Source organism: Somniosus microcephalus, chromosome 5 (genome assembly GCF_052327205.1).
Source record: "Somniosus microcephalus isolate GS21.2 chromosome 5, FLI_Smic_1.0, whole genome shotgun sequence".
Taxonomy (NCBI): domain Eukaryota; kingdom Metazoa; phylum Chordata; class Chondrichthyes; order Squaliformes; family Somniosidae; genus Somniosus; species Somniosus microcephalus.
The window spans coordinates 83688770-83977127 of NC_140991.1; the positions used below are offsets into that span (position 1 = coordinate 83688770).

The 288358-nt window shown below is 43.7% G+C and overlaps 2 protein-coding genes and 2 long non-coding RNA genes across 5 annotated transcripts in view; 3 read left to right on the top strand and 1 right to left on the bottom strand.

Moving 5' to 3' along the window:
• Positions 1-1456: 1456 nt before the first annotated feature.
• LOC147117168 (uncharacterized) lies at positions 1457-3612 on the top strand. Its single transcript, XR_015078279.1, has 2 exons — positions 1457-1750; positions 2923-3612. It is a non-coding gene; the product is annotated as an uncharacterized LOC147117168 (long non-coding RNA).
• Positions 3613-34552: 30940 nt separating this feature from the next.
• Positions 34553-170525, bottom strand: mindy3 (MINDY lysine 48 deubiquitinase 3). The gene is made up of 15 exons (XM_085987921.1): positions 170287-170525; positions 169010-169089; positions 166325-166385; positions 161122-161301; positions 157839-157890; positions 154844-154958; positions 154391-154464; positions 149555-149634; positions 144200-144270; positions 138092-138172; positions 100321-100393; positions 63143-63215; positions 54643-54730; positions 38053-38124; positions 34553-36640 (listed from the first exon to the last, which is right to left on the bottom strand). Exons 1-15 carry the CDS (start codon positions 170372-170374, stop codon positions 36491-36493), a joined length of 1338 nt encoding a protein of 445 aa, XP_085844047.1. The 5' UTR covers positions 170375-170525; the 3' UTR covers positions 34553-36490.
• LOC147117170 (uncharacterized) lies at positions 119571-142371 on the top strand. Of its 2 annotated transcripts, XR_015078389.1 has the most exons (4): positions 119571-119847; positions 126181-126297; positions 137433-137673; positions 142223-142371. It is a non-coding gene; the product is annotated as an uncharacterized LOC147117170 (long non-coding RNA). The 2 variants fall into 2 exon arrangements; XR_015078390.1 differs by lacking the exon at positions 126181-126297.
• Positions 170526-223049: 52524 nt separating the features above from the next.
• LOC147117171 (uncharacterized) overlaps positions 223050-288358 on the top strand; it is a 667391-nt gene continuing 602082 nt past the window's right edge. Inside the window, exons 1-8 of the mRNA XM_085987124.1 lie at positions 223050-223185; positions 225150-225259; positions 229374-229518; positions 230141-230292; positions 231468-231571; positions 243631-243754; positions 253305-253412; positions 281009-281077. Of these exons, the coding sequence (XP_085843250.1) occupies positions 223119-223185; positions 225150-225259; positions 229374-229518; positions 230141-230292; positions 231468-231571; positions 243631-243754; positions 253305-253412; positions 281009-281077 (879 nt within the window). The 5' untranslated portion in view covers positions 223050-223118. The remainder of the gene's footprint in view (positions 223186-225149; positions 225260-229373; positions 229519-230140; positions 230293-231467; positions 231572-243630; positions 243755-253304; positions 253413-281008; positions 281078-288358) is intronic.

Consider the following 288358-nt stretch of genomic DNA (forward strand, 5'->3'; position numbering starts at 1 on the left):
TCACATAGAATCATAGAAACTTCAGCACACAAGAAGGCCATTTGGCCCATTGTGCCTTTGCCAGTACTAGCTCTACACTGGAGCAATGCACTCTAATTCAATTTCCCTGGCCTTTCCCTGTACCCTTTAACAGTTTATCTAAATCCCTTTCAAACATGCTTCCTCTTAATTGGTACAGTAATGTTTCTTTTGGATGTTTCTGTTGTACCTCAGAAATCCTGTTAATTGATTTTTTTATTGAAATATATATGCCCAGAAATTCGGGTCTCCACGGGTGAGTACGCACGGGGTACTCACCCGTAGGCCCAATGGAAGTGCCGGTTTCGTGCATGCACTGTGCATGTGTGGGAAACCGGCACGTCCGTTCCCCTGAAAGAAGGGGTTCAGAAGTCGAATGCGTGCGCAGAAGCGGCAGCGTGTGCGCATTGAACTTACGTTTTTTTTGCAGGTTTTCCCTGGAAGGTAAGTCTCCAGAAGTTAGACATGTAAAAAGCAGTCGCAAGGCCTGCTTTTTACAAGGTAAGTAGTGAATTAATTAAAATTAAAACATTTTTTCCACAGGTTTATTTTTAAATACTTTAAAGAAAGGTAAGTTTATTTTTAGCCCTGTTAGAAAATGTAATTAATTTTTTCAAAAATTTTAATTATTGTTTAAAAAATTATTTCATGTAATTTATAGTTTATTTTAAAAATGTGATTTTTTTTATTTATTTGAAGATTTAGTGATGTTTTGGGGCTTATAGTATTTATAGGTTCCTGTCAAACTTATGAATGAAGCATTCCCTGCTACCATTGGCTCTCCATGGCCCACGTGATCCCAGGGGACGCATCAAACTAATTGCGCCCCTGGGATATGCAAGCACTGCGCGCCGGCAGTTGGAGGAGGCCCAGGATCGCAATTCCACAGGGGCTCACAGCTCAACAGCCGGCGCGGTAGGTAAGTGCAGGTCGGGGGCTTGCACCCGTGGGAAGCCCCCGACCCGAATTTCTGGGCCAATGTCTTTTGACGGCAAAGATCACTGTGGACATTAGATTGACTGACTCTTTCAAAACTTTTGAACAGACTAACAGAAAGGAATTTTATCACCTAAATAAAAATATCATAATTCAAATAAAAAGGTGAGAAAATACAATTAGGCTCATTCATGCTAACCCTATCCAATGAACAGCATAATCTTGTGCACCACCCCAGCCCCCAAACTGTAGTAATGTTGCTGGGAAAGCAAAAAAAAAGGAAAAAGCCCTTGGAAATGTCTCCCTGACTACTAAGACAATCAAGATCCAGGAGACCATGTTTATCCAAGGCACATGAATAGACATACTTAGGTGTCCCAATTTCCGAGGAACATTGGACTACTAAGAACCGGAACCACCCATTGGGGTGATCACAAAGACTAAGGTCTAGAAATTCAGGTGGTACTCGGCACCCGTTAGCGCCATGTAATGCTGAACAAACGGTGAGTGGCGCTCTGCCGCCAGCTGGTGGCAGGTGCCGTGGTGGCTGCCATTTTTGGTAGGTCATCAGCGCTGCTGTTAATTGCTATCGGCGAGAGTACTTTAAAGAGGTGGAGTGTGACGTCAATCAGCGTGCAAAGCTGAGTTGATGCCAGCTCATCTATTTTGGAGTTCTCTGCTCACATTGCCGTCCGCGCTAAATCACGCCAGTCTTTCAGCAATGTTAACGGCCATGAGGAGTCTGGCAGAACTTATGAGGATGGACGTCGGAATTTCAACCGCCTCCTTAGCCAAGGTTCTTCTTTTAAACTTTCATTTGTTGCTCATTGGGAGGGAGGGAGGGGTGGGGGGGTGGGGAGTGGGGGGGGAGGGGTGGCGGTGTTAGTGGGGGGTTGCATTTTCTGGCAGCTTTCCGGGAGGCCTACAGTGTTTGTGGGTCAGTAAATCAATGGGTGAACTCCATTGCAACGATTGAAGATGATCTCTGATAAAATCTCTTTTATCTGCATTCATGTCATAAACAAACAAAAAATCGATAAATGTCGGGCGGCAGCTGTTCAGGTCGCTCCTTGATTCCCCGCTCCCCTACACTGCGAGCGGGAGACAGACGTGACCTTTGGCCTCCTTCTGAGATTGGTGCTGCACAGAGTGCGTTGCACCAGCAAATCACCGCCACGCTGATGTTAACGAGCAGGCAGTACCAAAATGGTGGTACTGTCTGCGCTCTCTCAGCCGGCAGCTGTTATCCTTGGCCGCCAATGTTACCGGCAGGTTTCCAGCATTCCCCAATTTCTAGGCCTACAAATTTTATATCCTACTTTATCCCTTAAAAGCCCAGTCTGCCAAAAAAGCCATCATGCACTTAAAATTTGCATCACTGCCTCCCTGGTTAGGCTGGTGAAGCATATCACCCACCATTTTTATAATGGACCCAATTTTCATTCCATTGATTACAACAGAATTCTGATAACAGTTTTTTAGAAACTGAATTCAAATTCTCCACCTGCCATGGTGAGATTTGAACTTACTATCTCCAGATTACTAGCCAGTAATATAACCACTATGCTACTGTACTCATTTATGTTGCATTTGCCTATATACCAACAGCAACTAAACCTCAAAGTGATAAATTAACTGTGAAATGCTTTGGGACATCCTGAGGAGCTGAAAGGTACTATATAAATGTAAGCTCTTTATTTCAATGTAATCATCCCTAATGCCCTTATCCTTTCCTCATAGCTCTATCAACCATTTATCAACCTAGTTGTCCTTGTTTGTGCTTCATCCAAGGCCTGAATTTCCCTGCAGTATGCTGCTGAGAACTGTACACAGTACTTCCTTGGACTTGTGCTGCATGCTTTGAATTATCCAATGATATAATTTGCCTTTTCATCACTGTTGTATATAATATTGACTGTTTAAGGTGATTCCATTTAATTTGTACTACTGTTTGTTTCCCTTCCCCAGGTACATGACTTTGCATTCTCTAAATTAAATATGGTCATGCCGATGTTCTCTTCTGATGTAGTGATGACAGTCGCAGATACAAGATGAATACAGGAGCTTATTATGTTTATTATGAGCTTGGAAAGTGCTTCCAGTAAATCAGATAATACAGCACCTTTTTAATTTCCTTTGATCTCATATATTACACAGCCATTGCAGTATGCAGAATTGCAGTGTGGTATAACACTTTCTTGTTATTTACTAAAGTTACATTATGATTTTTTTCCCCTTAAGTGTTGGAATGTTGTGTCCAAAGGTCTAATTGTAAAACTTCTCTTTATATGAAACTATTTTTATGTTCTATACTCATTGGCGATTCTCTGCTCCAAATTCAACTATTATAAAAAAAAGAACAGCTCCTAAATTTTATATAAACATTCAGACTTTATTTCAAAATCACTGAAGTAATATAAACAAAAAAGGCACATTGATTGCTGCTAAAATGTAATGTAGAGATTTAACTAAAAGCCAAGGCGAATCATCGCAATGTTATTAAAGAATAAAATCTGGATGTACTGAAGAACTTGTTTTTCTCATAAAATGAAATGTTTCTTGACAGTAAATTGGCCGAAGTCCCATTTAGACTTGTGTTCTTAATACAGCCCATGTTCTGCATACCCCATGTGCTATTTTTGACTGTCATTTTCTTGTTGATTTTACTATGTTTATGATTTTATTTACTACTAGTCGATGTCCCATGGCGTTGCATAAGGAGAAGCAATACAAGGTGTAGTGTGTAGATCAAGCAGGTTTACAGGGGACAATTGGAGGGGAGAGAAGAAGGAGGGAGGAGGGAAGGTGAAGAGGAAAAGGAATGGGAGGAGAGGAGAGGGAGGAAGAGGGAGCAGAGGATGGGAGAGGGTTTCCGCAGATATTCTGCCAAAGTTATGTAGGACGATCGGGATAACCACCACGGAATTTTACCCCTTGTATTTCATAACTTGCATTTTGCATCTATATTGCAGTCCCTCCCCACTTCTCACTTCCTAGTTCGTGGTTCTTGTGTGTGCTCCTTCTCCTGTACCTCTCTCCCTTTCTTCTGCTTCTCTTGTATTGCCTCACTCCCATAATAACCCCTACCTTCTCCTGTTGCCACTAATACCTTTTCTTCCTGGCGTGGTATCATTCCCATTGCATCCCCTTTTGTAGTAGTCTTCCAGTCCTATGTCCTGTGCTGCACATCATCCACCTCGCCCTCACCCCAAATCATTCAATTAGAATCCTTGCCTGAACCCCTACCCCCATCTGTATGATGCCCCTCACTGCTTTATGTCCCCTATTCCCCTTCTCCTACTTACCCCCTATCTGCCGCTCACTGGTTGCTCACCTATTTCACTCTCTGGCTTACCTCCATGCCCTCACTCCTCTCCCCCACCTGTGTCTGTTCCTTCATCCCTCCATGTAGCTGCCTCCTTCCCCCCTCTGTGGCTGCCTCTAACTTCCCCATCGCCTTGCTGTGGCTGCCTCCTCTATCTCCCTCCAAATCCCCTTTCTCTGCCAGGACTTAATTCCTATTTTTTATCTCAGGTATGGCCAAGCATTCCCCTCTCCTCCATCCTCCCGTTTACATTATGACAGTTCCAGTTCGGGAGTGGGGCATCATGGCAATAGTTACAAGAGTGAGGGGAAAACAGGAGGCCATTTGTCTTCACTGCAAAAGCAGCAATCTCAATCCTGTTTTGGCCAATGTTGAAAGTGAGGTCAATGGTTTTGTCCAGAATGCGGTAATCTCTCCAGCAGCTGCTGAGACTCAGATAGGGCTCCTTCAGGCATGGTTTGGAAGAGGGAGGCCTGGAAGTTGTTAGTAATTGGGAAATGTTGGTATTCAGAGGGACCTCGGTGTCCTTGTACACGAATCACTGAAAGTTAACATGCAGGTACAGCAAGCAATTAGGAAAGCAAATGGTATGTTAGCCTTTATTACAAAAGGATTGGCATATAAGAGTAAAGAAGTCTTACTGCAATTATATAAGGCCTTGGTGTGACCACACCTGGAATATTGTGTACAGTTTTGGTCTCCTTACTTAAGGTAGGATATATTTGCCTTAGAGGGAGTGCAACAAAGGTTCACCAGACTGATTCCAGGGATGGGGGGATTGCCCTATAAGGAGAGATTGAGTAGACTAGGCCGATAGTCTCTAGAATTTAGAAGAATGAGAGGTGATCTCATTGAAACATATAAAATTCTTACAGGGCTTGATAGGGTAGATGCTGAGAGGATGTTTCCCCTGGCTGGGGAGTCTAGAACTAGGAGTCACAGGGGTCGATTTTCATTGACCCGTGGAGTCGGGATTGGAGGTGTGCAGGGGGTTAAAGTCCCGAATTCAGGGGTCCCGACATCATCCCGCCCCCAACCCGCCTCCATGTAAGTTTCAAAGGAGGCGGGTACCCACCCCGCACTGGGACCCGCCTACCCGAGGCGGGAAGGGATTAGTGCCAATTAACTGCCTGTTAACAGATAATTAACAGGCAGCTTTTAGCCTAATCCCTATTTTAAAGCTTGAAGTGTGGGATTCCCGACGGCTCCAAACCACGCCAAGTTGGAGGAGTCGGGCCGTTGGGTTGAAGGACTTGGAGGGGTCGAGATGTCAGTGTTCAGGTGAGTGATGTGTGCATGGGTGCAAAGGTAAGTGTGTTTGGTGTGTCTAAAGTGTGTAAAGAAGTTTAAATTACCTGTACTTACCTTTACAGCCTTCCTTCCTTTAGGTTTCGGGAGTCCATCATCTCACCGGCACAGAAAGCAGAATGGCTGCGATCTGTCAAAGGCGACAGCCTGCAGCTTTCTGTGCCAGTGAGATTTCTAACTGAGTCTGTGTAGAAGGACTCAGGTTAGAAGTAAGACTGTCAGTGATTGACAGCTTCAAACAGCTGTGAAACACTGATATTTCATTTGTCAAAACGTCTTGACAGATGAAATTTCAGTCTGTGACGTCACCTGTTGCCGGGTGGCCCTTAATTGGCCTGCTGAGCCCGCTGGGCGGGCTCAACAAGGTCAATCAAGTTAAAATCACGTGGATTGGCCGCATCTCGATGGAGGCGGGACTACAGCCCCGAAAGTTGTAGTCCTGCCTCCTTCCCGGCTTCTGAATGAAAATCACCCCCACAGTCTCAGAATAAGGGGTCGGCCATTTAGAACTGAGATGAGGAGGAAATTTTTCACTCAAAGGGTTGTGAATCTTTGGAATTCTCTACCCCAGAGGGCTGTGGATGCTCAGTCGTTGAGTATATTCAAGACAGAAATCGATAGATATTTGGATATTAAGAGAATCAAGGGATATGGGGATTTGGCGGGAAGGTGGAGTTGAGGTGGAAGATCAACTGGTAAGGTCATTGACCTGAAATGTTAACTCTCTCTCCACAGATGCTGCCTGACCTGCTGGGTATTTCTAGCATTTTCTGTTTTTATTTCTGATTTCCAGCATCCATGGTATTTTGCTTTTGTAAGTATAGGATAGCTTTTGATTGGTTTACATTTTTTCCTTTAATTTTGATCTTCACACCCCTCCCCTCCTAAAGACAGAACTGGTGTTGGGGTATAGTTCAACAGGTAGCAGCAAGTATGTGTGACTCAAATGGTGTGTGCCCAAACAATGAGTTTATAAAACATTCAATCTTGGGATGTGGACATTGCTGGCAAGGCCGGCACTTATTGCCCATCTCTAGTTGCCCTTGAGAAGGTGATGGTGGGCCTTCCCCTATCGCTGCAGTCCTTGTGGTGAAGGTACTCCCACAATGATATTAGGTAGGAAGTTCCAGGATTTTGACCCAGTGATAATGAAGGAATGGCAATGTATGTCCATGTCAGGAAGGTGTGTGACTTGAAGGGGAATTTCGAGGTGATGGTTTTCCCATGCACTTGCTACACTTCTTCTACATGGTGGAGGCTGTCGGCTTGGAAGCTGTTGCCTTGGCGAGTTACTGCAGTGCATACTGTAGAAAGTGCACACTGTAGCCATGGTACGCCAGTGGTGGAGGGGGTGGATGTTTAGACTACTGGCTGAAGTGCTGATTAAGTGGACTGTTTTATCTTGGATGGTGTCAAGCTTCCTGAATGTTGTTGCAGCTGTACCCATCCATGCAAGTGGAGAGTATTCCATCACGCTCCTGAATTGTGCCTTGTAGGTGGTGCAACGGTTTTGGGAAGTCAGGAGGTGAGTCACTCACCACAGAATACCCAGTCTCTGACCTGCTCCAATAGCCACTGCATTTATGTAGCTGGTCCAGTTAAGTTTCTTGTCAATGTTGAGCCCCAGGATGTTGATGGTGAGGAACTCAGTGATGGTAATGCCACTGAATGCCAAGATGAGGTAGTTAGGCTCTCTCTTATTGGAAATGGTCATTGCCTGGCACTTGGGTGGTACGAATGTTACTTGCCAATTATCAGCCCAAGCCTGGTCTTGCTGCATGTGGGCATGGACTGCTTTATTATCTGAGGAATTGCGAATGGAACAGTTCCACTTCTGACCTTATGATGGAGGGAAGGTCATTAATGAAGCAGCTGAAGATAGTTTGCCCTAGGACACTGCCCTGAGGAACTCCTGTAGTGATGTCCTGGAGCTGAGATGATTGGCCTCCAACAACCACAACCAGGTATGACTTCAGCCACAGCAGAGTTTTCCCCCTGCTCTCCATTGACTACAGTTTTACTAGGACTCCTTGGTACTGCACTCGGTCAAATGCTGCTTTGCATGTCAAGGGTAATTAGCCTCACCTTCATCAGTCCAGTGTCTCAGCTCTATTTCTTATCTGGATGATAAGGGCTACCCACTACCTCCACAGCGCCTCCTTGTAGGATTACCAGTGCTGCAAGTTATGTCCAATTAACCACTTGTATTGATGTGGTAATCATTAACTGATTTTATTTCCAGACCCTCTAGAAGATTCTCGTCAAAGAATAACAAAAGCAATACAAGAGAAGTATAATTGCTACAATGTGCTTACTCCATCAGGGGTCCTCTCCATTTAGTGTTAATTTACAATATGCAAGTACCATACATCAAAATTACAAGGTGAAAATATTAATTTCCGAGAATGAACCCGGTAAACAGCTAAAAAACTTTAAGTAAAGAAATTCAGCAACTACATCTTACAATAACGTGATAAAAAAAATATAATCATAGCACTCTCGTAGGAAAGATGGGTTATGCCAACACTAGAACCATAGCAAAAACTTTCAAACCGCATCTCTTATTGCATCACTGAGAAACCCACCAAAGTCACATATTTTGGACAATTCCTCAGTTATGCCACAAACTGACAAACATTTTCATCTTCACTTTGCCTCCTTAAATGTGAACCATTCCACAATAATGGGTGGCTTCAGGCTCAGGTGCTCTTTGACCACTTGAACTAATTCGATATGTTTTGCCAGCCTGGGCAGGAGCAATCAGATTCTTAATCAATGTATATGCAGCAGATACTAAGCAAAAATGCTCTCTTTTTGACATCTGTTCCACGTTCATTTGCCTCAAAATAAAAATGAACTCATGCTACATATTCACCCCAGCTCAACCCCATTCGATACTCTGATTTTTCCAACGAATATACATGATTAAAAATCCAGTGACAAGTTAGACCACTCTCTAAGTAACAACGATGTCCAATATTCAATCTTTTTAACAATGCTGTAATTTATCTTTATCACCACTGTAATGTCCAAAGAAATATCCTAATTGCTGTGGTAATAACTAACGGATTTTATTTCCAGACCCTCTAGAACATTCCTGTCAACAAATAACGAAAGCAATCAAAGAGAAGTGTAATTGCTACAATGTGCTATATACAGGAAACTTTGGTTTATCCGGAGGTTGTATGTCCGGAAACCTCGATCTACCGGCAGAAATCAAGAGCTGTTTTGTTAGTTTTTTTTTCTTCTCGTGGCTTTGTTTTCAAGTCGGGCTCTGGAAAGTCTCTCTGAAGCTGTTGCTAAGCTACAGAGACGCTTCCAAGGTACGGGCCGACTGTTTACAAGCTGTTGCTAAGCAACAGTGTTTGTTGTCAGATACGGAGATGAAAACCTCCGTATGCTTCGACATTAACTTTGTATGTCCGGCAGTTTTGATAGATCGGCAACAGCTCGGTCCCGTCGGTGCCGGATATCACAAAGTTTACTGTAAATACAAGTTGTTGTTGTTGTTGTTGTGCTTATTCCCACCAGGGGCCATCTAGTGTTCAGTTAACTACGTGCAAGTACCATACGCAGGAAACTCTTGTTTAAACAGCACCTAAATATCTGGAATTCTCTATTAACCGGCAAAATTCATACTCCGAAAACAACACCTCAATAACCGGAAATGTTGCAGAGTCCAAGCCTCCCATAGTAGCCGAGTTAGTCAGTGGGGGTAGTTCTCCAAACTGCCACTACTCGGCTTCTTGGCGCTGTCAGAATTCCGAACACCTCAATAGCAGGAGTCTGACTCTCCCGCGCTGCCTGTGGTCTCTTCCGATCCGCCATTTTTCTGTGTGTCTCCCACGCTGCCGGTAGTCTCTTCCGATCCGCCATTTTTCTGTGTGTCTTTCCATCTTTATCGTGAATTATCTCCCCCATCTTGCATTATAGAATTCCCAAAAGTTGGTCCAAGCAAAAGGAAGAGAGTGGTGTTAACTTTAAAATAGAAAATCGAGATATGCCAATGACTAGAAAGGGGAGAGAAGCGTAGATAACGCTCTCCGTCATCCAGAATTTTTAATCAACCGGCACCATCCCGGTCCCGTCAGTGCCATCCCGGTCCCGTCGGTGCCAGATACCAAAGCATTTCCTGTATATCACTGCAGAGCAGCGCTGCAATGAAGGTCTTCAACAATCTTCTCTGCTGCATCCTGACTTACTGTTTCCGGAGGGAAAAACAGAACTGTTAACTGGGCCTGCTTCAGCAACATTCTATCTTCATCAGCTACTTAGTGGATCTCTTATGAGGAAAGTAGCAACTGGTAAAGCGATTGAAGAATGCATAAATAAGAAAAGGTATATATTTTCACATATCCACCAAAGCCACAAACACTCCCATATCTCCATCACCAATTGCCAGGCCAGAGTTGAAGCCAATTATTGCCATTGCTTCCTCTCCATGAGCTGTTCAATGGTGAATGTTGGCACATGCTCCAGTAGCTTGGCTTTCTCTGGCATTTCGTGCTACTTTCTCCTGCACACGGAATGCATAGTGGTAATTGGTTGCTGCAATCTTCAGATCTTGTAGTCACAATCATTCAGGATTGATGTAATGGATGGTCGCAACATAAGATATAAGAGAGCAAGGACCTATGATGTGAGACTTTAGCATTCATTACAAGATGTGAGATTATTCAGTGCTGCCAAATGATGTTGATTCTGGGACAAGGAACATGGTGCCACGTGATACCCCAAATGACTTTGCTTTGACTATAGTGGTAGGGAAAACTTATGCGCTTCTCTGTGATTCAGTTATCTACTCTGTTATTTATCTGAAAACACTCTTACCTTTCCTGACTTAGTGAGGTCATTAAACTTTTTCCAACACTGCAACAACAACAACTTGTATTTATGTAGCACCTTTAACATAGTATAATGTCCCAAGGTGCTTCACAAGAGTACTATAAGACAAAAAATTTGACACTAAGCCACGTAAGGAGAAATTAGAACAGGTGACCAAAAGCTTGGTCAAAGAGGTAGGTTTTAAGGAGCATCTTAAAGGAGGAAAAAGAGGTAAAGAGGTGGAGAGGTTTAGGTAGGGAATTCCAGAGCTTAGGGCCTATGCAACAGAAGGCACAGCCACTAATGGTTGAGCGATTATAATCAGGGATGCTCAAGAGGGCAGAATTAGAGGAGTGCAGATATCTCGGGGAGTTGTGGGGCTGAAGGAGATTACAGAAATAGGGAGGGGTGAGGCCATGGAGGGATTTGAAAACAAGGAGGAGATTTTTGAAATTGAGACTTTGCTTAACTGGGAGCCAATTTAGGCCAGCAAATATAGGGGTGATGGGTGAATGGGACTTGGTGCGAGTTAGGACACAGGCAGCCGAGTTTTGGATCACCTCAGGTTTACATAGGGTAGAATGTGGGAGGTCAGCCAGAAGTGCGTTGGAGTAGTCAAGTCTAGAACAAAAATTTTCTCCAATTAAATATTGGGAAGACAAAAGCCATTGTTTTTGGTCCCCACCACGAACTCCTTTCCCTAGCCACTGACTCCATCCCTCTCCCTAACATCTGTCTGAGGCTGAACCACACTGTTCACATGCTTGGTGTCATATTTGACCCTGAAATGAGCTTCCGACCCCATATCCGCGGCATGTCAATAAATTGGTCAGGTGGGCAGAACAGTAGCAAATGGAATTCAATCCGGAGAAGTGTGAGGTAATGCATTTGGGGAGGGCTAACAAGGAAAGGGAATACACATTAAATGGTAGGACACTGAGCAGTGTAGAGGAACAAAGGGACCTTGGAGTGCATGTCCACAGATCCCTGAAGGTAGCAGGCCAGGTAGATAAGGTGGTTAAGAAGGCATACGGAATGCTTGCCTTTATTAGCCATGGCATAGAGTACAAGAGCAGGGGGGTTATGCTTCAACTGTATAAAACATTAGTTAGGCCTCAACTAGAGTACTGCGTGCAGTTCTGGTCACCACATTACAGGAAAGATGTGATTGCACTAGAGAGGGTACAGAGGAGATTTACAAGGATGTTGCCGGGAGTAGAGAATCTTAGCTATGAGGAAAGACTGGATAGGCTGGGTCTGTTTTCCTTGGAACAGAGGAGGCTGAGGGGAGACCTTATTGAGGTGTATAAAATTATGCAGGACATAGATAAAGTGGATAGAAAGGACCTATTTCCCTTAGCAGAGGGGTCAAAAACCAGGGGGCATAGATTTAAAGTAATTGGTGGAAGGTTTAGAGGGGATTTGAGGGGAAAGTTCTTCACCCAGAGGGTTGTGGGAACTCACTGCCTGAAAGGGTGGTAGAGGCAGGAACCCTAACCACATTTAAAAAGTACTTGGATGTGCACTTGGGATGCTCTAACCTGCAGGGCTACGGACCAAGAGCTGGGAAGTGGGATTAGGCTGGATAGCTCTTTGTTGGCTGGTGTGGACACCATGGGCCAAAATGACCTCCTTCCATGCTGTAACTTTCTATGATAACTAAGACTGCCTATTTCCACCTCTGTAACATCGCCCATCTCCACCCTTGCTTCAGCTCATCCGCTGTTGAAACCCTCATCCCTGCTTTTGTTACCTCTAGACCTGACTATTCCAATGCACTCCTGGCTGGCCTCCCACATTCTACCCTACGTAAACTTGAGGTCATCCAAAACTCGGCTGCCCGTGTCCTAACTCGCACCAAGTCCCGCTCACCCATCACCCCTGTGCTTGCTGACCTATATTGGCTCCCAGTTAAGCAACACCTCGATTTCCAAATTCTCATCCTTGTTTTCAAATCCCTCTATGTCCTCGCCCCTCCCTATCTCTGTAATCTCCTCCAGCCCCACAACTCCCCGAGATATCTGCGTTCCTCTAATTCTGCCCTCTTGAGCATCCCTGATTATAATCGCTCAACCATTGGTGGCCGTGCCTTCTGTTGCCTGGGCCCTAAGCTCTGGAATTCCCTACTTAAACCTCTCCTCCTCTCTACCTCTCTTTCCTCCTTTAAGATGCTCCTTAAAACCTACTTCTTTGATCAAGCTTGTGGTCACCTGCCTTAATTTCTCCTTATATGGCTCAGTGTCAAATGTTTTGTTTTAAAATACTCCTGTGCAGCGCCTTGGGACGTTTTACTATGTTAAAGGTGCTATATAAATGCACGTTGTTGTTGTTTACTATTTCCCTTTATGGTACCTGCAGACTTTCGTCATATCCTTTCTTTAACCTTCCTAATCGCTTTTGCTTCTCTATATTTTCTATACACTGCTTGTTTTGCTCCCATATTATTAGCCCTAAACTTGCATATTCCTTCTTTGAACTTTTTATTTTAATTTAAATAGTTCTATTCATGCAAAGAAGTCCAGCTTTTGCTGCACTGCCTTTATCTCTTGTCAGAATATTTCCTTTTTATTTCATTTAATTTACTTATTCTCAGTCAAATATCTTTATCTTTGACTGTTCTCCTTGCCATTAGAATTTTTATATTGAACATTATATTGACTGGGATAGATCTTGACTTACGGAAATAAAAATCAGGAAGGATTTAAAATGGACTGCCGACTCACTATCACCCATTTTACACTATCATACAAAGTCAAGATCTACCACACTGCTTCCTAAATGTTCCCCATCCCTTACATTACGTACTTGTTCCAATTAATTTCCTATGACTAGTTCCCACTTCCAATACTTTTTCTTTCCTTGTTGAACTAAAAACACACATCTAGAAAGCAGTCTTGAACTCATTGTAGAAATCCCTTCCCTTCTTTACTACTTATGTTACTGTTACCCCAGTCCATCTTTGGATAATTAGAGTCACCCAATATTATAGCCCTGGTGCTCCTGTTATTTTCTTTAATTTCTCTACATATCTCTGCCTCTATCTCCTTTCCACTGTTTGGCAGTCTATAATATATTCACAACAGAGTAACAGTTCCTTTCTTATTCCTTAACTCTAAGCAAATAGATTCAGCCTTTGCTCCCTTCTCTCATCCTTATGTTCCAGTGCTGCAAAGGAATGTTTGATTAATGCAACCTCATCACTTCTTTCCTATTCTGTGCCTCCTGAATGTTTTGTAATGTTTAGCTCCCTGTCCTAGCCTAAGCCACATTTCTGTAAATACTATTATATCATACCACCACCCCACTCCGACCCCCACCCCCCACATCCCACAGGCAATGTGGGCCTCTAGCTCACCAATTTTATGCAGAATATTTTGTGCATTTACATATGTACAAGTTAAACCTGCCTCTGTCAGATGAGTACACTTACTCTTTTTAATCCCTCCTCCTTCTAATCTGTTCTTTATTACTTTCCAGATTTTTTGTTTTATCTTTGCTGCACCCCTTGCCCCTTTTGATTTCCTTCCTGCATCTTCGTCTTGCTTTTCTCTCTCTCTTACCAATGTGTCTGTGTGGAGTTTGCACATTCTCCCCGTGTTTGCGTGGGTTTTCTCCGGGTGCTCCGGTTTCCTCCCACAGTCCAAAGATGTGCGGGTTAGGTTGATTGGCTATGATAAATTGACCCTTAGTGTTAGGGGGATTAAATACGTGGGGTTACAGGGATAGGGTGGGATATGTGTTGGTGTGGGGGTTACGGGGATCGGGTGGGATATTTGTCGGTGCAGGCTCGATGGGCCGAAATGGCCTCTATCTGCACTGTGGGGTTTCTGTGATTCTGTGATTCTGTGATAGAGCATTTTCAGATGTCTCAATGTGATACTTTACATAAAAGCACGTACTATTATATTATTTATCTTGGTATTCTACTGATTTTGCTAATTTATCTATTATGAGGGGCCCAATTACCACAAATTTATCTGCAGTGAGGCAAAATAGTAAAACTATAAAACTTATTTCTTTTAAACTTTTTTGGTAGTAATAACACCCCTGTCCTACTCACCTTGATTCCTCCCTCTCCTCTCAGATTTTCAGTTTTGAACTTTAGATTGTTTGATTTATGTCATTGCGCGTGGTGTCATCATAACATGGCTCAATGGGTAAAAGCAATGCTTGGTATATTACTGAACCACACATCAGAACGTTGATTTATAAAATGTGCTGACTTGGATGATCTCAGCCAAGATGGTGGTGAAGGGAAAATTAGACAATGTTCCTGCTTGCTATTCAGTGACTCCTGATGGAGAATTCATGTAGGTGAAGACAATCTGAAGATGAGTTGTAATGCCCCCAAGGTAGCATCCCCATCCAACACTCATTGTCCAGACTGATAAATGAAGTGCGATACGGAGGGTTATCATGTACCAGTACCTTGAGCAGCACCTCACCCACAAATAGGAACAGTTTCTCCATATGCACCTTACCAAACCCTTTCACAATTTTAAAGACCGCTTTCAGATCTCCTCTTAGTCTTCTCATTTCCAGAGAAAAGTGCCCTGGTCTACTCAATCTTTCCTGATAGTAACATTCTCTCAAATCTTGTAACGTTCTTGTAAATCATTTCTGCACTTTCTCCAGTGCTTCAAGGAAAAGCATAGACTTTAGGGAGATATGATTGAGGTCTTTAAAATAATGAAGTAATTATATTCAGTTCACGTGGATGTACTATTTGAGCTAGATACATAAGTGAGGATCAGCGGATGTAATTAAAAGTTTTGAAGACAAAGAGCTAGGTTAGATACGAGGAGGTACTTCTTTTTATAAAGAGTCATCAAGCTCTGGAATAGACTGCTGGCATGCGCAGTGAGTGTTGATTTGTTTCAAGTTTTCAAAAGGGAGCTGGATGAGTTCCTGAGAGGTCCAAACATATCTACATACAGAAGGTAGGTGGGTCAAAGGTCATCAGTCACCTGGAGCTTATGGGTCGGACAGGAGTTTCTCGGGCTTTTTTCCGAAATCGACATTATTTTAAAAACATTTTTTAACCTCTCCCAGTGTGATTGCGGGGAGGGGCGGGAATGGAAATGGGGGTAACGGCGTGTGGAAGTCTCACAACAGGAGAGGTCAGTCTCGATCTGATCTTTACCTGTCCTTTTTCAAATATTTGTACCCAAAGTCTCAACAAACTGCAGGTTTCAACTATTCATAGTATGTCGGACCATCTTGCTGTTTTGGCAGAGACACAGACATCCAGCCTGAACACCTGGATTCAATCCCTTCTGAAAATCATACAGGCAAAAAAAATGTTTTCAGTATGTCTGGAACATACCAGCCAGCTTGGCTCTTCTACCACAAAGGGTAAATGAGAGGTGAGCAAAGATCCCCTCAATGGCACAGCTAGTTAAGGCAGTGATTAGCTAAGCCACTAAGACCAGGAAACATCTCGTGTTCGATCGCTGGACTGTGCAGAGTTAATTGATCTTGGTTGTGGTGGTCGGAGCATTGTAATTGGATTCAGGAACATTGCGTTGAGGTGGAAAATATTGTCTAGTCCTTTAGTTCTTGATTGCTATGCAATGAGCTTTGTTGGACATATGGGTGCGTGGATGTCAGCTGAGGACAGTATAAAGGCTAGCTGTGATCACCACTGTGATCAAATGATCTGCCAACACTCATTGGGGTAGATTTACAACTTGACGCCCGGGCGTAAAACTGGCATCGTGCATCAGCCAACCTTTAAAGATAGAAAACATAGAAGATAGGAGCAGGAGTAGGCCATTCGGCCCCACGAGCCCACTGTCTTTGGACCTGTGTTACCACACTCTGCAATGTGTGGGTAGAATTTGGAAATGAAAATTAGATGGTTTAGTATTACAGCTGGCTGAACTGCAATTCCAGTTGTATGCTTGGGCAAGAAGTTGAAAATTTAACCCCTTGTGTGGGCTCACATGAAGAATGGCCGCTTGGGGAAGTGCAGGAGGGCATCCAGCACAACTTCAGGAGATAAGGTCGGTAAAGGACTAAATTGGAAGCAAAAGGAAGAAAAAAAATCCAGGAGTAATACCAGGCAAATCCTACCCACACATTGTAGAGTGCGGTAACATAGGCTCATCCCTAAAGGTCCCCCAAAACTGAAAGATCTCCAAATTATCACCTTTCAATTTCCAGATGAGCTATATATGTTCCATAAACAATTGTAGATACACTGGAAAATCTGCAAGTACCATGTATAATTACTGTAAAAAATTACTTTTTAAATAATTGTCTGCTAAAGGTGTTAAAATATACCTTTCCACAAGCAGCAATGATTAAGGGTAAAATATTCAATTTAAGTTTCAAACCTTCATTTCTAATCTTTTATTGGAAGTGCTCACTTTTGTTATGATCTTGTTATGAACTTTGTAGTGGACAGTAAGGGAATGGCAGAGATATCAATGAACAAGTTAAAATCTTCCATGTAGTTGCACATGAGGTGTCAACAGTTGTACAGCCCACAAATATATTGATGTTCCTAAAGAATGTGAAGACTATTAAAAATAAATGGAATAAAATGGAGAAGTTAAATGACAATAAAGTGTGTTGCGGGTTTTGTTTGAGACTATATAAATCACAGAAGGAAAAAAGAACATACACAATATACAAACTAAATATATCTTAAATGAAAGACAACGATAAAAGGCTGTTGATGAATACTGCAGGTAAGTAGTGAATTAATAGATCAATAAAGCACCAGATACCACTGAATCAATAAATTCATAGAAGAGCAGGCAGCAGCAAATTAATAAGTGAATGCAGGGACAGGCAGAGAGCCCACCAGTGAATCAATAAATGAATACAGAAGCAGGAACATTCCTTTTATGAAACTATCTGTGCTGTTGTTATTTTGCTGGTTTGTGCTGATATTGGCTTGGAGGCAGAGCTGGAAAAGAACAGGGAGGAGGGAAAGTGAGGAGGGTGATAGCAGGCATGAAGAGGCATAGCTGGTATGAGCGGAGTCTGGGATAGAGACATAAGATAGAGAGGTAGATGAGAAAGAGGAAGGACAGATCAGGACTGGACAGTAGGCAGCCTAAAATCCTGGCTTGATGGTATAGTCCGTGGGGAACGTCTCTATCTCCCTGCAAAGTCTTTTGTTCTGTCTTTGGCACAGCTATTTGCCTCCACATACCTCACCAACAATGTCTACCCCCCTCTTTCCCTCTCTCTCTAATATTCTATTTCCGCAATTCTATTTCCCACAGTCTGTTCCCCTGATCTGTGTTCTTTTCTCCCTCACCAACCTTTTCTTGCTTGCTCATGTCTTTGTCTCACTCTGTAAATGCAGGCGATGGGACAACTATTCCTTTTATTGCCTTTCTGTATCCTAATTTTTTTTTACTATCTTGTCTTGTTATCCCTATCGCTGTAGTTTCCTCCATCCTTACAAACCTCTGAGAACTCTGCGTTCCTCCAATTCTGGTCTCTTGTGCATCCCAAATTCCTTTGGCCTTCCATTGGTGGCCATGCCTTCAGCTATCTAGGCCCTAAGCTCTGGAATTCCCTCCCTATGTTGTTGTTTTTAAATCTCTTTCAACTAAAAAGAAAACATTTAGGACTTAAAAGTTAGTATAAAAGAAAACCAGGACAAATAAAAAGACATAGGAAAACTACAAAAAGGGAGATTAGAAAGGCTAAGAGAATGAGAAAAATATAGAAAAAAACACAAAGAGCGATGAAAAAGGCACTTTAGTAGTAAGAGGATAGTCAAGATAGGGGTAGGGCTGCTAAAAGATGAAGTAGGCAAGTAGACGAGAGTATAAGCAGCTTCTCACGCCTCAGAATGAAAGAGTATATTCCTCACTATTTAAGAACATAAGAACATAAGACATAGGAGCAGGAGTAGGTCATTTGGCCCCTCGAGCCTGCTCCGCCATTCAATAAGATCATGGCTGATCTGATCTTGGCCTCAATTCCACTTCCCTGCCCGCTCCCCATAACCCTTGACTCCCTTATCATTCAAAAATCTGTCTATCTCCACCTTAAATATATTCAATGACTCAGCCTCCACAGCTCTCTGGGGAAGAGAATTCCAAAGATTCATGACCCTCTGAGAGAAGAAATTCCTCCTCATTTCCGATTTAAAAGGGTGCCCCCTTATTCTGAAATTATGCCCCCTAGTTCTAGATTCCCCCATGAGGGGCAACATCCTCTCTGCATCTACCCTGTCAAGCCCCTTCAGAATCTTATATGTTTCAATAAGATCCCCTCTCATTCTTCTAAACTTCAATGACTATAGGCCCAACCTGCTCAACCTTTCTTCATAAGACAACCCCTTCATCTCCGGAATCAACCTCGTGAACCTTCTCTGAACTGCCTCCAATGCAAGTGTATCCTTCCTTAAATAAGGAGACCAGAACTGTACGCAATTAATTTATTGAAAAAACCCTGGATCCTTCCTCAAGCAGGTAATCTAGTTTTTAATAAATTATATCTTCCAGGCAAATGGCACGTGAACTCTTCCTCCCCATCTGCTTGATTACCAGAATAATTTCATTAGCTTATTTTTGCAGCACAAAGGATAGAGGCCTCATCTGAAAGCTTGTCTGATAGGAGGCGACAACAAAACATCTGTAACATAGTTCCCGGAGTTAGAAGGCTGCTGGTGCCCCAGATCATACACCATTTTTCATCAGCATTCCCCTGCCCTGCTCCAAAGTTAGGGGGATAGACAATGTTCTCTGCAGCCGAGAGCGTGAGTCCCGAAGGTTGTGTTGCCAGGGTTAAGGACATCTCCTCTGGGCTGGAGAGAAACTTGGAGTGGGAGGGGGAGGATCCAGTAGTCATGATCCACGTAGGCACCAATGACATAGGTAGGATAAAGAAAGGTTCTGCTGAGAGAGTATGAGCAGCTAGGGACTAAATTAAAAAGCAGAACCACAAAGGTAATAATCTCTGGATTACTACCTGAGCCACAAGCGAATTTGCATAGGGTAAATAAGATCAGAGAAATGAACGAGTGGCTCAAAGACTGGTGTGGGAGAAATGGGTTTCAATTTGTGGGGCACTGGCACCAGTACTGAATAACTAGGGCTGTAGAGAGGGTTTTAAACTAAATAATGGGGGTGGGAGGGAGGATGCAGGTAAGCGGGAATTTAAAAAGTCAATGAGAAATGAGAAACCAATAGAGGATAGAGATGGGGGAAATAATAACCAGAGTGCGACAGGAAGGGACAGAATGTTTAAAAATAGGAGCGCAACAGAAAATGGGGCCAAAACAAGGAGAAATAGGAATAGGAGGATAGAGCAGATGAATGCGTGGCTAAAGAGTTGGTGCAGGAGGGAGGGCTTTAGTTTCCTGGATCGCTGGGTCTGCTTCTGGGGAAGGTGGGACCTGTATAAGTTGGACGGGTTGCACCTGAACCGGAACAGGACCAACATCCTTGCAGGAAGGTTTTCTAGTACTGTTGGGGGGGTTTTAAACTAACTTGGCAGGGGGATGGGATACGGAGTGGAGCTATAGTAGGGGGTGATGCACAGCCAAATATAGAGGAAAAATCAAGTCAGCCTGGAAGACAGAGCAAATATGTAAGGGAGTATGGTAAGGCTGGATGACATTTATTTTAATGCAAGGAGTCTTGCGAGTAAGGCAGATAAATTGAAGGTGTTGATGAACACATGGGAGTATGATATTGTTGCTATCACAGAGACATGGTTGAGGGAGGGGCAGGACTGGCAGCTCAATATTCCGGGGTATAGCATCTTCTGACAAGACAGAGGGGGTGTAAAAGAGGAGAGGGTGTCGCAATATTAATCAAGGAGTCAATTACTGCTGTAAGGAGGGATGATATCTTAGCAGGATCCTCTAATGAGGCCATATGGGTAGAACTTAAAAACAAAAAGGGGGCAAGCACTTTGCTGGGAGTGTAGTGTAGGCCCCCAAACAGTCAGGGGGAGATAGAGGAACAGATATGTAGGCAAATCTCAGAGAAGTGTAGAAATAATAGGGGATTTCAACTTCCCCAATATTAACTGGGATAGTCAGAGTGTGAAAGGCTTAGAGGGTTCGGAATTCTTAAAGTGCATCCAGGAGAGCTTTTTGAGCCAGCATGTAGAAAGTCCTACAAGACTGGACCTAATTCTAGGGAATGTAGCCGGGCAAGTGGTAGAAGTGTCAGTAAGAGAGCATTTTGGTGACAGTGACCATAATTCGGTGAGATTTAAGGTAGTCATGGAAAAGGACAAAGATGGACCGGAAATAAAGGTTCTAAATTGGGGGAAGGCCGATTTTAATATAAGGCAGGATCTGGCCAAAGTGGACTGGGATCAGCTACTTGTAGGAAAATCCACATCAGAGCAATGGGAGTCTTTCAGAAAGGAAATAGAGAGAGTACAACACCAACATGTTCCTGTAAAGGTCAAGGGTGAGACCAACAAGCCCGGGGAACCCTGGATGTCAAGGGATATACAAGAATGGATTAGGAAAAAATGGGAGGCTTTTGGCAGATACAAAGGACTAAAAACAGTGGAAGCCTAAGAACAGAGGAGTATAGAAAGTGCAGGGGGGTACTTAAAAAAGAAATTAGGAGAGCGAAGAAGGGGCATGAAAAAGCACTGGCGGGCAAAATAAAGGAAAACCCCAAGATGTTTTATAAGTATATTAAGGGCAAGAGGATAACCAGGGCAAGAGTAGGGCCCATTCAGGACCAAAGTGGCAATCTGTGTGTAGAGCCGGAAAATGTAGGTGCGGTTTTAAATGAATATTTTGCATTTGTGTTCACTATGGAGAAGGATGATGTAGGCATAGAAATCAGGCAGGGGGATTGTGATATATTTGAACAAATTAGAATTGAGAGGGAGGAGGTACTAGCGATTTTAGCGGGCTTAAAAGTGGATAAATCCCCAGGCCCAGACGAGATGTATCCCAGGCTGCTGTGTGAGGCAAGGGAGGAGATTGCAGGGGCTCTGACACAAATTTTCAGAACCTCTCTGGCCACAGGGGAGGTGCCAGAGGACTGGAGGACAGCTAACGTAGTACCATTATTCAAGAAGGGTAGTAGGGATAAACCAGGGAATTACAGGCCAGTGAGCCTAACACCAGTGGTAGGGGAATTATTGGAAAACATTCTGAAGGACAGAATTAGTCTCCAAGTGGAGAGTCAAGGATTAATCAAGGATAGTCAGCATGGCTTTGTCAGGGGGAGATCATATCTAACCAATTTGATTGAATTTTTTGAGGGGGTGACTAGGTGTGTGGATGAGGGTAGTGCAGTTGATGTGGTCTACATGGACTTCAGTAAGGCTTTTGACAAAGTCCCGCATGGGAGACTGGTCAAGAAGGTGAGAGCCCATGGGATCCAGGGCAATTTGGCACATTGGATCCAAAATTGGCTTAGTGGCAGGAGGCAGAGAGCGATGGTCGAAGGTTGTTTTTCTGACTGGAAGCCTGTGTCCAGTGGTGTACCGCAGGGATCGGTGCTGGGTCCTTTGATGTTTGTAGTGTACATTAATGATTTAGATATGAATGTAGGAGGTATGATCAGTAAGTTCGCAGATGACACAAAAATTGTTGGAGTGGTAAATAGCGAGGAGGGATGCCTCAGGCTACAGGATGATATAGACGGGTTGGTCAGATGGGCAGAACACTGGCAAATGGAATTTAACCCTGAAAAGTGTGAGGTGATGCATTTTGGGAGGACTAACAAGGCAAGGGAATACACAATGAATGATAAGACCCTAGTAAGGACAGAGGATCAGAGGGACCTTGGTGTGCATGTACATAGATCCCTGAAGGCAGCAGGACAGGTAGATAAGGTGGTTAAAAAGGCATATGGGATACTTGCCTTCATTAGCCGAGGCATATAATTTACGAACTGGGAGGTTATGATGGAGCTGTACAAAACGCTAGTTAGGCCACAACTGGAATACTGTGTGCAGTTCTGGTCACCACACTATAGGAAGGATGTGATTACATTGGAGAGGGTGCAGAGGAGATTCACCAGGATGTTACCTGGGCTGGAGCGCTTCAGCTATGAAGAGAGACTGGACAGGCTGGGGTTGTTTTCCTTAGAGCAGAGAAGGCCGAGGGGGGACCTGATTGAGGTGTACAAAATTATGAGGGGCATAGATAGGGTAGATAGAAAGGAACTTTTCCCTTTAGTAGAGGGGTCAATAACCAGGGGGCATAGTTTCAAGGTAAGGGGCAGGAGGTTTAGAGGGGATTTGAGGAAAAACTTTTTCACCCAGAGGGTGGTTGGAATCTGGAACTCACTGCCTGAAAGGGTGGTAGAGGCAGGAACCCTCACAACATTCAAGAAGCATTTAGATGAGCACTTGAAACGCCATAGCATACAAGGCTACGGACCAAATGCTTGAAAATGGGATTAGAATAGACAGGGCTTGATGGCCGGAGCTGACACGATGGGCCGAAGGGTCTCTTTCTGTGCTGTATAACTCTATGACTCTAAATGGTGAAAAGACAAAGTTAAAAGCTCTATATCTGAATGCACGCAGCATTCGTAACAAAATAGATGAGTTGACAGTGTAGCGGTACCACCGAGTGTCCCTTACTTACTGTACTTAATTCTCTTTAACGATGTTTATATAGAGTTTGCATGTACGGGGCGCTGCTCCTTTAAGAGCGCGGGCAAATGCAATGACGTCACGTCACACATCACGTGACCACCCAAACGCGGGTAAACGCGATGACGTCACGTCGCACATCACGTGACCGCCCAAACGCAGGCAAACGCGATGACGTCACGTCGCACATCACGTGACCGCCCCAAGAGCTGGAAAACGCGATGTCGTCATGACGCAAATCACGTGACTACCCATGCGGGAAAACGCGAGCAAACGCGATGACGTCATGACGTAAACACGATGATGTCACGAGGCAAACGACCGGACTGCCTAGTCAGTCCTCGTGGCATCCCCGTTGGGGAAAGACCTGCTCCACGGCTCTCCTGCATCGATCTTTGTTGTTTTCGGGAATTCATCTAAACTTACATTAAAGACCTGTTTGATTGATCTCCTGAGTTTGACCTCCGTTATTAGTTAGGAATACGACAATTCCTACAACAACACAAATAGATACAAATGGGTATGATCTGATCGCCATTACAGAGACGTGGTTGCAAGGTGATCAGGGCTGGGAACTGAATATTCCAGGGTATTTGACAATTCGGAAGGATAGCCAGAAAGGAAAGGGAGGTGGGGTGGCATTGTTGGTAAAGGATGGGATCAGTGTAGTGGTGAGAAGTGATATTGGCTCAGAAGATCAATATGTAGAATCGGTTTGGGTGGAGCTAAAAAATAATAAAGGGAAAAAGTCTCTGGTGGGCGTAGTACATAAGAACATAAGAAATAGGAGCAGGAGTAGGCCAATCGGCCCCTCAAGCCTGCTCCGCCATTCAATAAGATCATGGCTGATCTGATCCTAACCGCCAATCTACTATCACAGAACCATCTCCTGAATCTAACAGAATTAGACACATGAAATAGGAGCAGGATTAGGCTACACGGCCCCTGGGCCCGCTCCGCTACCCACAAGGCCATGTCCGATCCGAACCTAGACTCATGTCCAAATTCCTGCCCGCTCCCCGTAACCCTTAATTCCCTTTACTTCTAGGAAACTGTCTATTTCTGTTTTAAATTTCTGTAATGATGTAGCTTCTGCAGCTTTATGGGGCAGCATATTCCATGGACCTACCACCCTCTGAGTGAAGTAGTTCCTCCTCATCTCAGTTTTGAAAGAGCAGCCCCTTATTCTAAGACTATGCTCCCTAGTTCTAGTTTCACCCATCATCGGGAACATCCTCCCCCCATCCACCCGATCCAACCCCTTCACAATCTTATGTTTCAATAAGATCGCCTCTCATTCTTCTGAACTCCAATGAGTAGAGTCCCAATCTACTCAACCTCTCCTCATATGTCCATCCCCTCATCCCCGGGATTAACCGAGTGAACCTTCTTTGTACTGACTCGAGAGCAAGTATGTCTTTTCTTAAGTATGGACACCAAAACTGTATGCAGTATTCCAGGTGCGGTCTCACCAATACCTTGTACAACTGAAGCAATACCTCCCCATTTTTATATTCTATCCCCCTAGCAATGAAAGCCAACATTCCATTGGCCTTCTTAATCACTTGCTGCACCTGCATACTAACCTTTTGAGTTTCGTGCACCAGGACCCCCAGATCCCTTTGTACTTCAGTACTTTCCAGTTTCTTGCCATTAAGATAATAACTTGCTCTACGATTTTTCCTGCCAAAGTGCATAACCTCACACTTTCCAGTATTGTATTCCATCTGCCAAATCTCTGCCCACTTACTTAGCCTGCCTATGTCCCCTTGCAGGTTTTTTACGTCCTCCTCACTCGCTACTTTCCCTCCCATCTTAGTATCATCTGCAAACTTTGATATGTTACACTCGGTCCCCTCCTCCAAATCGTTAATATAGATTGTAAAGAGTTGGGGACCCAGCACTGACCCCTGCAGAACACCACTAGTTACTGATTGCCAGTCTGAGAATGAACCATTTATCCCAACTCTCTGCCTTCTGTTAGATAGCCAATCCTCTATCCATGCCAGAATATTACCCCCAATCCCGTGATTTTTTATCTTAAGCAATAATCTTTTGTGTGGCACCTTGTCAAATGCCTTTTGGAAGTCTAAATACACTATGTCCACTGGTTCCCCTTTATCCACCCTATATGTTACTTCCTCAAAGAACTCCAGCAAATTTGTCAAACATGACTTCCCCTTCATAAAACCATGCTGACTTTGTCCTATTAAATTATGATTATCCAAATGTCCTGTTACTGTCTCCTTAATAATGGACTCCAAAATTTTACCTACCACAGATGTTAGGCTAACCGGTCTATAGTTTCCAGCCTTCTCTCTACTGCCCTTTTTAAATAAGGGTGTTACATTAGCAGTTTTCCAGTCTGCCGGGACCTTTGCTGAGTCCAGGGAGTTTTGGAAAATTATTACCAATGCATCCACAATCCCTACCGTCACTTCCCTCAAGACCCTAGGATGTAAGCCATCAGGTCCAGGTGATTTATCCGCCTTGAGTCCCATTATTTTACCGAGTACCACTTCCTTAGTGATTTTGATCGTGTTTAGCTCCTCCCCCCCTATAGCCCCCTGTTTGTCCAGTGTTGGGATATTCTTAGTGTCCTCTACTGTAAAGACTGATACAAAATATTCATTCAGTGTTTTTGCCATCTCCATATTTCCCACCATTAATTTCCCAGTCTCATCCTCTAAGGGACCAACATTTACTTTAGCCACCCTTTTTCTTTTTATATAACTATAAAAACTCTTACTATCTGTTTTTATATTTTTTGCTAATTTACTTTGATAATCTATCTTCCCTTTCTTAATCAATCTTTTTGTTATTTTTTGCTGTCTTTTAAAGTTTTCCCAATCCTCTATCCTCCCACTAGATTTGGCTACCTTATATGCCCTTGTTTTTAGTCGAATACTATCCTTAATTTCTTTACTTAGCCACGGATGGCTGTCTTTTCTTTTACACCCTTTTCTTCTCAGTGGAATATATATTTTTTGGAAGTTGTAAAATAACTCCTTAAAGGTACACCACTGATCATGTATCGTCTTACCCTTTAATCTATTTTCCCAATCCACTCGACTCAATTCCGCTCTCATACCTTCATAGTCTCCTTTATTCAAGCTTAGCACACTTGTTTGAGATTCAACCTTCTCACCCTCTAATTGAATATGGAATTCAACCATGTTATGGTCACTCATTCCAAGGGGATCCTTTACTAGGACATCTTTAATTAATCCTGTCTCGTTACACAGGAACAGATCTAAGGTTGCTTGCCCCCTGGTCGGTTCAGTTACATACTGCTCAAGAAACCCATCCCTAATACACTCAATGAACTCATCCTCAAGGCAGCCCTGCCCAATTTGATTTGTCCAATTAATATGATAGTTAAAATCCCCCATAATTATAGATGTTCCCTTATTACAAGCCTCAACTATTTCCTGATTGATACTCCGTCCAACAGAGTTGCAACTGTTCGGAGGCCTATAGACTATGCCTACTAGTGTTTTTTTCCCCTTATTATTCCTTACCTCCACCCAAACTGTTTCATTATCCTGATCTTTTGACCCAATATCATTTCTCTGTATTACAGTGATTCCTTCCTTTATTAACATAGCCACCCCACCTCCCCTTCTTTCCTGCCTGTCCTTCCTGATCGTTAAATAACCTGGTATGTTTAACTCCCAGGCATTGTCACCCTGCAGCCATGTTTCTGTAATGGCCACAAGATCATACCCATATGTAGTTATTTGTGCCATTAACTTGTCTATTTTGTTATGAATGCTACGTGCATTCAGATAGAGAACTTTCAAATATGTTTTGTGACACTTAGTTCCTGCTTTTGCCCTTTTTATTACTTTACCTTTTACTCCATACCTTCTGCCCCTTCCTGACACGCTCTGGTTTTTAATTTCCCCACTGCTACCTAAGTCTATGACCTTCTCTGTTGTCATTTTTATTATTTGCTCTCGAGGAACCTCCCCCCCACTAGTTAGTTTAAAGCCCTCTCTACAGCCCTAGTTATATGATCCGCCAGGACTCTAGTCCCAGCACTGGCCAAGTGAAGCCCGTCCCAACGGAACAGCTCCCTCCTGCCCCAGTACTGGTGCCAGTGTCCCAGGAAGCAAAACCCATTTCTCCCACACCAGTCTTTGAGCCACGCATTTAAATCTCTAATTTTATTTGTCCTAGCCTGCAGTCTACAGGCCCCCAAACAGTAGCAATACTGTTGGACAGAGTATAAATCAACAAATAATGGAGGCCTGTAAAAAAGATACGGTAATAATCATGGGTGATTTTAATCTCCATATTGATTGGACAAATCAAATTGGCCATGGTAGCCTTGAGGAGAAGTTAATAGAGTGCATCCGGGATGGTTTCCTAGAACAGTGTGTAATGGAACCAACCAGGGAGCAGGCTATCTTGGATCTGGTACTATGTAATGAGACAGAATTAATAAATGGTCTCATAGTAAAGGATCCTCTAGGAAAGAGTGATCATAGCATGGTTGAATTTCAAATTCAGTTGGAGGGTGAGAAAGTTGTATCTCAAACCAGTGTCCTGATCTTAAACAAAGGCAATTACAGTGGCATGAGGGCAGAACGGGCTAAAGTGGACTGGAAAAATAAATTAAAGGGTAAGACAGTTGAAATGCAGTGGTGGACATTTAAGGAGATATTTCATAACTATCAACAAAAATATATTCCAGTGAGAAAGAAAGATTTTCAGAGAAGGGAGCACCATCCGTGGCAAATAAGGAAGTAAAGGATGGTATCAAATTGAAAATGAAGGCATACAATGTTGCCAAGATTGCTGGGCGACCAGAGGATTGGGAAATTTTTAAAAACCAGTAAAGGATGATTAAAAAAATAATAAAGAGAGAGGTGAATTATGAGAGTAAACTGGCAAGAAACATTAAAACAGATAGTAAGAGCTTCTACAGGTATATAAAAAGGAAGAGGGCAGCTAAAGCAAACATTGGTCCCTTGGAGGATGAGACTGGGGAAGTAATAATGGGGAATGGGAAATGGCAGAGACTCTGAACAAATATTTTGTATCTGTCTTCACTGTAGAAGACACTAACAACATCCCAATAATGGATAATCAAGGGGCCACAGGGAGGGGAGAACTAAAGGCAATCACTATCACTAAGGAAATAGCACTTGGTAAAATAATGGGACAAAAAGATGACAAGTCCCCTGGACCAGATGGCCTGCATCCCAGAATCTTAAAAGAAGTGGCTGCAGAGATAGTGGATGCATTGGTTGCAATATACCAAAATTCGTTGGACTCTGGAGTGGTCCCAGCGGATTGGAAAACCGCAAATGTAACACGATAGCAAAATACTGCGGATGCTGGAAATCTGAAATAACAACAGAAAATGCTAGAAAAACTCAGCAGGCCAGGCAACATCCGTAGAGAGAAGCAGAGTCAATGTTTCAGGTCGAAACCCTTCTTCAGAACTGAGAAAAAAAGGCAGGAAATGAAACAGATTAAAAGGCAGTTTGGGGGCTGGGAAATGGGGGAGGGGATGAAAGAAGAGCCATTAAGAGATATTCAAGGTGAGACGAGATAGTAATAGGACAGGTAAAGAAACAAACCATGGCTCTAGATGAAGTGTGAAATGTGCTGGCAGAGTGAAAGACAGCTGCCATGTGGGAGAGAGAAAAAAAGGAAAAGGCACAAACCAAAAGTGTGCAGGTTATGATCTGAAATTGTTGAACTCAATATTGAGTCCGGAAGGTTGTAAAGTGTCTAATCGGAAGATGAGGTGCTGTTCCTCGAGCTTACACTGAGCAATGCAAGAGGCTGCAGATGGTGAGATCTGAGTGGGAATGGAACGGTGAATTGAAATGACAGGCGACCGGAAGCTCGGGGTCATCCTTACGGACTGAAGAGAGGTGTTCCGCAAAGCGGTCACCCAATCTGCGTTCGGTCTCCCTAATGTTGAGACCACCACATCGTGAGCAGCGAATAGATTGCAAGAAGTACAAGTAAATCGCTGTTTCACCTGGAAGGGGTGTTTGGGGCCCTGGATAGTGGGAAGGGGGGAGGTATATGGGCAGGTGTTGCATCTCCTGCGCTTGCACAGGAAGGTGCTGGGCGAAGCGGAAGGGGTGCTGAGGCTGATAGAGGAGTGGACTAGGGTGTCTCGGAGGTAGCGGTCCCTACGGAATGCTGAAAGGGGAGGGGAGGGGAGGGGAAAATGTGTTTGGTGGTGGGATCACGTTGGAGGTGGCGGAAATGGCGGAGGATGATCCGTTGAATGTAGAAGCTGGTGGAGTGAAAGGTGAGGACAAGGGGGACCCTATCATGGTTCCGGGAGGGAGGGGCAGGGGTGAGGGCAGACGTGCAGGAGATAGAACGGACCCGGTCGAGGGCCGTGTCAACCACGGTAGAGGGGCATCCTCGGTTGAGGAAAAAGGAAGACATGTCGGAAGCACTGGTGTAGCACAAATGTAACACCCCTATTTAAGAAAGGAGGGAGACAGAAAGCAGGAAACTATAGACCAGTTAGCCTAACATCTGTTGTTGGGAAAATGCTGGAGTCCTTCATTAAGGAAGCAGTAGCAAGGCATTTGGAAAATCATAATGCAGTCAGGCAGAGTCAGCATGGTTTTATGAAAGGGAAATCATGTTTAACAAACTTGCTGGATTTCTATGAGGAGGTAACGAGCAGGGTGGACAAAGGTGAACCAGTGGATGTGGTGTATTTGGATTTCCAGAAGGCATTGGATAAGGTGCCACATAAAAGGTTACTGCATAAGATAAGAGCTCACGGAATTGGGGGTAATATATTGGCATGGATAGAGAATTGGCTAACAGAAAGCAGAGAGTCGGGCTAAATGGGGGGCACGACAAGTTACTGAGGGGGCACGACAAGGTAGATGCAGAGAGGATGTTTCCCCTCATGGGGAAATCTAGAACACGGGGGCACAGTTTTAGAATAAATGGTCGCCCTTTTAGAACTGAGATGAGGAGGAATTTCTTCTCTCAGAGAGTCATCAATCTGTGGGATGCTCGGCCCCAGAGAGCTGTGGAGGCTGGGTCATTAAATACATTTAAGGTGGAGATAGACAAATTTTTGCAAAATAAGGGAGTGAAGGGTTATGGGGAGTGGGCGGGGAAGTGGCTTTGAGCCCAAGATCAGCCATGATCTTATTGAATGGCAGAGCAGGCTCGAGGGGCCAAGTGACTATTCCTGCACCTATTTCTTATGTTCTTAAAATTGTGCCCGAGAAACGTGTGTATGTAAATGAAGGTCAGATGGCTCAGGAGCCAGATTTAATAGCACTGGGTACAGTTCAGGGGCACTGCTCCCTGTAAAACCTGCTGCCATTGATTCCTAAGACGCTGTTTAGTCGCCATTAGTCTTAAGGGAGTATCTGATAGTCAAGATAGGTCTTTATTTTTCAATAAAAAATCATTTTACTGCTTCATTGTAGGGGTGCCTGACTGTTACTTGGAATGTTGCTGCCATCCCAGCCATAGCACAGCAGCACAAACAGATTTATAAGGGTGTAAACCTCTAAATGAACATGAATACCACTGACATCCAAATCGCAGCTTCTAGCACACATACATTAAATTAAAAACGTGTTAGTCTTCATCAGAAGGTGCATAGATCAAAATCTCACCGCATTAGCAGAAAAACACAAATTTCTTCTGCCTCTCCCAAGGGGTTTTATTATACCAAATAGGGCACAAAGTTGCATTGCCAGGATAACTCAATATAAAACAAAACACACCATTTTGTCTTTGTGTAAGATTTTCTTTAGACCTCACTTAGAATACAGTGTCCAGTTTTGGTTCTCTCACATGGAAAATGTTCAGAGGGCCAAAAAATTATATCCATCTGAATACACCTTAGTTACCCAGAAAGGCTTAAAAATCTGGATCCATTTACATTAGAGATGTGTAGATTCTGGGGGATCCGATAGAAGTGGTTAAAATGATGAAGGGACTAGACTGTATTCATATTGACAGATTATTTCAATTAGATAGGTTGCGGAGGACCAGAGGTCATGCATGTAAGACATGCAAGGGCAAAACTGGGTTAAATATCAAGAGATTCTTCTTTTCTCGGAGGACAATGGACCTGTGGAATGGAGTCACCAGCTCGTACTGGGAGTGCAAATGTGCTGAATGCCTTCAAAAGAGAACTAGACTATGTACAGGAAACTTTCGTTTAACGGAGGTTAAATGTGTGGAACGCTCTATCCACCGGCAAAATTCAGGAGTCGGTTCAGATAAGTTTTTTTACTTTTTGTTGTTTTTTTTCCTCCAGTCGTGGCTCTGCAAGCGTCTAGCTGAAGCTGTTGTTTAGCTACAGAGACGCTTGCAAGCTGCGCCGACTGTTTTGAAGCTGTTGCTAAGTAACAGGGTTTGTTGCTTCAGACGGAGCTCAGAAGCTCCGTATGTTTTAACATTAGCGCTCGTTTCTCCGGCAGTGTTGATCGACCGGCACCAGCTCGGTCCCGTCAGTGCCGGATACCAGAAAGTTTCCTGTACTGGCTGGGGCAGAGATCATGGCATATAAAAGGTTGGTAGAATACTAAATAATATAAATCATGGTCTATATGGTCTCCTGGACTAATTTTGATTGCCTAAGAGTCAGAGGGGAATTTTCCAGACTTTTTCTGCATAATTGGTCCTGGATTTTTAATCTGGCTTTTTGCCTCTTGCAGGCTGCTGGTGGGTGGGGGTTGTTGTGAATTATGATGCTTCAGTGTGGGGCAAGTTCGATGGACCAGCTGATATTTTCCTTTCCATTTTTATGTTTGTACACCTACCCCTTTAGTGTTGATTGAGGCCCAGATAGTGTTCGAACCTCCTCTTCTGCCTGACCCTGTACCCAAGAATACTTCTAGTGTGAACCTGCTGCATTATGGTGAGGCCCCAGAGGACGTTCAGGAGCTGAAGATGTCGGCACAGCGGAATGCACATCTGGTGCGCCCTGCACTATTTGCTCCCCAACAGGATTGAGGGGGGAATATTAGCCCCATGTGTGTATTTGCGCTCACTCACAAATCCAGAGGAACCCATTCCAGAAAGCACGCAACAGAAACCAGTTTGAATCTGCCAATCGTGGTCTAGCTAAAATCTGAAATAAGCAGATACCACTTATAAACTGTTATAATTTGAAACAGCCTTATTTCTGCCACAGCGTTAATTTGTTTATTTTAAATGTTAACCTGTTATGAAATTGCTTCCTCCACTATTTTAACAGAAGTGTTGAGCATACATACAGTGGTATCCCAAGGCATTATTTCAAAGCCAAATTGTTTAATTCTCCAAACTACACAGGCATGTTTCAGCTGCCAATAGTATTCATTGGTTAAAACATTAGAGATATAAGCTGATCACACTAATGAACTGTCAACATCTAAAGGCCACTCATGATTCAATGCTGGCATTAATTCATCTAGTACATTGAGTGTAGTGGTCATTATGCAATTTGCACAAGCCTCTGTTGCAGCTTTCACCAAGATTTCAGCCAGCTCCACCTTTTCCTGCTCCCACATAATACTTAATGATTCCTACCTGTTTGCAAAAAAGCTGATAAATTACTAAGCTAATGGTGGATGTCTGTTCATATGATGTTGATTTTACTTCAAAGTCCAGTAATGTCTTTTGTGCAACCTGTGCTAAACACCAATGCTCCAGGCCCGGAATGCTATGCTTCGCTGTGCTCCAATGACGTGAAAGGTGTACTTCTGAGTCTGATTATGTGCACACGTGTGTGCTTTAGTTTCATGATCCATCCGCATATTCAGCAGGATGGGAGTCCCCATGCACCATGGTATGTTTCGCAGGTGCTGAACGCCAGTGTTGCTTGCTTTTAGTAGGAGCAGGTAACTTCCCCACCATCTGGCAGTTTCAAATGCTCCAGGCTTCAAAATAAATTAGGTAGAGATGTACAATACCAATAAAAACATAGCTGTTATTTTCATGAAGAAAATAAGGTAGCTTTCTGTGTAAGTAAAAACACCATACAACATGTGGCCACTTTTAGAGAAGTGGAAGATGGCGAGGTGGAAGGAGCTAGGGGGGTGGGGGGGGGAAGAAAAATGCCACATTTGAAGGGGGCAAGCATATGTCATATTTAGTGAAAGCAAGAGAGCAAAGAACAATTGTGCATTTATTTAGCAACTTATGTATCTCACTTGATGAATCCGCTTCCAAATGCAACAACTGGTCTGTAGTCAAATGCAGCAGTTATTTTGTGCACAGCAAGGTCCAACAGCCACGAGATGAATGAGCAGTATGTTTTTGGTTGAGGTGGTGTTGGGGTGTGGTTGTATTTGCCAAGGATGGGTGTGGCTGCGCTTGGGAAGGGTTTTTGCATGTGGTGGTGGTATATGGCTGTAAGTATGGTTTGCTTTGTGGCTGCGGACCTTTAGTAAGTCACTCCGCCAAAAGTTGAGGGTCCTTAGAATATGCCTTGCATTCACCAATAAACAAACTTAACATTGCATTAAACATTCAGAAACGTGCAGTTACTACTGTAGCATATTCAAAGCTTTATTTTACATCTGCCACCAATGTGTCTGGAGGAACTCCATTTCCTGGACAGCTCACTAGAACCTTATCCTATTCAAGCTGCAAACACTGTAGGAGTTCTTCCTCATTTCATGGTGGATTTACCCTTTTCCTCCTATTCCTTTCTAGTTAATTCCAGAGATTTGCCACGGTTTTCTGGTTAGGTCTCTGCAATCCAACGCTGAGAGTTTTTTTTGTGAGTTGCTCCTGTTTTGTTTTCTGGTAGGTCGCATGGTCATATTCGACCACCCGAGGGAAAAAATAGGATAGGATCTTGCTATTATTTTCAAACAAGCTGCAACAGTCTCTGCCATGAAAGCAGATGTGAGGCCAAGAAACATGCAAGGAAAAGTGACCCAACCACAACTGACACATCATTGTTATTAGATGTTGAAATTGAGCAGTACAGATTGATTCATACATCTACCACCACACCTTCTGTCTACTATTACTTTGAAAGATATTTAGATTGATCAATCTAAATTAAGTATCTCCCAGTCATTTTGATCATCAGCAAGCTCACTGGTGTCTTAACCATCTCAATGTTTAGTTGACTCAGGAGAAAATTGTTTTTTCTGACCCACACTTTTAAAAATATCTACAAAGAAGAATTCTTGTATGAGTGTCAACCATTACTCTGTAGAATAAACAAGATAATCACTACAAATATGACACTAACACTTTATGGGTTATGCTACCTGTAGTTGTCTAAATTCTCACTTTTACTGTACTGGACATTACATAAATGTGATGTATTTCGTTGTTGGTCCATTAGTTTCTGTTGCTTCAGAAAATTGTTCCAAAATGGTTCTTTAACAAAAACACAAAATGAGAATTTCTAGAATCAACTGAATTATTTTAATATTCTCCAATAAAACAAAACATGGACCATTTATTGCTAAAGATATTCTTTACAGATAAAATTACTGTTTTGGAAAATTAGTAATCAATGAAAAGTAATTTTACAATAGTCTTTGTTCAGCCTAGAAACAAGTTTAAATAACAAAAACAGTCATAAAGTTAGCTCAAGTGCATTAAGAAAATAATTCAAGAACATTTTTCAACTGTATTTTTATTTTAGGCCAACTGCCAAATCATAATAAATAAGAACACCAGTGTTTTATGGACAATAAATTGTTCATTTCTCATGCAATCTAACAACAAGCAGAATTTAAATACACATGAACACTGGCAATCGGTGTAATTTTGACACAAAAGAAAACGAATCTTGGCAATATTAAGTAACAGTACAGCTGGATAACTTCAGAGATAAGCTGCGTTAATCACTGTAAAGATTCAGAATGTATCATTGTATTTAGCCACAATTTGCATTTATATTTTACCTTTGTATGGCTTCCACTGTGGTAATTTTCAAAAATATAAACGACAGAATTCCAATATGTTACAGAGAGCCACATACCCAGTACTTTAGCTGGTAGTTAAAAGCATATTGCAATGCACCACAAAGCAAAATAAAGTTAAGCAAATGGCTCTCCCAAACATATCCATGAATTTTTTTCCCCAAGAGATCACTGTAAAAGATAAAGCTTTTAGTCACCATCACTGGTTAAGTTCATGGGATGTTGAAGATAAATAAACTCGCTGACTGCACCCAATTAGACAGGATGCTGTCAATCCTGTTCACATTAAAGTAAAAAATTCATCTACTTTAACTCAGAGGGCATCTGTGGGGGGGGGGGGGGGGGGGGGGAGAAAGAGAAAAAGAGGGGGAATACTTTCAATATAATTTCCCCCCCTCCTTCCCTGTTACACCTATGACCCACAGCATGCAGTTTTGAATTGACCCCCTACTGATTAAGAATAGCATTTCTGTAGCGGGCTCCCTGAGGAGCACAGCAGAATGATATTTTGTCCAAGCAGATGTGCTCCACTGACATCACAAAAGGGATCTCATGCAACATATCTGTCAGCTGGAACATTTTCTGCATAGAAAAGTCCAACTGGGAATTGAGTTTTCTCTAGTCATGCACACTATATTGGAATTAATTATTCTTGGGGGACACCTTCTAAGGTGAGTCCTTTGGTGACATAAGGGGGCACATCCATTTGAATGAATTATGTTGCTGTGCTCTGCAGAACGGTTCTTTAGGTGAAAAGTTTTTTTTAAACATTCTCTTGTTAAGAATATTCTGGAGGACACTCGAGGAGGTAAATATTTTGCACTTAGTTAGTTTAAATCACTTGATTCAAATTCTCCAATTTGGGGCTGAATCTGGAAACTCTGCATTGCCACTCTAAAAATTGACCCCAATTCTACAGGGGTGGGTGGGATAGGAGTGGGCAAATATTTCACCCGCTGTCCCTACATCAAAGTACAGTACATTGTTGGAGTCATATCTGGGTGCATTCCTGGGCTACACCGGAAATTCCGGCCAGCATGCCCTCCTTAGGCCCAATGGGACCTACATGAGCTGAGAGCTGATGTTGATCTCGTATTGGGCCTTACAAAGGCCCCAACAGGTTTACTGGCATAAGGAATTGATTATCTCAAACTAACAGGTAATCTTTACCTTCGGGGAAATATATTTTTTTGTTTTTGAATTTCTCTTCGGGCCTCTGGCATTCCATCAGTGTCTAAATCTTTGGCTGTTATCGGCCAGGAGTCCCGCTCCACTCCAGTTCTGGTGGCATTGACAGGACCCAGAATTGCAGGCCCCAAATCTGTATGTTACTCCTAATAAGCCATTATTTCAGAGAATTTTGGTTTTACATCTCCAGGATGATATAATGAAACAATTTCTCCCTCTAAGTCAAATTGACAGCTTTGGATCTATGGATAATCTTTTGATTAGCAGTGAACGACAGTGACTCAGAACTTTATCAATAGTAATTAGTAGAATAATTAAGGTCTACAGTTTCTTAAGGACTTCAGGGACACTACATTCCAGTTAGCAGCAATTGTGTACAGATTTCAAAAAGCAGAACAGCTTACAGTATTTGGAATTTTGTTTGGTTTTGGATTTCCTGGAACTAATTTAAGGAGGGTGACCGGTCTGTATTCCACATGAGCTCTATGTATGGCCATTTAGTTTGCAAACAGCGCTTGATTGGAGTGTCATCAGTTCGCACCATTGGATCCTCAAAGCCCATGACAACAGCAGTTCCCTCGACATACATAACCTTTTGAAGAACAGAAGGAACATAAGTTATTTTAATAGTCCGACAAGCTGAAAAGTGTTTGGTCAATCAGAAATGTATGTGGTTTTTATTTTGTAATGCCTTTTTAAAAGATTGCAATTACATGTATATTTTTAGGAAGGGCTAGTGTACTCCCAAATAGTTAGGTAATAAAGTGCTGCATCTTTTGCATGTGAAACAAATAAACCACTCGATGAGCAGGAGAGCCTTCACACACACAGTACACCGCCTTTTCTACATTAACATTTTTAATGCTAAGGACAGCTGTGTAAGGTATACTTAATCTTTTGACCTACAAGTACACAGCAAATGAAAGGAAAGAAAAAGAGATCATGAAGATCCCAAAATAAGTGGAGAGAGTTCTTTCAACTCTCAAGCCAAGAGGCTGGATGAATGGTAAAAGGTCACTGTGGCCTGTTTTCTTTCTCTGTAGTGTCCAATTGTTCCCAGTGGTTGGTAAAGGTTTGTTTAAGGTAATAAAGAAGAAGTGTTTAAATCAACCTGTTTTCCCTTTAGTGGAGAATGTACCGTAACCTTTTTTAGGGGAGGGTGGTAGGAGGCTCAAGAATGAGCTTTGTAAAAATATATTGTTCTCTTCCCTCCCTCTTTCTTGGCTCTTTCCAGGACGTGCTGAACCACCATGCTAATAGTGCTCAAAAACCACTTGCTGGGCAATACAAAAGTGGTTGCGGGGTAATTTTACCAGTCTGCACTGCTGGCAACACATCACAAATTTGGGTGTGTACTGTCCAGGGTTTTCGGGCCAGAACAGTGAGAAAACAATCGGCAGCATGCACTTGACTTTCTGATATGCGTGGTTGGCGGGTGAGGCACCCCCTAACAGCAATCTATGCCTGAAAGATTGAGAACTTTGTGCCCTACTATCCCCCATGGCACAGTTACTTGGTATTCTAATGCCTCATGACCTTATTTTTAAGTCAAGATGTCTACAAGTTAATTGTTACAATTGGCAAGTCTTTGATAAGTGCATGGCATCAAATGCAAATAATTTACAACATCAAATAAAATAAATTCGCACTGCAATTTAATACACATTTTAATAACTAATGTCCCGATTCTAACCTAATGCACCCGGTGAGAACAGGGCACGTTCGAGTCGAACACCTGATTTACACCCCGCCCTATTTTACACTTCATTGACTTCAACTGAGATAAAAATGGAGCGGGGTATAAATTGGGCTACTGACTCAAACACGCCCCGTTCTCACCAGGCGTGTTAGGTTAAAATTCTTATTCTTATACAAAAAAAGTGAGTTTAATACAGATAACCGAATCATATTGTCAATATATACATATTCAAACCAGGGGTTTCTAAAGTGACAGGAAATGCAGATGATTAACAAATAAATACTTAAGCTCTATTCTTGCCTCACCTTCTCACTGTGGTTAGACTGCTTCAACCCATTGTAGTGGTAAACAGTAAATGAATCTGGAATGGTAGATTCCTGAAATACAGCAGAATGGGAGACTTTCACATGGATTTTGCACTTTTGTTCTCCAAATTGCACTAGACAGCTTTGGGATTTAATTCTGCTCGTCACATTATGTCAGTCACATTACACAAAGATTAAAACAGCAGCTGTCGACAGGTCTAATTGAGTAGTGATTTTCTACAAATAAACGTTCATGTAGTACAGAAATACCAATTAAACCAGGAAAATTAGATGATGCATGTAGCACACAACTACTGAAGAAAATGCATAAATTATGGCCTGGAGTTTCTGCTCGGATGCGCTTTCTTTTTGGCGCAATTTGGCCAAAATCAGTGTAACCGGTGCAAAAGATTGCGGAATTTTAAGCGCAAATTACATTCATCACAACTCAAGTTTCCGTGATCTTTCGCGCTAGTTTAAAAAACATCGCGCTAGAAGCCTGCCCCGCCCACAAAACTGGGCACACCCCAGGATGAATTAATCAACATAAATTTTAAGGCCTCCTCAAAGGTCTGTGGAAACTAAGATAGTTCTTTTGGGCGCAAGAACACCAATAGAAACATTTTAAAAGCTTTTGAATGTATTTTTAAAAATGTATTAAGAAACTGACTACTGTACCCCAATATAACCAGGAAATGGTTCTGTATATTTTTTAGTCATTTTCAATCACCTCTTTTTCCGGTACATTGATGACTGTATTGGTGCAGTTTCCTGCTCTCGCCCTGAACTAGGCAATTTCATTCACTTTTCCACCCTTCCCTCACCTTCACATGGTCTATCTCCGACTCTTCCCTTCCTCGACTTCTCCGTCTCCATCTCTGGTGACAGGTTATTGACCAACATTCACTACAAGCCCACAGACTCCCACAGCTACCTGGACTACACTTCCTCCCACCCCGCCTCCTGTAAGGACTCTATTCCATTCTCCCAGTTTCTCCGTCTCCGCCGCATCTGCTCCGACGATGCCACCTTCCACACCAGTGCTTCCGACAAGTCTTCCTTTTTCCTCAACCGAGGATTCCCCTCTACCGTGGTTGACATGGCCCTCGAACGTGTCCGTTCTATCTCCCGCACTTCTGCCCTCACCCCTGCCCCTCCCTCCCAGAACCACGATAGGGCTCCCCTTGTCCTCACCTTTCACCCCACCAGCCTCCACATTCAACGGATCATCCTCCGCCATTTCCGCCACCTCCAACGTGATCCCACCACCAAACGCATCTTCCCCTCCCCTCAGCATTCCATAGGGACCGCTCCCTCCAAGACACCCTAGTCCACTCCTCTACCACACCCAGCACCCCTTCCCCTTCGCCTAGCACCTTCCCGTGCAAGCGCAGGAGATGCAACACCTGCCCTTATACCTCCCCCCGTCCAGGGCCCCAAACACCCCTTCCAGGTGAAACAGCGATTTACTTGTACTTCTTGCAATCTAGTATACTGTATTCGCTGCTCACGATGTGGTCTCCTCTACATTGGGGAGACCAAACGCAGATTGGGTGACCGCTTTGCGGAACACCTCCGTTCAGTCCGTAAGGATGACCGAGCTTCCAGTCGCCTGTCATTTTAATTCACCGCCCCATTCCCACTCAGACCTCACCGTACTCGGGCTCTTGCACTGTTTCACAGAAGCCCAGTGTAAGCTCGAGGGACAGCACCTCCTCTTCTGATTAGGCACTTTACAGCCTTCCAGACTCAATATCGAGTTCAACAATTTCAGATCATAACCTCGGCCCCCATTACATTTTTACTTATATTTTTTTATCCACGCCTTTGTTTTGGCCCCCCCCTTCCTTTTTTTTCTCTCCCACATGGCAGCTGTCTCCCATTCTGCCAGCGCATTTCACACCTAATCTAGAGCCGTCTTTTGTCTCCACCGGTCCTATCACCATCTCGTTTCGTTTTGAATACCTCTTAATGTCTCTTCACTTCTCTTTTGTTCTCTCCCAGCCCCCAAACTGGTCTTTAATCTGATCATTTCCTGTGCTTCTTCAGTCTTGACAAAGGGGTTTGACCTGAAACATTGACTCATTTCTCTCCACGTATGTTGCCTGGCCTGCTGAGTTTTTCCCATTTTCTGTTGTTATTTCAGTCATTTAAAATTGGGTTACTCATAGGTGGTGGGTTGAGACTGCGATTAACAATACTTTTTTGTGTGATGAACCCATTTTCAGCTGCATTAATCAAATTGCACCTAGTTTTCACTCAAATATATCGAGGAATTTTTTTTTAAAGTAACATTAAAAAAAAATAACGTTTTACAACACTGTCAGATTGCATGGTTCATGGCAGATTTCGCGTTCGGCGACATGCAAATGAGTTTGAGCAGAAACTCGAGAAAAAAAACACTTCACAAAACAGGTGCAATTTGCGCCTGGATCGCCGATTGCTCCATGGTGGAAACACTACCCTTACATGCTTTATTAAGTATTTCTTTGTTATATATGGTAATTATTTATGGTACAGAAATAAAAAAGCATAAAACGAACAAATTTAAAAAAAGTTAGAGAACACTCAAGCAGCATCTCTGGAAAGAGAAACAGAGTTAACGTTTCAGATCAATGAGCTTTCATCAGAACTGGAAGATGTCAAGAGATTAACAGTTTTTAAACAAATACCAAGCTAGGGAAAAGGGGGGGGGGGGTGGGGGGAGAACAAAGGGTCTGTGATAGGGTGGAGGGCAGGAGGGATTAAATGACAAAAGGAATGATGGCAGGTAATGGGACCAGTAAAGAAACAAAAGATGGGCCCAGGGGAGGTGTTAATGGTTACAGCCGAATAACAAAGGGGCAGGGAAGCGTGGAAAATCTGGCAAAGAGGAGAAGGCTTCCGTGACCCAGGAGTGTGGCGGAGAAAGGTGGGGGATGACTGGACCGGAGACACTGGGAGTGGAGCAGGTATGAGCTGGTGCTTAGGGTAGGGATCCCCTATCGGTACACAGCCGGCAGGGTGGTCTGCACCCTTGGGGCCTACCTACCTTTCTCCACCACACCGCCGAGTCACAGGAGCCTTCTCCTCTTCCGATTTCCAGCATCCGCAGTATTTTGCTTTTAACTTTTTCTAACATTCATATAAAAGCTTCAAGCCACATGTCTTTTCGCGGTAGTGAATCAAGTTTGATATTACATGCGGTCTAAATTGCAATGCACCCTTGATTTTCTGATAAGCCATCCACTGCATGCAAGGCCTTGGCAGTGGTACGTGGTCCTGGGTCATTTTGCCCTCTAAGGCAGTATTCCAGGTCTTTTAAAGAAGCTAATACATTTGAAAACTGAGTACTGCTCACCAAAACCCACCTCACCCACTCGTCAGGGCAAAAGAGACCATTTCAGAAAGCTCTGGAAATTATTCCTTAATAAGTTCCAAAATGAGTTTAGAAAATCACAATGATATTCAAACTGAAAATACATCAGTGCAACATTTACTCAAACCTTTTTGCAACCAAAATCTTTGAAAATACCCAATAAAATGCAGTAAACAACTATGCATGGTACTCCTATTGGAATCCAAAAACTACAAATAAGAAATTCATAAAATAAGACTCAATTGTTTAAGGATGTCATTGTCTGCTTAATGGCTTTTTATCTATGTAACCCCTTCACGGTTCTCTAGATATATGTGAGATGTGGTCTCTGTTGTAGACAGTATTCTATAGTCCAGTGAGATCACTACTACAATGGCTTAATTCTAATGATCTTACTTTATAGTTTTAACGTCAGACAGTATAAGAAGATTACGGGTCAATGACCTAAATTAGACATTTGCATACATTAGAATGAATCTAGACATAATAAACATACATTCTCCATTTATATGGATTCAAAGGAGAATCTGTCCCTGTGTCCAAATTCGAGTGCACTCTTTCGTTGGCGCGCTTAAGTTGGAGCTCATGGTATGTATAATGTCTGCAAGACTTACGACTCCGAACCCCTTCGTTGAATTCTCTTCACGATCACTGAATCCCACTTTGAGTTCTGGATGCAGAGCTACTAATACGAAGGGCGGCGGCCGAGTTTGGAAGCCCGGGACGGGATGCGGCAGCCATTTGCCTCCTGAGCCCTCTTTTCAGAGCTCCTGCCCTCTTCTCTTCCAGTCGCTCTCTTTTCCCGCTCGAAAAACCCGACTCCACCCCTTCCTCCTGGGGTTTCTGCCTGGAGACTGCGCAGCCTCACTGTCTGCAACAGTTGATACTGGTGCAGAATTATGGAAAGTATGCTCTTAGTCACATTGTGTCCATAAAAGTTCTTGCCGTACCTTCACATGGGCAACTTTAACCCAGGGATTTATAACAATGATAATAGTGTCTAAGTTAAAGATTGATAACCATACTTAGCGTACATAACATTTCCAGTGGGTATTACACTCCCCCCCGCCCCCCCCCTACCAAATATAGGCCTGTCCCCATGACTAATAAACTTTACACATAGGTGGTTGCATGCTTCCCAACCACGTATAAAGGGAGGTAACATATCGAACCGTAGGGGCTATCATTACACTTGGCACTCCTAGTGTACTGTATGTCAATCTTTCAGGAACCTTCTTAACTCGCTGTGAGCTCCTTATTTCGGATACCCAGTCTTTAGTTCCTTCAACTACGTTGGAGGCGTTGGTTCCTTTGTTATCATGCCTTTCAGTCTCTTTTATCTCCTTCTCGGACGCATCTGGTTCTTCCCAGACCATGTCCAAGTCTGAACTAAATGGTTCAGACAATTCATCCAGATTCTGTCTTATGCGTCTTTCTGGGAGGTCGTACCATAGATCCCATTCTTCATCTTCCGACTCATCAGGTTCCTCATGATCCACACACTGTGTCATGGGTTTTCTGTCTTCTGGAACAAAGTTTTCCTGGTTTCTCGTTTTTTTCCTCCTTCTTCTCTGCAGGGTTCTCCTACTAGGTGTCGGCTCATTATCCGCTGGCGGATCCAGACGCACTTGCTGTCCCAATGGCAGGATATGATTTCGGTGCAGTATTTTTATGGGTCCATTCCCACCTGCAGGTTTTAGCCGAAACACAGGTAGTTGTGACATTTGACTTTCAACAATGTAAGGTGTAGAAGCCCAGCGGTCTGCTAACTTATGTTTCCCTTGAAGTCCTAGGTTCCGTATGAGAACTCGGTCACCAGGCATGAGTTGGGAAAACCGGATCTTCTGGTCATACCTCTGCTTATTTCCTTTATTCTGTTTGGCAGAAACCGACTCAGCAAGTTCATAAGCAGCTTGCAATTCCTTTCTCATGTCAGATACATACTTGAGGTAAGTTCTCTGTGATGTGCCATCACTGGATACTCCGAAACACAAATCCACCGGCATCCTCGCTTCACGTCCAAACATGAGGTAGTACGGTGAAAAACCAGTAGCGTCATTTCGGGTACAATTATAAGAATGAACAAGATGTCCAATGTGTCGACTCCACTTGTTCTTTCGCTTTGAATCCAGCGTTCCAAACATGTCTAACAAAGTACGGTTAAACCGCTCAGGTTGAGGATCTCCCCGAGGATGGTATGGAGTTGTTCTTGACTTCTCAATCCCGAGCATGGACAACAACTCATGTATAAGTCTACTTTCAAAGTCTCTACCTTGATCACTGTGTATTCGCTTTGGCAGTCCATAGTGGATGAAGTATTTCTCCCACAACACTTTGGCAACGGTGGATGCTTTCTGATCCTTTGTGGGAAAAGCTTGGGCGTAGCGAGTATAATGATCTGTAATGACCAAGACATTTGCGGTATTGCTGGAATCGGGTTCGATGGACAGAAAATCCATACAGACAAGGTCTAGAGGTCCATCACTTTGCATGTCCATACAGACAAGGTCTAGAGGTCCATCACTTTGCATGTGAAACAGAGGAGCAACTCTTTTAGGTAAAGTCTTTCTCTGGACACAACGTGCACAGGACTTGCAGAACTCCTCAACCGCAGACTTCATACGCGGCCAATAGAATCTGTCCTTGACCAACCCATAGGTCTTATCTACTCCCAGATGACCTGCGTCATCATGCAAAGACTTCATCACTATTTCCCTGTACTTTTCAGGCAGGACCAACTGTGAATGACATGGTTTAGTGGGTGGGTGAGTGATTCTACACAACACTCCCTCTTTAATTTCCAAGTGGTCCCATTCTCTTAGGAGCAGACGATAGTCAGGATGTTTTGATTTGTCGATCTGTGTAATATCACCCAGACGGAGAGCTGAAAACACCTCATGAATACAGGGATCCTCCTGTTGTGCTTTGGATATTTCAGATGAACACAACATGGGTAAGTTTTGTACATCCAAACTGGAAAGGTTGCAAAATGCCTGGGGAACAGCATGCATTGACGCTCCCAAGTGGTCAATCTCTCGGGCATGAAATGAATTCTTTGGTCCAGATACCACGGACATCTGACACATTACTTTCACATCTGCTGAAGCAACATCTTTCCACTCTGGTTTCTGGTAGTGTTGGCGACGAGACAGAGCATCTGCGTCAATGTTCTGGTTCCCAGGTCTGTACCCGAGACTAAAGTCGTAAGCAGATAGTGCCGCAAGCCAGCGGTGGCCGGTGGCATCAAGTTTTGCCGAAGTCAACACATAGGTTAATGGATTATTGTCTGTCCTCACTTCAAACTTCGCTCCATACAGATAATCCTGCAGCTTATCCACCACCCCCCACTTCAACGCCAAGAATTCTAGCTTATGAGCTGGGTAGTTACGCTCTGATGGCGTAAGACTGCGACTGATGAACGCTACGGGTCTCAGCCCTGCTCCTTGGTCCTGATACAACACACCACCCAACCCTTCTTGACTGGCATCCACGTGTAGCACTTATGGCAGCTGTGGGTTTGCAAAAGCCAACACGGGGGCTTGAGTAAGACTTTGCTTTAAGGTGTGGAAGGCCTCTTCGCATTTCTCATCCCATCTAACACCAAAAGGCTCAGAGGGTTTGAAGTAGTCCTTGTTCTCTTTACTTTTAGCCTTTTTCTTCCTCTCGGCTGGTGGGAGGTAACCAGCCAGCAGCTGATTCAGAGGATGGGCCACTTTGGAGTAATCCTGCACAAAGCGCCTGTAATATCCGCAGAACCCAAGAAATGACCGCAAGGCAGTCACTGTGTTCGGTTTGGGCCATGTGGTAACAGCTTCGATCTTGGATGGATCTGTGGCTACTCCATCCTGTGATACAATATGCCCCACATAGGACACGGATGCTTGGCAAAACTGACACTTGTCCAATGATAGCTCGAGACCTTCATCCTCCAGGCGACCAAGCACTTTCAGCAACCGAGCTTCGTGTTCTTCAAGGGTTGCCCCAAACACAATGATATCATCCAAGTACACCAATACTTCGAGCAAGTTCATGTCCCCAACTGTTTGTTCCATTATCCTTTGAAAAGTTGCTGGAGCGCCTGAAACTCCCTGTGGCATCCTTTCAAATTGGTAGAACCCAACTGGACATATAAAGGCTGTCTTTTCTTTGTCCGATTCACTCATCGGTATTTGGTAGTACAGGTAGACTACCCTTTATCCGAACTTCCGAAAACCGAAACCCTCTAAAAACCGAAGGTTTTTTCGGTCAGCGTAAGTCGTGCGCACGACATGACCAGAGTGGCGCACGACTTACAGGCCTAGCCGGATAAGGGATAGTGTAGCATTTTTCCGCACTTCTGAAAACCGAAATCGCTCAGCGTAAGTCGTGCGCACGACCCCGACCCGCCCCATTTCGGATAAGATGTAGTGTACCAGCCTTTATACGCACATCCGAAACCAGAAAACCTCTGAAAGCCGAAAGTGGCGCAAAGCATGACTTCTGAAAACCGAAATCGCTCAGCGTAAGTCGTGCGCACGACCCCGACCCCCACCCTTTCGGATAAGGGATAGTGTATCCTTTATCCGCACTCCCGCAAACCGAATTACTCTGAAAACCGAAGTGTTGTCGCTCACCTTCCGAAATCTGAAATTTTCCGAAAACCGAAACACAGCTGGTCCCGAGGTTTTCGGATAAAGGATAGTCTACCTGTATCCACTTCTGAGATCCAACACACTGAACCACTTGCTTCCATTAAGACAAGCCAGTGCATCCTCAATTCTCGAAACGGTGTATTGGTCGGGAATAGTACGTCTGTTAAGCGTCCTAAAGTCCACACACATCCGAATCTTTCCGTTCTTTTTCCTCACCACCACTATAGGAGATGCATAAGGACTCCTGGACTCGGTAATGATCTCAGCTTCTTTTAACTGCGACAGGTGCTGTCTCACTGCTTCGATGTCAGCTGGTGCCAGCCGTCGAGACCTCTCCCGAAAGGGTTTATCCTCGGTAATTCTGATAGAATGGCGAGTACTCTTACTACAACCAACATCAAACTCATGAGTAGAGAAAACTCCTCTCCATCATCTTCCTCACTAATCGGTCCTTCCATTCTTTAGGAACGAATGAATCTCCAAAGTTGAAGGAGGAGGGCGTCAGATCTCCGGTTGAGTTAACTTTGGACTCTTCCTTCACATGTGATGACAGCACATTTACAGGAAACAGATGCGCAATCGGCATTCCTTTCCTCAATGTGATTCCTTTGCCTGACATATTCCTCACGGTCACTGTAACTCTCCTTGACATCACAGCTGTCGGGGTCTGCAACTCTGGTCTCACCAGAAGCTCATTTGGAAACCGTGACTCTTCTGCGGGATCATCAGGTGACTATCAGAATGGCTTCAGTACCTGGCGTTCCAGGGAATTTTGGTATCCCAGGGATTCTAGCCACTCCTCCAGGACGCAGGGTGATAGGTTTGGCTCGAACGTACCACACAGTTCCTCTGTTGCTATCATCTACGTCGGAAGAAAGTTCAGGCAGTTTCTCAAAAGCCTTTTTGAAAACAGGGTGAATGTGTCTGGTGCTCAAGAAGTTTTCACCTCCCTGCTCTTTGCAGCTTGTCAGGAGTCGTCTCACTATGGGTGTATTACTGCCAACCAGTATGGAAACCTCACCTTTCACCATGGGGTCAGGGCAAACCAACACAAGTGCATCAATGGTCTCAGTGGTCCCTACATCAGCTTCCAAGAACTCCAACCTCAGCGACAAATAGCCATCATATGGGTAATCAGCAGGACTAAGGCCCCAGATCTGCAGAAGACTGATTGGGGTTAACGGCAAATGCGTCAAGTATCGGTCATAGAAGGATCTGTACAGTATGGTAACCTGAGAACCCGTGTCGAGGATAGCTTTAGTATAAATGCCTTCAATCTGTATTGATACAGCAGAACTCGGCCCTACTAAACCTTCAGGTATGATGTCTTTCATATCCCCTCGTCTATTATTGCACTTAGCGGAACGTGTCTTAACTACAGGGACAGCAGGCCGTTCCGTTACTGTGCCCCTTTGTAGTTTCCTGACTTCTTGGTAAGTTTTATGAGACGGTCATTTACTTTTTTTTAGATTTTCCTCACCTCTACATTCTCGCTTGAAATGTCCATCCTTTCCACAATTATAACAAAAGACTCCAGGTCTATCTCCTTCATGGGGATATCCTTAGGGGAATCATTCATTTTGCTGTTAGACTTCGCAGGGTGTTTAACCTTTTGCACCCGTGCATCATCCCTTTCTGTGTTGGGCTTAGACCGAAAATATGCCATCTCGGCTCTCATGACATTTATTTCCTTCTTCAGCTGTTCCATCTCAGGGTTGACATCACCCTTAGGAGTAGGAACTGTAACAGGAGTCACAAGCTTGGACATCACAGCACTCTTTGCTACATTCCGGGCCTGAAGCATATCCTCCTCCTCCTCTCTGACTTCCCTTAGCAGCTCAGTGAAGGTAGGTGGATCTCGCAACTTATGGGTCATGCGTATGCGAAGAGCAGTCACGTCTTCGAGCAATGCACCTCGCACAACCTGTTCAATGCGGAACCGATTCATTTCAGGCAACTCAATCCCTCTTTTCCGTAACATACAATGCAGCAGTTTGTCTATTCTCAGCAGATAACTGGACAGCTTCTCTCCCTCACACTGGAATGTGCTTCTGAATCTGACCATCAAATCTGAAATGGTTTCAGTAGTTCCAAAGGTAGTTTCTAGAGCCTGCATGTAGTCAAAGGAAGTAGCAGAGGTGTTCTGCGCCTTTAAGAATCTTACAATGTCAGCAGCAGGACCCTTAAGGCTTTCTACTATTCTCTGCCTCTTCACATTGTCACTGCACTGCCATTCCTCTAGCAGAGGCAGGGTCTGCTCAGCCCAGGCGTCGTACTCCTCTTCCCCACTGGGAGTTGGTCTCACTCCTGAGAACATACGGAGCTTACGGTATCCCTGAGCCTCGAAGGGCAGATTGGTGCATTTATCCACCAGAGAACTAATGGCACTGACCAACTGAGTGTTCATATCCAGGGCCGAAGGACCTATCAGACCTTTGACATCAGCAACAGTCTTTCCTTCTTGTCTCAAGAATGACAACAACTTGGTCTGAAACCCTTCTTCTTCCTTAGTAATAATAGGGACAAACTGAACTGGCCAGGGACCAGCCTCTTCAGAAAGCCCAACTGCCTCAGGTAAACCATGACCTCTCAGGTTCTCTGATGTCTGGATCAACACAAACTGCTTCTTGGTAGCTGTATCCAAGCAGCGCTCAACTATCCTAACCTTTCCAAAGGCTTTGACACAATTCAGAGCCCTTAGCAAGACATCATCAGGGTCATCGTTAGCAACACCATTCAGCACAATGGCATGGGTAGTAGCTATCTGCTTCCGTTTGCACCAAGCTTCAACCTCAATAACATCCATCTTTTATGCTCAAACAGCCCAGTAGAAACCACAAACCACTCTCTTAGCAATGAGCATTCAATACCGTTAGTTTACTGACATAAATAGACCACAATCCCAGACGAGCCCCCAAAATGTAACCCCTTCACAGTTCTCTAGATATATGAGATGTGGTCTCTGTTGTAGACAGTATTCTATAGTCCAGTGAGATCACTACTACAATGGCTTAATTCTAATGATCTTACTTTATAGTTTTAACGTCAGACAGTATAAGAAGATTACGGGTCAATGACCTAAATTAGACATTTGCATACATTAGAATGAATCTAGACATAATAAACATACATTCTCCATTTATATGGATTCAAAGGAGAATCTGTCCCTGTGTCCAAATTCGAGTGCACTCTTTCGTTGGCGCGCTTAAGTTGGAGCTCATGGTATGTATAATGTCTGCAAGACTTACGACTCCGAACCCCTTCGTTGAATTCTCTTCACGATCACTGAATCCCACTTTGAGTTCTGGATGCAGAGCTACTAATACGAAGGGCGGCGGCCGAGTTTGGAAGCCCGGGACGGGATGCGGCAGCCATTTGCCTCCTGAGCCCTCTTTTCAGAGCTCCTGCCCTCTTCTCTTCCAGTCGCTCTCTTTTCCCGCTCGAAAAACCCGACTCCACCCCTTCCTCCTGGGGTTTCTGCCTGGAGACTGCGCAGCCTCACTGTCTGCAACAGTTGATACTGGTGCAGAATTATGGAAAGTATGCTCTTAGTCACATTGTGTCCATAAAAGTTCTTGCCGTACCTTCACATGGGCAACTTTAACCCAGGGATTTATAACAATGATAATAGTGTCTAAGTTAAAGATTGATAACCATACTTAGCGTACATAACATTTCCAGTGGGTATTACATCTATTTTATAGTCACTGGGAAAAAAACACCTTGTCCCCCAGTGTAACCTGAACAACTGTGCGCTAGATGTATTTTGCAACCATACAATATAAATCCCCTTTTATTGTTACCTTAGGTAACTGCTAACATGTTTAATAATAAAAAGGAACTGTTTATTTTCCCTCCTCCCTTTCAATGCCACCCTGTGCCATAAATTGAGAGGGCAGGCAACCTACTCCCAGCTCTCTGCCAATTCTGGTTTGCTGCCCACTAGGAATCGTACAGTGGTAACCTCACTGGCTCACAAGTTTCCGCAAAACAGAGAGGTTCCTTTCCACTGAGTGCTCATCCTGCCATCACAGCGGAGATCAATAAATCACCACGTGGGGAAACCCACAACTTACCATTCCATGGCTCCACAAAGCACATACAAAAAATCCAACTAAATTTTATGTATAACAGAAATTAGGCTAGTAAAGAATGGCAATGGATGTCCCAAACCATAACAAAAAATACTTTACAAGGACATTGGTGAATAATCAAATTTGCATCCAATAACATGATATTCTCTGCAAAGTCACCAAGTGACCATTCCTGCAAGTCAATGTGAGAATCGCAATTATAATCCTGAGAGAAGTTTAATGCCCTTAAACTAGAGCTAACATTAAACACTTCCTAGGCATGTGATTTTTAGTTGTAAGCTGTACACCCGAGGGGCTGCCTTGTGCTGAAACCATAAATGTGGTTAAAAATGACAAGCTGCATCAGTCACATGGGCTACAGGGGCACCAAGTGACATGGATATATTCTCTTCTCTCTCATCCTCTTCCTACAATTCTTTTTTCTCTTTCTTCACAGCCGGCCTGACTGAGATTTGATTACTTTATCACGGCATTCTCACTTAATTTCATACATTACAACAGTGCCTATACTTCAAAAGTATTTCATTGGCTGTAAAGTGCTTTGGGACATCCGGTGGTCATGAAAGGCGCTATATAAATGCAAGTCTTTCTTTCTTCTTTCTGTCACTCTCCAGTGAAAGAAGGTAAGAAAAGTGCTGGGATTTGCAGAACAGCCTATAGAAATATGTGGTCAACATTCTGAGGAGGGAGGGGGAGAAGGAGACGGTGATCTTGTGTGATTCTTTTGATGAGTGCAGGAGACTGGTTAGGTTAGTTTAAGCCCCATCTTGAGCAAATTAGAGAGTGCGCTCAATGCACAAAAGGATAAAGCTATTTTTAGCCATGGCAGCAGATGGAAAAATATCTGGAGTGTAGCTATCTATGAACCTGAGTTTGAAATTAAATCAAATGGGAAATTAATTAAAAAATATTGAGACGATCACCAAGTGACGCTTGTGAATACGGCTATGTTTATGTCAACAAACAAATAACTTCATTTCCCCATGAGACTTTAAATTGGACCTTCTTTATTTATTGTTTTAAGTTATGAATTTACAAAGGTTGCAGATTTCTTTTGCTGGCCACCCAAATTCAGTTTCCGAATGTGAACTTCTACTGAGGTTAAATCATACCACATACAGTGTTGGTTCAAAAGGTATCCGTTTTCCCGCACAGTACAAAACACAGATTTTAAAAAAGCTTGGAATTAACCAAAATAAAAATTGTCCCTCAGTAGATATTTTCCAAAAGGGGAAAAATCTTGATTCTTGCTTAATGTTTACCATCAGCGCGACATTTATTGCTCACTTTTGTGTCAGGTGTCTCAATTAGCAGTTGCTACAATACAGAAAGTGCAAATGCTGAAGCTTGCAAATTCAAAGAGACAAAAACATCTAAATGTAGAACCCAAGGAAGTTTCCTTCAGTCAAAGTCAGCAAACTGGCTTTACGAAGCCAATCTCGGGCACAATATTGCAGAATGAACAAGAGTGTTTCTTTTTTGGGTTTGGGGGGGGGGGGGGGGGTCAGGGTGGTGAAAAAGAGAATTAACTCACCAACAATTGTTCATTATGGGGCAAGCCTAGGAAAGGATCAGTGCCAAGGCATACAGGGTATTCCTGTATCAGAAGAGGAATCGTCAAGCCAGAACAATGCGATTCCATAGATTTAAGCAGAATTAACCACTTGTTCTTGTTTGAGATGAATAACTATGTGGTTATCTATTTTTCTCAAAATATTGGCAGTACTTCCCTTTAAAGGGGGCATTTGTGAAATAGGTTGCTTAGTAATCCACTGCTATTTAAATCAAACAGACTTTTTCCACCAAGAGCATCTAAGCTTTCTGTCCTTGTGGGCTGTTTAGCTGTGTATCATGGAACCTCATGGGCATGTATTAAATTGAATTCAGTGCTCCCGTTAATTTGCGTGAATCTCAAGTTGCTAACAGGGGCGGTGCTTGTCTTGCGAGGGCCCCATTAAAAGGTTTAGTTTGGAACCCCTACATTTTAGTAGTAGGAACCCACCTATCTCTTCACACACTGATGTTCACTCGCATAGCTCTCGTCTTGGGTGAACTATTTACACCGATCAGGAATTATGTTATAATTACAACTTTCCATCCTACCGTAGCATTTGTTTCCGTACCTTTAAGATACTCGTGTCCCCAACACAAGCCTATGATGCCTAGTTAAACTAACCTGATAGCGGGCACGCACTGATTGACTTGCGTGTTGGCTCCGAAATTCCACCTTTGCAGGAATGGCCCCACCATCCAATGGCAACAATGCTAAGCAATTCAGCCATCAGGTTAGTGCGGTGGGTAATGCCAGGGTGGAGAATATCAGAGCCCGCTGCCATGGCACATGCTGTGATTGAGAACTGGCGCGGCACATGCAGACATGACTGTCCGTGCGCGGCAATCTGTGTGTGTGGCTGTTTCTCTGAATTGAGCACGCTGTACAGGATCTGCTCGGGACCAATTACTGGCTTTGGGAGCTCGTGCAATTGCACGGCCCTAACGCCATGCCTGGCTGCCAATATGAACATATCTCGGTGTAACGATTTAGGGTTTATCCACCAATGAGGTAGCAGCACTATGAATGTATCTTTCAAAATCTCCAAACCCATAAAATTCAACGTGGCCCTCAACTGTAATTTAGACACTCCTGTTTAGACCAATTGTTGTTTCAAATTGTTGAAGTCTTGATTTTTTTACATAACTGATACTATAGAGTTGGGTTGACTGCCCGCAGCAGAATCGATTGATTCTGAATCTGTGTCTGGGAGACTTGCTTGCCAATGAGTTTTATAAATATTTTCCTGTTCTTAGAATCAAATGCTTTGGGTTTATTTGTTCTAAGATAAAGGATACTTTAGTAGCAACAGGCAAGAATAAGGAAAATAGCATCAAAAGTTCTCCTCCCAGAATGTGTTCGAGTTTCCCACAGGATGATTCCTCTTACCTTTTTAGGAACATGAGTAGGCCATTCAGCCCATCGAGCCTGCTCCGCCATTCAATTAGATCACGACTGATCTGTATCTTAACTCCATCTACCTGCCTTGGTTCCGTAACCCTTAATACCCTTGGCCGACAAAAATCTATCAATCTCAGTTTTGAAATTTTTAATTGAGCTAGCCTCAACTGCTTTTTGGGGGATAGAATTTCCACTACACTGTGTGTGAAGAAATGTTTTCTGAAATCACCCCCTTGAACTGGACTCTCCCACCAGGGGAAACAGTTTCTCTCTAACTACACTATCAAATCTTTTAATCATCTTAAACACCTCAATTAGATCACCCCTTAATCTTCTACACTCAAAGAAATACAAGCCTAGTCTATGCAATCTGCCTCATATTTTAACCCTTTTAGCCCCAATATCATGCTGTTGAGTCTGCGCTGCACCCCCTCCAAGACCAATATATCCTTCCTGAGGTGCGGCGTCCTCCTTCAGTCCAATCTCGCTCCCTGTTCTACTGCCACTGTGGGTCAGGCACTTCTCTGCTGCTGCTAGGGGCATGAGTGCCCACCCCGATTACTTAAATAATTCCATCCAGGGATTTGGGTTGGGATCATCAGAAGGTCAAAGTGGGTGGAAGTTCCACTCCACTGCACCTCTGCTAGTACGGTGGAGCCATGGAATTTGTTCCCCCTTGTCTTATGCACTCATTCTGTCAGCAAAACTCAGTTGTAACCAAAGGAAATGACCAGATATGTTAAACTCAGCAGTGGAAGATACAAAACCACACAGCAAAATTGTGAACCTGAAAGGCACTAAACAAATAGAAATGGAAAAGATGATGTCCACATTATATGTAAACTGCTTAGTTGAGAAGTTCCTCTTGTGCACTTTCCATCGGCCAACTTCAGAGCAATACTGACAAGTCAGGAAATAGGTCACTTCATGCTGTTTTGGCCAAGGAATGCTGCATGGGATGAAGGGACCGACAAGAGGAAGGGGGGAAAAAGACTGCCCGAGAAGAGGAGGAGAAAACTTTTTCCAATCATACTAAATACTTAATGAAGGTATTCCTTTAAAATAAGTTCCAATCCTCAAACTTTAGCATGTGAAGCAATGTACAGTATTACAAGACATAACATAGTCTCTGTGCTCAGATTACTTCTGCTCAAATTTAGTTTCTAGAGGATTACAACGTTATTAGAACCCCCTGATCGTGTTATTTCCTTACAACAATCTCAGTAACTTCTTTAATATACCAATAAGTCTCTCCGCCTGCAGCGCATATTGGAAATTTGGGAAGGCGCTGCTCACACTTCTCTCCCCGTAATGGATGAGCGAGAGAAAATTACCCCATAGTGTCTTTAACTGAATGCTAAAGTATGATAACTGCTTTCCCGTGTGTTTTCTTTCTCTTCCATATTGAAGCTTCCAGCCTCCTTTCAGTATCGCTCTTGGTGGCACAGCTAAGAGTTAGAGCTCTGCAATACAACATCCTGAAGCACCCTCATATGTGTTTCTTAAATCCTGCACAAGCATTATTTTGTTAGCCTATGAAATTAGATGCTTTACCTGCTCAGGAAAAAATTCTTGTAGAAACGTTCCCAGTAAGATGATTCCTAGTCCTTCAGGGTCTAATTTGCTTTTCATAATGTTTACACTGAAACAGAGAAAACATTATAGTGAAATAGCCACATCAAACAATGTATTCAGATGATAAACAGTTTTCAGTTCTAGATTACACAAAATATACTATGGCATTTTGTGGTTTACAGAAAATAAACCAAGTGATGCTGTACATGTCACACATCTTTATGCAATACATCAATTATGTGCTTTTGCAGATCTTTTTTATGATGCCAATAATAACTTGCATTTATACAGCATCTTTAAAGCAGTATATATCTCAAGGCATTCCACAGAGGAGAAATGGAGAACTAGGGGAAAAATTCGGGGAGTGTCTGATGGCGTGGTTGAAGATGTAGGAGACTTTTGAAGGTGGGGAGAGATGTAGCAATGTGAAGAGGTTTACGAGAGTGTTTCAGAGTGCAAGGCCAAGATGGTTGAAGGCTCCCCTACTCATAGTGGAATGGAGGAAGTAGAAATTCAGAGGAGTGGAGCACATAACCCAGGATATGGTGCTGAAGGAAACTGCAGAGGTAGGGTTCGCAAAATCCTGGAGGAATCTGTAAATGAAGACAAGATCTTTGAATTCAATGGGCTGGATTTTGATTGGGCCGTGGAGTCGGGATTGGAGGAGTGTGGAGGTTTAAAATCCCGAAATCGGGGGTCCCGACCCCATCCCGCCTCCATGCCAGTTTCAAAAGAGGCGGGTACCTGCCCCGCACTGGGACCCGCCTCCGAGGTGGGAAGGGGATTCGTGCCAATTAACTGCCTGTTAACAGGTAGTTAACAGGCAGTTTTTAGCCTAATCCCTATTTTCATTGTTGAAATGTGGGATTCCTGACGGCTTCAAACCACACCAAGTTAGCAAGGCGGGCCATCGGGATGAAGAGCTTGGAGGGGTCAAAATGTCTGGTGTTCAGGTGAGTTATGGGTGCATGAGTGCAGAGGTAAGTGTGTTTGGTGTGTGTAAAGTGTTTAAATAAGTTTTACTTACCTTTGCAGCCTTCCTTCCTTCAGGTCTCAGGAGTCCCTCATCTCACCGGCACAGAAAGCAGAATGGCCGCCAGCTGTCAAAATCTGCAGCCTCTGCTTTTTGTTCCAGGGAGATCTCTAAATCATCCCGAGAGGAAGGAATTAACCTGGAGTACAGATTGTCAGTGTTTGACAGCTTCAAAGAGCTGTCAAACGCTGATATTTCATCTGTCAAAAGGTCTTGACAGATGAAATTTCAATCTGTGGCGTCACCTGTTGCCGGGTGGCCCTTAATTGGCCTGCTGAGCCCGCTGGGCGGGCTCAACAAGGTCAATCAAGTCTAAATCACGTGGGTTGGCTAGAACTCGATGGAGACGGGACTACAACCCCGAAAGTTGTAGTCCCGTCTCCTACCCAACTCCTCAATGAAAATCCAGCCAAATGTGTTTGGGGAAGGGGCAAGCACAGGGATGATGGGTGAGTGCAGGATAGGATGCCGCCAGCAGAGTTTTGGACAAGTTGGGAGCTTATGATGGGTGGAGCTCAGGAGGTTAGCAAGGAAACATTGGAGAAGTCAGGTATGGAGGTGATGAAGGCTCGGATAAGGGTTTTTTTTTAAAGCAGTGATCGGAATGAAATAAGGGCAACATGAAGTGAAGTTGCAGAGGTTAGAACAGGTAGTCTTGATGGATACAAGAGAGTTTAAAGCCTAGTTCAGGATCAAACAGGAAACCAAGATTGGCTACTATTGGGCAGAGCCTGAACAAGCAGCTTTGAGGGGCAAGAGTGCGGAGTTTTTGATAGGAGATGAACAGGATGAATTCGGTCATGCCAATATTAAATTGGAAAAGTTAAGGCTCATCCCCAACTTCTCAGATAAGCAGTCAGACAGCACAGATGTTTGTGGAATTGAAGGTGATAATAAAGACGTAGAGCTAGGTGTTGCTAGCACACAAGTGTAAATGGAAAGATACTGTGGCTAAGAGTAGCACAAAGAAATCGGAGGGGTGAAGGATGGAACCTTGGAGCACTTCCAAGGTGACTGTGTGGGGAAGAATTACAAAGACATTGCAGGCGATGTGCTGGCTATGTTGGGGCAGTAGGAGTGGAGCCAAATGAAGGGGGTTGACCACAAAGAGGCTGTGGAGGAAGATGGAATAGTCAACCATATCGAACACAACAGAACGGTCAAGGAAGACAAGGAGAGATATTACATCCTGGTCGTAGGTTTTAGTGCAAAGGATGTCGCTGATGACTTTGACCAGAATGGTCTTAGTGCTGCAGGCAGGTCAGAAATTGGACTGAACAGAGAGTGATGTCAATGCACACAAGATGCAGCTGCAGAAAGTTAATGATGGAAATAGAGGTGAGAAGGAGGTTAAGTGGGAAACTAGGGATGCATACTGTGGAATAAAAATGTGCTGTAAAAATTTGCCTCTGCCAAAGTCGAAAGTTTCGCCCATCCTGTGAAAGGAAGTGATGGTAGATAAGAACATAAGAATTAGGAGCAGGAATGGGCCATACGGCCCCTCGAGCCTGCTCCGCAATTCAATAAGATCATGGCTGGTCATCGACCTCAACTTCACTTTCCCACCTGATCCCCATATCCTTTGATTCCCCTGGAGTCCAAAAATCTATCTGTCTCAGCCTTGAATATACTCAAAGACTCAGCATCCACAACCCTTTGGGGTAGAGAATTCCAATGATTCACAACCCTCAGTGAAGAAATTCCTCCTCATCTCAGTCTTAAATGGCCGACCCCTTATCCTGAGACTATGCCCCCTAGTTCTAGACTCTCTTCCAATCTACTGGGACCGTTCTAGAATCTAGATCAGAGAGCAAGGGACACAGAATGGAATAAAAAAGGGAGCACAGAAGAAAATATGATTGACAGGAGACCTTTCCAATTGATCTTAATTTTATTGTGGGAGGAAAAATTTCAATCAGCAATCAAAATTAAACTACTGTGGCATATCAACCTTTGGTAGTGGTGCAGGGTTTGGAAATAATCCACTGAAAATAAATCACCAGTTCTGACTGATATAAATAAAGTGGTAATAAACTAGGTAAGGAAAATCTGAATATCGATTGATACCTCAGGATCTACAAGAATAGTCATTTTCAAATAAATAAACACATAGCTTCATTTGTATAACAGAGTTGAAGTATCATAAAGGTCACTTGGCCCCAACTATAACATATTATACTGTTCAAATCGTCACCCTTGCTCCTCATCCCTCTCTCCATAGCAGTGGTGCCAGAATTAAACTGCAGTTGGCTTTTTTGCCAGCACAATCTGGTACTATTCAAAACTATTTGCTTTGCATTGCCTTTTTTGGGAGAAAAACTCACATCAGGTCATTTGTGTTTAACTTCTTATGAAAGTAAAGACAAAGCAGAATCCAGAGATTCCATTTGTCAGCACTTAAAAATTGTACTGCATTGTGTAGGAGAGAAAACATCCTCTGATTAAAGAGATGTGTTGAATGTGCTTTCCTTCTAACAGGATCTGAATTTTGATACAGAAAGGCTAGGTACATTACAGGCAAGTTTTTGAATTAGAAAATACCTTGTTAAGCTGTTCATAGTGATTAAGATGGTTAAATGAGCTAACAATATTAGGATCACAGTAACAAGCAATTACAGGTTCACAGGCACAATGTATATTTCCTTAAAATTCCACAGTAAGAAAAGACGACGAAGAAGACAGAAGTTGATTTTGACCATGAAAATTTCAATATAAAATCCATGTGTAGGTTTAAAAAACATTTTTTTGAATCTCAACACACATTAACAGAACAGGTTCACATAACATTCCAGACACTGAAAGCTTACAGATATGCATTGAGTACATTGGCCAGGCTTTATGAGCTTGGGTGGCATTATGAGAGAGAAGGTTGGCAACCACAATTTGGTCAAATAAAGCTGGAAATTTAATTTTACTCATTTTAGAATACATTGAAAATAAATTCACAGTTGTGCATGTTTTATAGTAGCATTCTGTCAATATAGTTTACCTGGGTGTTGCCCAACACTTACTTGGTAAATGGTTATTGCTTTAAGACATCACTGGTCATTTTCCAAGCCAGTCAGTTATACTACATGCTCATGGGAAAATCTTCAACTTTAACCCATTGGGGTCATGGTTAGCAGCACGTGATTGGCAACGTTACTTTGAAATCAATGCTAAGGGGGTACACCGCTGGGTTATTTGTTGATGTTTACATCCCACTGGTATATTGTGGCAGTGCTTATCCTTGATAATTTTTTATCTCTGCTTCAGGGAAAATTTTGAATAAGTTGTGTGAAAATTGTGGAATTCTTCAAAGTGTAAGCACACAGAAGTTTTCCAAACAATATAAGGAACAATGCATCCTCTTTGAAAAGAACACACAAATATGTGAACAAAAGGGCAATAAAAAACAATCAATGCTCATCCTAGAAGTTAGTTGGTAAAACCTTGTGCACTCTCCCTAATTACCAGTAATTCTAACTTATGGAAGAGGCAAAAAAAGCAGAGAAAAAGACCAGAGGCCAATTTCAGGAAAAACCTCTGGGAAGTTCCACCCCAACTCCCTAAGGCAATCAAGGAAGCTTCAGGAAACCATGGTTACCCAGAATATATTAGGCATACTTAATTAACCCGCCACCCAAATATGCCCCAATGTCCTTAGCAACATAGGTCTGTAAAGGACTAGAAAAGGTTATTTCCATCCGTCAGTCCCAAAGGCCACAGATTTGATACCCCACTTTATCTTTTATACCCTTCAATAGCCTCGTCTGCTGAATATTTATCCATCAACCTCTTGAAATTTATTATAACCTCCACGTAAACTATTCCTAATGTTCATTACCCTCTGTGCAAAGAAGTTGTAGCTTAACTATGCATTCACTTTCTCTCATCTAAGCTTGAATTCATGTCCCCTTGTCCTAGAGCTTGCATTAATGTTGAATATTTTTTTCTGGGATCCAGTATAACTAGTCCTCTTAGAATCTTAAGCATCTCAGTAAAATGACCTCTAATCCACCTTTTTTCCAATATAAACATTCCTAGTACTTAATGGCCCTGAAAATGCAGTCTGATTTTATTTGGTAATGCATTAACTGGCATTGACAGGATGCAAGTTCCAGATTTCACGCATGCGCAAGCGGAAATTCCAAACTTGCGGTGGATTTCAAAGGGAATACGACGGCGTACTCGGAGGACGCCGTCATACACACAGCAATTTCAGGACCATCGTTGTTCCTCATGCTCAGGCATCCAAACCCATTCATCAAATTAGTTGCCCTTATTTGAATTCCCTCCAAGGTTAGATATCTCAGACGTAAAATAGTATCCAGAATTACATATTTCAACTTATAAAATTGGCAAAAACTGACCAACAGCTTCAAAAAAACTGATACAGAACCCAAAAAAGCCAACAACTCTGAAATATTGGCCTGTAATATGTGAGGACAAGAAGTTAGATTGAGAGTGCAGTTGGATATGAATTTCCAGCATTCCATCACTTTTATTGCAATACACAAAAGCATAGTTAGTAACAGCTGTGATTTATAAACTACTGAAGTGGATGTGAGTTCTGAAGACATGAGATTTACTTGCTACGAGACTGCCCTTTTTTAGATATCTTGATTTTTGACACTGGATTTGGAGCATTTCTAAATAAGTTTTGAAGCCTACCTTAACTCAGTGCAAGTCTCAGCGTCATCTTAAATTAAGTAAAATGCATTATCACTCGAAGCCCATTCCCTATCTTAATTCCAAGCTCCAGTGATTCCATAAGTACAGTGATATGCAGTACCAAATAAAATCAGTTAATGCATGCACAGCAGGGAACATCCACCTTATCTTAAAAACACAGCTTTAATCAGTATTGAAGAAAATAAACCTTCACATGAACTAACAGCTGGGCATACTCCAGAAAATTAATTTCAGGAATAGTAAAAGTTTTTATATGCTGCATTTTGGCAGCTTGTCCGTTACATAGTCTCTTCCTGTTAATTCTAAATAATCTCTTTGCTCGGAAATTATTCACTAGCTGGAATTAAGCAATTTTAATAAAACGGCACAAGGTTTTTATTTTAATTCTAATTAATTGGTAATCTGAATTAAGCAACTTCAAATTAAGAGTAGACTATATATAAATTCTTTGAGACAAACATTTACTAAACATACTTTGTGACTGTTTCAGAGAAACCATTACTGCGTCTTAAATATTTCTGCCTCAAGTTTGTGCACCACAAACATGCAAAAGTAAGAGCTGTTTGATTCCAGCCCCGTCCTCCAATCTAACTGGCTCTGACAGACTATAGTCCCTCCTTTCAAATTTCCAATTCCAGTGATAACAGCTGATTTTTCTTGTGGAATGCTGAAAAGCTTACGGTTGGGCATGTATGTTGCTGTTTTATATCTAACGTAACAGCTTTATTTTTATCCCTTAGTCCCTGTTTTACTTCTATTCTCACTCACTGATTTCCTGTCTCCTTCCATGTACTTTTCATCTGACGAAAAACAAAAAAACATTTCAGCTGATGAGTTAACACACAAACAAAATCGAAGTGTATGCGATGCTCAGAAAGGTGAAGCAGAAAAGAATGTGAATCAATGTTCCCTCTAAATTTGTTTTGGGCCCCGCGGCCATTTATAGGCGGTGATACGGCTGCTCAAGACAGCTGTACAGCTGCGCAGCTTAAAAGGGAACATTGATCTGAATGACATTCAGAACGAAACCAAGCTATCAAAGGAAATACACCGAAGTAAAAAACACTTTGCACATTTCAGTGTTTGTTGACACAAAAATGCAAGTGCTATTTAACCACTCTTAAGACAGGAAACTGTGTGTTATCCAGAGGCTAAATGTCCGGCAAGCTCGAGCCACCGGCAAAAATCAGGAGCCGTTTCGTTAGGTTTTTTTTCCTTTTTTCTTTTCGTTGCTTTTTTCTCAACAGTCAAGCTCTGCAAGGTCTCACTGAAGCTGTTGCTAAGCTACAGAGACGCTTGCAAGGTACGGCCGACTGTTTAGAAGCTGTTGCTAAGCAACAGGGTTTGTTGCCAGATACGGAGCTCAAAATCTCCGTATGTTTCAACATTAGCGCTGGTTTGTCCGGCAGTTTTGATGGGACGGCAACAGCTCGGTCCCGTCGGTGCCGGATAGCACAAAGTTTCCTGTACTGTTAACAAAATGTACCAGCACCAAACCAATGGTTGATACAAATTTAGGACAATGTTTAGAGTGCAGCCAAGAACATAAATGGAATTAGCACTATTCACTCGGAACATAGGATAGATTTTCCTCTCTCGGAACTAAGTAGACAGCTAAAAGGCACAGTGGTGTGTTGCGCTTGAGAGGAGATAAGTGCCCATGTTTTTCCTCTCCTGGGTTATTTGCATGAATTCATGTGCACACGCCTGTACCCTGGAAGCGGGAGCAAATCTGAGCCAGGAATGAATAGGTCCGTTAGCTTGACCTCAGTTGTGGGTAAACTTCTAGAATACATGATTTAGTAAATACTTAGAATCGAATGAGTGAATCAGGAACAGTGCATGGATTTGTAAGGGACATGTCATGTTTTACGAATGTAATTGCATTTTTGAGTAGATCATAGACTTTACAGATAAAAGGAATGCAGTGGATGTTGCATATTTGGATTTTTTAGGTGTTAAATAAGGCACCATTTAAGAGACTTATTGTAAAGACTGAGGTATAGGATATTAAAGATAACATAACCACATGGATAGAGGGAAGCCTGCTGGAGTGAAAGCTAAAAGCAAACAATTCTTAACAGAGTGGAGGAACAGAGTATTGCTGATGCAGAGGTCTTTAAGGGTGGGAGTACTGGTAGAAGAAGCCATCAAAGGCAAATCGGACTCTGGTTTTATATATTGCATCAATATACTGTATATAAAAGCCAGGAAATAATGTTGAATTTATAAGATATTGGTTAGGCTATAGTTGAAGTTACTGCACATTTAAGTCAGAAAAGCAGTACAGGAAACTTTTGATTAACCGGCCACTAAATAACCGGAAATGTCGGTTAACCGGCAAAATTCAGGAGTCGGTTCAGATAACTTTTTTTTACTTTGAGTTACTTTTAAAAAAAAAACTCATTTCTGGCTGTGCAAGCGTCTAACTGAAGCTGTTGCTAAGCTACAGAGACGCTTGCAAGCTGTGCTGATTGTTTTGAAGCTGTTGCTAACAGGTTTGTTGCTTTAGACGGAGCGCTGAGCTCCGTATCTTTTAACTATAGCGCTTGATTCTCCGGCATTGTTGATAGACCGGCACCAGCTCGGTCCCCTCCGTGCCGGATACCAGAAAGTTTCCTGTACATTGTACTCATCCATTTCTGCAGTATTAAGTCAATTGATTGTTAGCAATGAAATACACAAATAAGGCAAATTACCGTTTTATTCCCGTTAAGAACTATAAATGAAACATTACTTTTAGTTTTAAGGTATTCTGTAGGGAACACTTACTATTCAGGTTCTGACACCAAGTCCAATGCTCTCATCACATCCTCCAGCAACGTGTCTGGTATAAATCCATTATCTGCAATGAAACAAAAAAAAAAATCTTTGATGGAAAAAAAGGCTCAGTAACTCAGTAATAACAGACAGAAAAATACTGCCTACAATTCATCATCTTCTGATAGAACTGAAGGGCAGAATCCTGAAACTTTAGCAGTTTTGCTGACTACACATAGCAATGAAATATGAGTCAAGCCATTAAAAAAAATTAATTGTAATTATAATTTTTAATCTGTTAATCTTGGTTTTAATTGCATATTTAATTGATACAATTACTGCATCCATTTCAAGTTTGTTTTATTACTAATGCTTTATCATCCACGAAACAACCCAGCATAAAAACCCTGGAGCATAAACAGCTTTGAATCTGAACCATGGCAACACTAATCTGCAGGCCACGAATGGGAAGTCATTGAGCAGTAGGCCTGCGGGAGCCCACTGCTAACGGAGAGATGGTCTGCTGCTGGCCTCCGGCTCCATGTTGAACACCACAGACACTGCTACACTCGCACTCTACTGGCAATGGCGCGCTCGTGTAAATGGACATAACGGCCACACGTACAGAACATGATGTCTGCACATACACTGATACAGGATAATGTTTGCACATCAGGAGGGCATAATGGCCGCAAATGTGCAAAAGACAATAGGTTTTGCACATGCACAGAGCTTATGGTGAGGAACTGTGTGGTATACTGAAGACTCCAGGTATTCTACACGTAATTTCTACAATGAGCGCCAAAATATTAATGCATTAATCATAGAAGTTAACAGCGATTAATTGACAGTCCGAAAATGATTGCTTTCAAAAGGCTTTTATTGAAGTATTACTCGTGTCAAGAATAAATACAAGTTGCTGTTGTAATTAATAAAAAGATGCAAGAGAATAAGCTTGTTCAGCACAGACAACCCTGTCCCACTCCTGATACTTGGGCACAAAATCTAGGCTGACACCCCAGTACTGCTATCGGATGAGACATTAAACTCAAGCGGGCATAATAGATCCCATAGCATTATTTCGAAGAAGGGGAGTTTTCCCCAGTGTCCTGGCCAATATATATATCCCTCAATCAACATCACTAAATCAGATTATCTGGCAATTATCATATTGCGGTTTGTGGGACCTTATCGTGCACAAATTGGCTGCTGCATTTCCTACATTACAACAGTGACTACGCTTCAAAAGTACTTCATTGGCTGTAAAACGCTTCAGGATGTCCTCAGGCTGTGAAAGGTGCTATATAAATGCAATTATTTTTTTTCTTTTTGGTAAAGTTTAAGCATTTTGACAATAAGAAAGTTATTTGGATTCACCAAGCCAATTTCACTGCGAGCAAGACCTTTGCTTCCCAGAATGCATTAGACCAATTCTTCCTAATCATGAAGATCTCAATCTTGTCTCTTCCAGGGGAAGATGTCCTTTGGTCATCCTGTGTTAGTGAAATCATAAACATAGCAGCAAAATTTCCTACGCTTGCTTTTTTGAACAAACTCATAAAAGCACTCTAAAAGGTCAACTTTTTGTTAAAATTAGTGAATATTTTAAAAAAGACACAATTTCTTCATGTCTCTCACAAATGTAACCAACAGCTGCCACCATTAGCCTCTCATGGCTCCTCCTTTACTCCTTCTTCAATCAATATTCTGTGCCTCATTATGTCCTCTGGTATGAAGCAGATCTCCCACATCTTTTTCTTTGCTAAAGCTGTATCTAAGAAACTCAAAGGCCAATTCCATTGGGTTGCGGTGCTTGCAAGAAACAGTGGGAACTCGTCCACGACTACTCATTGATGGACTCCCTGCAAATACTGCTTCCTGCTGGGAGCACCAGCTAGTGAGATCAGCCTATGGTGTCCAGATTGAAAGTGTCTGTTAAGCTAATAACTGCCAATTTGGACTTTTTCCTGACGGAAGTTAATAGAACGATCTCCTACTGATGATGGAAAAGAAAACACATAAGCTTTGAGGGGAACAAATGCAGTGGAGTCCCAGAACAGCAACACAGCGCTGAGTGATCAATTTTACAAATGATTTTTCAAGTTGAAGGCTCAAACTAATAAACCATATGTGGATAACAAAAATAACTACAGAACAAATGAGAGAGACACCGAGAGATGTGTGCGCACTTGAGAGCGGGAGAGAGAGAATATGACTAAACTATGAATTCAGTAACCACCTATGTTCCTCCCCAACACAATTACTCCCATCTAAGTTATTTTTTGTTTCGATATGCTGGTATATGAAATATACTTGCATTAGAGGATGTTTTACCATGTGATCAGCAACATATGCTTGTTTAATAACAAGAAAAGTCACCTGTGAAACAACCTCTGCAGTTTCAGAGTTCTCTGAATATTTGGATCTGTTTGGTGACATTAACCACTGCTCCCTGTGCTGACTTTTCTGAACCCTCTCCATTCAGCAATATTTAAACTTTGTTGATTAATCCTTTTGGACCCTTAAGTGACCACTGATATCAGAACATACATTTTCCCCAATTCTGATGTTGTAGAATTGTAAACTAGTCACTCTGCTTTCTGTCTCGATCATTTTTTGAAGATTGAGATTATATTCTCTTGTCCCCAGAATTGCATGTGTACACATTTTTTAATCCCAGCAAACTTTATTAAAAAGGATTTACAGTAGAGTGGTACAAAGTACATCAGCAACGACACAACCGCTTGCAATGATTTACTGGACATTTTTGGCACAATCAAACAAATTAGACAAACTCCATGCTTTTCAAGCGATTATCTGCAATTCTCTCAAAGATTCATTGAAGTGGGAGTAAGACTTGAAAAGCTCTGTAATGCTGCTAACAGGGCTCAAGGTCAAAAATGGGTGCAAAAATACTTACATAAACTCCAAGAATAAAGAACCCAGAAAGCAACATTGCCAGCTCATAGTCAATGACGAATTGTAATAGCAGAAATTATTAATTTAAATAGGAAACAAAGCGCTTGGAGCTCTCGTTACTGAACAAATAAACAGCAACACCATCTCAGTCATGAAAGACTAAGTGCCATTATACTACAAGAAAACTGAGTTTTGGTGAGTAGCTTTTAAATCTATCTCTGAACTATCAAAGTTCCTGAGCTGTTTATATACAGGAAACTTTCGATTTACCGGCACCTAAATAACCGGAAATCTCGGTTAACCGGCAAAATTCAGGAGTAGGTTCAGGTAAGTTTTATTACTTGCCTTCCTCGATCTGTTGCTGTGCAAGGGTGTGGCTGCAGCTGTTGCTAAGCTACAGAGACGCTTGGAACTTGTGGCCATTGTTCTGAACCAGCAACAGGGTTTGTTGCTTTATACGGAGCTCTCAGCTCCGTATCTTTTACTGTAGCGTTCGGTTATCCGGAATTTTTGATAAACCGGCACCACGTCGGTCCCGTATAAAAAAAAGTTTCCTGTAATGTCCCAAATGTACTTCAGCAAGAGCCAGCTAAAATAGGAGGTCTGCCAAAGTCCCACATCCCACTTTCCCCCCCCCCCTATTTATTTTATGTGTTATTTATTTATTTTTTCTCTCTCTCCCACATGGCAGCTGTCTTTCATTTTGTCAGTGCCATTTACATTTCATCTAGTTTCTTAACTTGTCCCATTACCATCTCCTTTTGCCTTGCACCATCTCAATGTCTCAATCTCTCCTGCCTGCCATCCTATCAGACCTTCCCTTTTGTTCTTTCCTCTCCTCTCCTCCCCTCCCCCCCCCCCCCCTTTCCCTGCCCCTGCACTTGCTTAAAAACCGGTTCGATCTCCAGATTTTTCCAGTTCTGACGAGAGGTCATCGACCTGAAATGTTAACTCTGTTTCTCTCTCCACAGATGCTGCCTGACCTGCTGAGTATTTCCAGCATTTTCTTTTTTTATCCCACATCATTAACTCTGTAAAAACTGGAAACCATTACAAACACAGTAAAGTTGATAGACCTAGTGCTCCCTTAACAAAAGGGGGCCCAAATTACTAACCCAATATCTAAACTATCTTTTTTCAAAATAAACAGAAAATGCTGGAAATACTCAGGAGGTTAGGCAGCATCTGTGGAGAGAGAGAAACAACGTTAACATTTCAGGTTGATGATCTTTCGTCAGAACTGGAAAAAGTTAGAGATGCAACAGATTTTAACAAGGTAAAAGAGACAAATGGAAATCGAAAAATGGCACAGTCTTTCATGACTAAGACGGTGTCATTTTTTTTTTTATTTGTTCAGCAAGGAGAGCTCCATCCCAAGCACTTTGTTCATTTTTTCCCCCAATATCAGGTTCTCTCCCAGTAATGGGATGCGCCTCACTCCCTCGACTATCTTTCGCAACTGGTTTCCTCCTTGACCACAAACCACCTGTGTCCAAATGGCATCACAAATCACTACTTTGCTACTGATCATGAGGTATAGGAGTGTTGCTTGATGGGACCCCATATGATTTTCTCTCTTCTCTACACGGAAGCACTTGTTCCCCGCCCAGAGTGTGAAAGACCAATCCTACTTCTCACCCATGATCATAACCATCATTGAGGAACCAAGTTAACTAGTTCGGTAAATTTTGTTCAATCCTCAGCTGCAACACAAGTCACACTTTGCAGTCATGACTATGAAAAGAGGGTAGTCACTTCATATAGACTGGAGTAGCAGACAAAGGGGGAGAAATTGAGTATAGCCCCGTTTGGGGCGCCAGCCTCGCCAGGGCACTAAAAGTAGCGCCCTGGAAGCATTCGCGGCCACCCGCCGGAAATTGAGTGGTAGCGCCCCAAAGGGAAGCGCGGCGCTACTGGAGGCGCCTCGCATCCCTCTTGGGGCGCTGCGACTGAATATCGTGGCGCAACGTGCCGCAGCGCCACACGCTGTGGCACGTCGCGCTGCGGTATTGCAGGCCTTCCTCCCCTTCTTAAAGGGGAGGGACCTTGTGCAGCGCGATCTGCGGCCTAGCTGGGCCCCCGAGGATCGGGAGCGCAGGCAAAAGAGCCCGGCACCGAAGAAAAGTGCCGGGCTCTTGGAACGCAGCTGGCACTCCGCGGGGGGGGGGGGGGGGGGGGGGGGGGGGGGGGGGGTTGTTCAGGAGGCCGGGGACGGGAGCGCAGGCAGGTGGCCAACAACAAAAATGGCCGCCCCGCACCTCTCCTTTAATTTGCGCTTCCCCAGCCGCAGGTAGGCCCCCCTGAACCGGTCGGACATAGCGTCTGCCGGTAAATCAGGGGGCGCTGCCAAATATCGCGGCCGGGGCGTCAGCGGGGCGCTGCGCACACCGATGACGTCATCAGTAATGGCGCAGCACTGGCGGTTAGCGCCACCACTAACGTCCCGCGGAATTTAGCGGGAGGCGTGGACAGTGCCGCGCCCGGGCGCTAGTTGGCTTGCGACCCACTTAGCGCCCTCTTAAGGCGCTAACGGGTGGCGCAACCTACTGAATTTCTCCCCCAAAATGTCTTCCATCCAAAATGTGCGGCTCTGCACCGTGGGAAATATCTTATTTCTGCACGTGTGCTGCTTTGTTTTATTATAGGCATACACAATAACCCATCACAAACTGTTTTTATATTTGTTTGATGCCGTATTAGTGGTACCAGCTTCCGATGTGCTGATCTTGCATGGCCAGTGACAACCACCTGCTGATGATCGGCCTTAGTGTGAAGACATTAAAAGCAGCACTCCAATGTCATAAAAAGCTAATGGAATACTGAGTTTTATGGTAAGAGGTATAGAATATAATATTAAGATGTAATGGTGAACCTATATAAAACTTTAGTAAGACCATTGTTGGAGTACTGCATGCGGTTTTGGGATCCGCATTAGAGGAAGGACATCGAGACAATATAGGGCATAGCTTAGATTCAGAGAGATTTTGTCTGGTATGAAAAAATATAACTACAAAAAAAGCCTTGAAAAACTGTGGCTCATTTTGTTATAGCATAGATTTATGAAAGGTAGGTTATGTCTGACAAACCTGATTGAATTTTTTTTAAGGAGGTAACTAAAGTAGTGGACAGGGGAATGTCTACGGATGTTATTTATATGGACTTCCAGAAGGCATTTGATAACGATCTCTTATGTGGGACTTGAACGTAGAAGCCCACGGAATTGAGGGCAAATTATTGATCTGGTTAGGAAATTGGCTGAGCAGCAGAAGACAGAGTAGGGGTAATGGTTAGGTACTCAAATTGGCAGGATGTGACTAGTGGTGCCCTGCAGGGATCTGTGTTGGGGTCTCAACTATTCACCGTATTTATTAACAACTTAGATAATGACATAGAAAGTCATATATCCAAATTTGCCAATGACACAGATAGGCAGCATTGTAGGCAGTATAGATGAAAGCATAAAATTACAAAGGAATATTGATGGATTAAGTGAATGGGCAAAGCTGTGGCAAATAGATTTTAATATAGGCAAATGTGAGGTCACCCACTTTGGACCTAAAAAGGATAGAACATGGTACTTTCTAAATGGTGAAGTGCTAAAAACAGTGGAGGTCCAAAGAAATTTGGGGTCCAGGTATACAGATCATTAAAATGTCATGAACAGGTACAGAAAATAATCAAAGACTCATGGAATGCTGGTCTTTATATCTGGAGGACTAGAATACAAGGGGGTAGAAGTTATGCTGCCGCTATACAAAACCCTGGACTACGGTGAGCAGTTCTGGGCACCACACCGTAGGAAGAATATATTGGCCTTGGAGGGAGTCCAGCATAGGTTTACCAGAATGATACCCAGATTTCAAGGGTTAAATTACAAGGAGAGATTACACAAATTAGGGTTGTATTCCCTAGAATTTAGGTGGTTAAGGCGTGATCTGATTGAAGTTTTCAAGATATTGAGGGGAACAGATAGGGTTGATAGAGAGAAACCATTTCCACTGGTTGGGGGTTCTAAGGCTATGGGGCAGAGTCTAAAAATTAGAGCCAGGCCTTTTGGAATGAAATTAGGAAACACATCTGCACACAAAGGGTGGTAGAAGTTTGGAACTCTTCTGCAAACGGCAATTGATGCTAGATCAATTGTTAATTTTAAATCAGAGATTGATAGCTTTTTGCTAACCAAAGGTATTAAGAGATATGGGCCAAAGGCATGTATATGGAGTTAAGTCGCAGATCAGCCATGATCTCATTGAATGACGGAACAGGCTCGAAGGGCTGAATGACCTACTCCTGTTCCTAGCAGGAGATTAAATGGGGATTTGATAGAAGTGTTTATGTAAGAATGGGACAGAGTAGATAGAAATAGACTTGTTTCCAGTGGTTGTGGGGAATTTGAACAAGGGCCAAGATTAAATATAAGAAATTGAGGAGAGGAGAAACTTTTTTTTTTTTTTTATAAACTGTGGTCAGGCTGTGGAATTTACTACCAGAGTTTCCATTTGTAATTTCTATATAGCAGCCAAGTGATGTCATAGATAAAAGACACTTGCCAAATCTCTGGGTGAAACCAGGCAAAACTACATCATTGGGGTAATTGAACCCCAACTGGGAGGAAAGGGAAGCACCAACTTTGGAAAACGAATATTATTTTAAAGGACTTATTTTTTTTTATAGGAATATATATTTAATCTGATGTCTTTTTGGAAAATTAAATGACCAAGAACTTCCAGTTGCCAGAGAAAAGTATGTGAAGGTGCCATGACATTCTATCCAAATGGGAAAGTGGTAAAGGTTGTGCATTCAACCTTTCTTTTGTCCACTTACTAGCCTAAGAAGGATTACCTGTGTCGCCAATCTTGAAGCGAACTCAAATTTGGGAGTGTGCTAAACGAGGACATAGCTGCTGTTACCTCATTCCCATGGCCAACTCATATCCTTACATATTAGTTTCCTCTCCTCCCGCAACTTATTTGGAGATCAACTGATGTCTGGAATTATAGATGTAAACAATAACTGCTCTGTTCACACATGTACAGTACTCCTTTATGGGCAGTGATGATTTTTAAAAAAATTAAGATTCCTTCAACAAGTCCCTGGGCAGCAGCCGAAGCATGTCGAAGGAAAACCTTTGTGCAGGGATATAAAGCATCCAAGGTGGTGATACTAGTGGAGTTGGTGGGGGGGGAAAAAGAGAGAATTAAATCCAGATAAAACATTTTCTAGCAGTGGACAAACTGAAAAAGCAAACTGGCACAGCAAATCCCATGCCTTGTGTTCACAAATATAAACACAGATAAAGGCGGCTGATGGCAGCAGACAGCAAGTTCATTATTCTAGAATATTCTCAGCTTTAAAAGACTCCAGACATGCCTATCTCAATGCTCTACCGGTTGGCCTCCCACCTTTTAACCTGAAAATGCTTACACTCATCCAAAACTCTGCCCCCATATCCTAACCCGCATTAAGCCCCACTCACTCATCACGCCTGGGTTCGCTGACCAACACTGACTCCTGATCTCCTTTGGCTCTGAACCAATTTTTGTTGGATTACATTTATATATAGCACTTCACAGGAGGGTAAATGGTTTACTCTCTTCACAGATGTTGCCTAAACTACTGGGTTTCCAGCATTTACTGTTTTTGTTTCAGGTTTCTGCAATAAGGGAAGGAAAGAACAAAAGGGAAGGTCTGTGATAGGGCAGAAAGCAGGAGATTAAATGACAAAAGGGATGAATGATGGTGCAAGGCAAAAGACCTTTCCTGCTGTTCTTTCCTCCCCCACTATACTTGCTTTAAACCAGTTACATCTCTAATTTTTTCCAGTTCTGACGAAGGGTCATTGACCTGAAATGTTAACTCTGTTTTCTCGCTCCACAGATGCTGCCTGACTTGCTGAGTATTCCCAGCATTTTTGGTTTTTATTTCAGATTTCCAGTTTTTCCTTTTTATTTTACTGTTTAGTGTTAAATAATGTATGTCCAATGCCTGGTGTACTGCATTGGAATGGTATCAATTTGCACTAATCTTCTAATGCCACTGATTTGCAGCTGTATAGTTCAGATGCATTTCACATTCAGCAGGTTTACTCTTTATGGGACTCCGAGCTGCAAAAACTCTGATTAAGAACCCCTGATTAATGAGGTTATGTAATACCCATGCATTTCACACTTTAATTTTGGATGAACTGTGTAAGGTGTGAAACACACAGATTAATAAACTGCAGATCAACAGGGATTACAAAATTGGTGTCACCAGACACCATTCATAATCAGAACTGCAGCTATTAGTTTTTTTCCCTCTCCCTTGTGCCTGGTTCTAACAGGACAGAAATTTTACAGTGGTCGTAAAATCCCACACAATCCACAGCTCTAATTTCAAAGCACCAGGCATGCTGGTTGTAACTAGAAATATCAACTGGTTATTACATATTTTTGAAAGATTGGTTTATTATAGAATTTTTGCACTACTTTAGATATTAAGTGTACTTCAATTTTGTTCAAAGGTTCTGAATGGGTGGCTTAAAAGAACAAAAACAGTAAAAGTTGAAATGCAAGCTCAAGTGTCTCAATGTTTTCATGTTATATTAATCATAAAAAGCACAATTTTGATTCGGTAGGGTGTTCCAATGTGCATTGCATCTACATTTGTTGCTTAAATTAACAAGCAACCTCCTGAAAAAAATATTTAGAAAGAATTTCAACTTGCTGACTAATTATCCAAAGCTGATTGGCTTGGATGCCATACAAATGGAAGTAATGTCAACTATAAAACCATCTCTTCAAACTACACTTTTTCATAGCATCATTCTCTTTCATGAAAATGGAACTATCTATAGACTCTAGATACAGGAAAAGTTCTGATATCCGGCACCGACGTGTTGCCGATCTATCAAAAGTGCCGGACATGCAAAGTCAACGTTGAAGCATACAGAGATGAAAATCTCCGTATTTGACAACAAACACTGTTGCTCAGCAACAGCTCGTAAACAATTGGCCCGTACCTTGAAGCATCTCTGAAGCTGTTGCGAAGCTCCAAAGACGCTTTCCAGAGCCTGCCTGTTAACACAATGCTAGGAGAAGAAAAAAAAACTAACTAAAACGGCTGCTGATTTCTGTCGTTAGAGCAAAGTTTCCGGCCATACAACCTCCGGATAAACCAAAGTTTCCTGTACTACTTTCATTATTTGTTCATTTGTATTGAGTAACTGAAATGGACAAAGCCAAACCCACAGCAAAAAAACACTGCAGTACTAACTCACATGCTCTCTGCTGAGTTGGGCCCATTTTTATTTTTTCCATTTGTATGATGCAGCAAAATCATACACTCTACAGACTTAAGTTTATTGGTGGTCACTCTTAGCACACAGTAGGGCAATGTCTCAAAAAAGACTACTTGGGTAAGGCAGGAAATCCCTGAAGCAGCATGTCTAAAATTTAACATTTGTCTCATAATTCACCAGTGAATGCAAAAATCATACTCAAGACAAACTAAGTTGTAGGAAAGATCTCAGTTGGAATGAATAAAGCAGATACACAAGAGGGAACAATGAAACTCCAGGTTTATTCCACCAATGCAACTGGATTCAAAAACTAGTTATTAACAAGTCACAAAGTTTTCATTGTAAATTAAACGTAGCATTTAATTGCTTTTTCCATCCACAAATTGTGTATGCTGGTTATAAGCATATTGAACTACTCAAAAACAATGTTTTCCTGTTGAAATAACTATTCACTGAAGTATTGTGGGCACTTTACTACTGTCAATTATATCATGCAAAATATTTGGCAGTCACTCGGTTTTGGCTGAACAACAGTTGCTGCTAAATGTATTAAAAGCAGCAGCAAAATACATCAAGAATCTGAAATGGAGTATGCAGCATAGTTGGGTCTACTTTTGTATAGGGCAAAGAATAAGATCAGACTTTCTCTCTGCAATTGTCATGTGGAATTCTCTAAGAAACCATACTTGATGGACCTGGAATACGTTTGAACTGCCATAGGATACATCGGAGTTGTAAAATGCAACAATAAATCACCATCTAGAGAAATACTAGTATACACAACTGGTTTTACAGCCGTTTTATTATGGGCTAATAACATTTTGTGGCAAAGGGAAAACAAAGATTAGAACATCTAACCACACGCACCCAACTTAGACATTATTTGAATACAATGAGTAAACAACTGACTGTACAATATCCAAGCATCGACTTGGCACATGGTAGATTAATTCGCCACAAAAATATTTAAAGAAGGAAAAGTCTAAAAGGGACTTAGTGCTTCCCTATATTTGTGTTTGTAAAAAAAACTTGAGGAATATATTCCTTTGAAAGAAAACTTGAATTATATTTTCCTCAATGGAGACCAGCTATGTCAGGTCTCATTCCCTCCAAGCAGCTGTGGTGACATCACTGAGGAGTAGAGGCCGGTGATCAATTTTGATCAGTTTTAAAAAAAAACTTAAATTGGCCTTTTATTTTAAAAAACATAGGCACTACCTTGAGGATATGAGCTGTATGAAGCAAATTGTAGGAAATAAAAACCTTTAATTTAATAGAAATAACAGTAACAATTGCATGGCAGTAAATGACTGTTCTGTACTAATAAATGACTGATACTTATTCAAGGTGTCAGCCTTGGCTCAGCGGTAGGACTTTTGCATGAATCAAAAGGTTGCGGGTTCAAGCATCACTCCAGAGACTTGAGCAAATAACCTAGGCTGGTGCTTTATTGCAGTATACTGAGGGAATGCTGCACTGCTCAAAGTGACATCTTTTAGATGAGATGTTAAAGCGAGCCCCCGTCTGCCCCCTCAGATGGACATAAAAGCTCCCACGGCATTATTCAAAGAGGAGCAGGTGAGTTCTCCCAGTGACCCAGCCAACATATATCCCTCAATGAACATAATTAAAACAGATTATCTGGTCATTTATGGCAGTGGTGTTTGAAACCCTGGAATGCACCAATGGGCTACTGCATTTCCCTACACTGCTACAGTGACCACATTTCAAAAAAAGTAGTTAATTGGCTGTGAAGCACTTTGGGACAGCTCAAGGACATAAAAGGCACAATCTAAATGACATTATTTTTCTTTCTTTGGTTTTCAAGTGCTGTTTAGCAGCTTACAAACTCAGGGATTCTTTGGTAGTAAACAGTCAAAGACAATTTGTCAAGGAAGATTGCCAGAGATTCAGAGAAAATCACGACAGCAACTGTATAATAGTTATGTTGTACCACTCCATTTCATTTTTCGGCTATTAATAGGAAAGAAATAACTTGCATTTACATCGTGGCATTCACTTCTTCAGGACATCCTGAAGCATCTTAAAACCATGACCGTTGCGTCGATAAATTTTCTCCACTATCCGATTAAAAATTTAAACTGTTGCCATTGAAACATAAACTTGCACTGATTCCTGGAAGTCAGATATTCCAAGGACACTTAGCGTGAAAGTAATGAGCAACATACATCTATTTTAAATCACACGGAAAGTTGGGACAGATTCAGGGACATGGGAATCTCCTTTACACTTTAACACGTCACTGAGTGAGAGCACTAAATAGCTGCACTGATGTCACACCATCAATGGGTGTATAAAATGTCATCAGTTTTAATGCACATAATCTAAACATGGTTGCTCATCTTCCATTTATTTTGTCATCTCCTATAAAAAAAGACATGGTGATACAGGTATGAAGACAACATCTAGAAAATAATTAGATATTTTATAGGTTGAGGGAATTTCTTCAAAGATCGATTTCTCATGGTTATTTGCATATTTTAGTAGATTAGACCAAGAGTTCCAATTTCAGTGAACAATTGTATCCTCTGGCTTAATCAGAGAGAGAAACTGGCACTAGGTGAGTTAGCAGCAATCAATTTTTAATTTGACTTCCCCCCCACCCCCGCAACAAGAGAACAGATTTACCTCTTCTATGCATCCATCATTATTCAGATCTAGTGCTATTAGCTTCATCAATAAACTTGAAAGCATCATACAATTGTTCAAAAATTTACCAAAACAAAATCATTTGAGGACTTCAACCAATGTAAAGTGTTATTTCTTTTAAAAGTAATGGAGCATATTACTGTCTTTTGCAGCCCCCACACAGAGCTTTGTGCACGTGCTCCCTAGTAGCGCTGGATGAACATTTACCCCAATGTGATGTTAAAAATACGGGGCCGAAAATTTGCAGGGCTGATGTCCTGGCACAAGTGCCAGGATGCAGCCTCTGGTGACCTCCAACCCACGTGACACTGCTGGAGTATGCTAGGTCAGAGGAGGTCACCGTATTTAAATAATGATGGCAGGTGCTCGTGTTACTAGGGGCACATCTCGATTAAGCTATTTGATTAAAAAAATGCTGGTAATTTGTGTGGGGGGTTTTTTTTGGGGGGGGGGGGGGGGGGGCGCACGCGCGGGGGTGGTGAAAGCCCCCTTCCAAAAAAAGACTACTTTTGTGATGCCCCACTGACTCCCTTTACAAAAGCCAAGAGTTACTAAACCCTCTGGGGGTCCCGGCCACGTCTCAAATCTGGCCTCCCAGAATGTTTGCATTTCTACCAGTTGGCAGACCAGTATGCCTTTTCTCCATGAGGGTCCTGACATTCCAGGTCCCGAACCTCATTGAAAGGGTGGAAGATGCCTGTGCGTGAATCCTTTTAACGTGGGGTGGCCGTTGCACACCAGCTACCACACGGGCTTGACAGAGCAATGTCTTGGTCCAATGGCACACACACAGACACACACAGTCATCCTAACCAGCTCTTTACCTGCTCCAGTCTCGAGTAACCACCTCTTTACCTGTTCCAGTCTCGATGCCTTTTTTCACTAAGTGTACCAGTCACATGGTATATCCAAGGTTGGAGATGAGGAAACTCCTAGCCTGGTAGTCCCTACTCCCCTGGTCACACCCTTTCTGACACTGATGTCCTGGTGTGGGGTTGACAAAGGTTCTGCCCACTTGTGGAAAATAATGAAGGAGGCTGGGCCCCAATGTATCTAATTCCTAGGCCTTCTGCAGTACTCCTGCCAGACTTAGTGGAAGTACACTGAAAGGCAGGCAAAAATTCAGGGCCAGTATTTTTGTCCCTTTGTTCCTTTAATGATTTTCACCACCTCACTGAGATGATCTTTGTGCATCAGTTACTAGCTCTTCTAATCTTTTAAAACAGCTGTTTTCTTACCATTTAACTTCTCTAACACAAGTCAACATTCTTAACCTCTACTTGCTCTTACACACCCCCTTTGTTTTGTTTAGTCCTATAAAAAAAGGACTTTATTTTCCAGTTTCCAGCTGAGTTTAGGTCTGAAATAGCAACCTGTTTTTCTCTTTCCAGATACTGAGACCTGCTGTGTATTACGTGCACTTTGTTTTTAATTCAGATTTTCAATATTTGCAGTTTTTTCCCCTTATAGTAATAATGTGACTTTGTTTTATAACATTGAGCTTTTGAAATTTAGTTATGCCAATGCTATTCATAGCCTCACTACATCAGCCCAACAGGAGCCTCTGCCCCACTAAAAATAAATACAGAACAGAAATCCCAACTTTCCAAACAAGCTCAATTGTTCATTTAAGGGACTGTTTAATATGAATATAATGAGGTTACAAATAAAGGACTACAAACCCATTCAGAAAATGTGAGGGTGGGATGGGTAGCGATGAAAAACAAGGCGCCGATCGCTATCACCCATTTTATTCTATCACACAAAGTCAAAATCTACCCCGAAAGAAGTGGTGACCCGCAACCAATTTTGGAGTGCTTTGGCAAAATATTGGTCTTTGACAAGTTAGCCGATAGTAGTGGGAACACAAATTCTGTCCCTGACCTGGGTGGGAAAATCATCCAGGGGTTCTGCCCATGGGACCAATATATTCAAGGAGGTTAATTAGAGCCATGTGGGTGGGTTTGTTAATACAGTGAAGGGGAGGGGAAAAGCAAGAGAGTAAAATAAGTGGCTTAGAAGGAAAAGTAAGCTAGTTAAAGTAGGCAGAATGAGGCTAAACAGGGCAAGATAGTGAAAAATAAAATAGGATGTGGGAAAATAAAAGAAAAAATGGTAAACCGTAGAACTCCAAACTAAAAAAATATATATTAATATGCAGAATACAAGAATCATAATTGGGGAAGAAAATCATTGCTTAAAATAGAAAATCATGATATAATAGCAATAACTGGCTGCATCTAGGCCAGGATTGGCAATTGAATGTACTTTCAGGAGGCATGGGGAAGAAACAGAAAGGGGTGAGAATATTAATATCAGCTCGAGAACAGAACTTGCATTTATAGAGCCTGTGTAGCACCTTGGGTCGTTTTACTAAGTTAAAGGCACTATATAAATGCAAGCTGTTAAGCTAGTAAAACGTCCCAAGGCGCTTCACAGGAGCGTTAAACAGAATTCGACACCGAACCACACAAGGAGATATTAGGACAGGTGACCAAAAGCTTGGTTAGAGAGGCGGAGGGGATTTAAATAAGGTAGTAGTCCAAAGAGAGGCCCTGTGGATTTAGTTTAGAAATAGCAAGGGATTGGCCAGACTGCTTAGAGTATATCAAAGACCATCAATCAGTGGAAAGGAAATTGAAGATACGATTTGTTGACAACTTGGAGAAGTGCATGTTAACAATTGAGTTGTAATTATCCAAAAATAGGCCGAGATAGGGAAAATGTCTGTGGCAAGGGAGTTCTTTGTGGTGTTTAGGTTTCTCAGCGAGTAAGTTACTGCTCCAACAATGGATAGAGCATACAACAGAAAATGCTGGAAAAACTCAGCAAGTCAGGCAACATCCGTGGAGAGAAATTTGAGTTGACGTTTCGGGTTTGACCCTTCTTCAAAACTGGAGAGAAAAGGAACTAGATCGAAGGCAGGGCTGCGATCGGACAAAAGATTACTTGACTTGGTCTGGGTAAAGTGCAGCAAGTAGATGACCCAAAATTAGGGAAGCAGTAACCACAATAAAACAGTTCAGTGCAAGAACAGAAAGGAAACTGGAAGACAGGTTTAGTTGATTGGAAAAAAGCAAAGCTATAGGAGGATATGCAGGGATCTTGCTCAGATTAAAAGTGGAAGAAAAATTGGCACACAGAACTAGATCAGTAATGGGAACTATTTAACCCAGAGACGGAAAGGGTACAAATTATGTACTACATTACAGTCAGGTAAAAAGGGAATGTATCAAAGGAATTCTATAGATGAATAGGGAGATTAGCTTAAATGTGAAACTAAAATAAACTGAGCTTTCACAGCAGATTCAAAAAAAGGCAAACAAGAGCAGCTTTAAATCTCATGATGCTGCACACGGGACGTGAAGACAGTAATCTTAAGTTAAGTGGGGTTGGGAGCAGGGGACAATTTGACCAAGGCACAGACGTAATTCAGTCCCCAATTTAACGTCATACATTCGGTCTTTTATTTACATAATTTATAGTGAAGCAGCAAAGTATACAAGACTTTGAAAAGCAAAGAAGTTTCCCTGCACCACAGGAAAACAGACAAAACTGCAGCCAATGGCAGGAGGGTAGAATTACAGCACAAGTTTACATAGGCAGTTTCTATTATAAATGTGTACACAGGAATTTCTAATGGGAAATATTAACAGCAGAAAGTAAAGTTCTGTAGGTAGGAAGTGCATGGAGACAAGATATGTTTAATATATTACTTCAATATAGGAAAGCTACAAAGCTAACAAAAGGTTAAGAGGGAGTATGAGAGAAAATATGCAAAAAAAGGACAATAAAAATGCTTTTTATAGATGCATTAAGAGGACAGTCAAGGTAGGAGTAAGGCTGCTGAGAGAGGAGAGGCAAGTTTACAATGGAGAGCGAGGGAATGGCTGGGATAGTAAATACTGTGCCTCAGTTTTCACAGAGGAGGTAGATATTGGGTTTGAAAAACCACCAGCGTGCAGAACATTTAAAGAAGCTACTTAAGCACAAGGGGGTAGGAATTGATTATGGCAGTTTTCTGGTCCATAACCAGCAGTGCGCAAAGAGTGGGAGGCCCGAGGCCAGCCTGAAATTGGTCCTCATTATCATTATTTGGGTGAGCTGTCGTGCCTCTACAGGCAGCTCACCCCTTAACTAAAGAATGTCTGGCCACTTGCCTCGTCGGCATTGGCCCGAAGACAAGTCCCTGGAAGGGAAGGGGGGGTGGGGGGGGGGGGTGGGGGGAGAAGGTTAGAGCAGCAACCTGCATGGTGGTGATCATGAGTGCTGTGGAGTCAAGGGAGCACTCTTGAACCTCCTGGCTCCCTGGCAACAATTTCTGAATTAAAAAAAATGAAATAACCTTCCCTTTTGTTGGCAGCTACAGTGTCGACTGGAGAAGCCCAAGCAAAGCAGGCCCAGCTCCTGCTCCGGTCATCACCAGCCAACTTTGGTAAGGGGACCGAAAACAAGCATTAGGCCCGTCATTTACCTATGTAAGAGGCCCAACGCCTGAAAATAGGCCTGACTAATGCATCAGTGGCCCGAACACACGCGCAGATTGGTTGCGGGCCGTCGCACTGCTAAATTAGTCATTCGTTGCACCGGTTTTACACCCAATGCATACCAATTTCAACCCGAGGATCCTGGGGGAAGCTGGGGAGAAAATCTGACTATAATTTTCCAAAGTTTGATGCAAAAGGTAATATGGCTGGAGGGCAGCAAATGTAAATCTCTTCAAAAATGGAGAAAGGCATAAAACAGGAAACTAAAAGGCTAGTTAGTCCTATTTCAGCTGTTAGCAAACTACAACTAGAGCTTATAATACAGGATGAAATTATTAAGCTTTCAGAGAAATAAGAGTTGGTTAAGGCCGATCCGTACAGATTTGGCAGTTATAGGAGGAGAGGTTAAAGCATTCTATTGGATGTGGTTTATATAGATTTAAAAAACACTTGAAGTACGACCCAAGCAGCACATGGGAATAACAATGTGGCCACATGGCTTGAAAGATGGCTGGCGAGCAAAGGGTAGGAGTAAAAGGAAGTTTCTTCAACTAGAAAGATGTGGTGAGTGGTATTCCACAGGAGTCTTTGTTAGGTGCCTCTTATTTACTATGTATATAAATGACTGGATTAAAATGGAAGGAATACAAAAATTTAACAATGGTACCAAAATTAGTTTTATGGTTTACTGCTAGGAGAATTGTGAAAAGCTGCATCAGGGCACCGATTGGCTCGCAAGATAGGCAGATAGATGGCAGATGCAGTTCAGTGTTGAAAAATATGAAGTACAGCACATTTTCAAATGGCTTGGATTTTGCGGTCAGCTGCGAAGGAAAGGCGCTTGCCGTTCACCTTGCTGACAGCTGCAGTTTTCGCGGGCTTTAGAGAGCAGACTTGCTCTCTACAGGGGATCTGTGGCGTTTGAGCAGAACAAGAACAGCGAGGCTCTTTAACCAAACAGACTGAAGAATTCTCAGACACTCAGTCTAAACCAGGAAGTATGAAGCAGAGAATACAAGTTAGATTTAATTAACCTACAAAAAGCAAAATAAAGATTGGGAAATACAAATGGAATTAAGGGAGAGAGAGAGGTGAGAGGCAGAAAAATTAATCTGCAACACTAATGTTCTTCTGAGGGAATGAGACTCCACACTTGTAAAATTTAATTTTCAGGGCCAGAGAGACTGTTCAGCAGTAAAAATATCACTTATCACACCATTAAAATTCACTTACTCCTGAATGCACGAGCCCTAACTTGTTCAGCCGTTTTTAGAGCGGAACTAGTGGCAAGTACCCCAAGTTCACGCCGTTGTATTCATTTCAGTGCCGAGTCCATCAGCGAGGACTGCAACAGCGCACACCGAGGAGGAGCAGGTTATCTCTGACAGCAACTTCCGGATTTGCACGTTTAACTGCGCATGTGCGGATGCCAGAAATTGCTGTCCGATTTAGAAAGACAGAATTTAAAAAAAATCAGTTTATGGGATGTGGGCATCGCTGGCAAGGCCAGCATTGATTACCCATCCCTAATCACCCTCGAGTAAGTGGTGGTGAGCCGCCTTCTTGAACCGCAACAGTCGGTGTGGTGAAGGTACACCCACAGTGCTGTTAGGGAGGGAGTTCCAGGATTTTGACCCATTGACGATGAAGGATCGGCGATATACTGCCAAGTCAGGATGGTGTGAGACTTGGAGGGGAACTTGGTGGTGGTGGTGTTCCCATGCGCCTGCTGCCCTTTTCCTTCTAGGCGGAAGACGTCGCGGGTTTGGGAGGTGCTGCCGAAGCCTTGGCAAGTTGCTGCAGTGCATCTTGTAGATGGTACATACTGCAGCCACAGTACACCGGTGGTGGAGGGAGTGAATGTTTAAGGTAGTGGATGGGGTGCCAATCAAGCGGGCTGCTTCGCCCTGGATGGTGTCGAGCTTCTTGAGTGTTGTTGGAGCTGCACTCATCCAGGCAAGTGGAGAGTATTCCATCACACTCCTCACTTGTGCCTTGTAGATGGTGGAAAGGCTTTGGGGAGTCAGGAGGCAAGACACTCGCTACAGAATATCTAGCCTCCGACCTGCTCTTGTTGCCACAGTATTTATGCGGCTTGTCCAGCTAAGTTTCTGGTCAATGGTGACCCCCCATAGGACACTGCCCTGAGGAACTCCTGCAGTGATGTTCTGGGGCTGTGATGATTGACCTCCAACAACCACACCCATCTTCCTTTGTGCTAGGTGTGACTCCAGCCAGTGGAGAGTTTCCCCCCCATTCCAATTGACTTTAGTTGCATTTATATAGCGCCTTTCACGACCACCGGACATCCCAAAGCACTTTACAGCCAATGAAGTATTTTTGAAGTGTAGTCACTGTTGCAATGTAAGAAACACAGCAGCCAATTTGCACACAGCAAGCTCCCACAAACAGCAATGTGATAATAACCAGATTATCTGTTTGTTATGTTAAGGGATAAATATTGGCCAGGACACCAGGGATAACTCCCCTGCTCTTCTAAATAGTGCCATGGGCTCTTGTACGTCCACCTGAGTGGGCAGACAGGACCTCGGTTAAACGTCTCATCCGAAAGACGGCACCTCCGACAGTGCAGCACTCCCTCAGTACTGCACTGGAGTGTCAACCTAGATTTTTCTGTGCTCAAATCTCTGGAGTGGGACTTGAACCCACAACCTTCTGACTCAGATGAGAGTGCTACCAACTGAGCCACAGCTGACAGTTATAACTGCGAGTGCTGTTAGCCTCACCAGATATATACACAGGTCATTAAAAAGGTGGCAGTGTAAGTTGACAAGGCCATAAAAATGGTAAATAGAAGACTTGATTCTGTAAGTAGTGGCACAGAATATAAAACAAGGAGGTAATGTTGACCTCTGAGGCTGCAGTTGGAGTATTGCGTACAGTTTTGGGCACGCCATCATAGGAGACAAGCAAATACAATAGGTAGGCTGCAACACAGATTTACTAGGCTCTTACCTGTGCTAAGATTTCAAAGTTTGGGGATTTTTTTTTTCTAGAGCTGGGAAGGTCAACAGGTGACCCGATAAGTCTTCAAGATTGTAAAGGGGTATGATGAGGTAAATAGTGATGTCTTGTTTCCACTGGTTGCAGAGACACAAATTTAAAGCTAATCATAAGGAATTGAAGCAGAGTCGATGAATTCTTTGAAAAAATAGAAGAGGAATATTAAAAGGTATGGGAAGCCAGCAAGAGAGCAAGACTAGACTTGGAAAAAACACCAGTGGAGATTTGATGGCTGGAACCATCTCCGTTTCTATTGCTGTAACATTCTCTACTTCCATTCGGTGTGGATGTCAGGCAAGCACAGGATTAGGAAATGCTGTGATCTCTCCCTTCCCCAGTTGAATAGCCAACATTTATTGTCCAAGTCATACATGAGGAATGGTCACTTGGATATGGCACCATAGAGCTGCCAACACCCATAGGACCATATTCCAGCACGAGTTAGCAGCTTCAGGAAGAGGAACAGAGATTAAATCTTGATTTAATCATGTACAAGCAGTTTAGAGGGCAGAACAGTTTGTTATGTCTTCAGTACAATATTTCTTGATAGCAATCAATGTTCTAGTCTTAAAACTATGTAAAAGAAACTTCTAATTTCCTTTATTGTAAAAAAAAGTGACCAACATTTCCCTATCCCACCTTTGTTGCTGTGAAAATCATTTTAATTACTCTTGCTCAAACAAGCCTCAAGACACATAGCACAAATGGTCTCTGAACTGCAGTTTTAAAGTCTCCTGTCCATCAGAAATAAAAATTACACTGGCTGCAAGAAACTTCTGGCATATAGCTCAGGAAAAGTTCAGCTGAACTTCTGCACTGCAGAACATTAATCCATATTACTATTGCATTGCTGGAGGACAGCCAACAGAGTTTGTTGGTTTTGGCAAAGCAAATTGTACAATTAGCATTCTCTGTGCCATTCAGTACACAAAAATTATACTCAGCCAGGTATCACTGCATACTCTGAAGCTTTGTTTCCCAAAATAAGCCAGTTAGGCTGTACTGACGTATGCTTGCCGGCACAGTCCTATGCGGTCAGCTGCTAAACAAGTTGGAGGTTGATTTTGATGTGTAATCATTCCTACTAGCAAAAAATTTAAAACATATTTAAGTTTACTACAAAAGTAACGTGAAAGAAACAACTCAGCTCATATCTTTAAACCAGTTGCATATAGAAATTTGCAGAAAATGAACTCTGCAGAGGTTAAATGAATGATGAGCAGAGTGTATTCTCAAACTAGATAGGGATCGCTATATAGTGTAAAAGGATAAACAATCATGAAGTTACAGGTGACTTGCTGAAAAACTGGATACTTGTGTTTAGGGAAACACAATCATAGCCGATGTAATTGTGAACACGAACTCATGTTAGGCTTGACTCCCTCTCAGATAAGCCTACAGCTTCCATCTGTGCCTCTCTTGGCATCCTCCGAATGGCCCCCCGAGCACTTGTCACTGCCTCTTTACAAGCAGCAACCCCAACTGTCCCATCCTACTCTCTAATCAACCTTCCCACCTAGTGTGCCTGCTGGGGACTAATCTGGCCAATATCCTCCCCGTCCAACTCACCCCTCCCACCGCTGGCCCGGTGGACCCTGGCAGTGGGTCAGCCATCACCGACCCTCTCCGCATCTCCTTCCAGAATGTCTGTACACTTGTGAACAAGGCCCTTGCCATCCGTGAACTTATCGTGGATGATTGCATCGGCATCATGGCCCTGACAGAAACCTGGCTGAGGGGTGATGACACCTTACCCTTAAATGAAGCCTCCCCTCCTGGATATACCTTCCACCAGTTGCCCTGCCCAGACCGCCGCGGTGGCTGTGTGGCTCTCATCACCAAATCACATCTTGTACTGTCCCCCCCCTACTCCTCCAGCACTTTCTCCTCCTTTGAGCATCTCACCTTATTCCACTCCCCTCACATTTAAACTTCTCGTTCTTGACCACCCACGTACCATAAAAATCACATATCTTCACTGCGTTCCTCTCGGCCTCTGCACCAAGCGACTTCTCATCCTCAGTGATTTCAACCTCCATTTCAATTCATCATGTTCTCTCTCCTCAGAGTTCACTACCCTCCCTTAATCTCTCCCTCCATGTAAATTACCCGAACCCATATTCACAGCCACCCCTCGACCAGGCCATCTCTCGTGGCCTCGCTACTCCCATCGTGTCAATCGTAGATAAGGCCATCTCTGGCCACTTCCTTGTATCGCTCTCCACCCACATCCACCTTTCCTCTCCACCACCCCGCCCCACCAACCCTACTTCCTTCTGTGTCTGTTCCTGGAAAAAAAAACTCTCCCAACTCTCTTACAAAATCCGTTCCCTAGCCACTGACTCCATTCCTCTCCCCAGCATCTGTCGGAGGCTGAACCACATTGCTTGCAACCTTGGTGTCATATCTGACCCTGAAATGAGCTTCCAACCACACATCCGCAGCATTACTAAGACCACCTATTTCCATCTCTAACATCGCCCGTCTCCGCCCCAGCTCCAGCTCATCTGCTGCTGAAACCCTCATCCATGCCTTTGTTGCCTCTAGACTTCACTATTCCAACGCACTCCTGGCTGGCCTCCCACATTCTACCCTATGTAAACTTGAGGTCATCCAAAACTCGGCTGCCTGTGTCTTTAACTTGCACCAAGTCCCGTTTGCCCATCACCTGTGCTCGCTGAGCTACATTGGCTCCCGGTTAAGTAACGCCTCGATTTCAAAGTTCTCATTCTTGTTTTCAAATCCCTCCATGGCCCTGCATTGTGTAGGCCCCTAAGCTCTGGAATTCTCTGCCAAAGCCTCTCTGCCTTTCCTCCTTTAAGACGCTCCTGAAAAACTACCTCTTTGACCAAGCTTTTGGCTACCTGTCCTAATTTTTCCTTGTGGCTCGGGACGTTTTACGACATTAAAGGCACTATATAAATACAGGTTGTTGTTGATTAGACCAATCAATGTAATGGGTAAAGCAGGAGTGTACACAAAAGTTTCAGTAACATATACAGCTTGCAACAGGAGATCAAATTCATTTTGGATCTCTCTTTCAACTTGATTTTCCATGTGCCAAAAACATGCGAGATGACACAAGCCAGAGGCACCATATAATACAGAAACACCAGAAATGGCTTTGAAACAAGTAGGGCGATTTCAGCATTTATGACGCGAGATGCCAGATAATTGGGATGAATCTGATTTAAAGATGGTTTCGGCTAGCTGCATCTGTAGGAAGATCCCATTGATCGGTAGCAGTGGAGGCTGATAGAGGTAATTGGTTGCATGCAGCAAGACCTGTTCTTATTTTGTGCTCAAATTGAAGGGTTAGTGCTCCGAAATGAAACTCCTCCCATTTCAGGCATCCAGTATCAGCATTAAACATCCCCACATCAGGACCAGCATAGCCATATGCAGAGTAAAGTTTCCTTTACTTTGCCCAAACAGAAGAGCATTTCTTAATCTGTCATTGTACCATTTGTTCCATTTCCCACCAGCCATACTGTCGCCTCTCAAGTGAGATTGCTCATTAGGGACAGTTTTGCTGTAGGCTGTGTGCAGAAGAACTGTATGGAGACTACCCAAACTCATTTCACATCAAACCCTTACAATCAGAAGACAGAGGAGACTTTTGAGCCTGTGCATTCATGGAAAATCTCTGTCCTTAAATAGGTTTGTCTGTTCAATCAAACCAAAACCAATTAAGTCAAAAACTGAAAAGCTGTATGCGTTCAGATGGATCATTCTAACCTCTCCAAATAGAGTCATTAAGGTAAATGTATGGAGGAAGCCGCAACTTCCAAATATTAACACCTCTGCTCATCTCTCAATGTGAAAACTGTTAAACACTTTGTTTACATCAATGAAATGATTGTATGATGTCCTATGGCATAACTTACATCTCTCAGCTCTACCTCGGGCAAAAGATCCGAGCTCCATAGCTGAATTGGAATCAGCATCGCACCTTGAAGGTCTATTAAAATACAAGCCTAACTATTTCATTCAAAAGTTTTGCTGCTTGTCAAACTTAAAAACAAGTTCTAAAAAGGGTATAACATTAACCCTTCGTGGACCGATTCTATTTTTGTGGTTTAAAAAAAGGTGCTGTTTTAGTACTGTTCCGTGACTAACTGCTTCTACACATTATTGAATTTGTAAATATACAGCTGACAAAGTAGTTTAACCTGTACGCACAAGTCTGACAGCATGTTATTTTCTGTCTATTGGAGGAGATCAGAGAATGTGGTGGAAAACCTGTATTCTCCCGTGATTCAAATGAATTGTTAAATTTAGGTATGCTAACTCATACTTGCATGTATAATGAGCCTGTATCAGTTCATAAGGGAGTTGATCCATTTATAGAAACTGCCTTTTAAGGTGTTAGGAAAGAATCTGAACTGTAACAGGTTTCAACACCTGCTTCTGCATTGTGACCTCAGGTGTGCCCAAGATTTCGTCCCAGGGACCCTATTATTCCTCATCTATGTGCTGCTCTTTGGCAGCAGAACGCATGCGTCATCTTCGAGGTGTAGGCTAACTAGACCCAGTACTCTCTCTCTGCCACCAACCTCAACAACTGCTATGGTGCTGTCTGATTGCATGCCCAACATCAAGTTTTGGATAAGCCAGAACTTTCGGCGGCGGCGGTATTTAACTTGACCCCGAGGCAGCAGAACAGTAGGTAAGCTTACTACGTAATCTCCAATCTCAGCTACGAGAGTGGGAGAGAGAAGTAAAAAGTAATCGAACTGTGATGTCACCAGAAAGCAGGCAAGTGATTGGTTGGTGAGTATTTCTCTCTCTCTCCTTTTTTACAAGCTTAAAGTTTGTGGTTTATACTTTCTAGGGTCTCTGTGGTGCAGCGGGGACAGTTGTTAAACAAGGGCCATTGAGTATATCATTTAATTGGTGGTATTGATTTGAATTAATTTAAATCGAATTAATTTAAGGGTAAGTCATGGCAGGACAGCCCGGTGCCGTGGTATGCTCCTCCTGCGCTATGTGGGAACTCGGACAGTTCTTGTGTCCCTGACAACTGTGTGTGCGGGAAATGTATCCAGCTGCAGCTACTGGCAGACCGCATTGCGGTGCTGGAGCTGCGGATGGATGCATACTGGACCATTCGCAAGGCTGAGGACGTCGTGGATAGCACATTTAAACAGCTGGTCACACCGCAGGTAAAGGTTGCAAAGGCAGAAAGGGAATGGGTGACCGCCAGGCAGTAATAGGCGCAGGCAGGTAGTGCAGGAGTCCCCTGGGGTCATCCCCCTCTCAAACAGATATACCACTTTGGATAATGTTGGGGAGGGGGGGGGGGGGGGGGGGGAAATGGCTTATCAGAGGAAGGCAGCAGCAGCCAACTTCCTGGAGGAAAGAGGGGTCGAGCTATAGTGATAGGGGATTCTATTGTAAGGGGGATAGGCGTTTCTGCAGCCGCAAACGAGACTCCAGGATGGTGTGCTGCCTCCCTAGCGCAAGGGTCAAGGACGTCTCAGAGCGGCTGCAGAACATTTTGGAAGGGGAGGGTGTTGTGGTGCATATAGGTAAAAAACAGGATGAGGTCCTAAAAGCTGAATATAGGGAGTTAGGAGGTAAATTAAAAAATAGGACCTCAAAAGGTAGTAATCTCAGGATTGCTACCAGTGCCACGTGCTAGTCAGAGTAGAAATAGAAGGATATTTCAGATGAATACATGGCTAGAGGAATGGTGCGAGGGGGAGGGATTCAAATTCCTGGGACATTGGAACCGGTTCTGGGGGAGGTGGGACCAGTTCAAACCGGACGGTTTGCACCTGGCCAGGGCCGGGACCGATGTCCTAAGGGGAGTGTTTGCTAGTGCTCTGGGGGAGGGTTTAAACTGAAATGGCAGGGGGTTGGGAACCTGAGCAGGGGGACAGAGGAAAGGGAAACAAAGATAAAAGCAAAAGATAGGAAGGAGAAAAACAAAAGTGGCAGTCAGAGAAATCAACGGTTTAAATCAAACATGGCCACAGTAAATAATAATTCTAATAGGTCTAAGAGCGTTAAAAAAAACAAGCCTGAAGGCCTTGTGTCTTAATGAGAGGAGCATTTGTAATAAGGTGGATGAATTAGCTGCGCAAATAGAGGTAAACGAATATGATTTGATTGAGATTACGGAAACATGGCTCCAGGGTGGCCAAGGCTGGGAACTCAACATCCAGGGGTATTCAATATTCAGGAAAGATGGGCAAAAAGGAAAGGGAGGTGGGGGTAGCATTGCTGGTTAAAGAAGGGATTAACACAATTGTAAGGAAGGATATTAGCTCTGATGTGGAATCTGTATGGGTAGAACTGAAAAATACCAAGGGGCAGAAAACGTTAGTGGGAGTGGTATATAGACCTCCAAACAGTAATGCGGAGGTTAGGGATGGCATTAAAAGGGAAATTAGAGAAGCGTGCAATAAGGGCACAGCAGTCATCATGGGCGGCTTTAATCTACATATAGATTGGGCTAACCAAATTAGTAACAATACTGTGGAGGAGGAATTCCTGGAGTGTTTACGGGATGGTTTCCTGGACCAATATGTCGAGGAACCAACCAGAGATCAGGCCATCTTAGACTGGGTATCATGCAACGAGAAAGGATTCATTAGCAATCTTGTTGTAAGAGGCCCCTTGGGTCGGAGCGATCATAATATGATCGAATTCTTCATTAAGATGGAGAATGAAGTAGTTGACTCAGAGACTAGGGTCCTGAATTTAAATAAAAGGAAACTATGATGGTCTGAGGCGCGAGTTGGGTAGGATTGATGGGGGAATGTCACTCAAAGGGTTGACGGTGGATAGGCAATGGCAAACATTCAAAGACTGCACGGATGAACTACAGAATTTGTTCATCCCAGTTTGGCATAAAAATAAAACAAAAAAGGTGACTCAACCGTGGCTAACAAGGGAAATTAGGGATAACATAAGATCCAAGGAGAGGACATATAAATTGGCCAGAAAAAGCAGTAAACTTGAGGATTGGGAGCAGCTTAGGATTCAACAAAGGAGGAAAATTGAATGAGAGTAAGCTTGCAGGGAACATAAAAACTGACTGTAAAAGCTTTTATAGATACGTGAAGAGAAAAAGACTGGTGAAGTCAAGCGTAGGTCCCTTGCAGTCAGAATCAGGGGAATTTATAATGGGGAGCAAAGAAATGGCATACCAATTAAATACATATTTTGGTTCTGTCTTCACAAAGGAGGACACAAATAACCTCCCAGAGATGTTGGGGAACATAGGGTCTGATGAAAGGGAGGAACTGAAAGAAATCAGTATTTGTAGGGAAATGGTGTTAGGGAAATTGATGGGATTGAAGGCCGATAAATTCCCAGGGCCTGATAATCTACATCCTTGGGTACTTAAGGAAGTGGCCCTAGAAATAGTAGATGCATTGCTGATCATCTTCCAACATTTGATGGAATCTGGAACAAGTACCCATGGATTGGAGGGTAGCTAATGTTACCCCACTATTCAAAAAAGGTGGTAGAGAGAAAACGGGGAATTACAGACTGGTAAGCCTGACATCGGTGGTGGGGAAAATGCTAGAGTCCATTATAAAAGATGTAATAGCAGAGCACTTGGAAAACAGTGACGGGATCGGACAAAGTCAACATGGATTTACAAAAGGTAAATCGTGCTTGACTAATCTACTGGAATTTTTTGAGGATGTAACTGGTAAAATAGATAAGGGAGAACCAGTGGATGTGGTGTATTTGGACTTTCAAAAGGCTTTCGATAAGGTCCCGCATAAGAGATTAGCGTGTAAAGTTAAGGCACATGGGATTGGGAGCAAGGTATTGACTTGGATAGAGAACTGGTTGGCAGACAGAAAGCAAAGAGTTGGAATAAACGGGTCTTTTTCCAAGTGGCAGGCAGTGACTAGTGGGGTACCGCATATATATAATATAAATAAATGATCTAGACAAGGGAACTAGATGTAATATCTCCAAATTTGCAGACGACACAAAGCTGGGTGGGCGTGTGTGCTGTGAGGAGGATGCCAAGAAACTCCAGGCTGATTTGGACAGGTTGGGTGATTGGGCAAAAGCATGGCAGATGCAATATAACGTGGATAAATGTGAGGTTATCCACTTTGGTGGCAAAAACAGGAAGGCAGATTATCTGAATGGCAATAGATTGGGAAAAGGGGAAGTGCAACGAGACCTGGGTGTCCTTGTGCAGCAGTTGCTGAAGGTAAGCATGCAGGTGCAGCAGGCGGTTAAGAAGGCAAATGGTATGTTGGCCTTCGTAGCGAGAGGGTTTGACTACAGGAACAAAGATGTCTTGCTGCAGTTGTACAGGGCTTTGGTGAGACTGCACCTTGAGTATTGTGTGCAGTTTTGGTCGCCTTATCTGAGGAAGGATGTTCTTGCCATGGAAGGAGTTCAGCGAAGATTCACCAGGCCGATACCTGGGATGGCAGGAATGACATATGAGGAGAGATTGGGTCGATTGGGCTTATATTCACTAGAGTTTAGAAGAATGAGGGGATCTCATTGAAACTTATAAAATTCTGACAGGACTGGACAGGCTAGATGCAGGAATGATGTTCCTGATGGTCGGGGAGTCCAGAACCAGGGGTCACAGTCTAAGGATAAGGGGTAGGCCATTTAGGACAGAAATGAGGAGGAATTTCTTCACCCAGAGTGGTGAACCTGTGGAATTCTCTACCACAGAAGGCAGTAGAAGCCAATTCAGTAAATATATTCAAGAAGGAGTTGGATATATTTAAGGCTAAAGGGATCCAGGGGTATGAGGAGAAAGCAGGGACCGGGTACTGAAATTGGATGATCAGCCATGATTGCATTGAATGGCGGAGCAGGCTCAAGGGGCCGAATGGCCTACTCCTGCTCCCATGTTTCTTCAGTGGCAAGACTGAAGCCATCCTGTGTTGCTCCAAACAGGAATACTGCCCCTTAGCTCCACTCAAACTTCAGTGCACTGACATCACAGCCTTGCACTACCTTTTGTCGAACCTATTCCAGCCCATATCCCTTGCTCTACTTTCCTCAGGAGAGATCACCAGATATACAACAATTTAAACTGCCTGAATCAACCACCTTTTGCATATTTCCCCTCCCTCTGCTCCAACATTGGTAGCAGAATTTTCAGTTGTCACAACCCTGCACTCAAGAACTCTGTTCATAATCCCCTCCACTTTGCTACACCCTCTCCCCACCTACAAAACCCTCCTCAAAACCCACCCTTTCTTGGAAAAAAAAAACCTGGGGGAGGTGATCCAACTCCTGCTTAATGTCCTTTTTGCTCCACCTCCCAATTTCAAGCAGCACCATTGGACATTTTGCTCTAATGGTGCAAGTTACGTAAATTTCTACACTGATCAACATTCAAAAAATTTAACTATAATTAAAAGTTGTATTCTAAAGTTGAAAATTGTGATCAAATTGAAATTTCAAAGCTGCAGAGTATGCAGGGCTGAAGTAACTTAATACAACTTAAAAAAAACTTCTGTCATGATCTACAAGCAAAGCCACTGGAATAAAGTGATTACCTAAAATATTAGTATTGGAGCACAATCGGCATTTACAGTTGCAACAATCTAGGGGTTGTAAAAAAAACTGTCTACTGGGAGCCCAATCCAAAAATCATGTTCTATTTACTTTGGGGCTGAATGATGATCTTGTGATTAAAACCCTTTCCATTATTTGTTTATGTAGTGATCCATCCAGATTAGATATTTGTCATACATTCCTCAGTAGATATTACCAGATATGCACCAGTTTAAGTATCCTAATGCCTGCCCAGCATGTGAAATTCATTTCCTGCCAGTCCTTGCACGAGTCAACAGTAATTTATTTCTCCTGCTCATTTCATTCTGTAGTTGATCAACACATATACTGTATACATTTCACTGTGGTCTGAGATTTTAGAAACTAATAAATTATTTTATACTTGGATTTGGTATCTTTTGAAGCATATATTAAACATTTATATGGATCTGGAATTAACAAAGCCTAGAATTTCTATTATTGACGCAGTTTAGATCTGAATGGTTATTGGTAGATTTTAGATGGATTAATGGAAGTGGGCGGTTTCTGCTCAATTTTCTGAGGTTACCTCATTTGCATAGCTTCAGCTGCAAATTTGGGCACGTGTAGCGTACACACAAGTGATGGGAACAGGAAAGTGTGCAAGTGAAATTTGAAGGGGGAGGGGAAGTCAGAATAGGGTGGTGAACATTCTGAATGCCCTTGGAAAGGCTCTGATGGCATCACAGCCCATTAGCAGCCTGTGTCAAGGCTAAAGGGGGAGGGGGAATAAGAAGCGTCAGCCAAAAAAGGAAAGGCAACTCAAGGTACCGTCATGAATCCGTAGCCAAACAACCTGGATCTGAACCGTTTGATGGCTGCTGACGTGCAGATAGTGCTGCGTGAGGTGCTTGCAAGGCAAGCTGCCCTCTACCAATTCATGTTCCCATCGCCATGATCACCACTGCAGCATGCAATGAGATGAAACAAAGATTAACGTCGCAGTTGACCAGCCCTATTCTGAATTGTACCTACAGATGTCATTGCAGCAGGTGATAGTTTTGCAACTGATTAATGACCTGGCCCATGAAGACAGTTCCTCACAATCATTGCCAAGTAAGTGCGCCAGTGCTTGCAGAATGGTTTGAATCTAGCGGTTGGCTGTTCATTGTTCTGGAATGTCATGCCTTCTTTCATGAAGTGCTACTGAAAGCATTAACATTACGATTCGGGTGCTTGTGAGGAAGCGTCAAAGCGGACTGTAAAAGCTTCTACAAGTATGTAAAAAGAAAAAAATTAGTGAAGACAAATGTAGGTCCCTTACAGTCAGAAATGGGAGAATTTATAATGGGGAACAAGGAAATGGCAGAGCAATTAAACAAATACTTTGGTTCTGTCTTCACGGAAGAGGACACAAATAACTTCCCAGAAATGCTAAGGAACCAAAGGTCTAGTGAGGAGGAATTAAAGGAAACTGGTATTAGTAAAACAAAAGTGCTGGAGAAATTAATGGGACTGAAAGCCGATAAATCCCCAGGGCCTGATAATCTGCATCTCAGTGCTAAAAGAGGTAGCCGTGGAAATAGTGGATGCATTGGTTGTCATCTTCCAAAATTCTATAGATTGAACAGTTCCTGCAGATTGGAGGGTGGCAAATGTAACACCACTACTTAAAAAAGGGAGAGAAAAAACATGGAACTACAGACAGGTGAGCCTAACATCAGTAGTAGGGAAAATGCTAGAGTCTATTGTAAAGGGTGTGATAACAGGACACTTAGAAAATATCAACGGGATTAGACAAAGTCAACATGGATTTATGAAAGGGAAATTGTGTTCGACAAACCTACTTGAGTTTTTTGAGGATGTAACTGGTAGAATAGATAAGGGAGAACCAGTGGATGTGGTGTATTTGGATTTTCAGAAAGCCTTTGATAAAGTCCCACATAAGAGGTTAATGTGCAAAATGAAAGCACGTGAGATTGGGGGCAATATACTGGCATGGATTGAAAATTGGTTAACAGACAGGAAACAGAGTAGGAATAAATGGGTCTTTTTCAGGGTGGCAGGCGGTGACTAGTGAGGTACCACAGGGATCAGTGCTTGGGCCCCAGCTATTCACAACATACATCAATGACTTGGATAAGGGAACCAAATGTAATATTTCCAAGTTTGCTGACAACACAAAACTAGGTGGGATTGAGAGTTGTGAGGAGGATGCAAAGAGGCTTCAAGGCGATTTAGACAAGTTGAGTGAGTGGGCAAATACATGGCAGATGCAGTATAATGTGGATAAATGTGAAGTTACCTACTTCGGTAGGAAAAACAGAAAGACAGAGTATTATTTAAAAAGGTGATAGATTAGAAAATGTTGATGTACAAAGGGACCTGGGTATCCTTGTACACCAGTCACTGAAAGCAAACATGTAGGTGCAGCAAGCAGTTAGGAAGGCAAATGGTATGTTGGCCTTCATTGCAAGAGGATTTGAGTACAGGAGCAAGGATGTCTTACTACAGTTATACAGGGCCTTGGCGAGACCACACCTGGAGTAGTGTGCGTAGTTTTGGTCTCCTTACCTAAGAAAGGACATACTTGCCATAGAGGGAGTGCAGCGAAGGTTCACCAGACTGATTCCTAGGATGGCAGGACTGTTGTATGAGGAGAGATTGGGTCGACTAGGCCTGTATTCACTAGAGTTTAGAAGAGAGGGGATCTCATTGAAACGTATAAAATTCTGACAGGGCTACACAGACTGGATGCAGGGAGGATGTCTCCCCTGGCTGAGGGCTCCAGAACGAGGGGGTCACAGTCTCAGGATACAGGGTAGGACATTTAGGACTGAGAGGAAGAGAAATTTCTTCACTCAGAGGGTGGTGAACCTGTGGAATTCTCTACCACAAAAGGCTGTGGAGGCCAAGTCACTGAATATATTTGAGGAGATAGATATCTAGACGCAAAAGGCTTCAAGGGGTATGGGGAGAGAGCAGGAATATGGTATTGAGATAGAGGATCAGCTATGATCATATTGAATGGCGGAGCAGGCTCGAAGGGCTGAATGGCCCACTCCTGCTCCTATTTTTCTATTATGGTTGGTCAGGCATTTACCAATCTTGATGGTGCCATCAGGTCTTCTGTTCCAGAGGAGCCTCCACTGTACTAATTGTCTGCTAAAGCAATGCATGTTTACTTCTGTCTGCAAAAATGTATATATTTGCAGGTGGTCAGAAAGCACCTGTTGTGCAAATGATCTGAATGGAATTCGCTTGCTGGTCTTTTTCTTCTTCTAAACATATCAGATGACAGTGTTGGAACATGGGACATACTGAAACATGGCGAAGAAGCAGAGAGCTTGATGAGATATTAAGGCCAGCTTAGCATATAGTATAGGGAGCAAACACTACAAGATAGTGCACATTTGTTTATTAACATGCATTATCTTTATATATTCACCTAGGTAATGACAATAAACTTGAGCCAAATGAACTTAGCATAGAGATTTTATGGGAACTTAGAAGCTAGCTTAGCATAGTGAACAGGAGACATTATTGCAGGATAGTGCATGCATGCACACACGCATCATTAATTGAAATAAAGCATTGTGCTTGGACCCTGGACGCCTGCCAGATGAAGGCTTTTTGGTTGTAAAAGTTTGAACGACAAAGGAGTTATTAAATGCAGCTGCTTTTCACACAGAAAAGCAGACAGATAACCTGCGAGGACAGACGAGATAAGGGAAACTACATGACATGGGGCTTGAGCTTTGATTCAGAATGGACACCATGGGAAGGTTAATAAAGGGGGGGGGGGGGTCACGAAGCCAGGTGACAGGAGGAATCTAATCAAGGGAGAGAGGTAGATTAGAGTTCACTACAGGCACAGAATTATATAACAGACATTTCGTGTTTAGAAAAGTTAGTGCAGCAAGGGAATAGTGAAGTGCATGTTTACGCATCTGTATTCGTATCGGTTTAATCTACTCTGCTTGTAAAGTGCTTTGCATATTGACTAAAGAAATAAAAGTATTGAGCCTGAAGCAACGACTAGTCTTGTTACAATGTGGGTCTCTCCATTACATCACAGAATCCCACTGGGGAACCAATGGTGCCAGTAATTTTGCTGGAGGGAGGGGGCAAAGCCAAAAATTTAAAGACACACAAGAACGTAATGACAGCAGGAAAAATAGAAGGCAAGAACATTGGTTATGATAGGGCTGAAATTCACACATCTTAAAACTACTTCACCCTTTCCATATACTCACTGCCACATTGGTATAATTTATATCTGATGTCCTGTACACCAGAATGACAGGAAATGATGTGCAGGGCAACCCACCCCAACATTAGGGAGTACAGCTGCAACCTTTACCTAAAAGTGTTCCTCCACTCATCCATTAAAGCTTCACAGAACGCAATTGTGTTTCATTCATTTGTGAGCACCAAAAATTATGTATACAGGCACCTGCGTTTTACTCCATTTCATAATTCCTGAAGTTTATTTGCCCCTATTGTCTTCTTTTTTCTAAGGCAAGACAGGCCAGAACAGCTGGGAAAGATTGATTACCAAACCCTCTGCGCTGCATTGAGGCAATAAAAGGGAGCCGGAGTTGGTGAAATAGGAGGGAGGTTGCAGCTACACTTTCATCGTGGCATTCTACTGCTCTTCCTTCACCACAATCTCCTCTGGAAGCAGACCAGGAAGAATAATCAGGCTCCTCCTTTGGCCCCATCAGCACTTCATTGTACATGCCATCAATTACCCAATCTCTCCCAACCAGACCCAGCTTCCCTTCTCCTTCCCCTAGGGCCATTTCACGCTTCTCTTTCTTTCTCCCCCTCCCAAGTGCTGCTCCGTGCTTCTCTTCGTCTTCATCACTGCCGCCCCCCCACCCCTCGCCAAACAAATGCCGTGCTGGCTTTTCCTCTTCCTCAGCTTCCAAATACCGCTCCTGCATGTCCCCAAAGCGGTTCCTAGCTTTTACTCTCTTCCACCCTGGCAGCTCCCCTCTTTCTAGCCACCCCACCCCTGCAAAACACCACTGTTGTCTGTCCCTCCCCCTCTCTAACTTCAAGACCATTGCTCCTCGCCCACAAACACCCATATTGTGCTCCTATCTGCTGGGGCTTCTACTAGGAACGGAGTCTAGCTATGTTGATTTTGGCAAGTTAATGTGCCCATGCAGACAGGACCCTCAGAAAGCTGACTATGTTAAATGCGCACATATACAAAAGGTCATAGATGCAAAGTCAGTAGTCGTTTAAAAAGATGGTAGGTAATTACTTGGTAGGTGAAAATATTAAAAGGGATAGGGAGAGAAGGCAAGGAACTTGGATTAAAAAGCGAGCTGTCCATGGCTTGATGGACTGAATGGCCTATGGTCCTAGTTGTGCTGAGATGGGAAAGACATGGTGAAACCACTCCTGGAAGGAGATTAACAGGCTAGCAATATTACAACTCAAGAACCTGCAGCAGAACTCAAATAGCCTGTTACAATTCAGGCTTATCCAGATACTTTTTTCATGCCCAACAGGAAAAACCAGCTGCCATTGCCTATAAACTAAAGTGAGATGAATCAGATCTCTCTCCAACTGGAAATTGGGAGAGACACAAGTAGAAGTGTTTGGAGGATCTCCGACTGTAGAGCCAAACTAGCTGAAGGCTCCACCAATGGAATTGGAACAGAGGGAGAAGGTATGCTCAGGAAGCCAAAGTGTGAAGAGCAGATGGCACACACTGATGAAGAGCTGGAGGTTGCAAAGGTAGGCAATGGTGAAGCCATGGTAGGTTTTGAACTCAATGCATTACAGGACATGGAGCCAATGGAGATCAGTATTATAAATACAAGAACAGTCTGGTCTGGTCTAACAGAAAGACTGGAAAGAACCACCAAACAAGAATAGCAGCAGCAACTTGTATTCCACATTCAAACCACAACATGCTGTGTAATTTGTCCAGTTAGGTGTACGAATCGAGCCGACTGTAACTTATATCCAACAAGTGCTGGCAACCACTTGAGGGATATTTAAATAGGTGTACTGTTCAATTCATTGAGTAAAGTCAGTATTGAACCTTCAGAGAAAAATATGTTGGACAAGTTTAGTGCCTACATTTAGATAGAGAACCAGAAAATACTTTAGCTTATACATTGTGACCACTATTTTTCTTTCATGGAACTGGTATATAGGGCATGCATATCCTGTCAATAAACCATGGTTCCTGTTGTCATGAGTTTTGTTCACATTATTCAGTCAATATTATTGTAAATTGCAGTTAACATTTCCCATTAAATTTTGCTGTCAATTGTCATGATGTAGTTGCAGGCTTTGACCACTCTGGCTACATGAAGCAGGCTTCTGAAGCCTCTGTCCCAACTCTCTCAATTTTGAAGACACGAGAAAGGTCCTATGGAAGTACAGGACATCCAGTAGCAAAAGCAATTTAAAGGAAAGGCTATCTGTTCATCATCCTGCACACTCGGAAACTTGAGGTATTAAGGATCACTCAAAATTGTAAGGAGCCAAGACCTATGGCATTATCTAAAATACAAAAGGTGAAGTACGTATCAAGATCTAGAGAGAAGACTCAAAAACATACCAATTTGTGTAACTCAAAGTTGTTGAGAAGAAAAAAAACTAATTGGATTACAGTTAAATAGATCTTTATCTACTCATGAAAACCTGGGCGATGTCCTTGTTTGAGTCGAGGTTACACAGTTGATATGGGGGACAGAAGGAAAAGGGCCAGCTGTCGCCAAGACACGCCACAGAAAAGTTCCAGTACTTCATCAGTTGTCAAAATGTTTTACTACTAATGCATGGCCGACCAGAGTACTCCTATAACCAGCACTTCAGTAAACACACTGCTACTTCAAATTTTCAATACATTGCCTGATCAGATCCAAGCCACAGCCATATACCCTTAATTTATATTAAACTGACAATGGACTGGGCATACTTGACAGGAACAGGACTTAAAACAACTGAATACCCATCCAATTTCTTCACAAACTTCATCAGAATCAATGTCAACCTGCATTTATTATATAATTATAATAAATAGCTCAAGGAGCTTCGGATAGGGATTAACACACTGGATAACATTTGTTCTGAATGAGAAACTGATCCAATCATTCACAGATTGTGATTTTTTTTTTTTTTTTTAAGTTTTAAGTTGGCACCTTGGTTTTCTCAGATCATGTCTGAGATTATTATTACTATGACTATTATCCTGACAAACAGCAAATATAATCTTTTGATGGGAACAGTTTACATCATAAAGGTTGTAAATGTCTGGAAAACTATGGTTGTAAGAAATTAAAAACAAACCGTTTTACCTTCAGGATCATACATTTGGAATACTCTTCTAGCTTGTTCCCAAGGAGATTCTGGGGCCACTAAGGACATTTCCTGAAAAAAAAAGGTACTTTGTCTCTAAAGGCCTGCCTTTTTTGGTTCATTTAAAAATATAGGCATGAACAAACACAAGACTTGCATACAAAACTGTTGTGCCTGGTTTTGATAAAGCATTTAGAAATATTTCATTAAGGTGACAAGAAAAAGTCTATTAAATACAACATGGCAAATGAAAAAAAACCCTTGTTCGCAATTAATGGCCTTGACATCCTTTTTAAAAGTAGGATGTTCAAAACTGGATATGATATTTGAACTACAGCTTAACCAATGACTTATGTAGGTTTAATATTACTTCTCTTTTGTACTCAATGTTCCCATTTATAAAACCTAGGATCCCATATGCCCCCACCCCACCCCCCACCCCTCCCACCCCCAAGTAAAACAACTTTATCAAACAAGGTCAGCAGTGTAAGAGGGGCTGTGGCTGAGGGCTGGGAATCCCAGTCCAGAAGTTCCCATGTCCCAAACTAGTGGCACAAATAGAGATAAATGGGTTTGATCCAATAGCCATTAGAGAGACGTGGTTGCAAGGTGACCAAGGTTGGCAACTAAATGTTCCAGGGTACTTGACGTTTCAAAAAGACATGCAGAATGGAAAGGGTGGGGGGGGGGGCGGGAAGCAGCCCGGATAATAAACGGATGACATAAGGACAGTAGAGAGAAAGGATCTTGGCTCTGAAGATCAGGAAGTAGAATCAGTATGGGTGGAGATAAGGAATAACAAGGGGCAGAAAACACTGGTGGTGGTAGTAGTATATAGGCCCCCTAACAGTATCTAGAACGTTGGCCAGAATATTAATCAAGAAATAGTAGGAGCTTGTAACAAATGTAATGCAATAATCATGGGGGACTTTAATCTTCATCAAGACTAGACAAATCAAATTGGCAAAGGTAGTCTGGATGACAAGTTCATGGAATGCATTCAGGACAGTTTCCTGGAATAATACGTCATGGAACCAACCAGGGAACAGGCTATTTTAGATCTTGTATTGTGTAATGAGACAGCGTTAATTAGCATTCTCATAGTAAAGGATCCTCTGGGGCAGAGTGATCATAATATGATAGGCAAGTCACTCTCAAAATTAAGGTGAAATTCTAAGTCCGAAACTAGAGTCTTAAACTTTCAAAAAGCCAATTACATAGGTATGAGGGGCGAGTTGGCGAAAGTAGATTGGAAAAATAGATTAAAAAGGTATGACCGTAGATAAGCAGCGGGTAGGATTTAAAGAAATATTTCATAATTCTCAACAAAAATACATTCCATTGAGAACCAAAAACTGCATGGGAAAAGTGATCCATCCGTGGCTAATTAAAGTTGTTAAGGGTAGCATTATATTGAAAGAAGCTTATAATGTTACAAATAATAGTAGTAAGCCTGAGGATTGGGAGAGTTTCAGAAACCAGCAAAGGATGACCAAAAAATTGATAAGGGGAAAAAAATAGAATGAGAAAACTAGCAAGAAATATAAAAACAGATTGTAAGAGCTTCTACAAGTATGTAAAAAGGAAGAGAGTAGCAAAAGTAAACGTTGGTCCCTCAGAGGCTGAGCAGGAGAAATTATTATGGGTGATAAGGAAATGGCAGAAACATTAAACAAATATTTTGTATCCGTCTCCACAGTAGAAGACACAAAAAGCATACCAAAAATGGTGGGGAACCAAGGGTCCAATGAGGGTGAGGAACTTAATGTAATTACTATAAGTAGAGAAAAAGTACTTGAGAAACTAATGGGACTAAAAGCAGACAAATCCCCTGGACTCGACAGCCTACATCCTAGGGTTCTAAAAGAGGTGGCTGCAGAAATAGCAGATGCATTGGTTTTGATCTTCCAAAATTCCCTAGATTCTAGAACGGTCCCAGCGGATTGGAAGGTAGCAAATGTAACACCGCTATTCAAGAAAGGCAGGAGAGAGAAAACAGAGAACTACAGGCCAGTTAGCCTGACATCAGTAATAGGGAAAATAATGGAATCCATTTTTAAGGAAGTGGTAGCAGGGCATGTAGAAAATCATAACATGATTAGGCAGCATCAACATGGTTTTATGAAAGGGAAATCATGTTTGACAAATTTATTAGAGTTTTTTGAGGATGTAACAAACAGGGTAGATAAAGGGGAACTAGTGGATGTAGTATATTTGGATTTCCAAAAGGCATTCGATAAGGGGCCACATAAAAGATTACACAAGATTAGGGCTCATGGGGTTGGGGGTAATATAGTAGCATGGAGAGAGGATTGCTTAACTGACAGAAAATAAAGTAGGGATAAACGGGTCTTTTTCAGGTTGGCAGGCTATAACTAGTGGGATGCCACAAGGATCAGTGCTGAGGCCTCAGCTATTTACAATCTATATTAATGACCTAGATGAAAGGACCAAGTGTAATGTATGTGATGAAATATTCCATTCATCACTGCCTGTGACTGTGGTTGGTTTCAGGTTCCCCCTTACCATTGTATTGCCTGTGACTGTGGTTGGTTTCAGGTTTCTCCTCACCATTGTATTGTGTATTGGAATGTATGGAATGTGTTGTGTGTAGGGCTCCGCCCATACCTGGCCTCTATGTAAGCCAGCTCAGTCTGGCCTCACAGCCAGTACTGCAGACCTCCAGGGAAGATACCTCTCTCCACTGCGTGTTATCTTCTAAGTTAATAAAAGCCTTGTTTTGTTTCGCTAACAGAGTCTCAGGATTATTGAGGCACATCAATGTATCCAAGTTTGTTGATGATACAAAGCTAGGTGGGACAGTAAGCTGTGAGGAGTCTGCAAAGGGATATAGATAGACTAAGTGAGTGGGCAGTAAAGGTGGCAGATGGAGTATAATGTCGGGAAATGAGGTTGTTCACTTTGGTAGGGAGAATAGAAAAAGAGATTTTTTTTTTTTTTTTTTATAAATGGTGAAGTTTTAAATGTTGGGTGTTGAGAGATTTGGGTGTCCTCGTGCAAGAAGCACAAAAGTTAGCATGCAGGTACAGCAAGCAAGGCAAATGGTATGTTGGCCTTTATTGCAAGGGGGTTGGAGTATAAGAGTGAGGAAGTCTTGGTACAATTGTACAGGGCCTTGGTGAGACCACACCTGGAGTACTGTGCACAGTTTTGGTCTCCTTATCTAAAGGAAGGATATACTTGCCTTGGAGGCGGTGCAATGAAGGTTCACTAGATTGATTCCTGGGATGAGAGGGCTGTCCTATGATGAGAGATTGTGTAGAATGGGCCTATACTCTCTGGAGTTAAGAAGAATGAGAGGTGATCTCATTGAAACATACAAGATTCTGAAGGGGATTGACAGGGTAGATGCTGAGAGGTTGTTTCCCCTGGCTGGAGTGTCTAGAACTAGGGGGCATCATCTCAGGATAAGGGGTAGGCCATTTAATACTCAGATGAGGAGGAATTTCTTCACTCAGGGTTGTGAATCTTTGGAATTCTCTGCCCCAGAAGGCTGTGAATGCTGAATCTGAGTATATTCAAGATTCAAATTTTTGGACTCGAGGGGAATCAAGGGATATGGAGATCGGGCGGGAAAGTGGAGTTGAGATGGATGATCAGCCATGAGCTTATTGTACAGCAGAGCAAGCTTGAGGGGCCGTATGGCCTACTCCTGCTCCTATTTCTTGTTATGTCCCGAGTCACTGAATGAAAGCAGGAATTCTAGCCTGCTAAATGGCAGATGTGGGGCTCACCAAGGGGTCCAGACTTGGAGTCCTGAAGATTAAGAGAATGTAGTCAAAATTTCTTAGTCTGCTTACAAAGGGGGCTGATGGAGGCACAGAAATAATGTTTTGGGAGGGGGTTGGGCCTGGTCCCCCTGGAATTGGCACATAAGTTTCACTTCTGAAAATTAAATACCCCAAACATGATGTCAAAGGTAAATAAAAAAAGTTTGTTCGCACTTAAAACATTAAAAAACCTAGTCACATCAGAACAGCATAGCCAGCAGCTTACTTTCTGGTAAATACCTACAAACCATGATTTATTATTTTAAGAGGCAAAATATATAAATAAAATGAGAATTACAGTAAAGTAATGAAAAGCATGAAATGTTTTGTTTGGTTTCGAGAGCCGACGATAGCTATAAATCATTGGAACGCTACTTCTGCAATCTGGTTTAAGTCTTCTGGGTATCATTTCCGGTGTTCATTGCCTTGAGACAATCTGGATTTGGCATTAGATACATACATTTAGAAGTGGTACTGCTCCAAGCTTCTGTCTGTTTAAACAAGAGGTACGTACAGTTTCATTCTCCGCCAAATAGAAATATATTTGACATTTACTGGAACCATTTATAATTAAAATGTATGCTATGGCAAACCGCAACAGAGCTTGGAACAAAGCCCATACTCTTCCACTACCATACATTAACTACAACATACAGCAATGAAATCTAAATTTCAGTCTAACACTTTAAAAAAAAATTCATGTCATTTAACACCAATAGAATCTTGGCGTCATCTTGTAACTTCGGTAATACTCTTCTGATCCTCAGTGTCTACAATATGTAATATTAGCATCAATGAGACCGGGAAAACAGTAAGAATGTGATTTTTATTTTTTTGGATTGATTTTCTCTCATTAAGGTGTTGACTCCTTTCAGGTTTTAGTTCCACAATTACCTGCTGCCCTCTTGTACTTTGCCAAAGTGGCAATTCTTCATGTGTTTGTCCAGACAGTTGAGTACTGATAGGCTAATGGGGGAGGGGAGGGGCAGGAGAAAGCATCACAACTGAGAGCAATCATATCCTCAACATCCACACACAGGAATCAAACCTGAAACCTTCAGCACTGTGGCTCAGTCACATGATGTTTTTATCAAATGGGAAAGCAGAGGAGTCACACGTGATAAACCAGGGAAGTGAAGTTGTATGAAGTAATTTGACCTCTTGATTGTGCTACAATTGTGTGGAAAGATACACGAATGCCACTTAATATTTTGCGCGTTCCAACTAGATTAGTAAAGCCAACCAATGGAGCCCACTTTAATTCTTTGCATATTTATGGGGAGTCAGATTTTGTCTTAAATTATAATTTGTATGTGTGTGCATTATATATAGCTGAACTAAGCCTGTTGAATAACAACAGACGTCAACCCCTCATGGTTCAAAACTAGTAGACAAGTAATCCCTTAGTACCAATAAATTCCACTATTCTCACCATCAACTCCATCACAAACCACTACTTATTTTGTACATGCATATAGTATCTGAATACATATAAAAAGTTACAATTATAAAATGTAGCGGAGGAACAGGAGTTATATTGCAGCTTTCTGATAATATTCCGAGCCAGTTATTGCTTATATTCTACTAGGTACTTTTTATATGTTGGTACCCTTATGTTATAGAAAAATGTACTTCAGCGCTTTGCTATGCCAATATATTTGTGCAATATTCTTGGGAAGACCTGTAATCACCAGTGTTTTAGCCTCTAGTTATATAGCTCAAACTGTTCTCTCCAGTCAAACCCAAGTTTGGAAAGGCAATTCTGTAATGATGCTAAAAAGAAAACCTCAAATAATTTAGTTATTACAACTTGTATTTATATAGTGCCTTTAACGTAGTAAAATGTCCCATGGTGCTGCACAGGAGTTAAAAACAAAAAATTTGACACCGATCCACATAAGGAGAAATTAGGACAGGTGACCAAAAGCTTGGTCAAAGAGGTAGGTTTTAAGGAGTGTCTTAAAGGAGGAGAGAGAGTTAGCGAGGAGAGGTTTAGGCAGGGAATTCCAGAGCTTAGGGGCTAGGCAACAGAAGGCACGGCCACCAAAGGTTGAGCGATTATAATCAGGGATGCTCAAGAGCGCAGATATCTTGGGGGGTTTGTGGGACTGAAGGAGATTACAGAGATAGGAAGGGGCGAGGCCATGGATAGATTTGAAAACAAGGATAAGAATTTTGAAATCAAAGCGCTGCTTAACCGGGAGCCAATGTAGGTCAGCGAGCACACTTGCACTTAAATCTTAATAATTGCAGTAATATAAAATATAGCAGGGGAGCTCCCAAGCAATATAAACAGAGCACCTCCAGCAACGGAACTGCTGAGCCCTTAAGAGCATCAAACCCCATTTAAAATGCAATGTTTTAAAAGTCAAAAATAAAAGTGCCCAATAACTGTAAACAAGTTTTCTCTTTCCATAACAAATACAGGCGGGATAGCACGGTGAACTGGGCGGGATAGCACTGTGAACTGGGCGGGATAGCACTGTGAACTGGGCGGGATAGCACTGTGAACTGGGCGGGATAGCACTGTGAACTGGGCGGGATAGCACTGTGAACTGGGCGGGATAGCACTGTGAACTGGGCGGGATAGCACTGTGAACTGGGCGGGATAGCACTGTGAACTGGGCGGGATAGCACGGTGAACTGGGCGGGATAGCACTGTGAACTGGGCGGGATAGCACTGTGAACTGGGCGGGATAGCACTGTGAACTGGGCGGGATAGCACTGTGAACTGGGCGGGATAGCACTGTGAACTGGGCGGGATAGCACTGTGAACTGGGCGGGATAGCACTGTGAACTGGGCAGGATAGCACTGTGAACTGGGCAGGATAGCACTGTGAACTGGGCAGGATAGCACTGTGAACTGGGCAGGATAGCACTGTGAACTGGGCAGGATAGCACTGTGAACTGGGCAGGATAGCACTGTGAACTGGGCAGGATAGCACTGTGAACTGGGCAGGATAGCACTGTGAACTGGGCAGGATAGCACTGTGAACTGGGCAGGATAGCACTGTGAACTGGGCAGGATAGCACTGTGAACTGGGCAGGATAGCACTGTGAACTGGGCAGGATAGCACTGTGAACTGGGCAGGATAGCACTGTGAACTGGGCAGGATAGCACTGTGAACTGGGCAGGATAGCACTGTGAACTGGGCAGGATAGCACTGTGAACTGGGCAGGATAGCACTGTGAACTGGGCAGGATAGCACTGTGAACTGGGCAGGATAGCACTGTGAACTGGGCAGGATAGCACTGTGAACTGGGCAGGATAGCACTGTGAACTGGGCAGGATAGCACTGTGAACTGGGCAGGATAGCACTGTGAACTGGGCAGGATAGCACTGTGAACTGGGCAGGATAGCACTGTGAACTGGGCAGGATAGCACTGTGAACTGGGCAGGATAGCACTGTGAACTGGGCAGGATAGCACTGTGAACTGGGCAGGATAGCACTGTGAACTGGGCAGGATAGCACTGTGAACTGGGTAGGATAGCACTGTGAACTGGGTCTTCCTAATGGCAGACCAAGCATCTGTGGTGATGTAATAAAGTTGCTGCAATATTCTCTAACTTGACACCATAGGTCTGATGATTGTTAATCTTAAATAGTACATGCGAATAGAGGTGGAAGGTTGAGAGAAAGCGGCAAGAGTGTCAAGACGATTTAGCAGCGTTTCGTACTGCTCGGACCATTCCTAGCTTTCCATTAAAGAGTGAAAATGGCTAACGAAAGGCAAAAAGGCCAGTTTAACTTCCAAAAGGTTAATGAACAGTAAAGTGCATTATACTATGGCCAGACCAAAATATCATACAAACTTTAATCACATTATTGTTGAAACTTGATCTGTAGGACCAGAGATCTGCCAAGATTAAATCTTACTTGCCAAGGAAACTATATGCAGCAAGATTTCAAATTTTGTCCTTTGTCATGTTCCATCTTGAACTGAACAAAGTTTGATGAGACAAAAGTAAAAACCTAATGTCATAGAATGATACAGCACAGGAGGCGGCCATTCAGCCCATTGTGCCTGTGCCGGTTATTTGGAAGAGCTCTCCAATTAGTCCCATTCTCCCACTCATTCCCCTTGTCCTGTAGATTTTTTCCCCTTCAAGTATTTATCCAATTCTCTTTAGTACTATGGAGTCTGTTTCCAATACCCTTTCAGGCAGTGTATTCCAGATCAGCACAAAAAATGCAAAAACTAATGTTCCCTCACGTCGCCTCTGGTTCTTTTATCAATCACCTTCAATCTGTGTCCTTTCTCCCTATTTATTCTATCAAAACCCTTCAACATTTTCAACACCTCTATCAAATCTCCTCTTAACCTTCTCAGCTCTAAGGAGAACAACCCCAGCTTCTCAAGTCTCTCTCGTTAACTTTTGTATGCTATTCCTCTGTTAATAAAGCTAAGGATCCCATATGCTTTTTAAAAAAAAGCCTTTTCAACTGTCCTGCCACCTTCAAAGATTTGTGTACATACACCCCCTTTAAAATTGTATCATTTAGTTTATATTGCCTCTCCTCATTCTTCCTACCAAAATGCATCACTTTACACTTCTCTACATTAAATTTCAGCTGCCATGTGTCAGCCTATTTCACCCGTTTATGTCCTCCTGTGGTCTGTTACTATCCTCCTCATTGTTTACTATATTTCCAAGTTTTGTGTCAACTGCGAACTTTGAAACTATGCGCTGTATACCCAAGTCCAGGTCATTAATATATATCAAAAAGAGCAGTGGTCCCAACACCGACCCCTGGGGATACCACTGCACAGTCTGAAAAACAACCAACCATTCACCACTACTCTCTGCTTTCTGTCACTTAGCCAATTTTGTATCCAATTTTGTCATGTTTCATCATAATCTAGACAGGATTCCAGTATAAGGTTACAGGACTGTTAGCTGTTTTTCGTACTGTGGAAATGCACTGTCAAAACATTGAAAATTATTTACTGTTAAATAATTGCAATGAACTCTTAAACCCAACTATACAGTTTAACAACCTTAAAAGTATCAAATGTCAAGCTTCTGAAAAAAAAAATTAGAATGGTTTGGGGTTCATATGGTTTGAAACAGTTGTAAAGACAGACTGCATAGAAAGTTGGGGGGTGGGGATGCAAGATGTGAAAGACTGAAATCTGAACTAAAGCCAGTTTCTTAAAATAGCACCACAGTTTACTACAACTGACCACCTCAGTTCTTGGCCCTGAATGATGATTACAAAAGTTTGTACAACAAATAGAACTCTGGAAATAAAATTTAAAAAAAGGAAAAATCCAGCTATTCCCTGGTTCATTGATTAACAGATTTTACGTGTTTTGATTACGTTTCCATCAACAGGCCAATTTTTTTATTGAACCAATTAAATATGCATCATAAAATGAGGACAGATAAAAGTGTTGCTTTTCTTAAAAGGATATTACGCAGAAACCATATAATCCAGAATCCTACTGGTGTTCCAATCCACCCTCATTTGAACCCATGTTTGACCAAAGCACTTCTAAACAGTCCAAACTTGTTGGCCGAGCTCAAGCTGGGAACAGACACGGTGCTGGGACGGGTAACGTTAAATGTTAATCAGACGTGACTAGAACAGGTATCAGGAATTCAAGCATGAACATTAGCTCACCCAATTCAATCCACACTATTTTCTGCCCATTAAAATTAATGGAGACAGAATTGTGTGGGCCACAAATTGGTCACACTGATCTCCATGTCTGAATCCTCAACATGTGCACCTGTCACGCAAGGCTCTGCACCCGAGGCACTAATTTGTAACATCTACCCCTTTATGTACAGCTCTAAGACAACTTTAAGCCTGTATATTCAATTCAGATGATGACTGGATGATGGCTGTCACACTGGTTTTGTCAAAGCAGTCTCGGGTCATAATCAGCTTTGATTTTCCTGTTGTACATGCCTTATGAGCTTGCACCAGAAAACCACCATGAAAACTGCAGACTTGTAAAAACCCAACTGTTTCATTAATGTTCTTCAAGGAAGGAAACCTGTAGGACTACCCAGGCCAAAATGTGACTCAATCCCAAACTATGGCCGCAATCTTGCTGGCGCTCAGAGGGTGGGTGCGCAATCAAAATCTAAAAGATCGACAGCGGGTCGGGAGCCCGCTGTAAACCTGCCTCTGTCAGTTTCCCAAGTTCCGGGTCTGCCTGCGCTTTATAGACCAGACGCCAAGCGGTGGGTGAGCCAATTGAAATAGGTTGTTAAAAGGAACTTAAATAGCATTTTGCCATCTACCTATCATTTCCAGCTTTTTGACGAGTTACACAGCACTCGGGGATCACGTCAGCTAAGTAGGTTGGGTTTTCAATGACTCTCCATTGCTCTGAATAGCTGACAGCTGCAAAAGTGGTATAAAAGCTACCATTTCACAGCTATTCACTTTCCAATGTTAGAAGCTGGAGCCTTCAGGATCTGAAACACACTTTTGAGCTTTATGCAGTTTGGAAGTGTTTGGAGTAAACTCTCTATCCACAGTCACCTCCTTGGAACAACCTATCTCACCAATGACGGATCGCTTCCGTCATCTCAACTTCAGTGGCCATCTATTCCATCAGCATCGGTGCACTTGAAAAAATCTCACCGTGGTCCTCTGAATCACACCAGCCAGCACCAAGCACACCAGCCACCAACAACTACACCGCCAACCTTCTCCGCAATCACCTGATGTTGCAAAGGACATCAGCACCCGACCACATTGCTGCCCAGGAGGCCAGGGATGGCCTCACCATGGCCAGGTTTACTTCACATCATGCTCCAGGTTGGCACCACCCCACAGCAACACCATAAAGCATCCCGACAATGCCCAAGCCTTCCTTTCACATTCATCACCATAGCAGGGGGTGCCCTTATGTCTCACCATTCACTGCGACTCACTAAGCCACTTCCAAAGGTGCACACAAATCTGTCCAAGAAGGCAAAGTGTTCAAAATAAAGATTTCAATGTTTGACAACACATTAACAGAAACTCGACATGAACATTGGCTAAAAGACCCAGGTATCTACCCTTGTGTGTTGTTAGTTGGTATGATTGGACAAGCATGAAGGAGTGAGAGAGGGGTGGCTAGTGAGATGGGAAATGATAATGTAGATAGAGAGGGGAGGGATGGGTGGAGGTGCAAGTTAAGTTGGAGAGAGTAAGGATGTGCAGGAGTAGGGTAGGGAAGGCAAAGTGCTGGGGACGTGATGAGTGGCACAGCAGGATGAGGTTGATTGTGGCTTTGCAGTCACGTTTCGTGATCTACTGAGGTCATTGAAAGGTTTGTGCCGCTGCAGCCAGGTCCTCCTGTGCAATGTGCAACCAGGTTGGGTTGGTGTCCTGGGGAGGTCTCTTCCGCCCATTGGAAGGGAAGAGAACCTCCCTGCATGCTGTGACTTCCTCCATAAGCATATGGAGGGAGTCATGGGAGAGGCTTGGTGCAGGCGTGCACCTTTGAGCAGTGCTCGTCAGTGTTTGCAGCACCTCAATGCTGCAGAACACTGACAGCACAACTGTCAAAATTAATTTGGACACGGCCCCTTTAAGGAAACTGGCTGATGACGCGTCAAGTGATGTCATCAGACCCGCTTCCTTCAATTGGCCAGGAACCTCTTAGGGCAGGCTTAACAAGCCCAATCAGGGCAAAATCACTTCAACAGAGTGCGATGGAAACGGGAGTCGCAGTCCGCCACCTAGCCCACCTCGGTAGGCAAAATCGCGGCCTGTGTGATTGATTCAACGCCCCGAGTAACTAGTGATGGGCAATAAATATTGCCTTGCTAGTGTCGCCCACATCCCAAAACAAATATAAAAAGACTTGGAAGACAGACAGACTTGCATTTATATGGCGCCTTTCATGACCAGCAGACGTCTCAAAGCACTTTACAGCTAATTAACTACTTTGGGAGTGTAGTCACTGTTGTGGAAGCCAATTTACACACAGCAAGCTGGGATAATGACCAGATAATCTATGTTGATTGAGGGATAAATATTGCCCAGACCACCAGGGATAGCTCCCCTGCTTTTCTTCCAAATAGTGCCATGGGATCTTTTAAGTCCACCTGAGAGCGCAGACAGGGCCTCGGTTTAACATCTCATCCAAAAGACAGCACCTCCGACAATGCAGCACTCCCTCAGCACTGCACTGGAGTGTCAGCCTAGATTTATGTGCACAAGTCCCTGGAGTGGGACTTGATCCCACAACCTTCTGAGGAGAGTGTGCTACCCACTGAGCCACAGTTACATAGCAATTATATGTCTTAGCTTGCACTTAGAAGATCCTGAGGGCCAATGAATTACTTCTGAAGTGTCATCACTTGTTAAGTAGCAAATGCAGCAGCAAATTTCTGCACAGCAATGTCACACAAACATGATGAATTACCAGTCAATCTATGTCTTTGGTGGTGTTGGTTGAGAAATAAATGTTAGCTAGGACACCAGGAGAACCCCCACCATTCTTCAACTGGTGCCATGGCAGCATTTACATTCACCTGACCAGGCCTTGGTGTAATGTCTTGTCTAACAAACAGCACAAGGCAGCACTTCCTCGGTATTGTAATTCAGGCTGACACTTCAGTACATGCTCAAACTCAATGTTTGGCATGAACATGCATATCACCACACTTTTGTAGGGTACAAACTAGCAAAGAACCATTAGTATTGTTGATTTAGGTATATTGATGCAACTCAAAAGACTTACAATAGCCTTAGATTCTAGTATTTGTGTAACTATTTTAAAGCTCATTATGTCGGCCTCGACATCAACCCATCATTTACACATTGCCAATGCTCTGTGCTAAAGCACACCGTTGTGGGTAAGCCTTGGCTCTCATCACCCTCTTCCTGCTATTTCACTGAAAGCAAGGATGTTCAGAGACCAAGATAAATGGACTTTACTACAGCTCTGAAAAAATGTTGGATGATGGGTCTACATCTGAAACATTAACTCATTCATTCTTTCCATAGGTGGTGATTGACCTGCTGAGTATTTCCAGCATTTCCCATTCGTGGTTCAGAATTCCAGCATCTGTAGTTTTGCTAAAAAAAGACCTCATTTAAAGAAACAATCTAGCTTTGTTGGACTGCTGAATCTTCAATTCTAAATCAATCCACACTACAAATTCAACACAGATCTTAGAAACTTCATGCAAAGAGATGGTAAAATGTGAAAACAATCTTTTACTTTGAAAGTAGTAATTATTGGGGAGAACATTTATTTTATGGATTTTTCACCTCTCCTCTTCTAAAGGTGGTGCTAGGGTAAGGTTTAATGGGCACTGGCAGCTTTCTGCTACCCCATCCAAGTGACCAATCTTCATGTTAACCTGAACAATGTGTACCGGCAGGTTATGTGGGGGGGGGGGGGGCATCAAAGAAGAGTCCAATCCATTCCCCACTCCATACACATCCAACCAAACTCAAATATATACAGTCAGCCAAGATCATTGGTCACCAAACGGTGTTGTTTGCGAGATCTTGTTGTGCACAAATTGGCTGCCAGGTTTCCCTACATTACAAATTGCTACACTTCAAAAGTACTTCATTGGTTGTAAAGTGCTTTAGGACGCCCAGAGATCATGACACGCAAATTCTCTTTCTTTCTTTTCTGCTCCTCCTTAGCTCCAGCTAACTGCTGCCCCATGAAGAATGGATAACGCGAAACAAAGCTTTGAACCTGGGATATTTTTGTTCTTATGGTGGCTCAGTACTAATCAAGCATGGTCTAGTGAAGCTTCAGGGAGTGGGGAAGTACCAGCAATCTTTAGGCGTGCTTAAAAAGCAAATTCACTAATCTTGTATTCCCATTCGAGAGTGGTGTTGGAAGGGAGTATGGATCAGAGAATCAGCAGGAGCGCATGTTCCCTGCCTCTTTCAGGATTCAACACCAAAGCAGAGGGGTGCAATAGCCTGTTCTAGGACCCTTGCGGACTAAAGGATCTGCAAAGGTTCCAGGGCAGACGGAAGAACAAACGGCTGTGACGTGCCTGAACGACTATCAACCTGTCGCACTCACACCCATCATAATGAAGTGTTTCGAGAGACTGGTCTTAGCCCACATCAAAGCCAGTGTTCCTGCCTCTCTTGACCAACACCAGTTTGCCTATCGTGCAAACAGATCAACGGAGGATGCAATCACAACTGCTCTACACTCGGCACTGAATCACCTAGATGGTAAGGAGACCTACATCAGAATGCTGTTCATAGACTACAGCTCAGCATGCAACACTATCGTCCCCAACAAGCTGGCCACCAAACTCCAAACTCTTGGCCTGAACACTTCCCTCTGCAACTGGACCCTGGACTTCCTAACAAACAGACCCCAGTCTGTCAAATTAGGTAACCACACCTCCCCCCCACTGACCCTGAACACGGGGGCCCCACAAGGATGTGTGCTGAGCCCCCTCCTCTACTCCCTCTTCACCCACGACTGTGTGGCTGTTAATGGTTCCAACACCATCATCAAGTTTGCGGATGACACCACGGCAGTAGGCCAGATCACCAGCAACGATGAGTCAGCCTACAGGGAGGAGGTCCAGCATCTCGTGAAGTGGTGCGCCGATAACAACCTGGCCCTTAACACCAAGAAAACAGAAGAAATCATTGTGGACTTCAGGAAGTCCAAAGGCGGAAGTCACACCCCCATCCACATCAATGGGGCTGTGGTGGAAAGGGTGAACAGCTTTAAGTTCCTCGGAGTCCACATCACGGAAGACCTCTCCTGGTCCCTCAACACCTCCTCTCTGGTGAAGGCGGCCCAGCAGCGCCTATATTTCCTAAGGAGGCTGAAGGGATGTAATCTGTCACCCCTGGTGGCATAGTGGTTAGCACTGTTGCCTCACAGCACCAGGGACCCAGGTTCGAATCCGGCCTCGGGTGACTGTCTGTGTGGAGTTTGCACATTCTCCCCGTGTTTGCGTGGGTTTTCTCCGGGTGCTCCGGTTTCCTCCCACAGTCCAAAGATGTGCGGGTTAGGATGATTGGCTATGATAAATTGACCCTTAGTGTTAGGGGGATTAAATACGTGGGGTTACGAGGATCGGGTGGGATATGTGTCGCTGCAGGCTCGATGGGCCGAAATGGCCTCTATCTGCACTGTGGGGTTTCTGTGATTCTGTGTGATCCTCTCTAACTTTTACCGATGCACTATAGAGAGCACCCTGACAAACTGTATCACAGTATGGTATGGCAGCTGTAGCTACTATGACCGGAAAGCCCTGCAGCGGGTAGTCAAAACTGCCCAATGCATTACCGGCACCCGGCTACCGACCATAGAGCACATATACCAGAAACGCTGTCTACGGAGGGCACGGTCCATCATCAAAGACCCTACCCACCCCAGCCACAGTCTGTTCGCCCTCCTGCCATCTGGGAGACACTACAGATGCATTCGCACCCGTACGACCAGATTTAGGAACAGCTTCTTTCCCAGGGCTGTCATCCTACTGAACTCCACAAATAAACTCTAAAGCCTGCACATCTGCCAATGCACTTTATTATGGTTATATTTGTGTTAATATACTACAAGCCAAATGTATGTTGAATGTTTAAATGTCTTAATCCAAATGTACACTCTCGGGAGCCGCAAGCCTACATTTCGTTGTACTGCACTTGTGCACTAACAATGACAATAAAAGTTGATTTGATTTTGATTTGATTTGATTTGGATTTGGAAGGCCAGTAACATTTAATTGTTACTCAACCTCCCAACACCAAATGATCAGAAGGCTCCAATCTTAGCTGCCCAGAGTGCAGCCACAGGCCCTCAAGCATGCAGCTGTGCTCATATTTCCTGCCTAATTTTTATGCGCAAGCCTGCACCTGGAGTTTCTGCAAGCAGTCCAAACGAACCAATATATGAAGAGATGCTGCGCTCTCGCAGGCACAGTGACCTCAGCAGGCACACAGAAAAATTATCCTATTCTATCTACCACGCTGCACAACTCAATTCCTATCATTTAAACATCCTAGCACTTCATGCAATCACGTCTGCAAGTAAACCGTACACTATAAAAATAATTTACATCTGGAGCTGAAGGCTAAATATGGATGAAGTTCATTTCATGGTCACCACTTTATGCACAAACACGCCATGTCACAAGTACAAATAGGACTAGTGCAACTGTACATCTTACCTAGCATATCTATGAAACTTAACTATCTAAACCAGTTTTCATTTTGCATGCCAACTATTTCAAACAAAACTGAACTAAAATGGAGTGAAATTTATTAGCTAGCTTCCAGTTTTGTTCAACACCAAATATCTCAACGAAGACTTAACTAGCAAGTCTCAATGTATAATCTTTGAATTTGTATTCGTGCATAGAAGAGATGGTCTACGTGAAAGATGTTTTTAAACAGGGTTCACTTAAAGAATCACAATTCTTCCTTCCTGCCACCTCTCAAAGTAAAACCGTACCTTTCCACAATATTGTGGAAGAAAATTTTGTAACACGGGAAAAAAAATAGGAATGGGGAAAAAAATAGGAAGGGGAGAAAGAAAACAGTGATTTACCTGGGTTAACTACAATTAAGTAGTTGATCTTGACCAAGGATTAAAAAAGCATGTTTAAAATCAGGGAGAAGGGTTGGGCGGGGGGGGAGGGAAAGGGAGTTTAGGAAAATATGGCCTGCAGCTGTCACTTCTGTCAGGCTCCTTATTCCTTTAAGCTCTACCATCTGTGTTTCTCTAGAATAGGTCTGTGTTTGGGGAGTGGGGATAAAGAGAAGGTACAAATAATGAATGAATAATTTTCACAGATTTTTAACCAGCTTGGCAAGGTATCCTGAACACAGCTTCTGGAGGGGACGAATCTGCATGACAGCAGTACTACATTATTTAGTACCTTTGCAATTAAGTTGGCAGGAAAAATATAAACAAAAAAATTACTAACAGACTGAATGTGCAGAGACTGTGTGACTACAATATATACAATAAAAATCAAGTACTCCCATCTCAAATCCTACTCTTTGAAGTTTGCATTACTTCCACGTGAATTGAGGTAACGTAATAAAGGTTCCAATAGCATTTAAGGACAAATTACACGTTTAGACAGATCACTTGTTAATCCTACCTTAGTTTACACAATAGCCTTGTTAATAAGCCTATTTCTTTTACATTTTCGAATAAAGTTGTAATCCATTCCCACCAAGTATCCCTGGAGTACAGGCATCAACAGCTGAATATCCTTTGTACTCCGCTGAGATTGTGTCAATTATTTACTCATTAAAATGGCCACCATCACGATGCCAGGCTCATGAGATACGCATGTTTGAAACATCACATTCAACAGAAAAGAATCTTTTCAGGAGTAAAATGTGATTTTTATTTTGAAGATTAGAATCAGCAATCTTAGAAGCACTGGTGGGAGGGGGCAGAATGAGACCTTGCTTCTACTATACTAAGATCTCACTGACAGAAGCTTAGCTCAGCTCTCCTGAAAACTATAAAGTTGTATAGTTTGTTCTTTTATCTATTTATTAAAATCAGAGTTGCTAAGGCTGTAATACCTTCAGCATAATGAAATCAATGGGCAATACGGCAATGCAAATGTTATTACTTGCTCCAGAGATGGTGCTGTCACCTCTCAGCCTATTGCAATGAACACAGCTAAAAGAAAAAATGCAAAAAACTGCAGATGCTGGAAATCAAACAAAAACACTTTGTAACACTCAGGTGGTTAGTCAGCATCCATGGAGAGAACAGCAAGTTAATGTTTCAGGTGTAGACCTTTTGACAAAAGACATACCATTTCCTCCGACTAACCACGAGCAAGGCCATGGAAGATTCACTAGTAACTTTATACATCATAAAAGGTATACATTTTGAACTAGTGTTAAGATGGCATTGGGGTCTTGACCTTCTCATCACAAATATTACATCTGCAGAACACAGGACAGATGTTTTAATGTAGACTGTATGGGGGGGGGGGGGGGGGGGAAGGAGAAACTATTTAAGGCTAATCAGATTATACACAGTCAAAAGCATTAATTGATATGCAAGGCCTGAAAGAAGGAATTCCCTCCATGCTCCAGAGATTACATTATGAATTTGCCCTATCTGGATTGACAGTTCTATTTCTAGACACCTCTTGGGTTTTGATTTAAAAAAAATTGGTCGGACAGTTCTATAGTTCATTTAGATCAACCATACTTCCCCCTCAAACAGTGAGCACAAAGATGTGTACTTATCTAAAAAGCAAAGGACTCAAAAGGACCGAGAATCTTCAAACGATTGTTTATGTTGGACTCTGAAAATAGTTTAAATAAACTTGTGGAAACAATATTATTGAACTTGCTTCTGTGTATATTTCTTGTAATAAACAAATCAGATTTAGCCTTAGTTATATGATGTCAGCATGATTTGGTTTGATCAGAGATTAGTATTTCTGGTATAATCTAGTGGTTAAAGAGTAGGTTCTTAACCCGGAGGCACAATACGTCCCATTCACTATACACACCAGACTAGGTTTTGGTTTGTGAAGGGCACTGGCTTTCTTACAAAAGGTGCCTTTTGCAGTGAGGATGAGCAGAGAGTCGAGAAGACTGTCTACAATCGAAACACTCGTCAGTTTCAATGATAAATGTCTTACAAATAAACTGGGCCGGTTAGAAAGTTAATTACTAGCCATGTAGAAGTGGGCTTAATTAGCCACTTGACTGTGTCAGGAGACACTACTCTAACAAAATGTCCACTCAGCACATTTGGATTTCAGTCTATATACAAAAGGTTTAAGTTACAAGAATAGAAACAGACAACCTAGACTACTTGGTTTACAATATCATTAGAGCACAAAAATATGCAATCTATTATATTAGTATCAAGCAGCCACTGTAAGCATTGAAGAGTGTTAACTGCACTAGTGTACTAGATAGAATGGCAGGGACCCCGGAGGCTGCAAGTATCAGTACTGTTGAAGTGTGCGCAAAGGTAGGAAGTGGAGAGAAAGGGAGAAAAGTACAAATGTAAACCACTTTGCCCTCCAACCCCTGGGATAATGGGCTGTTCTTGTACCTCTCCTGGATCTAGTTACTAATTTCAGGTAGACTGATGGGATTAAAGACTTCTCTTTGCCAGCTCTAAACTATGAGTACCAGCATTTCCAAAGAATTATGTGCTCCCAAGTTCTATTTTAAACAAAGACTTCAGCTCAAACACGGTTGCGAGGAAATGCCAAATGACAGCTATTTGGATGCCAGGAGTAGCTTTAGCACTTTAACAGTTACAATAAAATATTTATGTAATTAAAACCCGTATGTTTGAAACAGTCCAGAAGGCTCAAATAACAGATTGGTTTTTTTTGAAAAGCAAATGGAATATTTGAGCCAACCAAAAACTATAATATCTAAAGAAATTAAAGTCTGCTGGACGACAGCTCCCAGATTGAAATGTCCGTTTGCTTCCACCGCCCCCCCCCCCCCCCGGGCTCTATTATCTATTTCCGCCTCTTTTAGGAGTTCAGATGGCCTGCTCCACGTTACTCCAGCTTCTAACTCCCGCGATGCTTCAGCAGCCTCGTCCTGCTCCTTGCCGAACTGAGCAGGCGAGTCTGTTGCACTGAAACTGCAGACAATGGAAAAAAGGAATGCACGAGAGCAAAAAGAGGAAAGAGTAAAAAGAAAAAAAAAGGTTAAGGGGGCGAGAAGGAGAAAAAGAAAAAAGGCTGTGTTGCAGACTTAATACCTTTAACTGGAAGGATATGAAAGGCTGAGAATCTTTGCACGGGGCCTGGTGAAACAGGTCAGTCACTCAAAATTGAGTTTTTGCTTATAATAGTCAAGAATTACATGGTGTCAGCAAGGCACGAATTTATTATTTTGCTCCAAAAAAATTCAGGTTTTTGTACTAACAAAAGCAATGGGCTCACAAGTGCCCTTTGCATTGTCTGTAAGCATGAGTGTTGTCATTTCTGGCTTAGCAACAAGTGTAGTGCTTCCTAATGAAGCAGCTTGAGATTCCAGTGTCATGTCTGAGAGGCAGTGGTGAGCCCAAGTCCAATTCCTCAGTTTATAGCTTCCTTAGGAGGGCAGTCTTCTCTGAAAAGACCGAGAGAGGGTCATAATAGTTTAAAATTATGAAAAGTTTGAATAAATTGGATCCAAGTAAGCTTTACTGCTGTGTACAGAATTTAAGCACAAGGGGTTGATTTACAAATTAAGGACAACAAAAGAAAATAGGAAATGCAAGAGGAACTTTTGTTTTTATTTAAAAATGGAAGCAAGTCTGTGGAACAGAATATTGACACAGGTGGGCAAACAAGAAACATTAATAGGTTTCAAGAAGGAATTACATGTTCTAGTCAACAAATGGGGTGCAGAGTTATTAGAAATGCACCAAGGAAATATTGTTGGTAGGTGGGAGAGTTGCACTGAATGTCTCCTGCTCGACACTTAGTCACACAGCTGGGACTGGAGCTATACATCCTACATTCAAGGATGCCTAAAATATGTCTGATCCAATATTGTATTGGGCAATTTTTTTTTTTTTTTTTATATAAAAGGAGCAGCAGTGCTCCTCCCAGCTCCACAACACAACTAAGAGCCAAATGCTAGCCTGCAATTGCTACTCCCCGCCCCCCCCCCCCCCCCCAAACAGGACTTGAGGGCCGTTGATGAGGCATGCAGCCTGAAATTGATCCCTTGAAATGGGCAAGCTGGCTCTGGAAGTGCGATAAGTGTCATCAGCTCGCCCAATGTATTCAAATGAGGCCCAATTTAGGGCGACCTTCGGGCCTCCCAGTTCAGGCGCGCGCTGTCTGCGTGCCATTAGTCATGCGTTCAAAAACAAAGCATAACCAATTTCTACCCCATTTATTGTGATTAAGACTGCATTGAGAAAGCTTATATAGATGCGTGCCTAAAATGATGAAAGGATGAAAGATATTATTGCCATGACTGCATCTATATCCTGTCCAAAATAAAATTCTTTTCCTCTTGCCAACTCTAAAAACTCAACCAACTATTTCTGGCCAAATGGATGGGTTCATTCCATACTTAAAAAAAATCCTTACATGGACTTTAGTAATCTTAGTATGCAATACAGTTACACTGACTGATTTTCTAAAACATGCCATTTGGTACAGCATGTTCGAGACAAGCATGCAACTTCCTTCCAATTGCATGAACCCAATCTGCCATCTAAAATCTTGTTCTGTTTTAATAGAGGCAACCTTTATCGAAAGTATGTTATTTCAGGTTTTTGTTGGCATATTAAAACAAACTCAATTACAGCTCCAATAAAAACACAGATTTCATCCAGAAAAATCTAAAAACGGAACACATACTGGTTTCTAGAATGACTAAGTCCATCCAAGTTTAATTGTTGCCAATACAATTGTCTCATATACAGGCTGAAAGTTAGACAAGGTTCAAATCAAATTCCACACTGAAATAAGGCAATAATTTACCCAGAACTTCTTGTAAACATCAGGTAGGAGACTCAAAGCAAATATATTGCATTTGGGTGTCAAAAGTAAGGTAGGTGTATATTGTGGAGGGCACTACAGTCTAAAAAAAAAGCAGGAAACCAAGGCAATCTAAGCATAGTTTTGAAGAAATAAACTTGCTGAGCCAGCTGTAGAAGTCTACATAATGTCATGATGTAAGCATGAACACTCAAAACCAGCCCAGCAGCAAATCCAAGGTCACTGTATATTGGCTATCAGGACATTGCACGAGTGCAAAACAGGAAGTCTCCTTGTAGAAAATTGGATTCCAAGAGATCAAAGGTAGATTTTAATATGGGAAAGAAAGAGGAAGGTAGTTTGAATTGTAAGTCTCCCAATACCTAACTGCAAAGTAACAGGCCCTGAAGTTACAATTGCTACAAGTTTCTTTACCACAGGATCAACCCAAGTCTTGAGTACAGGAAACTTTCGTTTAACCGGAGGTTAAAAGTCTGGAAAGCTCTATCTACCGGCAAAATTCAGGAGCCGTTTTCTGTAAGTTTTTTTACTTCTCGTTGCTTCTTTTTTTCCCCCCCCAGTCAGGCTCTGCAAGGTCTGTAGCTAAGCAACAGCTTCAGCTAGAGACGCTTGCAGCTGCAGCCGACTGTTTTGAAGCTGTTGCTAAGCAACAGGGTTTGTTGATTCACACGGAGCTGAAAAGCTTTATGTTTTAACATTAACGCTGGTTTATACGGCAGTTTTGATCTAACGGCACCAGCTCGGTCCCGTCAGTGCCGGATACCAGAAAGTTTCCTGTATATTAGTATTACACACAGCACAATGTCTCAGCATATGCAGGACGTGTTTTGAGGCTGTAACGATGAATCCTTCACATTTCATTAATTTCTCAAAGAGGTAACAAGCTCCAGAATTTTACACATTTGTAAGACTCCCTCAAGTGCAGGGTATCCTCTACTGCACACATGTACACTCAAACAATCCTATAGTCTACATGAATATTACGTTTGTTTCTTCCTCCAGTAGTATAGAACTATTTTATTCATTTGAATCAAACGAGACACATTTGGGCAGAGATTTGGCAGATGGAATACAATACTGGAAAGTGTGAGGTTATGCACTTTGGCAGGAAAAATCGTAGAGCAAGTTATTATCTTAATGGCAAGAAACTGGAAAGTACTGTAGTACAAAGGGATCTGGGGGTCCTGGTGCACGAAACTCAAAAGGTTAGTATGCAGGTGCAGCAAGTGATTAAGGCCAATGGAATGTTGGCTTTCATTGCTAGGGGGATAGAATATAAAAATAGGGAGGTATTGCTTCAGTTGTACAAGGTATTGGTGAGACCGCACCTGGAATACTGCGTACAGTTTTGGTGTCCATACTTAAGAAAGGACATACTTGCTCTCGAGTCAGTACAAAGAAGGTTCACTCGGTTAATCCCGGGGATGAGGGGATGGACATGAGGAGAGGTTGAGTAGATTGGGACTCTACTCATTGGAGTTCAGAAGAATGAGAGGCGATCTTATTGAAACATAAGATTGTGAAGGGTTGGATCAGGTGGATGGGGGGGGGGGGGGGGGGCGGGGGGGGGGGGAGAGGATGTTCCCGATGATGGGTGAAACTAGAACTAGGGGGCATAGTCTTAGAATAAGGGGCTGCTCTTTCAAAACTGAGATGAGGAGGAACTACTTCACTCAGAGGGTGGTAGGTCCATGGAATATGCTGCCCCAAAAAACTGTAGAAGCTACATCATTACATAAATTTAAAACAGAAATAGACAGTTTCCTAGAAGTAAAGGGAATTAAGGGTTACGGGGAGAGGGCAGGAATTTGGACGAGTCTAGGTTCGGATCGGTCATGGCCCTGTGGTTAGCGGAGCGGGCCCAGGGGCCGTGTAGCCTGATCCTGCTCCTATTTCGTGTGTCTAATTCTGTTAGATGCAGGAGATGGTTCTGTGATAGTGGATTGGCGGTTAGGATCAGATCAGCCATGATCTTATTGAATGGCGGAGCAGGCTCGAGGGGCCGATTGGCCTACTCCTGCTCCTATTTCTTATGTTATGTTCTTATGTTATGTTATGTTCTTATGAACTTACTTCCTTATTTGGCCCTACACTGTTTGGAAAGAAAATGGCCTCCATAAGATTGCATATTTTTAACCAAACTAAGTTTTTGCCTCATGACCAAAACAAAACTTTGGATTTAGAACCAGTCTCAAGTAGGAAAACTTCCTGGTTTTTCCAAATAACTTCAGATTAATATTTCAAACTGAAAAAGTGCTGCCACAGCTGGAATCAATAAACTTTTTAATTTACACTCCCAATTAGCGTAATGGACTTGTACATGTTGCACCTTGGCAAGGTGTTCAGACCCCGTTTGCTCTGTGGAATTCCAGTACAGCATGGAAGAGGGAAACATTGATAGCCAAGGTTGTTATCCAAAATTAAATAACTTACTATTTTCAGCAGACAGCTTTCTTAAAACAAAACTAGCCAACATCTATCGGATGTCGATCGTGAGCCAGGAAAGGCTATTTGGACTAACTATGGTCTCCACTGAACACAAAATGCCAGCAAGATTCTTTCCAGCAGGCTCACTGAGAAATAATAGAATGAAGACAACTGAATTACTGATCAAACTAAAAAAGAAAATCTCTCTTCAAACTCATAAATGTAACCTGTTTTAAAACAAAATATATTTGGCAGTGTTATTGGATGGGATAAAAAGTTAGGTACAGAGTGAAAAGGGTTGGAGGGGCCTATGAATGGAGTTGAAAGTGTCTGGATAATGAGGCCAATAATTTGGTATTAAAGGGAAGATGGAGGGCTGGCTAAAAGATAGCCAAGAGCAGAGATAAATAGGTGATCCATGTATTAGCAAGATGTAGCTTGATACGTCCCAGTGAAGAGTGTTGGGACCTCGATGTCCATACACTTAAATGATTTGGACATGGGTAGAGGAATTAATACCAAAATTTGATGACACCACCAAATTAGGGGTACAGACAAATTAAAGAAGATGCAAGAGGACAGATTGGTTGGCAAATGAACATATGTAGAGATAAATGTGAAGTAGTACATGATGGGACAGGGAATGGCAACTAATATTTTCAATGGAGTAGAGGAACACAAATACAAATACAGATACACAAATCTTGCACGTGGAAAAAGCTATACAAAGGACAAAAAGAATTCTGGATCCTGCATAAAAGGGGCACTGAAAATAAAAGCAGAGGTTGTGATGCATTTGCACAAGACTTTAGTTACATCACAATTGGAAGTAGTGTGTACAGTTTTAGAAAGGATACTGGAACTCCAAAAAGGTACAGTATTTAGTAGAATACAACATAGCAGTGGATATCGTTATGATATAAATAAAAAAATTAGAACTATTAACTACAGCAGAGAAAATTAAGGCAAGATCTCATCGAAGTGTTCAAAATTTTGAAAAGGCTCGAGAGGGTATAGTGAAAGATTAATTCCATTGGTTTATAAATTATTAAGGAGGGAGTGCAAATTTAGCATTGCACTTAGCATAAAGTGAGAGGTTAGAATTATTTTCCCCACAAAGGGTTATTATAATATGGAAACCATTACCACACGTAGGCATTGAGGTGAGTCAATCACCTTAATGACTACTTGTAGTAATGGTTTAAGAGGGAGTTAGATAAACAGAGGAAACAGATTTAAGGGTATGGAGAAAAGATAGGAATTGGAATTACAGTAGATAGGCTCAATGTGGGGCAAGGACAAGCAAAGGTATGATGGGGCAATGGCTTCTTCGCTACAGTAAAATCCCAAAATACACAAGATTTTCTTGGTTTGCTCTATGCACAACCTGCCATTAAGAAAAAGGAGTTTATTGCTGCATGGGGACTGACTGCAGTGCAATATGAAGATGAGCAGTCAGAAGTGCCACCATCAGGTTATGACACCTTGGAAGTGGTCAGAGAAGTAATCTGGAATAATTAGTTTCCACTGTCATAGCAGCAGCAGTATTATTTTAAAGCATACTGCACAAAAACTCAAAACAGGCTTACCATTTGTCAGAGGCAACATTTTTTATGCTTTTCCACTTAAAAAAACTACATCAAGAGGAACTACAGAAGAGTAGACCCCACTGAAATAGAATCATAGAATTTATAGCACAGAAACAAGTCATTTAGTTCATCAAATTCGTGATAGTATTGATCTTCACAAACTGCCTAGTCTAATTTTGCTCTGCTCCCTATATCTTTTCATTTTCCTCTCCTTTAAGCAATTATCTAATTTCCCTTACAGTTTATTGCCTCTGCTTCAAAGTGTGGCACAGAATTCCACATTCAAACCACCCAATGTGTAAATAATTTTTTCTAATTTCCTCTATAAATCTGTGTTTGTATATTTTTGCTGTTGTCAAACAATTGCTTATTTAACTAATCATAACTCTTCATACTCTGAAGATTTCTATCACGTCAACCCTTTAACCTTCTCAAGTCTAGTGAAAAATAGCCCCAACTGTTGCAACTCTTAAACCCTGGTAACATCCCAGTGAATCTACACATCTTTTCCATTGCTTTTATTTCCTTCCTCTAATGGGGTGCCCAAAACTGCACACAATTTTCCAATTGCAGTCTTACCAAGGTCTTTTACAAGTTCTACATTATCTCTGCCTTTTTATTTTATGTCTCTAGATACAAAAGGATTCAGACTGCCTTTTCAATGGCCTCATCTACAGGAAACTTTCGATTTACCGGCACCTAAATAACCAGAAATCTCGGTTAACCGGCAAAATTCAGGAGTAGGTTCAGGTAAGTTTTATTACTTGCCTTCCTCGATCTGTTGCTCTGCAAGGGTGTGGCTGCAGCTGTTGCTAAGCTACAGAGACGCTTGGAACTTGTGGCCATTGTTCTGAACTTGTTGCTAAGCGACAGGGTTTGTTGCTTTAGCTCCGTATCTTTTACTATAGCTTTCGGTTATCCGGAATTTTTGATGAACCGCACCATGTCGGTCCCGTCAGTGCCGGATAAAAAAAAGTTTCCTGCACATGTTGTGGCACCTTTAATGATCTGTGCATTTGCACAGCAAGATCCCTCTGTTCCCTTTAAAATCTTAGCATTTAACATGCATTTCCTATCCCTATTCTTTACTTCCAAAATACATTACTGCACATTTCTCCATCACCAATCTGCCCATCCTGCTGGCCTGTGACCACCACCAGTCAAATTTTGGTATCAGCAAATTTTGGTATTTCCTCAATTCGTACCGACAGATCATTGATATAGTAAATACATAAGAGCACCTGCAACATAGAAGTGGTATTCAGGCTGGTCCCCAGCAAACATTTTTACTGCCATACAGGAAACTTTGTGATATCCGGCACCGACGGGACCGAGCTGTTGCCATCCCATCAAAACTGCCGGACAAACCAGCGCTAATGTTGAAACATACGGAGCTTTTGAGCGCCGTATCTGGCAACAAATCCTGTTGCTTACAGCTTCTAAACAGTCGGCCGTACCTTGCAAGCGTCTCTGTAGCTTAGCAACAGCTTCAGCGAGACCTTGCAGAGCCTGACTGGTGAAAAAAAAAGCAACGAAAAGAAAAAAAAACTAATGAAACAGCTCCTGATTTTTGCCAGTGGATCGAGCATTCCGGACAGTTAACCTCCAGATAAACCAAAGTTTCCTGTATTTTTCTGCTTACTGTTGATAATACTACAAGGAGATTACCAACAGTTTTGGGGGGGGGGGGGGGGGGGGCGCATGGGGAGTGGGAGGGAAAAGGGTGGAGAAATGAAAATTACAAAAAGGAGTCAAATACTGGACTATTTTATAAGAACTAATATAACAGAGACATGACTTGGGCAGGATTAGGAACTGAATTTTCCTGGTTATAGCATTTCCTGGACGGTACGAGAAGAAAAGGATGGGTGGCAGCACTCGCACAGAATGTTGTCACAGCACTAGAACACAAGGATGTTGGTTAACAACTTTGATTCTGTACTGGTTATTCTCAGGTTCAGCATCCTTGATCATTCCTGTAAGAAATCTGAAGTGCATCTTTACTACCCAATATCAATAGTAGCTTGAACCAGGAGCCATAATAAGACCATTTGTAGTGTGGACTGATCTTACATATACATTTTTCCTACCTTTTGATAAGCACTCTGTGAGACCAATCAGGATTGCAAATCGAAAATCTGATGCTTTTTAAATTAAGTACATGAACGAACAGAATGCACTGTTTGTGAAATATATCTATTCCACAATCCTTGTACGCTACTCTATCCTATTAACAGTTGTACGAAAGGCGATATTTAGAGATATTTAATAGACGAGAATCATATATGTATAATTCAAGTGTAGCCACTGACCAAATAATATTACCCATAATTACTCCTGGGTAACTAAAAAGCCAAGACTTGTTCAGACTGCAGCTGCAAGGACAGTCAAAAACAGTTTTGACTAAGCTTTGATAAACAGTCTACAGGCTGCTAGTGAAGGTCAAATCATTAAATAACATTATAATGCTGAATAGAAATTAGAATTCGCTTACCAAAACGAATTTCAACATTTAAAAGGATAGTTAGTATAAGGACATAAAATGAAATATGGTAAATTCCAATGGGGTGAAAAGCTATGAACAAGGTAACAACAGCAAAGCAGAGTCATTGGAAATGTACTGGAAAAGGAGTGGCCAGGTGACTAGCCTTAGTCTGAGTGACAATGGTACTTTGACCATTAGAACCAATTAAAAAAGGTGATTTTGTTAAAGACCATATATGGACACTGGCCAAACCAACTTTTGATAAGGGTTAAAACCTCGATACTCAAAGAACAACTTTACACAGACCGACTGCAAGAACAAAGAAACAGACTTAAGACAACGTCATCGGTGTCCGAGAGGTTCCAGAGACCAAGGGCTGCAAGCTACTCGTTAAGAGAAAACTATCGCTTAATATTAAGTATATTACGCTGTATGCTCAATAAATCTTGATCTGTTGCTCAAACATACTGGCTGCTGCCTATTGGGTGTCTTGGCCAAGAACTCAGAGATCATTTAAGATCTCTCACAAGCTAAATTCACTGTAGAGGCTAGCAATCCCTGAACTAGCCGATACTAATAATTCTCTTACAAGTGATGTGCTCATATTTCAGCTAGGAGATTCGCTATCTCCCCACTTGTTCTAGACTGTAACTTAAGACTCTGCTGCAAGAACAAATTGGAAATGTAATATGGAAGCACAGTTCATCAAGTACTTCAATATCCAGATATTTCCTCTTTGCTCCTTTGTATCTGGCCATTGTTAGTGAAGTAGCTCCATCATGACATGGAACAATACACACTGTCAACAAAGGCAGCTTTCTTTTCCTCTAAAGAATGTGTGGCAAGCATATACCCAATGGGAGTAAAGTCATAGCATCTTGAAGCACCATTACAGTATGACAGAGGTGTGGAGAAAAATTGGACAACAGACCACTACACTAAAGAGATTATGTAGTAGAATTAGTAAGCCATTAGATGCGTTATAATCATAGTATACACTGCTGATTATTATTGGACAGCAATCTGAAAGGACCAATTTTTGTTGCACCAGTATTTTAAAAACCAAGATTAATGCTCCACAGAATAAAGCTTTACAGGAATTTAGACCCCGTTAAAAAATTATATAATAAAAGCAGTTTTAAACAAAGATAGAAATGTCCATTTACTGCTCATGCCAATTGAAACAAATTTCACTAGTTTCCATGTAGCTAAGGCTCTGTCTGAAAAACTGAGTTCACTGATGGGTGAAAGCATGCCACATAATAGTTAAACAATGCACACCATTAACAAGAGTGTAAAATCTGCAGATGACCCCTGATGCAATGGCTTTGTTTGTGAGGCAAAAGTAGAAGTGAAGGCATCTGCTTTGTGGAGATCCATTCCTTTCTCTATTCCCAGTAACTGACACCCTCAGAAAATACATCTCCTTTCCTAACTGCAAAGCTTTCAATGCTATTGCAGTCTGCGCTGTGTTGCTGCAGAAAACTGCCGTAAAAATGTTCTGGCCTCTGGTGTGTTTCTCCAACTGCCCTCACCTGAAAATGAATCTGCTGCAGCCCCAGTAAGGTCAGAGGTGAGACTTCTAGAGAAGAGAAAGACCCTCTAACCATCAGCAGTGACAATGTAGGGATGTAAAACTCATTAATTCCCACCAACATCAAAAGCCCACTCTTACGGAGATTACCCAAAAAATTACTCAATGCAATTGAGAAGAGAGAAACCTGATGCTTCAGATTGGTTTCATCTCTGTCAGCATGCTCATCAATTTTATCTGATATAACAGCTGTCACAGCATGTCTTTGCTTTGTAAAAACAAAAGGCTATTGGACCATCTTAGACATACTGGAGACTGGTCTAACAAATGTCACTAGGTTTGTTCAGTTCTTTACAACGTACTTTAGATTAGAGACATTTAATCTGTGTTATAAGTTAACCATGTATACTAGAAGGCTGCATAAAGATTGCGGGGATTCCAATCAGGTTGAGTCTCCTCATAATTTCAGCTCCTTTCATTGTCTCCTTTCTGGGACTATTAAGATCTTATTCTGAACATACACAATTTTCAGCCAGGGTAAATAAATATTGTGCACAGTAAACACAAGTTTATTGCAAGTAATCTTTTGGGAAAAAAATCAACTTACAAATCTAGACATTTCAGATACTCCACAAAAATACTAAAGACAATGAAATATAAATTGTTTGTTCCATTCTTGAAGTCAAGACACAAAAATAGTTTCACCAAAAGGAAAGTATGACATTTCAAGCGATAACAAGAATTTAATATAAATCTTAATCTGCTTAACAGGAGCAGGGTCAGAAACACAGGACTCTAACTCGACTGACATCGAACAAGAACATGGAGGAACTTTTGAAATATGGCCATCTTCTATTTCAAAATGTTCTCAAAACACAAAACTTAGTTACCAAAACATTCACAAAACCTGTCAGATTCAATTTAGGTTCTATCAGAACTGCAAGCATGAAATTCCACTCATTCAACAATGGCACACAGAATTTAAAATTACGTATAAAACTAAATGTTAAAGATTTTGTTTTCATTTTCAGGATGTGGGGGGTCACATGGCAAGTCCAGCATTTGTTACCCATCCCTAGTTGCCTCAAGGTGGTGTTGGTGGGCCTTCTTCAACTGCTGGAGTTTTGATACAACGGAGTGGCTTGCTAGGCCATTTCAAGGGGCAGGTAGGGGTCAAGCACATTGGTGTGGGACTTGTCACATTGTCCAGACTGTGTAAAGACAGCAGGTTTCTATCCCTAAAGGACATCAGTAAATTTTTAAAACAATCCAACATTGACTTTTACTGACACCAGCCTTTTTTAGATTAAAAAAAAACTGAATTCAAATTTTCAAACTGCCATGGTAGGATTTGAATCATAGAAATTTACGGCACAGAAAGAAACCATTCGACACATTGCATCTGCGCCGGCTGGAAGAACTATACAGCATAATCCCACTTTCCAGCTCTTGGTCCGTAGCCTTGCAGGTTAGAACTAGGGGGCATAATCTAAGAATAAGGGGCTGCCCTTTCAAAACTGAGAGGAGGAGAAACTTCTTCACTCAGAGGGTAGTAAATCTATGGAATTTGCTACCCCAGAGAGCTGTGGAAGCTGCAACATTAAATAAATTTAAAATGGAGATAGACAGTTTCCCAGCAGATAAGGGAATTAGGGGTTACGGGGAGAGGACAGGGAAGTGGACGCGAGTCTAGATTCGGATCAGCCATGATCCTACTGAATGGCGGAGCAGGCCGGAGGGGCCGTATGGCCTACTTCTGCTCCTACTTCTTATGTTCTTGTTACGCACTTCAAGTGCACATCCAAGTACTTTTTAAATGTGATGAGGGTTTCTGCCTCTACCACCCTTTCAGGCAGCGAGTTCCCCCACCACCCTCTGGGTGAAAAAAGTTCTCAATTCCCCGCTAATCCTGCTACCAATTACTTTAAATCTATGCCCCTGGTTATTGACCTCTCTGCTCGGGGAAATAGATCCTTCCTATCCACTCTATCTGGGCCCCTCAATTTTATACACCTCAATCAAGTCTCCCCTCAGCCTCCTCTGTTCCAAAGAAAACAACCCCAGCCTATCCAATCTTTCCTCATAGCTAAAATTCTCCAGTCGTGGTAACATCCTCGTAAATCTCCTCTGTACCCTCTCTAGTGCAATCACATCTTTCCTGTAGTGTGGTGACCAGAACTGTACGCAATCCTCTAGCTGCGGCCTAACTAGTGTTTTATACACTTCAAGCATAACCTCCCTGCTCTTGTATTCTATGCCTCGGCTAATAAAGGAAAGTATTCCATATGCCTTCTTAACCACCTTATCTACCTGTCCTGCTACCTTCAGGAATGTGTGGACATGCACTCCAAGGTCCCTCTGTTCCTCTACACTTCTTCGTATCCTACCATCTATTATGTATTCCCTTGCCTTGTTCGCCCTGCCCAAATGCATTACCTCACACTTCTCCGGATTGAATTTCATTTGCCACTTCTCTGCCCACCTGACCAGTCCAATGATATCTTCCTGCAGTCTACAGCTTTCTTCCTATCAACTACATGGCCAATTTTTCTATCATGTGCAAACATAATCATGCCCCCTACATTGAAGTCCAAATCATTGATGTATACCACAAAAAGCAAGGGACATTCTTCTGAGTCCTGTGGAACCCCACTAGAAACCGCTTTCTCGTCACGAACACCCTTCGACCATTACCCTTTGCTTCCTGCCACAGCCAATTTTGGATCCAACTTGCCACTTTCCCGTGGATCCCATGGGCTTTTACTTTTCTGACCAGTCTTCCATGTGGGACCTTGTCAAAAGCCTTGCTCGCATTCTTCCAATTATTAGTCCAGTAGCATAACCACGACACTGTACTATTACAGTATTTATTTCATAACCTAGCATCTCTAATTGAGCTACAGTAGATAAAACTTCCATACAAAAAATTCTGAAATTACAAGTGGAAGCGTAAATTTAACCCTTACTGCTCCAGAGATGAATTAACTTGTTCAAGTACGATTAAAGTCAGGATTGGTCTGTGGGGGGGGGGGGGGGGGGGGGGAAAGAGGCGGAGAGACTGCTGATAAATATATGCAGTCTGACCTGCTGCGTGTTCCCAGCATTTTCTGTTTTTTATTTCAGATTTCCAGCATCCACAGTATTTTGTTTTTGGATAAATATACTTATCCTGGCATGGCCTTCCTGGGCCAGATTAGTTTTTTGTGCATCAAGGACTGACCTAGTTGTACCATGTCAACCTTTTATCCTTATGATTTACTGAATATTGTTTGAAACCTTATTTCTGCAAAGTTGCACCCACCTTTAAAATAGACCATGGAAACCAGATAGAAGAAAACAGCCAAGAATAGGATTTTTTTTTTTTTTTCTTTCAACAGTGGGGTTTAAGGTTTTAAAAAAGTAAAAAATGTTAACAAGTACAGTAGTAACATTTTAAAAAGTAAAAAAGAGGAAGAGCAGATTCAGGAAAAGAATAATGGAGGGAGAGAGAAGATTATACAATCAAGGGCAATTAGGGATGGGCAATAAATGCTGGCCTTGCCAGCGACATACACATCCCAGGAACGAATTAAAAAAATACAATCAAAATAATTTAAAATAAACTTTAAACATTGCATTTATTTTTATAATCTAGAGTTACAGAACAGTAGTAAAGTTACAACAGTTGAACATCGTCATACTGAGTTTCTAACTCCTCAATCACATTTTTACAGTAATCTCTTTGAAGAGCCATTTTTGAGGTTGGTGGGAATTTAGTTTACATCTCTAGATTGCAATAGCATTTCAGTACGTGTTAAAACATTTTTATTTTTTTTTAATTTTTTAAAATTGCCTGCTCAAGGAGCCCATTTCCCTGGACCTAAGATCAAAACTCAACATGAATATTCACCCAATTCAACCAACGCTGATGCGTTGACTCAAGAACTACATCCATGTCTAAAATAATTCTAGTGCGCTTTTTTAATTAAAGCTACGATTGTTTACATATCGTCCTATGCCTGATATATTTGTTTAAATGGACATCTCGATACCAATGCCTGTCCCAGTGTATTGCAAAAGCACTGTCTCAAACGCTCACCGACAAAACTACAGGACAAACACAGAAGCTCGTAAGATTGTAACTTTGGCCCCAGTTTTGACCTCCAGATCACACTAATGTAAAACTCAATTCGTAACATCAAAAGTCTACTCTCGCTATCCTCAGTTCAGGTGACTATAGGTGATGCGCCATCAATTACTCAAAAGACTGAAGTTGAGCGAGTAACAATCAGGCTTTTATTAACTAAAGAATGAAGGTCTTGTCTCGAGTGGTCGACCCGTCCAGAATACTAAGGGACTGGGAGGTAGTCACTTATATACCTGGAATAGTGGGAGGAGTCAGCCGAGGCATGTCCAGACCTGTACCTAGTGGAATACACATACAGACACAGACAGGTATGACAGTGGTTTACCACAATAGGGTATTACAATTGGCTTCAGTAGGTTAGGGAACTGGGTAAATACAGAAAGGTTTTTTACAACCATAATTTTGACACCTGTATTAGATCTTCCCATTTAAACTTTACTAGTGTAATGAAATAAAGCCCCAGAACGGCACACAATACTTCAACTGTGGCCTTGTGTTGAAAGGCCAACTGAGGAAGGCATCTGGCCCAAATTTGGTATTTTAATTTGAGTACCAGTTGTAATAGCAGTAAAGTGGGAAGCAATTATTGTGAGAAACCTACACGATAGAAGAGTTTTTATAAACCATGAGCATCCAGAGCAATCATGAAAGCAGTAAGAATCTCCCAGCAGACTCACTTGAGCTCAGTTACTGAACTTGAAAAAGAAACGCACTACTCATTATACAGGAGGAGGAAAGTTGCTGGAATGCACATGGCAGGAGGCGTACAGCTACAAAGTAATAGTGACAGAGGAAGGAACTGAGCAGTGAGCCACAATGGGAGATAAGAGGTCGTGGTTAAAGGAGATAGCGCAGGAAGCTCAGGGTTGGAATTTGATTGATATACCGTGCATGATGCAGACAAGGATGCCAACACACAAGAATGGAAATCACAAGCAACATCACAGCAGTATGGAGAAAGTGCTTAAGGGTGAGAGGAGGAGCAAGTGATAATGTTGAGAAAAGGTAACCAATAGTTAGAGGATTCCATTAGAGGGATAGACAGCCTTTTCTGCAGCCATGTCTGTTCCCTCCCAAGTGCCAGAGTAAGGGGCAGTTACATTTTTAGGTCTTTAAACCTTCTTACCTCACCAAGAACCTCATCAATGCCCCGTTTTGGTCTGAGAGAACCACTTGGTTCTAGACCTCAACACAAGAGCTCAATACAGGATGAGAGATTAGCTGGTCATTTATTACAACAGCACTTTAATGGCCTTGCTATGCAGAAACTGGCTGCTGGGTTTGTCTACGCAACAGTGACTATACTTCAAAAGTAACTCATTGGCTGTGAAATGCTTCAGAATGTTATGAGGTCGTGCAATGAGTTACACAAATTTTTGCCCTTTCTTTCTTATAGAGAAGAGTCAAGAACACTATAGTGAATGAGCAAAGCAGTCCAAAATAGTAAGCTCAAGGGGAGAAGTGGGGAAAAAAAGACATACCTTAGGGCAGATAGGAGAGGAGTCAAGCAGAAGACAATGAAGAAAAAAAAGGGAACATGTACTGAGGAGTATGAATGGATCAAGGTTTGCAGGATTGTGTGTGAAATGTGCAAATTAGACAAAGTCAGGGAACAGGACAGAATGGAGGGACAATGTAATGTTGACAGAAAATATAGCGTCTCTGGAACTGAATATTCCTAACTATAACATTTTCAGAAGCCAAAGGGAGGATATCCTTATTAATATTATAGATATTGAATTTATTGATCGACACTCCTGTCACTGATTCACAAAAAAAACTTTACACAATGAGTGGTTGGGATTTGGCATGCACTGCCTGATAGGGCGGTGGGTACTGATTCAATAGTTGCCTTCAAAAGAGAATTGGATAAATACTCGAAGATATGGGGAAAAAGAGCAGGGGAGTGGGACTAACTGGATTGCTCTTCGAAAGAGCTGGCACAGACCTGATGGGCCAAATGGTGGTCTTCTGCGCTGTAGTATTCTAATCCACCTTCACCACTGATAGTACATGCTGCAAATGCAGTATTATCTACAGAATGCACTGCAACAATTCACCAAGCTTACTTCAACAGCCAATATGGCTTTATGGGCAAGTCATATCTGACTAGTTGTACAGGAAACTTTGCGCTATCCGGCACCGACGGGACCGAGCTGTTGCCGTCCCATCAAAACTGCTGGACAAACCAGCACTAATGTTGAAACATACGGAGATTTTGAGCTCCGTATCTGGCAACAAACCCTGTTGCTTAGCAACAGCTTTTAAACAGTCGGCCGTACCTTGCAAGCATCTCTGTAGCTTAGCAACAGCTTCAGAGAGACCTTGCAGAGCCTGACTGGTGGAAAAAAAAGCAACGAAAAGAAAAAAACCGAACGAAATGGCTCCTGATTTTTGCCGGTGGCTCGAGCATTCCGGACAGTTAACCTCCGGATAAACCAAAGTTTCCTGTATTTTTTTTTTGGCGGTCACTAATACGGGAGCACCTATGGAGGTTATCTATATGGACTTCCAGAAGGCATTCACTGGGTCAAAATCCTGGAGCTCCCTCCCTAACAGAACTATGGAAGTACCTTCACCACACGGACTGCAGTGGTTCAAGAAAGCAGCTCACGGGCAATTAGGGATGGACAATAAATGTTGGCATTGCCAGCGACGCCCACATCCCAGGAATGAATAAAAAGATAATTAGATAAGGTTCCATGAGCTAGTCTTTTGACTTGGACTGGAAATTAGTTGGGAGGTAGGACACAGATTGGGGATAAATGGTAAGTAATCTGATTGGCAGGATATGTAAAGTGGTGTTCCCCAAGGATCGGTTCCAGGGTCTCAACTGTTCACATTTAATGACTTGGATGAAGGAAGAGAGTTGTATCTCCAAGTTTGCAGATGACACAAAATTAGGAGGGACACCAAGTAGTGCAGATGAGAGCAGGAAGTTGCAATGGGGCATAGACAGACTGAATGAGTGGGCAAAATTATGGCAAATGGAATTCAATGTGGTTAAGTGTTAAGTCATTCAATTCATTTTGGGCCCAAGAAAGATAAATCAGTATTTACTAAATGTTGAGTAATTTCAAACTATAGGAGGAGTTAAGAGATTTGGGAATCCAAGTACACAAAGCAATCAAAAAGGCTAATAAAATATTGACCTTTCTCTCAAGGGGGCTGTAATACAAAGGGGTGGAAATTAGGTTTCAGTTGCATCAAGCCATGGTCAGACCTCATCTGGAGTACTGCATTCAGTTTTGGGCAGCACACCTCATGAAGGATACACTGGCCTTGGAAGGGGTGCAACACAATCACCAGAATGAGAGAGGCTTACATTATGAGGAAAGGTTGCATAAACTTGGCTTGCGTGCGAGAGGGGAGATTGAGGTACTTAGAATGTTAAAAGGATTTAAATGGGTAGATACTGAGAAATGATTTCCTCTGGTGGGGGAAACCAAAAACATGGGGACGTAATTGTAAAATTAAAACAAGTGTAGCAGAAATGTGGAACTCTTTAACCACCATTTCCCCCCACCACCGCCAAAAAAAAGCCATGGATGCTAGGACAATTGGAGCTTTCAAGTTGGAGATAGGTAGATTTTTGTTAGGTAAGCGTATCAAAGGATATGGAGCAAAGGCAGGAAAATGGAGTGGAGGTGAAGATCGGCCATGATCTAATTGAATGGCGGAGCAGGCCCGAGGGGCTGAATGGCCTAACCTGTTCCTAATTTTCCCCTTGTTCCTAACAGCCCCACAATCTCTACCACCAAGCTGATGGACAACAGCAGTAATGTCATGGGAACACCATCTGCAAGTTCCATTCCAAGTCACACACCATCCTGACTTGGACACAGACCAGTGTTCATTCATCACTGCTGGATTTAAATCCTGGAATTCATTACCGAACACCATTAGGGAGCATCATCACAACAGGACTGCAGCAGTTCAAGGCAGCAGGTCACCAACACCTTCCCTGGGCAACAAGTGATGGTAAGTAAGTTGAACCATACCACCATCACCCACATCCAGTGAACAAAGGGACCTGAAAACAGACAAGGGTGTCTTTCTTAAACCTAAATCTAAGTTTCTGCGTGTGGAATATTTCCCAACACTACCTTCATTTAATCGGTTAGCTCTTTTCCGATGACCAACATATATTTCAGTTCTATGAGGAAATAAAACTTAAAATCAATTCACCTCGTTATTCACACCCCACCACCCCTCATCCAATATTGCAACTGCGATTGCTTTACAACAGTGCAGAACATGGCAGAACTTCTGGAAAAAAGCTAAATCTGTGCTCCAACTATTTGGAATATTATTCCAACCAGAGTCGTTTCCCCTTTAAAAAACATGAAAATGAACCACTGCAGCGTTTGTTTGATTTGATCAGAGCAGCTAAGGTTACCTTTGCAAAGAATACAGTCAGATGAGTTTCACTGCCAAGAATCCAAATGGGAAACTTCGGAGACTTTAGGTATGCTCCAACCTAAAAGTGAATTGAAGACAGTTAAAACAATGCAAAGGTACATTACACACAATATAGGGCCTCTACTGAGGAGATATACCCAAACAAACTTCATATTTAATTTTTTTCTGTAGGGAAGTTACCTCAACACTTGGCATTAGTTAAAAATACAGCCCTGCAAAATAAGAATGGAGCCCATTTCTAGTTGCTGAACATGATAATAAATGCAATCTCAGTTCTAATAAATATTTAATTCTTGTCAAATTAATATCCAATGGAAAAATAGTTCCAATATTCAGAACAATCACTCGAACCTAAAAAAGCCTAATTAGCACTTTGAGCGCAACACCAGCACCTACCCAAAAAGGGATATGCATCATTAATCCCACCATAGCCCATTTTATATAATAATTGATCTCCCATATCAGGGAACATGGCAAGTCGGAGAATAGTTACTCTCGTCTGTGATATCTCGTGGCTGTTTCTGTCTTTTATTTCTCTTCTGCTTCTTTCATGTTAACTGTTTGCGTCTCTATCCTCTTCTGCTTCTTTTCTATTCTTTTGGGTGGGTGGGTAGGTGATATGCTAGGCTGGGGTGTGGCAAGCCAAGGGGCCATCAATGGCTGCATTTAGAATGGAGTTGTGGAAACACATGACCCTCGGTGGCTCCCTTCCCAGCTTCTTCCCTCAATCTCTGGTACTTCTCTACTCCATGTTGCCATTGCATCTGTTAGCCCTTCCCATTTCTACCATCTCCTCTTCTTATGAACCCCTCATTCCCATCACTGGTCTGACAACTTCCCCCTCAAAATTATCTGTTCATCCTCTCTCCTACTTGCTCCACTCTCAAACATGTTATCTTTAACCCTCCATCTTCATCCCCTGTTCCCACTCACTCTCCCAAGACAGGTGTAAGAAGCGATATAACCAAAAACCTCGTTTCCCCTCTTCACTGACATAGTCATACTCAATCATACCTTTCAGCCAATGTCCCGAACTCCTCCATCACCATCCCTGGGTATGTCCTGTCCCACCAGCAGGACAGACCCACCAGAGGTGGTGGCACAGTGGTATACAGTCGGGAAGGAGTGGCCCTGGGAATCCTCAACATTGACTCGGACTCCATGAAGTCTCATGGCTTCAGGTCAAGCATGGGTAAGGAACCCTCCTGCTGATTACCACCTACTGCCGTCCCTCAGCTGATGAATCAGTACTCCTTCATGTTGCACACCACATGGAAGCAGCACTGAGAGTAGCAAGGGCACAGAATGTACTCTGGGTGGGGGACTTCAATGTCCATCACCAAGAGTGGCTCGGTAGCACCACTACTGACCGAGCCTTGAAGGACATAACTGCCAGTCTGGGCCTGCGACAGGTGGTGAGTGAACCAACAAGAGGGAAAAACCTACTTGACCTCGTCCTCACCATCTACCTGTCACAGATGCATCTGTCCATGACAGCATTGATCACTGCACAGTCAGTCATTGTGGAGACGAAGTCCTGTCTTCACACTGAACACCCTCCATCGTGTTGTGTGGCATTACCACCGTGCTAAATGGGATAGATTCTGAACAGATCTAGCAGCTCAAAGCTGGGCATCCATGAGGTGCTGTGGGCCATCAGCAGCAGCAGAATTGTGTTCCACCACAATCTGTAACCTCATGACCCAGCTTTTCCTCACTCAACCTTACCACCAAGCCAGGGGACCTAAAAATGAGGTGCCAACCTGGGGAAGCTGCAACACAGGACTACATGCATGCTAAAAAGTAGAAGCAGTATGCTATAGACAGGGCTAAGCGATCCCACAATCAACAGATCAGATCAAAGCTCTGCAGTCCTGCCACATCCAGTCATGAATGGTGGTGAACCATTAAAAAACCATCGGGGGGAGGAGGAGGCTCCAAGAATATCCCCATCCTCAATGATGGTGGAGCCCAGCACGTGAGTGCAAAAGACAAGGCTGAAGCGTTTGCAACCAACTTCAGCCAGAAGTGCTGAGTGGATGATCCATATCGGCCTACTCCCGAGGTCCCCACCATCACAGAAGCCATTCAGCCAATTCAATTCACTCCACGTGATCAAGAAACGGCTGAGCGCACTGGATACAGCAAAGGCTATGGGCCCCGACAACATCCCGGCTATCGTGCTGAAGACTTGTGCTCCAGAACTAGCCGCGCCTCTAGCCGCGCCTCTAGCCAAGCTGCTCCAGTACAGCTACAACACTGGGATCTATCCAACAATGTGGAAAACTGCCCAGGTATGTCCTGTCCACAAAAAGCAGGACAAATCCAACCCAGCCAATTACCGCCCCCATCAGTCAAGTGATGGAAGGTGTCATCGACAGTGCTATCAAGCGGCACTTACTCACCAATAACCTGCTCAGTGATGCTCAGTTTGGGTTCCGCCAAGACCACTCGGCTCCCGACCTCATTACAGCCTTGGTTCAAACATGGACAAAGGAGCTGAATTCCAGAGGTGAGGAGCGTGTGACTGCCCTTGACATCAAGGCAGCATTTGACAGTCTGGCATCAAGGAGCCCCAGTAAAACTGAAGTCAATGGGAATCAGGGGGAAAACACTCCACTGGCTGGAGTCATACCCAGCACAAAGGAAGATGGTTGTGGTGGTTGAAGGTCAATCATCACAGCCCCAGGGCATCGCTGCAGGAGTTCAAGGCAGTGTCCTAGGCCCAACCATCTTCAGCTGCTTCATCAATGACCTTCCCTCCAACATAAGGTCAGAAATGGGGATGTTCCCTGATGACTGCACAGTATTCAGCGCCATTCGCAACTCCGCAGATAATGAAGCAGTCCATGCCCACATGTAACAAGACCTGGACGACGTTCAGGCTTGGGCTGATAAGTGGCAGGTAACATTCGCGCCACACAATGACTATCTCCAACAAGCAAGAGTCTGACCACCTCCCCTTGACATTCAATGGCATTATCACCACCAAATCCCCCACTATCAACATCCTTGGGGGGGGGGGGGGGGGGGTTCACCATTAACCAGAAATTTAACTGGACCAGCCTCAAATACTGAGCCAACAAGAGGTCAGAGGCTAGGTATTCTGCAGCGAGTGTCTCACCTCCTGACTCCCCAAAGCCTTTCCACCATCTACAAAGTACAAGTAAGGAGTGTGATGGAATACTCTCAACTTGCCTAGATGAGTGCAGCTCCAACAACACTCAAGAAGCTCGCCCCATCCAGGTCAAAGCAGCCTGCTTGATTGGGACCCCATCCACCACCTTAAACATTCACTCCCTCCACCACCGGTGTACCATGGCTGCAGTGTGTACCATCTACAAGATGCACTGCAGCAACTCGCCAAGGCTTCTTCAGCAGCACCTCCCAAACCCACAACCTCTTCCACCTAGAAGGACAAGGGCAGCAGGCGCATGGGAAGACCACCACCTCCAAATTCCCCTCCAAGTCACACACCAACCTGACATAGAAGTATCTCGCCGATCCTTCATCGTCACTGGGTCAAAATCCTGGAACTCCCTACCTAACAGCACTGTGGGAGTACAATCACCACACGGACTACAGTGGTTCAAGGCGGCGGCTCACCAGCACCTTAGAGGGCAACTAGGGATGGGTAATAAATGTTGGCATTGCCAGCGACGCCCTGATCCCATAAACAAATAAAAAACTCTCCCAGTTTTCCTCAAAGGCTTTGCTTGCTTTCAAAACTCAAGTTATTTAAAAGATAGATTAGAATGAGGAAAGACACTGTCTGTTTCACTTGCATTCTCAGGTGTAAGGAATTAGCATCTACTTTTCTTAACAGTCAGCAAAACATAGGTGGATAATTAGTTTGCTTCAAAATTCTTTTTTTTTTTTTTTTTTTTAAATGAACTCACATCAAGTCTTTCTCACAATGCACTTTGAAATTTATAGAATACAAAGTTACAATGTGTGTAATCAGAAGATTTTATTTTCTAATTCTCAAGTAGACACACCATTTTAAAAGAAAAACAATCAAATTAAATTTTCTCAATAAAAGATTTTGGATTCTGATGAAATAAGGTCATTGACCTGAAACATTAACCATATCTCCATTTTTCCACAGATGCTGCCTAACCTGCTGAGTGTTTCCAGTATTTTCTGTTTTTATTTCAAATTTCCAACATCTGCAACATTTTGCTTTTAAAAAAAAAAAGTCCTCTTGATTTTCAACATGACACAAAAGACATTTCATAGAATCAATATAAACCAATCAATCATTCTGTTGTGATGTATATATTTTTTGATTTTATTTGTTCAAACCCTTACATTAGAAATTTTAGCTGAAAAAAATGGTACATGGAAAAAGTTTTTCGATCAACTTATGGAAACCCAGTGGCCAGATTGTGCAAAGGGTGATAATAACTGCTATTTTATAGAGAGAGTTTGAGTCACAGTGTAGCACCTTTAGCATTGAAAATACATATCAGTCAACTACAGGAGTAACTGGTAGTTTTCAATGAATAGCAAGCCCAATGAACAGAATGTAATAAAGAATAGTTTCTTTCCTGAAATCATTTTAATGCATGGTACAAATGCAGATGAACATATTTGGTTTATGGCATTGACCAGAGTGAGCCCATAGACAGCCTCCCTAGACAGAAACAGCCAAGATTGGGAATTTAGGTACTGGAGACTTGAACCTGCATCCCATTGGCGTGCAGCATCACTCTTGAACCCTACCTTCCATCTGCCGTATAAAATATATTCACTACAAGTTACTTTCTAAAAGTTAAAATAAGACGGAGTTAGAAAAAAAAATGAAGCACAGATCTGTACAAAGTGGTTTGGCCTGCTCCACTGATAAAGGTTTTCTAATATAGGCAGGGGGGAAAGGCAAGTCTTTTTAAAGCACTGCTTCAAAAAAAAAGTCTTTCCAAAATCCATAACAGGAAAAGCTGTGGGACAAATTATATTTCTATAATTGGTCAAAAATGTTCAGTTGTTTACACTTAAAGCATTTGGCACTTCAATTGGTACAACATATTTTAAACACCAAACATTTTGACCAGTTTAATAAATCTAGGGATTAGAACATTAAAACTAAATTTAACAAATTATAATAGACTAGCTCCACTTAACAGTGCCCTACAAAGCTAAAATAGCAATTATTGGAACTAAAAATATTAAGTTTTGTTTTCTCATTCTGTTGAAAAGTAACATGTTCATAAGAACCAGTAAATAAGTTACTTTATTCATCATTATCTTGTATTCTAATCCCATACACAATCAGCTACAGAACAGTAAGTTTGTTTTGGATATCAATGTTTACATTGTTACTTAGCACACTCAGTAAACATTTTAGAAAATACTCAATTAAAAAAAACTGGGGCCCAAAGCCACTGTGAACACACTTTGGGGTAGGGTGGGGGTTCTAAGCAAGATGAACAATGTTAGTGAAGAGCAGTAGAACACATTTACCACTTTTGGTACCCAGTGCCATAACCAGTTGCCCTCAAGTATAGCACTTACGTGCAAATATTAATGACCTCGAAAAAGCATCCCTACTGCTGTATGATTCTACCCTCCCACTCATCTATTTTCAACCTTTAGTGGTGCTTGTAGGAACAGTAAGTTCCAGAATCTTCCAATTACTTGGCTTTTGAGGGATTTTTGTACCAACTGACCTTTTAAAATTTATCACAAATTGTAACAGTCTTACAAAAATGTTGGCTCCTAAATCATCCAAAAGTGGTTTGCTGTGGATTATAGTGCTCTTCATCTAGGTTTCTTCATTACCAAGGGTTCCTAAGAGGTGACATGTTACCACAAGGTTGTAAACACTTGATTATGAACCAAGATCTTTTAATCTGTCAAACATTTGCTTATAATACATGGTTTTGTTTGATTTCTGGCCTGATAACTTTTCTACTGCATCAGGTCAGACAGAAAATTAAAAGCAGAATTCTTAAGCACTTTCCCCATATACAGTATATGTAGGAAAATCAGCTTGCGTCAAGGAAACCAATAGGAAGGGGCGTAACTTTTAAATTGTGCCAAAAATTACTTCTGCACTGCAAACCATCAAGTTTCAAGTGCTTACCTTACAATACCGCAAAGACTCCATTAATGTCAGAAAACCTACAGTGGCTTGATTTCTTATACCATGGAGTTCTGAAACAAAACAATTATAGCACTCAGAACTCATACACAATGGTTTCTAGGATTAAACAAAATTGTCCCAGATCAAAATCAACCATAAAATCATAATTTAAATTTGTGAATTGATATTTTATATAAAAGTGTTAAAACTTGTCAAAATTGTAAGCCTGGGAAAAGTATAATTTACAGAACAGGATTAGTTACAAGTACAGTGAAACCACGCCCTTAAAAAAACAATTGTGAATTCCTGAATTTGGTATCTCAGTTTATATAAGCCTTGCTTTGAGGAATTAGCAAAGCGAATTAAATCCTCAGTCCTCTCATAAGGAAAAGAATGATCATTAAAACAGTCGTGACTCATCTGTAGCTCCATTTTTATAGCGGCAGCTTTAATTGTTTTCAATAATTACAACTTGTTTTAAGACAGCCGAGAGAGTATTAGCTGATCGATAGCTGGAATAGTGCTTGAAGCCATGACACTGATCTATTTTAACAATGAGATGCTTTAATGCAAGGCAGAAGGGTTGATGTTGGGAAGGAAAAGATAAAATGGGCAAAAGAGCCTTCATCAAAATTTGACTTGTAATCTTGTATCTTGGACAGCCGCTTTAAATGCCCCCCACCCCACAACCCCAAATTAATGTTCCTCTCTAAGCTAGTCATTAATAGGTGTGCAGAAATGTCCCAGAATGCTTACTGCAATTTCCCTTCCTTAGGAGACTTCACTGGATGTATTCCTACGTTGTTGCAACTGAAATGATATACAGTAGTATGGAAGACTTCAGGTGCAAACTGTTCACACAATGTATCAGGGCTCCAATATTTTGCATTTGTGCTTTTAACCACCACCTTAACCACAAGGTAATCTCCAGGGATTAAAAAAGATACCCAACAATTTTATTCCTTAATAAAGTATTGATAACACACTCAGGGTATATGCTCAACAAATTTTGACAAATGAAACAGCAAGCTGACCACAGCTGAAGAACCTGTGCTGTCAAGTTACAAAATATACACACCTAAGTAGGCAACTCAAAGTATCGAATCATTCAACAAAATGGAGTAAGTGACTTAATCAAATGCACAAGGAACAAAATGCTGTCTTGAATCTCACAACAATAATGGAGAAATATCTTAATAGATATATAGTACTCCAATATAAACAAGAATATATACTGCACAAACTTCACCAGTTCCCCATTATTGCATGTTTGTTTCAGTAAGTGGTAGAACCCTGACTGGACACATTAGAAAAAGGTATACAAAACACTGATAGAAACAATTAAATTAACTTTGAAAAGGGCCCTCTTAATGTATGTCATTAAGCAGAAGATCAAAAATAATTTTGAAAATCATAAGCAATTAAAGAAAAAAAAGTGAGCACTTTCCTCATTGAATGTCAAAATTCAATCAGTAACAAGTTCCAGCTTTCAAAGACTAACCTCCCAAAGGCAGTGTGTACTACTGTGTTTTTAATGAATGATGAAGCACTGGTTAAAGCACAAGCAAGAAGCTCTGGTGCCACCTAGAGGTCAAATATAACTTTTCTATAGGTCAAAAGTTTAACTCCAATAAATAACAGATTTTTTGCAAAGGAGTGAGCAACAGCATAACCAAAGGACTATGCCCAAATGGCAAGAGTATTGCAATACGGCTCACTTGTAAAATTTTCCTTCTCCCCATTTTCAGGAAAGGTGACAACTCATGCCGAGGTATAGTTCGACAGATAGTAACTAATATCTTGCCCAAGTACCTACTCATAATATCAATCTGGACAGCAAAGAGATTATTTAAGCCTGTAGGCCATGGCACCCGAGCCCAACCCTAAGCAACAGAAACCGGAGAGAGGTATAGAATTGTCCATCAACTAAGCTATCTAGCAACATTCCCCATCGCCACCCCAACTCAGACCAGCTAATCCAACACAGATCAGTAAAGAAGTCTGGGACATTCTTGCTTCGTACAACTCTGTCAAACCATACCATATGGTACAATTACCCATAAATCCAGTATCCATTGCAATCATTTTTACAAGAATTTTCTTTCCCATTAATCAACAGAGACACATCTTGAGAAATACCCATATTCCATAAATTAGGACAGTGAAAACTATTTTTATATTTTGAATTAGAGGTTCCCTCCTCCATGCCAATTTCCTTCTCTCCAAAAAAGGTGCTACATTCCAGAAAGAAGTGATTAACACAGGCACCACCCCCCCTCTGGTACCCCCTGCCAAGTGGGTAAAATTCTCTTGCGAACCTCAAAAACAAGTGCTGGCCAGATATTTGTGCAGGGAGACATTATACTCAAGCCCAATTCTTTCTTCAAACACTCACTTCCTCCGGAGAGTCCTGGGATAGCTGTCCGGAGCAAGACCCCAACCAATTTTCCCCTCCCTAATCCAGGTGCCAATGGTAGAGATTAGCAAACTCTACAGACCATGGATTGAATCTGGGTCCTTCCAGATTTGTGCAAGGCAGTGACTCACTGGATAAATGAATTGAGCATTCGGGTGGGTAGATTGATGCTTTTAATGAGCTTTAAAAAAAAGTTTGAGGTTAATGTTTAATAAATTCTTTAATAGTTTGGATCTTCATTCTTTACTGCACTGTTCAAACTGTCCAATTCGGATTACTTAAAAACAGCTGGCTATGTTCAAGAGTCTCAAGATCGCACAGATATAGATGAAGGCTGCCTTTCAGCTCGTCCATACAGAAACAAACTGCAGGCCCACATCACAGCATTCAATTATTTCTTAAATTATGTCCAGCTCTTTGACAGAGTTATCCAATTAATCCCACTCACCTGCTCTTTCCTGATAGCCCTGAAAATGTCTCCTTTTTAAGTGTATATCCAATTCCCTTTTGAAAGTTATTACTGAATCTGCTTCCGCTACCCTTTAAAAGAGTGCACTCCAGATCGTTATGACTTGCTGCGTAAAAATAATTCTCATCTCCTCTCTGGTTCTGTTGCCAATTACCTTAAATCTATCCGAGTACGGACCCGCATGACAGTGCAGAAAGTTTCTCCTTATTTACTCTATCAAAACCCTTCAAGATTTTGAATAACTTAAATCTGCCCTTAATCTTCTGTGCTCTAAAGGAGTACAATCCCAGCCTCTTTAGTGTCTCAACAGAACAGCAATCTCTCATCTCTGGCACCATTCTAGTAAATCCCCTCTGTACCCTCCCCAACCTTCCTAAAGTCTGGTGCCCAGAATTGAACACAATACTCCAGCTGAGGACTAACCACTGATTTTTAACTGTTTAGCCAAACTTAGCTGTTTTAGGTTTCCTAACTTATTTGTATTCGGTTTCCACTACCATTAGTTGGGCCCACTTACATCTTTTATGCAACATATTTTGTTTGAGTTTGGCTCTACAGATTTGATAGCCCACCTCATTGCAGCTTGGTACAGTTTAAAAATTGCATTGAGCTTCTGAATCCAGGTCATGAATGTCAATTAAAAACAATAAGGATCTCAACACTCATCCCTGAGGCACTCCACTCCTGCTGCTTCCTATTGTCCAGCCCAATTCTTAACCATTTCCTAATTTTTTTTTACCTTGAACCCCCACTGCTTCAAGCTTATGTAGTAGTCTTGTGTGAAAGTTTGTCAAAAGCTTTCTGAAAGCTCCGGTAAGCCACATCATAAGGCTTTCCACAGTCCGCTTTGAATGCTACTTCCTCAATAACAGCAAGAAAGTTGGTCAGGGAGGATTTTCCTCAAGCTGGCTGCTGTTTATTCGATCATACAGTTAAGACTCAAGATTATTCCCAATAATCAGTTCCATAATTTACCTGGTACAGATTTAAATCCATGTCAATTATTTTGCATTAAATCATAGGAATCTCTGTTTGGCTTTGACCTCCATCCTTCGGTCATCAATTACCACTCTTTTCCCTCTCCTTGGACATCTTACTGGCTTCCAGCTGCGAGCCAGTCTCTCCTGCAAGCATGTTCAAATCTCTCTAGTCTGACTTCTGCTCTTCACACTTAAAAACCCTAAGCAAGATCGTAAACATGGCGTGGCGACGACAATGTGCTGCCTCATCTTCCTTGGTCTCTCCGCAGCATTTGAGATGGTGGAACCTACCATTCTCCTCCGAATTGCTCTCCACCATCATTCAGCTCAATGAATTGCCCTCATGAGTTCCATTTCTATTTAACCAAATGCAGCTAGTGCATCTCAACAATGGCTTCTATTCCCTCCCCCACGTTTACATCTGAAGTTCCCCAACAATCTATCCTTGACCCCCCTCCTCATTAACATGCTGCCCCCCTCAGCATCAACAGAAGGCATGGGATCAGCTTCCACAAATACACCCATGAGAGCCACCTCTGCCTTTCCACAATCTCCCTGATGACCTCAACACTAAGACTGCGCACCCGTCAGCATTGGTTGAGTCACTTCCAGCTCAACTGCTGAATCTCTCATACAAAACCTCCAGAGTCCTCAACTCAAATTCTCTCCTGGTTAGCCTCCTTTTCTCCACTTTCCATAAACTCCAACTTGCTCAGATCTCTGATGCAGAGTCTGCGTCACATTAAGTTCCACTTGCACATCACCCCTGTCCTCATTGACTACACTGGCTCTTCATACCCAGTGTAAAATTTAAAAGCCCTTTCTTAAATCTATCCAGGGCCTTGCTCCATTCCTTTGCGATCTCCTCCACCCTAAACCCCAACCCAAACATTCCTTTATTTTGACTCTCACCTTTTGTGCACCCCCTCTATAAGCAACAGAGCCTTTAGCTCCTCTGGAATCCTGCCCTAAACCTCTGCCTCACCATCTCCCCAAGTCTCTTAATTTCCATCACATTTAAAAAGTTCTCTCAAAGCCCAATCTCTGAACAAGCTTTTGGTTACCCCACCTAATGTATCCCTTCTGAGCTTAGCATCTTCTTTCATTATATCTGTGAAGTACATCAGGATGCCCTTTGCATTTAAGGTACTATTTAAGAACAAGCTGCTGTTCTTCAATTCATCTGCATTGATTTCTGTTCAAGCCACAGATGCCTACACTAGCCTGGGGAGGGAGCTAAATTAAATCAGAACTGTAGTACCCAACATAACTGAACTGAATCAATGTGCGCAGTTTATGACCAGCTCAGAAATGTTCCCAAGCTGGCACTGCCAATCATGTAATTAGTATTCACTGTTTAAACAAAAATATTCAAATATAAATATCAGACAGAGCAAACCAGTAGAACACATTCTGCAACTGCGCTTTAAAAGAGTTCTATGATGAGAATCCTCTGAAGGAATGTACATTTAACAAATACACAGACTTACTCATTCCAGAACACTCTCGGTCACCATCCCATACATTCAGGACTGCATATCCAGTCAGCAGTAAATTGATTAGGCTTTGGCTGGAAGAGAAAAAGTTCAATTGAAGATTCCAAAAGAAAATGGGGAAATAATAAAAATCAAGCAACATTAATGCTCCCCGTTTCACCACAGCCAACCCTCCTCCAAATTCGGATACAAATGTTAGAGGCAGCTTGAGATTTTACTCAAAAAACAGACTAAAGAGTCAGGAGATGTGCACACCAAAGTGCAGATGTAGTGAAGGTGAAAACACAAGAACTGGGAACAAACCGTTAGGCAAATAAGACTTGCAATAAAAACAAAGCAGAATGCCTGCTGAACTTCAGACTACTTTAACTGTAAGCACAATCAGACACATACCATTTCGAAACTTCCTCTGGTAGCACCCTGGTCAGCCCAATTGACCAGGGTGTTACTGACTGGTTAATGCATTCATGGAAAAATGCAATGTACTACTAGAGGAAATTAAACACCATGGCCTCCTCAATTAAGCCCTTAATATAACCAATCATAATTAGCAGTCATGAGAATTGGAAAATAAAATAAAGACCCTTTTATTTATAATAGGTAAAATTCTGGCTTGCGTATTGGAGGTGACAAGCTACTGTAATTGTACATATTGTTTGTAGATAAGTGACCAGACAAAGGAGCACCACCGCCCCCCCCAAAAAACCAGGTCATTGCAAACAATCACCGATCAAAATTCAAGAATGTCTAAAAAGTAAAGAAGCAGCCAGCATCCACAATATGATGATAATAAGACGGAGGAGTAGGTCATTTGGCCCCTCGAGCCTGCTCCGCCATTCAATAAGATCATGGCTGATCTGATCTTGGCTGATCTGATCTTGGCCTCAATTCCACTTCCCTGCCTGCTCCTCATAACCCTCGACACCCTTACCATTCAAAAATCTGTCTATCTCCACCTTAAATATATTCAATGACCCAGCCTCCACAGCTCTCTGGGGAAGAGAATTCCAAAGTGTCACGACCATCTGAGAGAAGAAATTCCTCCTCATTTCTGGTTTAAAAGGGTGCCCCCTTATTCTGAAATTATGCCCCCTAGTTCTAGATTCCCCCACAAGGGGAAACATCCTCTCTGCATCTACCCTGTCAAGCCCCTTCAGAATCTTATGTTTCAATAAGATCCCCGCATTCTTCGAAACTTCAATGAGTAAAGGCCCAACCTGCTCAACCTTTCTTCATAAGACAACCCCTTCATCTCTGGAATCAACCTAGTGAACCTTCTCTGAACTGCCTCCAATGCAAGTATATCCTTCCTTAAATAAGGAGACCAAAACTGTACGTAGTACTCCAGGTGTGGTCTCACCAATGCCCTGTACAGTTGTAACAGGACTTACTCCATTCCCTTTGCAATAAAGGCCAACATTCCATTTGCCTTCCTAATTACTTGCTGTACCTGCATGCTAACTTTTTGTGATTCATGTACAAGGACACCCAGATCCCTCTGTACCTCAGCATTTTGTAATCTCTCCCTATTTAAATAATAATTTGCTTTTTTAGTTTTCCTACCAAAGTGGATAACCTTGTATTTTCCCACATTAAACTCCATCTGCCAGATTTTTGCCCACTCACTTAGCCTATCTATATCCATTTGGAGATTCTATGCGTCCTCCACACAATTTGCTTTCCCACCTACCTTTGTATCAGCAGCAAATTTGGCTACATTACACTCGGTCCTTTCATCCAAGTCATTAATATAGATTGCAAATAGTTGAGGCCCCAGCACCGATCCCTGCAGCACCCCACTAGTTACAGTTTACCCACATGAAAATGACCCATTTATCCTGACTCTCTGTTTTCTGTTAGTTAGCCAATCCTCTATCCATGCTAATATATTACCCCCAACCCCGTGAGCTCTTATCTTGTGTAGTAACCTTTTATGTGGCACCTTATCGAATGCCTTCTGGAAATCTAAATACATGACATCTACTGGTTCCCCTTTATCTACCCTGCTCGTTACATCCTCAAAGAATTCCAGCAAATTTGTCAAACATGATTTCCCTTTCATAAAACCATGCTGACTCTGCTCGACTATATTATGATTTTCTAAATGTGCTGCTGCCACTTCCTTAATGATGGACTCCAGCATTTTCCCAATGACAGATGTTAGGTGAACTGCTCGATAGTTGTCTGCTTTCTGTCTCCCTCCTTTCTTAAATAGGGGCGTTACATTTGCGGTTTTCCAGTCCGCTGGGACCTCTCCAGAACCCAGGGAATTTTGGTAGATTACAACTAATGCATCCACAATCTCTGCAGCCATCTCTTTTAAGACCCTAGAATGCAGGCCATCGGGTCCAGGGGACTTGTCCACCTTTAGTCCCATTAGTTTGCCTAGTACTTTTTCTCCAGTGATAGTTTAAGTTTTCCCCCACCCCACCCCAATAGCACCTTGATTATCCATTATTGGGATGCTTTTAGTGTCTTCTACCGTGAAGATTGATACAAAATATTTGTTCAAAGTCTCCGCCGTTTCCCATTATTAATTCCCCACACTCATCCTCTAGGGGACCAATGTTTACTTTAGCTACTCGCTTCCTTTTTATATACCTGCAGAAGCTCTTACTGTCTGTTTTTAATGTTACTTGCGCTCTCTCTCTTCGTCCTTTGCTGGTTTTAAAAAATTTCCCAATCCTCGGCCTTCCACTATTCTTCGCAACATTGTATGCCTTTATTTTCAATTCGATACCATCCTTTACTTCCTTCGTTAGCAACAGATGGTTCATCCTTCTCTTAGTCTTTTTTCTCACTGGAATATATCTTTGCTGAGAGTTATGAAATATCTCCTTAAATGTTTGCCACTGTTTTTCTACAGTCTTAACCTGTAATATATTTTCCCAGCCCACTTTAATCCTATATACATAAATTTAACTGGCCACCCTATCAATCATCTTCCAATTATCAGTGAAATGATAGGAGCCAATCATGCCATCAAGCAACACTTATCCTCCAATAACCTGCTTACAGACGCTCAATTCATGTTCCATCAGAATCTCACTGCTCCAAACCTCATCACAGCTTTCATCTAGGACATGCAAATTCAAATGCTAAAAAGAGATGAGAGTAGCTGCTCTTGACCTAGCAAAACTGAGGTCAATGAGGGTCAAAGGTAAAACCCTCCGGTGGCTAGTCATATTTAACAAAGGAAGGTAGTCCTAGCTGTCAGAAGCTAAGCAAGCATTGTAGCCCCCAGGCTATTGATGGAGTTCCTCAGGTAAGTGACCTCAGACTAACCATCTTCAGCTGCTTCAACAATGACCTTCCCTCCATCAGAAGATCAGGAGTGGTGCTATTTGCTGACAACTCCATTCTCAACTTCGCCGATAATAAAGAAGCCTATGCCAGCCTAACACAGGACCTGGACAGCATCCAAGTTGGAACTGACAAGTGGAAGGTAACATTCACGCCACACGTGAACAAGAGAAAGCCCACCCATCGTCCCCTTGACCTTCCAACGGTACCAGCATCACCAAGTTCCCCAACATCAACAACCTGATGGGGTGGGGGGGGGGGGGGGTTCAGTGACCATAAGCTTAAATGCATCAGTCATATCACCAACATATAGTTATAAAAGCAAGGCAGAGACTGGGTACTCTGCAGTGAGTAGCTCAATTCTCAACCCTACAAAGCCTTTCTACCATTTAGAAAGCTCAATCAGGAGTATGATGAATGGCTCCAGCTACTGGAACCTTCAAGAAGCTCGACACTATCCAGAACAGAGGAGTTTGCTTGATTGACACACCTGCCATTGGACTCAATATCCATCCCTTCCACCACTGGCATGCTGTGCCTGCACTATGTACTATCTATAGGATGCACTCAAGGTTACTACAGAAGCACCTCCCAGCCATGTGACCTCCAATATCGAGAAGGACAAGAGCAGCAATGTTATGGGAACACAATCATCTACAACTTCCCTTCCAAGTCACACAACAGCCTGACTGGGACATATATCATCTCCTCTCAGTTTCTGGGTCAATCACCTGGAATTCCCTGCCTAACGTAATTGTGAAAGTACCATCACAAAGACTGCAGTAGTTTAAGGCAAAGGCTCACTACCACCTTCACACATTAACTAGGGTTGGGCAAAAAAATGTAGCCTTGAGAGTGTCACGCAGGGAGAATAAAATAAAAGTGGAGAAGATGAAGGGCGAGACAGAGGGGAGAGAAAGACAGATGGCAGAGGAGAGGTGAAGAAGCAGGAAGCATAGATGGCAAGGTGAAGATACAAGGCAAGGTTTTGGACGGAGGTAGATGGACATCAAGGTGATTTGACCACTATCCTTTACACCTGCAGCACAAACAGCTCTCAGCCCCACCTGTTTTCCAAAACCTCTGCAGCCTGGTCTCGATCCCTAACTTGACCATCATTTATATGGGGTGGGGGTGAGAGGAAAATATACAAAAGAAACAAGGTTCCTACTCCCGATTGCTAGTCAGTCACTCCTGTGCAGGCAAGGTGCTCGCCATGCTTGGGTAGAGGTCAAACATGAAGAATGGTGACTTAGGACTGCCCCAACCTATGGAGCAGTATCCCTGGTTACTCAGCACCTTTTGGAAAGCAGGGAGAAAATAAGTAACTCATGCAGAGGGACAGCATGCTTGATAGGTTGCCACAGGTCTAATGCCGTGCTATTGCGCCTTTGCTCAAAAGGACCAACAGAAGCCCTGCTCATAAGCATCACCATTTCAAAAGGAAAGATTACAAGGCCCTCTTTTGTAAGAAATTACAATCAGGCAAAATATTAATTGCATTTTGTAAAACAGATGAGAAAGTACCTTCCATGACCATAAACAGGGTCAATTAAAGGTTCAGCTGTATCTTCAATTTCATTTCTAATGTTTGCAATGCCCTAGAAAAAAAAAGAATTTAATGCAACTTAGAAAACAAAGTATATAGTAATGCAAGTGGCAAAACAAAGACTTAGAAAATCAAAATGCCTCGCTCACATTGCTTCTAAATAAATAAATAAATAGGCAATCTTCCAACAGTCAGGGCAATGATGGCAGCAAATAGCGTCAGCTCTAATCAATTATTTAAAAATATTTAATACAAATTTGAAAATAAGATATCTGGTCACTATTTAGCTTTCAGATACGAGGTTAGGCATATTTTCAAATAATTATCTATTACGTGCAAGATTTGCCTTGGCATCATAATTCAACAAGTTGCTTTAGTTGGTGTCTGTGTGGACTATGGCGAGGAATTACAATGCGGTGAAGTGGACCAACCTTTGTTAAAATGACAGAGTAAAGGAAAAGCAGAACTCCAAACCGATTCTTCCAGGTTGAATACTGATTCAAAACTGCTTCTTTCAGCTCAGTCACATTTGCAAATGTACATTTTCTGAAAAATTATATAATTGAAATTTTTTTACAATAATGTAAAAAAGCAGTCCATACTTTAAATAAATGCATCTCTTAAAATAAGAGCTTCTATACAACTAGACTTGACTTGAATACTGATGCTGTTAACAAGCAGGATGCAACAGAGGTCACTGAATAGCTTAAGTTTATATGCACCGATCTTATTACATGCTTCAAAAAGATGATTTTTGAATTCTCAAAATATATTAAACAAATATAAAAACATGCTGCTTTCACTATAAATATTTCATGATTCTTTCTTAAATTATTGCAGCTGTAAAAACTCAGTACATTAAATATTTTTTTATGGGGGAAAACTCAAAACTGAATGTGTGGGGAGGGTGAGGCAACAGGCAAAGAGAGGGTCAACAAGCTAGTTCCTGACAACTGAAAATCTGTGAAAACAAGTGGTTAGAAGTAAAAGCAAATAAGTCAATCTGGAGTATAAAGGATGTTATCTGCAATAGTTCTTTTTTTTTTTTTTTAAAAGATAACCTGTGATTTGAGCTATTAGTTATTCACTCTCACTAACCTTGGCCTTAAATTCTTTAATCTCAAATCACTAATGATTTGAAGAATATTGATTAATTTTAACAGGAAGTCAGAAAGAACTTGAAATAAAATAAAGCTATATTGTGATATAAATGGTTGCACTAAAGAATGGATTAATTTCAACATGTGTATTGTCAAATAAGTTGAAAATGATGCTCTTAAACACTCTGGGGAAGGCTCACAAAAACATTTGCAAGGCTGTAAATCAATACAGGTTATTTACGTCAAAAATACAAGCATTTTTTTGTAATTCAATGACTGCCCCCTGTAGATCAATGTTGCCAGAGCATTCCCCTGTTAACTTTTAGAGTGCTGTTCCAAAGTAATACAGAAAGATGTGCCAATTTGGCACAATATGTTCCCAGTGGATTATATTTTTTGGTCTCATTAAACCAAGTGCTGGGAGGACTTCCTTTACTTTAGCATTGAACTGACGTTAAAAGTTAGGGGAGCGGGGAATTGGCCGTCAGCTTTTGGAAAAGATAGCAGCTTAATGACAGCAGAGATACTGAAAAAGAAAATTACAAAAGCTAATGGGCAAAAGACAATATTGATTGGCTTGAGGCATACAAATGTGATTTTTAAGCCTTCCCTGGAGTATTCCTTTTCGACCAGTGTCAGCTGTAAAGTAAGCAATTGGCCCAACAGCTGGGCTGAAGGCAGGTTATTTAAAAAGGGAAAATTTAACAATGACTGCTTGCATATTAATTCTAGTCCATTCATAGATGCCTTTGGTTAAAACAAACAGCAGTGAAATCTAAGACTTGGCTTGAAATGTTTCTGTAGTTTGGATTGTAAAATGCCAAGTGCTGCAAACTGCTTCCATTTGGCTTAGCTTGGTGATTTATCATAGGATTACATCTTGTTCTAAGACACTATTAAAAGGTGACAGAAACTTGCAATCCAGACACACTCTGGGTAAGGGTCCCATAAAGCAGTTAGGATGTGGGAAAAGGAACAGCCCATGTCTGATCACTTCACAAGCGATAAAGTGCAGAATTTTAAAAGCATACAAAAGTTGGTGTTTCTTTTGTAAACACAGCTTGCTCTAAATGAGTTTCAGCTGGTGTTTTATTTAATTTGTGTTAAGGTTTCAATATACATATATAAGCACATCCATACAGCCAAGATGTAGAAAGACAAGATGATACTATCCTAGAAAACCATGTAGCTGCACAGGCAAACTTTTAAAACTAAAAGCAGAAGCACAATCCTGAGTTAGTCATTTTGCAAGCTCCCTCAAATGAAAAGCTGGAGCAAATGATTCTTTTCTCTCTCCCCTCCTCAAAAAATCCAAGTTTTAAATTATTCTTGAGGACTTTGTGAATCACAAGTCAACATTGATTACAAAGGTTTGCTGTACCTCAAAGAAAACTTTGAAAACTGGGCATAGCTTTAATGGTAAAGACAGTTTGAAATGTTTCCCCATTTAGTCCCTCCCAAAATCAAATTTGCCTCACCCACCACCCTGGCATTTACAGATTAATTGTTCTGAACAGATGAATGAATTGTTTTTTCTTTCATCCCTCCTCAAATCACGTCAGTGTTGTACACCAGTATAGTGGTTTTCAAAATGGATTTTCAACAGCAGCTTTAACTTGTACAAATACCTGGATCAACTCTGGGAAATTCAAATTTTAAAGTGACATTCTGACCTAGTGATACAAATGTGAAATTAATCTTCATTTTATTTTAATAAGCTTCTAAAAGAACATTTTAAGATTGAATATAATTCTGAACCAAATTTTCAACATAATATACAAATACATTTTAAGCCTTTCCCCACACCAGTAGCTCTTGCAAGACAAAAAAATGAAGTTAAACAAAGGGTTATTAAGCAGATTCGAGGTTTGTCTGAATGGGGACTTCAGTTGATTCCTTAATGCACTTCACATTGAAGTATATATGGTTCAGCATGTTTAACCAATGATTCGCTTAGCCATATAGATAAGGAAGGTCCCAGGTTTGATCAATAGTCTATGCTCAGTTTGATGATCTCAATCTGGGCAGTAGTGGTGCTATAATTGGGCTCAGTGCCCCTGGGTTGGGAACACAGTTTAAACTGCAGATTGCTATGCAGTGACCCCAGCTGGAAGTGCATGTACATCGGAGTGGCATGCCAACATTTAGTGTCAAGGGTCACACAATGCTATTTTGACAGTACTAGAGGTCACCTCATGCCATAATCCAGCAAGGAGCCAACATCTTCAAGACAGTTGGGGAGGACATTAAGAAAAAGAAAACAAAATCAGGTGGTACATAAAAAAATATTTTAACATAAGTCTCCTAGTAGCAGTGAGTTACTTACTGAATCAGTGTATGAAATCTCTCAGAGCCAAGCTCCTCTGCAGCCAAGGCAGCTATACATAAAACCAGACACTTTTCAGCACCACAGACAGCAATAAAACAAACAAGATTATTCATCGCAAAGCTCTACTGTCACAAAGCATTTAGTGTTAAAGGTTAATTGAAATAAATGGTCAGCTGTTCTTTAAGCTACCTTTTCTTTTTTTAAAAAAAAGCTATGTAATAGCATTATTAATTAACATCTCCAGAGCTGACCTGGCATTTTCAAGACATCACACTTGACTGAAATTTCAACCAAACCAATATTCGAATACAATTATCAGCAGCTACAGAAAAACATTCCGACATACAACTTAAAAAAAAAAAAGGATGCTATCACCTTCCAGTTATACGCCAAACTCATTGGCACAAATCTGTACTGCTCATAAGTAACTGATTGTTGTGCAGCACAAGTGTCTCTCGCTAATCTTAGATGAAAACACAGGCATATTAGATGTTAAGTATCCGGTGTTAATGCGAGTTGCCCGTATTCAGCATGTAAAGTTGATGTCTTACATCATTTCTATATAAACAGCATAAAATTCTAATTACTTTGAAAGTAGAATAAAGAGTTAATTTCTCATTACTTTATATATTTTTTAAATCTTCGGTTTAAATTTCAACTAAAATAAAGTTCCTCCTTTTTTTGATCCTGCTGCACCATATGACATTGCTGGCAAGTAGGCTCTGTACTGCCAGATTTCCATCAATATCGATTTTGTTCCAAACTAAAATAATAGCAGCTAATCAGAATATTCATGCTGCTCTTCAGGGATGTGGGGGGTGGAAGGTGAAGTGGTAGCATGGATAAAGGAAAAAAAAAAGTGACTGGGAACGTACCCACTAATAGCATAGCAAGGATGAAGGGCTCATTGTGTTGGAAGTCAGAAATTAACCATACTACCCTTCAGCACAGTGCATCACAGCACAAAAACATTGTGTCGAAGCCTGAGTTACCTCTTCTTGCATATGGTACATCAGAATTCATCATAGAAAGAGTCCTAATTAGGGTTTGTGCTGTCTTGGTTATCGAGCACAATCTAGTTTACAAGTCCTCACCAATATCATGCAAGATGAATATTTAAATCATAATTTAGCATTTGATGGGTGCAATACACTGCCAGGACACGAGACTGAAATTCAAAATCTAGTATCCAACAAGAATGGTGTTCAATTCTGCATTTTTCAACAGATGGCCAGTCTGGGATGCAGAGCAACTGGCTTGGGACATCAGTACATCCTATATTTCCCCCCCAAGGATGATGTCCTCTTAAGGTGAAAACAGAATCAACCATGCTATGAAGTTGTTGAGCTGTATTTAATTTTCTTCCCTTTTATTTCTGGTTTCATCATTTTTTCTCTCCGTACTTAAAATTAAAATGCTTTCTCTCCACTGATCTCACTCATTTCACAGATTGCAGGCCTAAATAGCAGTCAGCAATCGTTCGCCATCTTTCGCCACCAGGTGGCAATACAGCAGTATTCCATAGCAGAAACTAGGCACTGGATTACCAATGTCAATGAAAGGACTATATTCTGGTACAATTCTTTCAACTAGCTGTAATTTCGTTTGTCCTTCTGTTCTACATTGTAAAATGTATTGCTATTTCTTCAGATACTCTGATTTCCAATGCTTATATTACTGGCCTCAACATTCCTCAGAATTTTAAGAATACAACTCTTTTGACAATGTTGACAACGATACACTTCGAAGTGCAAAAAAGCTTAAGATTAGGAAGAACATAGTTCCTCCAGTTTTTCCCATTTATAAGACCAACATGGTTTCTTCTGGCAAAGGTAATCTCAACAGCAGCTCCACTGAGTCAACCTGGCAAATTCTTCCTTCTTCCTCCAGCATCATTCTCCTCCCCCTCTCCTACTCAATATTCAGTGTTTTTTCCATAGGAGGTCTTGGGTGGGAGGGAGCAGAGAAGGTCCTAGAGAAAGCCTTACCATACATGAACTGCAGGCATTGGCACAAAACACAGCACCTCTCCATAGCCAAGATGAAGGCCTCAATGCATCAGCACTTCCGGCACGAGCACCGATAATGTGGGGCTTCTCCTCCGATTCTCATGCCAACTGCATTGTGATACAACAGTATCTATTTGATCATTGAAAGGAGCAAATTTCTGCACTAACATTTAAATGAGAAAAATATTCAGTAGCACATTAAAACAGAAAATTCACAATAGACTATCAGCACCTGAAAGAAATATATACTGTTTCAGATAAGTCATACCCATAAATAGTATATATTTCTCCTTCAGATGCTGGACAGTCTGCTGTGTATTTCCATAATTTCTTGCTTTTAAATTCCAAGTTTCCAGCATCTGCTGTTTTTCCATTTCATCTCTTCTGTAACTTCCACCTTTCTCACTTACAAATGTATCATAGGGCATCACAATGCATGTCAGAAGACAAGGCAGTCACTGCATTGCAGTGATTACAGCAGGTGGTTTGGGTCATGGTAGCCAAGGAAAGACAACTGCCAACCATATTTCACAAGGCAAGAAATGGAGAATAAAATTGCACAAATCCATCGAGATCTTCTTGGTCATTCTACAAAAATGATAAAATAAAAAAAGTGAAACTAAATTAAATCTATGTACTGCACAGAATACAAAGGCAATCCTCATATATTGCCTGAGGAACATTTCAGTAAAAGCTCTTGCAAACAACTGCTAAATGCGACACAGCAGCATACACCCTCACTCTATCCTAAAAGGAGGGCAAGACCCAACAATAACTTTACGGTTATGCATGACATTCATCCTTGGCCAAAAAAATCTCAAGTTCATAAACTGATCGTGATTGACAAGTTGAAACATAAATACAGAACTTTCTGGTGTGACTCTTTGAATGAGTCTGTATTCAACAACTAAGACTATTTTCCTCAGGTCTTCAGATTTTCCTAACATTGTAAAAACAATGCACAATTTCCAGACAGTCTGAACTCCCTACAGCTTGCAAGATGTTACACTTAAATAACAAGCAGCAATATGTTATTTCCCAAAACCTGGGCCCAACATATTTTCTATAAAACATCTACATTTCAAACATTAAATGTTTACATTTGCATCAAATCACAACGACAGAACAGCCCTAATTTTACTACTTAAAATTTTGAACAGACATGCAGACTGCATACATTAGGCAAGCAAAAAGCAAAAGTGCTTCTACTTAAAAAAATTGAAATATTCACCATCATATATTATTATTTATCCAAAAAGTTGGTTTCTTACAGAGCTGTTCCTCTTCAGTCCCCTGACTGGACTCTGGCTGATTTTCAGAAATACTGGCATGTTCCTCTGATGATTTTTCTCTTGCCAACATTACCAAACAGAAGGGATTGGAGTTGTTTAATCTAGCAGTTTCCAGAATTTCACTCAGAGTGAGGCAGAAAAGATTCTTGTGTTCTTCGTCTAAAATTAATAGAAAGTTAAAAGCTACGTTTGTAACAGGCATAAGCAGCCAAGCATTCAGAAAAGGATAATTTCTTGATACAGTACTTCACTGATAGACGGAGAGAGAAAGAGACTAAACATGATACAAGATGTTAGCCTTGGCTCAGTAAAAGCACTCGCGCCTCTGCATCAGATGGTTGTGGGCTCAAGTCCCACGCCAGAATGGACGACGGCAGGAAGGAGTTGTTTTGTTCCACCAATGAGATGAGATAAATGATCAGAAAATCTGGTCCTTTTCATTTATGAAGTGATGCTGGTTGAGGGATACATATTGGTCAGGACACCGGTAGAAACTTTTTTCCTTTCTTCAAACAGTGTCATGGGGATCTTTTACATTCACCTCTAAAGGGCAGAGGAGGTCTTGGTTACCAACTCATCCAAAAGGCAGCACTCCCTCACCACTGTAGCCTAGGTTATGTACTGAAGTCTTTGGAGTGGGGCTTGAACACAGACTTACAGGCAAGAGTGCCAACACTGAGCCAAAGTCAATACATATAAATGCTGATGTAAAAGAGTGACACAAAAGTCAAGACAGTAAGTAAGCTATGTTGTCAGCAGACAAAACTTTATAGATTTTCTAAATTATCCTCAGCATAAAAGCTAGCAATTAACATTTTCTGAACTGCCAGCAATTCACCTTATAAATTAAAAATCCTTAAACTTTAATTACACTATTAAAAAAGCACTTGTCTTGAAGAATCTTGCAACATAAAAAAGGTATTCACAATAACACTCCCTAGCAGTTTGCTCAGTCTAGGCCCGTACACAGCCTTAACATAGAAACATAGATAGGAGCAGGAGTAGGCCATTCGGCCCTTCGAGCCTGCTCCGCCATTCAATGAGATCATGGCTGATCATCCAAATTCAGTACCCTGTCCCTGCCTTCTCCCCATATCCCTTGATCCCTTTAGCCTTAAGAAATATATCCAACTCCTTCTTGAATATATTTACTGAACTGGCCTCCACCGCCCTCTGTGGCAGAGAATTCCACAGGTTCACTACTCTCTGGGTGAAGAAATTCCTCCTCATTTCAGTCCTAAATGGCTTACCCCTTATCCTTAATCTTCCTGCATCTAGTCTGTCCAGGCCTGACAGAATTTTATAGGTTTCGATGAGGTCCCCTCTCAATCTTCTAAACTCCAGTGAGTATAAGCCCAATCGACCCAATCTCTCCTCATACGTCATTCCTGCCATCCCAGGTATCAGCCTGGTGAATCTTCGCTGCACTCCTTCCATGGCAAGAACGCCCTTCCTCAGATAAGGCGACCAAAACTGCACACAATACTCAAGGTGCAGTCTCACCAAGGCCCTGTACAACTGCAGCAAGACATCCTTGCTCCTTTACTCGAACCCTCTTGCTACGAAGGCCAACATACCATTTGCCTTCTTAACCGCCACCTGCATGCTTACCTTCAGCGACTGGTGCCCAAGGACACCCAGGTCTCTTTGCACTTCCCCCTTCTCCCAATCTCTTGCCAATCTATTGCCATTCAAAAAATAATCTGCCTTCCTGTTTTTGCCACCAAAGTGGATAACCTCACATTTATCCACATTATAGTGCATTTGCCATGTTTCTGCCCAATCACCCAACATGTCCAAATCGTACTGGAGTTTCACGACATCCTCCTCACAGCATACCCTCCCACCCAGCTTTGTGTCATCTGCAAATTTGGAGATATTACATGCAATTCCCTCGTCCAGATCATTTAATATATATTGTGAACAGTTGGGGTCCTAGGACCGATCCTTGCGGTACCCCACTAGTCACTGCCTGCTACTCGGAAAACGACCCGTTTATTCCAACTCTTTGCTTTCTGTCCGCCAACCAGTTCTCTATCCAAGTCAATACCTTGCCCCCAATCCCATGTGCCTTAATTTTGCACGCTAATCTCTTATGCGGGACCTTATCGAAAGCCTTCTGAAAGTCCAAATACACCACATCCACTGGTTCTCCCTTATCTATTTTACCAGTTACATCCTCAAAAAATTCCAGTAGATTAGTCAAGCATGATTTACCTTTTGTAAATCCATGTTGACTTTGTCCGATCCTGTCCCTGCTTTCCAAGTGCTCTGCTATTACATCTTTTATAATGGACTCTAGCATTTTCCCCACTACCGAGGTCAGGCTTCGGTCTATAATTCCCCACTTTTTCTCTACCACCTTTTTTGAATAGTGGGGTAATATTAGCTACCCTCCAATCCATGGGTACTGTTCCAGAGTCTATCGAGTTCTGGAAGATGACCAGCAATGCATCTTCTATTTCTAGGTCCACTTCCTTAAGTACCCTAGGATGTAGATTATCAGGCCCTGGGGATTTATCAGCCTTCAGTCCCATCAATTTTCCGAACACCATTTCCCCACAAATACTGATTTCTTTCAGTTCCACCCTTTCATCAGACCCTATGTTCCCCAGCATCTCTGGGAGGTTATTTGTGTCCTCCTTTGTGAAGACAGAACCAAAATATGTATTTATAGTTGGTCTGCCATTTCTTTGTTCCCCATTATAAATTCCCCTGATTCTGGCTGCAAGGGACCTATGCTCGACTTCAACAATCTTTGTCTCTTCACATATCTATAAAAGCTTTTACAGTCAGTTTTTATGTTCCCTGCAGGCTTACTCTCAATCTATTTTCCCTTTCTTAATTAATTCCTTTGTCCTCCTTTGTTGAATCCTAAACTGCTCCCAATCCTCAGGATTATTGCTTTTGCTGGCCAATTTATATGTCCTCTCCTTGGATCTTATGCTATCCCTAATTTCCCTTGTTAGCCACAGTTGAGTCACCTTTTTTGTTTTATTTTTATGCCAAACTGGGATGAACAAATTCTGTAGTTCATCCATTCGGTCTTTGAATGTTTGCCATTGCCTATCCACCGTCAACCCTGAGTGGCATTCCCCAATCAATCCTACCCAACTCGCTGCTCAGACCATCGTAGTTTCCTTTATTTAAATTGAGGACCCTAGTCTCTGAGTCAACTCCTTCATTCTGCATCTTAATGAAGAATTCGATATTATGATCGCTCTGACCCAAGGGGCCTCGTACAACAAGACTGCTAATGAATCCTTTCTTGTTACATAATACCCAGTCTAAGATGGCCTGATCTCTGGTTGGTTCCTCGACATATTGGTCCAGGAAACCATCCTGTAAACACTCCAGGAATTCCTCCTCCACAGTATTGTTACTAATTTGGTTAGCCCAATCTATATGTAGATTAAAGCCACCCATGATGACTGCTGTGCCCTTATTGCACGCTTCTCTAATTTCCCTTTTAATGCCATCCCTAACCTCCGCATTACTGTTTGGAGGTCTATATACCACTCCTACTAACGTTTTCTTCCCCTTAGTATTGCTCAACTCTACCCATACAGATTCGACATCATCAGAGCTAATATCCTTCCTTATAATTGTGTTAATCCCTTCTTTAACCAGTAATGCTACCCCACCTCCCTTTCCTTTTTGCCCATCTTTCCTGAATATCGAATGCCCCTGGATGTTGAGTTCCCAGCCTTGGCCATCCTTGAGCCACGTTTCCGTAATCCCAACCAAATCATATTAGTTTACCTCTATTTGCGCAGCCAATTCATCCACCTTATTACGAATGCTCCTCGCATTAAGGCACAAAGCCTTCAGGCGTGTTTTTTTAACGCTCTTAGATCTATTAGAATTATTATTTACCTTACACTGCAACAGCACCTGACACATCTAAAGAAGTCTTCCTGACACCGCCCCCACAGTCACAATACTCACTCACTGATTTGCAGGGGATGCTCCAAAAGGCAGCAAGACCTACAAATGGCATGGGTGGGTAGCAACCGACTGTCAAGAGTCTCAAGAGAAGTAATGCCAAAACAGTTCATGAGGGTACACGAGGGCACTGCGGCAGTGCAACAGCATGCTCAGGACAGCAACCTTTGTTACCATCAGTCTGCCTGCTAGAACCAACAGAGCTTTGCCTAGACTGCTGGAAAAAAAACACTCCAGGAAAGGAGTAAATTTGAGCCTCATGGCCCCAAGACAGTTTAGGCCTCAAACTAAAACACATTGGACAGATTTTGTTTTATAAACTCAGTCTTGAAATGTAGGCATCGCTGGAAGGCTGGCATTTATTGACCATCCCTAGTTACCCAGAGAAGATGGTAGTGGGTCCTCTTCTGGCTTGCTGGACCACTTCAAAAAGGGCAGTGAAGAGTCAACCACGTTTGTGTGGGACTGGAGTCACATATCGTCCAGACCGGGTAAGGACAGCAGGTTTCCTTCCCTAAAAAGGGTCATTTGTGAACCAGTTGGTTTTTTTTTTTTTAATCTGAGCTTAATGGTCATTTTTACTGCTTTTTATTTCTAGATTTATTTCATTAAAAAAAACTAAGTTCAAATTCCCACACTGCTATGCTGTGACTTGAACTCATGTTCTCTGGATTATAGTCCAGTAACATAACCACTCCACTAACGTACCTCCAATAGGATATGAGCAATCTTGAGAATTGTGTGCGAATTATTTATGTTTTTGTGTTTGTTTGTTATAAGATTGTCAACCGATTTATTTTGTGGTAGTCCCAGAAAGGCAGCTTTTTAAAAAGTTCAAGCAATTTGATGGATTGCTTTTATGTGGATTGCTAGCTGCTAATTGGAACTTTTCTACTTGCCTTGTGAGAATTAAGTATCTGAGCAAATTACCGTAGACAGAGAAGCATCTGTGAGCCAATCAGAAAAACATGACAATTTCTTGTTATAAGCAGATTTAAAGTTCAAACCCACATTTAAACTGTGATGCATAGTGTACAGAAGTTTTAGCTATGCAGATAAATCAATATGAAAACTATTTGCCTAAAAATCAAATCCAGCTTGAAGTGTAAATTAACCAGCATGAGCTTATAATGGAACACACTAAATACAGCTCACAGGTAGACCCATTAAAAAATAATCTTTCTGCACATTTGAACATTGCAGGCTTTGGGTGAGTTGGTCAGGTAAGATACTGTACCTGTACAATCTCGCCAATTTGGTTTGTCACAACTGAACAGAAAATTCTTCAAAAGATAAGCCTGTAAAAAATAAACAGAATAAATCAAAACAATCGGTGCGGAATTCAAATATAAAATGAATGATGTAATACAACAGCTCGAGTGCAATGAAGCTAAGTGAAATAAGGCTACATCAATAGTGAATCCTGCAAATGGGGCGAGTAATTAGATCAATTTTCCTTTTGCTCCCCATATCATTTCCAGTTTTGCTGTTAATATCAAGCTGCCAAAGATAACAGACAAGTGTATCCAACTTATTCTGTTAACTCCTCTATTCATTATATTTTGAAAGATGCTTTCTAATCTTGGTTTGTACCTTCTCCATAAACTACTGCCCTCTGCTACATGCAATTCTAATGCAACTGTTATCTTTACCTCATTCTACAAATGAGTGCAATGTTTATTAGCTGTATTAAAATTTGGCTCCTGGCTATTAAACTAATTAAACACCAAGAAACTCACATGCACAATCTTAGTGATTAGAAAAAAATTCTCAATTTTAGACTTCACTTTTAACGGCTGACAGAAGGATTAGAATTCTGAATGTGGTTTTTTAAAAATTTAATACAATCGAGTTGTTATAAACCATTCATTTAGTAAAATATCCTGGCTGGTCTCCCACATTCTACCCTACGTAAACTTGAGGTCATCCAAATCTTGGCTGCCCATGTCCTAACTCGCACCAAGTCCCGTTCACCCATCACCTGTGTTCGCTGACCTACATTGGCTCCCGGTTAAGCAACGCCTTGATTTCAAAATTCTCATCCTTGTTTTCAAATCCCTCCATTGCCTCGCCCCTCCCTACCTCTAATTTCCTTCAGCCCCCCGACCCAACAACCACACACACACCCAGAGCTATCTGCACTCCTCTAATTCTGCCATCTTGAGCATCCTTGATTATAATCATTCAACCATTGGTGGCCGTGCCTTCTGTTGCCTAGGCCCCAAGCTCTGGAATTCCCTGCCTAAACCTCTCCGCCACACTACCTCTCTTTCCTCCTTTAAAGACACTCCTTAAAACCTAACTCTCTGACCAAGCTTTGAGTCACCTGCCCTAATTTCTCCTTATGTGGCTCGGTGTCAAATATTTTGTCTTTTAATACTCCTGTGAAGTGCCTCGAGACGTTTTACTACGTTAAAGATGTTATATAAATACAAGTTGTTGTTGTTAATCCAACGATCAGATTGACTAAATGATTCCATTGCATTTAGACATCATTTTTATACTCTGAAACCATACATTCCTGCTTTCTTAGGTTTTAAGTTATGTCAGTACAGGTAGACTATCCTTTATCCGAAAACCTTGGGACCAGCCGTGTTTCGGTTTTCGGAAAATTTCGGATTTCAGAAGGTATTACGGGGCAGCACCCCGTAAGCCACCACTTTCGGTTTTCAGAGGTTTTCTGTTTTCGGAAGTGCGGATAAAGGCTGGTACACTATCCCTTATCCGAAAGGGTGGGGGTTGGCGGGGGTGGGGGGGGGGGGGGGGGGGAAAAAGAATATCAGACAGGCCGCTGCAGCTATCGGATGGGCCGCTGTATTTAGGGTTCACTCTCCCGGTATACCTCCTTCACACTGCCCGGTTCGGCCTGCAATCTCCTACCCAGGAGGGAACTCAGTGACCCTCTGCCCTGCGCAGCATAAGTCGTGCGCCACTCTGGTCATGTCGTGCGCACGACTTACGCTGAACGAAAAAACTTTCGGTTTTTAGAGGGTTTCGGTTTTCGGAAGTTCGGATAAAGGGTAGTCTACCTGTATATACAAGTAACATGCCTCCAATGTATGGAATTACAAGATATAAAACAAGTTGGTGGGCTATTAAAGCATACTTTATACCATTTGTATTGTACAGCTATAACAAATTTGGAGTCTGATGAAATGCCCATACAAGACTTTTGGAGATATAAATGGAGGGTATGAAGGCTCAATACTTCACCAAAACAAAACAAAGTTACATAAAAAATTCAAAGTTGAAAGGTGAACAAATTACACAAACCTATTCTTTTTTCATGTACTGAGGACTTAAAAAAAAAAAAAAAAAAAAAAAAAAAAAAAAAAAAATTCCACTTGTTTATCTCCTGTAGTATTGTTGAATCAGTTTGGGTTAATTCACTAGAATGTGACTTGAGGAGATATGGACAGTTAAAACTCACGATAAATATATGAATAAGGAGCTTGGCAATATAATTCAATCAGGGTTCAGAAGAGTACCTGCCTAGAGTGGGTTAGTCATTCATGGCTGCTGACCATGTGAAAACAAACATTATTGTACTTAGAGACTAGGGTTCTAGAATAATGGGGTTATTTTACCAACCAATTCCCAAAGACCAAATCATTGGAAGAATAATGGAGGCATGGGTCATGTTATTGCCATGGAACAATTAAGACTGTTAAGAGAATATTTAATATCACTCTTACTGAATTGGTAGCAACCCAGTAGTGATGAGTCAGCCCGCAAAAGCTCAAACCTAATTTAAACAAATCACTTTAAAAAGAACCTTTCCCCAAAGAAATCCTTTAAAGAAACACCTAAAATGACTTGCTGTACTGTTCAATAAACACTTGTGCTAACTTCTATATTTCACCAAGTCAATTCCCAGCAAAACATTTAACAGATCAACAAGCTGCCACTCCATGCACTGTACCTGAACAGGTGCAATCACTGCACAGGGACCACCTTCAAATTGTTGCAAGGCTGTAGATTCTGCCTGACTTAAAACAAACCCTGCAAGGAAAAAAAGGTTTATTAAACACTGGGAATGGAGAGAACAGCCCATGATAAAAGGAGAGTTGAGCTCTCCTGACATCGCAGTTGGTAAATGAACTGTCTGGGAAAGTAGCCAATATGGGGAACACACCAGGTTTGATTCTGGGCCAGTCCTCAGAATGCTGATCTTAACCACAACAGTTTGGAAGCTCTTATTGGCCTCAACAGCACTGGACCAAGCAGTACCCTTAACGCCTGTTGGAAGATGTATGTGTGCAGAAATCACAAGGAGGGCCAGGCCCCCTAGTTAAAACAATCTGGCAACTTTCACCATCAAGGCATATGCAAGAATAATTAATATTTGCATGAAGTACTACGGAGCACTACAGAGCAATCAGCACCCTTTGAAATATATCCCAAGAAAAAAGATTTAATAGCACTTTCAACAACCCAAGGAATTTCCAAAACACTTCACAGCCAATTAAGTACTCTTGAAGTGTTGTCACTGTTATAATGTAGGATATGTGCACAACCCACAAACAGCAATGTGAAAATGAATAGAAAACCCATTTGTGCGATGTTGGCTGAGGGCTAAATATTGGCCAGGACACAGGGACAACTCCCCTGCTCTTCTTCAAATAGTGTCCTTTGCAACCACCCGAGGGCAGACAGCATAACATCTCATCCAAAAACGGCACCACCTACAGTCCCTCAGTATTGCACTGAATTGTCAGCCTAGATTTTGGGCTCAAATTTCTGGAGTAGGGCTTGAACCTACAATCTATCGGGTCAGAGGCAGTTGCTACCACTGAGCCACAGCTGACATTGTGTCCAGTGAAGTGACAAGCCAGAATTTAAAGGAGAAAAAAAACTGGTGTGTGTTGGAGAAAAGACAACTGGTGTATAGAGAGAATGGAGAAGGAATAATGGCACACAGGCAGCAGTTAACAAATCGAGATGATGTGGGTCGAATGAGGGCTGGGGGAGGATATTTCCTGTGAATAATGGGAGGGTGAGGAGTGATTGTAGGTTCAAGCCAGAGGTCGGAGTCTACGGGGTGGGGGAAAAGAGAGCTGGATTTGTGCGAGGACTCAGCAGGCTGCCAAGGGTGAAGGTGTTAGAGTGGGATAGGATCAGCGATGGAGCCGGGGGAGGAATGGCGGGGTGGGGCCGGGGCCGGGGCCGAAGCCGGAGCCCGAGGGGTGGGGTCGGTACCTTGGGTCCATCTGCGGAAGACAGAATCGGACAATCCACTGCTCGGGCGTCGCCCCCACACCAGCTCCGCCAGCTCGGTATTATACATGTCGCAGCCGGAGCCTGGTGCTCAGAGTGTGCGCGCCGACTGGAACCGGCTCCTATCCTCTCGCTGCTTCACTTCCTCGCCACCGACATTTCGGAGCTTTGCCACATCCGGGCATGTGCGAGGGATCCCGTCCCCGTAGTACCGGAAGTGGCAGGCGTGCGCGTGCGCAGCTGGCGGTCACTCGGCGACAGGCCGCTGTGACCGAGGGGACCAATCAGCGCCGGGGTTAAAGGGCGATAGCAGTGGTTGCAGTCCGTTAGAAACTGCAGGGTGATTTGTTCATTGTCCTGCCCCCCTCAAAGATCGTTTATTACATGTTAACTCGCTTCTCAGATCTAGTATTCCATAAATTCTTCGTGTCCTAAATTATTGGCTGGGATGTACAAGTGGTTGGTGTCTCTTGTTTCTTCATATGAATGGATCCTAGGCGTTCGCTCCTTCTTTCTGGGAGTGTATGAACGAGGTGTTGGATGCTTTGTTTTTTTCCATTAACTACAAGTAACATTGTCGGTTAAGTTCCCAGGTTTGCAATGCAACAGTTTCCTTTGGCTCATGTACGACATCCATGGCTAAGCTGTAATCTAAAATTATACCAAACATTGAAAATGATTGGTGGGGGGTAGGAAGGTGCGAGTTTACACTGATCGGTTGGTGAGCCTGCAGCAGGGAGAGCAGCTCCTGGTGAGCATGTGATGTAGTCTGTCACCACAGGAGGGAACTAGGCACTTGCATTTATTTATGCTGGAAAGTGCAAGTTTTTTTTCTTTACCTGAATGATGCGACCATACTTCCAGGATTTTCCTTCTTTAAGTTCACCCTTCAAATAAACATCAATAGAAATGAAATCACCCAATCTCTCAGAACATATAACATGCAATACAAATGTTTAAATTCAAAGTTCTACTGGCCAGCTTGCACATGGCATTGGACTTTCATGTACAGAACATTTAAGTGGCCAGCCTATCATCAACTGTAGATGTCAGCCTTAGCTCAGTGGCAGTACTGTCACCGGAGTCAGAAGGTTGTGGGTTCAATCCCCACTTGAGACTTTAGCACATAATCTAGGATGGCACTTCAGTGCAGTACTGTTGGAGGTGCTGTCTTTCGGATGAGACATTAAACTGAGGCCCCATTTGTCCTCTCGGGTGGTCGTAAAAGTTCCTATGCCACTTTTCGAAGAGCTGGGGAATTCTCTCTGTTCTGGACACATTTATCCCTCAACATCACTAAAACAGATTATCTGGTTGTTTATTTCATTGCTGTTTGTGCGACCTTGCTGTACACAAATTGGCTGCCACTTTTCCTACTTCTTCTTCGGCAGCCCCTCGGAACCGAGGATGACTTGCTTCCACATTAAAAATTAGTTCTCGGATGACGGACGAGTCCAATTCAGGACTTATAGTCTCTGTCACAGATGGGGCAGATGGTGGTTGAAAGGGCGAGTGGGTGGGGTGCTTGGGTTGACGTGCGCTCCTTGCGCTTGGCTTCCGCTTGCTCCCGGCGAAGAGACTCGAGGTGTTCGGCGCCTTCGCGGATGCCTTTCCCCTTTGTGCGGTCTTGGGCCAGGGATTCCCAGGTGTCGATGGGGACGTTGCACTTTTTCCAAGGAGGCTTTGAGGGTGTCCTTGAAGCGTTTCCTCTGACCACCTGGGGTTCTCTTGCCGTGTCGGAGCTCCGAGTAGAGCGCTTGTTTTGGGAGTCTCGTATCGGGCATGTGGACGATGTGACTCGTGCATTGGAGCTGATCATAAGAACATTAGAAGTAGGAGCAGGAGTAGGCCATACGGCCCCTCGGGCCTGCTCCGCCATTCAATAGGATCATGGCTGATCCGAACCTAGACTCATGTCCACTTCCCTGCCCGCTCCCCATTTGCCTTATCAGCTAGGAAACTGTCCTATCTCCGTTTTAAATTTATTTAATGTCGCAGCTTCCACAGCTCTCTGAGGTAGCAAATTCCATAGATTTACTACCCTCTGAGTGAAGAAATTTCTCCTCATCTCAGTTTTGAAACGGCAGCCCCTTATTCTAAGATTATGCCCCCTAGTTCTAGTCTCACCCATCAGTGGAAACATCCTCCCCGCATCCACCCGATCAAGCCCCCTCACAATCTTATATGTTTCGATAAGATCGCCTCTCATTCTTCTGAATTTCAATGAGTAGAGGCCCAACTTACTCAACCTTTCCTCATAAGTCAACCCCCTCATCTCCGGAATCAACTGAGTGAACCTTCTCTGAACTGCCTCGAGAGCAAGTATATCTTTTCTTAAATATGGAAACCAAAACTGTACGCAGTATTCCAGGTGTGGCCTCACCAGTACCCTGTATAACTGAAGCAAGACTTCCCTGCTGTTATACTCCATCCCCCTTGCAATAAAAGCCAAGATTCCATTGGCCTTCCTGATCACCTGCTGTACCTGCATACTAACCTTCTGTGTTTCATGCACCAGGACCCCCAGATCCTGTACTGTAGCACTTTGCAGTTTCTCTCCATTTAGATAATAACTTGCTCTTTGATTTTTTCTGCCAAAGTGCATAACCTCACACTTTCCAACATTATATTTCATCTGCCAAATTTCTGCCCACTCACTTAGCCTGTCTATGTCCTTTTGCAGGTTTTTTATGTCCTCACTCACTGCTTTCCCTCCCATCTTTGTATCGTCGGCAAACTTGGATATGTTGCACTCGGTCCCCTCCTCCAAATCGTTAATATAGATTGTAAAGAGTTGGGGTCCCAGCACTGACCCCTGCGGAACACCACTAGTTACTGATTGCCAACCCGAGAATGAACCATTTATCCCAACTCTCTGTTTTCTGTTAGATAGCCAATCTTCCACCCCTGCCAGTATATTACCCCCAATCCCGTGATTTTTTATCTTGTGCAGTAATCTTTTGTGTGGCACCTTGTCAAATGCCTTTTGGAAGTCCAAATACACCACATCCACTGGTTCCCCTTTATCCACCCTGTTTGTTACGTCCTCAAAGAATTCGAGCAAATTTGTCAAACATGATTTCCCCTTCATAAAACCATGCTGACTCTGTCCGATTAAATTATGCTTATCCAAATGTCCTGTTACTGCTTCCTTAATAATGGACACCAACATTTTACCAACCACAGATGTTAGGCTAACTGGTCTATAGTTTCCAGCCTTTTGTCTACCTCCCTATCTAAATAAAGGCGTTACATTAGCAGTTTTCCAATCTGCTGGGACCTTTCCTGAATCCAGGGAGTTTTGGAAAACCACCAATGCACCCGCAATCCCTTCCGCTACTTCTCTCAAGACCCTAGGATGTAAGCCATCAGGTCCAGGGGATTTATCCGCCTTAAGTCCCATTATCTTACCGAGTACCATCTCCTTAGTGATTTTAATCGTGTTTAGCTCCTCCCCCCCCTAAAGCCCCCTGTTTGTCCAGTGTTGGGATATTTTTAGTGTCCTCTACTGTAAAGACTGATACAAAATATTTGTTCAGCATATTTGCCATCTCCATGTTCCCCACTACTAATTTCCCAGTCTCGTCCTCTAAGGGACCAACATTCACTTTAGCCACCCTTTTTCTTTTTATATAACTGTAGAAACTCTTGCTATCTGTTTTTATATTTTTTGCTAGTTTACTTTCATAATCTATCTTCCCTTTCTTAATTAATCTTTTAGTTATTCTTTGCTGGCTTTTAAATGCTTCCCAATCTTCTATCCTCCCACTAGATTTGGCTACTTTATATGCCCTTGTTTTCAGTCGGATACTATCCTTTATTACTTTACTTAGCCACGGATGGCTGTCTTTTCTTTTACGCCCCTTTTTCCTCAGTGGAATATATTTTTCTTGAAAGTTGTGAAATATCTCCTTGAATGTACACCACTGCTCCTGTACCGTCTTACACCTTAATCTATTTTCCCAGTCCACTTTAGTCAACTCTGCTCTCATACCTTCATAGTCTCCTTTATTTAAGCTTAGTACGCTGGTTTGAGATCCAACTCTCTCACCCTCCAACTGAATTTGGAATTCAACCATGTTATGGTCACTCATTCCAAGGGGATCCTTTACGAGGACATTTTTTATGAATCCTGTCTCATTACACAGGACCAGATCTAAGATTGCCTGCCCCCTGGTTGGTTCAGTAACATACTGCTCAAGGAACCCGTCCCTAATGCACTCTCTGAACTCTTCCTCAAGGCTGCCCTGCCCAATTTGATTTGTCCAGTCAATATGAAAGTTAAAATCTCCCATGATTATAGCTGTTCCCTTATTACAAGCTCCAACTATTTCCTGATTTATACTCCGACCAATAGAGTTACAACTGTTAGGAGGCCTATAGACTACGCCCACTAGTGACTTTTTCCTCTTATTATTCCTTATCTCCGCCCAAACTGTTTCACTATCCTGATCCTTTGACCCAATATCTTTTCTCACTATTGCAGTGATTCCATCTTTTATTAACATAGCCACCCCACCTCCCTTTCCTTCCTGTTGGTCCTTCCTAATAGTCAAATACTCCTGGATGTTTAGTTCCCAGTCATGGTCACCTCGCAGCCATGTTTCTGTAATGGCCACCAGATCAAACCCATGTGTAATTATTTGTACCGTCAACTCGTCTATTTTGTTACGAATGCTGCGTGCATTCAGATAAAGAACTTTTAAATATGTTTTGTGACAATTTATTCCTGCTTTTACCCCCTTTACTACTTTATCTTTATATATTCTGTCCCTTCCTGACACGCTCTGGTTTTTAATTTCCCCACTGCTACTTTGCTCTATTGCCTTCTCCGCTGACATTTTTATTTTTCGCTCTCTTGAAATCTTCCCCCGACTAATTCGTTTAAAGCCCTCTCTACAGCCCTAGTTATTCGATTCACCAGGATTCTAGTCCCAGCACTGGCCAAGTGAAGTCCGTCCCAACGGAACAGCTCCCTCCTGTCCCAGTACTGGTGCCAGTGTCCCAAGAAGCAAAACCCATTTCTCCCACACCAGTCTTTGAGCCACATATTTAACTCTCTGATTTTATTTACCCTAGCCAAATTTGCACGTGGCTCAGGTAGTAATCCAGAGATCGAGCGTGATCAAAGCTTTGATGCTGGGGATGTTGGCCTGAGCGAGAACACTGACGTTGGTGCGTCTATCCTGCCAGTGGATTTGCAGGATCTTGCAGAGGCAGCGTTGGTGGTAACTCTCCAGTGCTTTGAGGTGCTTACTGTACATGGTCCATGTCTCTGAGGCATACAGGAGGACGGGTATCACTACTGCTCTGTAGACCATGAGCTTAGTGCCGGGTTTGAGGTCCTGGTCTTCAAACACTCTCTTCCTCAGGTGACCGAAGGTTGCACTAGCACACTGAAGGCGGTGTTGGACGTCATCATCGACGCTTGCCCTTGTTGACAGTAGGCTCCCGAGGTATGGAAAGTGGTCCACGTTGTCCAAGGCCTTGTCGTGGATTTTGATAATCGGGGGGCAGTACTGTGTGGCAGGGGCAGGTTGGGCAAGGACCTTTGTCTTACGGATGTTTAGTGTAAGGCCTATGCTCTTGTATGCTTCGGTGAAGGTGTTCGACCTCTGAGTGAGCGCAGAAGCAAGCGTCGTCTGCATACTGTAATTCGACGACAGAGGATGAGATGACCTTGGATCTGAAGGCGACGGAGGTTGAACAGTTTCCCATTTGTTCTGTAAATTAGCTCCACTCAAGCGGGGAGCTTACTGAGGGTGAGATGAAGCATTGCTGCAAGGAAGATCGAGAAGAGCGTTGGTGCGATGACACAGCCTTGCTTGACCCCGGTCTGTACGTGAATTTGGTCTGTGGTGGAACCGTTGGTCAGGATCACGGCTTGCATGTCGTCGTGAAGCAGGCGGAGGATGGTGACAAACTTTTGAGGGCAGCCGAATTTGAGGAGAACACTCCATAATAATCCCTGATGGTTGACAGTGTCAAAGGCCTTTGTGAGATCAAAGAAGGCCATGTGCAGCGGTTGGTGCTGTTCCCTGCATTTCTCTTGTAATTGACGTGCGGTGAAGATCATGTCCATTGTGACCCTTAGTGGGTGGAATCGCATTGCGACTCTGGGAGGAGCTCTTTGGCCACTGGGAGAAGGCGATTGAGGAGGATTCTTGCGATGACTTTCCCTATGGTAGACAGCAGGGAAACTCCTCTGTAATTAACGCAATCGGACTTGTCACCTTTCTTGAAGATGGTCACAATTATGGCGTCTCTGAGATCCCCTGGCATGCTCTCCTCCTTCCAGATAAGAGAAATGAGTTAATTAATTCACACCAGTAGTGCTTCTCAGCCATGCTTTAGTGCCTCGGCAGGGATTCCATCTGCACCTGAGGCTTTGTTGTTTTTCAGTTGTCGGATGGCCTTTTGAACCTCATGCCGGGCTGGGGTTGTACTGAGATGGTGGCGGGTAGCATGCTGCGGGATGGAGTTGAGGACACTCGGGTCGAAGACAGAGTCTCGGTTAAGGAGATCTTCGAAGTGCTCCTTCCAGCGGGCACTGACTGCTTCTCTGTCCTTGATGAGTACCTCTCCGTTCTTGGCCTGCATTGGGGTCGGACCTTGGGTGCTTGGGCTGTAGATGGTCTTGACTGTGCTAAAGAATCCACGCACGTCGTGGTTGTCGGCTAGCTGCTGGATCTCCTGCGCTTTCTCAGCATCTGTTCTTTCGGTTGCAAGTTTTTTGTTGGACCTCGGCCTTCAGGCGTCTGTAGAGCTGCTTTCTTGCTTTTGAGTCCTGTTGCTGTTTCCAGATCAGGAATGCCTTACGCTTGCGGCTTATTACCTCCTGGATCTCCTGGTCGTTCTCATCGAACCAGTCTTGGTGTTTCCTGGTCGAGTGACCGAGCGTTTCTTCACAGGTGCCGATTATGGAGGTCTTGAGTGCAGACCAGGCGCTGTGGAGACTCTGTGTCTCTACATCACTGGGAGTCGTCAGGTTGTTTGTGAGGCGCAGGCTGAATAGGGCTTTCTTAGCAGGGTCTTTGAGTGCTCCAGCGTTGATTTTCCTGTGGCATTGTTTCTGTCGCTGCCGCTGTTTTGGAGCTACATTGATGGGGATAACAGAGCGGATTAGGCAGTGGTCTGTCCAGCAGTCATCAGCTCCTGTCATGGCATGAGTGATGCGGACGTCCTTGCGGTCCCTCGCTCGGACAATGATGTAGTTCAGCAGATGCCAGTGCTTGGAGCGAGGGTGCTGCCATGAAACCTTGTACTTGTCTCTCTGGCGGAACAAGATGTTGGTTATGACAAGGCCATGTTCTAAGCATTTCGACAGGAGGAGGGTATCGTTGGAGTTGGCTTTCCCTACCCCCTCTCTGCCGATCACACCTCTCCAGAGGTTTGTGTCCTTTCCAACTCTGGCGTTAAAGTCGCCAAGGAGGATCAGCTTGTCACCCGTTGGGACTCGAGACAGGGATTGTTTGAGGCTGGAGTAGACTTCCTCTTTGGTCTCGTCTGTGGCTTCCAGTGTTGGGGCGTACGCACTGATGACCGTAGCGCACTGGTTCCAGGCTAGGGTGAGCCGAAGAGTCATGAGGCATTCGTTTATACCGCTAGGAGAGTCTCTGAGATGTTCATCTAGCTCATTTTTTATGGCGAAGCCTACCCCATGGAGGCGGCGTTCTTCTTCAGGTTTGCCTTTCTAGAAGAAGGTATAGCCACCGCCTTGCTCCTTGAGCTGGCCTTCCTCTGCCCGCCGGGTCTCACTTAGGGCGGCGATGTCAATGTCGAAACGTCTGAGCTCCCGGGCAACGATAGCATTTTTCCTACATTACAACAGTGACGACACACTTTGAAAAATACTTAATTTGCTGTAAAGCTCTTTGGGATGTCCTGAGGTCGTGAAAGGTGCTATATAAATATGTAAGTTCTATATTTCTTCTGTTAAACAACTGACCACCTGGTGCATTTATGGGTTTTAAAAGCTGTTGTACCACAATAATTGGATAATGACCCAGTATTTTCCTTCCTTGTGAACACTTCTAGAAAATAATCATTAAGTAATTAAAATATTTTCCTTTTATTTTCAATTATTCCATCACCATTACCTTTTAAAGATCTAAATTACTTCCTAACCACTGTTAAGGCACTGATTTTTTTATTATAGTACTTAATGTCCTTTGCTATATTCCTTCCTTGTGCCTTTTTAAAATTCCAATACTGTTTTGTTAACACGTTTTAAGATTTCCTTATGTTTTCTTCCCTTTTCTCTGTAGGCTTTGTTTTTCTTTCCGAGCTCAATGTTAATTGATTTTGGAGATGGCTTGTTCAGCTTACACTTATTTCTCTTTGGTACATAGAATTATTAAATCTTATTACAGCAGAGAAGGAAGCCATTTGGCCCATTGTGCCGGTTCTTTGAAAGAGCTGTCCAATTAGTCCCACTTCCCTGCTCTCTCCTCATAGCCCTGCAAATTTTTCCTTTTTAGTTATATATCCAATTCCCTTTTGAAAGTTACGATTGAATCTGCTTCCAACGTCCTTTCAGGCAGTGCATTCCAGATCATCACAACTCGCTGCATAAAAAAATGTTCTCATCTTCCCTCTGGTTCTTTTACTAATTATCTTAAATCTCTGTCCTCTGGTTACCAAGCCTCCTGCCAGTGGAAACTATTTCTCCCTATCTACTCTATCAAAATTCTTAATTTTCAACACCTCTATCAAATCTCCCCTTAACCTTCTCTGCTCTAAGGTGAACAATCCCAGCTTTTCATGCAACTGAGGTCCCTCATACCTGGGTACGGTAGCATAGTGGTTACGTTACTGGACGAGTGATCCAGAGACCTGGACTAATGATCCGGAGACATGAGTTCAAATCCTACCGTGATTTGGGGAATTTAAATTCAGTTAAATAAATAAATCTGGAATAAAAACCATGACCATGAGACTACTGGATTGTTGTAACAACCCATTTGGTTCACTAATGTCCTTTAGGGAAGGAAATCTGCTGTCCTTACCTGGTCTGGCCTATATGTGACTCCAGACCCACAGCAATGTGGTTGACTCTTAACTGCCCTGAAATGACCTAGCAAGCCACTCAGTTGTATTCACCTTCTCGAGGGCAATTAGGGATGGGCAATAAATGCTGAACAAAAAAAAAACGCCCCTTAAAACCTACCTCTTTGGTCACCTGCCCTAATTTCTCCTTATGTGGCTCAGTTTCAAATGTTTGGTCTTGTAATACTCCTGTGAAGCGCCTTGGGATGTTTTACTACATTAAAGATGTTATATAAATACAAGTTGTTGTTGTTGTTTGTTGCACCAAGGCAAGTATATCCTTCCAGCACAGACACAATGGGCCGAATAGTCTCCTTCTGAGTCGTAAATTTCTATGATTCCTGAGATAAGGAGACCAAAACAGTACTCCAGGTGTGGTCTCACCAAAGCCCTGTACAATTGTCACAAGACTTCCTTACTCTTATACTCCAACCCCCTTGCAATACAGGCCAACATGCCATTTGCCTTCCTAATTGCTTGCTGTACCTGCATGCTAACTTCCTGTGTTTCTGGTACGAGGACACCCAAATCTCTCTGAACACCAACATTTAAAAGTTTCTCACCATTTAAAAAATATTCTGTTTTTCTATTCTTCCTACCAAAGTGAATAACCTCACATTTCCCTACATTGTACTCGATCTGCCACCTTATTGCCCTCTCACTTAACCTGTCTATATCCTTTTGCAGACTCTTTGTGTCCTCCTCACAGCTTATTGTCCCATCTAGCTTTGTATCAGCAAACTTGGATACATTACATAGAAACATAGAAGATAGGAGCAGGAGTAGGCCATTTGGCCCCTCGAGCCTGCTCCGCCATTCAATGAGATCATGGCCGATCATCCAAATTCAGTACCCCGTTCCTGCCTTCTCCCCATATCCCTTGATCTCTTTAGCCTTAAGAAATATATCCAACTCCTTCTTGAATATATTTAATGAATTGGCCTCCACTGCCTTCTGTGGTAGAGAATTTTACAGGTTCACCACTCTCTGGGTGAAGAAATTCCTCCTCATCTCAGTCCTAAATGGCTTACCCCTTATCCTTAGACTGTGACCCCTGGTTCTGGACTCCCCGGCCATCGGGAACATCCTTCCTGCATCTAGTCTGTCCAGGCCTGACAGAATTTTATAGGTTTCGATGAGATCCCCGCTCAATCTTCTAAACTCCAGTGAGTACAAGCCCAATCGACCCAATCTCTCCTCGTACGTCATTCCTGCCATCCCAGGTATTAGCCTGGTGAATCTTCGCTGCACTCCTTCCATGGCAAGAACATCCTTCCTCATTACACTCGGTCCCTTAATCTAAGTCATTAATATAGAACTGATCCTTGTGGCACCCCACTAGTTACAGCCTGCCAACCTGAAAATGACCCATTTATCCCTACTCTGTTTTCTGTCCATTAACCAATCCTCTATCCATGCTAATATATTACCCCCAACCCCATGAGCCCTTATCTTGCATAACAACCTTTTATGTGGCACATTATCAAATGCCTTTTGGAAGTCCATTTACACCACGTCAACCGCATTGCCCTCATCAAATCTCTCGGTTACCTCATCAAAAAAACTCAATCAAGTTGTTTAAACATGATTTGCCTTCAACAAATCCATGCTAGCTCTCCTTAATTAATCCACACTTGTCAAGTAACTGTTAATTTTGTCCCTGATTATCATTTCTAAAAGCTTCTCCACTACTGAGGTTAAACTGACTGGCCTGTAGTTGCTGGGTTTATCCTTACACCCTTTTTTGAACAAGGGTGTAACATTTGCAATTCTCCAGTCATCTGGCACCTGCTGTATCTAAGAAGGATTGGAAGATTATGGTCAGTACCTCCGCGATTTCCACCTTAACTTCCCTCAGCATCCTAGGATGCATCCCATCCGGTCCTGGTGACTTATCTACTTTAAGTACCTCCTCTATCAATTTTTATCCCATCCAGTATCTCCACTACCTCCTCTTTCACTGTGACTTTGGCAGCATTTTCTTCCTCAGTGAAGACAGATGCAGATTACTCATTTAGTACCTTTGCCTCCATGTGTACGTCTCCTTTTTGGTCCCTAATCGTCCCCACCCCTCCTCTTACTACCCGTTTACTATTTATATGCCTATAGCAGACTTTTGGATTCCCTTTTATGTTAGCTGCCAATCTATTCTCATACTCTCTCTTTGCCCCTTTTATTTCCTTTTTCACTTCCCCTCTGAACTTTCTATATTCAGCCTGGTTCTCACTTGTATTCTCAACCTGACATCTGTCATATGCGCTCTTTTTCTGCTTCATCTTACTCTCTAACTCTACTCATTTTACCTATGTCGTTGGTTCCTATGTGGACCACGACAACTAGATCCTCCCACTCATGCTGCAAGTTCTTTGCCAGTCGCTAGGAGATATCCTTAACCCTGGCACCGGGCAGGCAATGCAGCCTTCAGACTCTCTTTTGCGGCTGCAGAGAACAGTATCTGTCCCCCTGACTATACTGTCCCCTACCACTACCACATTCTTTTTTTTACCCCTCACTTGGATGGCCCCCTGTACCACGGTGCCATGGTCAGTTTGCCCATCCGTCCTGCAGTCCTTTTTTTCATCCATACAAGTAGCAAGTACCTTGTATCTGTTGGACAAGGTCAAAGGCTGAAGCTCCTCCATCAGTACATCCTGGGTTTCCATACCTGCCTGACTCGCAGTCAGACCCTCCTGTCCCTGGCCACTGACCAACTCTAAAGTACTACTTAACCTAAGGGGTGTGACTGCCTCCTGGAATAAAGTGTCCAGGTAACTCTACCCCTCCCTGATGCATCGCAATGTCTGCAGCTTGGACTCCAGCCCAACAACTCTGAGCTGAAGTTCCTCCAGTTGCAGACACTTTCCACAGATGTGGTTGCTCGGGATCTCACTAATCTCCACAAATTCCCACATGCTGCAGTTGCAGCACACCACCTGCACCGCCATCCCTATATAACCTTGTTTGATTTAGTTAATTAATTAAAGTTTATGCATTTAATTAACTCAGCTTATAGTTTAGCTTTTAACTAATTACTTGATCTACTTTAAGTTATAGGTAGATTAAATTACATATTTACCTGTAACATAAACCACTAAAAGTATTTAAGGCAAAAAGCAGCACCTCCTTCCCCTTCTGCTCCGAATTCCCAACTTTAGCACTGTTGAAGACCACTCTCTGCATCAGCAGATAGCTTACGTTTACACACCTTTGAACCGCACCCAAGTTAGAAGTGCTGCCTCTTTTTCATGCGGAAATTGCCAATTAAAAGTCAACCTTTTTTAAAGGGGCACAAACAATAAAAACTGTAACTTAAAACAAATAAAAAGGAACCGTAACAAATCAAATTAAAATTTTATTTCCAATGGTGATGATGGACTCCAGTCCCTCCGGTGCTCCATCTCCAGGGCCACCTGGGCGCGAATGTAGCCACGGAAGAGAGGCAGGCAGTTGGGCTGAACGACCCCCTCGACCGCCCGCTGCCTGGTCCTCGGCCAGGATCAGAAGCAGTCCTACGAGGAGGTCCTCCGACTTGCCCGCTACCCCCCGCACCGGGTGACCAAAGGTCAGGAGCGTGGGACTGAAGTGCAACCAAAAATCGAGGAGCAGCCCAATCAAGTAGTGGAAGAGGGGCTGCAACCTCTCACACTCTGTGTAAATATGGAACACGCACTCCTACAGGCTGCAGAAAATGCAGGCGGCCTGGGAGTCTGTGAACCGACTTAAAACCTTATTGCACAGGACTGCCCCATGCAACACCCTCCAGGCCAAGTCCCCAATAGATAAAGATGAGGAATTCCGTCCAAACGGGGATCAGTTCGGACGGGATCGCCCCACTTGCTTGAGCCTTCTCGACACACTTAGTGGAGTCAGGGCTGAGTGCCACTTTTAGCAACTCGATGGCTTTGGCCATGAGCCGGATGTTGGCCCAGGACAGGCGCTGTGCCAACTCCTCCGGCGCCATCCAACCCGCTCCTCCGCCATCCAGTAGGTCCCTGACTCTGGCCACCTTGCCAGACAGAGTCCTGCTCTCCGCCAGTCACATGAACCCGCAGTCGTGGAGGTGTGGATTCCTGAGCAGCAGCTCCCGAAGGATAGCTGCTACTCCTGACGGGGGAGCACTCCAACTGCAGGCGACCTTGTTCCAGAGCCTGATCAGTTCCAGATACAAGTCAGGCAGCTCCCACAAGGAGGCACGGGTACCCCCCAGGTTTACAAACAGGAGCTGCATGTCGTAATTGAGGCCGTGCAGCTGAAGAAATAAGTCGCCAGCGCACACCATCTGGGAGGATCCTTGATGTACAGGTATCTCTGCAGGGTCTGACGACGGAAAGTCGCAGCCTGGGTGCGAAGACACACCAGCGCTTGACCACCCTACCTAAGCGGGAGACTCGAACCGCGGCAGAGACCCATTGCTTCCTTTTGTTCCACAAGAAATCAATGAGCTTTTTCTGTACCTTGGTGAAAAACGCAGGGGAGGGATCAAAGTGACCAACCAGTACCACAGCATAGCAGCCACCAGTTGATTTATGACCAGTGCTCAACCCCTGCAGGACAGCTCTCGGAGCAGTCCTGTCCAGTACTCTAAGCGAGCGGTGACTTTGGCCTCCAGCTCTTGCCAGTTTGCCGGCCAGGCTTCCTCGGCACGGCTAAGGTAGACAACCAGGTACCCCTCCCCTATTACCTGGCCCAGGACAGCTGGAACAGTCTGGGTGAAGTCTCTTTTGCTTTCCCATTGACAAGACCCGGTGATGGACTGTGCCTGGGCGTTTCCAGCTGTCCCAGGTGAAGAAACCTTCTCCCTCCATCAGAAGATCATCATAATAGACATTGCGATTTCCATCGGAGAGTGCACCCCTGCAAGCACCCACCCACCATCGTGAGTGGCGACCGCACTCCTGCGGGCTCCCTCCTTCGCCACCCCCTGCTTCTCTCTCTGAGACACCTCTGTAATGATCAGTAACATGTCATTCTACAATGGTAGACTAGGTGGAGCTGTATGTTTAGTAGTGGTCTAACCACAAAGCAGTAGTCAAGATGGATGCCTGTACACTAGTCCACATGGCTGAATAAATGACTAGCTCAAGCTAGCTGTTCATAATGAAAACGTCTATTTATTTATGAACATAACATGGTACCAGAAGTGGTAATATCTGCTGAATATTGTGAAACGCGACATGGAGAATTTGAAGCCACCGGAGGGTTTGAAACTCACGGGGAATGTCGACTGCAATTGGCAGACTTTCAAACAACAATTCGAACTCTATATTGCTACCATCGGGTTCGGTATGATGCCAGACGCAAGGAAAATAGCATTACTGCTCATGGTTGCAGGCCCGCAGGCGATAGAGGTATTTAATACATTTGTATTTGATCAAGAGGAGGACAGAGAAAAAATGGACGATGTGCTAAAGAAGTTTGATACACATTGTTCTCCCAAAAAGAACGAGACCTATGAGAGGTACGTGTTCCGTTCACGGACACAGCAGCAAAATGAGACTTTTGATAGCTTTGTGACCGATCTGAAACTGAAAGCAGACATGTAATTTCTCTGAACTGAAATCATCCATGATTCGTGACCAGATTGTGTTTGGTATTCATGATAAAAAAGTCAGGGAACGTTTGTTGAGAGAAACCGAACTAACATTGGAGGATGCTGTGAAAATATGCCATGCCAGTGAGCTAGCTCAACAGCACGCAAAGACTTTCAGTGAAATTAATAATAATGCGACTGTAGTGAATGACTGTGCTGCTGTCGGTGCTGTGTCCTACGAGGGGAAGAAACGTGGGCAGGACAGAAAAGCAAAGCAATCAGAGGATGGAATTTTTAATTGTAAACGCTGTGGTTACCAGCACCAGTCAAGGCAATGCCCAGCATTTGGGAAAATGTACACAAAATGTAATGGAAAGAATCACTTTGCCAAACAATGCTTTTCAAAAGTAAAAACAAAGAAAGGGCAACAAGTCAATGTGATTGAGGACACTGATTTAAGTGAGACATTTTTTGTAGGAATGGTGTCATGTAACAATATAGAAAAGGATACAGAAAATGTGCAGCCCTCAGGAATGGACAATGCTGAACATAAAGTTAATGCAGTAAAAGAGGACAAATGGATAATGCCACTGCAGGTAAATGGAGCATTAGTTACATTGAAATTAGACACTGGGGCAAAAGCAAACTTAATCAGTATGAGTGACATTAAAAATATGAAAGAAAAGCCCAAAATACAGAAAGAGTCAGTACTACTGAAGAACTATAATGGACAGAAAATAGATAGCTTAGGTGTATGCAGACTTAAAGTGACAGTCAAAGACAAAGTGCATCATCTCATGTTTTCTGTTGTGGCTGAAGGACTTGATTCACTACGAGGTGACAAAGCTTGTGAGGACTTAGAACTGGTCAAGAGAGTCTACCGTATAAACTGTACCATAAGCAGATCAGATGACTCAGTGGATTCTGTAGTGAATAATTTCCAGGATGTGTTCAAAGGATTTGGAGTTCTACCATTCACCTACAAGATCCAGCTAAAGGAGGATGCTTAGCCAGTGGTACATGCTCCACGGAGAGTTCCAGCACCCCTGCGTGACCGGCTCAAGAAAGAACTGGACAGAATGACCACACGAATATGATTTGGTTGGGATTACGGAAACGTGGCTCAAGGATGGCCAAGACTGGGAACTCAACATCCAGGGGTATTCGATATTCAGGAAAGATAGGCAAAAAGGAAAGGGAGGTGGGGTAGCATTACTGGTTAAAGAAGGGATTAATACAACTGTAATGAAGGATATTAGCTCTGATGATGTCGAATCTGTATGGGTAGAATTGAGAACTACTAAGGGGAAAAAAACATTTGTGGGAGTGGTATATAGACCTCCCAACAGTAAGGCGGAGGTTGGGGATGGCATTAAAAGGGAAATTAAAGAAACGTGCAATAAGGGCACAGCAGTCATCATGGGTGACTTTAATCTACATATAGATTGGGCCAACCAAATTAGTAACAATACTGTGGAGGAGGAATTCCTGGAGTGTTTACGGGATGGTTTCCTGGACCAATATGTCGAGGAACAAACCAGAGATCAGGCCATCTTAGACTGGGTATTATGTTACGAGAAATGATTAATTAGCAATCTTGTTGTACGAGGCCCCTTTGGTCGGAGCAATCATAATATGATCGAATTCTTCATTAAGATGGAGAATGAAGTAGTTGAATCAGAGACTAGGGTCCTCAATTTAAATAAAGGAAACTACGATGGTCTGAGGAGCGAGTTGGGTAGGATTGATTGGGGAATGTCACTCAAAGGGTTGACGGTGGATAGGCAATGGCAAACATTCAAAGACCGAATGGATGAGCTACAGAATTTGTTCATCCCAGTTTGGCATAAAAATAAAACAAAAAAGGTGACTCAACCGTGGCTAACAAGGGAAATTAGGGATAGCATAAGATCCAAGGAGACGACATATAAATTGGCCACAAAAAGCAATAATCCTGAGGATTGGGAGCAGTTTAGGATTCAACAAAGGAGGACAAAGGGATTAATTAAGAAAGGGAAAATAGAATATGAGAGTAAGCTGGCAGGGAACATAAAAACTGACTGTAAAAGCTTTTATAGATATGTGAAGAGAAAAATATTGGTGAAGTCAAGCATAGGTCCCTTGCAGTCAGAATCAGGGGAATTTATAATGGGAAACAAAGAAATGGCAGACCAACTAAATTCATACTTTGGTTCTGTCTTCACAAAGGAGGACACAAATAACCTCCCAGAGATGTCGGGGAACATAGGGTCTGATGAAAGGGTGGAACTGAAAGAAATCAGTATTTGTAGGGAAATGGTGTTCGGAAAATTGATGGGACTGAAGGCTGATAAATCCCCAGGGCCTGATAATCTACATCCCAGGGTACTTAAGGAAGTGGCCCTAGAAATAGTAGATGCATTGCTGGTCATCTTCCAGAACTCGATAGACTCTGGAACAGTACCCATGGATTGGAGGGTAGCTAATGTTACCCCACTATTCAAAAAAGGTGGTAGAGAAAAAGCGGGGAATTATAGACCGGTAAGCCTGACATCGGTAGTGGGGAAAATGCTAGAGTCTATTATAAAAGATGTAATAGCAGAGCACTTGGAAAGCAGGGACAGGATCGGACAAAGTCAACATGGATTTACAAAAGGTAAATCATGCTTGACTAATCTACTGGAATTTTTTGAGGATGTAACTGGTAAAATAGATAAGGGAGAACCAGTGGATGTAGTGTATTTGGACTTTCAGAAGGCTTTCGATAAGGTCCCGCATAAGAGATTAGCATGCAAAATTAAGGCACATGGGATTGGGGGCAAGGTATTGACTTGGATAGAGAAATGGTTGGCGGACAGAAAGCAAAGAGTTGGAATAAACGGGTCATTTTCCGAGTGGCAGGCAGTGACTAGTGGGGTACCGCAAGGATCGGTCCTAGGACCCCAGCTGTTCACAACATACATTAATGATCTGGACGAGGGAATTGGATGTAATATCTCCAAATTTGCAGACGACACAAAGCTGGGTGGGAGGGTAAGCTGTGAGGAGGATGTCGTGAAACTCCAGTACGATTTGGACAGGTTGGGTGATTGGGCAGAAGCATGGCAGATGCAATATAATGTGGATAAATGCAAGGTTATCCACTTTGGTGGCAAAAACAGGAAGGCAGATTATTATTTGAATGGCAATAGATTGGGAGAAGGGGAAGTGCAGAGAGACCTGGGTGTTCTTGTGCAGCAGCCGCTGAAGGTAAGCATGCAGGTGCAGCAGGCGGTTAAGAAGGCAAATGGTATGTTGGCCTTCGTAGCAAGAGGGTTCGAGTACAGGAACAAGGATGTCTTGCTACAGTTGTACAGGGCCTTGGTGAGACCACACCTTGAGTATTGTGTGCAGTTTTGGTCGCCTTACCTGAGGAAGGATGTTCTTGCCATGGAAGGAGTGCAGCGAAGATTCACCAGGCTGATACCTGGGATGGCAGGAATGACGTATGAGGAGAGATTGTGTCGATTAGGCTTATACTCACTGGAGTTTAGAAGATTGAGAGGGGATCTCATTGAAACCGATAAAATTCTGTCAGGCCTGGACAGACTAGATGCAGGATGGATGTTTCTGATGGCCGGGGAGTCCAGAATCAGGGGTCATAGTCTAAGGATAAGGGGTAAGCCATTTAGGACTGAAATGAGGAGGAATTTCTTCACCCAGAGAGTGGTGAACCTGTGGAATTCTCTGCTACAGAGGGCGGTGGAGGCCAGTTCATTAAATATATTCAAGAAAGAGTTGGATATATTTCTTAAGGCTAAAGGGATCAAGGGATATAGGGAGGAGGCAGGGACAGGGTACTGAATTTGGATGATCAGCCATGATCTCATTGAATGGCGGAGCAGGCTCAAAAGGCCAAATGGCCTACTCCTGCTCCTATCTTCTATGTTTCTAGGAGTCATCAGGAAAGTTGAAGAGCCAACAGACTGGGTTAACTCCATGGTATGTGTAAAGAAAAAGAACAATGATCTAAGAGTATGCATTGATCCAAAGGACTTAAATGCAAACATAAAACGTGAACACTACCAGATTCCCAAGCGAGAAGAAATCACCAGTGAAATGTCAGGTGTCAGATACTTCACAAAGCTCGATGCCTCAAGGATTTTGGCAACTAAAATTGGATGGAGAGCACCAAATACTGTACCTTCAACACACCATTTGGCTGGTATTGTTTCCTCAGAATGCCTTTCGGGATAATATCTGCATCTGAAATCGTTCATAGAGCGATGGAACGCATAATTGAAGGTCTGGAAGGAGTTCGGGTCTATGTTGAAGACATCATCATCTGGGGCTCCACACTGAAAGAACACAATGAGAGACTGACTAAAGTGCTACAGAGCATACGCCGGAATGGACTGAAGCTCAACAAAGCCAAGTGTCAGTTTGGCGTCCAGGAAGTCACTTTCCTAGGAGATAATCTATCTGGTAAGGGAATAGAGCCAGATATGGAAAAAGTAAACGCCATACTCAACATGCCCAGACCCACTGACAAAAAAGGAGTGCTACGCATCATGGGGATGATAAACTTCATTGGAAAGTTCATTCCTAACTTGTCAGCCAAGACAGCCTGTCTGCGAGACCTGCTACATAAAACAAATGAGTTCGCATGGACAGAAAGACATGAACAAGGGTGGATAAACCTCAAAACAGTGCTGACAACCACACCTGTACTCACCTTCTTTGACCCAACAAAGAGAATCAAAATGTCAACGGATGCATCCTAGGCGCGGTCTTGCTACAAGCAGAGGGTGAAGATTGGAAGCCTGTTGCCTATGCCTCCAGGTCTATGACTGATTCTGAGTGTCGATACGCCCAGATTGAAAAGGAATGTCTAGGCTTGGTGGTTGGACTAGAAAAGTTCCATGGCTACATATATGGACTTCCCACCTTCACAGTTGAGACAGACCACTGCCCACTGGTTGCCATCATTAAAAAAAATCTGAATGAGATGTCTCCAAGGATTCAACGACTCATGTTGAAGCTGCAAAGATATGACTTTGAACTGATCTACACACCAGGCAAACACATAGTGTTAGCAGATGCACTATCCCGAGCACCCACAATGAGTCATGTGAGCTCTACTGAGGAAGACGTGGATGTTCACGTGAGTATGGTCACTGCTGCGCTGCCCGTGTCAGACACAAAATCAAAGCAAATAGCAGAAGAAACAGTAAAAGATACAGTGTGACAAACAGTAATAGAGAACATTCATCATGGTTGGCCAAAAGGTTCCTGTCCAAAGTACTATCACATCAGGTCAGAGTTGAGTGTCGCAAGTGGCCTATTACTAAAACAGAACAGAATAGTCATTCCACAAGCTCTACGTCGAGACATGCTCAAAAGGATTCATGAGGGACACCTCAGAATTGAAAAATGCAAAAGGAAAGCAAGAGACACTGTTTATTGGCCTGGCATAAGTAAGGACATTGAGAACATGATAGGCAAATGTGAGACATGTCAGAAACACCAAAACAAACAAGCAAAGGAACCAATAATAGTAGCTGACTTACCAACAGCACCATGGCAAAAGGTTGGTATGGACCTCTTTCATTTGAATGGTAAAGACTATCTAATAGTGATTGACTACTATTCTAACTATCCTGAGATGGCGCTGCTCTCAAGCACATCAGCAAGCAGTGTCATAATGTATGTTAAATCCATCTTCGCCAGGCATGGAATTCCCAGGATTGCCGTTAGCGACAATGGTCCGTGCTTCAACTGTAAGGAGTGGCAACAGTTTGCAGCACATTATGACTTTCAACACATCACGTCCAGTCCGTTGTATGCTCAGTCGAATGGTAAGGCAGAGAAAGGTGTTCAAGTTCTCAAGCAGCTACTGAAGAAAGCGACAGAAAACAAGTCTGATCCTTATCTCGCCCTGCTGAGCTACCGAGCCTCACCTTTAGACTCTGGTTCTTCAGCTGCTGAACTCCTAATGGGTCACAAGTTGCGTACCACGCTACCCTGCTGTGCAAAAGAAAAGCAGAGTAAGGAACTGAGACAGAGACTTCAACTGTTAAAGCTGAAACAGAAATCACACTGTGACAAGTCATCCAAAACTCTGAAACCATTGACAAGGGATGATGTTGTCAGGATTGAGGATCCAGATGCATGGAACAGGAAAGCTACAGTTCTTGAGGAAGTAGGACCAAGGTCATACACTGTTAGAACTGAGGAAGGACAGATTCTCAGGAGGAACCGCCGTTCCCTCCTAAAAACACAAGAGACTATCGAAGAGCAAATCGATGACAATGCCGCAACTGAATCTTGTCACTCACCACCAGAACAATCTAACACAAATACACATACAGGCTCTCATGAAAACACATCAGACTTACCTGTGCTGAGAAGATCCACACGTGAAGTAAAACAGCCTGATAGACTTAATCTTTGAGTACAAAGAAAACTACATTGAAAATGTATTGACTGTTGAAGATGTTTATGTTGTTATTGATTGATATTGATTGATACTGATTTTGTTTAACCTCAAAGAAAGGGGGATGTAATGATCAGTAACCTGTCATTCTGGAATGGTACACTAGGTGGTGCTGTATGTATATAAGAGTGGGCTACCCACGATGCACTAGGCTACCCACAAGGCAGCAGTCAAGATGGAGGCCTCTACAGATACTGTACCTAGTCCACATGTGCTCAATAAAGTGTCTAACAAAAGCTAGCTGTTCTTAATCTTTGAGTACAAAGAAAACTATAATAAAAGAATGAAAAGCTTAGAGTTCATAAAGTAAAGCTTTGAAAATGTGTTGACTGTTGTGAAGATGTTTATGTCATTATGATTGATTGATATTGATTTTGTTTAACCTCTAAGGAAGGGGGATGTAATGATCAGTAACATGTCATTCTAGAATGGTACACTAGGTGGAGCTGTATGTTTAGTAGTGGACTACCCACAAGGCAGTAGTCAAGATGGATGCCTGTACACTCGTCCACATGGCTGAATAAATGACTAGCTCAAGCTAGCTGTTCATAATGAAAACGTCTATTTATTTATGAACATAACAACCACCTCTATTCTTTTATTTAATTGAATATTGAGCAGCGAGGAGAAGCCCCTCTCTCATCAGTACAACAAAGGGAGAGGTGGGTTTCCTTTAAAAACACCCGCTGCTTAAAGAGCATACAGCAAATGCCTAATTGCGAACATTAGGCCTAAGACTTGGGATGGGTGTAGCTCTTAAAAAGACAAGGCGCTTCAATGGCGACCCCATCTTCACCAGTGGCGGGGCCAATGAGGCTGTATGCGGGTGTGGCAGCCACAGCTGCTCTGTCACCTTTCTGTCAAGTAACCAAAAAACATGGCGGGGGGGGGAAAGAGCTACACCCACCCCAATATGATGATTGAGGCTTGCGTTAATCCATGGCTGGGGCTGTCAGCCCTTCAGCCATCGTTGCAGCCTCAAAAATGTATGGGAAGGCTATGTTCTTCCTCGGGGTCAGAGCAGGCGGTGTCCCTGGCCCTTAATTAAGGGATCACAGTGGGCGGGAACTTCCTGCCAGTGGACCCTTTTCAAACTTTAACTCTGTGGGTTGTAGTTAATAAGGCCTTTCTGGTGCAGAGTGACTGTTGGTAAACCATTTAACTGGTGTAACTAGAGGGATTGATTTAATTTAAATCCAATTAATTAAAGGGGATACTAGCATCTAAAATCAGGCAGAGGGTGTCCATAACTAACAATAAAAAATTTAATTAATTACATAGAATGGAGCAGGTGATGTGTTACTGTTGCGAGATGTGGGAGCCGGTGAACCCCATTGAGGCTCACGGTGATTACGTCTGTGACAAGTGTCTGCTGCTACAGGAACTCTAGCTCCGTGTTGATGAGCTGGAGTCTGAGCTTCAGACACTGCGACACATCAGGGAGGGGGAGAAATACCTGGACTCTATGTATCAGGAGGTGGTCACACCTATGAAGTTAATTGATTCAGATGTAGCCCATGGTCAGGGACAGGACGGTGTGACTACGAGTGAGGCAGGTACGGGGATCCAGGAGGTAGAGCTGGAGGAGCCGCAGCCCTTGCTCTTGTCCAACAGGTTCGAGGTTCTTACTCCCTGTGGGGACGGGAGCAGGGACTGCAGGGAGGATGAGCAACCTGGCCACAGCACCGTGGAACAGGGGGCCATTCAAGAGGGGGGAGTAAATAGAAATGTTGTAGTGGTAGGGGATAGTATTATTAGGGGGATAGATAGAGTTCTCTGCAGCCGAGAGCGAGAGTCCCGAAGGCTGTGTTGCCTACCCGGTGCCAGGGTTAAGGACATCTCCTCTGGGCTGGAAAGAAACTTGCAGTGGGAGGGGGTGGATCCAGTTGTCGTGGTCCATGTTGGTACAAACGACATAGATAGGACTAGGAAGCCAGTTCTGTTAAAGGAGTATGAGCAGCTAGGGGTCAAATTAAAAAACAAAACCTCAAGGGTAATAATCTCTGGATTATTACCTGAGCCACGAGCGAATTTGGCTAGGACAAATAAAATTCAAGAGTTAAATGCGTGGCTCAAAGACTGGTGTGGGAGAAATGGGTTTTGCTTCCTGGGACACTGGCACCAGTACTGGGGCAGGAGGGAGCTGTTCCGTTGGGACGGGCTTCACTTGGCCAGTGCTGGGACTAGAGTCCTGGCGGATCATATAACTAGGGCTGTAGAGAGGGCTTTAAACTAACTAGTGGGGGGGGGAGGTTCCTAGAGAGCAAATAATAAAAATGACAACAGAGAAGGTCATAGACTTAGGTAGCAGTGGGGAAATTAAAAACCAGAGCGTGTCAGGAAGGGGCAGAAGGTATGGAGTAAAAGGTAAAGTAATAAAAAGGGTAAAAGCAGGAACTAAGTGTCACAAAACATATTTGAAAGTTCTCTATCTGAATGCACGTAGCATTCGTAACAAAATAGACGAGTTAATGGCACAAATAACTACATATGGGTATGATCTTGTGGCCATTACAGAAACATGGCTGCAGGGTGACAATGCCTGGGAATTAAACATACCAGGTTATTTAACGATCAGGAAGGACAGGCAGGAAGGAAGGGGAGGTGGGGTGGCTATGTTAATAAAGGAAGGAATCACTGTAATACAGAGAAATGATATTGGGTCAAAAGATCAGGATAATGAAACAGTTTGGGTGGAGGTAAGGAATAATAAGGGGAAAAAAACACTAGTGGGCGTAGTCTATAGGCCTCCGAACAGTTGCAACTCTGTTGGACGGAGTATCAATCAGGAAATAGTTGAGGCTTGTAATAAGGGAACATCTATAATTATGGGGGATTTTAACTATCATATTAATTGGACAAATCAAATTGGGCAGGGCTGCCTTGAGGATGAGTTCATTGAGTGTATTAGGGATGGGTTTCTTGAGCAGTATGTAACTGAACCGACCAGGGGGCAAGCAACCGTAGATCTGGTCCTGTGTAACGAGACAGGATTAATTAAAGATGTCCTAGTAAAGGATCCCCTTGGAATGAGTGACCATAACATGGTTGAATTCCATATTCAATTGGAGGGTGAGAAGGTTGGATCTCAAACAAGCGTGCTAAGCTTGAATAAAGGAGACTATGAAGGTATGAGAGCGGAATTGAGTCGAGTGGATTGGGAAAATAGATTAAAGGGTAAGACGATACATGATCAGTGGTGTACATTTAAGGAGTTATTTTACAACTCCCAAAAAATATATATTCTGATGTAAGAAAAAGGAGACTTACCATCAAGTAACTTTAAAGTAAGCTTTAAGTAACTTATAAACACACTATATACACAAGAGAGGTATTTACCATGCCTCTGGTAGAAGCCTCTTACAATACTGAACAGACCAGTATTTATACCAGTCCAACAGGAAGTGACATATGACAGGAAGTGAGGTATGTACACAGTTCATAGTTCATAGTTCACAGGAAGTGATGACATAACTTCCCGGAAGTTATCATTTTTATCACATTCTTCCCTCCTGCAGGATTAGGAGGCTGTGGTCTACCTTTTGGTCCGCAGCCGCCGAACAAGGAAGAGTCGCACCCGTTTGGATTCCCGTCGTAGAGGGTCGCTGGTCCGCTTACATGCGGTTGGCCATTGGTCAGAGTCTGTGTGGCCTGGATTGCCCTGTGAAGGGTCGGGGAGATCATGGCTTCGAGTACGAGCCCCAATAGGTTCAAAGTCGGACTGCCTCTGTTCAGAGGGAGGTGCAGAGCTGGTCTGTGGCGGATCAGTACTTTCATGCGCGGTACTGGGAGGGTCGCAACCTTGAGCACGGGGTTCTACCGGCACCAAGCTAGTTGGTGTCCGATCAGGATCCTGGAGAGGGGTACCCGATAGGTCCCAAGAGTTTCCTGGTGAAATGCCATCACCCGATGTCCCACTAGGTCCTGGTGGGCAGGGAGCCAGATCCCGTAATGATACGGTAGATTCTCGGCCGTCGGAATATCGTATGTTTGCATAGGTGGGGTTGGCATCGGTTAGTTCGACCTCGTCTACAAGAGGGTCATTTTTAGACGTCCGAACGTATCTTCGGAGTAATACAGTTCCAGGAGTAGTTAGCCATGACGGGAGTGATGTCCCATGAGATGAGCGACGCTGGAATCCAAAGAACCGCTCATGAGGTGTAGTATTTGTGGCTGTAGAAAGCAGGGACCGTATAGAGTGCAATGCATCCGGAAGCACTGTTTCCCATTGCTGGTCTGGTAGGCCCCGAGATCTTAAAGCGAGACGTACGGAATTCCAGATGATACCGTTATACCTCTCTACCTGCCCATTTCCGATGGGATGGCATGGTGTTGTTTTGCTTGTAGCAATTCCCCGTTCTGAGAGGTAGTCCTTGAGTTCCCTTGACATAAAGGATGGACCCCGATCTGAGTGAATATAAGCCGGCATGCCACAGAGAGAAAATACCTGCTCAAGGCAGCAGATTACTGTGGACGCCAGCATATTGGAGCAGGGGAAGGCAAACGGAAAACGTGAATATTCGTCGATCATGGTGAGCAAATATGTGTTCCGAGTTGAAGAGGGCACTGGGCCCTTAAAATCGATGCTAAGTCGTTGCATCGGTTGGGTTGCATGTATGAGTATACCATCTGAGGGGCGGAAGAACTGAGGTTTTAATTCCGCACAAAGCCGGCATTCTGAGCATATTTTCTTTACATCTCCAGTGGAAAAAGGGAGATTCCGTGATCGTACGAAATGTAGCATGCGCGTAACGCCAGGATGACACAAACCATTGTGGACATCCATGAGCGTGGAGGATGACATAGTGGAGCAGAATGTCCGTGTGAGGGTGTCCGGGGCCACATTCTCCTTGCCAGGCCGATAGAGAATGGTATAACCAAAAGAGGCCAGTTCCATCCTCCAAAGTTGTATTTTATTATTCTTAATTTTGGTTCGTTTTCGATTATCGAGCATGAAGGCGACTGATCGTTGGTCCGTGATCAATGTAAAGTGCTGGCGAGCTGGAAAATGGTTCCACTTCCGTACTGCCTCTATGATGGCTGTGGCTTCTTTCTCAACCGGAGGATAATGTAGCTCGGCACCTTGTAAGGTCCTGGACATAAATGCTACATAAATGATTCAGAGTAGCCGAGATCGCCACCTCCGAGGCATCACATTCAACCACGAAAGGGAGATTCTCATCGATGGAGTGAAGAGTCGCTTTCTCCAACTGTTTTTTGAGAAGGTTAAAGGCTGCAACAGCCGCTGTTCCCAGTGGAAATGATGTAGCATGCAGCAAGGGTTGGATTTTGTCCGAAAAATGAGGAATCCATTTAGCGTAGTATGCAAACAGACCGAGAGCCCGACGTAAAGAAGCCGGATTCTTAGGTGACGGGAGCTCTTGGAGCGGGCGAAGTCTTTCTGGGTCTGGCTTAATGATACCATTGCCTACGCAGTAGCCAAGGATGTTGATGGTCGGTTGCGACTCAACAGATTTGGATTCATTCAGGGTCAAATTACGGCGATGGAGGGCATCCCGAAATTTTTGGAGGTTGGAGTCGTGTTCCTGTTGATCGTGACCTGCAATGGTAATGTTATCAAGATAGGGAAAAGTGTCCCTTAGGTTTTCCTGCTTAACCAGGCCATCCATTGCCCGTTGAAAGACAGCCACTCCATTAGTAACCCCGAATGGGAGGCGACGAAATTGGTACAGCCGTCCATTAGCCTCAAAGGCTGTGTACTGCTTATCCGAGACCTTCAAGGGTAACTGATGATAGGCACTTTTTAAATCGTAAGTTGAGAACACTTTGTATTCGGCCAGTTTATTAACCATATCATCAATGCGTGGCAATGGGTAGGCGTCCAAGTCGGTATATTGATTGATGGTTTGCGAATAATCGATGCATAGTCGCTGTTTGTGAGGTTTTAGAGGGTTCTTGACAATGACGACTTGAGCCCGCCAGGGCGACGAACATGGTTCAATGATATCCTCTGCTAGAAGTCGAGAGATTTCAGCCGCAATAAAAGATTGGTCTTCCTGATTAAAGCGCCGCGATTTCGTTATTATCGGTTTGCATTGAGGCGGAATACTGGCAAATAATGAGGGTTCATCAAGTGAAGCTGCTGATAATGCACAAAATGGTAATTTAGACGGTATATTAGAAATAGTAAGTCCGGGTTTGGATCCACCAAACTCAATGGTGAGTTTCTTATGCTGTTTTTGGAAGTCCAGCCCTAAGAGGAGATCACGACATAAGTCCTTGAGCACCGAAAGTCGGGTGGAGGGATACATACGACCATGAAGTGTCATATCAACAACACAAAAGCCGGAGATTCTGGTATTAAGTGATGACTGGGCCATCGCAATTGCCTGGTCCGATGGGAAGACATGTAGTTTCAATTTCGCAACAATCTGTTCCTTAATGAAACTATCAGTACTTCCTGAGTCAATTAAGGCATCTAAGGTATGCCCTTTAATTGAAATTTTTGTGGCTGCATGAGACAGGTTCTGTGGGCAAGCAGCTGTAATTGGTGTCGTTGCACAGAGAGTGGCTAAAACTCTCGGTGTGCTTCTTCGGGAGAGAGCTCGAGAGGAAGCTTGATAGGTCCTAGTTGGAGCATCTTGATAGGCCCTAATTGGGGCAGTTCGGTAGGCCTTAGCTGGATTGGCCCTCGTAGAGGCCCTTGATAGGCAAACTTTAGCAAAGTGTCCTTTTTTCCCGCAATAACTGCAGATTGCATTGCGAGCAGGGCAGGTTTTCCAAGGGTGAAAAGCATCTCCACAAAAGAAGCATTCCTTCCTAGATTGCCAAGAGGCTGCTAAAGTGGGGTCGTCCTCCTCTTCTTCATCAGAATTATCAGAATTAGATTCCCCCATGATAGGGTTCACCTGAGACCGCTTGAATTGTCTGGTTGCAGCTACAGCAGCAGATCGAGATCTGGGCAGCTGATAGAGGTCTGCATTTCTCTTTGCCAAATCCAGTGAACAAGCTAGGTCAAAAGCTTTTTGTAGCTCAAGTGTTTTACTTTCTAGTAGACGCTGGCGTATAAATGGAGAGGCAATCCCGCAGATGAAAGCATCACGAATCATTTCTTGGCGGTACAGCTCAGCTGAGGCTGCCTGAAAGTTACAATCTACGCTGAGCCTGCGAAGTTCTTGCAGGAAGTCGTCAATTGATTCCCCTGGCCCTTGTCGGGCTGTGGCCAGTAGATGTCTAGCATAGACCTCATTTGGGGTCTTCGCATACAGTTTCTTAAGTGCCCGAATCACCTCTTTGTAATTATCCCAGTCATCAACATATTCGAACACTTTTGGTGTCACATAATTGACAAGTATCTTCAATTTAGCAGGAGCATCCGCTTTACATTCATCCAGAAAATTCTCAAAAGTACGATACCAATGCTTCCATACCCTGCCAGCTGCTGGTGTATTCGGGTCCAAGTCCAGACGAATAGGTCTAAAGATTTTCTCCATGATGGGTGGTTCCCTGGATCCTTAACTTCCGAGTTTGTCAGTGTAAATATTAAGTTACTTAAATTGATGTAAGAAAAAGGAGACTTACCATCAAGTAACTTTAAAGTAAGCTTTAAGTAACTTATAAACACACTATATACACAAGAGAGGTCTTTACCATGCCTCTGATAGAAGCCTCTTACAATACTGAACAGACCAGTATTTATACCAGTCCAACAGGAAGTGACATATGACAGGAAGTGAGGTATGTACATAGTTCATAGTTCATAGTTCACAGGAAGTGATGACATAACTTCCCGGAAGTTATCATTTTTATCACATATTCCACTGAGAAGAAAAGGGTGTAAAAGAAAAGACAGCCATCCGTGGCTAAGTAAAGAAATTAAGGATAGTATTCGACTAAAAACAAGGGCATATAAGGTAGCCAAATCTAGTGGGAGGATAGAGGATTGGGAAAACTTTAAAAGACAGCAAAAAATAACAAAAAGATTGATTAAGAAAGGGAAGATAGATTATCAAAGTAAATTAGCAAAAAATATAAAAACAGATAGCAAGAGTTTTTATAGCTATATAAAAAGAAAAAGGGTGGCTAAAGTAAATGTTGGTCCCTTAGAGGATGAGACCGGGAAATTAATGGTGGGAAATATGGAGATGGCAAAAACACTGAATGAATATTTTGTATCAGTCTTTACAGTAGAGGACACCAAGAATATCCCAACACTGGACAAGCAGGGGGCTATGGGGGGGGGGGGGGCGGGGAGGAGCTAAACACGATCAAAATCACTAAGGAAGTGGTACTCGATAAAACAATGGGACTCAAGGCGGATAAATCACCTGGACCTGATGGCCTACATCCTAGGGTCTTGAGGGAAGTGGCGGTAGGGATTGTGGATGCATTGGTAATAATTTTCCAAAACTCCCTGGACTCAGCAAAGGTCCCGGCAGACTGGAAAACTGCTAATGTAACACCCTTATTTAAAAAGGGCAGTAGACAGAAGGCTGGAAACTATAGACCGGTTAGCCTAACATCTGTGGTAGGTAAAATTTTGGAGTCCATTATTAAGGAGACAGTAACAGGACATTTGGATAATCATAATTTAATAGGACAAAGTCAGCATGGTTTTATGAAGGGGAAGTCATGTTTGACAAATTTGCTGGAGTTCTTTGAAGAAGTAACATATAGGGTGGATAAAGGGGAACCAGTGGACGTAGTGTATTTAGACTTCCAAAAGGCATTTGACAAGGTGCCACACAAAAGATTATTGCTTAAGATAAAAAATCACGGGATTGGGGGTAATATTCTGGCATGGATAGAGGATTGGCTACCTAACAGAAGGCAGAGAATTGGGATAAATGGTTCATTCTCAGACTGGCAATCAGTAACTAGTGGTGTTCCGCAGGGGTCAGTGCTGGGTCCCCAACTCTTTATAATCTATATTAACGATTTGGAGGAGGGGACCGAGTGTAACATATCAAAGTTTGCAGATGATACTAAGATGGGAGGGAAAGTAGCGAGTGAGGAGGACATAAAAAACCTGCAAGGGGACATAGACAGGCTAAGTAAGTGGGCAGAGATTTGGCAGATGGAATACAATACTGGAAAGTGTGAGGTTATGCACTTTGGCAGGAAAAATCGTAGAGCAAGTTATTATCTTAATGGCAAGAAACTGGAAAGTACTGAAGTACAAAGGGATCTGGGGGTCCTGGTGCACGAAACTCAAAAGGTTAGTATGCAGGTGCAGCAAGTGATTAAGAAGGCCAATGGAATGTTGGCTTTCATTGCTAGGGGGATAGAATATAAAAATAAGGAGGTATTGGTGAGACCGCACCTAGAATACTGCATACAGTTTTGGTGTCCATACTTAAGAAAGGACATACTTGCTCTCGAGTCAGTACAAAGAAGGTTCACTCGGTTAATCCCGGGGATGAGGGGATGGACATATGAGGAGAGGTTGAGTAGATTGGGACTCTACTCATTGGAGTTCAGAAGAATGAGAGGCGATCTTATTGAAACATATAAGATTGTGAAGGGGTTGGATCGGGTGGATGCAGGGAAGATGTTCCCGATGATGGGTGAAACTAGAACTAGGGGGCATAGTCTTAGAATAAGGGGCTGCTCTTTCAAAACTGAGATGAGGAGGAACTACTTCACTCAGAGGGTGGTAGGTCCATGGAATATGCTGCCCCAAAAAGCTGTAGAAGCTACATCATTACATAAATTTAAAACAGAAATAGACAGTTTCCTAGAAGTAAAAGGGAATTAAGGGTTACGGGGAGCGGGCAGGAATTTGGACATGAGTCTAGGTTCGGATCAGACATGGCCCTGTGGGTAGCGGAGCGGGCCCAGGGGCCGTGTAGCCTGATCCTGCTCCTATTTCGTGTGTCTAATTTTGTTAGATTCAGGAGATGGTTCTGTGATAGTGGATTGGCGGTTAGGATCAGATCAGCCACGATATTATTGAATGGCGGAGCAGGCTCGAGGGGCCGATTGGCCTACTCCTGCTCCTATTTCTTATGTTATGACCCGCTTGAGGCTACTGCGCAGCCTATTGTATTCGCCAACATCCCGCCCTTTGTCCCCGGACAGCTCCTCCTCCCCCACCTACGCCAACTGGGCAGGTGAGATCTGGGAAAGCGCCGATCCCGCTCGGCTTCAGGGAGGCCAGCCTCCGTTGCCAGCTTTTTATTCAGCTGGCGCGGGAGGAGGACACGGAGGATGCATTCTTAGTGCACCATGAAGGGACAGCCTACCGCATCTTCTGGACGTCGGACGGTGCCATACCTGTAAGGAAGTGGGGCACGCGTGTAAAAACTGCCCCGCCTCCAAGGCCGCTAAAACGCCCAAAGCGACCGAGGCTGGCGCTGCCACCACTCCTCCCCCTGCTCCTGTCCGCGTGTCGGAACCAGCAGATGCGTGGGCGACATCAGAGGCCAATGTCATCGCGGGTGGGAGGGAGAGCGTCTGAGCGGAAGGAAGATGAGGCGAGTCCCTTAGCCAACCTAAACGGCCCTCAAAAGTTTGTCACCATCCTCCGCCTGCTTCACGACGACATGCGAGCCATGATCCTGACCAACGGCTCCACCACAGACCCAATTCACGTACGGACCGGGGTCAAGCAAGGCTGTGTCATTGCACCAAAGCTCTTCTCGATCTTCCTTGCTGCAATGCTCCATCTCACCCCCAGTAAGCTCCTCGCTGGAGTGGAGCTAATCTACAGAACAAACAGGAAACTGTTCAACCTCTGTTGCCTCCAGTCCAGATCCAAGGCCGTCCCTTCCTCTGTCGTTGAATTACAGTATGCAGACGATGCTTGCATCTGCGCTCACTCGGAGGTCGAACTCCAAACCATCGTCAACACCGTCACTGAAGCGTACGAGAGCATGGGCATCACACTAAACATCTGGAAAACAAAGGTCCTCTACCAACCTGCCCCCACCACACAGTAATTCCCCCCCCCCGCCGATTATCAAAATTCACGATAAGGCCTTGGACAACGTGGACCAAAGGCCTTGGACAACGTGAACCACTTTGCATACCTTGAGAGCCTACTGTCAACGACGAAGTAAAAACACCACCTTCAGTGTGCCGGTGCAGCCTTCGGTCGCCTGAGGAAGAGAGTGTTTGAACACCAGGACCTCAAACCTGGCACTAAGCTCATGGTCTACAGAGCAGTAGTGATACCCGCTCACCTGTATGCTTCAGAGACATGGACCATGTACAGCAGGCACCTCAAAGCACTGGAAAGGTACCATCAACGCTCAAGATCCTGCAAATCCATTGGCAGGATAGGCACACCAACGTCAGTGTTCTCACTCAGGCCAACATCCCAGCATCGAAGCTCTGACCACGCTCGATCAGCTCCGATGGAGGGGTCACATCATCCGCAAAGCCGATACGAGACTTCCAAATCAAGCGTTCTACTCAGAGCTCCGACACGGCAAGAGAGCCCCAGGTGGGCAGAGGAAATGTTTCAAGGACACCCTCAAAGCCTCCTTGAAAAAGTGCAACATCCCCACTGACACATGGGAATCCCTGGCCCAAGACCGCACAAAGTGGAGGAGAAGCATCCGGGAAGGCGCTGATCACCTCAAGTCTCTTTGCCGGGAGCAAACGGAAGCCAAGCGCAAACAGCACATCAACCCACCCACCTGCCCCTTCAACCACCATCTGCCCCACCTGTGACAGAGACTGTAGGTCCTGCATTGGACTCATCAGTCACCCGAGAACTCATTTTTAGTGTGGAAGCAAGTCATCCTCGGTTCCGAGGGACTGCCTAAGAGAAGAGAGGAGTTGTACTCCAGGCAAAAGGCCTCAGTTCCTCCGGCAGGGAGTCCACCCGCCACTGACCCACCAGGAGTCCAGAACATTTCTCCCAGTTGATCCTGGCAGAGGACGTGGCCGAGTAGACCTGCTGGCACTTGCGCATCCTCTGCAAGCCAATGGAATCAGTGATCATGAGGAGCACGTCATTGGCGTAAGCTGAGATGATGACCGCTATGCCCAGCCCCTGCAGAACCAGTCCTATCAAGCTCTTCTGCAAGAGGCGCAGGAAAGGCTCCACGCAAATGCCATATAATTGCCCAGCCATGGGGCATCCCTGACGTACCCCTCTCCCAAAGAGGAGCGCCATCAAAGACCCGTTAACCTTAATCAGACACTCCGCAGTGGTGTACAGAAGTCGGATCCAGATGACATAGAAAACATAGAAGAAGATAGGAGCAGGAGTCGGCCATTCGGCCCCTCGAGCCTGCTCCGCCATTCAATGAGATCATGGCTGATCATCCAAATTCAGTACCCTGTCCCTGCTTTCTCCCCATATCCCTTGATCCCTTTAGCCTTAAGAAATATATCCAACTCCTTCTTGAATATATTTAATGAATTGGCCTCTACTGCCTTCTGTGGTAGAGAATTCCACAGGTTCACCACTCTCTGGGTGAAGAAATTCCTCCTCATCTCTGTCCTAAATGGCTTACCCCTTATCCTTAGACTGTGACCCCTGGTTCTGGACTCCCCGACCATCGGGAACATCCTTCCTGCATCTAGTCTGTCTAGTCCCGTCAGAATTTTATAAGTTTCAATGAGATCCCCTCTCATTCTTCTAAACTCCAATGAGTATAAGCCCAATCGACCCAATCTCTCCTCATACATCATTCCTGCCATCCCAGGTATCAGCCTGGTGAATCTTCGCTGCACTCCCTCCATGGCAAGAACATCCTTCCTCAGATAAGTCGATCAAAACTGCACACAATACTCAAGATGTGGTCTCACCAAGGCCCTGTACAACTGCAGCAAGACATCCTTTGTTCCTGTACTCAAACCCTCTCGCTACGAAGGCCAACATACCATTTGCCTTTTTAACCACCTGCTGCACCTGCATGCTTACCTTCAGCGACTGGTGCACAAGGACACCCAGGTCTCGTTGCACTTCCCCTTTTCCCAATCTATTGCCATTCAGATAATAATCTGCCTTCCTGTTTTTGACACCAAAGTGGATAACCTCGCATTTATCCACGTTATATTGCATCTGCCATGCTTCTGCCCAATCACCCAACCTGTCCAAATCATACTAGAGTTTCTCAGCATCCTCCTCACAGCACACACACCCACCCAGCTTTGTGTCGTCTGCAAACTTGGAGATATTACATCGTCCCGAACCCAAATGCGTACAGAGTCCCAAAGAGGTATTTGTGATCCACCCTGTCAAACTCCTTCTACTGATCTAGGGAAAGGAAGGCGACTGACCGACCAGCCCTCTGGGAATGGTGGACCAGATGGATGTTGTCATGTCTGTCGAGGCCTCCACCTTCGCCCCCTCCTTCTGTTTGACTTTTCCGGGCCCAAGCCCGACCGCTGGTTGTAAATTCTCCGCAGGATCGGGTATGGTCGTGGGCTTGGGTATGGGATCCCTCGCACTCACGGTCAGCAGTATGGTGTTCGGGACAAGCGCAGTTATGGGGCCGTTTAGGTTGGCTAAGGGATTCGCCTCTAGATGTTTCTTTTTGCGCCGCATCTTCCTTCTGCTCAGACGCTCTCCCTCCCACCACCCCCGCCCCCCACCGGAGGCCTCTGATGTCGCCCAAGCTTTAGGTGTTTTAGCGGCCTTGGAGGCGGGCTGTTTTTACATGCGTGCCCCACCTCCTTACAGGCGTGGCACTGCACACTGTCCGACGTCCAGAAGGTGCGGTAGGCTGTCCCTTCATGGTGCACTAAGAATGCATCCTCCGTGTCCTCCTCCCGTGCCAGCTGAATAAAAAGCTGGTGACGGAGGCTGGTCTCCCTGAAGCCGAGCAGGATCGGTGCTTTCCCAGATCTCACCTGCCCAGTTGGCATAGGTGGGGGAGGAGGAGCTGTCCGGGGACAAAGGGCGGGACGTTGGCGAATGCAATAGGCTGCGCCGTAGCCTCAAGCGGGTCCACCGGCAGGAAGGTCCCGCCCACTGTGAACCCCTAATTAAGGGCCAGGGACACCGCCTGCTCTGACCCCAGGAAGAACATAGCCTTCCCGTACATTTTTGAGGCTGCAACGATGGCTGAAGAGCTGACAGCCCCAGCCATGGCTTAACACAAGCCTCAATCATCATATTGGGGTGGGTGTAGCTCTTCACCCCATGTTTTTTGGTTACTTGTCGGAAAGGTGATGGAGCAGCAGGAGCAGCTGTGGCAGCAACACCCGCCACCGACGAAGATGTAGTCGCCGTTGAAGGGCCTTGTCTTTTTAAGAGCTATACCCATCCCAAGTCTTAGGCCTGATGTTCGCAATTAGACCTTTGTTGTATGCTATTTATAAGCAGAGGGTGTTTTTAAAGGAAACCCACCTCTCCCTTTGTTGTACTGATGAGAGAGGGGCTTCTCCCCTCTGCTCAATATTAAATTAAATGAAAGAATAGCGGTGTCTCTCAGAGAGAGAGAGAGAGAGAGAGAGAGAGAGAGAGAGAGAGATGGTGGGGAACGCAGTCGGCACTCACGATGGTGGGTGGGTGCTTGTCAGGCTGCACTCTCCGATGGAAATCACAATGTCTGTTATGATGATGTTCTTCTGATGGGGGGAGGTGTCTTCACCTGGGACAGCTGGAAATACCCAGGCACAGTCCACCACCGGATCTTGTCAATGGGAAAGCAAACAAGACTTCACCCAGACTGTTTCAGCTGTCCTGGGCCAGGCAATAGGGGAGGGGTTTGTGATGAAATAACTGTGTTCTGATATTTGTACTTGCACTTGTAATGTCTGGAATGTTCCACTAGGGGGAACCACTAATGCTCCTCCCTGGCCCCGCCCCTCTTCTGGTATGTTCTACCAAGGGCTCGGTCGATGATGGACTCTGTTAACTCTGCCATGATTCTTATTTAATAAAAGGCTTCAGTCTTAAGCTTTAACTTCGGATTCGGGCAGTTATTTGGCACATCAATTTTATTAAATAACAACTTTTGGAAGATGGATCGATTTTTGAAACCAGAGCGTCTGGATATCGATCCCCATTCGGCAGATGCGTCGAAGGAATTTACACATTGGCTCCGATGTTTTGAACACTTCATCGCATCATCGACCGATCCGACGGTTAACAAGTTGGGTCTTCTAACCAACTTGGTAAGTCATCAAACTTACTCTATAATTGAAGATATTACTACATATGAAGAGGCCCTCGCAGCTCTTAAAGCCCAGTACCTTAAGTCAGTTAACGAAGTATACGCCAGGTATCTCCTGTCTACTCGCAGGCAATTACCCGAGGAATCTCTGGACGATTTCCTGCAGGACCTTAAGGCTTTGGCTAAGGGTTGCAACTACAAGGCTGTCTCTGCCATAGTGTATCAGGAAGAAGCCATCCGCGATTCTTTCATATCTGGCCTCCGATCTAATTATATTAGACAGAGACTCCTCGAGAACGACTCGTTAGTTTTAAAAACGGTTGTCGCTGCTGCTCGATCGTTAGATGTAGCCCAGAAGAATTCAGAAGTGTATGAATCAGCCCATGCATCTCTCTCAGCCTCGTGTGTTCCGAGTATGGAGGCATCCATAACACCAATGGAGCCCCTACTTAATCCTATTGTTGCGGCTGTGCCCCATGGGTCTAAGTGTTATTTTTGTGGCCAATCTAAACACCCCAGGCAAAGCTGCCCAGCCAGAGAGGCTACCTGTTTTAAATGTAAGAAACGGGGACATTTTAGTAAAGTGTGTAAGGGTAATCCTGTACCCGATGTCTTCTCTGCTGCCGCCTATCGTTTTACTCTAGCCTCGGCTACGGTTGACCAGACCATACCATGTTCCTTGTCAAAATCGATGATGGACATCAAGATTAATGGTCGTCCTACTGGGTGTTTGATAGACTGTGGCAGTACTGAAAGTTTTATACACCCCAACCTTGTTAACTCCTGTTCATTGAAGGTGTATCCTACTCGAAGTGAAATTGTGATGGCGTCCAAATCCCTTACTTCGGAGGTAACTGGATATTGTAAAGTCACATTGACCGTTAAGGATACGGAGCATAAGGATTTTAAACTCCTCATATTACCTCAGTCGTGTGTGAACTTAATATTAGGCTTGGACTTCCAGTGTCAGCATGAGAGCGTTACCCTTAAGTATGGTGGATCCCAGCCTCCGCTCAGTGTCTGCGGCCTTTCTACTTTAAACGTAAGTCCGCCTTCTTTGTTTGCGAAGCTTGCTCCTAATTGTAGACCTATAGCGACTAAGAGTCGACGGTATAGTTCAGAAGATAAAACATTTATAAAAGAGGAAGTGGAAAGGCTTCAACGGGAGGGAATCATCGAACACAGTGGTAGCCCGTGGCGTGCCCAGGTGGTGGTGGTTAAAACTAATGAGAAGAAAAGACTAGTGGTCGATTATAGCCAGACTATAAACTTGTATACCCAATTAAACGCCTATCCTTTGCCTCGTATTTCTGAGATGGTGAACCAGATAGCTCAGTACCGCGTGTTCTCCACCATTGATTTAAAGTCTGCCTACCATCAACTCCCCATCAAAATAGAAGACTGACCTTATACGGCCTTTGAAGCTAATGGGCGCCTGTACCAATTCCTTCGGGTGCCCTTTGGAGTGACGAATGGGGTATCCGTCTTCCAACGGGAGATGGATCGTATGGTGGATGAATACGCGTTGGAAGCAACATTCCCGTACCTGGACAATGTTACCATCTGTGGGCGTGACCATCGGGAGCATGATCAAAATCTCGTGAAGTTCCTAGAGACTGCAAAGAGGTTAAACCTGACCTACAATGAAAATAAGTGTACCGTCAATACTACACGTTTGTGTATTCTTCGTTGCGTTGTGGAGAATGGGGTAATCGGGCCAGACCCTGAAAGATTACGCCCACTTAAGGAATTATCTTTACCTCACACTGTAAAAGCCTTAAGAAGGTGTCTGGGATTCTTCTTGTACTATGCCCAGTGGGTGGCTAGCTACTCAGATAAAGTCCGACCCCTTATTAAGTCGATGTCTTTTCCGCTATCGGCGGAAGCTCAGGAGGCTTTCCTTAATATCAAACGGGACATTGAGAAGGCAGTGGTATGTGCCGTGGATGAGAAGATCCCATTTCAAGTGGAAAGTGATGCATCTGATTTTGCGTTGGCAGCAACTCTTAACCAAGCTGGTAGACCAGTAGCCTTCTTCTCTCGTACATTGCAAGGACCAGAAGTTCGACATTCTTCAGTGGAAAAGGAGGCACAGGCGATTATTGAAGCAGTCAGGTATTGGAGACATTATCTCGCTGGCCAACGTTTTACGCTCATTACTGACCAGCGATCTGTGGCCTTTATGTTCAACACTAAGCAGAGACGCAAGATCAAAAATGATAAGATTTTAAGATGGCGAATAGAACTGTCAACATATGACTATGATATTCAGTACAGGCCTGGAGTATTTAATGAGCCATCGGATGCTTTGTCACGAGGAGTGTGTGCTAGTCTAGGTACAGATAAGCTTCAAAGTCTCCACGACGCACTCTGCCACCCTGGGGTTACCAGAATGAACCACTTCATTAAGTCCCACAACCTACCCTACTCTATTGAGGAGGTCCGGACAATGACCAGAACCTGTCATGTTTGTGCTGAATGCAAACCCCGCTTCTATAAGCCGTCCGAGCCAGCTCATCTTATTAAAGCAACTCGACCATTTGAGCGTTTGAGTCTCGATTTTAAAGGTCCCCTTCCATCGAGCGACCGTAATGTCTATTTTCTTAATATTATAGACGAGTACTCTCGGTTCCCTTTTGTTATCCCCTGTCCGGATGTGACTAGTGCTGTTGTAATTAAATGCCTCTGCCAACTGTTTTCCTTGTTCGACATGCCTAACTATATACATAGTGATAGGGGTTCTTCCTTTATGAGCGAAGAATTACGACAGTTTTTGCTATCGAAGGGAATTGCAACGAGTAGAACTACCAGCTATAACCCTCGTGGTAATGGGCAGGTCAAGAAAGAAAATGCGACAGTGTGGAAGGCTATCGTACTGTCTCTGAAGTCACGAGGCCTGCCGACCTCTCGCTGGCAGGATGTCCTGCCAGACGTGCTGCATTCCATAAGGTCTCTTTTGTGTACAGCGACGAATGCCACCCCTCATGAAAGAATGTTTAGTTTTCCAAGAAAAGCTACTAATGGAGTATCGTTACCCACATGGTTGACGACCACGGGCCCTGTGTTGTTGCGCAGACATGTGAGAGGCCACAAGACTGATCCACTGGTGGAGGAAGTACAACTCCTCCATGCTAATCCCCCGTATGCGTATATTCAATATTCGGATGGGCGAGAGGATACGGTCTCTATTAAAGATCTTGCACCTGCTGGAGCTCGAAAAGAGTTCGACTCTGAGAGTAGAGTTTTCAATCGTGGTATTGGACCTTCAGAGACACAAACACTCAGTGTGGAAAATACTGATGATTCTGGGAATTCGAATGAACCGGAGTTAGTACTCCGGGAGGAGCCTCAGCAAGAGTTACGTCGTTCCCAGAGGATTATCAGACCACCTGACAGACTGAATCTATAGCAGGGGGTGAATGTGATGAAATAACTGTGTTCTGATATTTGTACTTGCGCTTGTAATGTCTGGAATGTTCCACTAGGGGGAACCACTAATGCTCCTCCCTGGCCCCGCCCCTCTTCTGGTATGTTCTACCAAGGGCTCGGTCGATGATGGACTCTGTTAACTCTGCCATGATTCTTATTTAATAAAAGGCTTCAGTCTTAAGCTTTAACTTCGGATTCGGGCAGTTATTTGGCACATCAGGGTGTTTATTAGTAGTGTGTGTAGCCTAGTTATTAACAAGAGCCGCACGCATGCACGCAGGAGGTGGCACGCTACTGGAAGCGCTCCTTGGGGTGTTACAACTGAAGATCGCAGCGCTACGTGCAACAGCGCCATGCGCGTCAGCACATAGCGTCGCATCATTGCAGGCCTCTTCCCTGATTAAAGTGGAGAGGCCTAGCGCCGCGCATACTGGGGCCCTGCTAGAGCACCGGGGAGGGGCCTAGCGCAGCGCATACTGGGGCCCTGCTAGAGCACCGGGGAGGGGCCTAGCGCTGCGCATACTGGGGCCCCGCTAGAGCACCGGGGAGGGGCCTAGCGCCGCGCATACTGGGGCCCTGCTAGAGCACCGGGGAGGGGCCTAGCGCCGCGCATACTGGGGCCCCGCTAGAGGACCGAGGAGGGGCCTAGTGCTGCACATACTGGGGCCCTGCTAGAGCACCGGGGAAGGGCCTAGCGCTGCGCATACTGGGGCCCTGCTAGAGCACCGGGGAGGGGCCTAGCGCTGCGCATACTGGGGCCCTGCTAGAGCACGGGGGAGGGGCCTAGTGCTGCGCATACTGGGGCCCTGCTAGAGCACCGGGGAGGGGCCTAGCGCTGCGCATACTGGGGCCCTGCTAGAGCACCGGGGAGGGGCCTAACGCTGCGCATACTGGGGCCCTGACCGGGGAGTCGGGTGCCATGAAAATAGCCCGGCACGAGCGATCGCGGCCAGCACCCAGAGAAAAAAAGGGGAAGGGGGCAGGTGCTGGCAGTCGGCCCAAAAGGAAATGGGCACTTGACACCTGCCCCTTTTACTACCGTCGCCGCCGCTGCAAAGACGCAAACTGACCCTGTCGGACATATTGTCCGGCAATAGGTCAGGGGGCACAAGGGAAGTTTGCGGCCGGGGCGCAGTGCTGCAGGGCGCTACCGCCGCCGCTAACCTCATGCTGAATTACGCGGGAGGCATTAGTGGTGCCGCGCCTGGGTGCTAGGGGATTTGCGCCCATGGGGGCACTAACGAGAGGCGCAAATCAACCCAATTTCCCCCCCCAAAATTGTAAACTAAATTTCAGCTTTTACACCTAGTACTCATCCAGTACTTACCAGAGACTTCCACTCTCTCCAAATTCCCAACTTTAACACTCTATTTAAGATCATTCTGTGCAGAAATAAAGTTAAAGTTTATCATTCTAGACATCCTTTCTAAAGTGTGGTAATCAGAATTGGACACCAGTCGAGGCCTAACTAGTGATTAATAAAGGTTTAGCATAACTTCTTTGCTTTAGTACTGCGCCTCTATTTATAAAGCCAAGGATCCCCGTCTGCTTTTTTAAACAGCCATATGAACTTGTCCTACTACCTTCTATTAACGGGTACGGTAGCATAATGGTTATGTTACTGGACTAGCAATGCAGAGGCCTGCACAAATGATCTAGAGATACGAGTTCAAATTCCACCATGGGGGAATTTAAATTTAGTTAATAAGCTAGTATCAATAATGCTAACCATGAAACTACTGATTGCTGTAAAAACCCAACTGGTCCTGGTCTGTGACTCAAGATCCACAGCAATGTGGTTGATTCTTAACTGCCCTCTGAAATGGCCTAACAAGCCATTTGGTTGTACCAAACCACTGTGACAAAGTCAGCACTGTGGGAGTACCTTCAACACAAGGGCTGCAGTGGTTCAAGAAGGTGGCTCACCACTAAATGCCGGCCTTGCCAGCGACGCCTACATCCCATGAGCAAATAAATAAATAAACCGTCAAAAAATGGTGTATATTGTAATATATGTACCTTTAAGGGGGAGAACGACTTTTTACAGCTCCTGTATACTGTAGTATCGGCAGTGACCGCACCTGTATATAAACCCTGAGTAGTGATCTGTATCGTTAGTTCTAGAGTAACCCTCATTCAGTAAACACCTGTTGATCGTTCCCTGCAGTCTTTTGTCTGATTATTGAAGGACACAGCATTAAGATACACGGATCTAACATTGGCGACGACGCAGATTCGAACCTACCTGCAACTCGGCATCACCTCCCAGGGATTCGCTCCTGGAGAACAGTGGAAGGAGGTCGAGTCCAGAAGCACGGGCGTCGACCACGGGCAACCGCCCAGTCATCCAGCGGAGATTTGAGCATCGCAGGGGAGGCTGTCGAGAGCCAGGCTTGGCTTTCCAGTCACGGTGGTCCAGCGAAATGGGCTGGCAACAGGTACTGCGCAGACCCTTCCCGGACAGCGGCGGCTAGAGCCCGACCAAGCGGCACAGAAAAAGGCCGAGCAGCGTCGACGGGGGAAGAGAGGGCAGAGCGCACAGGGCACAGCCGGTGTTCAGGACCGAGTGGCGTCAACGGGGAGAGAGACGAGAGAAAGCAGACCGCAGCCGGTGTTCAAGGGCTGAGCAGCGTCAACGGGGGAAGAGAGGCGAGAGAGAGCAGAGCGCAGCCGGTGTTCAAGGGCCGAGAAGCGTCAATGGAGGAGAGAGGCGCGCAGAAAAACACGAGGCGCTGCCATTGCCATGAGGACCGCAGAGAGCAGCATTGGAAGCAGCGCAGGAGCAGCGCACGAAACCCACAGGGCATCACCATTTGCCACGAGGACCGCCGAGAGCGGCGTTGGCAGCAGCGCGGGAGACGCCACTTTAAAGCCGTAGCGGGGAAGAAAGGAAAGTGCGGGAGACGCCATTTTAAGCCGCAGCGGGGAAGAAAGGAAAGCGCGGGAGACGCCATTTTAAGCCAGTCTAACCACACCCAAAAATGCCGAAGAGTAGCAGTATCACAGCGTTCGGCAATGAAGTCGAAGATTGGACGACATATGTCGAACGCATAGAAGTATACTGCAAGGCAAATGAAGTGCCAGATGACAAGAAAGCGCTGGTATTGTTGAATTCAATGGGTGCAAAAACATGTGGCTTACTATGAAACCTAGTAACCCCAGAGAAGCCAGTAGAAAAGGATTTTGAAAACAGCGTCAATCCTACAGGACCACTTAAGCCCCACACCGCTGCGGATAGCAGAAAGATTTAAGTTTCACAAAAGGAACCAGCACAAAGATGAAAGTAATGCTGAGTATTTAACGGAACTGCGCAAGCTATCAAAACACTGCCAGTTTGGAACGGGACTAGCAGATACTTTAAGGGTCAAGTTTGTGTGTGGGCTTCAAAGTGAAGGAACCCAGAAACGGCTTCTATCAGAAAAGGATCTTACGCTGGACAAGGCTTTCAGCATTGCAGTATCACACGAAGCAGCAGCACGGGGCACTGCAGAGATACAACGGAGACCGCAAGAATATGGCACAAATGAAATGTCATACGGAACAGTGAAGTGCTATCGCTGCGGCAGAACAACACACGACCATAATGATTGCTGGTTCAAGGACAAAGTGTGCAGACAGTGTGGAAAAGTAGGACACATAGCAAGAGTCTGCAGGTCAGGAAAGAAAACCAGCAGCAAGAAATCTCCACAGGAGAAGTACAAGAAGGTACATAAGGTGACGGAGAGTAGTTCAGACGAACAGAAGAGTGACACAGACTCCGGAAGCAAGGAGCTGGGTTGTCTGAAACTACATAATGTGATCAAAACGGAGGATCACCAAACTATCTGGGTCATGTTCAAGATAGCAGGAGTCCAAGTGAAAATGGAATTGGACACAGGATCAGCCCTAACAGTCATAAACCGAAGGGACTACAAGCGGCTATTCTCACATATACCCTTGAGAGATACAAAGATTGTCTTGAAGACGTACACGGGGCAAAAAGTCTACCCCAAAGGAAAAATAAGGGTGAACGTTATATATAATGGCAAGGAAACACCAAAAATGGGCCTATATGTATTGCCAGATGGAGGACCACCACTATTAGGACGTGAATAGATCCGGAAGATACAGCTAGATTGGCATTCCATATAAGCACTGACTGTAGATGCCAAAAAGGATGACGACATCACACCTGGACGACTGTCAAAAATGCTAACTGACGCACAAGAAGTGTTCCAGCAGGGACTCGGAACACTAAAAGGCATAACAGCGACGATCAAAATAGAGGAAAATGCAAGGCCAGACCGGTACCTTATGCAATCCGCCCAGCCGTCGAAGCAGAGCTGGAAGGTTTGGAACGTTCAGGAGTACTGTCCAAAGTGGACTGGAGCGAGTGGGCTACACCCATCGTTCCTGTAATGAAGAGGTCGTTGAGTAATACGCCTGGGGAACCAAAGAAGGTTCGCGTCTGTGGGGACTTTAAGGTGACAGTGAACCCAGTCCTTCACACTGTACAATATCCGCTTGCGCGGATTGAAGATATTTTTGCCTCGCTATTTGGAGGGAAACACTTCACTAAGATTGATCTGGCCCAGGCGTACCTGCAAATGGAGGTGGAAGAAGCCTTGAAACAGTACCTCATGATCAACACTCATAAAGGTCTCTACCAATACAACCGGCTGGTGTTCGGGGTAGCATCAGCTCCGGCTATTTGGCAAAGGGCAATGGAACAAGTCCTGCAAGGGATTCCAGGGACCCAGTGTTATTTGGACGACATCCTGGTCACGGGCGAAAATGACCGTGATCACCTCGCCAACCTGGAGCAGGTGCTCACTAGATTGAAGGAATATGGGCTCCGAGCTAATCGCCACAAATGCGAGTTTTTCCAGAAGCAGATCTTGTATTGTGGCCACGTTATTGATAAAGAGGGGTTACATAAGTCCCCTGAAAAGATTGAGGCAGTAGTCAAGGCTCCAGCACCAGAAAATGTGTCACAACTGAGGTCGTTCCTCGGGCTGGTGAACTACTACCATAAGTTCTTGCCGAATTTGTCTACCGTACTACACCCACTGAACACCCTACTGCAAACGGGGGTACCATGGAAGTGGAGTGACGAATGTAAACGAGCTTTCCAGAAGAGCAAAGCATTGATCACATCAAAAGAGGTGTTGGCTCATTTCAACCCAGCACTACCAATTCGGTTGGCGTGTGATGCATCACCCTATGGCATTGGAGCGGTGCTGTTGCACAAATTCCCGGACGGCTTGGAGAGGCCAGTAGCCTTTGCGTCTCGGTCACTAACCTCAGCCGAGCGTAACTACGCCCAGATTGACAGGGAGGCCCTCAGCCTAGTGTGGGGAGTGAAAAAGTTCAATCACTATCTGCACGGGCAGAAGTTCACCTTGCTGACTGACCACCAACCACTTGTCTCCATCTTTAATCCAAAGAAGGGCGTTCCGGTGATGACTGCGCAACGGCTACAAAGATGGTCCCTTTTTCTAGGGGCGCACCAATATGAAATTGAGTATAAGGGCACGAAACAGCATGGAAACGCTGATGGGCTATCACGCCTGCCACTGCCTGCTGCGGAGGAAGCACCAGCAGTGGATCCTGTCGAAATATTTCATTCGACTATAATTGAACGCTTGCCAGTAACTAACGCTGGTATAGAGGAGGAGACCTGAAATGACCCGACACTGTCTCGGGTATATGACTTGACGGTGAATGGGTGGCCAACACATGGCGACTCACTGTTGCCAGCATTCTCATCCAGAAGAGAACAGCTGTCAGTATGCCAGGGGATCTTGATGTGTGGATCCCGAGTGGTAATTCCACCCAAGTTAAGGGAGAGAGTGCTCAATGAGCTTCACGAAGGCCATCTGGGAGGGGTGAAAATGAAAAGCCTTGCTAGGGCTTATGTGTGGTGGCCGGGGATCGATCAGCAAATCGAGGACCTGACAAAGAGCTGCTCAGGATGCCAGAAGGTCCAAAATGCACCACCACATGCCCCTCTACACCCATGGGAGTGGCCCTCATCTCCATGGCAACGGGTGCATATTGATTTTGCTGGTCCATTCATGGACTCAATGTTTTTAATAGCCGTGGATGCGCACTCGAAATAGCCTGAGGTGATCAAAATGTCCTCCACCACCACGGAGAAAACTATTGCAGTCCTACGGACCATATTTGCCAGGAACGGCTTGCCAGAGCAGATTTGCTCTGATAACGGACCACAGTTTGTGTCCGAAGAGTTTCGAAGATTTATGAAAAGGAATGGGGTAAGGCATTACACATCCGCCCCATATCATCCAGCCACAAATGGATTGGCTGAGATGTTCGTACAAACCTTTAAAAAAGCAGTAAAGGCCATGTGCGATGACGCCATTCCACTGCAGCATAAGGTGGACAATTTCCTGTTAGCCTACAGAAATGCGACACATGCAGTCACCAACCAGGCCCCGGCCATGAAGTTCTTTAACCGAAGGTTGAGATCTCGTCTGGATTTGCTGAGACCAAATGTACGAGGAGATGTTGAGAGTAAGCAATTCCAGCACATCAATGAGAAGCCGACAAGGAGCTTCAATGTAGGGCAACCAGTCTTGGCCCACGACTACCGAACAGAGAAATGGCAACCAGGAACGATATGCACACAGCAGGGGCCACTAATGTACACAGTGGATGTTGGGGAGAACATCGTGAGACGCCATGCTGACCAGATCCTAGAGTCACAGGAACAAGTCAACCCCATGTCTCGGCCATACGTACCTGGTGAGGAACCCGACGTACAGGTCGCATCTACCTCAGAAACAGTAGCATCGGAAGCTGATGAACCAACCGACGACAGGGGGCCAGAATCGCCTCCGCACCAAGAGCAAGACGCTCGGGAAAGGCGCTATCCAGAAAGGATCAGGAAGCCTCCCCAAAGACTGAATTTATAAATAGACTATTTTCAGCTAATGTTGCATGTTAAAAGTGTTAATTGTAATTAGTTTGATATTTAATTGTTAAATGAGTGTTATGGTACTATTAAATCCGTGTGTTAATGGAGACACGGAATGCAGGAGTTGGTTTAACAAGTCTTTACTGAATGGAGACACTCTTGAAACTCAAACTACAGAAGGCTGCTAGCGCCTTTTATACAGGGGTGGTCACTGCCGGTACTGCAGTCTGAGACCAGTTATTCCCTTGAAGGGACATACACAACAATTCCTACCCTTTTAGATAAACAGTACATAACATTCATTTAACAACTAAATGATAACTAATTACAATTACAATTACGGTTGCTAGATACATTGGTGGAGGTTAAGCAATTATAAGTTCAGTCTTTGAGGAAGCTTCCTGATTCTGTCTGGATAACGCCTCTTTGGGGTATCAGGTTCTTCTGGTAAAGTTGAGTCGGGATCAATGTCGTTGTTTGGTTCATCTGCTTCCAATATCACCGATTCTGCGGTAGATGCAATTGGTACGTCAGTTTCATCGCCAGGTGTATCAGATCGTGGTGTGGAGTTGACGTTTTCCAGTGACTCTAGAATCTGGTCAGCATGGCGTCTTACAATGCTCTCTCCAACGTCCACGGTATACATGAGAGGCCCTTGCCGTGTACAGATCGTTCCTGGCTGCCATTTCTCTGTGCGGTAGTCCCGGGCCAAAACTGGTTGACCTATCTTAAAACTCCTGGTCGGCCTTTCATTCATATTCTGAAACTGCCTGTTCTCCACATCTCTTCTGATGTTCGGCTTAACCAAATCCAAGCGGCATCGTAGTCTTCGATTGAAGAACATCATGGCAGGAGTTTGGTTGGTAACTGCATGTGTCGCATTCCGGTAGGCAAACAAGAAGTTGTCCACCTTGTGTTGTAGGGGTATATCTTCATTACACATTGCCTTGATAGCCTTCTTGAGTGTTTGAACAAACCTCTCGGCCAATCCATTAGTGGCTGGATGATATGGGGCAGATGTGTAATGCTTAACACCATTGTTCTTTAAGAACCTCCGGAACTCTTCAGACACAAACTGTGGTCCATTGTCAGAGCAAATCTGTTCAGGCAGCCCATTCCTGGCGAATATGGTTCGTAAGACTGTGATAGTTTTTTCTGTGGTGGTTGAGAACATTTTTATTACCTCTGGCCACTTTGAATGTGCATCCACCGCAATTAACATCGAGTCCATGAAGGGACCAGCAAAATCAATGTGCACCCTTTGCCATGGAGATGAGGGCCACTCCCATGGATGTAGAGGGGCTTGTGGTGGGGCGTTTTGGACCTTCTGGCATCCTGTACAGCTCTTGGTCATCTCTTCGATTTCTCTATCGATTCCTGGCCACCACACAAACGCTCTGGCTAAGTTCTTCATTTTTACCCCTCCCAGATGACCCTCATGAAGCTCATTGAGCACTCAATTACTACTCTGGATCCACACATCAAGGTTCCTCTGCACACTGACAGCTGTTCTCTTCTCAGCGAGAATGCTGGCAGCAGTGGTTCGCCATGTGCTGGCCATCCCATCACCGTTAAATCATAGGCCCAGGATAGTGTTGGGTCATTTCGTGTTTCCTTTTCTATGTTTGCATTCGTCACAGGGAGACATTCGACTATGGTCGAGTGGAATATCTCCATTGCATTCAATGCAAGTTCTTCTTCCACCGTCGGCAACGGTAGGCGCGACAATCCATCAGCATTCCCATGCTGTTTAGTTCTTTTGTACTTGATGTCATATTGGTGTGCCCCTAGGAAAAGGGACCACCTCTGTAGCCGTTGTGCTGTCATTATCGGTGTTGAATCCGTGTGTTAATGGAGACACGGAATGCAGGAGTTGATTTAACAAGTGTTTACTGAACAAAGTCTGGAGGTGAACTAACTCTACAAGACGCTATACAGGCTTATATACCCGAGTGGTCACTACCGGTACTACAGTACACAGGGGCTTCAAAAAAACATCGTTCCTCTTAAAGGTACATACACTACAATCGGTACGCCCTTCTGAGGGTTGAAAATGGAGACAAGAGGTTGATGATCAGTTATTAGAGTAAATTTTTGACCGTCCAGGTAGTGATGGAACTTCTTCACCCCCCCACACTAGGCTGAGGGCCTCTCTGTCAATCTGGGCGTAGTTACGCTCGGCTGAAGTTAACGAGCGTGACGCAAAAGCTATCGGCCTCTCTAAACCATCAAGGAATTTATGTGACAGTACCGCCCCAATGCCGTAGGGAGACGCATCACACGCCAGTCTTATCGGTAGTGATGGGTTGTAGTGAGCCAATACTTCCCTTGAAGTGATTAAGTCCTTACTCTTCTGAAAGGCCCGCTTACAGTCATTGCTCCATTTCCATGCTACTCCCGTTTGTAGTAGGGTGTTCAGTGGGTGCAGAATTGTGGACAAATTCGCTAAAAACTTATGGTAATAATTCACCAATCCGAGGAATGACCTCAGTTGCGACACATTTTCAGGCGCTGGGGCCTTAACAACCGCTTCAATTTTGTCAGGGGACTTATGTAACCCCTCTTCATCAATCACGTGGCCACAATATGATATCTGTTTCTTAAACTCGCACTTGGGGCGGTTGGCTCGTAGCCCATGTTCACGTAGTCTAGTGAGCACCTGTTCTAGGTTGTTAAGGTGTTCACTGTCATCTTCACCTGTCACTAGGATGTCGTCCAAGTAACACTGAGTCCCCGGAATCCCTTGCAGGACTTGTTCCATCGCTCTTTGCCATATCGCCAGAGCCGATGCTACTCCGAATACCAATCGATGATACTGGTAAAGACCTTTGTGAGTGTTTATCGTGAGATACTTCCTAGAGGATTCTTCAACCTCCATCTGTAAATATGCTTGTGCTAGGTCAATTTTTGTAAAACGCTTCCCTCCAGATAGTGAAGCGAAGATGTCTTCTATCCTTGGAAGAGGATATTGTACTGTGTGAAGGACTGGGTTCACCGTCACCGTGAAGTCCCCACAGATGCAAACCTTCCTTGGCTCCTCAGACCCATTGTTTAACGTTTTCTTTATGACAGGAACGATGGGTGTCGCCCACTCGCTCCAGTCTACCTTAGACAATACGCCTGCATTCTCCAGATTCTCCAGCTCTGCCTCGACGGCTGGGCGAATTGCATATGGTACCGGTCTTGCTTTGAAAAACTTCGGAATTGCATTCTCCTCTATTTTTATCGAGGCGGTTACGCCTTTAAGAGTGCCCAGTTCTTGTTGAAATACCTCTTTGGTGTCAGCTAAGATTGTTGACAATCGTGCAGGAGTGACGTCATCATCCTTTTTACCAGCCACCGTCAGTGCCTGAATGGAGTGCCAGTCTAAACCTATCTTTCTGATCCATTCACGTCCCAATAACAGTGGTCCACCATCTTGCAGAATGTAGAGATACAATTTCCGTATTTTCTTGCCGTTGTATTCGACAGGCACCCTTATTTTTCCTCTGGGGTGTACTTTTTGCCCCGTATACGTCCTCAAGACAATGGATGTCTCTCTCAAGGGTATGTGTGAGAATAGCCGCTCGTAGTCTCGTCGATTCATGACGGTTAGAGCTGATCCTGTATCCAATTCCATTTTGACTTGGGACCCTGCTATCGTGAGGGTGACCCAAATGGTTCGGTGATCCTCTTTTGCGATTACGTTGTGAAGTTTGAGACAGCTTAGTCTCTTGTTCCCGGATTCACTATCGCTCATCTGGTCGTCGGAACTACTGTCCGTCATCTTTTGTACTTTCCTGTACGGTTCCTTAGTAGCCTTTTTGTTGTCGTTGGTCTTCTTCTCAGACTTGCAAACTTGTGCAATGTGTCCCATCTTTCCGCATTACCTTCATATTTTGTCCTTGGACCAGCAGTCCTTCTGGTCATGGTTTGTTCTGCCGCAGCGATAACATTTTGCAAATCCCCGTGTCATTTCGTGGGTGCCGTATTCCTGTGGCTTTTGTTGTATTTCCGCAGCTCCCCTTGCTGCTGCTTCGTACGATACTGCCACGCTGAAAGCCTTATCTAGCGTCAGCTCTTTCTCTGAGAGTAACTTCTTCTGGGTTCCTTCACTCAGGAGTCCACAGACAAATTTGTCCCGTACGGTATCTGCCAGTCCTGCTCCGAACTGGCAGTGCTTTGATAGCTTGCGTAGTTCCGTAAGGTAATCAGCATTGCTCTCATTTTTATGCTGATTTCTCCTGTGGAATTTAAATCTTTCTGTTATCAGCAGCGGTGTAGGATTTAAGTGTTCCTGTAGGATAGCAACAATTTCGTTAAAACTCTTCGCCTTCGGTTTGGCTGGAGTGATCAGGTCCCGCAATAGGCCGTACGTTCTTGCGCCCATTAAATTTAGCAATACCGATGCCTTTTTCTCCTCGGCTATTTCGTTTGCCTCGCAATATACCTCGACTCTTTCCACATATGTGGTCCAGTCTTCTATTGCATTATCGACGGCAGTGATATCGCCAGTCTTTGGCATCTTGAAAATCTAAGATGGCATCTCCCGCGCTTTTCCTTCGTCCCCGATGGATCAAAATGGCGCCTCCCGCGCTTTTCCTTCTTCCCCGCCGAGTTAAGATGGCGGCTCCCGTGCTTTCCCACCGCTGCCGTCAACGCCGCTCTCCGCGGTATTTTTATTTTTAACCGTTCCCGTCGTGGAGCGGACCTTCTGGGACACTTCCCTCCCTCTTCTTAGGTCCGAACGTTGCCCGGCTGTGAAGCACCGGCCGCGCCCTGTGTGCTCCACCCTCTCTCTCTCTCTTTGCTTCCCGACTCGCTGCCCGGCCCCGTTGCAGAGCCACCCGATCGAGCTCTAGCCCGCCGCAGCCCAGGAAGGATCAGTGCACTACCTGCCACCAGCCCGATTAGCTGGGAAACCAAGCCTGGCTCTTGCCAGTCTCTCCTGCAAGTTTTCAATCCGATGATTTGGAGGGCGGTTGCCCACGGTCAACGCCCGTTTCTCGAGTTTCTTTGGATTATATATTTTTTTCTTTCTTCTGGCTTCGACCTTCAATTACGTCATCTGAGGTGCTGCCGAGTTGCAGGTAAGTTCGTTTCTTACTCGTCGCCAGTATTAAATCCGTGTGTTAATGGAGACACGGAATGCAGGAGTTGGTTTAACAAGTCTTTACTGAATGGAAACACTCTGGAAACTGAAACTACAGAAGGCTGCTAGCGCCTTTTATACAGGGGTGGTCACTGCCGGTACTGCAGTCTGAGACCAGTTATTCCCTTAAAGGGACATACACAACAGGTACTGTTAATCTAAAAGGGGAGGAATTGTAACGTATGTACCTTTAAGGGGAGGACTACTTTTTACAGCTCCTGTATACTGTAGTACCAGCAGAGACCATACCTGTATATAAACCCTGAGTAGTGATCTGTATAGTTAGTTCTAGAGTAACCCTCATTCAGTAAACACCTGTTGATCGTTCCCTGCAGTCTTTTGTCTGATTATTGAAGGACACAACATTAAGATACACGGATCTAACATATATGAACCCCTAAGTCTCTCTGTTCTTGCACCCCCTTTTAATTTGTACCATACTGGTTTCACATTTAATACAGTTTAAAAGTTTTCAATTTCTCTGTGAAAGGTCAATCACCAGTCCATCTTTATTTTATTTTAGTTCAGCTCTCATTCAATTGAAGTTTGCTTTCTTGAAGTTACATGGTACCTATTGCCAGATGATATAAAAATTTATCATATGATGGTCACTTGCCCTCAGAGAATCTATTTTTTTCTAAATTTATTTATTATTTCTGAATTTATTTTCTACTTTACCTTATTTTCTCCATGACCACACTGCAAGGGAGGGGATCTATTGACTAAAGGCCAATTAAACACTTTTGTACCTCTAGCTCATCATGCATTATTGTACAGGATTTTGCTCATTTATTCGACATTGAAACAGATCAGCAGGCAGGGCTACACCGACGAAAACGCCAGCAGGCTGATGGTTAACTTGAAAATAAAAATGAAATTCGTGCTACAGATTATATCATCGTCAGCTGCACAATATTATTTTATAAATGTACCTTGGTACGACTGTACGCTGCATTCTTCCTTGCCTTAATTTAATTTTTTAAAATATCATAACTGCTCCTACCTTGACTTCTTCAGGTTTGCTGTGTGCATGTTTGCGAGGAATGAGCCTCAGCGGAACTTTAATGACGTTGAATTTTGAAAGCCAGGGTCACGCGTTTTTCCAGCTGCGTCCGACGAATTTCTGTCATACTCGGGCGTCCGTAGAAGCCAAACTCACGCGCTGTCCGGGTCCGTGTTCCAATTGAGCCGCGGGACTTGGCTGCTCGCGTGTTGGTACGGGGCAGATCGGTGATTTTCAGTCTCTTTGCTCCAAACCACTAGACATGGGAGGGAACAGCAAAAATAAGAGCAGCGCCAAGACCAGGAGAAGACGCCGCAGCAGGGCGCAGGGTGAGCGGGCTTTAATGCAGTCTGTCCGTGACTGGCGGACGCATGTTTAGTCTGCCCAACGATTGTCATGGGGTAAAACTTGTGTCCTGATCAGAAACCTGCCTGAAAGGCTTGAATCGCCTCAAGGATACTGTTTGTTAAAGTTTGGCAAACTTGTTTACACTGCGTGAATAAAGTTTTTCCTGGTGCAACATTCTTTCTGTTTGCGTATGGTCATTGCATATATGGGCAGACATTTCAACTATCACTCTATAGCTTACTGTTTAGGTGAATTAATAATTATAGGATCATAGAATGATATAGCACAGAAGGAGGCCATTCGGCCCATCGTGTCTGTGCTGCCTCTTTGAAAGAGCTATCCAATTGTTAGTTGTGGCTCAGTGGGTAACACTCTTGCCTTCTGAGTCAGAAGGTTGTTGGTTCAAGTCCCACTCCAGAGACTTGAGCACAAAAATCTAGACTGACACTCCAGTGCAGTACTGAGGGAGTGCTGCACTATCAGAGGTGCCATCTATTGGATGAGACATCAAACTGCGGCCCCGTCTGCTCTCTTGGGTGAACGTAAAAGATCGTGTGGCACTGTTTTCAAGAAGAGCAGGGGAGTTATTCCCGGTGTTCTGGCCAACATTTATCCCTCAATCTACATAACTAAAACAGATTATCACATTGGTCATTATCTCAGAACTGTTTGTAGAAACTTGCTGTGCACCAATTGGCTGCTGCGTTTCCTACATTACAACAGTGACTACACTTCAAAAGTACTTCATTGGCTGTAAAGCGCTTGTCCCTTCCTCATAGCCCTGCAACTGTTTCCCCTTCAAGTATTTATCCAATTCTCTTTTGAAAGTTATTATTGAATCTGCTTTCAGGCAGTGCATTCCAGATCATAACAACTTGTTGCGTCAAAATGGTTCAACAACAACAACAACTTGCGTTTATATAGCACCTTTAACATAGTAAAATGTCCCAAGGCGCTTCACAGAACCATTATAAACAAAATTTATCCTCACTTTTTTTGCCAATTACTTTGATCTATGTCCTTTGGTTACCAACCCTTTTGTTACTGGAAACAGTTTCTCCTTATTTACTCTGTCAAAAATGCTCACTTGGACATTATAATAACTGCAGAAAGAATGGATTTATCTCATCAGACTGGGCTGGATTTGAACCAAGGTTCTAGAGATGAAAAGATAGTAAGCGGGTAGCAGTTCTCAGTATATTGATAATGTTCAGCTCCTTAGCCAGATGTGCCTGGAAATAGTATTGTGAGCTATTTATGGAAAATTTAATTTTCAATCTAACCGATTTCCCACTTCTCAGGTAGGTAACTGTACAGAAAAGTTGAAAAAGCTAATAAAACTTAGTGACACTTCCATACCTGTTCAACACTTCGGAGTTTAATACACTTAAAGCAAATGACTCACTTTAATTAATTACTATGTTTCCTTAAGGTAGAACTATAATTTGTAATACATTCAGGCTGGTTAATTTCACTTGTAACTAATTTTTTTTGCATCCTGTAGCACTAAATTACTCACTTTTTTGTTTCAATTGCTTGTGATGTATAACCTTGTTTGCACCAACTTCATACTGCTCTACAATACATTATCAAAATCATATAATACGATGGAGAAGTGGTCAGGAAGTATTTTACCTACTAATAAGATAACTGCAAAAATAGAATTCTCCTTTACAAGTTCCTTGAAATCGGCCTTTTTATGTTCTAATTTATGCCAGTGAAATAAAAACAAGATGGGTGGAAAGTTTTCTCATGTTTTAGAAAACATTTTTGATGATTGTGCTTTAGCTGCTTTGTTGTTTTTCTCTTGTTGTCCAGTTATTTACCAGAGTTTTTAATTAATGTAAAATGATGCACATACTAATGCAAATATGTAATGTCAGTACTGTATTTAAAGTTTTCTGATAAAGCTGCTTGTCTTGAATTCTGTATGTTTGTGCTGCAGGATTTGAAATGGCTGGATTAAATGTTCGGGAGAGGATGCAGATGAAAATGGAGAGAAAAGCCAAGAAGAAAACAGAAGGCAAATATTCAGTTGAGCAGTTGTTGGAAAAAGTAAGCTCTTTTCCAAAATTAAAAAAAGTTATAGTTTATGAAATTTACAATTTAACAGTGTTTCTATCAAGCATTCTAATCAGACTGACGAATGTAGAATCAGAACTTCTATGCACACACGTAGCCTTCGAAAGATCTTTTCCAAGACACAGGAACAAACAAAGGAAAAATGAGCACAAGTTATTAAAAAATAAAGGGCCGGTGCTTAAATCATTGTTGTTCTGATTTAAGATGACTGGACACAACATCCATCACGCAATCACTGGTTTTTCACCATGACCTTCGAACCACTATTTTTTGTTATGATATAAACCCTTTAGCAATTATTTTGATGTATTATCCAGAGTCAAAATCTGTGAATTGCAAAGTTTCTGTTTTTTAAATGGACTTTCACAACCTCAATTTAAGTAGAAATTGTGGTCTGGTTCCTCGCTGGTGACACCCACTATTATGCTTTATCAAAATCCTAGTGAAAACACTATAACTTTCACGATGATGTGAGTCTATAGCCCAACATATTGGAACCCCAGTGCATTGTACTGCCACATGTTTTTGTTTATGTAAGGGGTTAAAATTGAATCTCTCAGGTTTTTGCTCGAAGGAAAATACATTAGTTCAGTTCCAGATGAGTTGGCTGCAGTGTTTTTCATAAATGTGAATTGATAAGTGTAGACAATAGAAAGTTGAAGTTGTCGGTTAGCTGGAAATATTGCTTTCAGTGACGAAACATCCTGTGCTATTTTAAATCTTGATGAATGGCTTTTTGATCTAATATTAATGAGACTAATGTAACCTTTTGTAAATGGATTCCATCTCTTACAACTTCAGAGGATTTGAATTGTTTTTCTGTGAGGTAATACTTCTCCCTAGTTATTTTTCCCTTTTACGATCATGATTACATTGGTGTTGTGATCTCCCCATTTTTTTCAGGAAGTCAAAGATTTATTTTTCTCAGTATATTGCTACACCGGTGAGCAGACAGTGTAAAGCTTAATTATCTTTCTATATTACCCGATAGTACAACAGTGACTACACTTCAAAAGTATTTTATTGGCTGTAAAGTGCTTCCGAATGTCTGGAGTGGTGAAAGGTGCTATATCAATTCAACTCCTTTCATTATTTCTTACATTCCTTAGCTTGGTCCAAACATGGAAAATGAAGGTGAATTCCAGAGGTGAGGTGAGAGTGACTGCCCTTGACATCAAGGCAGCATTTTACAGAGTGTGGCATCAAGGAGCCCTAGTAAAACTGAAGTCAATGGGAATTGGGGGGAAAACTCTCCACTGGCTGGAGTCATACCTAGCACAAAGGAAGATGGTTGTGGTGGTTGGAGGTCAATCATCACAGTCCCGGGACATCGCTGCAAGTGTTCCTCAGGGCAGTGTCCTAGGCCCAACCATCTTCAGCTGCTTCATCAATGACCTTCCCTCCAACATAAGGTCAGGTATGGGGATGTTCGCTGATGACTGCACAGTGTTCAGTGCTATTCGCAACTCCTCAGATAATGAAACAGTCCATGCCCACATGCAATAAAACCTGGACGACGTTCAGGGTTGAGCTGATAAGTGGCAGGTAACATTTGCGTCATACAAGTGCCAGGCAATGACTATCTCCAACAAGCGAGTGTCTAACCACCGCCCCTTGACATTCAACGGCATTACCATCACCGAATTCCCTACCATCAACATTCTGGGGGTCACCATTGACCCGAAATGTAACTGGACCAGCCACATAAATACTGTGGCAACAAGAGCAGGTCAGAGGCTAGGTATTCTGCAGCGAGTGTCTCACTTCCTGACTCCCCAAAGTCTTTCCACCATCTACAAGGCAGAAGTAAGGATTGTGATGGAATACTCTCCATTTGCCTGGATGAGTGCAGCTCCAACAACACTCAAGAAGCTCAACACCATCCAGGACAAAGCAACCCACTTGATTGGCACCCCATCCACCACCTTAAACATTCACTCCCTCCATCACCAGCGTACCGTGGCTGCAGTGTGTACCATCTACACTACTTACTATGTCACCTTTCATTGTGTCATTGGCACACTTGGATACATGGCTCTCTATTATGTTATCTAAGTCATTAATAAATATAGATAATAGTTGAGGCCCCAGCACAGATCCTTGTGGGACAACACAAATCACTTTCTTCCAATTCGAGTACATACCCATTATCCCGACTCTCTGTCTTCTACCGCAAACCAATCTCCTAATCAGGTCAATAATTTCCTTCAATTCCATGAGCTTTAATTTTAGTTAACAGTCTCTTATGTGGAACCTTATCGAATACCTTCTGGAAGTCCATACAAACTACATCCATAGACATTTCCCTGTCGACTATTTTAGTTACTTCCTCAAAAAAATTCCAATTAAGTTAGTTAGACATGACCTACCCTTTATAAATCCATGTTGACTCTCTCTAATCAGCTCAAATTTCTCCACGTGCTCAGTCACTCTATCCTTAATTATAGATTTCAATAACTTCCCCACAACAGATGTTAGACTAACAGGTCTATAATTTCCTGGTTTCTCTTTCTTGACTTTCTTAAATAGTGGAGTTAAATTTGCAATTTTCCAATATAAAGGAAAATTTACTGAATCAAGAAAGCTCTGGAAGATTATGGCTAAAGCATCTGCAATTTCCTCACCTACTTCCTTTAAAAAGGGAGAAAGAGATAGACCGAGAAATTACAGGCCAGTCAGCTTAACCTTGGTGGTGTGCAAATTATTCGGAAAAATTCTGAGGGTCAGTATTAATCGTCATTTAGAAAGGCATGGATTAAGCAGGACAGTCAGTGTGGATTTGTTAAGAGAAGGTCAAGTCTGACTAACTTGATTGAATTTTTTGATGAGGTAACAAGGAGGATCGATGAGGGTAGCGCGTTTGATGTAGTCTATGTGGATTTTAGCAAAGCTTTTAACAAGGTCCCACATGACAGACTGGTCAGAAAAGTAAAAACCCATGGGATCCAAGGGAAAGTAGCAAGTTGGATCCAAAATTGGCTCAGTGACAGGAAGCAAAGGGTGATGGTCGATGGGTGTTTTTGTGACTGGAAGGCTGATTCCAGTGGGGTTTCGCAGATCTCGGTACTTGGTCCCTTGCTTTTTGTGGTATATATCAATAATTTAGACTGGAGAATTTTAGCTATGAGGAAAGATTGAATATGCTGGGGTTGTTTTCTTTGGAACAGAGATGGCTGAGGGGAGATGTAATTGAGGTGTCTAAAATTGAGGGGCCTAGATAGAGTGGATAGGAAGGACCTATTTTCCTTAGCAGAGAGATCAATAACCAGGAGACATAGATTTAAAGTAATTGGTAGAAGGATTAGAGGGGAGTTGAGGAGAACTTTTTTCACCCAGAGGGTGGTGGGGGTCTGGAATTCACTGCCTGAAAGGATGGTAGAAGCAGAAACCCTCATCACATTTAAGAAGTGCTTGGATATGCACTTGAAGTGCTGTAACCTTCAAGGCTACGGACCAAGAGCTGAAAAGTGGGATTAGACTGATGGCACTTTTTCAGCCAGCACTGACACGATGGGCCAAATGGTCTCTTTCTGTGCTGTAAATTTCTATGATTCTATAAAACCCTGGGATGGAAGCCATCAGGTCCTGGGGATTTTCAGTCTTTAGTTATTTCTAGTAATGTTTTTTCCATTTTTTTCTAATAGTGTTTTCTTGCTTATGTTAACTTTAGTGAGTTCCAGTCCTTGATTCATTATTAGTTTTTCTGGAATGTCAGGCACATTACCCTCTTCTTCTACTGTGTAGACCGGCACAAAGTAGTTATTCAACAAGTCTGCCATTTCCTTATTTTCATTTGCAGTCTTGCCTGCATCTGTTTTTAAAGGGCCCACATTATCCTTAACTACCCTTTTTCTTATATAATTGTAAAAACCTTTTGTGTTAATGTTGATATCTCTCGCAAGTTTCTTTTTGTATTCCCTCTCATGACATCTTTTGAGAGAGACTCACCTTCAAACATGGCAAAATGATTGATTTATTTTTAGATAGTTCTGTTACTATGTGGGAATGTACTGGAACGACACTTGACCTAAGATCTATTTTTTATTTGAGGAAACAGATGCTGCTAAATTTATTTGTGCACTTTCAGGCTGAGGAATGCATGGACCACTTAAATTTTGAACTAGCACGAATGTTCTGTCAGCGAGCTTTGGACATGGAGCCTAACAATTTGACCATACTCGATATGATGGGCAACATCTTTGCAGAGCTTGGAAATGCAGAAAAAGCAAAAGAAATATCCTTTTGGCAGGAAGCTCCATGCTGTTTTGAATTCACTGCTTTTTTAAACTATCTTCTTCACCTAACCTTTTTCGTTGTGTGGGAGATACAGCGAAGTTGATAAGAGGATATGCTCACCCATTTAGGTTCTCACCAAAAGTGAGACAATCTTGAGTGATGGATAATTCCCAAGACTGCTGTTGATTAACTCCAGAAGTAAACTTGGAACAAGGTGCTTCATCATCCCTTGTCTACGATAAACTATCCCACCAGAGGGAGCTGTTGTATTTGTGTGGGAACTATTCACACCTAGCTTCAGACAGTGGCAGGTGGCGATAGGCAGCACATTCATTGCTGAGCTACATGTGGCTTTTTGATGCTGCAAGGTGAAAGATTTACATTATTAACATGATAGTATTATTGAAGTTAAATTGTTCAAAGACGACTTGTTTGAATTTAAGATAAAAAATTGAAACTATATTGTGCGATAAACTATACTTTCTTTAAATTTTACAGTATAATGGCTATTATGGATTGTTACAGTGCTGTTTTGCAGATTAGTAGGGACATTTTGTAGTGGAATTAATTAAATCTATGCCATATAAAAAGAAAAAAAATGTTCTTTGACTCCGGTGAAAGTATTTCAGCAAGCTGTTGTGTTGAGCCCTGATGAAGGCTATGCTAAATACATGTACTTGGGCCAGATCCACTGTGGGCAGGAGGCAGTACAGTACTTCAACAAAGGCATTGAGCTCATGATTAAAGACTACCAAAAGCAGAAGGAGATGGTGAGTAGTAATCTTTGAAGCTTATCCAGTTTTTTAAACCGAGAAATATTGGTTGAATTTTACATGCTCCAAATGCTGTGTGCTGAACCTTTATGGCATGTGTTAGTCTTCTTCGTGCAATATCATAAATGTTTTTTGTTGGTTAATTTTTGGCTGGGTTATTATTATGTATTCTGGTTGACATAACTGATTTTTAATTTGATTATTTAAAAAAACCTGTTAATCCATTGTACTGTTAACTTATTATACTGTATCTGTTAAAATTGAAAAGTGTTTGAAACAATTTAATTTTGGAGAAATTTTGAATAAGCCTGAATAAACCTTGTGACTCACGGATACCCACAAGTCAATATGAAAGTCATTCTTTAAAATTGTTGTTTAGTGCCACTGTAATCATAGTTCTAATGCTTGAAGGATTGCTTTTGATCTGATTTTGTCACGTATTTCAGAATTTTACGTTGGTTTCCATATTGTTGTGATTGTACATTTCTTGCGTGGCATTAATCAGGGTAGTAGACTATCTGATACCTTGGCTGTATGCAGTGTTGTGTTATATGCTTCAGGGTCAGCATTTTGTCCTGTGTGCGCTGGATACCAGTGAGGTATAATCTTCAGTTTAAATTTAATGATGATCTGAAACTTTAACAAGTGATTTTCTTCAGGTGAAGCTATATCTGGAGTTATTTAAACACCCATATGTTGCTCAGCTTAAATTCAACAAGTTACAAATTCAATTCAAATTTACCAGATTTATACTATTTAAAAGAAAGCACAGGGAGAGGCTCAACTTGTTCAAACTTTCAAACGTAATTGCTAACTTAGCTCCATTAAGTCACGTGAAGCTAAAAAATTGCCAAATAATTAGCATTGGTGCAAAGCGCACACTTCAATGTAGCAAGCACTGTTTTGGGCCCAAAGTGTCATGCTTCTACACATTCTGCTCCTGCTACATCTTGCCAACCTAATCAAAAGATTTAGATAACTCTGCTGGAACAAAGTACACATGGATTTTAAATGCAATCTGGAAAACAGCTGGTGCCACTTGCTTTTTTGGCAAAGTTTAGTGTCTGGTGCTGGATGACAGCTGTAAGAAAAAATTGCAGTTGATAATTATGAAATTGTTTGTACAGTGTATTTTATAATACAAGTAAATTTGTGATTTTGTTTTTGGACAGGCCACACAAGCAGCATCCTGTGATCCTGATAACACCGAAGTGACTCCTCAAAACATCTCTACGGCTTTTTGTTCATTGGCAGAGATTTTCCTCACTGACCTCTGGTAAAGTATATTATAATATGTTGATTTGAGGGCTGCATTCTCTTACAATCTTAATTTTATTGTTGTTCCAGTCATTTTAAAAACTATAAGCTCCAATCAATCACTAACAAGATTAATCCATGTAGTTTAGAAAATATACAAATTAAAGTAGCATTTTTTTTAATGGGGGGTTGGTGTTTGATGATTAGTGTTGTGGTACAGAAAGGGGTTTCACAGACTGGATGCGTGAGCTGATGGGGCTACCAGGTGTTTATAGCTAATTTCTGAGCTAAGAGCCACTTTTCAACACCTGAATACTTTATCTCTTTAAATACCCGATTCCAGAATCCTATACTCCCACTACAGACTTAATTGCACCACCTTACAGAGTTAGGGAGGAGCAAGGCCATGAATGGATTCAAACATGAGGATGGGATTTTTTTCACGTGTTGGGGGACCAGCAGCCAATGTAGGTATTGAGCACAGGGACAATGGGTGAGCGGGACTTGGTGTGGGATAGGATACGGGCAGCAGAATATTGGGGGAGCTGAACGTTATGGAGGGTGATGGATGGGTGACCGACCAGGTGATCATTGGAACAGTCGAGTCGAGAGGCGACGCAGCATGGATGAGGGTTTCGGCAGCGGATGGGCTGAGGCAGGGGCAGAGACGGAGGTGGAGGTAGGTGATCTCTGTGATGAAGAGGATACAGGGTCGGAAGCTCAGGTCGGGGACAAGTAGGATGGCGAGGTTGCGAACAGTCTGGTTCAACCAGAGACAGCAGCCAGGGAGGGAGATGGAATTGGTTGCTAGGAAACAGAGTGGTGGAAAGCAATCAATGGCGAGGACGCTAAGTTATAAACTGGGTTGTTTTGCATAAATCTTAAGTTGATCAGAGCAGTGTATATTTCAGATGTCTGGAATATCTGTGACTATTTTGGAAATAATTGACGACCACTTCCATATGAGAAGCTACATATTGCTGTTTTGAGGCACATCATACAATTAAGTTATTTTAGCATTTAGACTATAAATTGAGAAACAAATCTGAGGAAAATATTTAATCAGACTGGTGAGATTTTGCTAGTTACTTGTGGTCTCCAGCTAGAAAAGATTGCGTTTGTGATAAGAAAGAAGAAAGCAATAAGTTGCATTTATATAGTGCCTTTTATATCGTGCCTTTCACATCCTAAAGCTGTCTGTGTGCTTCCCAGTCAATGAATTACTTTTGGAGCGCAGCCATTGTTGTTTTGTAGGCAAATACGGCAGCTAATTTGCACACAGCATGGCCTCACAAACAGAAATGAGATAAATGGCGAATTCATTTATGTTGGTGGTGTTGGTTGGGGGATAAATGTTGACGAGAACACTGGGGAACTCCTTGCTCTTTTGAACAAAAAGTGTGATAGGATTTTTTTACGTCCATCTGAGAGGGCAGATGGGGCCTCATTTTAACATCTCAACTGTAGACGGCACTTTTGACTGCACTATTCCCTCCGTACTGCACTGGAGTGTCAGCCTAGATTATGTGTTCATGTACTTAAGTGGGACTTGAATGGATAACCTTCTGACTCAGATGAAAGTGCAACTACTAAGCCTGCTAGGTGCTCCAGTTTACTTTAAAAAAAAATGCTCTGTGTTCATTCAAGGTTATGTGTATTTAATGCCTTGCTCCACTTGAGTGGACTTGATTACTTAAGTATCAAATTTTGCTTGGTGAACTGCCACAATATGCTAACATGGTTCAGGTTGCGAATGCTTCCTGTTGACATAAAAATTATATTTTCTGATGCATGAATATAGACCAAATACAAAACAACTGCATGGATTCTTCTCGCTGTCTACCATGGAACCCTCTATGAGCAGAAACTAACCACAACTGACTACAGTACATAGTGTGTGTCTATAAAAACAGAAATAAGTTACCTGGGACTAATATCAAAGCAATGATGTCTTTATTTCAGTGATAATATAAACCATTCGAGCTTTGTTGTCATGGTTTAATATCATCTGACCCCAACATATGATTCCTGCTTTGTAATCACATTTAGTATCCATTGTTCTTTCTTTATAAACATAAATTCATATCAACAAGGTTAAGTGCTTTTGAAATGGCTCTTAGCTCCATGTTGAGAATACGATTAAGATTTTCATACGTTGGAATTGCTCAGCTAATGGCTCTCAGCTCTAGATTCAGAGAAGCCTTCAGAAAGCAATGTGAAAGGCACAGTATTTTCAAGTGCCACTTCAAATCATAAAAACATATTCATAAAATAATAGATACCTAGGAGTTATATTTAATCATACCCTTACTAGTTTTCTGATGCCTATGCCTCTGTGATTGTTTTCATTAAATATTTTGTGTTCCTGTGATGAGCTGACTTTGTTTTTTTGCACTGTTGGATCGTGCTTGTGTGAAACAAGAAATATGAATCCCATTTTCAAAAAAAAGTTCACCAATAACCACACACGTGCAAGTGGTAATTTCCCCAAAAGCTGAAGTTCGTTGGATGAGTAGAGAAATTAAAATGAGTCTTAATCATGGAAAATCTGGGGTTAATAACACAAAAGATTAAGCAGAGCATAAAAATATTTAGGGGACACAAAAAACATATTGAGAGGTTATGAAAGAAGACTGGCAGATAACATCAAAGGAAATAGTAAAGGATTTTATAAACATAAAAAGTAGGGGAGTAATTAAAGAAAGGGTGGGATTGACTAGAGATGAAAGGAAATCTTATGGAGTGTAAAGGAATGGCTGAGATAATAAATGGATATTCTGCCTTGGTTTTCACAGAAGATTATGGTAGTAGAAATAAGAGAGTACAAGAGGAGCAATTAGTTAAAATGACTAGATAAGGAACTAGTACTGAAAAGGCACCAGGCACTGATGGCATGCCAAGGGCAAAGGCTGTGACCAGTTTTCCGTATTCTAAGATGTTTGATTTGAAAGTTGCGCCAGAGGATTGGAAGGTTGCTAATGTAACATCTCGGTTCCAAAGGAGGTACAGTACTAAGTGATTGTTGACCAATCGGCCTAACATTGGTAGTGGGTAAGCTTCTAGAGTTCGTAATAGTAGTTAAAGTTATTAGTCATTTAGTCCCGTTCACCCATCTCCCCTGTGCTCGCTGACCTACATTAGCTCCCGGTTAAGCAACGCCTCGATTTAAAAATTCTCATCCTTGTTTTCAAATCCCTCCATGGCCCCGCCCCTCCCTCTGTAATCTCCTCCAGCCCCACAACCTCCGAGATATCTGCGCTTCTCTAATTCTGGCCTCTTCAGCATCCCCGATTTTAATCACTCCACCATTGGTGGCCGTGCCTTCAGCTGCCAAGGCCCTAAGCTCTGGAATTCCCTCCCTAAATCTCTCCGCCTCTCTTTCCTCCTTTAACACGCTCCTTCAAACCTACCTCTTTAACCAAGCTTTTGGTCATCTGCCCTAATATCTCCTTCTGTGGCTCGGTGTCAAATTTTGTTTTATAATGCTCCTGTGAAGCGCCTTGGGACGTCTTACTACATTATAGACGCTATATAAATACAAGTTGTTGTTGTTTAGAATATTACAGCATGGGTAGCAAGTCGGTTAAAGGACAGGAGATGGAATAGTGGTTAATAGATGTTTTTTGGATTGGAGGGATTTAAAGATAAAAGGACTTCTCAAATAGGAAAAAAAAACAATCTGAACTTTGGCACAGGAGCACAGAATCAAAATTTGCAGCGGACACAAAAATAGGGAGCCTAGTTAACTGTAGAGGACAAGAAGCAACATAAATATGGGCTGATAAATATCAGATGACATTTAATGCAGAGAAATGTGAGGTGATGCAGTTTGGAAGGAAGAATATACTAAAACGGTAAAGCTTTCAAAGTAGTAGAGAAACAGAGTGACTTGGGGGTTCAAATACCTAGCACAAAGGAAGATGGTTGTGGTTGTTGAAAGTCAATCATCTCAGCACCAGGACATCGCTGCAGGAGTTCCTCAGGGCACTGTCCTAGGCCCAACCATTTTCAGCTGCTTTATCAATAACCCTCCCTCCATCATAAGGTCAGGAGTGGGAGTGTTCCCTGCTGCTGATTGCACAGTGTTCAGTTCCATTCGCAGCTCCTCAGATAATGAAGCAGTCTGTGCCCGCATTCAGCAAGACCTGGACGACATTCAGGTTTGGGTTGATAATTGGCAAGTGCCAGGCAATGACTATCTCTAACAAGAGAGAGTCTAGCTGCCTCCCCTTGACATTCAATGGCATTATCATTGCCAATTCCCCCACCATCAACATCCTGGGGGGGTCACCATTGACCAGAAATTTAACTGGACCAGTCACATAAATACTGTGGCAACAAGAGCAGGTCAGAGGCTAGGTATTCTGTGGCAAGTGTCTCATCTGACTCAGCAAAGCCTTTCCACCATCTACAAGGCACAAGTAAGGAGTGTGATGGAATACTCTCCACTTGCCTGGATGAGTGCAGCTCCAGCAACACTCAAGAAGCTCGACACCATCCAGGACAAAGCAGCCCGCTTGATTGGCATCCCATCCAGCACCTTAAACACTCACTCCCTCCATCGCCGACACACCATGGCTGCAGTGTGTACCAGCTACAAGATGTACTGTAGCAGCTCGCCAAGGCCCCTCCAACAGCACTTCCCAGACCTGCGACCTCTACCACCTAGAAGGACAAGGGCAGCAGGCGCATGGGAACACCACCACCTGCAGGTTCCCCTCCAAGTCACGCACCATCCTGACTTGGAAATATATTGCTGTTCCTCGTCGTTGCTGGGTCAAAATCCTAGAACTCCCTCCCTAACAGCACTGCGGGAGTACACACAGACGGCTCACCACCACCTTCTCAAGGGTAATTAAGGATGGGCAATAAATGCTGGCCTTACCAGCAATGCCCACGTCCCATGAATGAATAAAAAAAAATACACAAATCTTTAAAAGTGGGAGGACACCATTAAAAATGTATTTGATCCTTGGTTTTATAAATAGTGGTATAGAGTAAAAAAGAATGGGTAACACTAAACCTATGCAAATCACTGTTTAGGCCACAGTTGGAATATTGTTTCAGGGTTTGGGTCTTCTACTTCATGAATGAGGGCAAGGACATCCAAAGGGAGAAAAAGAAATTCACTAAGATGATACTAAGGAAGAGAGGCATTAGTTTTGAGGAGAGACTAGAGGCACTGGTGCTCGTTTCACGAGAACATAGAAGGTTAAAAGGAGATATAAGAGAGATATAAAAAATTATGAAGGGTTTTGATTAGGTAAATGGGGGAAACTATTTCACCTGGTAGAGAATTTGGAACTTAAGGGCACAGTTTCAAGATCATCAAGAAGAAAGAAGGGAGAAGTTAGGTTTTTTTTAAACCAGAGAGTTGTTAGGACATGAAATCCTCTACCAGAACCAAAGCTGGAGCAGACTCCAAAGGGAAACATAAATATTGAAAAGGAGAATGGGACTTGGCTCGCTCTCTGCCAGAGGGCGTGGATATGATGGGTGAAGTCGTCTCTTTCTTTGCTGTAAAACTCTGGCCCTGAAATTCCTGGAGCCAGGGAAGACAGAAAGGAAGATGTCCACTGGGGGTTTGCGATAGGAATTAAAATTCAGTCGAGGGGGAACTATTGGCAGGTTTTTCACCTGCCCCCAACCCCGCTCCCACCACTTGCACCAGTGGAGCAGGCTGCTAAGAATTTGAGGGCTTATGATTCTTTTTAATTGTCACTATTTACTCTGTATTCATTATTGTAGAGGATGTATTTTGTTCCCTTGATCTTATTGTTTCCTAACTACCGACAACTGCTGACTTCTAATTCTCATTCTCCTCTGTGCTGTCAGAGTGTGGCATCAAGTGGAGGGTTTGTATTTTTTTTGCAGGGATGGGGGAGAGTGGAGAAAGCAGGAATGGCAAGTGATACAGATTATCATAAAGTGATGGAAGGTGTCATCGACATTTAAAGTACCATTAGTCATAGATTGGTGGGAAATTTTAATAAAGTACATTGTGAAAATGGAAATCAATGCCAATAACTGAAGATTGATGTAAACAATAATTGAGTTTATAAAAACAGAAACCATGTCTTCTACTGCTGTGGGTGCAAACTTACATTTCCGTAAGATGTGAAACTGCATTCCCTGGTTAAAATGGTTGGCTTATTGAAAGCAGGTTTTTTATTTGCAGCATTACTACCAAATTTACTTCGAATAAATAGATTAAAATTTTGGCTATTTTCCCACATATTATTAGTATTTTATCTGTTTAGTTCAAGTCACAGGTAAGTTTCATGGTTTTGTTGTCCTGGAAGGATTGTGTACGCAGTCTTGATTTCAGTGCGGTGGGTTGTTAGATGCTAAATTTATTCTAGTGCAATTTTAGTTAAATACCTTCAAGTGAATTATATATGCTGCTGTTTGTTTTAAATTCCCAATTTCTGGTCCTGATTTAAGGCTGTGGTTGTATTGAACCAGTTTTGTCTTCAACACTAGGTGGTGCTGTACAGTTTTAGATCTGAATAACATTTCTATTTTAACTGCAATGCTACCAAAATGGCTTTAAATTGATCTCTTTAAAGACAGTTTCAATCCTGTTTGCAGCAATTTTAACAGAATAAATGAAAACTGACATGTTATTCATGTATTACTACAGTTTTGGATTTTGAGACGGAGTTTTTTAACTCACTTTGTCCCACGCATTTTAGTCGTTCATGTTTTACAAAGAATGATTTGCATGGAGTTGGATGAGATTCTGTTACCATTGTGACTGCATTACATTCACTTGGGGCATAACATTTGTGCAATTTGTCAAACCCCCTTTTTTTTCCACTTCCATATTTATTAGATTGCCAAAAGACAAATCAGATTTTCCACAGTCTAATGTGTGTTCTCCAGTGGTCCTGGCTCAGTAAGTGAAGATTAAATTCACTGTTGTACTTCTGTGGAGAAGGGCAGCTTTGGAAGATTCCTTTGAGTGTAAATAGTCTCCCAGGCGTATAATTTGCTGTTTAAAAAAAAATGGCTGCAGTGTAGGAGACCAATCAATTTATCAGTCTCTTCACTCCCTATGGAGGTTAGAAATTTAAGTTCCCATCTCTTACCAGGAGGCTCTCTGGTGATGTCGGTCCAGTGGGTATCTATACATTCTGCAAAGGCTGCACTCTCTTAGTTAGAAGTTGGTGCATCAGACTGCTTTGGATTTTGATAGTGTCTTCTCAGATAGTACTGACTATGTACAATACAGTATATTATATTTCAGCTTCACTTGTCTTGTTTTAGTACATTGCTTGCACAGTTAAGCAGTTCACACTGTGTAATATATAATGTGCAGTCAAAATATGTTCATGACCAGAAAGGCATTGTTTATTTTATTCAGTTGTGAATTTACAGCACTTGTGCTGGTCAAGGTGAAACTTTTACTGTAATATTTTGGGCAGTAGGGGGTGTACATATACTGTGTATTTGTTAGCCAAATCCTATTATTAAATATATGGTAATAGATAGATGGGAGTGAATTAGAAGCCAGTTATTACAATTGAGTGATTTTATACGACCTTTGAGAGTGAAACTGAAACTTTAGCAGCTTGTAAACAAGATATTATATAATATTGCACAAAGAGGATTACTAATATTTGAAACGGCTCTAATTCACAAACACTGCAGGGCTGAGTCTTTGAGTTACTCCATTCAATGTTGAACTAGTTAGTCTCTAATGTTTATAAATTGCTGTTTCTTTGTGCATTATTTCTTCTTTGTGGTATTTTACTTTTTTCTGTTATTTGTTTCTTTTATTAGTGTTAACTATTGTATTAATTGCGAATCTGTTAATGCTCATGAAAAAAAGATGGTCCCTTTATCCCCTGTGCTCGCTGACCTTCATAGGAACAGGAGTAGGCCATTTAGCCTTTCAAGCCTGTTTCGCCATTCAATGAGATCATGACTGATCTGTGACCTAACTCCATATACCCACGTTTGCCCTTAATACCTTTCGTTAACAGAAATCTATCAATCTCGGATTTAAAATTAACAATTGATCTAGCATCAACTGCCGTTCGCGGAAGAGAGTTCCAAACTTCTACCACCCTTTGTGTGTAGAAGTGTTTCCTAACATCACTCCTGAAAGGCCTGGCTTTAATTTTTAGACTATGTCCTCTAGTCCTAGATTCCCCAACCAGCGAAAATAGTTTCTCTCTATCTACCCAATCAGTTCCCCTTAATATCTTGAAAACTTTGATCAAATCACCACTTAACTTTCTACATTCCAGGGAATACTACCCTAGTTTGTGTAATTTGTCCAAGTAACTTAACCCTTGGAGTCCAGGGCTGCGGTAGCATAATGGTTATTTTACTGGACTAGTAATCTGGAGGCCTGGACTAATGATCCGGAGACATGAGTTGAAATCTCACCACGGCAGCTGGGGAATTTAAATTCAGTTAATTAAATAAATCTGGAATAAAAAGCTATCATCAGTAATGGTAACCATGAAACTACTGGATTGTCGTAAAAACCCATCTGATTCATTAATGTCCTTCAGGGAAGGAAATCTGCCATCCTGGCCTAAATGTGATTCAAGACCCACAGCAATGTGTTTGACTCATAACTGCCCTCTGAAATGGCCTAGCAAGCCACTCAGTTGTACCAAACCGCTACAAAGAAGTGTGCTAAGAATAAAACCGGACGGACTACCCGGCATCGACGTAGGCACCGGACACAACAAAGACACACCCAGCCCAGTCAACCCTGCAAAGTCCTCCTCACAAGCATCTGGGGACTCGTGCCAAATTTGGGAGAGCTGTCCCACAGACTAGTCAAGCAACAGCCTGGCCGTACTCAGAATCATACCTTTCAGCCAATGTCCCGAACTCCTCCATCACCATCCCTGGGTATGTCCTGTCCCACCGGCAGGACAGACTCATCAGAGGTGGTGGCACCGTGGTATACAGTCGGGAAGGAGTGGCTCTGGGAGTCCTCAACATTGACTCTGGACCCCATGAAGTCTAATGGCATCAGGTCAAACATGGGCAAGGAAACCTCCTGCTGATTACCACCTATCGCCCTCCCTCAGCTGATGGATCAGTACTCCTCCATGTTGAACACCACTTGGAAGAAGCACTGAGAGTAGCAAGGGCACAGAATGTACTCTGGGTGGGGGACTTCAATGTCCACCACCAAGATTGACTCGGCAGCACCACTACTGACCGAGCTGGCCGAGTCCTGAAGGACCTAACTGCCAGACTGGGTCTGCGGCAGGTGGTGATAAACCAACGAGGGAAAAATCTACTTGACCTCATTCTCGCATATCTACCTGTTGCAGATGCATCTGTTCATGACAGTATTGGTAGGAGTGACCACACAGTCATTGTGGAGATGAAGTCCAGTCTTCACACTGAGGACACGCACCATTGTGTTGTGTGGCACTACCACAGTGCTAAATGTGATAGATTCAGACAGATCTAGCCGCTAAATACTGGGCATCCATGAGGCGCTGTGGGCCATCAGCAGCAGTAGAATTCTATTCCACCACAATCTGTAACCTCATGGCCCGGCATATTCCTCACTATGCCATTACCATCGGGCCAGGTTCAATGAGGAGTGTAGAAGAGCATGCCAGGAGCAGCACCAGGTGTACCTAAAAGTGAAGTGCCAACCTGGTGAAGCTACATAATAGGACTACATGCATGCTAAACAGCAGAAATAGCTTGCTATAAGCAGAGCTAAGCGATCCCCCAACCAACGGATCAGATCAAAGCTCTGCAGTCCTGCCACATCCAGTCGTGAATGGTGGTGAACCATTAAACAACTAATGGGAGGAGGCTCCACGAACATACCTATCCTCAATGATGGCGGAGCCCAGCATGTAAGTACAAAAGACAAGGCTGAATCGTTTGCAACCATCTTCAGCCAGAAGTGCCAAGTGGATGATCCATCTCTGCCTCCTCCTGAGGTCCCCACCATCACCGAAGCCGGTCTTCAGCCAATTCAATTCACTCCACGCGATATCAAGAAACGGCTGAGCGTACAGGATACAGCAAAGGCTATGGGCCCCGACAACATCCCGGCTGTCGTGCTGAAGACTTGTGTTCTCGAACTAGCCGTGCCTCTAGCCAAACTGTTCCATTACAGCTACAACACTGGCATCTACCCGACAATGTGGAAAATTGCCCTGGTATGCCCTGTTTACTAAAGCAGGACAAATCCAATCTGACCAACCATCGGTTTACTCTCAAACATCGGCAAAGTGATGGAAGGTGTAATCGACAGTGCTATCAAGCAGCACTTAATCACCGAAGCTCAGTTTGGTTTCCGCCAGGACCACTCGGCTCCAGACCGCATTACAGCCTTGGCCCAAACATGGATAAAAGAGTTGAATTTCAGAGCTGAGGTGAGAGTGACTGCCCTTGACATCAAGGCAGCATTTGATCGAGTGTAGCATCAAGGGACCCTCGTAAAACTGAAGTCAATGGGAATCAGGTGGAAAACTCTCCACTGGCTGGAGTCATACCTAGCGCAAAGGAAGATGGTTGTGGTTGTTGGAGACCAATCATCTCAGCCCAAGGACATTGTTGCAGGGGTTCCTCAGGGCAGTGTCCTAGGCACAATGATCTTCAGCCGCTTCATCAATGACCTTCCCTCTATCAGAAGGTCAGAAGTGGGGATGTTCGCTCATGATTGCACAGTGTTGCATGGAGCAAGATCTGGACGACATTCAGGTTTGACCTAATAAGTGGCAAGTAACATTCGCGCCACACAAGTGCCAGGCAATGACCATCTCTAACAAGAGAGAGTCTGACCATCGGCCCTTGACATTCAACGGCATTACCATCGCCAAATCCCCCACCATCAATATCCTGGGGGTCACCATTGACCAGAAACTTAACTGGACCAGCCACATAAATACTGTGGCAACAAGAGCAGGTTTAAGGCTGATATTGAAGAAGGAGTTCAATATATTTCTTAAGGCTAAAGGGATCAAGGGATATGGGGAAAAAGCAGGGACAGGGTACTGAATTTGGATGATCAACCATGATCTCATTAAATGGCAGAACCAGCTGGAGGGACCGAATGGCCTATTCCTGCTCCTATCTTCTATGTTTCTATTCTGTGGCAAGTGTCTCACCTCCTGACTCCCCAAAGCCTTTCCACCATCTACAAGGCACAAGTCAGGAGTTTGATGGAATATTCTCCACTTGCCTGTGTGAGTGCAGCTCGACACCATCCAAGACAAAGCAGCCTGCTTGATTGGTACCCCATCCATCACCTTAACCATTCACTCCCTCCACCAACTCACTGTGGCTGCAGTGTGTACCATCTACAAAATGCACTGGAGCAACTCGCCAAACCTTCTTCGACAGCGCCTCCCAAACTCCCGACCTTTATCATCTAGACGGACAAGGGCAGCAGGCGCATGGGAACACCACCACCTGCAAGTTCTCCTCCAAGTCACACACCATCCTGATTTGGAAGTATATCGCCATTCCTTCATCGTCGTTGGGTCAAAATCCTGGAACTCCCTCCCTAACAGCACTGTGGGAGTACCTTCACCCCACGGACTGCAGCGGGCCAAGAAGGCAGCACTCCATACCTTCTCGAGCTCTTTCATAATCTTAAAGGCCTCCATCAGGTCACCCCTCGATTTTCTCTTTTTTTGAGAAAAGAGCCCTAGATTTGGATGGCAATAAGATTGCAAATTTCAAAATACATGAGTAATTCATAAAATTGATGCTAAAATTGGCTGGAGCAATGAATCATTTCTTTATTTGAAGAATTCTGACCACTACCTCTGAAGTAACTTACTTTTTCACTTTTGTAAAAAAAAGTCAGTGATGGGACTGAAAATAAAGTCCAGTAGATGTATGATAATAGTTTGACTTTTACTTGAATTATTCAAGTATTTGAATTGTAACAGTGTTTTTGTTTTGGATATTTGTATTGTGTCTATAAACATATCTGCAAATCTCTATTTAGTTAATGCAAAAGTGTATGTTATATAATCAGTAGAATATATTATAATCAGTTGTACTAACTTGTTTTTCAGGTGAGTAACTGTACTTGGTTTTTATGTCTGATCATTTAAATTTTGTTTACAGTTTAGAGGATGAAGCTTCAAATAAATGCAAAGAAGCCCTGGAAAAGGCCTTGGAGCATGATCCGGACAATCCTGAAGCCTTGCAATTGATGGCTAGTTATCTTTTTAGTACGGAACAGCAACAGGTATAGATATTTGTTGTTTGATTTTAATTTAGTTTAGTGATTTGACTTTCGACAGAAGGAAATTGTCCTGCTGCACAGAACAATTACAGTTAATTAGTTAAATCTCTGCACTTTCATCCATTATTGCTACAACGGTCATAACTGTAAGCATAATTTTAGGAGGTGCAACACGTTCCAAGGAAATATTTATGTACAGCAATATAATTTGTGTTAATCCCTTCTTATCTGAGTGATTCGGACTTTTAACTTATCCAAAAGTGAGTTGCGTGCACATTGTGCCTTTGTGATTAGCTAATAATCTTTTTAAAAAGCTGTGAAATATAATGGCAATACAGTCTCCGTTTGTTTCACCGTCCAGACATAGTATGCAACGTGTACAATAATTGCTTTTTCATAATACCAAACTTACTGCTTTCTTATATATGATACAGAAACATTAAGGTTCATGTTGATGACCTGTGATCAACTGTTTTTTGCATAAAACACGAGATTTGCTTAAGTACATGATCTTGCCTGTACAGGGAGCATTTGTATTCTGAAATGCTGAGGGTTTCAGTCTTTTACAGTTGATAAAAAATTTACAGGACATTGCACTTCTTTTAAACTTAGTTTATGCTACTATGGGCGCGATCTTGCCAGCCCTGGGGAGGCGGGTTTGGAGGTGGGACTGCCGGGAAAATGGCAGAATTTGGGGGTGGGTGCCCAACCCGCCTTCTTGCCAGGAGGCGGGAAGCCGTCCCGCGCCGGGTCCCATCTCCTTGTAGGCAGGAAGGGATTAGTGCTAGTTATCTGCCTGTTAACAGGTAGTTAACAGGCAGATAAGAGGATTAACCCCATTTTGCCCACACAAGTGCGGGCTTCCCGAAGGCTCCGAAACCCGCCAGGGTCACCGAGGCGAGTAGTGGGTCTGTGGGGGTCGGAGGGGCCCAAAAGTGTGCTGTGGAGGTGAGTGATGGGTGCAAATGTGGAGAGGTGAGTATCTGAGGTAAGTGCAAAGTGTTAGAAAAAGTGTACTTACCTTTGTTTCTTCTTGCAGGCTTCAATCAGTGGGTATGCGGAGAGTCTCGCACCTCTGCGGCAGAGATGACAGATGGCCGTTGCATTCTCCAGTGCAGCAGCCATCTAATTTCTACAAAAGAAAGAGGTTTGATGAGGTCTTGAATTCAAGAACTCCTCAAACTACAAAGAATGTTAGTGTTTGACAGCTTCACAGAGCTGTCAAACGATGACAATTCATCTGTCAAAAATTTTTGACAGATGAAACGTCATACGCTGACGTTCTCTGTAACCGGCTTTCCCTTAATTGGCCTGCTAAGCCCGTTGGGTGGGCTTAACAAGGTCAATCAAGGGAAAATAGCGTGGGTTGGCCAGAAGTTGATGGAGGCAGGACTGAAACCCGACAAGTGGAGTCCCGCCTCCAAAAGCTCCCCATTGGCAAAATCCAGCCCTAAGTCTCTGTTACAGATGAATGCATAATTGGAAATATTACTCTGATTTTAATTACATTGGTATTTTTTTGAATACTGATACTTGTGTATGTTTGAAAGGACCCAAAACTGAATTTTTGTTGTTTGGTTAAATTGTTTGACAACAGTATTTAATTTTTACACCTTTAACAGTGACATTGCTGATGTTGTATATTTCACTGTTGGCTTCTCAGTCAGATGTATGGCTTTGTGTCTTTTTTTTAACATGCACAAGTAAACAAAACACAACTAAAAATGAGTTTTCAACGTTAAACTCAACTGTAAAAAAAAAAAACCTTAAAGTAGTTATAAAATAAGTTTTATATGGCGTGCAGAGGAATCATGTGATTTTCCTTCTTTTGAGACACGCTTTCTCCTGTTATCAGTGTAAAATGGTTCTTTTAGTTTTCTATCCAAAGCTAGAAATGGATTTAAAATGTTGGGCATTGTTTTTTAGGAACAGGAGTAGGCCATTCAGCCCTGTAGGGGGTTTTGGTTTGGGGTTTGTGTCTGGCCAGTCAGGCATATCTGAGCTGCTCCAGCCCCGTGCAGTTCGACTCGCTTCCCCTCTGGTTCTGACCACCGGACTTATTACGAGCAGCGATATAAACAAAACGAGACCAGTGGTTTGGTGCAAAGAAAACCAATGTTTATTAAAAATAGGGAAAAATAAACACTATACAGAGAAAATCACTATGTATGTAACACAATTACACTTAGCGGGGGAGGAGAAACGGACACATGGAGGGAAAATGACTAAAATGACAATTTTAGCAATCCCCTTAACTCCCACCCTTTACACCTATCTAAGTTGTCTTGCGATGGGCCAGAAAGTTTATGCTCACCCGTCTCGGATGTTAGAACGCCTGCTCCGTGCCCCGTTGCCTGCCGATGTCTTTAGGGTTTTCACCGCCCAGAGCAGAGATACCCCAGTGATTTAAAATGCAACTGCGGGTATCCTGCTTCCCTTGGACGGGCTCTTCGGCGTCGATCTTCTTGATGGTAAGGCAGGGCACCGGAGTCCAGGTGAGAGAGAGAGAGATGGCTTTCCGAGGGACTACTTATACCCCTTTCTGGGAGCCCTTATCACTCGCCAGATCAGCTTGTTTCTTTGTCTGACCTGGACGTGTTGAAGTCTATACAAAGGAAACCGTTCTGGGCCCATCGACCTGGATGGCCGGTTAATCGGTTTTTAAACGTCCCATAAGTGCTTTCCTTTGTGTAACTGGTCTTGTGATGGGGCCATTCCAGTTTTAATGCCCTGTTGATCGTTTCCAGTGTTGAAGTCAGCTAACGAAGGTCTGAATGCAGCTATTACCCGTTGATTATCTGTGCAAACAGCCTTGATGGGTTTTAATCAGAGGCCCGAATGCCACTGTTTGCTTCTCATACATAAATGCCTTCTAATTTCTGGAACATTCCTTCTTTGTCAGTCCAAACCTGAACTTTGCAGGCCTTGGCCATGAGGTTGACCGGAGCCATCTTGTTGGGCCCTGGAGCCCTGGATTTTAAACTCAGTCCAGCCAGGGTTTCTCCAATAAGCCAGAAGTAAATCTTCAGGGGAGACATGAAATTTGCGAATCCTTTCAGTAGCCCCTTGAGCCTGTTCTGCCATTCATTTAGATCGCGGCTGATCTGTACCTCAACTCCCTTTACCTGCCTTAGTTCTAGACTCTCTCACCAGAGGAAATAGTTTCTCTCTATTTACCTATCAAATCCATCTTTCACCTGGACCCCTCCCTCTGACCTCTTATCCTCTCTTGATCTTTTCATTGGGAACTGCTGGCGTGACATCGGCTGTCTCAATTTCTCTCCTTCCCTCACTCACTCACTAATCTATCGCCCTCTGATCTTGCAGCACTCCGTTCTTTCAGGTCCAGCCCTGACATTGTCATTCAAACTGCTGACAAGGGATGGGGTGGGGGAGGGGGTTGGGGTGCTGTTGTTGTTTACTCTCGGCTTGCTTAACCACACTGTCACCTCTATGTTTGAAGCTCTTGTTCCCAGGAAAACTATTTCTGGGTGACAACTTTCTCAGTCTCTTAATTATTTTGTGACCATGGTATATCTTTTAAAAATTCAGTCGTACAACATTTATCTGGTAATTATAATGTAGAATTTTGCTTCTTTATTTCTGTATTATGTACTAAGAACATAAGAAATAGGAGCAGGAGTAGGCCATTCAGCCCCTTGAACCTGCTCCGCCATTCAATAAGATCTTGGCTGATCTTCGACTGTAACTCCACTTTCCTGCACTATCCCCATATCTCTTGATTCACTTAATATTCAAAAATCTGTCGAACTCAACGACTGAACCTCCATAGTTCTCTGGGGTAGAGAATTCCAAAGATTCACCACCCTCTGAGTGAAGAAATTTCTCCTCATCTCAGTCCTAAATTGTCGACCCCTTATTCTGAGACTGTGACCCCTGGTTCTAGACTCCCCAGCCAGGGGAAACATCCTCCCTGCATCTACCCTGTCAAGCCCTGTAAGAATTTTGTATGTTTTAATGAGATCACCTCTCATTCTTCTAAACTCCAGAGAATATAGGTCCAGTCTACTCAATCTCTCCGCATAGGACAATCCCCCCATCCCAGGAACCAGTCTGGTGAACTTTCGTTGCACTCCGTCTGTGGCAAGTATATTCTTCCTTAGGTAAGGAGACCAAAACTGTACACAATACTGCAGGTGTGGTCTCACCAGGGCCCTATATAATTGCAGTAAGACTTCTTTACTCTTCTACTCAAATCCTCTTGTAATAAAGGCCAACATACCATTTGCTTTCCTAATTGCTTGCTGTACCTGCATATTAACTTTCAGTGCTTCATGTACAAGGACAGCCAGGTCCCTCTGAACACCAACATTTCCCAATCTCTCTCCATTTAAAAAATACTCTGCTTTTTTATTTTTCCTACCAAAGTGGATAACTTCATATTTCTCCACATTATATTCCATCTGTCATGTTCTTGCCACTCACTTCGCCTTTAACACTAAATAACACCACAATATACAAAGTCCCACAACCATATCAAAAAAATCACTTAAGACTTCAAGTAAACTACTTTTAACCAGAACCCAAAAACTTCAACAAACAAATACCAGTTCAACGCCAGTCCTATTGGCACTCTAATAACTCCTCGTCTTCACTCGATGTTATCGAACCATATAATGTCATAACCCTTATCGAATGCCTTCTGAAAATCCAAATACACCAATGGGAACGGTAGCATAGTGGTAATGTCACTGGGCTAGTAATCCAGAGGCCTGGAATAATGATCCCGAGATGTGAGTTCAAATCCCACCACGGCAGCTGAGGAATTTAAATTCAGTTAATTAAATACATCTGGAATAAAAAGCTAGTATCAGTAATGGTAACCATGAAACTATCGGATTGTCGTAAAAACCCATCTGGAAATCTACCCTTACCTGGTCTGGCCTATATGTGATGCCAGACCCACAGCAAATTGACTCTTAACTGCCCTCTGAATGGCTGAGCAAGTCACTCAGTTGTAACTAACTGCTACGAAACAAAATAATAAGAATGAAACCAGATGGACCACCTGGCACGGGCCAGTCAACCCTGCAAAGTCCTCCTCACCAACATCTGGGGATTTATGCCAAAATTGGGAGGGCTTTTCACAGACTAGTCAAGCAGCAGCCTGACATTGTCATACTCACAGAATCATAACTTTCAGCCAATGTCGCGAACTCTTCCATCACCATCCCTGGGTATGTCCTGTCCCACCGGCAGGACAGACCCACCAGAGGTGGAGGCACAGTGGTATACAGGGAAGGAGTGGCCCTGGGAGTCCTCAATATTGACTCCGGACCCCATGAAGTCTCATGGCTTCAGGTCAAGCATGGGCAAGGAAACCTCCTGCTGATTATCACCTACCGCCCTCCTTCAGCTGATGAATCAGTACTCCTCCATGTTGGACACCACTTGGAAGAAGCACTGAGAGTAGCAAGGGCACAGAATGTACTCTGGGTGGGGGACTTCAATGTCCATCACCAAGAGTGGCCCGGTAGCACCACTACTGACCGAGCTAGCCGAGTCCTGAAGGACTTAACTGCTAGTCTGGGCCTGCGACAGGTGGTGAGTGAACCAACACGAGGGAAAAACTTACTTGACCTCGTCCTCACCAATCTACCTGTCACAGATGCATCTGTCCATGACAGCATTGGCAGCAGCGACCACCGCACAGTCATTGTGGAGATGAAGTCCCGTCTTCACACCGAGAACACCCTCCATTGTATTGTGTGGCACTACCACTGTGCTAAATGGGATAGATTTAGCAGCTCAAAACTGGGCATCCATGAGGCGCTGTGGGCCATCAGCAGCAGCAGAATTGTATTCCACCACAATCTGTAACCTCATGGCCTGGCATATCCCTCACTCGACCATTACCACCAAGCCAGGGGACCAACCCTGGTTCAACGAGTGTAGAAGAGCATGCCAGGAGCAGCACCAGGTGTACCTAAAAATGAGGTGCCAACCTGGGGAAGCTGCAACACAGGACTACATGCATGCTAAAAAGCGGAAGTAGCATGCTACAGACAGGGCTAAGCGATCCCACAACCAATGGATCAGATCAAAGCTCTGCAGTCCTGCCACATCCAGTCGTGAATGGTGGTGGATCATTAAACAACTAACGGGAGGAGGAGGCTCCAAGAATATCCCCATCCTCAATGATGGTGGAGCCCAGCACGTGAGTGCAAAAGACAAGGCTGAAGCGTTTGCAACGAACTTCAGCCAAAAGTGCCGAGTGGATGATCCATATCGGCCTACTCCCGAGGTCCCCACCATCACAGAAGCCAGTCTTCAGCCAATTCGATTCACTCCACGTGATATCAAGAAACAGCTGAGCGCACTGGATACAGCAAAGGCTATGGGCCCCGACAACATCCCGGCTATTGCGCTGAAGACTTGTGCTCCAGAACTAACCATGCCTCTAGCCAAGCTGCTCCAGTACAGCTACAACACTGGCATCTATCCGACAATGTGGAAAAGTGCCCAGGTATGTCCTGTCTGCAAAAAGCAGGACAAATCAAACCCGGCCAATTACCGCCCCCATCAGTCTAGTCTCAATCATCAGCAAAGTAATGGAAGGTGTCATTGAAAGTGCTATCAAGCGGCATTTACTCACCAATAACCTGCTCACTGATGCCCAGTTTGGGTTCCGCCAAGACCACTCGGCTCCTGACCTCATTACAGCCTTGGTCCAAACATGGACAAAGGAGCTGAATTCCAGAGGTGAGGCGAGAGTGACTTCCTTTGACATCAAGGCAGCATTTGACCGAGTCTGGCATCAAGGAGCCCTAGTAAAACTGAAGTCAGTGGGAATCGGGAAAAACGCTCCACTGGCTGGAGTCATACCTAACACAAAGGAAGATGGTTGTGGTAGTTGAAGGTCAATCATCACAGCCCCAGGACATTGCTGCAGGAGTTCCTCAGGGCAGTGTCCTAGGCCCAACCAGCTTCAGCTGCTTCATCAATGACCCCTCCAACATAAGGTCAGAAATGGAGATGTTCGCTGATGACTGCAGTGTTCAGCGCCATTCACAACTCCACAGATAATGAAGCAGTCCATGCCCGCATGCAACAAGACCTGGACGACGTTCAGGCTTGGGCTGATAAGTGGCAGGTAACATTTGCGCCACAAGTGCCAGGCAATGACTATCTCCAACAGGCGAGAGTCTAACCACCTCCCCTTGACATTCAATGGCATTACTATCGCCGAATCCCCCACTGTCAACATCCTGGGGGTCACCATTAACCAGAAACTTAACTGGGCTAGCCACATAAATACTGTGGCAACAAGCGCAGGTTAGAGGCTAGGTATTCTGCGGCGAGTGTCTGACCTCCCGACTCCCCAAAGCCTTTCCACCATCTACAAGGCACAAGTAAGGAGTGTGATGGAATACTCTCCACTTGCCTGGATGAGTGCAGCTCTAACAACACTCAAGAAGCTCGACACCATCCAGGACAAAGCAGCCCGCTTGATTGGCATCCCTTCCAGCATCTTAAACATTCACTCCCTCCACCACTGGCGTACCGTGGCTGCAGTGTGTACCATCGATGAGATGCACTGCAGCAACTCGCCAAGGCTTCTTCGGCAGCACCTCCCAAACCCGTGACCTCTTCCTCCTAGAAGGACAAGGGCAGCAGGCGCATGGGAACACCACCACCTCCAAGTTCCCCTCCAAGTCACACACCATCCTGACTTAGAAGTATATCGCCGATCCTTCATCGTCGTTGGGTCAAAATCCTGGAACTCCCCACCGAACAGCACTGTGGGAGTACTCATCACCACACGGACTGCAACGGTTCAAGAAGGCGGCTCACCACCACCTTCTCGAGGGCAACTAGGGATGGGCAACAAATGCTGGCATTGCCAGCGACGCCTTGATCCCATAAACGAATTAAAAAAAAAAAAAAATCATTGGTACCCCCTTATCTGTTCTAGTTACAACCTCAAAAAACTCCAGCAGATTCGTCAAATATGATTTCCCTTTCATAAATCCATGTTGATTCTGTCCAGTCATCATATTATTTTCTAAGTGCCCTGTTACCACGTGCTTCATATAGATTCTAGTATTTTCCCTACTACTATTGTCAGGCTAACTGGGCTGTAGTTCCCCGTTTTCTGTCTCCCTCCTTTCTTAAATAGTGGGATTACATTTGCTAACTTCCAATCCACGGGAACTGTTCTAGAATTTATGGAATTTTGGAAGATGACAACCAATGCACCCATATCTCTATAGCCACCTGTTTTACAACCCTAGCATGTAGGCCATCTGGTCCTGGGGATGTATCGGCTTTCAGTCCCATTAATTTTTCCAGTACTATTTTCTTACAAATTCAAATTTCTTTCAGTTCCTCATTCTCCCTTGACCCTTGGTTCTCCACTATTTCTGGGAGGTTTTTTGTGTCGTCTTCCGTGAAGACAGACACAAAGTATTTGATTAATTTCCCTGTCATTTCCTTATTCCCCATTATAATTTCTCCTGTCTCAGCCTGTAAGGGACCAACATTTTCTTTGGCTAATATTTTCCTTTTCACATACCTACAGAAGCTTTTACAGTCTGTTTTTATGTCTCTCGCTAGTTTACTCTCATTTTATTTTCCCTTTCTTTATTAATTTCTTGGTCCTCCTTTGCTGAATTCTAAAGTTCTCCCAATCCTCAGGCCTACTGCTCTTTTTAGCAATATTATAAGCCTGTTCCTTTGATCTAATACTATCTTTAACTTCTCTTGTTAGCCACGGTTGGACACTTTTCCTGTGGAGTTTTTGTGCCTTAAAGGAGTGTATATTTGTTGTAAATTATGTATTAATTTTCTAAATGGTAGCCATTGCTTGTCTACCGTCATACCTTTTAATGTAGTTTCCCAATCTACCTTAGCCAACTCGTCCCTATGTAGGTTGCTTTGTTTAGATTTAAGACCCTAGTTTCGGATTTAACTAAATCACTTGAGAACTTAATATAAAATTCTATCATATTATGGTCACTCTTCCCTAAAGGCCCCTTAACTGCAATTGATGTAGGAATAAATATTTGTTTATGAAACTGAATTTGTGAAGCAGAAACCATGAATGCAGAATAGCTACATGAACACGCACAGAAATGCATTTCACGCTCCTATATTCTGCCTGGAAACTGGAGAATGAGTCTATGATTATTTACTTGTGCTACTTGTCTGGCTGGTGTATTGTGTCTTTTTAAACTGCATAGTGCAGTTGTTCACTGAACCATTGGGAGTGCATTTTCCATTGCACCATGCGCATGCTGTCAGATCTCTGTTCTGTTATTTCTTATTCAGGTGGCAGTTGAAAACCTGTGTCTGTTGTGAATGTTCTGATCTGTCTCTAAACACAAACTATTGGAAATATACAAACTCAGATTCAACAATTACTGCATTGTCACTGGCATGGAAGAAGCATGTTGATATGGGATGGTTTTACTGTAGCTGCAAATCAATCTTGCAACTACATGATGCTTCAACTTCAAAGCAATACATCTGCAAAATGTTTTACTTTTAACTTTTAAACCCTGGGTAAAATTATTTATTTCTGCATTTATAGGAAGGTAAAACATTCCTGATGAAAAGCCTTAAGCGATGGCTACCTAGTTTTCAGGGAGCAGAGACAGACCATGTACCACAACGCTTAAATGATCTCGATCTATTACAGGTAACATATCAATTTTTAGTGCAAGCTTAAATGTAACGTGAGTATAATGCGCACATGACTTTGTACAATGTGATGGTGGAGATGCTGTAATTTTATATAGGATTATGGTTTTCGGTTTACTTTGCTTTTGATTGTCAGCAAACAAAACTGGAGTCGAGATGGAAGATTGAAAACTGTTCTAACAATCGATAAAATTCTGATTGATGATGTTGACCAATTCACATACCATCGTAGTGAAATGAATCAGGATTGCAATTAAAAGACATAAAAAGTACTGAAGCAAGTATTTAAAAACTGACAACACACCTCGAGATTGTGGCGGTGACCACATAGGGACAATAACACAATGTATAACCAATGCTGTTATATGTACCTTAATAACACAATTCACTTTGTATAGCAATGTTGTGATATGTACATGCTGGGTTGGGTTATTGGTGCAGGGTCCCTTTAAGAGCGTCAGTAACGTGATGACGTCGGTTGCGTGATGACCTCATAGCCCCTGCACGGGGCTGAGCCTTCAGACCTCGTGGACAGTGATTGAAGTAAGACACGTTTTGCCTTTGCTTAAACAAAAGTCTCTGCCTGTTGTTTTCTATTGATCCCAACATTGGTGACCCCGCCGCTCCTTTGGACGATTCCAAAGCCCTCATCTGAAATGGCGACGAACGCCGTTTCCGTCAAATTACCCGAGTTTTGGGAACAACAGGCTGCCGCTTGGTTCGCCCAGGCTGAGGCTCAATTTGCACTCCGGGACATCACCGCGGACGACACGAGGTACTACTATGTCGTCTCTGCTCTCGGCAGCTCCACCGTGGCCAGAGTCGTGAACCTGCTCGAAAACCCCCTGGAGCTCAACAAATACGGTACGCTGAAAGCGCACCTCTTACAAACTTTCGGACTCACCGAAGCCGAACGCGCACGCCGGCTTCTCTCTCTGCCCGGGCTTGGCGACTCCAAGCCCTCGGAGCTGATGGACCACATGCTGGCCCTCCTGGGCACACACACGCCGTGTTTCCTCTTCAAGGAACTGTTCCTTCAACAGCTGCCAGGCCAGGTACGGTCGGCTTTAGCCAACTCTTCCACTCCCGATTTCTGCGACCTGGCCAAGGAGGCCGACAAATTTTTCTCCGCCGGGCAACAGTACTGCGCGGCCACGTGGAGCCCTGCCCCCACTGATACAGCCCAACGACGGCAACCCTCAAGCCTCTACTTCGACCACGCGCAGTTCGGCCCCAAAGCCAGGAAGTGCCGGCCCCCGTGCAGTTTTCCCGCGTCGAAAAAAACTAAAGACCACTCATCGGCTGCTATGGCTGTTGGCCATTCAGGCAGTTTGTTGTTTATTACAGACACCGACTCCGGACATCGTTTCCTTTGCGACACGGGCGCCCAGGTGAGTGTCCTGCCCGCGTCAACCATAGACATTCAAGGGGGGAACCACGGCTCTGTCCTCGAAGCCGCCAATGGCAGTTCCATCCGCACCTTCGGGAAACAAAACGTGGCGCTTTGTTTTGGCGGACAGCGGTTCACCTGGGACTTTGTCACAGCAAAAGTGTCCACCCCCCTTCTCGGCGCTGACTTCCTCTGCGCCAATGACCTTTTGGTGGACGTCAAGAACCGGCATCTCATCAACGCGGAAACCTTCAGCTCGCTCCCATGTTCCCTCAGCGGCTCCAGCACGACGCAATTGTCCAGCGCACTCTCGGTCTCCGAGTTTTCCCGCCTCCTCGCCCAGTTCCCAGACCTCACGAAGCCCACGTTCTCGTCTGCCACCACCAAACACTGGGTAGAACACCACATCTCGACCACCGGTCCGCCCGTCTACGCCCGCGCTCGGCGCCTCGACCCCGGGAAGCTCGCCATCGTCAAAGCCGAGTTCGACACCATGGAGCGCCTTGGCATCATCCGCTGGTCGAACAGTCCGTGGGCTTCGCCCCTCCACATCGCCCTGAAACCAGGCGGCGGGTGGCGCCCGTGCGGAGATTACCGGTGCCTCAACGACGCGACGACCCCCGACCGCTATCCGATTCCACACATCCAGGACTTTTCCGCCCGCCTGGCTGGGAAAGTGGTATTCTCGAAAGTGGACCTCGTCCAAGGTTACCACCAGGTCCCTGTCCGGCCGCAGGACGTTTAGAAAATCGCGGTGATCACCCCGTTCGGGCCATTCGAATTTCTCCGCATGCCATTCGGCCTCAAAAACGCCGCACAGGCTTTTCAACGCCTAATGGACACCGTGTTACGGGACCTGACATTCCTGTTCGTCTACCTGGACGACATCCTCATCGCCAGTGCCTCCAGGACGGAGCATGTGTCCCACCTCCGGACTCTCTTCGAACGACTCAGCCAACACGGCCTAATCGCCAACCCGGCCAAGTGCCAATTCGGGCCCTCCTCGATCGACTTCCTCGGGCACCGTATCACGAAGGACGGGGCGGTGCCACAGCCATCGAAAGTGGAGGCCGTGATGGACTTCCCGCGACCCCTCACCGTGAAGGCCCTGCAGGAGTTTTTGAGCATGGTGAACTTCTACCATCGTTTCGTCCCCCGAGCAGCCCAGCTTATGCGGCCCTCAAAGGCAAGCCCGACAAACTCGCCGTCGACTGGTCCGATAAGATGGCCAATTCTTTCACGGACACGAAAAGGGCCCTGGCTAACGCGACCATGCTGGCGCATCCGTTACCTGATGCGCCGATCGCTCTCGCCACCGACGCCTCGGATTATGCGGTCGGCGCCGTCCATGAACAGTGGGTCAACGGTTCCTGGCAGCCGCTTGCCTTCTTCAGCCGGCAGCTCCGCCCCAACGAGCGGAAGTACAGCACCTTTGATTGCGAGCTTCTCGGCCTCTACCTCGCCGTCCGACACTTTCGTTTCCTGCTGGAGGCCCGCCCGTTCACGGCGTTCGTGGACCACAAGCCGTTGACCTTCACCATGGCCAAAGCCTCCGAGCCGTGGTCAGCCCGTCAGCAACGCCAGTTGGCCTTCATCTTGGAGTTTACAATGGACATCCAGCATATGGCTGGGAAAGACAACCCCGTCGCCGACTATCTCTCCCGAGCCGTCGCCAGCGCCGTGCACCTCGGCATCGACTACACCCGCATGGCGGCCGTCCAGGCCTACAGGACGGCGGTCACGGGCCTTCAACTAGCAGACGTCGCGTTCGTGCCCGAAGGGTGGAGACGGCAAGTTTTCGACGCCGTCCATAATCTTTCCCACCCGGGCAGGAAGCCGTCACAGAAGCTGGTGGCGGCCAAGTTCGTTTGGCACGGGCTCAGGAAAGACGTTCGCGACTGGGCCAGCACCTGCGTGGTATGCCAACGCTCGAAAGTACATCGCCATACTAAGGCCCCATTGGCGCCTTTCGCGGTACCGGAAAGGCGGTTCGACCACATTAACGTGGACCTGGTGGGGCCCCTGCCGCCCTCCCGCGGGTTCACCCACCTCCTCACAATGGTCGACAGAACCACCCGATGGCCGGAAGCCGTCCCGCTGTCTTCCAACGACGGCCGCCGATGTGGCTCGGGCATTCATCAGCACTTGGGTCGCCTGGTTCAGCGCCCCATCTGACATTTCCTCCGACCGGGGGCCCCAGTTCACGTCAGAGCTCTGGAACGCTGTCACCCGAGGCCTCGGGCTGAGACGCCACCGCACCACAGCTTACCACCCTCAGGCTAACGGGCTGTGCGAACGGTTTCATTGCTCCATGAAGGCCGCGCTCTGAGCCAGCCTCCGGGACGACGGCTGGATTGACAGACTCCCATGGGTCATGCTGGGATTCAGGACCGCTCCCAAGGAGGACCTCCAGTCCTCGTCCGCCGAGCTCGTCTACGGACAGCCGCTGCGGGTTCCCGGGGATTTCATCCCCAACGCAATGGAACCTTGGTCCGCAGCCCGTCAGCGGTCTGACCTTCTGGACAACGCCAAGGTTTTCACTCCGGTGCCCACGTTGCAGCACGGCCTCCCGCAGTCCCACGTTCCGCTCGACCTTCGTGCAGCGGAGTACGTTGTCGTCCGCCACGACGCCCACCGGGGACCTCTTCAGCCACCCTACGATGGACCATTCCGCGTTCTGGAAACCGGGGACAAGACCTTCATAGTGGATGTCGGCAGTAAGCCGGACTGCATTTCCGTGGACCGTCTTAAGCCGGCCCACCTGGATCTGGACCGACCCGTTGAGTTGGCACAGCCCCCGAGACGGGGCCAACCTCCGGTTTCCACACCCTCAATCCACCACTGAGCGCCCGAGGTCCCTCCGACGAACCCCCCCCGGTCCCCACCCCGGAATTGAGGAGCCGTTCCGACCGTGTGATCCGGCGCCCCCAACGACTGACATTGCTAGTGTGATGAAATATTCCATTCATCACTGCCTGTGACTGTGGTTGGTTTCAGGTTCCCCCTTACCATTGTATTGCCTGTGACTGTGGTTGGTTTCAGGTTTCTCCTCACCATTGTATTGTGTATTGGAATGTATGGAATGTGTTGTGTGTAGGGCTCCGCCCATACCTGGCCTCTATGTAAGCCAGCTCAGTCTGGCCTCACAGCCAGTACTGCAGACCTCCAGGGAAGATATCTCTCTCCGCTGCGTGTGATCTTCTAAGTTAATAAAAGCCTTGTTTTGTTTCGCTAACATCGAGTCTCGGGATTATTGAGGCACATCAATTTTATTAACTTATTTTTCAACACAATGGATCAACTCCTGAAACCCGAACGTTTGGATTTGGATCAGCATGCTCCGGACGCATCAGCACGCTTCGGACACTGGTTTATGTGTATGGAATTCTTCCTGGACAATTCCGCAGCCGTCAAAGGCGCTACGGACGCTGCGAGTATGAAACTCGGAATTCTGCGGAATTGGGTAAGCCACCGGGTTTACCCCCTCATCCAAGACGCCGACACGTACCTGGCCGCCTGCGACATCTTAAAGGCGCATTACCAGCAGCCTACGAATGAGGTGTATGCTAGGCATCTGCTCGCCACTCGCGCACAGCGACCTGGGGAATCGGTGGAGGAGTTCCTAGGCACCCTGAAAATGCTTGGCAAAGACTGCAAGTGCCGAGATGTAAAAGCCGCAGTGTACACCGACGAGCTTGTTCGCGATGCCTTTATCACAGGCCTCAGCTCCACTTACATCCGGCAAAGACTGCTGGAAAAAACAGGATTGGACCTGAAACAGGCTGCGGACACCGCGCGATCCCTGGATGTGGCCCAGAGAAACTCGGACGCCTACTCTTCAGCCCGCGCCGTCCACGCCGCCATGTGTGCACCAAGGGCGCCGCCATCTTGGAAGGCATCTTCCCCGCCCGGCAGCCCGACACCGTCGGGGCCCCGCTCTCCCCCCAGAAGCCCTACGACAGCCGCGACGCGTCGGGGACCCAACTGCTACTTCTGCGGGCAGCCAAAGCACACCAGAAACCTGTGCCCGGCGAAAGGCACCACCTGCTTTAAGTGCGGTAAGAAGGGGCACTTTGGGAAGGTGTGCAGAGGGAACCCCGCTGGAAAACCAAAACCCGCCACCGCCGCGTGTGCGCCGTGGGAGCAGCCATCTTGGACGCCATCTTGCCCGACCTCGTGGGGTCCGCCATCTTGTGAGCAGACAGCGCGGACGCCATCTTGTCTCGATCAGGGCCCTACAGTGGCATCGGTCACAGTGGACCAGACCAGGCCCCACCCGCTATCCAAATCAATGGTGGACATCGAGGTAAACGGGTGCGGGGTTAAATGTTTAATTGACAGTGGAAGCACGGAGAGTTTTATCCACCCGGAACTGGCACGACAACTCTCCCTAAAGGTGGTCCCTACTCGGGGTACCATCTCTATGGCTGATAAAACCCAGACATCGACCATTCTGGGTTACTGCACGGTACAATTGTCCGTTAACGGGACTGTATACGATAATTTTAAAGTATTAATCATGAAGAATCTATGCGCGAGCGTGATCTTGGGCCTGGATTTCCAGTGCAACCACCAAAGCATCACGCTCAAGTACGGTGGGTCCCAGCCGCCCCTCACAGTGTGCGGCCTGGCTACCCTGAAGGTAAAGCCGCCTTCGCTATTCGCGAACCTTACCCCTAACTGCCGGCCAATAGCGACCAAAAGCAGGAGGTACAGCTGGGAGGACAGGCGGTTTATCGCAACCGAGGTAGACAGGCTCCTGAAAGAGCGCATTATTGAATGCAGCAATAGCCCGTGGCGCGCCCAAGTGGTGGTGGTAAGGGGTAGCGAGAAGAAACGGATGGTGATCGACTATAGCCAAACGATCAACAGGTACACCCAACTAGACGCCTACCCGCTACCCCGCATATCAGAAATGGTGAACCAAATCGCCCAATACCGGGTGTTCTCCACCATCGACCTCAAGTCAGCGTACCACCAGCTCCCTATCAGACCAGAGGACCGCCCGTACACCGCCTTCGAGGCGAACGGACGCCTCTACCAATTCCTCAGAGTCCCCTTTGGGGTGACGAATGGGGTCTCGGTCTTCCAGAGGGAGATGGACCGCATGGTCGATGACCACCACTTGCAGGCAACCTTCCCCTACCTCGACAACGTCACCATCTGCGGTCACAACCAGCAGGATCACGACTCGAACCTCGAGAGGTTCCTGAAAACCGCACAAAAACTCAACCTCACCTACAACGAGGACAAGTGCGTTTTCAACACCACGCGCCTCTGCATACTAGGCAGCGTGGTGGAGAATGGGGAAATCGGACCAGACCCCGACCGATTGCGCCCCCTACGGGAGCTGCCCCTGCCCAACACTCCCAAAGCCCTGAAAAGGTGCCTGGGGTTATTTTCTTATTATTCCCAATGGGTCCCCAACTACTCCGACAAAGCCCGCCCCCTCTTGAAAGCATCCTCTTTTCCGCTCTCTGCTGAGGCCCACGCCGCCTTCAAAAGCATTAAGCAGGATATTGAGCGGGCCACGCTACAGGCAGTGGACGAGAACACTCCATTCCAAGTGGAAAGTGATGCGTCTGACTTTGCCTTGGCGGCCACCCTCAACCAGGCGGGGCGGCCCGTAGCTTTCTTCTCGAGGACCCTCCAAGGGCCCGAGATCAGACACTCCTCCATGGAAAAGGAGGCCCAAGCCATCGTGGAGGCAGTGCGCCACTGGCGCCACTACCTAGCCGGCAAACGCTTCACCCTACTTACCGACCAGCGGTCGGTAGCGTTTATGTTCAATAATAAACAGAGGGGGAAGATCAAAAATGATAAGATTCTTAGGTGGCGGATCGAGCTCTCCACCTTCGAGTATGACATCATTTACCGGCCAGGGGCCCTTAACGAATCCCCAGATGCCCTCTCACGAGGGATGTGTGCCAGCGCCACCGGGGATCGGCTACAGACCCTCCACAACGACCTCTGCCACCCAGGGGTCACGCGGCTGTTCCACTTCATAAAGTCTCGCAACTTACCCTACTCGATTGAGGAAGTTCGGTCTCTGACCAGGAACTGCCGCACTTGCGCTGAGTGCAAGCCTCGGTTCTACCACCCTGATAGAGCCCACTTAATCAAAGCTACACGGCCCTTTGAGCGGCTCAGCTTAGATTTCAAGGGCCCCCTCCCGTCCGTCGACTGCAATGTTTACTTCCTGAACATTGTGGACGAATACTCCCGGTTCCCATTCGCCTTCCCCTGCCCAGACATGACCAGCGCCACGGTCATTAAATGCCTCAACAGCCTGTTCTGCCTGTTTGGTATGCCGAGCTACATCCACACGGATAGGGGGGCGTCCTTCATGAGTGAAGAGCTACGCCAGTACATGCTGTCCAGGGGTATCGCCACGAGCCGTACCACCAGCTACAACCCCCGGGGTAACGGTCAAGTGGAGCGAGAGAACGGGACAGTATGGAAAGCAGTCACTCTAGCTCTAAGGACCAAGGGCCTCCCTATCTCCCGCTGGCAGGAAGTCCTCTCAGATGTGCTCCATTCGATACGGTCGCTATTGTGTACTGCCACTAATGCCACGCCTCATGAACGAATGTTTAGCTTCCCCCGGAAATCCACCTCAGGCGTATCCATGCCGTCATGGCTCTCCACCCCGGGTCCGGTATTCGTGCGAAGGCATGTGAGGGGCCATAAGACGGACCCTCTCGTGGAGCCAGTGCACCTACTCCACGCCAACCCCCAATACGCGTATGTCCGGCACGCCGACGGAAGGGAGGACACCGTGTCCATAAAAGACGTCGCCCCAGCCGGTAACGACAACAACCACGGCAATAGCAGCAACAACGACCACAGCAACTCTTACCCACCCACTACTCTTTCATCACCCCCGGAAGAACATCGACCAACGGCACCCCCACCAACTACCCCTTCAACAACCCTGGCGGCACCCCCGGCAGAGACCCAGGAGGCCACCGGGGACACCCAGCCGACACCCGCGACACCACAACAGCCACGTCGGTCGCAGAGGACTACCAAACCCCCGAACAGACTAAATCTATAGAAGGGGTGAATGTGATGAAATATTCCATTCATCACTGCCTGTGACTGTGGTTGGTTTCAGGTTCCCCCTTACCATTGTATTGTGTATTGGAATGTATGGAATGTGTTGTGTGTAGGGCTCCGCCCATACCTGGCCTCTATGTAAGCCAGCTCAGTCTGGCCTCACAGCCAGTACTGCAGACCTCCAGGGAAGATATCTCTCTCCGCTGCGTGTGATCTTCTAAGTTAATAAAAGCCTTGTTTTGTTTCGCTAACATCGAGTCTCGGGATTATTGAGGCACATCAGCTAGTACTAGTGAATTCTGGGGGAACGTATGTGGCGGAGACCACATAGGGACAATAACACAATGTATAACCAATGCTGTTATATGTACCTTAACACAATTCACTTTGTGTAGCAGTGTTGTGATATGTACATGCTGGGTTGGGTTATTGGTGCAGGGTCCCTTTAAGAGCGTCGGTAACGTGATGACGTCATGACGTCGGTTGCATGATGACGTCATAGCCCCTGCACAGGGCTGAGCCTTCAGACCTCGTGGACAGTGATTAAAGTAAGACACGTTTTGCCTTTGCTTAAACAAAAGTCTCTGCCTGTTGTTTTCTATCGATCCCAACAAGATGATGAGATGCTGCAAAACAAAAAGCAAAATACTGCAGATGCTGGAAATCTGAAATTAAAATAATGCTGGAACTGGTCAGCTGCTCAGGTAGCATCTGTGGAGAGAGAAACAGAGTTAACATTTCAGGTCTTGTGACCCTTTGTTGTTTTTGACAGAGTCATAAAACCTGAAGTGGTAACCCTACATTCCTCTCTCCACAGATGTTGCCTGACCTGCTGAGTGTTTCCTGCATTTTCTGAAAAAATGCTGTGTTTGATTGATGGGTTTAAATAAGTCTTGAATGCAGAGGTGTAATTGAAAGTGCTTGAAATGTGGACGTATCACAGGATGCTCCTCATAAACTGGATGCAATGCATAAGGGTGACCAGAAAATTAACTTGGTGACAGCAAGCTGTTGAGATTAGCAGCCTTAAAATAGACCAGATATTTGAAATTGCAGGAACAACTGATCCGTGAATTGCTGATACGAAGGGCGATGGAAGGGAAGAAAGCAAGAGGGAGACTGATGTGCCCAAAACCCAATGACATACAGGAATAGTTCAAGAAGGTCAACCAAATTGTACAACTGATCTGAGATGAAGAGATGGCTCTGACTAAAGCTGCCAATCTCCAGCTCTCAGATGGCACTAGATGAAAAAGATATTGATGATTATGTACTTCACCTTATGTCAAAGTTCTTGCAAACAGTGAGATGTTTGTTAGGGTGTGATAACATTTATTCTTTTAAAAGCATTTGAACTTGGCTCCCCTCTGGTTAATAGGCAAGCCTACTAACTCTACTGCATTCAGTGAGTATCTTACATAACCTCCTGCTAGCCTCAGGATTGTCGTTTCGCGTGCGGAAGTTGTGCTATTGATTTCTGATATTTCCCTTGCTTTTCCTGCTGGAAAACAACAGATTAATCTGGATTATCTTGGCAGTCAGAGGCTTTATGGTTTGAATGCTTTCACTCCTGCTTTCAATGCTGCGGTAACCCGCCTCTCTAGTTTCTCTCATACTCTGGCAAACTATGAAAAGAAATAGGTAAAGTAGTATAATGGACATTAATCGCACTAGGCTGCCCTCTGTGGCCCATTTGACATCTACGGCATGCTGGTTTTGGCCATATTTTTGTGTTCGTGTGACTCAAGGCCTTGGCTTAGGGCTAAAAATCTCATAGCTAGGATTTGTTTACAGTTCTGCTAATTGGCTGTTTTTATCTGTTACTTTTTTTTATTGGTTCATGGGATGTGGGTGTCGCTGGCAAGGCCAGCATTTATTGCCCATCCCTAGGTGCCCTTCAGAAGGTGGTGGTGAACCGCCTTCTTGAACCGCTGCTGTCCGTGTGGTGAAGGTACTCCCACAGTGCTGTTAGGGAGGGAGTCCAGGATTTTGACCCAGCGACGATGAAGGAATGGCGATATACTTCCAAGCCAGGATGGTGTGTGACTTGGTGGAAATTTGGAGTTGGTGGTGTTCCCATGCGCCTGCTGCCCTTGTCTTTTTAGGTGGTAGAGGTCGCGGGTTTGGGAGGTGCTGCCGAAGAAGCCTTGGCGAGTTGCTGCAGTGCATCTTGTAGATGGTACACACTGCAGCCACGGTACGCCAGTGGTGGAGGGAATGAATGTTTAAGGTGGTAGATGGGGTGCCAATCAAACGGCCTGCTTTGTCTTGGATGGTATCGAGCTTCTTGAGTGTTGTTGGAGCTGCACTCATCCAGGCAAGTGGAGAGTATTCCATCACACTCCTGACTTGTGCCTTGTAGATGGTGGAAAGGCTTTGGGGAGTCAGGAGGTGAGACACTCGCTGCAGAATACCCAGCCTCTGACCTGCTCTTGTTGCAACAGTATTTATGTGGCTGGTCCAGTTAATTTTCTGGTCAATGGTGACCCTCAGGATGTTGATGGTGGGGGATTCAACGATGGTAATGCCGTTGAATGTCATGGGGTGGTGGTTAGACACTTGCTTGTTGGAGATAGTCATTGCCTGGAACTTGTGTGGCGCAAATATTACCTGCCACTTATCAGCCCAAGCTTGAATGCCATCCAGGTCTTGCTGCATGCGGACATGGACTGCTTCATTATCTGAAGAGTTACAGATGGCACTGAACATTGTGCAGTCATCAGTGAACATCCCTACTTCTGACCATATGTTGGAGGGAAGGTCATTGATGAAGCAGCTAAAGATGGTTGGGCTGAGGACACTGCCCTGAGGAACTCCTGCAGCGATGTCCCGGGGCTGTGATGATTGACCTCCAACCATCTTCCTTTGTGCTAGCTATGACTTGCCAGTGGAGAGTTTCCCGACCGATTCCCATTGATTTCAGTTTTACTAGGGCTCCTTGATGCCACACTCAGTTAAATGCTGCCTTGATGTCAAGGGCAGTCACTCTCATCTCACCTCTGGAATTCAGCTCTTTTGTCCATGTTTGGACCAAGGCTGTAATGAGGTCTGGAACTGAGTGGTCCTGGCAGAACCCAAACTGGGCATTAGTGAGCAGGTTATTGGTGAGTAAGTGCTGCTTGTTAGGACTGTCGACAACACATTCCATCACTTTGCTGATGATTGAGAGTTGACTGATTGGGGGTAATTGGCCGGATTGAATTTGTCCTGTTTTTTGTGGACAGGACATACCTGGGCAGTTTTCCACATTGTCGGATAGATGCCAGTGTTATAGATGTACTGGAACAGATTGGCTAGAAGCATGGCTAGTTCTGGCTGAAGATGGTTGCAAACACTTCAGCTTTGTCATTTGCACTCGTGCTGGGCTCCACCATCATTGAGGATGGGGATATTCATGGAGCCTCTCGCTCCCGTTAGTTTAATGGTCCACCATCATTCCCGACTGGATTTGGCAGGACTGCAGAGCTTTGATATGATCTGTTGATTGTGGAATCGCTTAGCTCTGTCTATAGCATCCTGCTTCCAATTTTTAGCATGCATGTAGTCCTGTGTTGTAGCTTGCCCAGGTTGGCCCCGCATTTTTAGGTGCTGCTCCTGGCATGCTCTTCTAAACTACTTATTGAACCAGGCCTGGTCCCCTGGCTTGGTGGTAATGGTAGAGTGATGGATATGCCGGGCCATGAGATTACAGATTATGGTGGAATACAATTCTGCTGCTGCTGATGGCCCACAGCACCTCATGGATGCCCAGTTTTGAGCAGCTAGATCTGTTCTGAATCTATCCCATTTAGCACAGTGGTAGTGCCACACAACACGATAGAGCCTGTCCTCAGTGTGAAGATGGGACTTCGTCTCCACAATGACTGTGCGGTGGTCACTGCTACCAATGCTGTCTTGGACAGATGCATCTGCGACAGGTAGATTGGTGAGGACGAGGTCAAGTAGGTTTTTCCCTCTTGTTGGTTCTCTCACCACCTCTCGCAGGCCCAGACTGGCAGCTATGTCCTTCAGGATTTGGCCAGCTCAGTTAGTAGTGGTGCTACTGAGCCACTCTTGGTGATGGACATTAAAATCCCCCATCCAGAGTACATTCTGTGCCCTTGCTACTCTCAGTGCTTCTTCCAAGTAGTGTTCAACATGGAGGAGTACTGATTCATCAGCTGAAGGAGGGCGGTAGGTGGTAATCAGCAGGAGGTTTCCTTGCCCATGCTTGACCTGAAGCCATGAGACTTCATGGGATCCGGAGTCAATGATGAGGACTCCAAGGGCCACTCCCTCCCTCCCATATATCACTTTGGTGAGTCTGTCTTGCTGGTGGGTCAGGACATACCCAGGGATGGTGATGGAGGAGTTTGGGACATTGGCTGAAAGGTATGATTCTGTGAGTATGACTGTGTCAGGCTGTTGCTTGACTAGTCTGTGAAAAGCTCTCCCAATTTTGGCACAAGTCCCCATATGTTGGTGAGGAGGACTTGGCCGGGTCGACTGGGCTGGGTGTGCCATTGTTGTGTCATTAGTCGGTATCGAGGTCGATGCCGGGTGGTCTGTCCATTTAAAAAAAAAATTCATTTTGTTTTTTGTAGCGGTTTTTCACAACTGAGTGGCTTGCTAGGCCATTTCAGAGGGCAGTTAAGAGTCCACCACATTGCTGTGGGTCTGGAGTCATATATAGGCCGGACCAGGTAAGGATGGCCGATTCCCTTCTCTGAAGGATATTAGTGAAACAGATGGGTTTTTATGACAATCCGATAGTTTCATGGTCACCATTACTGATACTAGCTTTTTAATCCAGATTTATTTAATGAACTGAATTTAAATTCCCCAGCTGCCGTGGTGGGATTTGAACCCGCGTCTCTGGATCATTAGTCCAGGCAATTCAATTCATTTCAATTACTAGATGAGCTCTACCTGCCCCCCACCCCCCCCAGAAAAAAACTTAATTTGTATTGATGTGGTATGAATATTGAAAAGGAAAAAATTGCAGGGATATGGGGAAAGAGCAGGTGAGTGGGACTAATTGCACAGCTCTTTCAAAGAGCTGGCACAGGCACAATGGGCTGTATGGCTTCCTTCTTTGCTTCATCATTCTATGATTTTTTTTCGCCTCCTCCACACCCCCCCCCCCCCCCTCCCAGGCCCTCAAACCTTTATGGTTCTCGTGTTCTCCAGACAGAGAAAATAAGAAATTACCAGCACAATTTCTGAGAATGAGAGATTACAATCCTGAGACAGGAGGGTGTATATATGGGTGCTTCTCTTGATTGCAGGAGAGCTGGTAGATGTGCATATTAAATTTATCTTTTTCCCCCCTATGTATTGTATCATTTTGATTTAGTGAATCCTGACCATCTAAAAGATTAGGAATATTAATGACATGAGAGTCTTTCTTTCCTTTCTTGCACCTTTTATATAAAAAAAAAAGGTTTTAATAGATGCTGTCATTGTAAAGGTATTTTGTTTTCGGTAGTCGGAGGGCACATTATTGAGTGTGCACATTGCACTCTTGGAACAAGCATAATTATCCAAAGTGTAAAAGCAAAACATGGACTGTGTAAACATGGTCACCATTAGTACTACGTGTCTCAATTTACGTCAAACCTTGAAATAGTGGCCCAGAAATTCCATTCGCAGGCCTCCCGCTCGGGCGGAGGCCTGCGATTTGGAAAAATCTGCGCCTCGACCGGAGGGCTCCTGGGAGGTGCAGAGTTCCGCTGTTGGGCCTCTCCAAACTGCCGGTGTGCAGGGCCCACGTATCCCAGAGGCGCAGGTAGTTCGCAGCGTCCCTGGGATCACGTGGGCCATGGGGAGCCAGAGAAGGGAATCTCCCTTCATACATTTGACAGGAAGACCTGTCAATTATATGAATAGAGGTCACCCCCAAAAACATAGTAAAACATTAAATAATTTTTTTTTTTAAATCGCATTTTTAAAATGACTTTAAATTACAATAAATTAAGTATTTTAAACAAAAATTTTATTTTTTGAAAAAAATAATTAAAGTTTTTAATGGGGCTAAAAATAAACTTACCTTTCTTTAAAGTATTTTTAAATGATAAATCAGTGGAAATTAAAAAAACAACTTTTTTTCAACTCTTATCCTAGTAAAAGCAGGCCTTACGCCTGCGTTTACCAGACGCAAGAATTGTAAGTGTTTTCTGCGGGCGGAGGGTCTCCAAAAAACGGAACGCTCCCCCCCCGCAGAGGCCCTGCTCCTGGGCAGGCGGAGGATCTGTCAAGAGCTTTCTTGACAGATCGGAAATGCCGGTTTCCAGCGCATGCGCATTGCATGCCTAAAACCCGCATTTCCGTTGGCCCTACGGGTGGGTACACAGTGTGTACACACCCATAGGGATCAGAATTTCTGCCTCAGTATTTTCTGTGGGAGCCAACCAAATGTGTTATAAATTCTATGCTGCTTTAATGGTTTATATTGACTATTTTAAGATATTAATATAATTTGAAAATATTACTGTGCTACTATTAGTCTATTTCTGGTTATTTCATGTACTTGTAGATGATTTAAAGTGTTGTGACTTGCGCCGCGCCCCTTCCTGTATAGTCTCAGCATCACTATTTGTAGTCTTCATCCCCTTCGTACTCTGTCCCAAACTATGTGAATTGAGCACCAAAGACATTTAAACAAGAAAATGCTGGAAGGAGACATAGTATACACCGTTTGTTTAAGGAGCACTGACGGTTTAAAATCCTGACACTAAATAATTGGATGATATCTTGATGTTTATATTTATACGGAAGGGAAAATGGCCCTTAGGCTTCCCTGATTCTTTTTGTCAAAGTACCCTAAACGAGGCTCTGTTACAGAAAATAATTATTTTTTGAATTAATTCATGTTAATAAGGTCAGAAGAGGCCACTGTAAGGCTTTATCCTCGAGTATTCCTTCACACCTACAGTCTCCAGCTAATGTAAGTAGTTCTTTAGAGCAGTGTTTCAAGGATGTCCTGATTTGATATACTACAGAAAGCAAGTTAATAATTTCTATGCATGAGGTGACACATCCTTAAAATACACAACATTGAAGCCGATAGCCTTTAAAAAAATGTATGTAAGTACGTGCATAAAATGTTATATAGCCATGGCATTTTAATTGGGTGTTTAGACACAAGGTAAAATTGAAAAGGAGAGGTTGATCTTAAATTTTTTCTTTAGAAGTCAGTGAATGGAAATTAAGCCTTTTCAATTTTACATTAAATTCTCTGGTGTATCCAAGGTTTGCAGTTATTTTCCAGTGACAGTGGATTTAAAAGAAAAGTGATCCCATATAGCCATGTTAGTTTCCAAGTGTTATGAAAACGACAGTGTGCAGAAGGAGCTGTTTTAATTTCCCTAAATACCCTAATTTTCCTGTAAATGAAAGTGATGCTTTTTGAGCCAAGTCTGTGTAATTCTGTAGATTTGGCATTTGACTCTATTGAAATGTATTTTGTTGAGTGGAGACTTTCTCGATACGTATTGAGGTTTTGGAGTGTTAATGTTTGGCTAGATTGTACTTTCAATTACACATTTAAAATTTTATTGACGTCCACTGTTAGAAGTGACTAGATCTTCTCTGGTTTGATTATTTTCTGTCCTCTTTCTGCTTATTTCGACTCTGCATTTTATCTCCAGTTTCTTGCCGGTTTTCACTTTTAATTGTTCCACTTGTTTCCTTTTCCTCTTCCTGCCTTATTACTTTTGATTCCTTCTAAAACAGAGGCAAATAGACAAACAGCGGCATAAGAAATGTATTAAAAAATCAAATAAACAGGGTGAGCATTTATGAACGGCCAAAGAAAGGAAAATAATTTCCAAAACAGAAAAATGATTGCCCATCTATAAGCTTCATTCTTGATTCTACAGGCCATTTATCCCATTTTTCTCCAAATGCACCTAGTCTAATCCCATTCTCCATGCTTTCCATAACCTTCAATATTCCTCTTTTTTGAGCAATTCTCTAATTCCGGTTTAGAATAATCGGATGGACCCTGCTTCAACAATAGTTTGTGGCAGACAATTCCACATTTTAGTTACCCTCTGTATAAAGATTTTTTTTCTAACCTGCCCCTTAATTTTTTTGTGATTAAATTTGCCTGCCCGTTACTGCCTTGTCAGTCAGTGGAAACTACCCATTACAATTTAACGTATTACAAACCCTCCTTAATCTTCAAAGCTTATGTGTGTGACCATCTACTGTCCTTGGAAACCACTCTGATCTAGTTCATGGCTGATACTCTGACTCGTTTTTCCCATTAATGCAGGAGTTACCCCAGAACACTGTCCTTCTCCCACTCTACATATCAATGACACCCATCAATCAATCCTATCCACTCTTCACTGACCATTACACTCTGCATTCATCAACTTCCTTCAAGTTGCATGCCCTTTGACATGAATCAGCCATTCATGTGGAAATAACTTATGAAATAATACTGGGCGGCCTGCGCTGTCCAGGGAGAGTATAAATACTCGGGCATGGGCCTAGCTTGCTCAGGACATTCTTTTACAGGAACTAGTGAAGGACACAACTAGATCTCCATGTTGTAAAACAGTTGATTAAAGCTTTGTTTAACGCTTAGACCAAGTGCCTAGTAGTTTTCTTACATCAATCTTAGTGTGCACAACCTGTAGTCCTCTGGCAGTGCAACATTTTGAATCATAACCATTTCATTTCCTCCGTGCCCATTGTGTTTCTTTCAGTTCTTCAAAGAGACAGCTTCGTGTCTCTTGCAGTTCTAGCAAAAACACTACCATGTCTTGCCTTCACCCTGAACCCTCCTTCATCTGTTGACATTCTTGGCCTCACTACCTACTTTGACCTCAAATGGAACTCCCACATCTCATCCATTGCTAAAGCTACCTAGAAGAAGCTTGAGTTCCTCGTGCCAAATGTAATTGCAAGTTATTTTGTTCCTTTGTTTTTTAAATTATTTTTTATAGTTTTTCTTATGCTCTTTTCTTTCTCTTTCGATTTTATTGATGCCATTATTCTCCTAAACAGGATAAACACCATTCTACATGCTCCTCCTCTCCCCTCCCTTTACAATGTATTGAAATCAAGACTCATTGCAAAGTCTTGGAGCTCACTCTTTTCCAAAACCTCCAAACTGTGGGACCCTTTCCTCCCTCCTCTCTCTCTCCCTCCTTTTATAACCCAAGCATGGAGTTACTTCACTTATTACCACGTTGAGGTAATTTACTGTGTAAATCATTTTTAGATGTTAGAGATTTGGTGAGTTCTATAAATGCCTTTCTTTCTTGCTTGTGCCACCATTGCAAATAAAATACTTCCATTAAAACTGAGTGCACTTGGAAGATTTTTGATTAAACTAAATGCTATATTTTTGTTCTGTTGCAACTCGCATATAAGCAGACCTTTCTTCCCCCTCTAATCTCTGATCTCGGTGTTTTAGAAAATTGGAGTCTTTCGCACAATAAGTTGGGTCTATTGTATAAAATGCAAGAACTTGCACTCCAAATTAAGGGCGCTACTCAACCATATGTTCTTTGAAGTGACATCTCACAAAGGATCAGAGGTCTTTTGATCCACAGAAAAGGATTTTATTCATTAGAATATAATCTTGCAAGGTCAAAACAAGCAGTAATATCTTCAAAACAGAGAGAATTGCTATGGTAAACCACTCAGTGGTAAGCAGATGCATTACTACCACAGACACTCTATAAACTATCCTTAAGAGCAATACAATGTGTGTTGGAGATGAACATGCTAAGAGGAGCTTTCTTGACTCAGAATAATATCCTATGGATCATGGGATGTTCAAGTCTGTATTCGCATTTAAAGAGTTTTTGGGGTAATTTTTTTTCCTACCCTCATCTCCTAAAGCCATTGATTTCTTGCCGGTGTGTGGTTCCATAGGCACCCTCTGATATCTGGCTCAGGTGTACGGTTCCATAGGCACCCTCTGATATCTGGCTCAGGTGTACGGTTCCATAGGCACCCTCTGATATCTGGCTCAGGTGTGTGGTTCCATAGGCACCCTCTGATAGCTGGCTCAGGTGTACAGTTCCATAGGCACCCTCTGATATCTGGCTCAGGTGTACGGTTCCATAGGCACCCTCTGATATCTGGCTCAGGTGTACGGTTCCATAGGCACCCTCTGATAGCTGGCTCAGGTGTACAGTTCCATAGGCACCCTCTGATATCTGGCTCAGGTGTACGGTTCCATAGGCACCCTCTGATATCTGGCTCAGGTGTGTGGTTCCATAGACACCCTCTGATATCTGGCTCAGGTGTACAGTTCCATAGGCACCCTCTGATATCTGGCTCAGGTGTACAGTTCCATAGGCACCCTCTGATATCTGGCTCAGGTGTGTGGTTCCATAGACACCCTCTGATATCTGGCTCAGGTGTACGGTTCCATAGACACCCTCTGATATCTGGCTCAGGTGTGTGGTTCCATAGGCACCCTCTGATATCTGGCTCAGGTGTACGGTTCCATAGGCACCCTCTGATATCTGGCTCAGGTGTACGGTTCCATAGGCACCCTCTGATATCTGGCTCAGGTGTGTGGTTCCATAGACACCCTCTGATATCTGGCTCAGGTGTGTGGTTCCATAGACACCCTCTGATATCTGGCTCAGGTGTGTGGTTCCATAGGCACCCTCTGATATCTGGCTCAGGTGTGTGGTTCCATAGGCACCCTCTGATATCTGGCTCAGGTGTACGGTTCAATAGGCACCCTTTGATATCTGGCTCAGGTGTACGGTTCCATAGGCACCCTCTGATATCTGGCTCAGGTGTGTGGTTCCATAGGCACCCTCTGATATCTGGCTCAGGTGTGTGGTTCCATAGGCACCCTCTGATATCTGGCTCAGGTGTGTGGTTCCATAGACACCCTCTGATATCTGGCTCACGTGTGTGGTTCCATAGGCACCCTCTGATATCTGGCTCAGGTGTGTGGTTCCATAGACACCCTCTGATATCTGGCTCAGGTGTACAGTTCCATAGGCACCCTCTGATATCTGGCTCAGGTGTACGGTTCCATAGGCACCCTCTGATATCTGGCTCAGGTGTGTGGTTCCACAGACACCCTCTGATATCTGGCTCAGGTGTACGGTTCCATAGGCACCCTCTGATATCTGGCTCAGGTGTACGGTTCCATAGACACCCTCTGATATCTGGCTCACGTGTGTGGTTCCACAGACACCCTCTGATATCTGGCTCAGGTGTACGGTTCCATAGGCACCCTCTGATATCTGGCTCAGGTGTACGGTTCCACAGACACCCTCTGATATCTGGCTCAGGTGTACGGTTCCATAGGCACCCTCTGATATCTGGCTCAGGTGTGTGGTTCCATAGGCACCCTTTGATATCTGGCTCAGGTGTGTGGTTCCATAGACACCCTCTGATATCTGGCTCAGGTGTGTGGTTCCATAGACACCCTCTGATATCTGGCTCAGGTGTGTGGTTCCATAGACACCCTCTGATATCTGGCTCAGGTGTGTGGTTCCATAGACACCCTCTGATATCTGGCTCAGGTGTGTGGTTCAATAGGCACCCTCTGATATCTGGCTCAGGTGTGTGGTTCCATAGGCACCCTCTGATATCTGGCTCAGGTGTGTGGTTCCATAGGCACCCTCTGATATCTGGCTCAGGTGTGTGGTTCCATAGGCACCCTCTGATATCTGGCTCAGGTGTGTGGTTCCATAGACACCCTCTGATATCTGGCTCAGGTGTACGGTTCCATAGGCACCCTCTGATATCTGGCTCAGGTGTGTGGTTCCACAGACACCCTCTGATATCTGGCTCAGGTGTACGGTTCCATAGGCACCCTCTGATATCTGGCTCAGGTGTACGGTTCCATAGACACCCTCTGATATCTGGCTCACGTGTGTGGTTCCACAGACACCCTCTGATATCTGGCTCAGGTGTACGGTTCCATAGGCACCCTCTGATATCTGGCTCAGGTGTACGGTTCCACAGACACCCTCTGATATCTGGCTCAGGTGTACGGTTCCATAGGCACCCTCTGATATCTGGCTCAGGTGTGTGGTTCCATAGGCACCCTTTGATATCTGGCTCAGGTGTGTGGTTCCATAGACACCCTCTGATATCTGGCTCAGGTGTGTGGTTCCATAGACACCCTCTGATATCTGGCTCAGGTGTGTGGTTCAATAGGCACCCTCTGATATCTGGCTCAGGTGTGTGGTTCCATAGGCACCCTCTGATATCTGGCTCAGGTGTGTGGTTCCATAGGCACCCTCTGATATCTGGCTCAGGTGTGTGGTTCCATAGGCACCCTCTGATATCTGGCTCAGGTGTGTGGTTCCATAGACACCCTCTGATATCTGGCTCAGGTGTGTGGTTCCATAGACACCCTCTGATATCTGGCTCAGGTGTGTGGTTCCATAGGCACCCTCTGATATCTGGCTCAGGTGTGTGGTTCCATAGACACCCTCTGATATCTGGCTCAGGTGTGTGGTTCAATAGGCACCCTCTGATATCTGGCTCAGGTGTGTGGTTCCATAGACACCCTCTGATATCTGGCTCAGGTGCGTGGTTCCATAGACACCCTCTGATATCTGGCTCAGGTGTACAGTTCAATAGGCACCCTCTGATATCTGGCTCAGGTGTACGGTTCCATAGACACCCTCTGATATCTGGCTCAGGTGTGTGGTTCCATAGACACCCTCTGATATCTGGCTCAGGTGTACGGTTCCATAGACACCCTCTGATATCTGGCTCAGGTGTACGGTTCAATAGACACCCTCTGATATCTGGCTCAGGTGTGTGGTTCCATAGACACCCTCTGATATCTGGCTCAGGTGTACGGTTCAATAGGCACCCTCTGATATCTGGCTCAGGTGTACGGTTCAATAGGCACCCTCTGATATCTGGCTCAGGTGCGTGGTTCCATAGACACCCTCTGATATCTGGCTCAGGTGTACGGTTCAATAGGCACCCTCTGATATCTGGCTCAGGTGTACGGTTCAATAGGCACCCTCTGATATCTGGCTCAGGTGTACGGTTCGATAGGCACCCTCTGATATCTGGCTCAGGTGTGTGGTTCAATAGGCACCCTCTGATATCTGGCTCAGGTGTACGGTTCCATAGGCACCCTCTGATATCTGGCTCAGGTGTACGGTTCCATAGGCACCCTCTGATATCTGGCTCAGGTGTACGGTTCCATAGGCACCCTCTGATATCTGGCTCAGGTGTGTGGTTCCATAGACACCCTCTGATATCTGGCTCAGGTGTACGGTTCGATAGGCACCCTCTGATATCTGGCTCAGGTGTGTGGTTCCATAGACACCCTCTGATATCTGGCTCAGGTGTGTGGTTCAATAGGCACCCTCTGATATCTGGCTCAGGTGTGTGGTTCCATAGACACCCTCTGATATCTGGCTCAGGTGTGTGGTTCGATAGGCACCCTCTGATATCTGGCTCAGGTGTGTGGTTCAATAGGCACCCTCTGATATCTGGCTCACGTGTGTGGTTCAATAGTCACCCTCTGATATCTGGCTCAGGTGTGTGGTTCCATAGACACCCTCTGATATCTGGCTCAGGTGTGTGGTTCCATAGACACCCTCTGATATCTGGCTCAGGTGTGTGGTTCCATAGGCACCCTCTGATATCTGGCTCAGGTGTGTGGTTCCATAGACACCCTCTGATATCTGGCTCAGGTGTGTGGTTCCATAGACACCCTCTGATATCTGGCTCAGGTGTGTGGTTCCATAGACACCCTCTGATATCTGGCTCAGGTGTACGGTTCCATAGACACCCTCTGATATCTGGCTCAGGTGTGTGGTTCCATAGACACCCTCTGATATCTGGCTCAGGTGCGTGGTTCAATAGGCACCCTCTGATATCTGGCTCAGGTGTGTGGTTCCATAGGCACCCTCTGATATCTGGCTCAGGTGTGTGGTTCCATAGACACCCTCTGATATCTGGCTCAGGTGTGTGGTTCCATAGACACCCTCTGATATCTGGCTCAGGTGTACGGTTCCATAGACACCCTCTGATATCTGGCTCAGGTGTGTGGTTCAATAGGCACCCTCTGATATCTGGCTCAGGTGTGTGGTTCAATAGGCACCCTCTGATATCTGGCTCAGGTGCGTGGTTCCATAGACACCCTCTGATATCTGGCTCAGGTGTGTGGTTCAATAGGCACCTTCTGATATCTGGCTCAGGTGTGTGGTTCAATAGGCACCCTCTGATATCTGGCTCAGGTGCGTGGTTCCATAGACACCCTCTGATATCTGGCTCAGGTGTGTGGTTCAATAGGCACCCTCTGATATCTGGCTCAGGTGTACGGTTTGATAGGCACCCTCTGATATCTGGCTCAGGTGTACGGTTCGATAGGCACCTTCTGATATCTGGCTCAGGTGTGTGGTTCAATAGGCACCCTCTGATATCTGGCTCAGGTGCGTGGTTCCATAGACACCCTCTGATATCTGGCTCAGGTGTGTGGTTCAATAGGCACCCTCTGATATCTGGCTCAGGTGTGTGGTTCCATAGGCACCCTCTGATATCTGGCTCAGGTGTACGGTTCGATAGGCACCCTCTGATATCTGGCTCAGGTGTGTGGTTCAATAGGCACCCTCTGATATCTGGCTCAGGTGTACGGTTCGATAGGCACCCTCTGATATCTGGCTCAGGTGTACGGTTCGATAGGCACCCTCTGATATCTGGCTCAGGTGTACGGTTCGATAGGCACCTTCTGATATCTGGCTCAGGTGTGTGGTTCAATAGGCACCCTCTGATATCTGGCTCAGGTGCGTGGTTCCATAGACACCCTCTGATATCTGGCTCAGGTGTGTGGTTCAATAGGCACCCTCTGATATCTGGCTCAGGTGTGTGGTTCCATAGGCACCCTCTGATATCTGGCTCAGGTGCGTGGTTCCATAGGCACCCTCTGATATCTGGCTCAGGTGTACGGTTCGATAGGCACCCTCTGATATCTGGCTCAGGTGTACGGTTCCATAGACACCCTCTGATATCTGGCTCAGGTGTGTGGTTCCATAGGCACCCTCTGATATCTGGCTCAGGTGCGTGGTTCCATAGGCACCCTCTGATATCTGGCTCAGGTGTACGGTTCCATAGACACCCTCTGATATCTGGCTCAGGTGTGTGGTTCCATAGGCACCCTCTGATATCTGGCTCAGGTGTACGGTTCCATAGGCCCCCTCTGATATCTGGCTCAGGTGTACGGTTCCATAGGCCCCCTCTGATATCTGGCTCAGGTGTGTGGTTCCATAGGCACCCTCTGATATCTGGCTCAGGTGTGTGGTTCCATAGGCCCCCTCTGATATCTGGCTCAGGCGTACGGCTCCATAGACACCCTCTGATATCTGGCTCAGGTGAGCATTATTCACTTGCAAGCATCTGTTAGAATGTTGGTTTGCTGTTTGACTCTGTGGAGCATCGGACCTGACCTTGATCCTGTTCTTATCTCTGATATTCAGGGTGGCAGAAATCCTGGCTGATTTTTCTGTCTCTACCCCGCAACCCAGGGATGCTCAGACCATTACTATTGCCCTCATTTGCGATCAGCCAACTCAACATAGACTCGGGCTGGCTCTACCTTCCTCTCACCAGAAATGCTGCAGTTGGTTGTTTCTCAGTCATGGTAGTCACACCAACTTCCAGGTAACGACTTTCAGCAGCAGTTATCCAAAGTCTGCATTTCCTCATCAGCATATCCTTCAGCATCGTGAAAGAACCTACACAGGCAGCTTATGAATTGCCAGTCACCTTGATGTTCTAGACTTCAAAGTCCAGTGACCCAAACCAGACATCCCCAGCTGCTTAATCTAACTGTGTGGGGCTTTGGCAAAGAGATGTGCAAACTGTAAATCTGACCCCACCTCCAGGGTACTCAGTGGCAGGCGGATATAGACAGAAACCTTTGATAAGTGGATGTATTTCCTTTTTGCCACAAATTCACCTCTTAAATTAGCCCTCATGAGCCAAAGAAAGCATTTCCATTGCATGATGGGTCTAAATCATGAAGGAGAAGTTTTTGCAACATTTTAAATGCCGCAAGCTTAACTTACATTGGGAATTTTCTTCTGTTGAAGAAAAGCGAGAACTACCAAAGTGCTCTTTGCTTCTTCTCAGCTTGGTCCTAAAGGACCATGTCCTGGCTGAAGTTGCAATCCATCAGAACTTGCCATTATAAGTCAACAATTGTCCCTAGTATCTTCTAATCATTATCCTTTTAACATTTCCTCTTGAGCCAGGAAAAGCCATGTTACTGTATCTGGGTCACCCATCATCTTATCTACACTCCATGTTCAACCAGGGTTGGTTTCCGGGCTTTATGGTGATCGAGTAGTGAGGAATGTGCTGGACATGAGGTTACAGATTATGGTGGTAGTCAATTCTGCTGCTGCTGATGGTCCACAATGCCTCATGGATCCTAGTTTTGGGCTGGTAGATCTGTCCTTAGCCTGTCCCACTTAGCACAGAGGTAGTGCCACCTTACATGATGGAGAATAACCTCAGTGTGAAAATAAGACTTCATCTTTACAAGGACTGTGCAGTGGTCACTCTTACAAAGGCTTTTGTGGACACTGTGTCACATAGGTTGATGAGGACAAGGTCAAGTCAGTTACTACCTTATGGTGGTCCTCTCGCCCCCAGACACCAGCCCAGTATGGCAGCTATATCCTTCAGAATTTGGCCAACTTAGTCCATTATGATACTACCAAATCACTCTTGGTAGTAGACATTGAAGTGTCCCAGCCAGAGTATATTCTGTGTACTTGTTTACTTCATATCTTCCTCCAAGTGATGCTGAACATGGGGGAGTACATATTGTCAGTTGGGGGAGGATGCTAGGTTCTGATCAAGAGGTTTCTGTGATCTTGGTTGACCTGGCTTCATTGAGTCTGGAGTCAACATTGAGGACTCCCAGAGTCACTCCTCTGACTATATAGCACTGTGCCCCATCTCTGGTCGGTCTATCCTGCTGGTGGGACAGGACAGAACATGTTAGTGAGGGTTACCTGGGCTGAGAACCTTATCCTGATACAATGCCTGGGTCGTTGCGATAGGTCCCTTTGATTATATTTCCTTATTTTTGAACTTTGTAGCAATTGTTTACAACTGAGTGACTTGGTAGGCACTTCAGAGGGTGTTAAAAGCCATGTGTACCAGCCAGAAAAATAACAATGAATTTTGCTGGATTGCTGGAAAAACTCCACTGATTCACTAATATCCTTCCATTTTAATCACCCAATTCATGACTAGCTTACACCTATTTTTTTTTGCATCTACATTTATCTTGCAATATTACTGTTCTAAGAATGTTATAGATCTCCTCAGTTGAAATACTTCCAAATTAATTTCTTTTGACCCATCTCTCAATCCTTTGAAACCTGCCTTTTTAAATTCATGCATTTTAAAACAAATTGCACCCACAATGATGCTTGTTATTTTAATGTTACTATTCTAAGGCTGGTTGTGTTGCCAACTCTCAAATTGAATATTTTCCTCATTCCTTGATCTATAAACTAGTTATAAGATTTGATGTACAAGTGTCCTTAATTTACCCAGTAAAATGTGTTGCTGCAGAGACCCATACATTTCAAGGTATGGATTTGTTATGTTATTTTGAACTAGTCATAGTTATTGGAATGATTTATCTCTGGATAGTGTGAAATATTTTATAGTGTGTTGCAGTTAGAGAAAAAGACATGTAAATCCATTGGCAGTTTAAATTGAACTTGCTTTATGAAAGAAAAATATTAATTTGCCTTGGCTCCATGTATGTCACCAACCTTGCTTTGATTCTGTTAAAAGCACAATAATTAAATAATTCTGGGCCCTTTAGTCTCCTTCAGGCAATCTCTTTTCCCCTTTGCTTTGTAGAGCTAATTGAGGAGAAGTTAATTGTTAATGGAGATTGCATTGAAGGCTTTGGTTGTATTTTCAGCATCTTAACTATTTGTACATTTAAAACAAATCATATATACAGCATTATTAATACTAGAAAGTGAAAATATAAGGTGTTGGATAAACTTGTCATTCCGCACTCCACTTGCATGATTTATTCAGGTGTATGAGGTGAGAGTATGTTCCTTCCATGCAGTTCAACTGTCTCCAGATTCTGCACTCAAAAGCTGTAATAATGTATGATAGTTAAAATCTTGAGCTCCATGACGAACTGTGACTACAATTATTAGAAAAAATGTACACACAAATACAGTAGTTTAATATTGCACGAATGGAGTGGATGAGCATCTTGAGGAAGATTTCTCATTGTTGCCTGTATTTGCCGATAACTAATACAACTGTAAATTTCAAGGAGAGTGTGTATGTACTTTTATTGGGGAGGGAAGAATATGGATAGATGCAGAATCGATTGAGGTGTTTAAGAGGGAGATAGAAGCTTGGAGAAAGGGCGGGAAATTGGGGTTAAACAGTTCGAGCGGCTGGCTAATAAAGTAGCAGAGCAGGCGTGATGGACATAATCATTTTTAGCACCATGGAGAAATACCATTTTGGGTCTCCACTATCAGCAAACTGCTCCACCAGAAATCATGCAGATGTCAGTTAAGGGTGATCGGAGCAGTGTGGGGTTCCTGACATGAGCTGTTGCAGTTAAACTATATATGAGTCCATTGTGGGACAGGTACATTATTTGCTGAAACAAAACCATGAAACGCTGAAAACACTCAGACGGCTCAGCAGCATCTGTGGCGAGAGGAAGGTAGAGTTAACATTTCAGGCCTATGACCCTTTGCCAGAACCCATATTTGCTGAATATTTTTATCAGATAAATAGTGCCATTGCTTTAAAAAAAAACTTTTGTCTTTTTAGTTTCTGTTTAGTTTATTCTTTTTTCTTGCAGTTCTTTGTTGTCGTACGTTTCAATCCTGTTTATTTTGATCCTGGTGAGGGGACACTGGATTGGGCAGGACAAGGATATAGCGAAACAAATCCTGAGTGGTGCTCCTCACATAGATGGTTATGCACAGGCGAGATCTTGAACTCTGTTTTCAGACTATTGGGGAAATTCTGTTCCCATGATAATTGCACAATTCCTACGATAAAAATATAATCAAATGTTCCTGGAATGTCCTTATTTAAATGTGTTGCAACAACTGAAGAACCGACACAGAAATATTTGATTTAGCTGGTACAATGAAATGAGCTGATGTGTCGTCTATTTCCTGTTTCAGAATTTGTTTCCTCCATATGAATCCAGAATATCTGCAGCCAAGCTGTTGATTGAAGTTCAAGAATATGAGGTAGGATTACTGGATCATATTCTCCATTTTATGTAATAGACATGAAAGAATCCAGTGCAGTAATTATACTTAGGATAGTTGTCACAAATTAAAAGGGAACACTGGAAAAAAAACTAGTTAGGCAGCAGAAACCCACTGTTCTGTATTTTGGAAATTTATTCAGTTACGGTACTTTTCACTCTTTACATTTTGGTAGATTACGCAAACTAGGGTTGTATTCCCTGGAATTTAGAAGGTTAAGGGGTGATTTGATCGAAGTTTTCAAGATATTAAGGGGAACAGATAGGGTAGATAGAGAGAAACTATTTCCGCTGGTTGGGGATTCTAGGACTAGGGGGCATAGTCTAAAAATTAGAGCCAGACCTTTCATCAGTTAAATTAGGAAACACTTCTACACACAAAGGGTGGTAGAAGTTTGGAACTCTCTTCCACAAACGGCAACTGATGCAATTGTTAATTTTAAAACTGAGATTGATAGATTTTTGTTAACCAAAGGCATTAAAAGGATATGGGGCAAAGGTGGGTATCAGGTCGCAGACCCGCCATTTCCTCATTGAATGGCGGAACAGACTCGAGGGGCTAAATGGCCTACTCCTGTTCCTATGTTCCTATAAAGCCAAAAGCTACAAAGACTAAGTTGTTTTGGTTGGTTGTTTTATATCATTTTACTCTCTTCATTTCTGCCCTTTCGGATTAAGAGAGACTTTCAACCTTCATGTGTCGTTGAAGATGAAATTGTCAGAGGCTGTAAGTTTACCCTTGTAATCCACATCAATTTAGACATAACTCGGCAACGACCATTACTGAGTAGGAAATACAGATCTCCAGTGTTTCTCTGAAGCCACCATCACTAGCCATGCATGATATTCTACCATTAAATTAGCCCAAGCAACTTGGCCGCATGGATTATTATCAGCAGTAAAATGCAAACCTTGTGGTCTAGTGTGAGTGTGCCACGTAGCTAGGTTGATTCACTATAGAATGTAGTTCTCTACCGCAGAGACGCATTTAAGATTTAACTGAAACTGAATGTGTCGTTAATATTCGAGTTACGGCAGACTTTACTGATGTGGCAGATTTGAGTTGGCTTCTTTGATTAGTCACATCCCTGCAAATGTAATTTTTATTTAATACAGCTTTCATAATGTGTTGAAAGCTCATTGCAGTGCAGTTGGAAGTGGAGCCAAGTTGCAAAAAAAAAAAGTGAACTTTGGATAATGTGGCTCAAAGTAAAGGCTTGTCACTGGGAGCATGTGTGTTTGTGTATTTTTCATCAGTACAGTACTATTTGCAGTGATGGAACTCGTCTCTCACTGCATTCTTAAATTGGAATCATTTGACTTTGGTGACCTAGATCAGAGATGTCCAACCTGATGACTGTTAAAACCAGTGAGTGAGCCACATCTGATTGTGCAATCGTCTGCACCCCGCACACATAAAAAGTGAGAGCCCCATTCAAAAATGTGAGACACTCACAAAAACAAAAAAGCAAGACCCTGCGAGGCCCTTCTCCTTTCCTCCTCATTCCCCTTCCTTTTGTTCTCATCCCCCCTCCATCTTTTCCTCTCATTCTCACCCCTTTCCCTCCTTCATCCTCCCCCCAAAATTGATTATTTTGCTCTCCTCTTCTCATTCTTTCCCTATCTTTTTATCTTCCCACCCTTTTTTCTGATCCTTTTTCTTAACTGTCTCTCGGTGTCGTTCCTTACCATCTGAGTGTCTCCTCTCTTTGTCTCCTCTCATCTAATTTCCGCTGCTCTCTTCATCTTTAGGTCATAGTACATCTTTAGGAAAGATTCCATTATCTTCAATAATATAATTCCCATTTTAAAAGGTGTTTCCTATGTGAACAGTGGCAGCAGGATATAATCTGGTTTTGACCACTAAAGCAGCACAGGGAACAGGAGAGAATGCTTGAGCTCTTGAAAATTGCTGGGGCTGGAGGACTGGTAACCGTTGCTCCTTGATGGGCCAAAATCCACCAATCAGAGAGCAGCCTTTTCCATTCCTCCAAGCCTGGGAACTTTAAACAGCTTTGTGCAGAACATCGAAGAAAGAGTCAGCTGACAGGAGCATCACACGTGGAAATCAATTCAGCTGCTACTTGGACAACTTTGATCTAGATTATAGCATGCCAGATTTAGACCTGGTATTTATGTTCGACACAAATCAGTTAACAATACTGGATGATGTGCGCCCCATTCCTGCTTCTGCTATCTCATCAACAGCATTTTCATTGTAAAAGCAGAGGACTGCATTAAAATGCATCAAAGTATTGCAGTAGCTGTCAGCAGAATTGTGAGTTTTTTCAGTTTTTTAAAATATAATTTCTCATAACTTGTCCGCAAAGAAAATTGGTGTTAAATGCCTTTTCATCTTGCTTCATTAAATGTAGGATAAATATGTCATGTGATGGAAAGCAGTGGTTCAGCAGGTAATCAACCACCAGTGACCTGATTTTGGTTTAATATCTAATGGTTACTTATGTATCCCATTCTAGTGAGGGAATTAAATATTTTGAGCCTGTTGGCAATTAATGTAGGTAACATTTTATATTAAAGTTTGCAAATCCCTTTCACATTTCCAATTGGCTTAATGCAATTGCATTACATATTCAGGTAATGCGTCTTTATGAGTATAGATTGTGATTATTATTCTGTGGTTCTATCAATCATGTTATGCTGGGGGCAACATAACACTCGCTTTTTAAACTTATGAATTGAACACATGAAAGAGTTTATAAACTTGGAATTGGAAGACTAAGGGCTGGATTTTTGCAACCTCGGCGGGTCCATAGCGGGTGACGTCAGTGGCATGTGGGGACCCTGCATCTGTCTCGATCCCGGCCTCCAACAAGATTTTACGTTGTTTGGGCTTCTTAAGCCCACCCTGCAAGGTTCCCGGCCAATTAATAGGAAGCGGGTCTGATGATGCGTCATGAGCCGGTTTCCTTAAAGAGGCCATGTCCAAATTGATTTTGACAGTTCTGTTGTCAGTGTTCTGCAGCATTGAGGTGCTGCAAACACTGACGAGCACTGCACAAAGGTGCACGGCTGGCACCCAGGCGCTCCCATGACTCCCTTATGGTTATGGAGAGAGTCACAGCATGCAGGGAGGTTCTCTTCCCTTCCATTGGGTGGAAGAGATCTCCCCAGGAGACCAACACAGCCTGGTTGCACATTGCACAGAGGGCAGAAGCAGGGATGTCGTCAGGAGGACCAGGCTGCAGTGGGGCAAACCTTTCAATGATCTCTGTAGATCATGAACCGTTACTGCAGAGCCACACTCAACCTCATCCTCCTGTGCCACTCATCACATCCCCATCACTCTGCCTTCCCCACCCTACTCCTTCACATCCTTACCCACATCAACTTACCTTGCACCTCCACCCATCCCTCTCTATCTACATTATCCCTTCCCCATCTCACTAGCCACCCTCGCACTCGCCCTCATCCTAGTCCAATCATACCAACTAACAACACACAAGGGTAGGCACTTGGGTGTTTTAGCCAATGTTCGTGTAAACTTTCTGTTATTGTGTTGTCAAGCATTGAAATCCTTATTGTCACCATTTGCCTTCTTGGACAGATTTGTGTGCACCTTTGAAAGTGTCTTGGTGAGTTCCAGTGATTGGTGAGACATAACGTTTCCCACCCCCGCCCCCCGATGGGGCACCGATGCTGATGGACTAGATGGCAGGTGAGTTTGAGATGACAGAAGTAATCTGTCATTGTTGAGATAGGTTGTTCCAAGGAGGTGACAGTGGATAGAAAGATTACTCCAAACACTTCAAAAGTGCATAAAGCTCAAAAGTGGGTTCCAAATCATTAATGCTCCAGCTTCTAAGATTGGGAAGTGACTAGCTGTGAAATGGTAGGTTTTATACCACTTTTTTAGCTTTCACCTATTCAGAGCAAGCCACCGTCATTGAGACTCCGACATACTTACCTGACGTGATAGCTGCTCTCGTTGAAAACCTGGTAAAATGGTAAGTGCATGGGAAAATGGTTCTTAACTACCTTTTAATAAGCTTTTAAGTATCTAAATTGGCTGACCTGCCGCTCGGTGTTGAGTCTGTTCAGGGATGATAGACCTGACACTTGGGAAACTGACAAGGAGGTGGGTTTACAGCGGGATACCGTCCCGCTGTCAATCTTTGTGATTTGGAAGGCCGACCCACCTCGAAACCCGCACTCTGAGCACCGGCAAAATTAAGCCCTGAAACACTAAACATCATTCCCAAGTTCAGTTAATCATTACTATTAAATAACTTACATATGATATAAACTACCTGGTTTGACAAATAGAAAGTTCAAAATGTACCTCATCAGTGCAGCATAAGTTTAAAAAAATAAAATCAATGTAATGAGTGATGCAAACACACTTCACTTGAATCTTCTACAGTGCTTCAAAACTTTGTTTTTAAGGACTTTACTAATTCCAATAATATATGCAACCAGTTTTTGTCATTAAATGTGTTTCCAGAGACTCTCCATATATCCGAGTAACATTGGTGGTGTAACATTTTTGTAATGTTGGTGTATTGTGTAGATCAAGCTAGTCACAACCTACAGTATAATCTTTCAAGACATCTAAGCTGATATATTACGTGTCCATCTGAAAACAATCACTGTCTAAAATCCTGTAAAAGCAGTTTGAATTCTGAATTGAAGTATCCTTAATTGATACAATTTAGGTAGTCTTGGAGTGTTCCATGTGTAATCCACATTGCAGGATCTCGCTTTTGTAACATTTAATGACTTGCATCAATCTTGGTGGTAGCACAAGGTGATATACATTATGAAACCTTGTAAACCAGCATGGAATTTGTAGTATTTGGAATAAATATTTCTATGCCAGGAATATTTAAGATTTGCAACATGAAGTATGTGCTTATATTTAGATGAGCCTATTCTGATGGAGCATTCATAATGATTGGAAAAAAGATACTCCATAGGAAAATGATACACACAAACTAGTCTCGCCTCCTCTGTTCAATTTAATATGTTTAAAATTTTTTTTTGAATGTTCAAGATTATTCTCTGATTTATGTTCTTAATGTAACATGATTTTCTAGTATCTCTAGAAAAAGCAATTCACTGTGAATAGAAATTTTCAAGTAACAGATGTCTGGACTTAATAATATCCATAGATTCTGATCAAGCTATTTCAAACGTGCCTAATGTCTGTACTCAGAATATTTGGGCTTCTTTCCATTATTTTTTCACATTGTTAGTGTATTTTCCTGAACAGCAAACCCCAACAAATTGTTATGCGAGATGTCCAGCCTGCATTGCCATAAGTACTCATGTTTATTACAATAACCGCAATAACTTGCATTTATATAGCGCCTTTAACGTAGAAAAGTATCCCAAGGTCTTTCGCAGAGCTGCGAGGAAAAAAATGCATGCTAAGCCAAAGGAGCTATTGGGAAAGACAACCTAAAGCTTGTTAAAAGAAGGGTCTTAATGGAGGAGAGGCAGGTGGCGAGCAACATTCTTGTTAAGTTGCACAGGCGGGCAGCAGTCTGGAGGTCCTGCACAGGCCACTCACCGGCTCTTACATGGAAGAAACCGCGCATGCGCAAAAATTTGAATGGGCTGCGCAGCCAGTTAAAGGGGCCGCTCATCAAAAAAATTATAGGGAACATTGGTGGAGATGCAGAGGGGTTTACAAAGGAAATTTTGGAGCGTGGTGCCGAAACAGCTAGGGTCGGCCACCAATGGTGGGGAGATGGGAGGGGTATTGCACAAGAGGCTGAGGTCAGAGGAGTGGAGAGTTTGGGGAGGGTGTGGTTATAAGGCTGGATACAGAGGGGTGAGGCCATGAAGGCATTTAAAGACTTAAGAAAAACATTTTAAATTGGAGGTGTTGGAGGATAAGAAACCAATTTAGGTTAGGGAGGACAGGGTTGATAGGTGAGTGGGACTTGGTGCAGGATAGAATATGGGCAACAGGAATTGGGATGAACTGAAGTTTACGGAGGGTGGAGAATGCAAGGCTGACCAGGAGAGCATTGGGTTAGTCGAATCTGGTGATGACAAAGGCTTCATACAATACAGTAGGTGCTGTGTTAAAACTATTCCTTCTGGACTGTAAATTTCTATCTTAGTTGGTTCATCTGTGCGAAACAGAGTAGGAAAGTGATCTTTCCCTCATTATGCAAATGTATCTCTTCACAAGTCAGTTAATGATTGGTTTCAGTGGTGTCTGGGGAGATGCGTGGAGTCTGGACCATCCACTCCTCCTTACTGAAGAGCGAACTGGATATTGTTAACTAGGTTATGTTTTTAAAAAAAAAAATACAGTTACAGAAGGAAACTGTATGCTGTTCCCCCTGGATCACTCTTCGATACTTGGATATATTCAAGTCCTTTCTTTCCATTGCTACCTGCAGGCTGGCTGCTTATTTGGCAGCAAATAAGGAGCACTTAGAAACACAGAAGATAGGAGCAGGAGTAGGCCATTCGGCCCCTCGAGCCTGCTCCACCATTTAATGAGATCATGGCTGATCATCCAAATTCAGTACCCTGCCCCTGCTTTCTCCCCATATCCCTTAATCCCTTTAGCCTTAAGAAATATATTAACTCCTTCTTGAATATATTTAATGAATTGGCCTCAACTGCCTTCTATGGTAGAGAATTCCACAGGTTCACCACTCTCTGGGTGAAGAAATTCCTCCTCATCTCAGTCCTAAATGGCTTACCCCTTATCCTTAGACGGTGACCCCTGGTTCTGGACTCCCCCGCCATCGGGAACATCCTTCCTGCATCTAGTCTGTCTAGCCCTGTTAGAATTTTATAAGTTTCAATGAGATCCCCTCTCATTCTTCTAAACTCCAGTGAATATAAGCCCAATCGACCCAATCTCTCCTCGTACGTCATTCCTGCCATCCCAGGTATCAGTCTGGTGAATCTTCGCTGCACTCCCTCCATGACAAGAACATCCTTCCTCAGATAAGGCGACCAAAACTGCACACAATACTCAAGGTGTGGTCTCACCAAGGCCCTGTACAACTGCAGCAAGACATCCTTGTTCCTGTACTCAAACTCTCTCGCTACGAAGGCCAACATACCGTTTGCATTCTTAACCGCCTGCTGCACCTACATGCTTACCTTCAGCGACTGGTACACAAGGACACCCAGGTCTCGTTGCACTTCCCCTTCTCCCAATCTATTGCCGTTCAGATAATAATCCGCCTTCCTGTTTTTGCCACCAAAGTGGATAACTTCGCATTTATCCACATTATACTGCATCTGCCCAATCACCCAACCTGTCCAA

Coding starts and splice junctions, on each gene's coding strand:
- mindy3 (XM_085987921.1), bottom strand. CDS start 170,374: ATGTATAATACCGAGCTGGCGGAGCTGGTGTGGGGGCGACGCCCGAGC. Junction 149,635..154,390: donor CCTGTTTATGGTCATGGAAG/GTACTTTCTCAT, acceptor TTTCTCTTCCAG/CCAAAGCCTAATCAATTTAC. Junction 36,641..38,052: donor AGTCTAACCACAGTGAGAAG/GTGAGGCAAGAA, acceptor GTTCTTCAAAAG/GTTATGTATGTCGAGGGAAC.